Raw genomic sequence first — 221,139 nt, 5'->3', positions numbered from 1 at the left:
GCCTCGACACAATATGGCACATTTGCTTCAACTGTTTCATTGTTTCACGAAGCCTCGATCTGCCCACCACCAGTTCTCTGTTCGTCTTTTAAAATTAATGCGCTGTCGTTTTCTTTTATAACAGACGTGATAGCGGAATCTAAACATCTTAATTCTCCTGCTGCAGTCATCTTTTGTTGAAAACCAATTCAACCCAAGCGCTATTTGATGACGTGGGTGATTATGTAACCGCAGATCATCTGTCCATCATCGATTAAAGCCCACCCTGGCAATTTGATTGGCTCGGCCTTCTGGGAGCCGAGCATAATTACTCCTCAACGGATCGAGTCCAGACCGAACTTCCCGACCAAAAAGTTTGTGGGCGGGGTTCGGGCTGGCACCCAGGCTACTCTCTAATCATTTAAAAGAAAGAATAAAGACCAGAAAGACTCCAACTTCTGCTGAGAAAGGAGTCAACAACCATTTTCATTTCCGTTAAAGTGCAATACAATACACCAAATCATTTTCTTGAGAAGTGACATGGTAAAACATTAAAAGTTCATTCATTGATTAAAAACAAAATTGATTACATCAATTCCAGCAAGCTATTATGTTTCCCTTTAAAATTAACCACACACCATGTTCTTTTGTTTATGGGCTTCCCTGAAGAGAGGAATTTGTTTTTCCACATTGCAAACGTGGGTTTTGTATTTCATTCCACATCACAAAAATCATGTGCGGCAGAAATCTGTGGACTAAAATGATTTCTCTGTAATAGCAAGGGTGAAATGTGTCAACGTTCTCAGCTGGGACATGAAGACCAGTGGTTCTTACACCAAAGTGGGATGTGGGTTTGAGACCAGCCTTTTCCAAACACATTCCCATGTAAACATCATCAATGGGCAATATAATTATAGAGTGAGACATGTTGTAGATTGTTCTGGCCGTGAAGCCTGAGAGAAGAAAGCCTCCTCCACCACAGTAAGGAGGATAGCTCTCAGACTCCTGAACCTGCACTGGGACAAAGTATTTACTTGAAGAGTGTCTAATAGGCCCTACGTTCTGGATGAGGTGCCCGGTAAAGAGATGTTTACTTCCATCATTGTCCTCTTGACCTTGAAGGTACTCAACCATGTTAAACGTATTGGCAAAGACGTCATCGTCCCCGTTTAAGAGAAATCTAGCCTGTGGGCACCATCTTTCCATCCACTCTAAGAAAAGGATCTGCTTCAGTGTGAGGTTAAAGAAAGATTCATTGAAGTCCCACTGTAAAATGTCCTTGTTCTCATTGTTCTCCAGCTTCAATAGCTTATTCAGCCTGCTCTTCTCAAAGCCAGTTTTAGTTTGTCCGATTATGAAGACTCTACGGATCCACACACCTTTGTGCAGTCGTTCCTTAGCCCATGTTTTCCGCAGGACTTCTCGCCGATCATAGTTTTCTGGAGAACTCTTGATGACCAGCAGAAGGAAGACATCTGCAGAGTTCAGGGGTCCGCCACACTTATTAGGCAGGTCGAGCAGCATGGGAAAATTCCTACAGTGTCGGTAAAGCAAGAAATCTTGGATATGACCTGGCAGAGTAGAAAATCCAGTCACATTATAAGCCGACATATTCTGCTGACAACGTGAAGACAAAGGCTGGACAGTTTTGGATCTGGGCAAGTGGATTTGATGACGGAGCATCTCATATGTGTCTTTGCTATTTGATATAACGTCGTCTTCAGTGTCGTTTTTGTTCATAATAATGAAGAGACACACAGCAGCTGTGAGAATTAATGCTATTTTCTCTGCTTTTTTCATTCTCATCTTCGCACCTGTTTAGGAAAAGAGACACAATTCACAGTATGAACACAAAAGTTCTCTCAATAAGGATTTTTCCGACCTAATAGACTAGTTGCACGTGGCCGCCATTTTGGATTTCGGATCAGCAAGTGTGCGGTTAGACACTTCTGGTTTCGCATTACGCCCGGTGCAGGGAGCCGAAGAAAGAGACGAAAATTATCTTTTATAGTTGCTTATAGAATCAATTATAACTTAAAATACTACCAAGATCCATATTACTATCGCACGAGCCAATGGCAATTAAATGCACGAATGCATAGTCAGATTAATGAATGAAATACAACTGTTCACGAACAGAAGATTATTTGACTCATGCTGCAATAAAAAAATAAAAAAATAATTTAAAAAAATGCAGTAATAGAAAGCATAGAAACGCACAGGTGAAATACACTGAAAATTATATGCATTTAAAAATTTGGTCGGGTTGAGTCATCCCTCCGGATCTTCTGTATCCACTCAGCCCGTACCGCATGCGACAACGGGGAATGCATGAAAGCTGACTTCTCTGTTGTAACGTGACGAAATGGTACATATAATGGCACACAACGATGAAGTGCTGAGGCTGTCACCCTCTGAAAGGCAAGTCACCTCTCTTGAATCCTAAAAACACTCATTGTGAAAAAATATCTCTGTGGTAATGGAACTCGGTCGCTGTTGTCTCTCGCTCTCGCTGTCAGATCACCGGAAGTACTGGCCCACACACTCAAGTTCGAACGTCAACGGTCGCCGTGCACGGAGCGAATTACAAAATACTAACTCGAGGCTGTCCATGAAACTGAATATGAAATCAATGATATATAAGGATGCACGGTATCAGGCCCGATACTGAGCTCATGTAGCCTACTTGTACTCATAAAAATGCTCAGATACAAACAACCAATACCAGGCAGATTGTAAACAGTGTTTGTGTCCAGACAAAGAAACACTGACAACAGAGGGTATAATGGGGATAAAAAAGAAGACTGTCTATGAAGTAAATGTATCTTATTAGTGGAATATTAAACGAAATAGTAACGTCTATAGCTGTGATGCGCGAGCTGATCAGCGCACAGCGCACAGCGCAGATGCCAGTGCACAGAGAGAGAGAGAGAGAGAGAGAGAGAGAGAGCGAGAGAGAGAGAGAGAGAGAGCGCACTTCTGTTGAATGCTTTTGATTGCTGATCGTTCACTCAGCACGTGTTATTTGGATTCAAACTAAATCGTATATGTAAGTAAAACATGAACTGTTACCTGATTTATGTATAATGGGTGGTTACCGAATCTCTACATTATTACAGGACGTTTGCAGGTCAAGAAGTTCCATGAACGAAACATCCAAAGCGACCGCTCCGAAAACCAACGTCTTGATTATTCAGTATTCAGCGAATACTGAATTGAATTGTCTCACGTATTGCACTTGTACTAGTGATGAATTCACACAAGTTTATGTAAAAACGCCCGTCTTGGTGAGTATCCCAGTAAACAAAGTCGGTTATATCTCAAGTGAACATATGGTGCGTTCAAGTCCTCCTGGGAAGTTCGTACGTACGAGGTGGGAAGTCGTGCTTATAACGACGTGCGTTCAAGTCACTTTCGTCGGAGCAAAATGGCGGAGTACTTTCTCTTAATTAATTACACAAAAATACAATAAGGTTCTTAAACACTTGTTCTAGAAAATGAAGAACAAAGAAATGTGCATCATGTGTACTTTGTATTTTTATGTTTTTAATTAATTTATGAAGCCACTGCCAACTCATCGTTACATGTTGCATTGTTATATTATAATACTATCATATTCTGTGTTGGCAATTAGCTAACTGCGCTGTAAATAGAAAAGCCTGACAATATCACAGCTAAATACCTTAACGTATTGTGTATTCCACCATGTTAATCACTGACACGCCCCCAACTCGTAAAGATCGGAGCTTAGAGAAAATCTCGAGCTCCCCACTGGTATTTACGACATTGTGGTGGCGTTCAAGTGCGTTCAACTCGTAAATACGATCTATACAAGATGACTTGAACGCACCAATAGACAATCCATGTGTTCGGTCTTAAAGGGACAGCAGTCTAATAAACTTGCTGCTGTGTTTATGTTAATCAAACAATGGACAAATAAATTACTCACTGCTCTTGACTAAATAGGCTACCCTTTTCAACTTTACAAAAATATCCATCTATATTTAATTTATACATTAAAGAATATGCAATGTTTTTTCACATTTGATTACTTATTCAAATGTCTGTACCTGTTAGATCTACCCGAAAAACTCTAAAAACACTGTTTATTTCATTTGTAGCCTTTCTTTGTTCTTTTATATTTATTTGTGCTATATATGTGTAATTTGATTATTTGTTCTTATTTTATTACTTACTGTTTACTTGTCTTAAATAATGTTTTAAAATCACATTAATTAGGCTGGTTGTTTTTGTAGTATCAAAACTGGAATAAAGAATTGATATTTGACTGGCAGAGCCGCCTAAACCTAATGTAAAATAGGAAATATTTATTTGATGAACAAATTAAGCCAACTAATATGATTTATATTCATTTGGTTTATCTTCTAATACATTTAAAAATGAGAAATGCAGTGAAAATACAGGTATCGGTATCAGTATCGGCGAGTACCAAAAATGGGAGTATCGGTATCGGACTCATTCTGGAAAAAGTGGTATCGGTGCATCCCTAATAATCTCTCTCTCTCTCTCTCTCTCTCTCTCTCTCTCTATATATATATATATATATATATATAAAATCATTATTACTATAATTATATAATGTGTAGATGTGGATTTTTATAAAAGTTTTTTTATTTTTTGGTTGTTGTTTGTAATAATATATTGTGTATATAAAATATCTACTTTTGTGTTCTACTGAAGGGGGTTGGATTAACAGTCCCACTTTTATTATATCATGAATTGAAAATCATTACAGTTGGAAGTTATATTTTGTAGAAAGAGATTTTTCATTTTGAACTTTATTCTTATTCATTTTATTCCGCCCTTATAATGACAGCTGTATGAGACATGTAAAAGACAACTGCAGTGTCTGATGTCAACAATGCATAAGCATACTTAAAGCTCCAGTATGCGACTTTGGTATTTGACCACAAGAGGGCGCAGTTTCCAACAATAACAAAGGCGAAGCTTGATGACGCTATGAAGGAGGTGACGATGGGAGATGTCGTTTTTAATGCGTTTTCACCATCTAGCGATATAGGGACATCCCGCGTGACGTCACGCCATTTGGAGCAGCCATTTTGACGGAATAGAAAATGCTAAACCGCCGGTGATACTCATAGACAGACAGTATAAACAGAGACGGGCTCTGGTATAAACTACATTGATACTGCAGCTCGTCGCGATATTCTATCATACCCGAGCGATGCTGTGCAGTTGGATGCGATCAGATACGTGATCATACAAAAGGAATAGGCCTATCTTTATACCGTATCCCGAAAGAAACAAAACGGAGAAACAAGTGGTTGGCGGCAATATACAGGCAAAACGCTGATGGTGGTGCTTGGCTTCCAACTGTTTGTGATATAAGGTACAAGAAGAAAAATGTAAACAAATAATAAAAGTGCATGTAAAATATACAATAAAGTTGAGATGAAATTATACAAGGTTACTTGACTTTTTACGTCTATTCAGTTTTTGTAACATGTCCATGACAACCGATAGCCTGCTTTTGTATGCTTTTAATGAAGCTCTGGTGTAGCGTGATGGGAAGTGAATAAGGTAACGTCAGCTGTAAATGTCACCGAACTCAATGTCAGGAAGTTTTTCTACACATTAAATGCCTGTAAAAAGAACTTGCGGTGCTTCATATGGATCTATGATTCCTATCTTCCTCTTGTATACTTGATATATATTTTTGTGATGCTAATAAGTGCGATGACATGACGTGAAGAGTTAGCTGAAGGCCACTGCGCTAATAATAGTGGTGGGGGAAAACTCGATTCTGTTCAGTATCGAGATATTTTGCGCACGCAATTATATCAATACTGTAGCGCAAAGTATTGCAATATTTAGGCTAATTATAAAACAATTATACTAATAATTATATTATTAGTATAATAATATACTCCCTAATATATTACCCACCCCTAATAATAGATCTATTGCCATTAGACAGTCCATAGACAATGTGAGTAGCTGACGGATGTATACCGTCAAAATGGCTGACACACGGCTAGGGGTCACGTGACTGGGAGATCCCTATATCTACATGGAATTAATGAATCATGATCACGGATGAGGTAATTTATTCGTTTTTGTATTACCTGTATGTCTGATCGTATTATTTTATGTCATCATAATTAATGAACTGCAAGGAACGTGAAATGTTATGCTATATTATCCCGTTACAACATACAGCTATTTGTCAAATGATTTGTTTGGTTAATGTTGTGCAGTTTTACGTTTTTATGGTTAATGCCGTGTTGTTTAACGTGTTCAAACCAATATCTAAAAGTAAATTTGAACGAACATTTGCAAGTAATGACTAAATATATTTTTTTAACATCATATCCGATTGTATTTAATTGTACTGCCATAATCTCGGTCACCACACGTGATAAAAAGCCTTACCAAAGTACAAAGAGCAATATAACTTTGTTTATAAGTGCTATTATTGACAGTTGCATGTCTTACCTGTCTCAATACACTCGCGAGAGAGTCTCTGTCAAGTCCAAGATTGACGCGCAGCTCTCTCCATCTCGAAATCGCCTGCCGATATTTATCCGGGTTTTATTCCTCCGTTTGTCACACAGTCCGCGACTCCGTGTGTATCCGAATATGGACGCTTTCGTTTTGTTGGCACTTCAATACTCGCCAAAGAGTTCGTGATCCATAACAGCTATAACCATACAGTCTATGGCTATAACGCTTTAACCACCACTTCCGCATTTGACCATGCGATATTCCGGTGTGGTGGGTCATATTTTTTATTTATTCTTTTTTTATTCTTTGTCAGACGTCTTTATTGTTTATTGTGATAAGAAAAAAAACCTCAATAAAGTTGTTGTAAAAAATAAATAAAAAAATCCGGTGTGGTGGAATATCCTATCACATGGTCCACACCGGAAAAAAGGATAGAGCGGACATTGCGTCACTGAGGCGCGACATTTCTTTTCCGGGACGGCCAGTTATTTAAAATCGGAATTTCTCTGAAATAACAAAATCTTTGGAGACTTTTGAGATATTGTAAGTACACAACTGGAGGAAATATATCACACTGTGCAAGTTATTTTCGGAAATTTTATTACAAAATTCCTACATATTGGAGCTTTAATGTGTGTGTTTTTGTTGTTATTGTTTTTGGTATTTGCAATTTTCTGTACTGTTAACCTATTCAAAACTTGTGGGAAAGGCATCAACTGATTATCCATATGACTATAAATACTATGTTTCTCTATCCAAAGCTATAGTTCGAGACTGGATCCTCTTACTCATTTTTCTAGGCCTATATGGAAGTGTTGCGAACTTTGTTTTCAGTAAACTGTCTGGGCAATTCCAGCGTTATGGACGTGACATTTGCAGTCAAAACTTGAAATATAAATTCTCAGAAAATGCATTTAATACCAATATATTGTAAACGTCTGTTTATATATCCATACTCCCTTAATAAAGGAGTCCAGACATTAGAAAAATATCAGTCTACGCATGCGTTTTATATTTAATATGAGGGAAATACACATGCGTTACGGACGTGACAAAAAAAATCTCTAACTTTTTGTTGCCAAAATATTTTTTAGTAATTCTGTGAATTACACTGCGCAAACCAAAAGTAATAGTACCCACCGAATGAAGAAGGGTTGGCTCTCCACAGAACATAAAATATTCATTTTATGTTATTTTTCGTTTTCGCATTTATGAGGAAAAAACAATGTTACGGACGTGACAGTTCTCCGTTACGGATGTGACCGCTCTGAAAACGGCACTAAAATATTGCTTTAAAACGTTCACAGAGACCTCAAACAGGCATTTAAAACACCAAATATTAAGGATTGGTATTATAAGCAAAAATAATATTTGATGTTTGTTCGAAAATCGTACCTCTCCCCCAACATGCTCACCGGTAAAACAGTGTTCACTCAAATCCTGCTCCAACATTACATTTGAGTAGGCATTTAGTCTCATATTAATGTTTAAATAAAATAATTGTATGTTTTATTTCATATGTTGATTATATGAAAGGATAACAGCATGAGTAAGATCATAAGATGCGCAATATATCGGATACAGTATATCAGCGGGCAGACATGATTTTGACCAATTCTTCTTTTTTTTAAATTTTTTTTGTAGAAAGCCTTTCTTTAATGTGAATTTCGTTTTGTATAAATTGTATCTTAATTTTAATCAATGTTTCATCAACCAATTGCCTGGATTTTTTAAATAACAAGAAAATAGGCTATAGCAGACAATATAATCAGGACACAGAGGCGCCGTCGCGTGAAGTGGAGCGCGCCTCATAAATGAACCGAAACTCCGCGTATAATGTAGGCTACTTGCCTCACATACCTGAGAAATATATCTATAGGACGTCTGAAATGTCTACTTTTAAACTACTTTTAAGTCGTGAGTCAAAATGATTGCAATATCACTATTATTTTGTCAGCTTGATCGCGGGATTATGATGAATATTCATGTTTTAACCAAGAGGGAAAAACGCAACATCCCGAAGGAAGTGTCCTATGGCTATAAGACACATGCTCTTCTTTAAGTTGTACTGTATCATATACTACCTTCTGATATTCATATTTCGTCCTGTAACTGGCAGAGGAAGAGAAGATCCGTTCATGTGCACTTTATCCGCCGCGCACTGAGGCGCTATATACAGAAATATACCACGCCGTATTAAAGAGCGGTCTCTATTGTTTACATTTTGTTATAAAATAGACTGAATTTGAAAGTTGAGACATTTTTTCATATTAAAACTAACAAAGCACAAATATTATTGCGATTATTGGATATGCACTGAATATATGGTAAGCCTGAAACCGATCACAAGTGCATATGATTTGATGTGAAGCGTCCGTAACGCATTATTATGGTTGTTCAGAGCAAAGTAGTGGAATGAAATGTCGATCCTAGTAAGCATAAACATAGTTTAGCTTTGCATATAAAGTTTCAAGTTATTTGCATTTATAATTGTTATATTATATAAACTTAATCTTTAAAACGTTACGGACGTGACAGAGCACTGAAGCGTCGAGACCTCTTTATGAAAGCCCTTATAAATTCAACAGGCAGTGCTGTTATGACCAAATTAGTATATTTATTTCTCAGGCATGCCTCCATCTTTCAGCAAAATGCTTTATGTTCAAATTAAGTTTTTAAAAGGGGGGTCTTTGATACCTCTTTTGAAAGCATGAAATATGGCTGGTTGAAATGAAAATTTTAGCATTGTTGCTCACCTCATATGTGGTGGAAAAACAAGGCAATTTTCTTAAAATTTCTGATACAGCACATTAATACAGTATATTACAGACCTAAATGGACAACTTAAAAGGGGTTTTGATCTTTAGGTAAAAACTTTATTTTTTCATGGTAAAGATGACCTTTGCGTGGAATTGCCCGTCTGTCAACTGACTGAACTGATTGACTCTAACTGTAATTCCAGTTCAAGTCAGGTTTGAAACAACATGAGGAATTTTCAGAATTTCAGAACACACCTTAATGTCCTTAAATTCTTGGTAACAAAATTGCTGGAGTTGATCATCTGTCTCATATTCAATTACATGCAGACCTTTGGTTTGAGGAATGTTGAAACTCAACAATAAAAATGCACTGCACTACACAAGCAAACAATAGCACACAAGAGAACCTCAGCATTTCCAGTTTACAACATTAAAGGTTTACAGGGCACATTTTGGGAATATTACAGGGCAAACATTCAGTATTGCTTATCATCAATAATCCTAAATTTGTTTTGGGAAAACATAACACTGTTATAAATTATATATGGAAGCTAGCAGCCAATAACTAATTTGCTCTTCATGCTTGGTTTTGGATTCTCTATAATGACACTCTTAAATGTTTTACATTTTTTCTCCCATGATGAAAAAGCATGAATGCAGTATAATTTTCACTTTCAAATTCCCAGTCTCTAGATAGATAGGTTATATTTTCCCATAAGGTGAGTGTATATTTATAAACATATTCAGCTATGAAAAAAAATAAATAATAAGAGACCACTACAAAATTAGCAATCTAGACAATTACAATAATATAAAGTTTGTAAATTCTTAATGAATAACTAGTTATTTAAAATTGATTAAAAATGTATTAAATATGCAGGGATTGACTTGATGTGTACTTAGTGTAGAACTGTATTGTTCATGCCCACCCTAGTATACAAACAATATCTATTAAATTATTATTTTTTATAATAAGTGGCTGAGCCCCCCTAATATTGAAATCCTAGAATCGCCCCTGCTATATTTATTAAGACAGGCTTAACATAGTGGCTCTGTTTATGCAACTGGTCATATTGACAACAGACAAACTCGGAAGGTTAACTGGGAGTAGTCCTTATGCTATACCTTGTGTCAAAATGATTGATGGCTTCCGGTTGACCTTGACCTTCCGGTCTCCCTTCCGGCCTGTATTGTTATGGATTGACCTATTGACCCTTCCTATCCCTTCGTTCATGTGTTTTGACAGGTTGACCTTCCGGTGTCTTTCCAGCATATGTTGTTATGGTTTGCCCTATTGACCTTGCTCGTCTTTGATCATGTGGTTTTGACAGAAAGTTTTGCCCTATTTGAACCTTTTTATGCCTAGATCATGTGGTTTTGACAGAAAGTTTGAAGGCGCTGTTATATAGATGTGTCAGCATCTCCTCCGCATTCCTGAGCACATTGTGAGCCCCTTTGGAAAGTGAGAAGAAAAAGACTGTGTAAGTGTGTCACACGACCATTGAAAAACAATTATACAAGCAATTAAATGTTTATAGAGCACTGAAGAAAAAACAACAACATACAGGTTATGAAAAAATCAGTGTGGTGTCTATCACACAAAAGAATAAATGAATAAGGATAAAAGAATACATCACACAATATATAACGCTGATGTAAGCGCCTTTGTAAACAATCATTATCTCTGGTACACAGGGTTGTATTTTCTGTCATCTGTTTAAAAAAACAAAAAAACAAAAAAACACGGATGCTGAACATTTTTGCAGTCTGTTTGACAGGATTAATTAAATTATAGCTAGTTAGTTAGTCTATGTCCTGTCTTTCACTTTGTATGCTGACTTTCCGGTCTGTATTCGCTGAATCGGCCATAACGCTGATATAGGTGTCTTTGTAACAATCATTATCTCTGCTACACAGGGTTGAATAAAGCAGCCATTTGTTTTAAAAAACACAGATGCTGGACATTTTTGCAGTCCGTTTGACAGGTTGAAATAAATTATTACGGTTTGGTTAGGACCTGCTCATCCTGTCTCGTGATAGAGCATTTCCTGGAGCACAAATTTATTCCTTGTGCAATAGCTCCATCTCGTGGAGAAAGTACCGTTTTTCACCACAGTCACCACAGGTCTATAAATAAAAGCTTGGATTCCAGCCAAACCATCAGTTTTTTGTCAACTCTCTTCTCTACCCTGACCATCTGCACACCTTTTCAAGATGCAAAAAAGTAAGTGTTTTATGTTATATTAATCCGCTGTTTTTATACATTAGGAATAATTCATTACTGTTTTTAAACATTGATTGACTAGTTGCTGGGGCTGCTATTTCTCTGTTTTATCTAAAAAGATTGTTTTAACTATTGTATTTTTATCCGCTGTCTGCTGTTTTTAACTGTTTTGTCTCCTATTTTTATCTGTTGGCTTTATCTGTTATTTTTGTCCGCTGTCTGGTGTTTTTAACTGCTGTCTGCTATTGCTGTTTTTAACTGTTATTTTTATCTGTTGGCTGCTATTACTGTTTTAACTGCTGTCTGCTGTTTTTTACCGGCTTTGTCAGCTATTGCAGGGTTCATCTGTTAAAATCTCTATTGTTGCTATATTATTTTCATCATTGTTATGATATTAATCTGGTAATTGTGAAACTGTTTTGTCAAAAAGACGTCCTGGTGACGGCTGATGGGTTATCATATCATCATTTCTCGGTTATTACACTCTGTCCTAGCCACATAAATCTGATTGCCATCTTATATCATCTAGTTTTGGTCTATGTTTCAGAAAAACACAATTATAATTTCGTGCGTTTCCACATAGCGTTACCCATGACTTTTATTATGAAAAGAGTATGCCTTCCTTAATGACCGTCGGGTGTTTAGCCAGCATGCTACAATGTTTTTCTATGCTCACAACAAACATGTTTCAGAGAAAAAATGTTTTTCCCATATGCTTTCATTACGTCTTTGCTGTGGTTGTGTTCTACCCATCTGATCTCATTTCGACGTTCTATTATAGTTCTTGGCTTAGCATATATCATCTGCGTGCTAACGGTGGCTTATGTTCTATGAGTTCTACGTGTTATTGTTTACCAAACTAGTTTTCCGCCGTCTACATGGTTCTGAAGCTAGGTCGATGTGTTTTCGCGATGTTTTAAAACACAAAAGCCTGTTTTAAAGGGTCACGACACCCCCCTCTTTCAGCTCAAGTCTAGCTCACAATCTTTTTGAAAAATGCAACTTAATTGGGCGTGGTGGCTGTGAGAAGAAGGGAGGGGAAGTGGGTGTGGTGTGGCACGGCAGGGGAGAAGGGGGGACTGTCATCGCCAGTGGCCCATGCATGCATATCGACCATAGACTGTAAAAAAAGATGGACGACGCCCCTTCGCTCTCTTCCATTGATGAGAACTGAAGCCGCCAGTGTCCCGATATGGCGCTGACATCTTGGAACTTGAGTCTGCGCAGTAGCGATCTCGGGGCCAGACCTGCGCAGTCGTGAGCAGGAAGTAAAGCCGTGAAATCAACGCTCCGCCCTCACTCTCGCAGGGAAAGTGCATTCTGCACACTTTTTTAAAAATTGATTGCAGTACGACAAGAGGCTTATTAAAATAAAGTAAATACAATCTCCTCAGTCCTCCGAAGATCCCGAAAAAAATGTCCGTTGGTGCTTCAGTGACTACTTCGCTCGGAGAAACTGTCAATCACAGCTGTCAATCATGACGTTGCACCACCGCATCACGTAACTAACGAAAAACCAACTTATTTTTGAAACAGACACTTGAACTTACATCAGCGTGATAAAAACGACAGCAAATGAAAGAAACCACCTTTGGAAAAAGATATTTGAAGTGTAATTTAATTGTTTAGTTTGTCTCGCGTCCCGTTGACTAACACGGGGAGGCGGGGCTTATGACCTATACTAGGACCAGTCACCGGGGGGCGATCGAGACGTTTTGGCTTCACTTTTCAGGGCTTGTGCTTGTTATCGACTGTCACTAAAAATCAGTGGTAACACGTGAGGAAATGCTAGATTTTTTTATAGCTGGCAAAGTTATAGTCTAATGAAATACACTGATACCTTATAATTGTATTTAAAACATATAAATGCACATGTATATGTATAATTATGTCATTATAAAATATATTTGTTTATATACACACTATAAATCCATATATTTGAAAATAAATAAAAAAATCGCTTAAAAAAAAAAACGTTCCGTACATAGCCTAGATCTACGCGCCCCATAAACCCACATAATAAAGATGGACAGTGACATAGAAATTTGCACAAATTAAGCATACGTTCCATACAATTGAGGTATTATCGAAATATCTAAATTTTAATAACGAGTGATTATTTAACAAAAGGCAAGTAAAACAGTCAGGGTTACATTTTAGACACACACACACGCGCGCACACACACACACACACACACACACACCTCTGAAGCGATAGAAAAGTCCTCGGGACCACATCACTCGCAAGACGAAACCTGCATTGGTGTACAAGGTCGAAGTCCACCATTTTCCCGTTGAATGGTTGCTACACACACATTAGAAGTGTCCGTGGTTGATGGCCAACCAGCCGCCCGCAGTCAGAGTCTAGCCCTGGCAGCATCGCGAGGAAAGATGCACTGGAACTTTTGCACCACGAAAACAAACGCGCGTCCCATCATTGCCTCTCTCATCTACTACACGATATCATAGGTTGACATGTCTGTCATTGGAAAGATCCACGTGGTGTCATGAATAATTAATAGAAAGTGTCTCCTCATTGGATAAAAAACTCAGTCTCATTAATAATTATGAGACACCGATGAGTCATCAGAGTACTATAGTGCTCTGCCACGTCACAGCCAGTGACGTGGACACGATGAAGATTTTAAACCAGGAAGACAAAAATAGCGTATAAAAACTCAAATGTAACCATTTTCCCCCTACTATTAAATCTAACAGATGCTAACTTTGTCTTCAATGGTGTTCAACACACATACCTCTGTTAAAATCTCAGAAATTTTGGTTTAGGGTGTCGGGACCCTTTAACACTGTCTGAAAGCGGTCCATTCCATAGATATCATATAAAGGCTAGATGTCTCGTCCGCGCTGCTGGCCAATGGAGCTCGACATCCGCACACGGCGGCCATCTTACGACAGGGTGCTCGCTCACTCATAACATGGTGCATGTACTTTTAAATAACCATAACTTGCTAAATTTTCTACCGATTTTCAAACGGTTTGGTTTGTTATAAACGTCAGAGATGTAGCTATTATACTGCATACATATGAATAATTATGTTCAAAATGTTTAAGCATTCAGAATTATAGCCACGTTAATAACGTTTGTAAGAAACCAAACCGTTTGTAAATCCGTCCAGATTTCAGCGAGATAAGAGGATTTGTGTGCGTGCTGATCACTCACCTTAATTCACAGAGCCGCCGGTGATGCCGGAAGTGACTCCGCCTTAAGACATCTAGCCTTTATATGATATCTATGGTCCATTCAACCTGGTTGTTGTTGTTGTTGTTTAAACCGATGCCACATAGCACCCCTTAGCGTCGGGTAGGTAAGAAGTGTATCCTGTTTTTGTAAAATTGTTCCTCGACTGTGGTTGAAACCGAATGCACATAGCGCTCTGTTGCCATCTTCTGGTTATTATTGGTACGACAATCTGTTTTGTGAAATAGGGCCATCTTCTGGTTGTTATTGGTACGACAAGCTGTTTTGTGAAATAGTGCCTAATCTTTTTAACTTAATTATTTTAATGAATTCATTTATTTTAAATTATTTATTTTAAATGTATTTTATTTTTTTTAATTATTTATTTTAAATTTTTTTTTTTTTAATGTAATTATTTATATTATTATTATTTTTATTTTTTTTTTATTTTTTTTTTAATCCATGCTCTGTGTGTGTGTGTGTGTGTGTGTGTGTGTGTGTGTCATAAAATTTTGCTAAAAGAACAAGCATTTTAGATTCAAGCGTCAGTCGCCCTCTCAAGGCTGAAGGGTGGAGATCCAGGTTACATTACATGCTACATGCGTATGTGTTTTATTATTCACGGTTGATGTGTATAAAATAAGCTCACTAAATTGTCTTTCATGCTTAAACATGTTTTATATTTTCCAGGCTCGAATACCCCGAATATTGAATTGGTCGCCTTCCAAGCCATTAATGATGCATGTGAGAACTTATCTTTTATATTGTTTTATAAATTAAAATGAACTTATTTTATTTCAATTATCTTAACTAAAGTTTTAATTCACAGTATCGGCTGTGGTAGATCTTACGAAAGATGATGATGATGATGATGAGAGTGCTGGACCAAGTGGTGAACCTTTGAGAAAGGTCAGAAAGACCGTCGGTTCCAGTTCGCCCGGTACCCCACCTGCCATTCCACTTGCCGCCCCACCCCCCAGTCCTATCACCCCACCTGCCAACCCTCCTGCCACACCTCCTGGCACCCCTCCGGCCATTCTACCCGACACCCCACCTTCCACCCCGCCTGCCATTCTCCCTGGTACCCCACCTGTCAACCAGTCAGCCGGTCCATCTACCAGTGGGGCAAGCAACCAGCACCCCAGTCCTGACACGACTGTGTTTTACGGTAAGCCTAACTACATTATCGGGAGTTTAAAAATCCTAATTGAAACAGACTATTAAGATTTTTGTTATTTTTCTACACAACAGGCTCAACCGGAAAGCATGATGATGTGACGGCTTGGGATAGTGACCAACTGGAAGCATGGGAGTGTGGTTCTTGGGCGAGTGAGTGCGACGACGAGGTAGCGGACATAAACGCTAATCAAACAATTGATGAAAACACCAATTTTCACCAGTTTTTCCAGTTTTCACCAATCATCGGAAGAAGACGAAGGAGACATTGAGGATGAAGAAGTAGCACCAGCAGCAAGGTCTCAGACAGTTGATGATGACGGTACTACTCCTCTGATGCGTGCGCTTATTGATTCAATAGAATCATTGAGACAACAGTTTCGTGATGCACACAGCGAAACACAAAACTGTTTAGAGACACTGCACGGGGAGGTTCATGCACACAGCGAAACACGTAGTAGATTAGAGACACTACACGTTCAGGTTCGTGACGCACAGATCGAAACACGTAGTAGATTAGCCGCATTGAGCGGTGATCTTCGCAGCTCTCAGCTGGAGGTACATAGCAGAGTCGATGCGCAAGATCGATTTATTCAAAATCTGGCCGATGAAATATTTCGACGTATCAATAGAAACGAACGCATGTTCACCGAATACCATCGTGAACTGGTACTTTTGATACATCATCTTCTTCTCATTCTCGTCGAACAGTCAGATGAGTAAAATAGATGTGTTCCATTAAATCATGTAACGATTTTTTTACACTCTGATTTTATATTGTACTATTTCATGTATGCTTTTTACATATACTCTGATTTTGTACTATTTCATGTATGCTTTTTACATATACTCTGATTTTGTACTTAGAAGAGAATTTGTTTAATTTAGAATCTTCACAAGCCTTCGCTAATTTGGATCTTTTTGAATTAGCTGTAAATCCAAATATGAATTTGTACGATCATGTGCCAAATGTAGACAACGATCCTGTTGTACAATTCGGCGGTGTTTTAAACAACCAACCACCACCAGAGCACCCTGACGGTAATGATACTTCACAACCATCCACATCAGGTAATGTCGACCCTACTACACAGACTCGATTAAGCCGTACGGACATTGATAGATTGATTCGCGAGGTTGGGGGCGTTAACGGATATCATGTTTTACCACGACCTCGTTTCAATAGCGTAACATTGAGAAGGACTATGAATCTGAGAGAGATTAACTCTACAGATTTGGCCTCTTATCACACCCGCTTACACGACATGCTCAGTGGGATTGTTAATTTTGCTAGAGAATTCGACCACAATGTTCCCGTAATCAATATTACATTGTCAGCTCCCAGTCTCCAAACATCAGTCAGCGGAGTTTTAACTCACGGTAATAATTACGACATGGATTCGCTTTTCGATCAAATTGAAAAAGTTTTACAGAGCAACAATCGGTTACTATCTGACGATGCCGTCGAATTTGAAGCTTCAGTAGCCATGAACAGACAAGGCGGGGGTCGAAGTAAACTTACAGATCTGGCCGTTGATCAGGTAATTAAAAGAAAAAAGACGAGCTTATTCTGCCCCGCAAATATTTCAAATAATTTGTGCTTCTCCATCTGTCTCGCACGTTTTTTTAACCCGCAATTACCCGAGAGAGAGTTAGAAAAACTGGCTACTGCCATCCAAAACATCGTCGGCTTCTCAATCCAAGACAAATTCGATCTTGACGACATATCATCGTTTGAATGTGCGCTAGACATTAAAATCGTTGTATTTCACAGATCTAACGCCATGGTCTTAGAAACGTACAAAAATTCTGATGAACCCCATCCAAAAACAGTTTTCCTATATCTCCACAATGACCATTACTACATGATACTAAATTTGCCAGCGTTCATGGGTTCGTCATACGTGTGTCCATTCTGCTACAAAAGTTACACCAACCGCAGAAACCACCGATGTAAGCATGCCTGCAACATCTGTTTTGACGCCGATTGTTACACGTTCCCTGTAAGAATCATACATTGCCCCGATTGTTTGCGTTACTGTAAATCTGCCTATTGCTATGAAATGCATTAAAAAAACACACCTCCCGGTCAGGAATACCCCGCCTGTGATATTATAAAATTTTGCAAACTATGTAACAGACGTTACGACGTTAAACCGGGGAATAAGAAAAGTAAACACATGTGCGCCCCGGACAGATGCGTGCATTGTCGAGAGCGTCTGGTGGACGTGGGGGAGCACCAATGCTTCATACAACCCCTAGTGCCTAAGGAAACGTGTGAGAAATACATCTTCTACGATTTTGAAACGCGTTACGAAAACGGTAGGCACGTGGCTAATTTTGTTTGCTAATTCAAAGGGAAGAAATTTACGTCCCAGGGTACCAACTGCATAGCTAAGCTAATCAACCATTTCAGACAACCCCGATATAAAGGCTATTGCTTCATCGCTCATTACGCCTCCAGATTTGACTCCTTTCTAATCCTGGAGTATTTTTGCAAAGCCGGGATCACGCTTGAGATCATAATGCAAGGATGCAAATTAATTTTCATGTACGATGAGTCATTTGCCCAACGATATATCGATAGCTACTCATTTTTTCCAATGGCTCTTGCCAAAATGCCCGCGACGTAAGACTTAACGACGACTGAAAAAGGCTACTTCCCCCATCTTTTCAACAGGGTGGAAAATGAGAACTATTTCGGACCATACCCCGACAAAAAGTTCTACAACTACGATAACATGTCGGATAAAGACAGAGAAAAGTTTGATGAGTGGTACCGCACGGTTGAGGGTAAGTTCTTTGACTTCAAGAAAGAACTGTACGCGTACGGCGTTAACGACGTCGTCTTATTACGCGAAGGATGCATGAAATACAGAGAGTCTTTCATACAATGCACCAAACTTGACCCTTTTGGCTTCACGACGATCGCCGGCTGTTCGATGGGGGTCTTCAAAACACATTATCTCGCCAGAAACACTCTCGCCCTCACGCATAACAAAGCGTACGTCCATCAGAATAAGTCCTACTCAAGTGGTTCGATCGAATGGCTCGAGTATGTAAAAAAGACTCAAAACGTGGACTTTCACCACGCCGTAAACCACGGCGAAGTATCGATCGGTAAGTACTTTTTAGACAGCTACTACGAGCAGGACAATGTGAGGCACGGCTCAGAGTACGCCGGTTGCATCTTCCATGGTCATTGCTGTCGCTTTGCACCCCATCAGATGCACCCCTTGTCCGGAGTGCCCTATGGGGTTCTCAGGAACCAGTTTTGACGATAAGGTTGAAATTCTGCGGAACGTGTACGGTTTGCAAATCGAAGTTCTTTGGGAATGCCAATGGAACAACATGAAAAAGGCTGATCCCTCTGTGATAGAATTTATGGCCAATTATTCCGCCCCAGAGAGATTGAACCCACGAGAGGCTCTGTACGGTGGGAGAACGAACGCCTATAAACTGTATCACAAAGTGACCGGAGATGAGAAAATAAGGTACTTTCACCAGTCTGTATCCCTTTTGTCAGGCAAGGAAAAGCTACCCGATTGAACATCCCCAAATAATTTTCAAAGATTTTGAACCGATTGAAAATTATTACGGGCTTATCAAAGCAACTGTGTACCCTCCCTGTAAATTACTGCACCCGGTTCTCCCTTACAGATGCCAAGGAAAACTCATGTTTCCGTTATGTAGAACTTGCGCTCACGACCAAAACCAGACCACGAGCTGTACCCACACGGACGAGGAAAGATCGCTCTCGGGCTGTTGGGTCAGTATCGAGCTTTTAAAAGCCATCGAGAAGGGTTATGTGGTAGCCAAGATAGACGAGGTTTGGCATTTTCCGCAGCGGTTAGACACGTTGTTTGCCGAATACGTAAAAACGTTTTTGCGTTTGAAACAACAAGCGTCCGGCTACCCGTCAAATGTCGTCACGGATGCCGAGAAAGAGACTTACATTCGCAAGTATTTTGAAAAAGAGGGAATTCAACTTGACCCCGAAAAGATCAAGTACAACGCCGCCCAGAGGGCAATCACGAAATTAATTCTGAATAGTTTGTGGGGACGCTTCTCTTTAAGACAGAACTTACCTCATTCTATTCTGGTGAGCGACCCTGAAGATTTCACCAGAATTGTTTTTGGCAATACCGACACGTTGACGTATTTCTCATTCATCTCAGATGACGTAGCTCTCGTCCAGCATAAACCGGACAAAGAGGATGTTTGCAAGGCGCGCGACGTGAATCTTTTGTAGGCGCCTTTACTACCGCGCACGCCCGACTGGAATTGTACGAATTGATGGACAGACTCGGCGACCGACTGCTATACTCTGACACAGACAGCGTCATATTTGTATCTTGGGAGGGGGACTGGGAACCTCCTCTGGGGGATCATTTAGGGGAGCTGACTAGCGAATTAGACGATTTAGAACATATAACTCAATTTTCGTCTAGTGGACCCAAATCGTATGGTTTTGAAACGGCCAAAGGTAAAGTGTGCATGAAAGCTAAGGGGATAACCCTGAATGCTAAAAATTCCCGAGCTATCTGTCTCGAATCCCTGATCGGTCTGGTTGACAGCTATGTGACTTCGCATGATAGATCCAAATACATCCTGGCTCAGACGGAAGACATTGTGAGGAATAAAAAGTCTCTCACATTGCACAACAAATCAGTCGTTAAAAGGTATAAGGTGGTGTACAATAAACGTAGACTTTTACACGATTTCAGTACGCTTCCTTATGGCTACTGATCAGATGATGCACAGAGGGTCTCAGGATGTTTCCTGATTTCAGACTTCAACACCCTTTCAGTTGTGTCGTGAGTGGGCCGTCCAACTCTGGAAAGTCTTATTTTGTAAAACTTTTGTTGGAAAAAGGTTTGAATATCATTTCCAAGAAAATTGAAAACATTGTTTGGTTGTATGATTGTTGGCAAACTTTGTACGATGATTTACTTCAATTGTGTGACATTAAATTTGTGCAAGGAATACCCCAGACTCTGAATGATGATGATTTACTGCCTGTCACCAAGACAAACCTGCTCGTGGTGGATGATTTAATGGAGCAAGCTAGCGCTAACGTGGAACTTCAACGCGTTTTCACGCAATATTGTCACCACCGCAATCTCAGCTCTATTTACATAGTGCAAAATTGATTTGCCCAGGGTAAGTCCAGCCGAACCATAAGCTTAAACGCTAATTATATGATTATGTTTAAAAATCCTCGGGACGTCAATCAAGTAGCGATGCTAGGACGTCAAATGTACCCGGGAAACACAAAATACTTTATGGAGTGTTATCACGACGCGGTCGACTGACCTTTCGGCTACCTAATGATAGACTATAAAGCAAAAACTCCGGAGCGGTACTGTCTCAGAACAGGATTGCTTTCCGACCGTCAAGTGGTTTATATCCCGAAAAAAAAGAAGAACGTGATAAATCGTCATGTCCGCCAGACTTTATAAACATCTGCCGGTGTTAAAACTGCTACATAAAGCCACTCCTAAACAACGACGCCTTATTTTACAATCGGCGTCCGACGAATTCATTTTAACGCTCTGTGAAGTGGCTCTTAACATGCTATATGGCACAATTCCGGTCAATAGACAGCAGTACTAAAAACTGAAAAAGAGAAAAGCGGATATTAAATTTGTAGTCAATAAAAAAATTGGCATAGCGGCCAAGAAACGAGTCTTCAACCAGAAGGGCGGATTCCTGTTACCGCTTCTAAGTGTCGCAGTACCCTTTATTTCGAGCTTGATAGCAAATCGATAGGATGGAGTATGCCGAGAAGATGTATTTAGTTCCACACCATCAACTGGATAAGATCAAGAGCGAAAATGTTCGCGAGAACATTCAACGGAGCGTGGGGAACGATTTGGATGATACCATAAGAAATATTTTACAGCGGACTGATTTGAATACTTACGAAAAAGCCAAACTTTACACCAATTCCCTGAGCAGGTTTTTGACCATCGTTAACCTGTTAAGGATCGCTGTGCCGTACACGGCACACCCACCCTCGGAAGTGACGCTACATAAACTTCATTGTAACTTTGAAGCATTCAATCTTCAAAATATACGGTCATACAGCACATCGTTTGAAAGCGTAGACTCTCAAGATTCCATTAAGCCCACACACAAAGCATAATATGATTTATAACAGTCATAAAACTGTAATCTAGTTGTTAGTCACCTGAACTGGGCGGCGCCAATTCAGTTTGTTTACTTACCGTCAAAATTCTTCCCTCTTTCCACTTCGGTGAAATTGTCCAAAACAAATTGTTTTCATAAATCCCCAAGAGTCCAAGGAAATGGAATATCCAAGCCTTTTAATCCAAAACTATTTGTTCGCCTCACAATCTTGACATTTCTGACCGAATTACGATATAAAAACTGTAACAGTAGTTCACTACCGGACATTCTTTCGACTCTCACTTCTCATTCGAGACTTATAATACTACATTTGGGTGTCATGTTTGTTGAGCAAAGTCTTACGTATCAAACAAGCCCTGTCACTTCTCTCTCCTTCAATCACAGGCTTTGTTTTAGACCAAAACAGTAAGAGAGTGCCTGACAGGCTGCGCGCGCTGTCAATCTCGCACCTGGGTTTTCGATTGGATAAAAGCCTGGATAAAGCCGGCCAATGTCCAGTCAGTTCAGTTTTGATTGATGGAAGTATTAGCCAACTAAAATCGATTGCAGTGATACACAGTTTATGCAAGCATATTCGTCAAATTCAAGTGCGCAATGTTTTCATTCACATGAGCGCTTTCGCCACTCGCGCGACGCACACACATAGTTCGCCGACCATAGACTGTAAACACACATATACACGCAATGTTTTGACACATGGAGCTTGCATAAATGCACGGATTTACTCCAAAACATATATCTGAGCATCTCTATCATGGATCGTCGACTACAGAAGAGATTTGGAGGTGTTTTTGATGAAGATGAAGATGAAGAGGAGCAGCGACGAAGAGCAGCAGAAAGTAATAGGATATTCATTATAATTATCAGTTTATTGCAATTTATTTGAGTAAAAACCACAATTTGTAATTACAAATGTTCTAAAACATTTATTGTTTTCTTTTTATATATTTTATACATTAGTTTGAAAACGATCACTTCTGGAATGTCTATACATGTAGTGAGAAATCACTGTTTTTGCTATTAGAATTGTTCAAAATAAAGGGAATTTTGTTCAAATGTTCAAATGTTGTGCTGAAATCGTTTTTTTATTGTGTGGTTTGAAGGGCAGAACAGTTCTGAATTGATATACATGTATGTAGTAGGCCTATGTAGTGTTTACTCCTTATGACAAGGTGTTGGGTGCCAGGTGTCCATTTGGAGTCTCCAAATTGCATTTTGGAAAGGACGCCTACACTTTACTTGAATAAAAGCTTATAGAAACTACATTTTTGGGAGTATCATCCTCAAATTTGAATCTAAACATGGTTAGACATTCAGTTTTATCTTTATGGTGTTTTCAGGCCCTTAACATAAAAGTCTGATAATTTTTTCCCTAAGTGAAGTTAATTCAAAGAAATCGTGAGTCACTTTCATGTAAATTTGACCTTGTTTTATTCTGTTCCTATGCTACTTTGAGTTATAATGACTCTTGTGTAACTAAGTTTCAAGTGTCTAGTTTAAAAAAAGATCAGAGTTATGAATGTGGACCATAGGGTTTAAGAGCTACAGACATTTGTATTTGGGTATGTCATTTTCTGAAAATTCTCAAAAATAGGGGGCGCTTGTTAAGAGGTTAAACAAGGCGATCATGAGAGCAGTGTTTCAACACTTTCGTTACCCCATACCGATCTTGGTCATAAAGATGAGCCACCCGCTGATGCTAACGCTGAAGACGGCAGAGCCGAGGGGGAGGACATTGTCGATGAAGTTCTGAAGAACGTACCTTCGAGAAGTGTGAAAAACAGCAGATACATATTAGACAAGATGTCTAAAGCTAAAGGACTAAGCGCTTGGAATGAATCGGGGGAGTTTGTATTCAGGGGTAAAGTCATACAAGGGTCGCACATGCTCGATTTGTTAAAAAATGTTACGACCCTGCAAAACGTTAGGGATGACCGGAGACCTCTAGGATGGTCGGAGTTTCTACGTGCCTTTGCCGAATTAAACATCCCATTTTCTACAGTGCCGAATCAACAGGTCAGATGCGCAATTAACTCTCTAAAGAGTAAACCTGTAGAGCCCGCATCACCTCCTGTTAGACCTTCTAAAAAAACTCCACGATGGTTGGAGTTTTAACGACTCCTTATATTTTTGTGTGATACATTTTATCTCATGATTAAATAAAAGACGATAAAAAATATAATGGTTTTAAGATTTTTTGAATTTATACGTCAAACATGATTTATTGATGTATTGCATGTCTGCACACAGTGAACGCACAAAAACATTTTATCATTACAAACATACGGTCTCAATCTCTTCACAAAGAGCGACACCATTTTATCATTTTTTATATAATCATTGCTGTATAGTTTCATCACATGGTTATAGTCGTGACCTCTGGCTAAATGATACAGAAAAAACACACAATGCTGTCCGCAGGTATCTGACGTATAATCCTGGACACGTCTGTCGGAATATAACACGTCGACGTTGTTTGTTGTTAGAAAGTTATTGATGGTGATTGGAAAGAGGGGGGTGTTGGGTGGATTGCCAAAACTGTCGAAAAAACAAGCGGGCCCATCTTGGGTTAAATAAACCGCGACCCAATGCTCCCCCGGTAGCCGAGCAGGGTGAGTGTTTATGACGGCCATCGATGGTAAAATCCTGAGCGTTTTTTTAGGTAGTTGATCGCTCGGTAGAACGCCGAGAAAATGAGTCCTGCACGTAATTTTATCCATGATGGCGGTGAGTTGTAGCGTATTCATCTCAATAGTAGTCGAGCAGTACCTGTCTGCGGTTAGACACATGCTGTCGAATACGGCGTAAATGAATAAATTAAGGGTATTCGGCAACGGTTGTCTGAAACGAGCTTCGAGTCTGATATTCCCGGACTTGATGAGCGAAATGTGCTGACCGCAGTCTTCATCAGGCGTAAGATTAAATGCGTAAAGCGTGTATCCGTTCAGGAAATCACCCCTGTCGATAGAGAGCGATTGGTTTTTTAGGTGTCTTCCTGTCGTCATCGCCAACTGATAAAATTCACGTACTGCCGAACCAGCTTCGAAATTAGGTTGTAGAGGCTTGGCGGGGAATTGTTGACCGTCGACATAGACGGCTAGGAACTCCAGATCGTAATGTTTGAATGCAAATGGATTTTTTTCGTAGGAACCGGTGAATGCGTCATTGTCAACCATGGCTATGACGATAGATTTTGGTAGGGTTCCTAAAAACAGATTTTCTTGATTTGAAACACGTGTCCCCTCAGGTATGGAGAATTTTTTTAGAACCACTCTATCTATGGGATACTTGGCGGTTGTCGAGAGTAACGCCTGGGCGTGCCCCAGTCTCACCGGCGGTGCTACAGAGACTTTCTTGACAAATAGGGATGCCGACTCTATTTTTATTTTGTAAGCCACATCATTGCACCTCATCAGACAGAATTCATCTTTTGCTCTAATTAGGCGTATCTTGATGTCAATTCCGTTTAACAAAAGTTTTTCTTGAAAGAATATATCGCTGTGTATAGGGGCCATCAGTTCCACCACCTTGCTTTCGCTGGTGTAGGTCGATCTCTTCGTCAACCCCGCGTTACGGCCTACGGGGTCATTCACATCCATGTGACCGGCAGTGTCTTTGTAAAACAGTCCGACGGAGAAAAGAGATTCCAGCGCATCTTTACTGTAGTTGATCAGACTCTCTATGATGCAACGATAAGGGTAGGTGCTCGAACTCTGTGATATCAGGCGATCGCCGAGGGTCACGTCGACTTGTGAAAATATAGTGGCTGCAGGGTAATTTATTAGGGCAACCAATGCAGGATGTACGATGTCGGCTCCATTAGGTCTCGTGATTTTCAGGCGTAGATAGAGCATCGTATTATTGAGATCTACATAATCATCGCCGTTGCCTTCAATAAAAAACTCTAATGGTGCGGTGTCCGATATGGCGGATAAAGGGGCAACTTCTAAATAGCCGTTTTTCTCAATAACAGTCTGCGTCAGCGGGACCGTAAATAAGTCCAACTCGGACTTGATGCATTCTCCCGACATACGATGCAGTAGCGCCATGCTAGAATATGGTTTTTACGGATCTCTTGACAGATGCTTTTCGACTAACAGACTTGTTACGCTTTCTGCGTATGACTGGACGCTTCTTTGTTCCTCGTGTTGTTTTCTTCTTCATACCCCATTGACCACGCCTCCTTACACCCGGCGGTTTAGACATCCTCTTACGAGCCATGACCATCAGTCCAGATCCGTCTTGAGCATTAGCATTATTGCTATGCGCACGCGTCAATACGTTTGAGACGACGTCGGATACTATATTTTTAGCAGCGGATTTTAGGTGGGGTTTCGCGATGCTAAATCCTCTTTTTAACAGAGGTATGGCCATCCTGAACAGACCTCTGAAAAGTCCTCCTAAGCCCGCGCCATACATAACCCCTCCCCCGGCATAGCCTGGCAAAGCCCCGCTGGCTTGATTTCGGTAGTAGCTTACATAGTCTGCGGTATTGGTCTCTCTAGGGTTATAGGAATAACTCATTTTTAAAGAATAGAGTGATTCGTTGGCTTAAAGTGTAGGTGGTATTTCACGGTTTTGGTCGTCCTTCAACTCTATGGTAATGCTGCTGATGTGATCCTTGTTGATCGATGCGTAATGCGGGTTGTCGTATCTAGCAATGACCGTGTCGTTGCTTTTACCCGATATATGTACGCATCTCAAAAGGGGGACGTAAGAATCACCGACCGATTGATATTGGATGATGTCGGTGTAAACGTACAATGTGTAGAACCCGGCGTTGATATCGGATTGATGAGGAGCGTACGTAATGGTGCTCGTAGTAAAATCAGCCCCTTTATGATAGTTCGGCCGTCCGAGAGCATCGTCCGGTATCATTCCTAAAATAGTGGCGAGTCTCCCTTAGAAGCTGACTGAAACGTTGGGTTTCGCGATCAGAAACACTTTGTTTTTTAATTCATCGTGATTCAATACGGCCGTGGGTGCGAGAACCTGATTTATCGCGCAGAGGATCGCACGAATGTTCGCGTAGTACCCCCCACTTATTTGTAATGTCATCGATACAATAATCCCGGGTAAGTCTTTTTTAAACGATTCCGCATCTTCAGGGGTTCCGCTATTCGTGTATACGGGTGCTGTGTACAGGGTGAAATGCCCATCTTCGTCATTAAAGTCATACCAGCTTCTAGGATATTCGATTTCGGCGAGTCCCACCTCCCATTCTCCTTTCAATTGTATAGCTTTTGCTAACCTGGTTGTATAGCCGGATATGCGATTTTCGGGATAAACCGACCTCGATGCATTGCACGGCAGCGTGACGTAGAACCCGTGATCGTCCATGGTGGTCCTTCGCTCTTATGATCTCGCCCCGTTAAACGTCGGTGTGTTTTAAGGAGATTGTAAGTCCACCAGAGTTTTTTTTTATCTATATAACTATTAAAATTTGAAGGCCACCCTAGCCATTTCACTAAAACAAGCGTAGATTTCCCTTGTTTTTTCTGACCTAAAATCTTTTCCACCTTAAAAGATTCGTTTTTACTCACAATTATTTTTTGCAACTCTTTTTCATAAAAACCCCCCTCGATGACATCTGAGTCTGTAGACCGGGGGTTGTCGCGGAATACACGCGGATATGGTGAAAAATTCTTCCGTGTAGTTCTGCTCATAACCTTTGGCGAATGGACCTCTCACTTTAGAAATCCTGACGACATCGCCGACTTTGAAATTAAATACGGGTCTCTCGGTCTTCTTTATATCCCCGTACAAGTTTTGAAACACTTGATCCTCGTTTACTTTGTTGACATCCACGGGTCTCATTCTGATACTTCGGTGATAACTGCTGTTGTACCCCTGCATAATGTCTTGTAAAACATCTATGTATCGTCGGGAATTTGTAGCCGTTAAAAATCTCCACATACGACTCTTTAACGTTCTATTAACGTTCTATTAAATTTCTGCGGGACACGGCCCTCTTCGAGGATAGACTCGACCGCTCTAGTGACCTCGGGCCCGCTCTTATTCTTCAACACGCGAGCCCACGCGTACTTGCTAAATACGTCTATGCACGTCAGCATATATTTATTACCGTCGTTATCCTTGGTGTAGGCGATCATGTCGACTAGATCGGCCTGGAACTGGGTATCGACCCCGTACACAACCACTCTATTTCGTTTGTATTTTATAGGGGCTGTTTTGTGTAATGTGTAAGCATCCTCACCAGCCAGCCATTCTGAAACCTTTTTATCGCTTAGACGGACCCCGCTTTCTTTTAAGACGGCGTCCTTTAATCGTTTTTTACCCCCTAAAGAACCGGGGTTGGAGGGTGTATAATAAGCCTTTTTCATGAGCTCCGACATGCTGTCGTTTCAACCGCTGCAAAAGAATAATGCGTACATGTGGTTAGAATCAATCTTTTATTAAAAAAGTTACAGGATACATGATTTAAGTAAACATGGATAAATGATGTTAATATAACACAAGTAAAAATGGATGTAATAGAAGATAGTAAAAATGATTATAATACAAGATAGTAAACATGGATATAATACAAGATAGTATAAATGGATATAATAAATCAAACAATAAGTAAATTGAATATAATAATAATGTTAGTACAACAAAATGTAAGTAAAATTGAATAATGATGTTAGTACAAAATGGATATAATGGTATTAATAAAATATAGTACAATTGGATATAACAACGCTACATGCATAGTCTAAGTAAAATGGATCACTGATAGTCTAACCAGAAAAGAAAATCGCGACAGGCCATCATGTTTTTGTCGACATACATTTCAATAATTTTGTCGATGGTGATACCCATTTCGACAATTTTAATAGCATCGTCCTCATCATCGGGGTCATATTCTTTTGAACTCAAGGCCAGCTCGGTACAGACATCCGTCACATACGTACAAGTACACAACACATCGGTGATCCCGAGTAGGGATTGTGATTCACACACAGGGCCTGAAGTTAACTTTTTTGACCACCAGCCACTGTGGCAGGTGGATTTAAAAATCCACCCGCCACAGTGACTTTTTACCAGCCAGTTTTTTTTTTTTTTAGCCTCATAAAAGGTGAAAAAAAAGGAATTGCACAAACCTTTGTTCTTTAACTTGTAAGAATACACATTTAAGTGCTGTCAAGTTATTAACGAGATCCATACAAGTAATAATAACTCTTACAGATATAGACCTAACAAAGTTAGTGCAGCTCGTATGTAAACAAATCACACGCGGCTGTGTTGATGGCTGGGCAGCTGTTAGTTACAGCGTTCAGGAACCGTTAAGCAGAACTAAATTAATATTGTTATTACTGGTAAAGTTACCGGGTAGGCTACCGGACATTTGGACACAACATCTGTGCAACTGTCATTGTACTGTAGCCTATGTCAGCGTTGCATTATCTCATCTCATCTCATCTCACCAACAGTTTAATACAACTCACACATTCAAACGTAACGTAGTCAGAGAAGACGCATCTTTCTCTCCGATCACATAACTTACGTTCCGAAACACTCAAACTGCGCTGCTTTCACAGATGCTTTCTTTACTCCAGTAATGTGCCGCTACATTTTTAGCTAAAATCCAACGAAACATACAACTTCGTTTGAATGTCAAAGAACAGTTGCAAAAAAAAAAACACAAAAAAAAAAAAAAAAAAAAAAACTTCGCCCCTTTAGTTACTGTTGCTATGTCCGACAAGCTACACCGCGCTCACGCCAAACCATGATGTCACGCAATGAAAAACACATCGCGCAGCAGAGACACTGACAAAACGCTGACAGACAAGACAGTCCAGGTTACTTTTGATATTAAACAAAGTCTCAACGTTAAAATTTGGTCATTTTTAAAGAAATTTAGACAATACCGTTTTGTGGCTCTAATGTATCTTGACAGATCGCTGTGGTGCCTCAAGTTAAAGCTGCTCGTGAACCGATCATCTCTTCCTTCTAGTTAATTTATAGCATCAAATAAACATGAATGAACATAAGAAGGAATGTAGTTTTAACTGCGGAAAGATGTCAGTAGGCTTACTTAGTACACTCCGTTTTTTCAAGTTCAAATCCTCCAACGTTGAACTCTCCTGACTGCTTTGTCGGACAAAAAAAAAGGCGGATTCGGCGGATTATGATTGGCCAGATCGCCTGTCAATCAAACTCCCCGCGAAGGGTCGATTCTCATTGGCTGCCTGCCAATGTGGCAGGTAGATTGACAGTGTTACCCGCCAATTGCAGAATTCACCCGCATTTGGCGTGTGGTCGGGTGTTAATTTCAGGCCCTGTTCACACATCATATCTAGAACCTGTTTTATCATTACACCGGGTGGATCGGCACCATAAACACATTTGTCCGTCAAATTATCCCATGAATTAGCCAGTCCTCTTATATACACCATTTGTTTCTTGAAATTTGCTTCACGTGTAGTGTCTTCCATACATGGATGACCATCGCGTGATGCGTCCGCAATAATCTTATTCATCAGTTTGGAAATCTGTCGTCTGTAATGTCCTTTAAACATGAATTCCATACAGCTCTTTAGGCTACAGGCTGCACCCATGTTGGAGACGGCTTGGTCACTCGCCATTAACGATCGAGAGACCTTCCCAGAGATCAACGACGTCGTGCACTATTTCCTCGCAGGGTTTGTCCAGAAGTCTCGCGCTGATGTCTTCTAGCTTAGCGGCGATGAATGGTTCGTCTTTTAATTCGTGCAGAATAGTCCCGACTGTTCCTTGAATACGGTGGGGGTGAGATTTTAACCCCAACCGTCCTAGGAGGATACCGATGATGGAATGAAAATAGGGTCTAAACAGTTTGCCTGAAAGTTCATCAAAATGTGTGTCGAAATAGTAGTTAGGTGGGTTGAACAGGCAGGAATGTTGCAGTTGACTGGGATGATCAATCTCACACCCCTCACAGTCGTCCTTCAGCTTCTTGCCGATGAGATGTTGGAGCAAAACCACGGTCGCGGCTTTTATGATTTTGAACCCCACGTCACTGAAACACCCGTCTGTGACGTCGAAGCCATGATTAGCATGATGCAGGGTCTGGTCGATTTTAGATGCGTCGTACGATTCCCGATCGTTATGGAGCCTGAAACTTTTGTCTGTCCCGTGGGGACAGTCGCACTCGATCCCCGAATCCCCGTCTTTGTCGGGCTTGATATTGTTACCCGGACCGTAGTAGAATTCATCATTGGACGACCCCCGGTCTTTGCGGAGGTCTATAACGTTAGCCGGACTCCAGTCGTTTTGAAGGCCCGATGGTTCAGGCTTAATAATGTTACCCGGACCCCAATCGTTTTCAATGCACGATTCAAAGTCTATGCGACGTTTGATAGTTTTAGCCTGAGCCCAGTCTTTGTGATGGTCCGATGGGCCGCGAGCGTTGTCGTCGGGAGGGTCGAGAATGCTGTCGAAAGAGATTCCGCAGCTGCACACATGATCGGGTTCTGAAGCGACGTCTTCAGCCATGGTTTATAAATGCTGCATGGGGTGTCTGGTCGCCGGAATTTATGATCGTTGTAGTAAAGGGGCGGGGGCGTTGTAGCACTTGAGACCTGATTTATAGACGACGCTTGGGTAGGTCTGGCCGTCGAGCTTTATGATGGCTGTAGTGAATGGGCGGGGATGGCAGAGCGTATGTACTGCTGCGCGCGCATCTCTCAGGGTAGAACTGCTGCGTTTTAATTTTGTTGTATCTGTCATGCATGTCGCACCATTTGAACATTTTGCTGATTATTGAAAAAACCCTATTCAGCAGATCCAGATCGCACCACTTGAACAAAAATTGCATTTCATACAGATCGTGATGCTCGTTAGGCAGGATGTGCCCTGACCGAGTGTTGTTTAGCTTTGTCTTGTCTTTACAGCAGAATATGTAAACAGAATCATTCGGCTTCTTTTGAGTATGGTCACCTACCACGCGGTACCGGACGTTCGGGCTCACCCCGTCCCACTCTCCAACGTACAAAGGCTCCTCACCGCCGTCGTTCAGATCCTTCCAGACACGTTTGTAGAAGAGAGACCAGTCTTTTTCAGGAAATACCACAGACGCGTCTTCCCCAGCCTGAAACTCGCCGACACCGTCAGTGGTGTAGAGCGTAACAACGCGGGTTGGTTTGTGAAATTTGTACCCGAATACACGGTTACTACACATCATAAATTCAGCTTTAGTCCATTCCGAAATTTCATGGAGAAAATTTGTCAAACGGATGTGTCCGAAAGGTTTTCTCGGCGCCATAGTCAGACTTTCCATCATACGACTGCTCACCCCCGCCTCTGGGGATTGAGGGGTGGATAAACCGGCCATACTCACGTAGCTCATGTTTCTGCTGGTTGTAGAACACACCGACCCCATTTATATACAATGCTCAGGAATGCGGAGGAGATGCTGACACATCTATATAACAGCGCCTTCAAACTTTCTGTCAAAACCACATGATCTAGGGATAAAAAGGTTCAAATAGGGCAAAACTTTCTGTCAAAACCACATGATCAAAGACGAGTAAGGTCAATAGGGCAAACCATAACAACATATGCCGGAAAGACACCGGAAGGTCAACCTGTCAAAACACATGATCGAAGGGATAGGAAGGGTCAATAGGTCAATCCATAACAATACAGGCCGGAAGGGAGACCGGAAGGTCAAGGTCAACCGGAAGCCATCAATCATTTTGACACAAGATATAGCATAAGGACTACTACTGGGTTTAAATTTATGTTTTTTTAAAAGGTATAAATCATTTCTATCGACCTGAAAATCAGAATAACGCATTCCAGAGAGCTGTGTAGCCTAAGTGTGGAAAATCCACCATTCTCCTTCTGTTTAACTGGAAACACTATTTTGGCATACAGACTACATTTAAATAACATTTTAATTTTTAGGTATTTGAATTACGTATTTAGTTAATCAATCATTTGCTCAGAAATGCATTTTTAAAGGAATCTCCCAGCTAACTGTAAATAATGATTAAAGAAAGCTTTCTTCTAGAATTTTCAGTTAAGGGTAGATAAATTATTTAACTGTAGGCTACAACACATTAAAACAGCATTACTGTAGAGTAGTTTGAGAAGCAATGGATTGCAGAAGTAAAATCGTTAAGGAGGAAGTATTAAAAAAACAAAGTTGTTGCACTTCAGTGTCCGGATTCTAGCAAAACGTAATTAGTATTATTTTTTGGTCTATTAATGTCATAGAGGCAACCGAAGTTTTTTCCTCTCATTTACAAAACTGTTTCGTTCAATAAGACACACAATAGCCTACATAAGAGAATTATACCATAAAATTAAGAATAGCCCTAATTAGATTTAGCTATAAAACAGTAACAGTGGCATGCCAGTGGCAGTGGCTTGTCGTCGCATTGGGTAAATAGTTTAGACATCTAAACGAAGCAGATAGAAACCATATTTATCTTACCTGATCGTTAACTTCTTCGGATACCGTCTGAACAAGTAAGTCTGTTTTAGGTTTTGTTCATGTCAAAAACCATCCCCACCCTGTATTCACTGCTCAAACTCTCTCCTCCTAACAAGGAAATAAACAGGAGCCTCTGTGTTATGCTGTATCTAGAGGAAAGTGTCTCAAACCCTGGTGTGCTGCCTACCTAGACATCATGATGACCAACACCATCAATATCATATATATATAAATATATATAAATGTTGGTGAAAAACGGTTTCTTTCCATTTAACATTTAGGCTACATGCAAGAATCATACCATAATATAAACCGTTTTATTATTCAATTTTAATATATATTTTTTTACAAATTATTTGATTTCTTCTGAGACTAACAAAGCAGCACATATTTCTGACTGTTTTTGCAAATATATATATTATTTATATTATTATTATAGGCCAAAATAATATAAACAACTCTATGTTGTTATTCCAAGCAGGGGCGTAGCAAGCTTTTCAAAAGTGCAAGGGATGGATGTGGTTTGTTTATTAACAATAAAAACGATGACTACAATGACAGAAGGGTACAAAAGGTATAACATATAAAAAGCTTCCCATTTATTATACTAGAGTTATACTAGAAAAGTATAAAAACACACACGGAAAATAAGTCAAAACTCAGTTGTGAAAATACACTACTGTAGACTTGCTAAAGAATCAGAATCAGAAATACTTTAATAATCTTTAATATATATACACTACTGGTCAAAAGTTTTAGATCGGTAAGAATGTTTATGTTTTTAAAAGAAGTATCTTCTGCTCACCAAGGCTGCATTTATTTGATAAAAAACAATTAAAAAAACAGTAATATTGTGAAATATTATGACAATTTAAAATGACAATTTAAAATAAAATATTCTATTTTAATATATTTTAAAATGTAATTTATTCCTCAGATGAAAGCTGAATAAATGTAAATGTAAATTGAAATAAAAATGTAAAAAACTGTTTTCAACATTGATAATAATCGTTTATTGAGCATCAAATCATCATATTAGAGTGATTTCTGAAGGAAGGGGGGGGGGGGAGATTTTTAATTTGAGGGGGGAGTTTAACCTTTTTTTTTTTAATTATATTTATCTCGCCTAAATGTATGCTCACTTATTGCATTTTTACAATGGGGTAATTTTGCTCTTAAGAATTTACACAACACAAGGAAGCTTGATTTCAATCTTTGAATTAAATTGAAAAAAGTAGCACAAATAAATACAATAGAATAAAGTTACCAATAAAGAGAAAAGTTTTTGCTTAGGCCTAACACTAGTATTCAGAAATACTACAGAGACTGAATAAAGTAATCTAATGTAAAATAACACTGGGTAGTATTTTAGTCCTGACTAAATTAAATACATAGGCTAATAATCCTGATTCCTTAAAATGAAAGCTATGTTTTGTTTGACAACCAAATTAATGACAGACACATATGTCTGCTGTCACTTTAAGAGCTAGTGCACGGATCCTGTTTTCATTATACGGTCACGTGCGATTTATGCTTATTTAAGACATAACCGACTGTATTTAGAGGATAGGCTACTCACCAAGACCGAAAATTGACATAAATTTCGCATGTTTTTGACTGTTAAAGCGATATAATCCACGAAAAATAACTTCTGTTACCCGCGAGCTGTTTGTGAGGCGGCTTTACTCTATGCATGTGTGCAGAGAAAAAAAAACATCTCTCAGACAGCGCGCCAGTACCGAATTGATCCTGAAAATTCAGCTTTGCATCACAGAAATAAATGATAATTTAAAGTATAATAAATTGAAAACCAATTATTTTAAACTGTAATAATATATCACAATATTATTTTTTTTCTGTATTTTTGACTAAATAAATGCAGGCTTGATGAGCAGAAGAAACTTCTTTCAAAAACATTAAACAATAGTAATGTTTTCAAACTTTTGGCCTGTACTGTATAAATGCAACCAACAACAACAACCAACTGACCAACCGAATTTAGCTAGCTGCTGAACAATATCCCAATTAGCATTAGTCTAAAAAACGAAATATTACCGAAAACACTCATCATGTCAATAAAACATAAACAGAACATCTTCTCAAACACATATCAAGCTTATTTAAAAACCTCGAAAGCATAAACAGTCATTCAAAGTACCTGGAAAAGGGAGATGTAAATAACCATAACAATTAGTTCCCGCCGCCTCGTTAATATTGTCAGCACGAGCTGATCGATAAATCTAACACACCAAGAGAGGCGGGACTTAAGGCAGAACAGCCAATCATCAGCCGGTCACACTCAAAGCCAGTGTCATGTTTGAGAGGGAGGGGGAGAGGAGGAGGCAGCCGCAGCGAGCGCTGACACAGAGCGGCCAGAGAAACGGAGGAGTGACTGTAGTGAGGCGTTTGTGCAAAACTGCTGAAAAAGTGCGGGTGTTGAACCCTCTCACCGGGAAAAGTGTGGGTGTTGCGAAGCCCCATTTCCAAGAAACACACACATTTATTTTAAAACATGACTGGTCTGTGCATCGTGTGCTAACGTATAAAAAAACATACATGCATTTGCTCAAGGACAATAAAACAATCTCAAATAAAGTGATTTCAGTAAGTTCAGCATGTAATATTGGTCCTGGAACAAGAATCTTGTTGATTCAGGAACATGTGGAACTAGGGAAAATTTGTTTCTACTAAAGTGAATGCAAGTAAAGTTACACAAAGAGGATGTGTAACAGGATGTTAAGACAGGAGCAATAGACTCCCCCCTTAAAGGGCCCCAAAAGTGAGACAGTAAATTGAAAATCAAATAGGAGATGCTTCAGTAGACTTGATGAGCTGCTTTTGTATGGGAACAGCTCATTACGTAATAAATTGCCTGCCTGTCTGTTAATCTTCAACATGTTTACATCACATACTCATTTTGGATGTAAACTGTGAAAATGACAGACTTTCAATGACGTATGCTAGATTTCTCCAATCATTTGGTCCAACCCCACCCCTGCAAACTTGCATTCATCTGCCTTTATTTGTGAGTGCAACTCCCACATCTTAAAATTCAATACACAACCGATGCAGAGCCAAATCCCCACCCCACATTTTTTTCGTTTTTGATAATCTGTTAAACCAGTGGTTCTCAACCTTTTTTTGGCCAGCGCCCCCTATCCATTATCAGGGAAAAAGCAGAATTATTTATTTGAACTTTCAAATTCAAACGTTCAAAATTGATTTGAAAATTAGTGTGAGCCCTGTGCTTGATGTTTTTCTGCTAATTTCTTTACTGCGGGTTGCAGAGACGTTAGTTTCAGCCATAGTGTGCCTGAGGCATGCAACTCCAAGCGATTGCGGTACTTAGACTGCATGTGGATGACCTGGCTGAATCCCTGCTCAACGAGACATGTTGTTGGAAAAGCAAGAATCAGCAGTCTGATCTTTTGCTAGAGAGCCGGATACCGCTGGGCATATCTGACCCACACTGCACCAGCCAGAGGTGCGAAAAATAGCCTGGGCTTCGTCGTCGCACTGGATGTCGACAAGATGTTCCTGAATAGCGGGCTCGCACTCGATCACATCCGTCTGAAAGGGCTGCACAACCCAACTGGGAACATCAAGGTAAAGGAGGTCCCTGAAGCGGATCTCCAGGTCGGCCTTAACCATCCTCAGGTGGTCAGTGTAAACTAGGAAGAGGTCATCGGTAAGAGCCTCAGGTAATGAGTATTATTTTACAGTTCAATTGTTCTCTTATCTCCATTTTTAGACACTCTGAATTTTTTATTATTATTCTACTAAATTATTTATTTATTATGTTTATTTATATTTACAAGGTAATGTGTACTATAGGTCTGTATTTTCAGTCTCAATATAATCACTCGAAATATTAAACATTACAATGGTGTTCATGGAAATAAAACATATTAGGCTAATTATAATAATAGTGGGCCTGTTATATCGATTTAGTGTTGTTTCGGAAAGAAAGATCACCTTGGCCAGCTGTGGGAGATGAGCAAACTGCCTCCTGCCTATACTCTGCCTGTAGAGATCTAGCCTGGAGGTGAGTATGTGGATAACCGCCTTGGATTTGACCAGAGTGATGTCATTTCCTTAGAGCTTTAACATGACTTCATTCACTATCTCAAAAAAGTCTGTGAGGTACATGATGTTGCAGCGGCTGGATGACACCTTTTCCCCGAGAGCTCCATCAACCTCCTCCAGGAACTCAACGATGCTGTCAAACAGCTCTCAAAAACAAGCAAGGCAGTTTCCCTTTGAGAGCCAGCGGACATCCGTAAGGAGAAGAAGCCGCTCAAAAGTCTCATCGTTTTCCTGACACAGCTGTCGGAACATTCTGTCATTCAGTGCATGGGCTTTTATTGCTTTGACTCGTGGAGAACTGGATTGTTGCGGTGCGAAACACAGTGGACTGTGAGGATATACCATAGCGGGGGCACCATCAGTGGCACATGCGAGGATGTTAGAGATGGGAATTGATTTATCCCGTAGATACACAGAAAGCCTGTTAAAAATGGTCTGGCCCTTGGTGTCGGTTTCCAGATATTTGGAAAACAAAAATTCCTCTGCCATCTCGTGACTGATTGAGGCCCTATAACGGACATAGGCCATCAGCAGAGCGTTGTTGTCAGCGGTGGTCGTCTCGTCCAGCTGAAGGCTGAATGGAGAGTCCCACGGTGTCATTGCTGAGAGGGATGGATTTCAACACCTGTGTGGGATCGCGCTCCATCACGGAGATTACCTCTTTGATGGCAGGAAGAACCAACTTTTCTCCAATTGTGAATGGCTGTCCACATTTGGTGATCAGCAGGGAGATCTTATGTGGGGGGGGGGGGTTGCTGTTAATTTGGGTTGCTGTTTTATTTGTTTATTATTCGTTTGCTTCATGTATTAGTTTAGTTTGGGAATTTATGTTTGCAGGCCTGTATTTTGGAGCGTATATTTTGTGTTTGTGTTAATTACATAGCTTATTCTTTATTTACGTTTAAGTTCCGAGCGGAATGTTTTCTGTAGTGATGTTTTCTCTTATTTAGTTATGAGTTGTAAACGTTATTTTTGTTAATAAATACTTCTTAATTCGCTTTTGTTCTCGTTGCCTCCCTCTGTCACGGTTCATGAATTCACTGTCTCTCTCTCATCTCGTGAGTGTTTGTGTGTGGGCGTGGCCGCTGATCACCACTGATTAGCAGCGCCAGCTGTTACCACTTGTTTGTCCCTTTATATGTTCAGTAACTGGATGTTTTTATATGTTCAGTAACTCTCATGTTGTCAGATTGTTGTGGTTTCCCCGGTGTGTGTTCCCTGTTCCGTGCTTGTCTCCTGGCTTCCTTGTTGTGGATTCTTCTTGTTCCTCGTCGTCTTCCTGGATTCCTGCATTGCTTCACTGAGATCACCGATCACCATTCACCACCACTGGGTTGCCTGTCGAAGTCCCTGCGTCACCTGTCTTCATCTGTGTTTGTGTTCGCCTGACCTGTTGTTGTCTACATCAGCTAATAAAGCCTTTTACTTGCATCTTGCATCCAGTCCTCATTGTTCGTCACACCCTCATTTGTCGCGGCTAAGAGCCGGCTGTGACAAATACTGTCTGCATTTTTTCTTGTTCGGCAGTGCTATTTTGCTCAATTGTTTTTATGATAGTGGATTTGTCCGTGCAAAAGTGGACAAATCTTTTTTTTTTAAATGCACTGTGATTTTGAACTGATAAGTGACTAAATGTCACAGAGGGTATTATGCATGGAAGACTAGGAATGCAGGATTTGTTGTGACACCGAAAGAATAAGGAATAGCTTAAATCTATTTAATTAAAACATAAAAATGTAAATGAATAAATCGTTTTAAAATGGACAAATGAGTAGACATTTAAAATTGTTGTGCAATTCTTGTTTTATGTTAATTGTTTGATTATTCATGTTAAATATAAAAATGTTAAATAAAATAGAACAATACATTAATAAATAGTAGGTCTATATTAAAAATAAATAGACATATGAGACTGTTTATTAACATGTTTAAAACATAGTTTAATAAAGCCAACATTTAAAAACATTTTGGCAGGTTTTTTTTTCTTTATCCGTTTGAAAATCTTGTTAAAATATGCTATTATAGGGGCAACAAATGAACTTCCGACTCTCTCCCATGCCACTCAAAGTAGGCTAGATATAAGACGAGTAGGCTATACGGTCATTCAAGTGGGAATGTTTTGTCGTGGAAATTCTTTCTCAACTTTAAATAATAATTGGAAGACAGCTGGAAATTTCAAAAATTATAAAGATCTTTATTTCATGCAAGAAAGGCTGTTCACACATCAGTCAGAGTCTGATATGAGAAGCGCGCTCACTTCTCCTTTTTGCCCAGCTTATATACACAAAACTCATCACACTTATTCTAACACCCCATGGTTATACGCACACACTTAAACACATATGTCATTAAAACAATTGAATATATATTTTCCAATGCAACACCTTTGCTCTTAGTGCAAGCGAGCTTATCTGTATTTAGAAAGAACAAACTGTCCTTTCTGCAAATGTCATTTTGACCTCGTTCTTCAGCAGTAAGGAAGAAGATGATATGCAACTTGCAGTTTCTTTAACACCATGTATGGTATAAGCTGGCTAGAATAAAAATTTCCATTACAGTTTGCACTTAGGTTTTATTATGCATTTAGGAGAGTATTGCAAGAAGCTGCTTACATTAATCTTACTTCTGTCAGGACCACTACCGTCAAATATGATTGACAATTAGCATACAGTTTGGATTGGCGGTATGGTTCCGTTCTGGGCGAGAACTCCCTGCGCATCCATGCAGCCTAGCATGGATAAGAGCAGGGAGAGCAGCAATAATCCCCCTTGGGGTAAACCAACATGAAAATTTGCAAATATATTTGATTCAAGATTTTAAAGTACAACATTATTCGATAATTATTCTGATTCAAGGGGAATCAGAATGTCAAATCCTGACTGGGCGAGAGGAGGAGCTGGGGATGGAGGAGGGTAATTAGCTCCTGAGAACGCGATAGCTGCTGATAACACTGAAGGAGCTTATATATGTACAGGTGCTGGTCATAAAATTAGAATATCATCAAAAAGTTGATTTATTTCAGTAATTCCGTTAAAAAAGTGAAACTTGTATATTATATAGACTCATTACATGCAAAGTGAGATATCTCAAGCCTTTATATGTTATAATTTTGATGATTATGGTTTACAGCTTATGAAAACCACAAAATCAAAATCCCAGAAAATTAGAATATTACATGAAATCACACAGTAATTACACAGTAATCCCATGGTCATTGAACCAGGTTTTGGTTATTTTGGCAGTGTGGGCAGGTGCAAATCCTGCTGGAGAATGAAGTCAGCATCTCCATAAAGCTTGTCTGCTGAAGGAAGCATGAAGTGCTCTGGAAATGTCCTGGTAGACGGCTGCGTTGAGTGGACAGCACAGTGGACCAACACCAGCCGATGACATGGCTCCCCAAACCAACACAGACTGTGGAAACTTCACACTGGACTTCAAGCATCTTGGATTGTGTGCCTCTCCATCCTTCCTCCAGACTCTGGGACTTTGGTTTCCAAATGAGATGCAAAATTTGCTCTCATCAGAAAAGAGGACTTTGGTCCACTGTGCTTTATTAAATCCAGAGTCAACGCAGCCGTCTACCAGGACATGTCCAGAGCACTTCATGCTTCCTTCATTTTCCAGCAGGATTTGCACCTGCCCACACTGCCAAAAGAACCAAAACCTGCTTCAATGACCATGGGATTACTGTGTAATTACTGTGTGATTTCATGTAATATTCTAATTTTCTGAGATTTTGATTTTGTGGTTTTCATAAGCTGTAAGCCATAATCATCAAAATTATAACAAATAAAGGCTTGAGATATCTCACTTTGCATGTAATGAGTCTATATAATATACAAGTTTCACTTTTTTAACGGAATTACTGAAATAAATCAACTTTTTGATGATATTCTAATTTTATGACCAGCACCTGTATATGGTGATAGGCGTCGTATTCCTATAGGTAGATGTGGATCAGCTGAGGGTCAGCTGATGCGAGCTTGACTAACGTGACCTGCCAGAACTAACACTACGCTTGATTTTAGAAAAAAAAAAAATACAATCATGATTTTTCATGAAAAATTATGTTAGAATTGTAGGCCTAAAATACCTTGGTATCAGCTTGTTTTCATCAATGGTATAATTACTACAATAACAATTAATTTGGTTTGTCATGATTAATTTGTGTTCATAATCAGTAAAAAAAAAAATCTTCTAACAAGAATAAACACATATGAACAATTAAATTATTATTGTATTATTAATTATTATAATTATTATTTTATTATTATCTTGAAACTACCCAAGCAGCGTTTCGCACTCAGATGTGACGGCGGAATTAATACAACACCAAAATGTGATTACAGAATATATTTAAATTATCCATCAAATTGTCATTTTCTCCTTACAGTCTTGCGAGTTAACAATAATGCCTGACCAGTGAATTACTTGGTGAACAAAGAAAACATTGGCATTAGGCATTGGCATTAGTTAATGCCTAAAAATGTAAAAGAGTTACCTTATAAATAGAATTTAGTTGAATTCATTTTAGTCACCAGAATGAATGGGAACATGATTTATTGGAAATATTAGAAAATATATAAGTGGTTCTTAAGTGAATATTTTTTTAATGGCTTGTCAACTTTCCATTCCTCCGCTGCGTGATTCTAGCCACCACTGGATTGTTGTCAGCGCGAAACACATTTTTGAGCACGTGAATGCTGATTCTTGTCAGCGCTGGATTCTAGTCAGTGCTTGAGCGCAGGTCTATGACTGGAAAAATAATAGAGTCGTTGCAAAAGAAACGATTCATAGCTTACATGTCGCATTAAATTGGCAGATTTTAGAATTTTGTAGGCAATTATTTTGCAAGTAATTGAATGTTTAATCTTGTCTTGCCTGGATCTTTGGTGTAAACTCGTGAACGCCCCCCATGAACACCTGAACGCCCCCATTTAAACAATTTTGCTGCCAACACCCCCCGTTGTTCTCTGAACGCCCCCCGTTGAGAACCACTATTTTAGTCAATCACCAAAATGATTATGACATGATACTTCATGGCAGTAGAATTGAAGGCCTAATCTCAGCCGAACCCTTAACACTAACAACTCCTTAATTCATATTCAAACATTAGAGCTAAAAGGTCAAAACAAACAAACAAACGTGCAAGCAGCGCCCACAGGACTGGTTTGATACATTAACACACTCCTCATGCCCACATTCACACACACACACACACACAAACTCACACCTCATATTTACAGGCTCAAAGGCTTCATACAGACGCGTCTCCCATCCAACAGCGATCTAAAGCACACAGACATTGAGGAGAGATTATGGTTTGATCCTGAAGCCGAGTTAAAACGTGTTGCAGGAACTCCCAGTCAGTTTGAGTTTGCGTGATTATCCATCTGCAAGTGTGCATTGATTAGCCTTATGCAGAAGAGTGTTTGAAGCGCTCATGCAGTCCTGGCTTTGCTGGGGCACATTGGGGCGTCTGGGCTTTTGACCACCAGAGGAAACGTCTGCAGTGCCGGGCTGGCCATGGTTGGATACGGGACCATAGCGGCCGTGCCAAACATTCCCACCGGACTGGGCAAACCGGACCACTGGTGTGGATACACAGGGGCTGGCATCATCCCAGCGAAGGGTGCGGTGGGCATCAGGTATCCGCCCCGCTGGATGACGGGCGACGGGCCGCTGGTGATGCCGTGAGGCATGATGGGACCCAGAGCTGCTGACAGCGGGCAGGACAGGGGTAGATGGAGCTTCACAGCCGCCGCAGGGATTGAGCCTCTAAACTACAAGAGAAGAGAGAGACCAGATAAAATAACACTGCTTTATGGTTTCTCATGGTTTATGTTTATTCACTTTATATGCTTTAGAAATTTTAGCTTTAGAAAATAATTATTGGGTGCTTTAATCAGAGAATTGCGTAATGTCATTGCGTGATTACATAATCTAACCGGTGAATCGTTTTTTTGAACTGGTTCATTGAAACAAACTGTCCGAAAGAACCAGTTAGCGGAACTGACTGCCTGTGACTCGTCAGAACAATAGACTGTAAAAGAATATTGGCCTTAGTGTCTGTGACGTCACCTGTAGGTTTCTGAAGAGCAATTTTGAAACCCAAAGTGGGCGGAGCCGGCCATCACCATCTTGGCAGCGCAGCCCTCCCGGATTAATGAAAATGGGCAAAGAGCCAGATTAGCTGAGGTGACGTGACGCTAACAGACAGCAGACAAACAGCTAGTAGTGACATCAGCGGCAATCAACCTGTCACTCAAGTGGCCACACCCTTAATTATGCAGAACTTTACGGCTTAATATAATTTAAATGGATGAGTTATAAAAATAAAAAAAATCACCCCCCTCACAGTCGTCATGAAGGGTAAAATTAGCTATATAGACCAAAACCTGTACCAGACTGTAAACATGTTTTTTCTGCTGTAAAGTTCTCTTTTGCAGCCTGTCTCTAGTGGTCAGTCGATGAATTGTCACTTCTGTGTTGGATTGAAGAGAGAGACTTGCCCTAGGTCAGAACGTAATGCAAGTATGTGTTCCATTCTCAGCACTGCATACTTGATTTCAGGGAAATTTCACTTGTCAATAGTGCAGATATGTATGAAACACTAAGCAGCTTTCTCTTGGTCAGCTTGGCGAATTTAGTGAAAATGAGCTGAAGCAACGTGGCAAACTTTTTCCCAAATAACTGGAAATTTTGCAGAGCAATAGTAAATGTGACCACATTTTAAGACCGTGGCCTCCTCTACCTTTAGTTAGTTCACATTTACAGTATGTCTCAATAATAATGCATCTGGTTAATAGAACAGAATATATACTCACTATAAAAAATTATTTGTTGGTTTAACTTAAAGGCTGCACTGGAAGAGGTAGACTTCGTTTCCACTACCGCTGACATCTGGACAGCAAAACCAGAAGCTATATTGGTGTAACACTTCACTGGATGAACAGAGACACTTTGAATCGTAACAAGGCTGCTATAGCATGTAAGAGATTGAGAGGCAGACACACTTATGATGTTATTGCTGCAGAATTAGAATAAATTCACTCATCATATAGACTGCTTAACAAAGTTGTTGCGACAGTGACGGACAATGCATCTAACTTCATCAAGGCGTTCAAAACATATCAGACTGTCACTTCTGAGTTTGATGAAGAGGAGGAGCAGGAGCAAGAAGAAGGTGTCACTTTTACAGAAATCACAGAAGCCCTCTCTGCTGAGAATGATGATGGTCAGCTGACTCTTCCTCCACACTACAGGTGTGCATCACATACAATCAACCTAATTTCCACAGGTGATATTGAGAAATACTTTACTTCCAGAACAAACACCAAAGCTGTGTTTAGGATTAGTATAGCAAAATGCACAGCTCTTTGGACAAAGGCAAGCCGATCAACGTTTGTATCAGAACAGGTGCATGAAGTCAGTCGGAGAAAGCTTCTGGTACCTCCTCCACAAGGTGGAATTCCTTTCACAAGACTGTTTCCAGAATCACAGAAATTCCCATGAATGAGCTGAATAGTTTGTGCACCAAGCTGGGAGTGAAGTGCTTTAAAGTCGACATGAAATCAAAATTGAACCTATTTACTTTGTTAGCGCATATTACTAGTCTTGTGGTGAACAATTAATCTGTGCAAGTTAATACACAGAATTATTTTTTTTTTGCCGTGGTAATCAAATCAGTTTGACGGCTTGGGTTGAAATCGCTTAACCACTCCCCTCAAACCGTTCGTCTGCTATGAGCAGAGATGGAGAGGAGGAGCGCTAAAGTAAAACCCTGCCCTCTGTTCAATATTCCCTTTCGCTTGGAAATACGTCACAACACTGGAGAAAAGTTGTTTGCAACTTCCGGTTCACGGACTTTAATGACAAGGAGTACCAGTTCTTGCATGAGTACCGCATCGCAATGAAGGCCCTTACAGTTGCACTAGATATTTACAAGGGCATAACTGTTCTTATGGTGCTTTATTACCCACGCTCGGAGTCCTGGTGGCAAAGACCCTCACCTTGAAAGACCCTTCAAGGCCCTCTCCAGGATGACAGCTGACCTTCCAGGAGTCATTGTAAAGGTATGTTCCTATACATCTGATCTTTTTGCTAATTTATTTTGGTGATTTGTTGCATTGCACCATCATGAAAAGGAAACAGAGCATAGTACAGTATGTTTTAAGGCAGTCAGTACAATTTAGCAAAAGTAATAATAGTAAAAAAAAAAAGAAAAAAAAAGGAATTCAACATATTACAGAAAAAGTAGATAAAAAAAATGAAAGGGTGAGTAAATAAACAAACACAACATTAAATAAATGTTCTTGATTCCACATGAGGCATGATGTACGTCTACAACGAATAGCCTGTATTGCAAATTATATAATGACAAAATAAATAGTACTGACTATTATACAGCTGTAATAAATACATCAATTTTTATTTATTTTTTCAGGCCATCCAGACTCATTTTGCTGATGTGTTGGACAACAAAGATGCACTTCTTGCAGATCTCAGTTGTCCAAACTTCAAACTCTGATGGTTGAGAGATGAGGGCAGGAGACAGCAGGTGAAGGAGCTCCTGTAGCTCAGCCATACCTGGGGATGGGATGGACGTTTTTGGATTTGAGATAGAGCCTGAGGAGAGCTACTCTTCAGAAAAAGAAGTCATGGACTACTTGAGGTCAGGGGGATATGAGCTTGAGACTCTGAACCAGTTCCCAAACATCAAGAACATTTTCTTAAAGTACAACACTCCGACTCCATCTAGCGCACATGCCGAGCGGCTTGTTAGTTTGGGTGGTTTGGTGCTCACGCCTAGAAGGAAGAGATTTGAGAAGCTTTTGTTAATGCGATACAACCATAACTAATTACTTTTTTATTAATCAGAACAGTAACTTGATTACTTTTAAAAGGAGTAATCAGTAATCAGTCATTTAATTAAATTTCCAGAGTAACTTGCATAACACTTTTCAACAATATGTAACCACACTACAATTACACAATTTTTTTTTTTATCACAGTTTTTTTTTTTTTTTTTATCCGGATATTTACAGTCCATTCCCTCTGGAAGGTTCACAGACAATTTATGTTGGGCATAAATTTGATCCACGTGTCTTTGGACCACTCTCCCATCACCCAGCATCACTTTATAAGAAAGTGTTCCAGTCTCAGTCTCTATGGGCCCCGAAATCCATTCGGTCCACAGCTAAAGTTCAGAACAAGTACTGGATCTCCAACTCCAAGACTACATTCATGGGTCTTTTTATCATGATGGACTTTTTGCTTTTGCTGTTGTTTCTGAATCTTTCTAGTCAAATCATGATGTATAAACTCCAAAGAACTTCGCAATTTCCATCCATGTAACATTTCAGCTGGAGAGAGCCCTGTGGTGGTCTGAGGAGTGATCCTATAACTGAATATCACTCGGGCCAATTTAGTTGCAATCGTTCCTTCGACACTTTTTTCAGCATGCCTTTAATAATTTGCACGGCCCGTAATACTAAACCATTGCTGGAAACATGATAAGGTGCAAAATGAACATGCCGTACAGGCATTCAGCACTAACAAAACAAGTAGCATTATCTGATACAGTCAGTTCAGGTAGTCCATAGTTACTGAAGCTATTACGCAAACATTCAGTGGTAGCAGCAGATGTGGCGAGTTCACTGGATACACATACATCCATTTTAAATGTGCGTCAATCAAGACAAAGAACATTTTTACCATGAATGGTCCTGCGTAATCCACATGCAATCTTTGCCATGGATTTTCTGGCCAATTCCAAGGATGCAGTGGGGCTACAACCGGAACATTCCTATGTTCTTGGCACATACTGTCACAGTGTCTGTTGTGTTTCCACTGGGTGTCCACTAGAGGTCCCTTCCTTTCTGTCTCCATTCATCCTGGAACCACATTTCCCATAATCCTTGTTTGTTCCCATCACTTGTGATTACACCCAGCTGTTCCCATTTATGTTGTTAGTGTCTGTGCATAAATACCCTGTTTGTGTTAGTTCATGTTACGGAGTCATTATTGTATGTCACTAGTCAATGCTAAGGTCTGTTTTCAAGTCTGTTCTCGTTGTTGTTCTTGCTTGTTTTGTGTTATTGTTTATTGGACTGATTAAATGGATTTCGACCCTGGCATGGATGACTACGATTCTAATTACTTTGATTTTGACCTTTGCATGGATGACGACGAGTTGGATTGCCCTGATTACCATGTTGCTGCGTTTGGATCCACCCATTTCTCCGCTAGCGATCGTGACAGAATGACTCCGTCCACAAATGGATCCAGCAGCATGAACATTCTGCAGGCTTTTGCGTTTGTGGTCCGTCAAGGGGAGGAGGCCATGACGCTCAGGTTTCCTAAGGACCTTTCGTCCGACGACAGAGAGTCTGTTAGAGGAGAGCGTCTGGCCCGATTTTCCGGGACCCGTGGAGCTCACAGAGGAGGAAGTACTAGAGGTGAGCCCCGGACTCAGTCTCTACTTCGGTCTTCCTTCGACCATGGTTCAGTGATACGCAGCCAAGAACACCCTTCGCCGCGGGTCCTGTCCCATCCTGAACCTACACCTCGCCAGAAGGGACGACGGAGGAGGAAGACTTCCTCCGTGACTGTTCCGGTGGTCCCAGTTCCGGTGGTCCCAGTTCCGGTGGTCCCTGTTCCGGTGGTCCCTGTTCCGGTGGTCCCTGTTCCGGTGGTCCCGAGTCCGGTAGTTCTGAGTCCGGTGGTCCCAGTTCCGGTGATCCCAGTTCCGGCGGTCCGGAGACGGAGGAGGAGGAGAAAGGCCTCCTTAACGACCTGTCTGGTGGTTCCTAACCCAGAGACCATCCCGGAGGTGACTGCCATCTCTGACGCGCCGCCCAGACCGCCCGAACAGCCCGCTGTTTCCCTGGAGGTCGTCCCCGAACAGCATGCTGTCTTCCCGGAGGATGTCCCAGAACTCCCCATCATCAGTCCTGCCATGGCCAGGAAGGCTGTGTTCCTTTTTTATGCAGTGGCAGTACTGCAGGCGTGGAGGAAGCACAGGACGTCTGCCGATCCAGAGACTGAGCCTGTGTCTTTGGACAAGATGGCCGCCGCCGAGCCTGGGTCTTCGGACAAGATGGCCGCCGCCGAGAGTGTTCACGTCACGTCAGCCGAGCCTGTGTCTTCCGACAAGATGGTCGCTGCCGAGCCTGTTCACGTCACGCCTGCCGAGCCAGTGTCTTCGGACAAGATGGTCGCTGCCGAGCCTGTTCATGTCACGCCTGCCGGGCCAGTGTCTTCGGACAAGATGGCCGCCGCCGAGCCTGTTCACGTCACGCCTGCCGAGCCTGGATCTTCGGACAAGATGGCCGCCGCCGAGAGTGTTCATGTCACGTCTGCCGGGCCTGTGTCTTCGGACAAGATGGCCGCCACAGAGACTGTTCACGTCACGTCTGCCGAGCCTGTGTCTTCGGACAAGATGGCCGCCGCCGAGCCGGTGGTGTCTGTTCCTGAGCCGGTGGTGTCTGTTCCTGAGCCTGAGCCGGTGGTGTCTGTTCCTGAGCCTGAGCCGGTGGTGTCTGTTCCTGTTCCTGAGCCGGTGGTGTCTGTTCCTGTTCCTGAGCCGGTGGTGTCTGTTCCTGAGCCGGTGGTGTCTGTTCCTGTTTCTGAGCCGGTGGTGTCTGTTCCTGTTCCTGAGCCGGTGGTGTCAGTTCCTGAGCTTGTGGTGTCTGTTCCTGAGCCTGAGCCAATGGTGTCTGTTCCAGTTCCTGAGCCGGTGGTGTCTGTTCCAGTTCCTGAGCCGGTGGTGCCTGTTCCAGTTCCTGAGCCGGTGGTGTCTGTTCCAGCGCCGTGGCCGCCCGAGGGGTCGTCTCCGCCGTGGCCGCCCGAAGGGTCGTCTCCGCCGTGGCCGCCCGATGAGTCGTCTTCGCCGTGGCCGCCCGAGGGGACGTCTCCGCCCTGGCCGCCCGATGGACTACCTGTTCCACCCTGGCCACCTGAAGGGTCGTCTCCGCCCAGACCGCCCGAGGGACTATCTGTTCCGCCCTGGTCGCCTGAAGGGTCGTCTCCGCCCAGGCCGCCCGATGAACTGTCATCCCCTGTGTCCATTCCCTCCCATGGTCCTGGCCCTCCGTCCCTCCCCCTGATCCCCCACAGTTCCAGCTCTCTCCTGGACTTTTGTCGAGTTTTGTTTGCTGTCGTGGAGCGTCTGGTAGCCGCTCCGTAGAGGGGGGGTTATGTTACAGTGTCTGTTGTGTTTCCACTGGGTGTCCACTAGAGGTCCCTTCCTTTCTGTCTCCATTCATCCTGGAACCACATTTCCCATAATCCTTGTTTGTTCCCATCACTTGTGATTACACCCAGCTGTTCCCATTTATGTTGTTAGTGTCTGTGCATAAATACCCTGTTTGTGTTAGTTCATGTTACGGAGTCATTATTGTATGTCACTCGTCAACGCTAAGGTCTGTTTTCAAGTCTGTTCTCGTTGTTGTTCTTGCTTGTTTTGTGTTATTGTTTATTGGACTGATTAAATGGATTTCGACCCTGGCATGGATGACTACGATTCTAATTACTTTGATTTTGACCTTTGCATGGATGATGACGAGTTGGATTGCCCTGATTACCATGTTGCTGCGTTTGGATCCACCCATTTCTCCGCTAGCGATTGTGACACATACAACAGGTTTCAACCAACCTTTCAACATCCTGATCTAACTTGGGCCACCACACATAACTTCGGGACAAGTCTTTCCTCCTAGACACTCCTGGGTGGCACTGATGCAGTTGTTTCAGGACTTCTGATCTTCCCACACTGGGAATGATTACTCGCCGGAGCACACAACCATCCTGTTGACTTAATTCAACTTTTCTTGACGTGAACGGGTCCAACTCTGTTCCGCTTAATTCATGCAGGAATCCTTGTTGCACCATTTCTCTCACCCTGGATAATACCGGATCTTTTTTGTGTTCTGCTGTAATCAAGGTCATGTCTGCATTCTCCAGCATTAGGACTCTTTCCTCCGGTTCAGTGCCAGATTCTGCTGACAATGGTAAACGTCTCAGAGCTTCTGCGTTTCCATGATCCTTGCCAGGCTTGTAGATGATGTTGTATTCATATGTTCTTAGTGTCACAGCCCATCGCTGGATCCTAGAATATGACATTTGGGGAACAGATTTTAACTCGTTAAATAAAGACAACAAGGGTTTATGGTCTGTAACGATGGTAAACTTCCGACCACACAAATACTTATGAAAGCGTTATAAGCCGAACATTACGGCCAACCCTTCCTTATCAACCTTCAAATAATTCAGCTTGATTTAATGTCTGTGACATAAATCCAATGGGTCTCTCACTACCATCAGGCATCTTATGCGAAAGAACTGCACTGGCACCATAAGGAGAAGCATCACTTGATAACATCACATCTTTCTGAGGGTCATAGTGGACCAGAACTTGTACTGAGTGGATCATTTCTTTAGACTGAGCAAAAGCAGCCTCTTGTTCCCCACGCCAGGTCCATTTAGCATCTTTTCGCAGCAACTGGAACTCAGGGGCTAAACAGTAGACAAGTTGGGCAAGAACTTATTATAGTAATTTAACAGTCCCAAATAAGCCTTCAACTCTTGTCACATTCTTTGGCAAGGGAGTATTCTGAATAGCAGTCACCTTTTCTGGTACGGGTGTAGGCCAGCCTCATCTACTTTATGGCCCAAGAACATTACCTCTTTTTCCATGAAGGAACATTTGCTCCGTTTCAACCGCAGTCCTGCTTCCTGCAATCTTCCCAATACCCTGGCAAGCGCCTGGAGATGCTCCTCATCATTAAGACCGGTCACCAAGATGTCATGGAGGTAAACTGCCACACTGGTATACCTTGCCGTACTCCCTCAATGGTCCTCTGGAAGATGGCAGGACTAGAAGAAACTCCAAAGGGTAAAACACGGTAAGTAAACAACCCCTTGTGGGTATTCACAGTGACATATTTCTTGGACTCTGCATCTAATGCAGTCTGATGGTAAGCACGGCTCATATCCAGTTTGGTGAACTTCTGCCCACCTGACAATGTTGCAAACAAATCTTCTATTCGAGGGATGTTGTACTGTTCCAACTTTGAAACTCGATTTACTGTTAGCTTGTAGTCGCCACATAGTCGTACTGTATTATCAGACTTTAACACCAGCACTACAGGTGCAGCCCATTCAGAGGGTTTAACAGGTTCATTGATGTTTTCTCTTCACAGGCGTTCTATTTCAGCTTCTACTTTTGCCTTCATTGCATAAGGAACTGGTCTGGCTTTGGAAAATCTGGGGACAGCCTCCTTCTCCACATAATTTTATGTATACAATTTAAAGGTGCTATGAGCGATGTCACACGTTTTTTAGGCCAAAACATTTTTTGTCACATAAAGCAAACAACTCCTCACTATCCGCTAGCTACCTGTCCCCTGAACACACTGTAAAAAAACGCGGTTTCTCTAGACACCACAGGCTCCACAAACGGCAACAAAAACAAACTGGGCTCACCCGCACCACGAAAACACAACAAACAGTGCTCCAGCCAATAACCGACAAGAAGTATTTGAGAGAGGGGTCTGGGGGGTTAGTGTGCGTGCACATGAAGGGGGTGTGGAGGAGGGAGAAGCATGAAGAGGGAAGTTTGAATTATGGCCGAAACACGACCAAAGAGACGACGTTCCGATGAACAAATTGCAAAGAAGAGGGACAAGGATAAGGATTTGGCAAAGTCCCAAATTTACATCGGAAAAACCTTTGAAAGGTGGCGAGAACTCCGCCGGCAGAAGGGCTTCCAATCCGACATTCATTTTCTCTGTTTTTGCAGAACAGGTGGGTAAATCCATCTTTCTCTCTAAACTGACGTTCATGTTCGCCAAACCAACACAAGGATGTAATTAGCTAGAACTATGCAGTCAGCGTTAACTTTGGTGAATACAACATAACTTATATGTTTATAGCAGCTAGCGATCAATCTCTATTGTAAATGATCAAGCAAATTCACAGTAGGGCAACAATTTGTGTGAATGATTGTTTTCACCCACTGTTTGTTATAAATTTGAATGTTCATTTATAGGGTATTGACAACTTTGACTAAATTTGTTTACGACGCCGCCTTTGTTTATGCTCACTGGGAAACGCGAAGCTAACGTTATCTTGCTATAATTGCATCCTTGTATGGGAGCAATAGTTATAACCTCAGGTTGCGAAACGATTTTAAGAAAATGTTTCTCTTTTTCTGCATTCTGTTCTGCAATATATAAAAGCATTTATCTAACTTGGCGACATTACACATTGAATGAAGTAAAACTTCACAGTAAAATTTAACTTTGTTTGTAGTGACTACTTTGACTTTCCTTTATGGCTAGCTAGCCTCTGTTTTGTTTGACAACAATTTGAATGTCAACAAGAAGTTACGACTCCCGGCATCGCTTAGAGCACCTTTAATAATATATAATAACGTGTTGTTTCAAAATGGATGAGAAAAACAGCGCCTTGAAAATTTCTGCAGCTCGTCAAACTACAAATGTGGCGTCTGTCAAATGAAGGAAGAATGAAGGAGTTTCCAATACAGCCAAAAAGAAAGGTAAAATAAACAACACGTTACATCTGTATCTGAATAAATAAAATGACGCCATAAAATCACGATTTTCTGGGAAGGATCTGGCTACTTGACAAATGAAAATCACAAACATGACACTTGTTAATAAAATAATTTTATAAATACAATTTATTAATATGTAATATAATTTGATCTAAAAAAAATAAAAATAAAAATAAAGGGGGTTGAATTCAAAAAGCTCTAAACTATTGTTTTAATTGTTAAGACAGCAGCTCTACCATTTAAACAAGTTAAATATAGGCCTGCCCTACACATAAAAAAAGTTAGGTTACAGTTCTGTCCCTGAGGGGGAAAATAGCAGTGATTTGATGTTTTTGATTGATTTGATGTTATTGAACTCTGAAACCAGAACGTCGGTTACATATGGTAACCCTCGTTCCCTGAGGGAGGGAACGGAGACGTACGTCGTGGTGAACGACGAATAGGAATAGTGAACTAAAACAAGCCAATGCACATTGGCGTGCAATCATTTGCATCAGCTGTGCAGCCTCGCAGCGTGGGTATTTAACGAGCAGCTGGTGTGATTGCACTTCAGTTTTTTGCTGAGGAGCCAAGCCTGAAAAGCTGGTCGCCCCGGCGGGAAGTGGCAGATGTGGCGACGGGACATACGTCTCCATTCCCTCCCTCAGACAACGAGGGTTACCATATGTAACCGAGACGTTCCCTATCGTTCGGTCACTACGACGTACGCCGTGGTGAACGACGAATAGGAATCCCTACCAAAGTGCCACAGCTGCTGCACCCCATCCAGCGCCCTGGGCAAGCCTCTACACCTTCTTGCCTGGAAGGACGATAGGAGAGGGCTTACACCAAGAGTATCCTTCACTGTTGTTCCGTGATAACCCATACAGTGATTATTGGATAACACTGGGAAAGCGTGCCCGAACTGAGGGAGGGGAACGCTGCGGAAACCACATTCTTAAGAAGAGTTATGTGGGAATTCACATATGGACTAACCCAAGGGTTGTACTGCATATGAATAATGGGTGACTTAGCCCAAGGGAAAGACACGGGCTTCCGTTTAGGAGCAGCCGTGGAAGATATACACATATGGGATCCCTGTAGGGTCACACATATGGGACCCAGCCTAGACCCGGTTCTCAAGGATTCAGCGGGTAAAGGCCTGGCACCGAACGCTCCGCCACGTCCGGGCCGAGGGTGTTTGGAGGACTTGACAGGTTTTAACTCTGGAGCAATAAGGGTGCACAGTAGGGTGCAGCAAGCCGACAGAGCTGGTACTCACAGTGCTTCTACCCGTTTAGGGTGAGAACACGGGAGGACACGGGCTCTACACGTAGTATCTAGCGAACGTGTTAGGTGTCACCCAGCCCGCAGCTCTACAGATATCTGTTAGCGAGGAGCCACGTGCCAGCGCCCAAGAGGATGCAACGCCTCTTGTGGAGTGTGCATGCAACCTGAGCGGGCAGGGCACGCCTTGAGCTTCGTAAGCCAAGGCGATGGCATCCACTATCCAGTGGGCCATCCTCTGCTTGGAGACAGCCTTTCCCTTCTACTGGCCTCCGTAACAGACAAAGAGCTGGTCTGAGGTCCTGACGCTTTGGGTTCTGTCCACGTACATACGCAGAGCGCGAACGGGACAGAGCAAAGCCAGGGCTGGGTCTGCCACCTCCAGGGGCAGCGCTTGCAGGTTCACTACCTGATCTCTAAAGGGAGTGGTAGGAACCTTGGGCACATAGCCAGGCCGGGGTCTCAGTACAACATGGTTGTCACCCGGCCCGAACTCTAGGCACGATTCGTCGACCGAAAATGCTTGCAGGTCCCCTACCCTCTTGATCGAGGCCAGTGCAATCAGCAGCAAAGTCTTCAAGGAGAGAAGCTTTAAGTCTGCTGACTGCAAAGGCTCAAAGGGAGCATCCTGAAGTGCTCGGAGCACCAGGGAAAGGTCCCAAGAGGGTATGGAGGGGGGACGAGGAGGATTTAATCGTGACCTGACGACCAGGTCGTGCTTCCCAACTGTTTTGCCATCTATGTGGTCATGATATGCTGAAATAGCAGCAGCATGTACTTTAAGGGTGGAGGGAGACAGCCTTCGCTCCAACCCTTGCTGCAAGAAGGAAAGCACTGACCCTATCGAACATCTTCGGGGGTCCTCTCTGCGGGAGGAACACCACTCGACGAACAGGCTCCACTTCAAGGCGTACGCACGTCTCGTAGACGGCGCTAGCGCAGAAGTGATGGTGTTAAGTACCTCTGGGGGTAAGTCACCTAGAACCTCCGCGTCCCGTCCAGGGACCAGACATGGAGTTTCCAGAGGTCCGGACGCGGGTGCCAAAGAGTGCCCCGTCTCTGAGTCAGAAGATCCTTCCTCAGAGGAATGGGCCAGGGAGGGACTGTCACGAGGAGCATGAGTTCTGGGAACCAAGTCCGGGTGGGCCAATAGGGAGCCACCAGAAGGACCTGCTCCTCGTCCTCCCTGACTTTGCACAGGGTCTGTGCAAGTAGGCTCACTGGGGGAAATGCATATTTGCGGAAGCCCCGGGGCCAGCTGTGTGCCAGTGCATCCGTGCCGAGAGTTCCCTCGGTCAGTGAGTAAAACAACCGGCAGTGGGAGGTTTCTGAGGAGGCAAACAGGTCTACCTGAGCCTCTCCGAACTCTCTCCAGATCAGCTGAACCACCTGGGGGTGGAGTAGCCATTCTCCCGGGAGCACAGCTCGTGATAGCTCGTTGGCCACACGGTTGAGCACACCGAGGACATACATGGCTCGTAGCGACCTCAGTTGCTTCTGACTCCAAAGGAGGAGATGGCGGGCGAGTTGCGACATGCGACGGGAGCGTAGACCACCTTGACGGTTGATGTACGCAACAGTCGCAGTGTTGTCCGTACGGACCAGCACGTCTCTGCCCTGTAGCGGCCTTTTTACGCGGCTCAGAGCGAGACGTACTGCTAGCAACTCGAGGCAGTTGATGTGCCAGTGCAGTTGGGGGCCCGTCCACACCCCTGACACTGCATGCCCGTTGTACGTGGCACCCCAGCCGGTGGCAGAGGCGTCTGTGAAAACCACAGCATGCCTGGACACCTGTTCCAAGGGGACTCCTGCCCGGAGGAACGAGGGGTCTGACCACGGACTGAAGGTCTGGCGGCACGCCGGTGTGATTGCCACCCGGTGAGTGCCGTGATGCCACGCCCATCTCTGGACTCGGCCGTGAAGCCAGTGCTGAAGCGGTCTCATATGGAGCAGGCCGAGCGGAGTTACCGCTGCTGCCGCTGCCATATGCCCCAGGAGCCTCTGAAAGAATTTCAGTGGGACCGCCGTCCTGCCCTTGAACGTGTTCAAGCAGTTCAGCACCGACTGAGCGCGTTGCTCTGTGAGGCGCGCTGTCTGTGCGACCGAATCCAACTCCATACCGAGATAAGAGATCCTCTGCACGGGGGCGAGTTTGCTCTTCTCCCAGTTGACCTGAAGGCCCAGCTGGCTGAGGTGCCTGAGCACGAGGTCCCTGTGTTCGCATAACTGATCTCGAGAGTGTGCTAGTATGAGCCAGTCGTCGAGATAGTTGAGAATGCGAACGCCCTGTTCTCTCATGGGAACAAGGGCCCCCTCCGTGACTTTCGTGAAGACACGGGGAGACAGGGCCAGCCCGAAGGGCAGGACCTTGTACTGATATGCTCGACCCTCGAACGCAAAGCGCAGAAACGGCCTGTGTCGAGGAAGAATCGAGACATGAAAGTACGCGTCCTTCAGGTCGATCACTGCAAACCAATCTTGGGGACGGATGCATTCGAAAATGCGTTTCTGCGTGAGCATTTTGAACGGTAGCCTGTGAAGGCTCCGATTCAAAACTCGCAGGTCCAAGATCGGTCGTAACCCACCACTTTTCTTGGGCACAATGAAGTAGGGACTGTAGTGCCCTGACCTCATATCGGCTGGAGTGACCAGCTCTATCGCGTCCTTCGCCAGTAGGACTGCGATCTCCACGCGCAAGACATGGGCATCGGCTGCTCTCACTGTAGTGGAGTGGATGGCCCGAAACTTGGGGGGACGCCGGGCGAACTGAATCGCATAGCCGAGCCTGATGGTCCGAATGAGCCAGCGAGACGGACTGGGGAGCGCTAGCCAGGCTCGCAGAGACCGTACAAGCGGGACCAAAGGGACCGTAGGCGTACCCGGAGTGGGGCAGCGAGGTGGAACACAGGGGCTTGGCTCGGGAGGCTCTCTCTGGGAGGCGGCCCGTAGCGGAGTCCGAGTGTGCTGCGCAACACTTACCTGGTTCCACGAGACGGGAGGTGTAGGAGACGGCTTGGTTGCGTTCTCGAACTGCACACTGCTGCCTGCTGGCGATAGAAGAGGCGGATGAGAGTGGTGAGGATTCTCTCCCCCCACTGCTCTCCGGGCCCTCTTCGGACCCAGAGACGGAAGAAACTGCTCTTTTATTGAAAATTTGGGTACCGCTGGTTTTGAGGCCAGCGGCGGAACAAAAAGAAAAGGAAAACAAAGATTTTCCACCTGGCCCTCTTCCGGGGGATGGAGCGATGCAGTCATCGTCTCGTGGAGAGCAGTCCCTGCCATCTCTGGGTCGCCCGTCCTAGGGCCGTTTGCTCCTGGCTTTGCCGCCCTTCTTAGCGGGGTCCTGGACGGGCGGGGCGGCCCGCCTGCGACTGGCTCCACGGCGCCGTTTGGATGGAGGCTGCTGCTGCGGCGCGGGAGCAGGGGCAGATGCAGGAGGCCGCCCTCGGCGACGAGCAGACTGAGGAGCCGCAGACGGAGGGGTGGGAGCAGCAGCTGGCCGCCGCGGCAGGATGTGACGGATGGCCTCAGTCTGCTTTTGTACAGCCGAGAACTGCTGGGCAAAGTTCTCGACCGCGTCGCCGAAGAGGCCGGTCTGGGACACGGGGGAGTTCAGGAACCGGAGCTTGTCGGTCTCCCGCATGTCCGCCAGACACAGCCAGAGATGGCGTTCCTGGACCACCATGGTGGACATCGCACGACCCACCGACCGCGCGGTCACCTTCGTCGCACGAAGCGCGAGGTCCGTCGCGATACGAAGTTTCTGAAGAACTTGGGGATCATGACCACCCTCGTGCAGGTTCTTCAGTGCCTTGGCCTGATGAACCTGCAGCAACGCCATGGCGTGCACGGCAGAGACAGCTTCCCCACAGGCGTTGTAAGCCTTGCCGGTTAAATCCGACGAGTACTTACAGGCCCGTGAAGGGAGACACGGTTCTCCGCGCCAAGTGGAGTTAGGGCACAGTTGCATAACAACGGCCCGTTCCACTGGCGGGATACGCGTGTATCCCTTAGCTGCCCCGCCATCAAGGGTGGTGAGGGAGGAGGAGCCACCGGAACGGTTTCTGGCAGTAAAAGGTGCCGTCCACGTCCCCGTAAGCTCCTCATGCACTTCCGGGAAGAAAGGCACTGGGGTGGGTTGCTGAGAACCAGCGCGCGCCACCCCGAGATACCAATCGTCCAACCTCGAGGGTTCGGGACACGGTGGAGGATTCCACACGAGCCCGACCCCGTTGGCGGCCCGGGAAAGCATGTCCATCATCTCCGGGTCCGTCTCAGGCACCGTTGACACCCCCGAAGGAGGCAACGGCGCCGAGTCGTCATCCGCAGAGAAGTCTGACCCACCCTCCGATGCAGTGATCGACATCTGATCCTCACAGGGAGCCCCAAAGGAGACAACCGGTACACACCGCGAGGATGGTCCAGCTCTCTCCAATGGGGGCTCAACTGGCTGCGGAGCATGAGAGGTGTGAGGGCTCCTAGGGGGTTGGTTCCCCGAAGGAGACGCGCTCACAGTGATCCTCAGGTCACCCATGTCACTGCCCGAAGCAACCCTCTGAGGAGGATTGGATCGAGGCAGTGGCACGGGGACTCCGCCCCTTTACAGGAACGTGAGTCTCGACCGCAGCTCCGCGATGGTCATCTTCCCACAATGGGTACATGACTCATCCACAAGCGCTGCCTCAGCGTGTTTAATGCCCAGACACACGAGGCAGCGTTCGTGACCATCCCGTGAGCCCAGGTAACGACCGCATCCAGAAACACACAGATAGAAAGTCATCTTTAAAAAGACGCTCTCTATCTGTGTAAGCTCTTTTAGGGACTGCTCTCACTGGTGCTGAAACACGCAGGGGAACAGTCACTGCGAACACAGACAGGAATGTGCACCTGTCTGTGCGCTGTCTCTCTCTCTCTCGCTGGCAGGTCTTACCAGCTGTAAAAACAGCTTTTAAGCGCTCTGATGGCGCACCTTACCAGCTGTTATAACAGCTTTTTTGTTTGCTCAGTATGTACCAAAAACAAAAAAGACAGAGAAAAGAAGAGAGAAGAAAAGAAGACTGCTCGCGCTGCCGTGTTGTAACGCCCGCACCGGGAAGGAGAGGTCCAATAAGGCTCGTCAAAGTCACACTCTGTACTGTAGAACGCATCGAAGTGCTTGGCTCCGAAGCAAAAAGCTGAAGTGCAATCACACCAGCTGCTCGTCAAATACCCACGCTGCGAGGCTGCACAGCTGATGCAAATGATTGCACGCCAATGTGCATTGGCTTGTTTTTGTTCACTCGAAGTAGATTGGCCTCTCTAGCGAGATTCCTATTCGTCGTTCACCACGACGTACGTCGTAGTGACCGAACGATAGGGAACTAATAACTTTTTTTGTCTTGAATGATTTGAATTCACGCTTTCTCAAACCGCAACTGACTCGACTACATGTTCAAGGCTAACGTTAAAGATTGTTGCTATATGACCGAACATTTTACTGTACTAATCTAGTGAATGGATCCTAACATTTTGCATACAGGAGAAATGAGCTGTCCTGTCCAAACCCATGGGCTTCGTCACATAAATGCAGTTCTGTCAGACAAGCTGTCCCACTTCACCATCATCATCTGATTAATATTTACTAATTTAGTAATAGGCCTTTTATTTGTGCAAATAGTAAGCAGTAAACTGGCAAATTTCAATTGCTTCATTATTCTCTGCATTTTACAATTTGATGCGAAAGATACAATATAATTTGCGATATACGTGAAATTATGTATGGTAACGACTTGAAGGCAGATTTTCTTAGCGATACAGCAAAACTTATCCGACAATAGCCAGGTTTCCATCCAAGGGTTTTTTTGTGAAAAAAAGGTTTAGCACATCAAAATGTTTACCGATATAGCTGATGGAAATGGCAATTATCGATAATTTTTTGCAAATGTCGACACAATCTTTTTCCGTTTAACTTTAGCGCATAAATTCTATGTCGATATTTCAAATGTTGCGAAAAACTAGTTTGGAAACACTTTTTGTTGAGAAAAAGGGCTTTAACGCAAATAAATGTGCTGTCACATGATCTTTTCATCACGTGCAAGGCGCCTGTCATCACAACAAAAACCATGGCGGACTCGGAGCGGTCCTCATGGACAGATGACAAGACTCGTTATTTTCTCCATTTAATTGAAAAAAATTAGATTACAAGTATTTTTGATGGAAAACGGCAAAGGAATGCTACAACATTCCAGGAGTTGCAAAGAAAAATGGCTATTAATGGCTACACTAAGCCATGGCATATTCTTCGCAGCAAATGGAAGGTACTGAAACAGTGGTACCTGGCTGAAAAGCGTGACCTTTCACGTAGTGGTTCTGGGGGAAAAAAGAAGACGAAGTTTACATTTTTCAGTGAAATGGATCACATACTGGGCCAGAGGCCGATGGTATTGTCGTTTTCTACAAATATCAACAGCTCTGGTAAGTTCTGTATGGTAATTTGTTGTATCACGGACAGTTCTATTTAATGTTATGTTATATTATATTTTTTTGTGCAGTTTCTGTGCAATAGGTCTCTAAAACGTTTAAACAGAGTGTATTTAAGAAATTTAAGATTAAGAGTGTACGTAAAACTGCTTTCTAACAAACTTGTAGAGTCTTGTAGAAGCAGACTTCTATTAGAGATGTACAGTACGACTGCATCTAAAAGTGAAAAGCTAAAGTTTATTCAAAGACTTGCAAATAAACTAGCTTACTTTTTCATTGTATTAAACAGAGACCTCTGAGGGACAGGGACAGTGTTAGATTTTGGTGTATTTGGCCGAGCAGTGGTTTGGGTGGCTCGCCAATGTATTAGATTTCTCCAATACATAAAATAAGTAAGCTTGACCAGAGTTCTTGTGGGGAGAAGAATTTATTGAAGGTTTGTAGTGTAGCAGTCCTTCAGCAGCGATGTTAGCATGTCGCGCTTCAACAATCTTAACCCAAAGTTCTGTGTCTAAGACAGAACTTTATACATGAAGACAAAAGGGCTACAAACAAAGGAAAACTGTTAGGACCTCCCACAGGAGATCGATCTATACTGACACTGTTTTCAGTTGATTAAATCTAAATCACAAGGTAGATGAATCTGATGACAGACACTGTTTTCAGTTGATTAAATCTAAGTCACAATGTAGAAGACTGAAAATACAAAATCTTTCAATCCCTCATCTGATCATATTTGATCACAAAACAAACTTCATTAATCATATATACAGCATGCTGCATACAGGCTCCATTACTTAAAATGACAGGATAAGAGTTCATGGTGAAACTTTGCATCCTCTTGAATGCTTGAGTCCTCTAGAAGATTTTATTTGAGTTGTGATCTTTTGGAGGTGGCGGATAGTGTTGTGTTCTGTGAATGTTCAGAAGTGTTCTTGGTGGCCAATGCAGTGCAGTCTAAATGTTGGATGTCTTTGCTCATCCTCTGGCACACTGGAACACCTGCAATCACACAAAAGAGAAACAGGGAACGTATCTTGCCAAGGAAAATATTTTAAATGCATAGTTCATAACTGCCTGAAAAAACTCTCCCTATTTAATATTGGCAGGACACTACTGTGTTTATCAGTGGCTGTAGGTGTATGTCTTCGTCCTCAGGCGACAAGCTAGAGCCTAAAAACCCTAGTCCCGCCATATCTGGACTCTGATAAACACTACTGCCGTCTATCCCTCATCTCTAGGCAGATGTTTCAAATCCCAATGGCTCACGTCGGTCCACTCATCTTTTCTCTGCACCATAACTGCTTCATCAGTTACCATGAGATCATGAAGGCTTTCCCTCCTGGATTCTAATGGTGAAAATTGTTTCTTGGCATTGTGTCCTACCAGGCTGAGTCTTTCATCAGTTTGGGCAAGGCTGTCAGATGTTAGGTTTTCATTGGACATGGGCCGGCCTGTGACATGTTCAAAAGGGCATAGTCCAATTTCCTTGTGGTCATCCTTACTGCATTGCTTGTCATTATGCAGTTTTGTTTCAGCTTCCGTTACTGATTGCATTTGTTTTCTGGATGCTTCATTTTGAATCAGTTTACATGGCAAAACTTGCTGAAGTTGTCTTAATGCCGTTGTATGTGCACCTCTCTCCTTTACGGCTTGTATAACAGCACCTTCTACTAGGACATCATCTTTGGCTTCAGTTGTTGAGACTTCTGTGTATGCTTTTACCTTTGGGGTGGTGTCTTCATTTGTCATTTTTGCATACACATGGATTCCATCAGTGTTCTGATGAGATGTCACTAGTTGGTGCTGCAGAGAGAGGCTCTTCAGTTTCCCTGCGGCTCAACAGCATTTAGCAGAATCTGTTTTTGTTTGGTTGTCAACTGCTGAAACCTCCTCAACAGGTTGTCCTTGTCATCGCTTTGATGTTTTAAACTCAGCTTGCAATCACGAACCCAATGTCCTTCTTCGTTGCAATACCTGCATCTTCCTTGAGTTTTTGACTGTCTATTATCTTCATTTTCTTTATGCTCATTCCACATTGTCCTGTTGTTGTTTGACATTGTCTTCGATCGCAATGCTCTGAGTTTGACTTCATGTGTTCTTTCAATCTTTGCAGACCACTCAACAATCTGATTAAAAGATTTTCCAACACTGTCCCAGTCATCATATTGGATTTTGAGGGCTTTTGAAACTTCAGGTTTCAGTCCATTAACAAAAGCAGTTTTCAGAGGCATGCTAGTGTTCTTGTCAAAATTCCTCGCTGTCATTTAAACCAGCATGTTCCAACCAAATTTGTGTGAAGCGTTCTTCAAACTCTGCAACACTTTCTCCAGTCTTCTGCATGCATGAGGTAATTCTAGCCCAATTAACCTCTGCTGGTTTCAGTTCAAACAAGAATGTTCGTAGAGCTTCCCATCCAGCCTCAATGTTTTCTTGAGACTCGCCTACCCTGTTTTCAACACTTTCAGTTAGCCTCTTTTGGTCATTGTCCCTTAAGTTCACATTAACAATCATAACACCATCTACTGGATGTAAATTGTAGATTTTCTGTAAGCGTTGAAGAAATTGCCAAGCTTTCCTTGGTTGCTTGTACACGTCTGGCAATTATTTTGACCATTTGTCAACTTGCTCTGGAGAAGCTGGTTGGTATGTTCTATGTGGAACATATTTCTTAATTGTTCTTTTTACGATGCGGGTTCGTCTTTCGCCTTCCTCCTCATACTCCTCCTCACTGTCAACTTCAATTTCAGTCCTTCTGTTCTTGACAATTACAGGAGCGAGTCTAACCTTTTTGTGTTTCTTGGTGACATGAGCATGTGTCTCAGATTCAACATCACTGTCATCAGGGCTCCAAGTCGAGCTGCTGTCACTTTCCTCTAGCAGATAACGACGTTGTTGATCCTTAATTTCCTTGAGGTCTTTAAATGGGTAGAGTGACTCTTTCTCTATCTTGCTGCTAGATTTTATGGGATTTTTTTGTCCAGAACCATCTTTTGATTCCAGTTGTGTGGATAGCAACTTTAACAGCTTTTCATTATCATTTAAGAGTCTTTCTTTGTCCTTCTTCTCATTCTGCAATTGTTCAGCCAGTGCTCGAACCTTTGCTTTCTCTGCATTGTACTCACGCTGTGATTTGTCAATCTCACACTTCTGTCGATGCTGTAGAATTTGTTTTACCAAAATCACAGACAAGCCATCTCTGTTGGTGTTTGTCCTTAAGCGCTGCATCTTTCCATAAGCCCTTTTAACCCTCTGGAGTCTGAGCGGTTTTCTGGGCCCTGGAGGTGTTCTGACATGCTCTGACATTTGTGCTTTTTTTCAGTTATTTATAAACATGTTAATGGCAAAGGTGTAAATTCACTCTATATAGCACAAACAGGGCTACCAAAATATGTGATCACCATGCATGTATATTTTTTTAAGTTTTAAGAGAATAATGTTTATGCATGGTTATTGAAAAAAATAAAAATGAAAGTTGCTGAAATAAGACCACAAAACTCATAATAAATATGTGTCAATAAGACTTTTGACTAATGGAAGTTGTTCCTTCCAGTTCTGGCTTCAAAATTATGTGAAAATAGTCTTGCTTTATCGTTCACATAAAACAATACATTGATTTAAATTGATGTAAAACAGGTTTTGCTTGGAAAGCCAATATGCGAGGGGGGCGTGAACGAGGAGTGGTTTACACCTGAGAATACAATGTCCCACCCACTCTGCATAATTAGCCATTCATTCAGGTGTGACACTGACTGAGCCACAATGCAAGGACAAAAGATATATTTAGAAGAAGACTTATATTGACCATTTAAGATTTTGCTTACATCTATCTTGTAAATATGTTTTGCTATTTTATTAAAAAGGTTACAATTACAACAATAATTACAATTTCAACAATATTTCAAGTGTACTCTTTCTTTGTAAAAAAAAAATGATTATAGGCCTACATTTTATCTATGTATTCATTAGTTTGAATATAGCCAAAATTGGAACAGCTAACATCTTTGTTGATGACTTTATTTTTGACAAAAATAGTATTTTATATGTATAGAAATTGCTAAACAAAAGCTTATTTGATGTGGCAGTATATTCTTCAGAAAAAACTGTACCCAAATCTAGTCAACAAAATGTTCTTTCATATTTCGCCTGACTGTAACGTTGTTTTTATGAAATATTAGGGCATATAAATGTTAATTTGCAGTTTAATACGTTGCTTATACAAATAGCCTACATTTTATTTCAACATATTTCAGTCGATTTTTACTCATCTCAGTATAGCAATACAGTTTGCTAAAACATCATCATTCATTCACACACGCGATTTAAATTTAAACTGTCTTTTTGCGAGCTGTGGTAAACAGCGCGCATCTCTGCCGTTCATTCATTCATAAACAGAAACCCGATTCACGTGAGAAGGAAAAAAACGTACAGTATTCCTCAGCTCGCTCCTCGATATACCCGCACTTCTGAGGTACATTTTCCATTATTATTATTCCTCACAGCGCTGCGAGACGGTGTAAACAAGTAATGATCTGAATAAACTTGTGTTTTCTCGAGCTGATATGGGGGCGTTCACAGGTTTGCCTCAATCATTTGCGTTTGAATAGCGCGCGCTCTCCGTGGGCGTGTCACATTATTTTTGAATGAGCTGTAATGAGCTTGACTGGAATCGCTCTCTTTTAATACAGATTTCACAAGATGAGAATATTTGTTTTTTATATAAATTACTTCATTTAAAAGAAGAGAATTCAAGCTTCATGCCTGTGTGTCTGTATGCCTGTTTGACTGAGTATTCGCTGAGTTATTGTTCATTTTCGGACGCTTTTCAGAATGGACTACACTGGCAGAGAGAAGGCAGAACTCGCTTCGTGTTTATTTTTCTTTATTTGGCAAAAAGCACAACACTTTGTTTTTATTGTGAGTATACACAAAAATAATACACATTTAACAGAATCGATTGATGTATGAAACTCCTATGGAAAATCAAAGTCAACAGAGTATTTATGAGTTTCTTTTACACTGATAAAAAAAAAAGCAAGCTGGTATCGCCGGCGATACCGCCGACCTCAGGGGGTTAATGTCCGGCAAGGCCCATAGTCCACTCTCTAAGTGCTTGATGCCGTACTTCTGGCACATGTCATCATGGCACTTCCTTAGTCCCAGCCTTTTGCCCAAATATGCATTCAGATTGTCCATCATCTGATCAATGGTAACACTTGGAGGTTCTGTTCCATGTCTTTCTGTTGTTGGCCTCAGTGCAGGGCCATTACCATTTTTTAGTGCAGACTCAGCCATGGCAAGTACAGGAGAAGTGCCCTCAGAGGTGTGGAAACAAAACAAAAGGTGTTAGAGCCGTTAAAGGTGCTTATTCGGATTTAAATTCTCAGCAGCCTGAGAACTGACCATTTCAGTTACATAGACAAATCATAAATTTACTAACTCAGCTTAGTTTTCAATCCTACATTCAAAACAAAACATTCCCTTTCAGACTAAGTTTCCTTGTTTCATTTCTGAAAAACACCCGACTGATAAGACTTGTTCATTTCTTCAGTCCTAACTAAGAAGGCTGAATTAACTTGGTTCAAAGTTGTCCCTTAGACAATATACTTTCAATCTTTCTGCATCTTTCATCAGAAGGCAAATACACTTCTAGTTCCTAACACAATTAGAATGTTTAATTCAAAACTAAAATATTGGCTACTGAATTAGCACCCAGTCAAGAATTACCAATTCTTGCAGCAACATCAGTCCCAACTTTTTCTACAGTTTCTACAATCTCTGGACGAACGGACTAAATTGTTTCTTTAACAATTCCTACAGACACCAAAGAGAAAGGATCAAGCCTCTGCTTCTACAATCTTTTGATGAACGGACTAAATCGTTTCTTTAACAATTCCTACAGACTCCAGAGAAAGGACCAAACTTACACTTTATTTCAATAGCTCCTACAATCCAATGAGTTCTATTTTTTCACGCTATTTCTCTGCACATTCCTTGCGTTTCTTCTCGATCTCGCTGACTATACCGAGCAGTGGTTTGGGTGGCTCGCCAATGTATTAGATTTCTCCAATACATAAAATAAGTAAGCTTGACCAGAGTTCTTGTGGGGAGAAGAATTTATTGAAGGTTTGTAGTGTAGCAGTCCTTCAGCAGCGATGATATCATGTCGCCCTTCAACAATCTTAACCCAAAGTTCTGTGTCTAAGACAGAACTTTATACATGAAGACAAAAGGGCTACAAACAAAGGAAAACTGTTAGGACCTCCCACAGGAGATCGATCTATACTGACACTGTTTTCAGTTGATTAAATCTAAGTCACAAGGTAGATGAATCTGATGACAGACACTGTTTTCAGTTGATTAAATCTAAGTCACAATGTAGAAGACTGAAAATACAAAATCTTTCAACAGGAACATGAAGATGATTGCAGTGACTGCAGTGTGTCTACAGGTAAGTCGTAATTTGCAAGCATTTCACATTTCCAGTCATTTTTATGTATTTTGGTGTTGATAAAATTGAAGAAAAACAAATTCTTTGCTTATTCAATTTGATATGTTTGTAATGCTCCTTAATGAGTATGCTGTATTTAGATTGTGATGAATGTGAATTACATGATTGTCTTGTGGAGCTGTGAATGCTCAAGGAAAAAAATAAGTAAAATAAATAAGGTGTTTATATTGTTTCAAATCTTGAAAACTAACTCAAGTTTTTGGATTTTCTAGATCGTCCACCAAATGATTCACTCCCCCCCTCTGATAGTGGACCAGTGACTGATTCAAATACGGAGTCACCCTCCCTGGACCAGCCTGATGAAACCGTACAACAGGATTCTGACCCACCACCACCCAATGCATCAAGATGGAGGCGGAGTCATCAGCATGCTCCAAGAAGGAAGCGGTTGGCTGAGTTGAAAGGCATTTTTCACGATTTCCTCGATCAGCGGCGTGAGCAAGCAGAGCAAAATCAGCAAGTCATCCAGTCAATTGCCACTGTGATCTCTCAAGCTGTTCAATGTTTTGAGCGTTGTGCTAATGCTGCAGAAAGGCTCCTGCATCTGAGGTGATGGCGGGTTTGAAGCAACCAGAGAGTTTGCACAACCAAACCAGATGCTCTAATCATCCAGTGTCCCATCTCCCCTACAACCCAGCAGGCATTTCAGCACCTTCTTCTTTGAAGACTCATCCTAACATGTCATTCACCACATACCTAAACTTGGATTAAGTAGTTTTGGTTATTTCTTGTTTCATAATTACTATTCTATTGGTGAAGTTTATGGTTTGTTCATTTAAAACAACGCCTGCAGAGAATGTTTTCAGTTTGTGCTCTTAAGAGTATCTTGAGTTTAATTTATATGCCATTTATTTCCACTATTACCATTGTTCTTGTATTCAAGAGAATGAAAAAAAACAACATTGCAACTGTGTTTTATATTCTTTAATGTACCAGAAGAAATGTCTTATTTGACATTAATCTGTTTTTATGTTCCCTTAAATGTGGTACTCGTACAACAAATCTTTACAACAGGTTAAATATAGGCTATATATAAAATCTTTATAAAGAAAATGTACCAATTATTTCTGTTACAAATAAAATGAGTATTAATATGTTCAAGTTTGTGACTTAAATTAATAGACAGTAACAAATTAAATTTTATGATTCAAGTACATTTTCGCATGACAGCCTACTGCCTTCCCAAGTGAGATACATATTGCATGAGAGCGTCCCTGATAAGCACAGCTTGTGTGGTCGGGCATTAACCACATTTTTAACCACAATTGTTTGTCTTGTGCTGGTCTGTGACGCGCCTCACATTACGCCATCACATTGGAAAGGTCACGCTTCACGTCATCTAAGTTATTTGTCTGTGTACTCCGGTTCAAAAGTTGGGAATGAAAAATTCCATCTCATTTTCTCCTCCAACTTCAAAATCGTCCGACATCTTTGTTTTAATATATTATTACTATTATTATTTTTTTTCGTGACCTTTCCAACGTTTTCTAATACTGATTACACCAGAAGTTTTCATTGTTTACACAAGAGTGTATAAAAATAAATGTCCCTTTTCATGGATTTACAAAACAAAAATAAAGCTTTTCGCTTGTTTAACCCTCTGATGGTCTTCGTTTAGGAGTCACGTTCGTGGCCTTCCCGGTCAGAAGTGACCGGACACCTAAAAATGAAACTTCCTCCATCCCAGTAAAAACCAATGCAATTTATTTTTGTTCTATAATATTTATTCTTTTTAATTTAGTATTTTGAGACAATTTGATTGAACTTATTAATATTTATGCAATATTTATAGTCCATTTTTTGCCATTGAAAATAATGATTTTTTTTTCTTTTTTTTTTTTCTATGCAGTATTTTCGGTTAAAATAGAGACTAGGCTTCCAGAAAAAAAAAAAAAAAAAAAAAAAAAAAAAAATTTATTAAACATAGAATTAAATAAATCATGTTATTGCATGGGTTTACCACTAGATGCCTGTATAGCTCTAAATGGAGATGCTTGTGAATTCTAGTTGTTTTTGGACCAAATTACTTACTTTTAAGATGTGGATTGAATGTATTTTTTTAGAAATTCTCAAATAATACTTTTTGCCAAGGTTTATAACATTTTATTAATTATTATTTTAATAATTGTAATAATTATTATATTAATTATATATATATATATATTAATTATAATTATTAATTATGTTATGTTTTTCACTCTTGATGTTTTAGAGTTTCACCCCTTCATTGCTGAGCACTTTTTTTCTGCATCGTGGCCGATTTGTAGAAAATTTTTGTGTTTTTGTCAATTTCCCATTCATTTCCTATGGGGGCCATTTTTGACCGAACACCAAAATCGTGACTAATTTTTTTACGACCACTTAGCATGCTCGGATCATGAACTCAATTTTTTTGTGTGTTCACATACCAAATGCCAGAAAAGTTACCAAGTTTCGTAACATTCCGATGAAGCTGTGATTTTTAAAAATTCAAAACAGATTTTTTGTAATCTGAATTTATTGGTGTGTATGTGTATAAAAGTGTGTTTCTATGTGTGTGTGTGTGTGTGGGTGGGTTTGAATTTTTTGCACTCTTGATGTTGTAGAGTGTCACCCCTTTACTGCGGTGTACTTTTTTTTAGAATCGTGGCTGATTTGTAGATTGTACAGACAAAAATTCAGAGAATTTTTGTGTTTTTGTAAATTTCCCATTCATTTCCTATGGGTCGGTCATTTTTGACGTCATTTTGCCACGAGTGTGACTATTTTTTTTACGACCACTTAGCATGCTCGGATCATGACCTCAATTTTTTTTTGTTTTCACATATCTAATTCCATAAAAGTCACCAAGTATCATAACCTTCCGATGAAGCTGTGATTTTTAAAAATTCGAAACAGAAAATTATTCGGTCAGAAATGACCGAGGACCATCAGAGGGTTAAGTCACGTAATCCCCTGAACATTCAAAGAGAAACATGAGAGGAAGTTGATTGAGATATATATAACAGTATACTGTATGTATCTGTTTTGTTCTCTTATTACATTGCTAATTGATAAATGTCCACTAGATGGGGATATTGTTCTAGATATGAAAGTAGGAAGGTGAAGAGGAAGAGGTTGTTGTGCTTATGGAGAATGAAAAGTAAAGAGACCTGTTCGCTACTCGGTGTGCTCTCATTTATTTTGATGTGATTACACTACAAATTGGCGACGAGGTTCAGTTCATCTTCCTCCTCAGACTTACAATGTCCTGGTGGGCCTGTAGTTCCATTTGGGATGTGGACTAGGGCTGCACGATATGAGGAAAAGCTGCGATGTGCGATAAGATTGTTTAATATTGCGATGACGATATGACTTGCGATAAATATTCAAATGTGAATGTTAGCTATGTTGTTCCCATGTCTTAGTGCTTTAATAGGTTCGTTGCGTGATAGGTCAAACGTTTATTACCTGCCTGGTTCAGATTACACGATTTTAGCGCGATTTTGGCACGATCCGTTTGACGTATGGGTGTCATGGGGATTCGTAAACGAAAACGGGCGTTGGGACGCAAGATTCGATCGTTTCATCTCGTATAGTGTGTCATAGTGGGCGACAACCTACGTCGCGTCTGCGATGCTTCACGACATCACGACAGAAAGACTAGCATGTTTAATTTTTTAACGGTCCTCCATGACGGGTTGAGTATGTGAGCAAGAGTGAGTGAGCGAGCGCGAGCAACAGTGTGTGTGTGTGTGTGTGTGTGTGTGTGTGCGCGAGTGAGTGAGCGAGCGCGTGTGAGTGTGTGTGTGCGCGAGTGTGTGTATGTTTGCGAATGAATGTGTGAGTGTGACGGCACGCGATGACTGGTCGGAAAGCAACGTGTAGTCTGACATGTTTCTTGTCCACAACACAACAAGATTTTAGGAGTCAAAAACGTGTAATCTGACTCCGTGACTATCATAACAGTCACAAAAATCTTGTAATCTGAACCAGGCATTATTCATCGTGTCAGGCTGTCTGTTGCGATGTGTTCATCGCGCGAGTTCATATCGCGATGACGATGAAAAGTCGATGTATCGTTCAGCCCTAATGTGGACGCAAATGTTTGAGAACTACTTGTCGGCGATTCACGCTGAGGGAGATGACTGGCCTGATACTCGTAAGCGTGCTACACTGCTTCACTGCCTGGGCACTGAAGCACAGAGAATTTTCTACACTCTTCCTAATACCGGTAGGACCTATCCATCTGCTCTTACGGCTGTCAGAACGCATTTTGTACCGAAAGTTAATGTCATTGGTGAGCGACATAAATTTCGTCAAAGGGAGCAAAGGCATGACGAAAATATACTTCAGTATGTGGCCGCGCTTCGTGATATGGTGTCATTATGTGCATTTGGTGACAAAGAAGATGAAATGCTAAGAGATCAAATTGTGGAGAAAGTGCACAGCAGTCGAATTCGTGAACACTTACTACTTGAAGCGGATTTGACGTTAGACAGAGCAGTACAAGTGGAAAATGCCATGGCTAATGCGAATGAATTTTCAAAACCTGCCGACTTACCAGTTCAACGGCTATATGTCAGAAAAAAAGAAACGACTATTGACCGGTAAGATCCTCAGAGAAGAAGAACTATAATTATAGAAGAATGGAAAGAGTGTGTGAGTGAAGGTGGTTGTGAATGTGCGTAGATGTGTGCTAGTTACAGGATCAGAGAACGACACCGTTCCTCCGTCATAGTCCAGATTCACTCTCACACGATCAAGCTTCTGTTTAACATGAAAACTAGAACCTAAAAGCTCTCCGTCCTCTTCATCATCATCTTCGTCCTGATCATACTCCACACTCCAGACATCAGTGTCGAAGAAAACACATCCCTTCCTCTGGTTTGATGCTGTAGTTACTCCAAGAGTCCAGTCTGAACTCAGTTTAACCTCCACATCCCAGCAGTGTGTTCCTGAGTTAAAACCCTCTGAACCCAGAACACAGTAATAACTGTCAAATCTCTCTGGATTATCAGGAACAGGTTGTTTGTTCTCGCTGTTTCTCACACTGGTCAGATCATCAGACAGGACGAGACGTGAATCTGCAGTGTTTGGATCCAGAATCACAGGAGCTGATGAGACACAATCAACAGATGCTTTTATTCTGATCTTCATATAATGATCAAGAGTGAACCCAACACAGATTATTATGAATTATGACACTCGTCCTGTTGATCAAACACATTTTCCTCTGATCACTGTCAGTGCTGTTATTAGTTTCACACTCGTTTTTATCATCAGCGTTTAACGGCATCAACTACAAACATTAAATATGAGATTCAGACATTTGTGTCCATCAAGAGAAACTGATTCTTTGGGAAAGTTAAATAACAATAAATCAATGAGATCTGTTGAGATTTATGCTGTAGATGAAGAACTGTAAGTGTGTGTCTGATCTTCAGCATCTGATCATCTTCATTTTATTGGCTCTTATAGTCTGTGTTTTGTTTTAAATTAGTTTATTATGACTGTCTGTTGTGTTTGACTTACAATAATGAATCAACCTTCAACACTTCCTAGCCACGCCCTAGCAACCATTGTCGAGCACCCTAGCAACCCAAATCCAAAGAGGGACATCTTCTAATCTGAATGTCATAGAGGAGTTGCGGTTGGTTTATATCATTCATACTGGCAAGCAGCCTTTGAAGTAACATCATTGGCAGCTGCCAAGCCACTCCCTAGCAACTAAACAGAGCACCCTAGCAACTGTTCAGCAAGACCTATGACTCTGCACCAGAACATCGTAGAGACATTGTGGTTGGCTACTTTGACTAATGCTAGCAAACAGGACATCCATCATGCTACACATGCTAGCAGAATAGCTACATGCTAAAAGTGATTAGCTAAGTGTTAAATCTTGTCAACAATGCTAACTAAAATGCAGTATCAGCATGCTAATCATGTTAGCACCATGTCCACAACATGTTAATCATGCAAGCATCATGTTAATCATATTAGCATCTTGCTAAAACATGCAATAAACATGGTGATTGTGTTAGCATCATGCTAGAAGCATGATAATCTTATTAGCATTTCGTTAAAAGGATGTTTGCAAAATGTTAAACATGTTAGCATCGTGCTAAGAACATGCTAATCATGTTAACAACATGATAAATGTGTTAACATCATGTTAACAAACTGCTAATTGTGTTACCATCATGTTAGCATCTACATTTTCTTCAGGAAATGTAAATTCTAGTTATTATTGTAATTATTCTGAGACTAATTTTTTTAAAGCTGCCGTCGGCAAGATTTTTTTGATCATATTCACTGAAACCGACACTTTTCTCCGACAGAACAACATAAATCAGTTTAGAGTTTTAGAGAAAACCCCGCGCTTCTATCTCCACCTGGAGCCTGTTATTTGTTTTGCAAAAATCCACCGCTCCCGGTTCCCTTTCGAGGGAACTCGCACTGCGTCGTTGAAAACGACTCTTTGGGGACGCTCCCTTAGCGTGCGCCTCTGAAGTATGAATGAAACTAATCCAATCCTGATTGGTGTTGCGTCATGACGTAACATGTGACGGCATAACCGGATGCATAAAAGTGACGCTGGCACACACACACATTAGCTTTCGCTCTTCAGCAAGCGCTCTCTGTGAAACTGTCTGTCTTATTTGATGTTGTTTGTCAGTGAAATCCTCTATATTATGGCGAGTGAAAGATACACTAAGTGTGTGCACCCCTGCCCTATATTTCTCACGGGTGGAGACACGCATCAGTTGTGTGTACACTGTTAGGCGCGCAGCATGCACAGGCAGTTCTCGAGGGGGCTGCCTGTGAACACTGTGAAAGTACTAGTGCTGCGCTCCCACTTGGCTCGCGATCCCCGCGGTTCGGGTCCCGCGTCCGTTGTGGCGGCGCGGTGGCTTGGATCGTGGGGATCGCAGAAGGATCTCGCGGATGAGAACGAGACTGCCGAGGCACTTTCATGTTCATCATCCGCAGATTCTATAACGCTCGCTCACGACGCAGAAGCCCGCGATGTGGCTTCTTCTGCCCGTGACGAGTGCCCGATGCTCGAGCTATCTGCTTCTGAGGAAGTGGATGTGCTCAGCATCGGGGACGAGGAACATGAGTCACACTCGCCGGTGTTGTTGTAACCCAAAATAAAAAAATAAAAAGTTGTCCCACTACATTGCAATACAGAATCTATAGCTCGGATCTCGCGTTTGTCGAGGCAGCGCGTAGATGACGGCTACTCTGCAATAAAGATTCTGTGTGGGTGCGAGGCATGCACTGTCAGCTCCTGAGGGTGCTGGCTGTGGTTTTTAAGAAATATCTCGACGCACACAGCCGTGCGTTTCGGGTGTTTCAGCCTCGAGCCCGTTGACTTTCTTTTCGAAGAGATGAAAGCCAAATATATTGTGAACGACTCGAATCTCGCGTTTGTTGAGGCAGCGCTTAGATTACGAGTCTGCAATAAAAGGGACACACGCGATCTGTGAAATAATACTGTTTGGGTGCGAGGCATTCACAATCAGCTCCTGAGGGTGCTGGCAGTGTTCATTGAGAAATATATCGGCGCGAGTGCAATCCGTGCGCTGTCGGATGTTTCAACCTCGCACCTGATGACTTTCTTCTCGAGGGATGAAAGCCAAATATATTGTAACGGCTCGAATCTCGCGTTTGCCGAGGCAGCGTGTAGATTACGAGACCGTATAAATAAATATTAAAACAGTATTGTCTGGTGATTATGGCTGCATTCAATTCTATGAATTAATATGATGGAATTGAAATGATGGAATATATTATCTGACTTTAAGAAGTTAGATATTTTAATTCAACCTACCATCCAGACCGTGTTTCACTTATCGAGTATTTTTGGCTGCATTTAATTCTGAAGAATTAAAATGATGAGCAGCGAACGTCAAAAATCGTTTAAGATTTTTCCCTGCCGGTCCTCCGCTTCAGGGTATCGAAAACGAGACGAAGATGGCTGTCCCCCCCCCCGTGGAGGTATGAGCGAGAATCGCTCCTCCGCGGAGCCCTCAGGAAATCGATGTTTGTATCCAGCTTCAAGTGCGCTTTGGGACACATCGGTTTTCAGCGAATGCACGCTGTAAAAGGCGCCCAAAAGGCTTGCGGCCAGTGTTCGCGTTCGCCCATCGGAACTGTTTTCGATTTATTCCCTGCCGGTCCTCCGCTTCAGGGTGTCGAGAACGAAACCCAAAGAGTCTCCCCTCTGGGGGAGCCCTCAGGAAATCGATATCTGTATCCCGCCGTAAAGTGCGCTTCGGGCCACAATGATTTCCAGCGAACGCACACCGTGGCGTTCACCCCAAAAGCCTGCAATAGGGCACCGTCTATGGTCACAAAATCTTTCTCGACTTTTTCCTGCCGGTCCTCCGCTTCAAGAGGTCGAGAATAGTGCTCGAAAAACACCCGAGGTCAGTCTCGAGGGGCTGGTTCCCTTAGTAGATTTTGTAGAAGAATGGCAACGCCTTCCGAATATATCTATATGGGTCCTGAATATTATAAAATATGGGTAAAGACTGTAGTTCGGTCACCGACCTCCCAAGTTTGCTGGGGTGGTACTGACTGCAGTGGTTCCAGAACAGGCTCGGGTTATGGAACAAGAGGTACAGAACTCTACTGGTCAAAGGGGCCATATAAATTGTTCCCCTACCAGAGAAAGAGTCCGGGTTTTACAGCCGGTACTTTATAGTTCCAAAGGAGGATGGCGGGCTGAGGCCGATTTTAGATTTGAGGCAGTTGAATCGTTCTCTGAGGAGATTCAGGTTCAAGATGCTCACTGTTCCCATCATCGTGAATCAAATCAGATCCGAGGATTGGTTTGTCACGATAGATCTAAAAGACGCCTATTTTTATGTCTTCATCCTTCCATGTCACAGGAGGTTCCTGAGGTTTGCTTTCGGGGGCGAAGCGTACCAATATCGGGTTCTTCCGTGCGGCCTAGCACTCTCTCCCCGCACGTTCACTAAGTGTATGGATGCAGCTCTGGCTCCACTGAGGCTTCAGGGCATCCGTATTCTGAATTATATCGATGACTGGCTCATATTGGCCCAGTCTCGAGAAATGGCAATTCGGCATCGAGATGTCGTTCTTGGCCACATTCAGAAATTGGGGTTGAGACTCAACACTAGGAAAAGTGTGTTAGAACCAGCTCAGAAATCTACTTTTCTGGGCATAGTATGGAATTCGGTTACGATGCAGGCACATATGTCTCCCGCACGTATCGAAATCCATCCTGACCATGGTGTCAGGGATAAAGCTAGGCCAGGCCATCACTGTAAAGCAATTTCAAAGACTGCTGGGCCTCATGGCAGCGGCATCCAACATAATTCCTTTGGGCCTTCTTCACATGAGGCCCCTTCAGTGGTGGCTCAAAGCCAAGGGGTTTTTCCCCCAAGGGGAATCCGTTCCGTATAATAAAGGTTACGCGCAGATGCCTTCGTTCCTTATTAATATGGAAGAAATCTTGGTTCTTGTCCCAAGGGCCAGTATTAGGGGCGTCATGTCGCCGGAAAACCATTTCAACAGACGCTTCCCTCACTGGCTGGGGCGCGGTTATCGGCGCTTTGCCAGGGGTCTGTGGCAGGACCTTCATCATTCTTGGCATATAAATTGCCTAGAAATGTTGGCTGTGTTCAGGGCTCTGAGGAGTTTCCTCCCAGACATCAAAGGTTACCACGTCTTGATACGTTCGGACAATACATCAGTGGTAGCGTATCTGAACCGACAAGGGGGACTCAGATCGCGCCCTCTATCCAGATTGGCGCATCAGATTATTTTATGGTCCCAAGGGAAAATATTATCTATAAGAGCAATATATGTCCCGGGGGTTCAGAATCAGGGAGCAGACATCCTGTCAAGGCAGGGGCTGAGGCCCGGGGAATAGAGACTCCATCCAGAGGTGGTGGAGCTGATATGGCAGAGGTTTGGACCAATGGAAGTGGATCTGTTGCGTCTCAAGGGACGTCCCACTGTCCACTTTGGTTCTCCCTCACTCATCCAGCCCCGTTGGGGTTGGATGCCATGGTACAGGCCTGGCCGAGGCTTCGCCTGTACGCTTTTCCCCCGATCGCTCTGCTCCCGGGAGTCCTGGAGAGGGTCCGTCAGTAGGGCATCAGTCTTCTTCTGGTAGCCCCGTTTTGGCCGGCCCGAGTATGGTTTTCGGATTTAATTTCACTCCTGATAGCTCCGCCATGGCAGATTCCTCTGAGGAGGGATCTGTTATCTCAGGCGGAGGGTACTATATTCCATCCTCGCCCAGAGCTGTGGAAATTGTGGGTCTGGCCTCTGAGGGGGCTCAGTACCTAAATGCTGTTCTATCATTTGGGGTGCACGGAACCATACTTATCTCTGGGGTTCCGTCTACTAGGAGATTATATGGCCTTAAGTGGAATGTTCTTTCACTTGGTATAGAGAACATGAGTTAGGCCCAGTTAACTGCCCAGTGGCTTCAGTTCTGGATTTTCTTCAAGATCGTTCTCTGCGAATCTCTCCCCGTCCACATGGATGGTGCACATGGATGCCATTGCGGCGTTCCATGCACCACTGAATATTGGGCCTTTGGGGAGGCACCATCTGGTCATACTATTTCTCCTTGGTACATAGAGGATGAGACTGACAGTCAGGTCCAGGGTTCCTTCCTGGTACCTGGCGGTGGTTCTCGAAGGGCTATCCCTGGCTCCCTTCGAATCCCTTCAGTCGGCTTTGCCTAGGACCTCACGTTCTAGATAGCCTTTCTCTTAGCTACTTCTTATAAAGAGACTGGGAGACCTCCAAGCCCTGGCATTAACGCCAGCTTGCTTGGGGTTTGCCCCGGCGGAGTTAAGGCCATCCTGCATCCGAGACCCAGCTATGTGCCTTAAGTGCAATTTAATATGGCTAGGTCCATGGTCCTGCAAGCATTTCATCCTCCACCACATGTGTCGGCAGAAGAGGAGAGGTTCCTTGCTCTGCCAGTCAGAGTTCCGAGTATTACCTTGAGAGGTCCTCTTCTTGGAGGAGGTCGGACTTACTGTAGTGTGTTTCGGGTCACCTAATGAGGGGCTCCCGGCTAAACAAACCATAAGTAGGCCTACAAGGTGCGCAATTTGCTTTCACCTTTGGCTGTAAGGGCTCATTCTACTAGAGGCATGGTGTCCTCTAGAGCCCTCCTCTTGGGAGTGCCCCTCCAGGAGATCTGTGAGGCAAGCCGGTTGGGCTACCCCACACACTTTTATCAGGTTTTATAGTCTGCACCTCCCTAGTACGCCTGGCGCACATGTGCTCTCGTCCTAGATGGGTGCCTGAGTTCAGTTTCACTCTAGGGCAGGCCTTTTCTCGGTGCGTGGCCTAGTGGGCATTCGTTCCCCAAAGAGTCGTTTTCAACGACGCAGTGCGAGTTCCCTCGAAAGGGAATGTCTCGGGTTATGACTATAACCCTTGTTCCCTGAGATGGGAACGAGACACTGCGTCGTCCTGCCACGCCCCTCAATGCCTGAGAGCGGCTTGCTTCATCGCGAGGCTAATGTGTGTGTGTGCCAGCGTCACTTTTATGCATCCGGTTATGCTGTCACATGTTACGTCATGACGCAACACCTATCAGGATTGGATTAGTTTCATTCATACTTCAGAGGCGCACGCTAAGGGAGCGTCCCCAAAGAGTCGTTTTCAACAACGCAGTGTCTCGTTCCCATCTCAGGGAACAAGGGTTATAGTCATAACCCGAGACGTTCTTCTGGTCCAATCAGAGCAGGGCTGTGTGAGATCTGTCAATCACAGTTCGTGCACACGCCACAGATAACCCCTCTCCCGCGCACGTTACAATATCACATGCACACGCCTTCACAGTTCACAGCTGTGTTGGATTGGACGAAGTGTGATGGCGGAGAGAAAATCTACTAACAAGCTTCCAATTCCTCGGTTAACAAAGAGAGCTAGGAGGTTCAAAACAACCAAGGAAAAGAAAATGATGCTTCGATGCTGAAGAGATGGTGCGTTCACAGAAGATCTGGTGCACATGCACTGACGAGCACAAACTCGATGGGAGGGTGATCGCTGGTGGTGGGGGAGGGGCATGAGAGTTGTAAACATTCAAAATTTTGGCTAAGTCGACTCAATCTGCCAGACTTGCCGACTGCAGCTTTAATTGTAACCTCCTAACAAACACCAAACTCATCTATCTATCTATCTATCTATCTATCTATCTATCTCTGTCATGAAGAGCCTCTAACTCTCCACCCATCCATCATGTCCAGCTCAGATCTCCTGCTGTCAGACTCACTGTTTTGGACGATGTCCTGCATCTTCTTCCAGACTCTGAACGGCAGGTTGCCCAAGTATCGTGGCACATGAATCAAAGCTCCAGAAGCCATCTGTGGATCCGGCTGTGAGCTCTGGACTCTGGAAGAACATTCAGGAGTCAGAACTGCAGTGGCTTTGGATCAGAACCAGAGAGACCAGAGACAGGAGCAGATCACTCACCTTTCCATTGAGACTGGAAACTCCTGCAGAACAAACACACCATTTATCATCAAGAACTCAATCAATCATCAATCAATCAACCAATGATCTGAAATCAGACCTTCAGAAAGCAGACGTCATTGGCTTTCATCATCTCCTCCATGTCTTTGATTGTGTGTGAAAGAGCTGAGATGTGTGTGTTCATCTCCTCCAGCTTCTCCTTCATCCTCTGCTTCTTCTGCTCCTCTTCCTCCCTCAGTGCAGTGACTGTAGCTTCTTCTTCATCTCTGAGAAACTGATGAAGCTTCTCAAACTGCTGTTTAATCTGACGCTCTGTGTGCTCAGCTTGAGACTGAAATAAAAGCACATTCACTTCAATCATCTCAATCGACACACATCATTAATATCCAAGATAAACTCGGATACCCGACATAAAACGGATCCAGAAGCAGATTGCTGCTAGTCATTTACATAAATAATAAACTGGAATCCATTATATAAAATCATAACTGTATATAGTGATCCAACAGCTGTAATGAAAATGACTCTTGTTTCTGTTTCCTCACCTTGATGTGTTGAACTGTTTTCTCAAACTCTGCTTTCAGTTTTACATTGTGTTTAAGTTTCTCCTGTAAGGACTTCAGTGCTGTATTGAGCTCTTCCTAGAATTGAACAAAAATACATAAAACACCAGATTACAGTGAAGAGAAGACAATACGATTATGATCATATAATGCAGTGAAAAAGTATTTGCCCCCATCCTGATTTCTTCTGTTTTTGTGTACATCTCATACTAAATTGATTCAGAAATTGCAACACAAAGTACAGTTTTTAAATGACAATGTTATTTATTGAAACATCCAATACCAACTGGGACGGCGAGAAAATGTATTTGCCTCCGTAGTAACTAATTCCTCAGATCTATGAAACTGCATTTATAATGTAGTCCAGCTGGACTAAACACAACCAGTCCTGATCACTGCAGTCCTGGGGCCTGTACCATGAAGGTAGCTGAACAAACTCGGGGTTACAGGATTAGTTTTGAGTTGACAAAACCAAACCGATGCAATCAGGCTTTATTGGTACCATGATGCAGCTCATCGACTTTCTCTGTCAACTCAGGCTTTGATCCTCAAGCTATGATTACTCCACGCGCGCGTGCACATAAAAGAGTGACGTCGACACTGAACAACCAATCGCGGGTAGAGCGAGAGCGATATATTTTTCCGCGGACGAGCAAGAGATAATCATTCATAAGTACGATGAATTTAAATATGTATTTCAAGCTTGAAACAATACGGTCTCTGCGGCCAAAGCAAGAGAAGACTGTTGGAGAAAGATTGCTGATTGTTAATGCGCAAGTTAAACAAATACGTTCTATATATATGTAAAATTATGCATATATGTATGTGTAGCCTATGTGTAATATAGCCTATAGCCTATTTCTATAATCTATATAAAAAATGTGCATGTATGTACTAAGAAAGATTAATATTCATTGATTTTTAGATGCAACCCCAACTCCAAATGTTCTTGGCAGCAGATAAAGACAAAATATAAAAATATAATTCAAAGTGGTGAGTATTTACCACAACCTTTTATTACTTTTGTGAACATTTTATCACAAACACTTGTTTGCAGCAAACAGAAATAAAGAGTTAAATTCAGAAAACCAGAATACACTGGCGGAGGAGTTGGCTCTGAGTAGGCAATAAGGGACGGACGATTAGATTACAGGTGCTGTACAGTCTGACCCTGGTGCTGGCTCCTCTAAGCAAGTAACACTGGGTACGTGTGCAATACATTACTACTTTTTTAAGTTTTAAATATGGCTGACTGTATGTTCTGCAGTAGAGGGAAATACAGTGTCCCTGTTGAAGCCAGCACACACACACACAGTCTCCCACACAGAGGTCAGTATGCAGCAGACAGAACACCAAACATAACCTGCTTTACAACAGTTATGCTTTACATTGGCCTATTTTTATTTATTAGGGTGGAGGAAATGATGACACTCTGTCTGTGTGTTCTCAGACAGTTGCTGATGTGAATGCACTGGGCTTTTTATTATGGCAAACATTTGAATGTGTGGCATAAAAAAGGGACTGGCCCTTACACATCTCTTTTATTGTAGGATTTTTCACAACCTGCCCCAGAAACTGAGGCCTCTACCTCAATGGGCTTCAGAAGAAATGTGTAAGGATTTAAAACCCTTGACATAAATTACAGTCAGTCCTGTGTTTGTAGGAAGTCAAGGAACTTTTTGTGATTTTGAATGATCATGTTTGTGGTGGAATTATGTTTCAGGTGGAAACAGACTCAGTCAGGGCCCTTTACAAAAGGAGTCTTGAACTAGACTGCACACTAAAGGAGTCTTGAACTAGACTGCACACTAAAGGAGTCTTGAACTAGACTGCACACTAAAGGAGACTTGAACTAGACTGCACACTAAAGGAGACTTGAACTAGACTGCACACTAAAGGAGTCTTGAACTGGACTGCACACTAAAGGAGTCTTGAACTAGACTGCACACTAAAGGAGTCTTGAACTAGACTGCACACTAAAGGAGTCTTGAACTAGACTGCACACTAAAGGAGTCTTGAACTAGACTGCACACTAAAGGAGTCTTGAACTAGACTGCACACTAAAGGAGACTTGAACTAGACTGCACACTAAAGGAGTCTTGAACTGAACTGCACACTAAAGGAGTCTTGAACTAGACTGCACACTAAAGGAGTCTTGAACTGGACTGCACACTAAAGGAGTCTTGAACTAGACTGCACACTAAAGGAGTCTTGAACTGGACTGCACACTAAAGGAGTCTTGAACTGGACTGCACACTAAAGGAGTCTTGAACTGGACTGCACACTAAAGGAGTCTTGAACTAGACTGCACACTAAAGGAGTCTTGAACTAGACTGCACACTAAAGGAGTCTTGAACTAGACTGCACACTATGGAGTCTTGAACTAGACTGCACACTAAAGGAGTCTCGAACTAGACTGCACACTAAAGGAGTCTTGAACTAGACTGCACACTAAAGGAGTCTCGAACTAGACTGCACACTAAAGGAGTCTTGAACTAGACTGCACACTAAAGGAGACTCGAACTAGACTGCACACTAAAGGAGTCTTGAACTAGACTGCACACTAAAGGAGACTTGAACTAGACTGCACACTAAAGGAGCTGACTCTGAGCTGAGGAGGCTCCAAACAAAATCAAACGGCTGGATAAAACTGATCTTAGTATGTATATAGTTATATAGTATATATAGTATAACTTATTTAACCAAGTGACACTTTAGTATGAATATTTATTAATGCAACTTTCTCTTGCTCTCTTTCTCCCTCCCATCCCACAAAACCAATAAAACAGTTTGAGACCTATCTGCAGTTTCAATGTGCTTTTATTAAGTGTAATATTGTATGGTGATTGCATCTACATCTGCACCAGCTGGGTGGTCAAGTGTGATCGGGTCAGTTTCATCGGAGGGAAGCTGGTTTTGTGGTGGTTCTCGCTCCTTTCTACTGGTGGCTATATTGTGCAGAATGGCACATGCAGCCACTATCTGTGATGCCCGCTCTGGTGACTCTTAAGGGCCGAACACAGTTGAAACGTGCCTTTAGGAGGCCAAAGGTCATCTCTATCTTCACTCTGGTTTTACTGAGGGCCACATTGAAGCGGTGCTGTGGCCCTGTCTGAGGGTCATGATGGTTATTGTGTAGGTTTTTCTAGCTCAGTTCAAATTAACAGTGTTTTGTACTGTACCAAATTTAACTTGCTTTCCTCAAAGTGCTGACACAACACAGACTCATGGAAAATTCGTGAGACAAGCACTGGAGCCAGGCCATTTGGCATCCAAACTTGATCATATGTTCATGACCACAAGTCGTCTGCAGATTAAATGTTTAGTAGATCATTGTTATATCTGTTAAAGTTACTATTAATTTAAAGATTCATCTCACAGAAAATAATCATCTCACATATTCACATCATCTCTACCTGAACATTATGGCTGTGATAGGACTTCCTATTAACATAATCTGCCTCATGTTCCCTAGAACAGTGGAGATTGGAGCAATATATGTTGCATGTTGCAATGACTTGGGAATCCTATCATAAGATTAACAGAAGAATAATAAAAAAGATTCAAAATAATTCTTAACATGTATTATATTGTATAGTACATTTGTGAAATTTGCTTCTTTTTTAAAAAAAAAAAAGTGTTCATGTGATGTCACCCTATCAATATATCTTACTGGCACTTTTATAAAAGCCCTCTTTTATGGACATGGTCGATAAATGTCCGGGGAACACTATTAATGAAACTATTCATGTACTCCTGCAGAGCGAGGACCACCTTGCGAATGGTTCGACAAACATATGTTTTCCCCTAGCTTCTGTGCGTCACCCACCGTGCAAGAATGTACCACTTGCAAAAAAAAAAAAAGAAACCCAACGCAATACCATTTGCGGTACAGTAAGTGCATAAATTCGACGTGTTAAATTCTTTATGTGCGGCTCAAGAAGTTCGCAAAGATAAGATATTCCTTCCGCGGAAAATCTGTATCTTTCATACAAGTAACTATCAGTTAAGGCAAGGGGATTTTGTCTGGCTAAAAACTCTTTCTCTACGAAGTGCTCGTCAAACAATTTGCGCTGAGATGTCCACCGGATTTGGAAGAAAAGGTGAAGTCATTTCAACAGACACTTGGAATAAGTTATGTCACCTATATGTTTCTTTGCTCTCAGCTGATTGGTCAAACTTCAGTCTGAGATCTTGAATCCAGAACATAACCTGCCCCGGAGCAGGTTAGCCGTGCAGCGTAAGATACCATGGCAACGAACACCGATTAAAGCCGAGCTACTTTCATAGTACCTAAAACCCAGGGTTGACGGAAACTAAGCTGAAACATAGCTGGCTAGCCACCTAATCCGGCTTCATGGTATAGGCCCCTGTTCAATCAGACCAACACTGAATACTGAAGCCTGATTGGTTAACGTCTGTGCACCTGTACACGTCGACACCTGCAGCTCTGTGCTTTTCCTCTGCGGCTATCCAACTCTTCAGCAGAACATATCATTATTAAAGGGGTCATATGATGCGATTTCTTTTTTTTTCTTTTTCTTTAGCGGCTGTTTAAGATCTGCAGTGTTACAAAGCTCAAAGTCTCAAACCCAAAGAGATATTCTTTGTAAAAGTTAAGGCTCAGCCACGCCTCCCTATAATGCTTCATTCAAACACGCCGCCACAAATCTACGTCAGTGTATGTGCACAGAGTTTCATAACATCGCCCAGATGTATACGCAAAGAAAGAAGGTGTAACTTTTATTCTCGCTGTATTATTGTTGCTGCCGGCGCCAGCATATCGTGGAGACGCTGTGAAACTACTTTGTTTGACCTTCCAAAAGAGGACAAAATTAGAAAACAGTGGCTAAGCTTTACTTACAACACTGTTCCAGAAAAGTACAACCAAAATATTCGACTGTGTGCTGCGCATTTTCCAGAGGACTGTTTCCAGAACCTGCGAGAGTACAAGGGCTGCTGTGCAAAAAGCTGATTCTAGAAAGTGGATAATTCAATCTTTGCTAGTACAGTCTGGCACTTCTCACTCACAGACAGTTTGTAAGTACGTTTTCATATTTTGAGCAGTATAGAGTATGATCACAAATGCAGACATGGTTTTATGCTTACAAAGTGTTCTCCACCCGTAACGCGGTGCGACGTATAAAAAGACGGTTTAAGTCATTATAATCAGTAATTATGTCCCCAATGAAATAAAACTTTACCAATCTGATACGTTCTGGTCTGTGACAGGCTACCTTATACCGAGTTTCGGTTAATTTATGAGACAAGCTCCAGTTCACGCGCCGGTGCCTTTGTGTCGTGAATATCTATTTTCTGCTATATTTACTTCTTATTTATTAAATCCAATTGGTTGATGAAACATTGATTAAAATTAAGATACAATTTATACAAAACGAAATTAAATTTAAAGACAGGCTTTGTGCTTTCTGTTTGAGGTCTCTGTGAAAGTTTTAAAGCAGTCTTTTAGTGCCGCTTTCAGAGCGCTCACGTCTGTAACGGAGAACTGTCCCGTCCGTAAAAATATATATTTGTATTTTTTTGTGTGAAATAAATTTCTAAATAAATGCTACTTATAGTCCAGTGCGACTTATATATGTTTTTTTCAGTGTCGGCGTGGGTTATGCAGATGCTAGCTGTTGCCACCGCATCTCTGGAAGTGCTGATAAATTTATCCAGTGATCCCCGCAGTGACTTATGAAAGTCTTCCTTCTTTTTAATTTTTTTCCTTTTCTCAGAACCTGATTCGTGCTTGCAGCTGACATGTTGGCTTTCCCTTGCTTTAGCTTTCCCCCTAAAAAAAGGATGCATTACATAATTTGTTGGATTTTTTATTTTATTTTTTATGTGATCTTGACAGAGACATCTCATAGATACAAAATCATACATAACTAATGTATTATAACAAAAATTAAAAAATAAAAACAGCAGGATTGCGAGGCCCCCTAGTGGCGCGATGCCCTGTGCGGTTGCACAGTTCGCACAGTCTATGCGACGGCCCTGCCTACAGTCCTACTATTCTGACTGTCTTTTCCCCCTGAGACAAATAGGAGTTCGCATCCTGAATTACCTCAATGATTGGCTGCTTTTGGCCTAATCAAAGGCCTGATCGCACAAAGATCTTTGCTCCTCACAACGGCCGACCTTCGGCCTCTCTCGCTAAAGACACCCTTCTGCTGGCTCTGGCATCGGTCAAGCGAGTTGGATGATCTGCAGGCTCTTTCAGTGGGCTCTTTCGAGTTTGGGCCTAATGACAGTAAAGTCCTCCTTAGACCAAGACAAGGCTGTGTGCCTAAGATGCTTTCCACGGCCTTTAGAGAACAGGTCATAAAGCTCTCTTCCGTTCTGCGCTAGTAGCACGGCGCTCTTGGATTGCGTTCCCCATAAGTGTCAGCTACTTATGTAAGGCGAGTGAACAGTATCGAAAGGGAATGTTCCAGTTACTAACATAACCCTGGTTCCCTGAGATAACGGGAATGAGCATTGTCTAGTTTGTTGTGCTACTGTACACAAGTCGATGCTGTCGCTCATCAATAGAAAAATTCGGACGAAAATGGCTTTCGCTGTGACTTAAATAGGCAGTCGGTCCTGTCCGTTTTGGCGACTGAAAAGTAATTTGTCTGTGCAGGTGCTCTGACGTGAACCAATCAGGCTTCAGTATTCAGGGAAAAACTAAGTTAACTCAGTTACTGATGCAATGCTCATGATCTCAGTGAACTGAGGATACGTTAGTAATCGGAACAATCTGTGTTTATGACTCGTTATGGTTCTTTACATGTGAATCAAGAAACATTTGTCTTACCTTATATGATGAAACCACTTCACTGATGGGTCTGAATTTATGATTGTCATGTTGTTTTGAATCTCTGCACACGATACACACAGGCTGTTTGTCCTCCAGACAGAAGAGTTTGAGTTTCTCTCTGTGTAAACTGCAGATCTCCTCAGACCCTGATGAACGCCTCTCATTTCTCTCCTTCAGGAACGACTCACACAAGTTTTTTAACACAAGATTAACTGGAGGATGATAGTTTGATCTACTCCTGCAGACAGGACACTCCTGAGATCCCTTGGTTCTCCAGTACTGTTGAAGACACTCTTTACAGAAACTGTGACTACATGATAAAATAACAGGAGCCTTGTAGATTTCACAGCACACAGGACAAGAAAGTTCTTCTTCAGAGACATTTAGTGAAGCCATTTTCACTGTTTGAGCTCCAGCAATCTAAACTTTACTTTCACTTTCTGAACGACTGTTTAAAAAATAAATCACCATGAGAATCACAAAGATCAGAAAACAAATTTGTTCAGAAAGAAACATCTCAAATTCTTATGTAAAGTTTTTCCCCTTTGTACTCCACTGATCGCTGATTCTTTATTGCTTTTGTCGAGACAAAGTCAGTATGGCAGGAAAGAGAAATAACAAGTCAGCCTCTTCCTGGTTAGTGTTGTAAGAGGGTGCATCTTCTGATCAAGGAGTGTTGAAACAAGTCAAAGAACAACATCAGGACTTCTTCATGTAAAATTAACTTGAATTGAAACGTTAAGATATAACGCTTTAAAGCCTTAGATAAAACACAAAAGAACAATGAAAATACTGAAAATATTAAAAATAAAAAATAAAAGATCTCAAAACCTTTGTCACAGAGTTTCTTCAGGGTCTGACATGATCCAATCTTTCTCAAAATGATTTCTTCTCATGCTGAAGTTTCAGTGATAAAGCAGTGTTATCTCCTCCTCTGTTCATCATGCTGATTGTCAGTGTTTGTAGAAACAAACAGATCAACAGATTAAAAGTCCTGAATAAACAGGAGAAACGGAGATGAGACAAAAGTTTGTCTCTCAGGAATCACTCATCAGCACCTTTGTTAACACTTTCTTGTCACTTTTGAAAAATATACTCACTTCATTAGCATAAAGACATTTCTTAACGAATAGAATTTCAATATACAGTGCGTGCAGAATTATTAGGCACATTGATTTTCTGATCATATTTTTTTTCCAGGCACATTTTACCAATTCCAAACCACATTAATCGTAATAACTACTATTCATTTTGTATTTAAAGCAACAACATGGAACTTTTCCTCTGCGGTCGCCCTACAGGTTGGAAGCGGAATTGTCCATTACCGCTGTCGTAAAATGATTTACGGTTACTGTATATGAAGCATGCAGGTTTTTTTCATATGGGCAATGATAATATTATTAATCTTCCCCCTTTCATAATTTATACATGTTTAGTAGACTAAACATTTTAACTCAAACATTTGCGATTTGCATGTCGATTGCAATGCTCAAATCTGAACGAGAATGATAGCGATAGCATCCTAACCATCTAAAACTACCATGTTAGTGTTTACTAGCTACCAGATTGATAATTTGCTCATCTACTAGCTGATTCATGAAGATAAATAAATGGAGGACCAGATAGTTTCCGTAACGTAGCCAGGCAGACAACAGATTAGAAAAACTAAAGATAGTATGCAAGCAATTTACAGTTACTTACTAGTTCAACAGCATGACGGCCAAGTCAGCATCGGTCTGGTAACTCTCCTCCTCCATAAGCTAACGCCAGCGAGCAAACGCTCGACCAATATTGATCCTCGTCCTGCCTTTCAGTTTATCACTCTCCCTTTTCCTCTTCCGACTCTACTCCGACAAAACCTTGGACTTCTTACGTTTCGCTGCTGCATCAGCCATGGCGAAAACAGACGCACGAAAACAAACGCGCTGGTTGGCCACATTTGAGGAAGTGGTGGGCAAAGTGACGTATGCCGTAAAGCAGTCGAATTTTGTAGTTCTTTTTGAGCGCTGGTTACTACCCGCACCCCGAAGTTACATAGTGCCAGTAAAAACGATACAGACCCCTCAGGCTCTGGCAGACGTCTCATTCAACCTATTGTAAGTCGATGTACTATCACAAGGGTCTTGGAAATATATTATGAAGGTTGAAAAGTTACATGTTGTTACTTTAATAATTTAAAGAATTCATCTTCCCGAATACATTTTAATAAGTTTTGGGAGTTTATTTTTAGTCCATCTCCTACCCTGAAGTCTGTTTTGCAGAGATGGACTAAAAATGAACTCCCAATACTTACTGTCAGATTCTGGAAGATGAATTCTTCAAACAGTGGTAGAAGAGGATCTGGTGCTGGTCCTTCAAGAGTCTCTCAATCTGTCAGTCTATAAAGCCTATAAAAAAACAGTCTTCATGTATTTTACTACACTTCAGCTTGTGATTCTTATTAAGTGGGGGTCATTTTTTAGGATTCTTTACCTAACCTAAGTCTCTGAGATCCTGACACCTTGCTCTTCTGGAGACTCCAGGTAGGTTGCAGTTCTGGAAAATGGTGACACTGGAGACTAAAGGGTTCCTGATGGTTTCACACTTAATTCTTCACCTTAATTCTTCATTCTTTTGCTGTTAACATGTGTCTTTTCTTCTCCACCTGTATTTGTCTAACCCTGCTGACCCAATGAGTATTTCACTGTCCAATGGTCATACCTTAACTGCAATCTCTAGTATTGCATCAGTATTGCATTCTTCTCATGGGGATTTAATAATTTTTTACTTTTAAGTCTGAATTAAATCTCTTTTTTGGCTTATTTTATCTGTAAAAGTAAACTTGCCTAATAATTATGCACACCTGAATATAAGGCTTTTTTTATTTCCAGCCTTCATGAACAATTATACTGTATAGGCTATCACTTATAAATTATTAAATAAAACATTTATAATAGTTATTACGATTAATGTGGTTTGGAATTGGTAAAATGTGCCTGGAAAAAAAATATGATCAGAAAATCAACATGCCTAATAATTCTGCATGCACTGTATATAAAAGCACTGTATATAAAATCTTTATAAAGAAAATGTACCAATTATTCCTGTTACAAATAAAATGAGTATTAATATGTTCGAGTTTGTGACTTAATTTTTACGAGTTTGTGACAGTAACAAATTTGATTTTATGATTCAAATACATGTTCGCATGACAGCCTACTGCCTTCCCAAGTGAGATACATATTGCATGAGAGCGTCCCTGATAAGCACAGCTTGTGCAGAAGGTCGGTCATTGCATTGCAAGCAACACGGTTGTCTCTCGCCTTCGACTCGGGAGTCTTCACAAGGTTGTATGAATCGTTGCTTCTCCATCTCACAGATGTTATGGAGTACACAACATGCTGCCACAACTGTAGGCATGAAAGAGTGGTGAATGTCTGACCGTTTTGCCAGGATGCGCCATCTTCCTTTCAGGTGTCCGAATGTGTGCTCCACCTTAACTCTCGATCCACAGTTGAATGCTCCCTGTTCTTCTGACAAATTGGGTCCAGAGTAAGCTTTTATGAGCCAAGGCAGTAGAGGATAGGCTGGGTCTCCTGCCACTAGCAGAGGCACCTGGACTCCCTCCACAACAGTTGTAGCCTGGGGGAGTCTCTCAGGGTGTCTGAGTAATACAAATACAGCAGAGCTCATTTACTGTGCAGGGCAAAAGATTTGACACACCTCACGTATCTTCATTATTTAAACAATGTTTTATTAAATTGCAAATATTTCAAATTCTTTCCCATAATAATTGTACATAATTTAATACCCCCAATACATTTTTTTTTGTATAAATGAATGTGGTTCAGTGATGTTAAATAATATTTTTGACTAAAGAAACCTGTTAATATACACTCACCTAAAGGATTATTAGGAACACCTGTTCAATTTCTCATTAATGCAATTATCTAATCAACCAATCACATGGCAGTTGCTTCAATGCATTTAGGGGTGTGGTCCTGGTTAAGACAATCTCCTGAACTCCAAACTGAATGTCAGAATGGGAAAGAAAGGTGTTTTAAGCAATTTTGAGCGTGGCATGGTTGTTGGTGCCAGACGGGCCGGTCTGAGTATTTCACAATCTGCTCAGTTACTGGGATTTTCACGCACAACCATTTCTAGGGTTTACAAAGAATGGTGTGAAAAGGGAAAAACATCCAGTATGCGGCAGTCCTGTGGGCGAAAATGCCTTGTTGATGCTAGAGGTCAGAGGAGAATGGGCCGACTGATTCAAGCTGATAGAAGAGCAACTTTGACTGAAATAACCACTCGTTACAACCGAGGTATGCAGCAAAGCATTTGTGAAGCCACAACACGCACAACCTTGAGGCGGATGGGCTACAACAGCAGAAGACCCCACCGGGTACCACTCATCTCCACTACAAATAGGAAAAAGAGGCTACAATTTGCACAAGCTCACCAAAATTGTACAGTTGAAGACTGGAAAAATGTTGCCTGGTCTGATTAGTCTCGATTTCTGTTGAGACATTCAGATGGTAGAGTCAGAATTTGGCGTAAACAGAATGAGAACATGGATCCATCATGCCTTGTTACCACTGTGCAGGCTGGTGGTGGTGGTGTAAGGGTGTGGGGGATGTTTTCCTGGCACACTTTAGGCCCCTTAGTGCCAATTGGGCATCGTTTAAATGCCACGGCCTACCAGAGCATTGTTTCTGACCATGTCCATCCCTTTATGGACATGGTCAGAAACCATGGGCCACATCATCAGCAGGCATGGAGTTGCTTTTCACTGCTATGCCGATGATACTCAGCTCTATGTCAGGTTGGACCCCACATCCCCCACATCATCACTCCCCACTCTAACTGCCTGCCTGGAGGAGACAAAGGCATGGATGACTGACAACTTCCTTCAGCTAAACAGCTCCAAAACTGAAGGTCTCCTCATTGGGACCCCACACCAACTCCGATCCTCCCCTCTGACCGTTTACTCATTTGCTGGCCATGACATTTCTCTCACATCCTCTATAACAAACCTGGGGGTTCGATTTGACCCCCACCTATCATTTAATACCCACATCCAATTTATCTGTAAGACTGCATTCTTTCACCTCCGGAACATCTCTAAACTCCGCCCCTCCCTCTCCCTTTCCGATGCAGAGAAGCTGGTTCATGCCTTTGTCTCCTCCAGGCTCGACTACTGCAATGCACTCCTCATTGGGATCCCTGGCAGGAGCCTGCAGAGACTGCAGTACATTCAGAACTGCGCTGCCAGGGTCCTGATGAGGGTGCGTAAATCTGAGCACATCACACCAACCCTCCATAAACTTCACTGGCTTCCTGTTAGGTTCAGGATTGAGTATAAGATCTGTCTCCTGACCTATCAGTGTGTCTACGGCAGCGCACCAGTGTACCTCCAAGAACTCATTAATAGACAAAACACAACCCGACATCTCCGTCCCTCTGACAGCCACCAACTCCAGGTTCCCAAGTCCAAACTCCGCACTATGGGAGATAGGGCCTTCCAGGTGGCTGCGCCTCGACTGTGGAATGCCCTCCCCAACCAATCCTTTAGGTGAGTGTAGATGTTACCATTTTCTTCAGTGCAGCATATAGTTCATATAGTTGTAAGACACAGAACAACAATTAACTTGTTTTAATCATGACAACACTTTAACAAATTATTTTCATGATTTATCACAACTTTCTTTTGTCAAATACAATTAGAACTAATATTTTTTACAGTGCACAACTTTGAAAGACATTTTATTGTGTGTAAAGCTATTTTAGGCCAGGTAAAGGATGTTGAATGGTTAGGCTTACCTGTACAGATCTGAGGCTGCAAACACGCGTCATGGGCACTTCCAGGAGTGCCAACACACACGTCTCGTATCATGCACCTGTCATCAACAAGTGCCTGGAGAACAACAGATGGCCATCCTTTGCCATTAATCGTGGTAGCCTTCTGTCGGGGGAAGAACTAGGATGTGCGTGCCATCCAGCGCACTGTAACCCTGTGGCACAAGATGTTGAGGAAAGAATTACGGTTTGGAATTTCATTGGCCTCCGCTACATTTGGCAGCCTGATATAACGCCGCATTCATTTTTCTTTAATAGATGTGCACACAGCATATATCTATGGACGGTTGTTTTACTAACCCCGAAAGTTTGGCCCACTACTCTATACTCGGCGCAGGCTGCCAGCTTGTACAGGGCGATGGCAATCCGCTTTGGTGTCGGAACCGGTGGTCGGTGGCAACCTTGGATGGGCGCAACATCAGGACCAATGAATCCACACAGCATCTCAAACGTCGGCCGTGTCTTTCTAAAATGTTGCAGCCAGAGACTTTCTGTAAAGTGTCTCTCCACCACTTCCTCCCAGAACGCCTTATTGCGTGGTCTCTCCCAGACCCTTGGGCTTCGTCGCATAAGGGTAGTTACTTCGAGCCCTAACAGATGAGCAACTGCTTCATTCTGCCGTTGTCTTCTCATATTTCGGACACTTGCAATTATTTGTGAAATTGAAATGACAGTAAGCTGGCAAATTTTCAATAAACTTTTTTTTTTTGTTTAATTGTTTGGTGTTGGGGGGTGTGGTGACTTGTGGAACCCCAAAAAAATAAAACTATGGAAACGGCTCAAGGGCAGATTTTTTTTGTGATACACCAAAACATATGCGACAAATCGCTTTCGTCATTCGTGACGTCATCACGCACACCATCTTATCGGTAAAAGGCCAATTGGATGGAAACAGGCTGGAGACGGCAAATTTCGTAGTGTTTTTTTTTTCCGCATATTCACTTTGTCGATAACAAAACAGCGCAAAAAGTGGATGTAAACTTGGCTAATGACCCCTTCTTCACATAATTAAATAAATCCTCCAGCTGTGAAACATTAGGATGGTGAGCAAATCCCTTTTTTAGCTGTTTCTTATTATTGTCGACTGTCATGTTGTAATGAAGCCATTGAGGTTTTGAGTCAGTTGCTCAGTTTGACCTCTAGATGTCAGTAAAGCTGCTCACAGGGACTGAGGACTGATTTTACATCAGCAAGTTTTCTTATACTTCTATTTATTACTTTATTTTGGATTCTTTTATATCTAATTCACTGGCGAAACACAAAAAAACATTTTGGGTTCCCACTCATTTTGAACAAGTATTGTTTCCATGACTTAAAGGAACACGCCGACTTTTTGGGACTTTTGCTTATTCACCGTATCCCCCAGAGTTAGATAAGTCCACACATACCCTTCTCATCTCCGTGCGTGCCGTAACTCTGTCTGACGCACCCACCGCTAGCCTAGCTTATCACAAAGACTGGAGGTAAATGGCTCCAGCTAGCATACTGCCTAGAGCCCTGCACAGGGCAAAACATCCAGCCCTAACCGAGACCTGGCCCGTGGTGTTCAAGCCCGAACCCGACCCAAGACCAATATCAGTATCAGTATCATTTAAAGCTCTTTCTGACGCGCGCTCTCTGATATGTGCTGTCTCTGCTAGACGCACACACATACACACACGCAACTAGGTACAATTTTATTATAGGCCGAAATTATGCCCACACATATTAATACAGACTGTCCATTACAGAGAAGCATAAGCATGCAGTAGAGAATATTATATAGCCAAATGTGATCCAGCAGTAAATAAAGATTTACGGCCTACCTTTTTTTGATGTCAAGTAACTTAACTGAAGAACAATGTTCAAAGAACTCTTCGCCAACTGGCTAACGTTAAATAATAATAAAAATATAATAAAGAAAAGTAGTCGGCTCGTTCACTGTTATTCGCGAGTGTTGTGAAGAAAAAGAATAGCATCCACTGTTGAAGGCTTCAGGCTTATTGTTTGTTGTGGTAATCAAATCAAAACTCTTTCAAAATGCAGCTTTTCCTGAAGTATTGGGAAATTTTAATAACTCCCCGCGCTCCAACTTCTCCCTGATGCTTTCCATGGTCATCTGTCACCTAATGCATTGCACGCGATATAACAATATTTCATACAGTAGCCTGCGCTCTGCACGTATATTATGGGCACGATGAAAGGAGAAAAGCTAAATGAGCCCGAGTCCGACCAAAGTAAAAAAAAATCTGAAAAGATAAAAAAAAGTTAAAAAGATAAAAAAGATAAGATAAAAAAATATATTTTCCCAACTGCTGACAAAATAACACCAACATTTTCCTATTTACATGTTGTGATTTGTATAGTCACAGCGTGAACAAATAACATGGTCACATGAGACACAGCCATCTTCTAACCGTACTGGGAACTATTCTCAGCGCCTGAGAAGCCCCGTGGTGAGGAGCAGAGAGTTCCTCAGAGTTGGAGTGAATCACTCCGCAGAAGTAGCAGTGCTTCGCCTTCTGAGAATATAGTTCCCAGTATGTATACGGTTAGAAGATGGCTGTGTCTCATGTGACCTTGTTATTCGTACAAGCTGTGACTATACACATCACAACATGTAAATAGGAAAATGTTGGCGTTATTTTGTCATTTATTGGGAGCAGTGTGCTAGCTGGAGCCGTTTACCTCCAGTCTTTGTGCTAAGCTAGGCTAGCGGTGGGTGCGTCAGACAGAGTTACGGCACGCACGGAGATGAGAAGGGTATGTGTGGACTTAACTAGCTCTGGAGAATACGGTGAATAAGCAAAAGTCCCAAAAAGTCGGCATGTTCCTTTAAACCCTAATTATCATCCCACATATTTCATCTTTCACTCTTTCACATTAAATCACATAATCACATTTTATTTATTTAAAACACATAGTTCAAGGGATCATCAGCAAGAACTTTTTACATCCATTTATTCCAATGAACAAATGATCATTTCACCTCTAACACTGAGAATGTGCAGAATTTACTGCTTCGGTGATTTGATGTAATACAAGAAAAAAACATGATATATAATCATATATAATTATGATGCAAAAAGTTAAGAAATGAATAAACACACATTGACTGAAATAATCGGGTAAATGTCACTTATCCTGAAATCATGAATGCTAAAACGGTCTCTAATCGGTCTAATTGTGTGAAGTGGAATATAAATGAAAACTTCTTGTTTAATTTTTATTATTTTTATTTTTATTTTTTTTTATTATTGAATGCCAGTCACATACAAATAATAAACATGACAATAAATATTATACAAAAATAATAAAATTTAAAAATAAATAAATAATTATACATTACAACAAATAGGAAAATAAAATAGTGTAATTAAAATTAATAATACAAGTAAAAGAAAAAGATTAAAAAATAATTAATATAAAATAATTTATAAATAATATGAAAAGAAAAGGAACAGGTATGAGATCATCATATAAATAGCATAAAAGCTTCACATAAAGACTTCTTTTTTTTTTTTTACTATTTTTCAACCCAAGTAGTAACTCTATAATTTTTCATTTCTATCTGAAATAACAAAAAGTTGGGTTTTCCTTTAGCCCATTTTTGTTTATGTATATGGTATTTCCCCATAATTAAACAGAGATTAACAATAAAGGCCACATTTGGTGGTAATCTTTGTCTATTAAAATAAAAAAAGACATATTTTTCAGAAAAGTAAACTTTCATCCCTAAGCATTTACAAAGAAAACATTCCAAATCTACAAAAAACATTTTGCTATAAATGCAATTAAAAAATAAGTGGACAACATTTTCTTCCTCAGTCCCACAGAAATCACATTTAACATCTACATCAGGACGAAACCTAAGAAAAAGATTTTAACTGGGTATTTTAAAATGTACTTCTCTCACCTTATTTGTTATGCAATATTTTGTAGGCAGCAACCATGCATATTTCCAGTCAATGCACTCAACTTTACAATGCCAGTATGTTTTAGAAGATATTGGGCTGTATTCAGTTAGTAACTTCCTAATAAACTAATTATTCCATCTTCTATCAGTAATAGTAACTACTTTAATTGCAACATCAGGTCTGAGACTCACAGTCTCCTTATTCACATTTCCTTTAAACAGACATTTTAAACCGGATGCTATAGAATTAAACACTATACAATATTATTTTGGGATTATTGGAATATTATACCTTTGAAGAAATTCTACATAGGTATACAGGTGCCCATTTTCATTGAATAACTGTTTAACAAATATGATGCCATTATCAACCCATTTTTGAAAAAACAAAGTTTTATGCTTAAACGTTATATACCTGTTATTCCAAATTATACATTTGTTTGGAGAAAAATTATGTTTATAGATAGCATCCATGAGAGTAGCAAGATAGAGCAGACGAGATAAACATTCAGTTTTTGAAAAAATAATTCTGCCATTAATTGACAAGTCTCTCATTAACAATAAATTAAATCTATTTTTAACTTTTTGAACTACAGATTGAAAATTAAGCTGAACCCTTTCCTTTTCGTCTTTACAAGTTTTGATTCATAAATAGGAAATAACATTCTTTACAGCGATGCCATTAATATCAAGAAACTCACAATTTTTCAGAGGGAAAAACTCACATTTGTTTAAATAAAATTTTAACCTTCACTGTAAACCCAGATTTTGTTTCTAATTAAACTTACGAGTAATCATTACTTATTCTTTTATGTTTAGTAAAAACCTGCTATCATTACTAAACAACATTAGTTGTTTGCACTATTTAGCTGAAAGATTCATTGCACTAATCATGTTAAGCTGAGATAACTCGCTATGTTAAGCTTCTGTAAGCGAGGGGCGTGGCCTATTTAAACAGGTGACAGTGCGCCATTTAAAGTTTGAACCGAAGAGTCGAACATTACCAGCTTAACTTATTATGACCGCCGCTAGCGTAGCTAGCGAAAGTGGTCATATAGGGATTGTCAAAGTTTTTTTTTCTTTTTTTTTTCGTCATCTACTGAATTTTTCGTCAACGATACCAGGGACACCGAAACACCGGGGAACATGAAATTCGGTGGGCATGTAGCCCCACTAGACTTTTACGGAAAAATTTCGTTTGGTCCCCGGGGGCCACTCCCCCCCCACACTGGGCCCCCCCAAACCCAAACAATGTAGTTTTTCCTAAATAACTACCTGAACCGTGGCACCGAGGATGAAGAAATTTTTATGGTATGTTGGTCTTAAGGGCCCACATCAACCTAGCCCATAATCACTCATTTGTGATTTGAGCCCCTCGCATAAAAAATGCTTTAATCGCCCCTATCTTTAATCGCCCCTATCTTCAGTTGAGATGTTCAGAGCTGCACCATATTTCATGTGTATGATTAACTTGACATCCTCTGGGGGTATGCTAAGTTTCGTAGAATTTCATCCATGGTGGGGTATAAAATAAATTCATTTATGTGCACATTTAGTGACTGTACACTCATCGGCCTGTAGATGGTGGTGTTGAGCGAAGGGTTGCTGGTTTAGGCTGATACTGTCACTAAGGTTGCCAACTGTCCCGAATTAGGCGGGACGTCCCGTATTTTGGGCCTAATTTATTTGTCCCGTGCGTGACCTCCCGTGTCCCGTTTTTTGACAAGCTGATAAACCACTGACTGATACAACAGCAACAGCAGCAGTGCTGACCACGACACTTGAGAATGATCACCGACACCTGTCATCATCCAATCACAGCTTTTTTTAATCACTGTTTTGAGACAAATCATTGTTTGATTTGCGAACATCCTCTGCCGTCTGGTCGCTTCCGCTTCAAGCCGGACTCGTCTCGCGCTAACGGTAATTTCCTTTCACTGTCCACGTTTTGATTTCGGCTATCAATTTTGGCGAATGCAAACAACGTGATTATTGTTCGTGAGTCTAACATCCAGCCACGCAAGAAAACATGTAATCTACCTGAGGGAATAATATGCTCAAAAAACATTTCTGATTATTATTAATGTTTTAAAGCTTTTAGAAAGTACATAGAAAGCTTTTGTAACATTATCTTAACTGTCACTTTTGATTAATGTAATGCATCCTTGCTGAATAAAAGTAGGCAATTACTTTCTTTATTTATTTCCCCAAAAAATAATCTTACTAACCCCAAACTTTTGAACTGTAAGCCTAGTGTATAATGTTAAAAAAGCTTTCTATTTTAGATAAATGCTGTTATTTTGAACTATGGTTTGTTTGTAATGTGACTTTTTTCATGTATGACATTAAAATTATTTTTAGAATTAAATACATAAATAGGTTAAGCAATACAAATGTGTTTATGTCTGATAACCTTTTAAACACAAACTTAACTGCAGACACTGAAATGACGTACACTGTGTGATACAGTACAAATATTTTGAGTGTCCCTCATTTTCCTATAAATAACCACGATTGTCCCGCATTTTCCTTTTCTGAAGTTGCCAACCCTAACTGTCACACACACACACACACACACACATGCAGGAATACAAACAAACGCAAGCATGCACACACACTGACATCCACACGCACAGACACACACCCATACACACACATACAAATCCACATGCACAGACACACACACACAAACACACACGCGCACACACATGTACGCACGCATACATACACGCACAGACACACACACACACACACACAGACACAAACACACACACATACACACACACACAGACAGACATGCACATACTACTACTTTTTTTAGGTATATACATAAACACGCAATACAGCCAAATTGCTCCACGTCATTTATTTTTGTGGAAAGCCAGTGCAGGCCTGAGCGGCGGTCATATTTTGTACCGCCATGCGGTACATCTAGTTACTAAACAGACTGACTTTATTTCTGTCAGACGTCTACAAAAGATCTTGTTGAGAATCAACAGAGGTTTAGATGTTGATTATTTATTGTTTCATTTGTAGTCACCATGATGGTGAAAGGTGTTGGCTTTAGTTGGGCTCTTGCCTTTGATATTTAAACATTATATTTTCTCTGGCTGTTTTAACTGTGAGTTTTAAAGGCACAATAGTTATAGCAAAAAGCCAAGAGTAAAGTGATCAATTGACTATAACTGTCTATTGATGTTGTTATCAATAGAGATTGTAAGTCACTAAAGCCAGTAGCACTTGACTTTTCCTGTGATTTTACAGCAGGAAATCCAACAGAATTGTATGAATCTCATCAATGGTGACACTTGCAATGCATGCTGGGTACCCAATAAACATATTATCCTAAACCATGTAAATACAACATAACATGTTTAGTTTCAGCTTGTGTAAAAGGTTAGGGTTATATGTTAATACAACATAACATGTTTAGTTTCAGCTTGTGTAAAAGGTTAGGGTTCCATGTTAATACAACTCAACATATTTAGTTTCTGCTTGTGTAAAAACTAAAGTGGTATAAGGCAACGGGTTTCCTCGCGATTTGCGAGTAAAGTCAACTAATTTGGGTTAAGAGTGTTGAGACCAATGAAAAGTTATTCAAACAATCAATCACACTTTTAATTTCTAATGAATCTCGAACAAATATTGTTGTCATCTGCTAATTGACAGCATTTTATTTCTCTTTCTAAAAACCTGATGCCGTAAAAATTATGTTTTTTAATGTAAAGAGTCATTGTCTCAGTTACAGTAAAAACAGCTTCAGTCCGGCCATATAAGACATTTTCAAACAATGAAACTTCAAGAAAGATTCAATTTTATTGTTATAGTACAATAATAAGCATCCTGAGGCAAGGCACCATCCCGAACGCCAGACGTGTGTGTTTTCTACTACAGCAACGGCACTATTTCTCTCTCTCCCCGGTTTCCCCTCTCTCTCTCTCTCTAAACCACTCTAGAGTGGTGCGTTACCAGTGTCTTCGGTTTAGATCAGATCCTCAGTTAGGGTTCAGACTCTTAAGCGGGTCACACACCGGACGCGCAGCTCAGCGCCGCGCCGCGCCACGTCTAGGACAACTCTCACCTGAAAATCCGATAACATCAACAATTTTCTGAGGCAATTAATCGTATATGTATTAGTATAATGTACATTCTTATGCATATATAAATAACATAAATTCCTGATACTTATAAATCATATTTATAAACATAAAACTTTCACTATCAATATACTCATTATAATCAATTAAATCTAGGACCAAACAAATATTATTACTTATATGTCTGTCCTTCATGAATCCTGATTGGCAATCATCTACAATTTGTTCTAAGCATTTTTTTAATCTTTCTGCAAAAATAATAGCAAACACCTTAATATCGTTATTAAAGGGGTCATGAACTGGATTGTTTTATTATTTTATAATGTTCCCTGGGGTGCCCTTATAATGTTAGTATGATTTTTACATAAAAAATTGTCATAATTTATAAATAAAAGCCATTTTACCAAGCCTGATTTCTGACTCAGATTTGAACGCTCCGTTTTAAGGGGCGTGTCTGCTGTGAGACTGCAGTGCAAACGCCCACTGCTGTGATTGGCTGACATGCTTGCAATGAAATAGCTAGTATTACAGGAACTCTCTCGAAAACTTTTACTACGTTTTTACTATTACAGCTATCGAGATTAACAAATCGTGAAAAGTATCGTTTAAAGCATTATATTTAAATCTATTCCATCACATGAAAGGTTGCAGCATGATGAGCACTGAGCAGATGACAGACAGTCTGTTGATCGCGTGAATAAAGATCTTATCATTGCAACGCAATTTTTGCACTCTCACAAATGCTTACACCAAATCACAATGCAAACACGATGTGAATACACAGTAAGAGCTTCGTTGTGTAGTGTAACAGTGTCATTATTTCATCACGAGTTTGGTAAGTGTCCAGATAAGCTCTCGCGGCTCGCGCTGTGCTGTTTGATTGACAGCTTGGGCGAATGGAAAGGGATCGTTCTTTGATCGCTTTCTGTAGGCTATATAATTTAATAACAGTTTAAAAAAAGATTATTTTCATAATACTACGAGAAATTATGTGAAGTTGATCGTTTAGTCACTGATGCATAAACAGTATTGAACGATTTTAAGAGAAATATCTGAACTTGAATAATTACACCGAAATCACTGATCGCAGATCAGGTATTAGAATACACATGGTTACTTACATGTTGCTGGCAGATCCGTGTCGGGAAATTGTGATTGACTGATTTAATAAAGTTTAACCATGCTGGAATCCGAAGGAAGCTTATGACTGTCTTCTTCCACAAACAGGCGCTGCACAATATTTAGTAAACCGCATGTTTATTGCTTGTAAGTAGCTCGATCCGGTTTAGCAATTATCATGTCGTCCTATGTTATTTAGCATGTTTGGGCGAATCGGTGGGCGGGGCTAAACAGGCCGTGTTGAAGTAGGCGTTGATCTTCTTTTGTGGAGGCGGTGTTTTATCCTCTTTGACGTCATTGTTCCCCACTTTGAAAAACGAGTCGTTTGCTGAGCCTGATGTCTATAAAAGCTTTTATTGGACTAACAAGGTAGTTTTCAGTTCTGAAACTTACAGGATATTATTATAGTATGATGATCTCTTATATGTCAAAAGCTCAAGGAAACTTTGATTTCTCAGTTCATCACCCCTTTAAGTAATGGAATTGGTCTCCAGTTGTCGATTAGGGTAGTGTCCTTATTAGCTTTTGGTATCAAACTAATCAATCCCTGATGTAATGATGGAGGTAACTCGCCACGTTCTATAGCTTCATTAAACACATAATAAAAACTGAGATAATTGTTCTTGAAATTCCTCGTAAAATTCGCTAACCAAACCATTTATTATCTTTTAGTTTACTGATCATAAATCTAACTTCTTCTATAGAAATATCGTTGTCGCACAACATCATACAATCTGGATCTATACATTTGGCATTTGCTTTAATTCTATCTAGAAATTGTCTTGTATTGCCATCATCCTCTTTGCTATATAACGTCTGATAAAAGGTTGATATATAATTAGAAATTTTAACAGGATCTTGAGACACCTCCCCATTTATATTTAGTTTTAATACAGAATTCAACTCAGTGTTTATTTTTTCTAAGTTAAAGAAATATCTGGAGTTTTTCCTCTTCTTCTTCAAGCCATTTCCCTCTAGACCTTACAAATGCCCCTTTGGCTTTATATTCATACATCTCGTCTAACTGTAACTGTAATTCAAATAACCTGAGTTTGTCCTGCTGATTCGTTACATTAATACTTGTCAAATTAACTATTTTATTACTTGTTCCTCTCTAGTCCTTTTAGCCTGTGCTATTACACTGAACAAAATTATAAATGCAACACTTTTGTTTTTGCCCCCATTTTTTTATGAGCTGAACTCAAAGATCTAAGACTTTTTCTATTGTAGAATTTAAAATAATCCAAGATATTTTAAATGAACAAAGATATTTGCTTGACTGTTTTTCTACCCCCTCTTTCAGAGACAATGACCATTTGGAGTTCCTAAGGCACAGATGGGGCTGATAGTGATCTAGGCATGCAGGCCAAATGTTTGTACTTTGGGGGGTCGATGAATTGTCACACCTTTAGTACAGTGGTGGGAGTGTAATTATCTGATTGGTCAGTTTGAATGTCTCACAGTTGGGTTTTAGTCACATGGTCAAGGAAAGGATAAAAGAAGATTGTAACTGTTGCTCTGTCTCTTGGATGCTCTGGCTCTCTTCTTCTCTGGGTCCCTTTCTTGGGGGCTCCTCTTTTCTTTGTCTCTCTCTATCTCTCTCTCTATCTCTCTCTCTCTCAGGTAACATTTTTCATATATGCTGGGTACAATTAATAATATAAGTTATCATCATCTCATACATATATTTTGTAACTATTTTAAGTGTAACCATAACCATATTTTGTCATTAAACCTTTTCAATTGCAACTAACTAGTTTTGATTTGGTATTGACTTTGAAGTGCTACATATTGCAATACAATATCGTCACTATCTATAGCAACGCTCTCCCACAAATATTAAGCTATTGTAACTGCACTTATATCCGTCGTTGGTATGAGTGGCAGTGGGTGGTTAAAGACAAGAAATGTGCAGTTTTCTACCATCTTGCCAATAACGTTTCTTTAGTCATTCGGCAGTTCTTGCAGCAAGAACCACAGCAGGAATTCCACCCTTACACTATGTACACAAAAGGCCTATTTCTCTCAAATATTGTTCACAAATCTGTCTAAATCTGTGTTAGTGAGCACTTCTCCTTTGCTGAGATAATGATCATTTCTCCTCTATAACTGAAATAATTATTCATTTAGTCTCATGTTGAACAAACACTGATAATGTGCAGAATTTACTGCTTTAGTGATTTGATGTAATACAAGAAAAAAAATATGATATATAATCATATTGTAATGACTCAGAGGGCTGAGACTGATCTATATGCAACAGATTTATTAAACAGAAAAGTCAGGCAAAAGGTACTCAGATAATAATAATCAGAGGCAGGCTGAGACGTGAGTAGAACCGGGCAGGGGGTCGTGGGCTGGCAGCGAGCATACAGAATCCAGGGACAGGCTTTGGGTTTAGGCAGGCGGTAGAGAATCAGAATCCGGGACGGGCTGGAGGTCGAGAGGCAGGCTGCGGGCAATCAGACAAGGTTAGTTCAGCGTGGGTCAGAGATAACAAGTAGACTGAGAATTAGGAGAAACGCTCGGACATGCACACATAGAGAGGCAATACTTCGCAAAGAACGCTCTGTGAACGAGGCAGATAAAGGCTGGGCAATGAGATGTGATTCAGAACAGGTGAAGGTAATCAGAGTGCCAATGATGCATACTAAGGGGAAAGTATGCAAATCACTAGAATTCAGGAGATGGCGCTCGTGGTTGAGAAATGATGGAACCAGGGAGACTGGATGCCGTAACACATATATAATTATGATGCAAAAAGTTAAGAAATGAATACACACACATTGACTGAAATAATCAGGTAAATGTCAATTATCCTGAAAACATGAACGCTAAAACGGTCTCTAATCGGTCTAATTGTGTGAAGTGGAATATAAATGAAAACTTGCAGGGATAAATGAGGAACATATGGTTGCACTAACTCAACAAGGTATTGAGGTGCGGGGCCATGACAGGCTTTATAAACTAAGAAAAGCCAGTGAAGTTGGTGTAAGACTGCAAAAACTGGAAGAGAGAGCCACTCTCTGAGAGAACAAAGGAAATTAACATTTGAACTCACTCTTGTGCACTATCGAGACGAAAGTCTCACCTCCGTATCATCCTGATCTATGTTTCTTCCCCTCATCCCCCACTCCTTCTCTATCCTGCTGAGATCACCAAAAACTCACCCAAGAATCTAAATGGTTTAATGTGAATAATTATCATACAGTATTACACGTTTGGTATCATTTGAAATGTCTCAGGGCGACTGGTACAAATGTCTCATTTCCAAATAAGTAAAAAACAAAAGGTAATAAGGTTTTCTAAGAGTTTAGAGATAACTGGCACACAAAGGAAGATGGCACACAAAGGAAGATCTAGACAAACAATCTCCTACTGTTTTGTATTGATTATCTTTGAATTGATTATGTAATTGGCATGGTACATTTACCTGACATAATAAATTGTAAACATTTGATTTTATTCTAACACACTCATTATTTGCAGTAAGAATAGTCAAACATTCGCTCACATTTAATGATGCACAGTTATCATTAAAACCTTTTCATTTATGGAGTCAGATGAAATAAGAGAATATTTATGAGAAAATGTATTGCATTTAATCAAAATTCCTTTGCCTCGAGAAAAGACAGTAACACGCAGAGTCCTTCCCCGCTGGTCGGATGCCTATTTTTGGGCCGATCGAGTACAGGCTTACATTGGTAAAGGATTGGAGTGATATGTGCAGATTTTTTATTATATGTTAGGGGTTGAGCAGCAGAGTTTTGCACCATTTGAAGGCGATGTATAGCTTTGGTGGGTAAGCCGCTATATAAGGAGTTACAGTAGTCCAATCTGGAGGTTATAAAAGCGTGGATAACAGTTTCAGCATCTCCAAAGTTAAGAGAGGGGCGTATATGAACAATATGAAGAAACATGATTTAACAATCTGACCAATGTGTGAGTGAAAACATAACGAGAGTCGAACAAAACTCCCAGATTCCACACAGTTTATGAAGGCCTAATCTGGACACCATCAATATCAATAAAAATGATCCAGATCTACAGGAGTGACGTTTACTGACTATTGACCGGTAAGATCCTCAGAGAGGAAAAAAAACAACAGAAGAATGGAAAGAGTGTGTGAGTGAAGGTGGTTGTGAATGTGTGTAGATGTGTGTTAGTTACAGGATCAGAGAACGACACCGTTCCTGCGTCATAGTCCAGATTCACTCTCACACAATCAAGCTTCTGTTTAACACGAAAATCAGAACGAAAATACACTCCGTACTGATGATACTCCACACTCCAGACATCAGTGTTGAAGAAATCTCCCTTCCTCTGGTTTGATGCTGTAGTTACTCCAAGAATCCAGGATAAACTCTGTTTAACCTCCACATCCCAGCAGTGTGTTCCTGAGTTAAAACCCTCTGAACCCAGAACACAGTCATAACAGTAAAATCTCTCTGGATTATGAGGAACAGGTTGATAGTGCCTGCTGAGTCTCACACTGGTCAGATCATCAGACAGGACAAGATCTGGATGAGCCGTGTTTGGATCCAGAATCACAGGAGCTGATGAGACACAATCAACAGATGCTTTTATTCTGATCTTCATATAATGATCAAGAGTGAACCCAACACAGATTATTATGAATTATGACACTCGTCCTGTTGATCAAACACATTTTCCTCTGATCACTGTCAGTGCTGTTATTAGTTTCACACTCGTTTTTATCATCAGCGTTTAACGGCATCAACTACAAACATTAAATATGAGATTCAGACATTTGTGTCCATCAAGAGAAACTGATACTTTGGGAAAGTTAAATAACAATAAATCAATGAGATCTGTTGAGATTTATGCTGTAGATGAAGAACTGTAAGTGTGTGTCTGATCTTCAGCATCTGATCATCTTCATTTTATTGGCTCTTATAGTCTGTGTTTTGTTTTAAATTAGTTTATTATGACTGTCAGTTGTGTTTGACTTATTATGTTGACTTGAGAAATTATTAGGGGCCAAGAAGGTTGAGGTTTCTAGCCCTTAACCATAATGGCTAGAAACAAGATTCCTTGGCTCAAGACGATTTGATTGCACCCTATGACATCATTTTCCGTCATGAAAATGTATCCGCCATTTTGAATTCTCCGAAAAACCTACTTTTTTTTTTAACTCGTCCTAGGCCGTTGCTCCGATTTTCACAAACTGAACAAGATCATCTCCAGACCATGCCGACAAAAAGTTATGGGATTCAAGTTGATTCGTCAATCCGTTCTTGCAAACTAATATTACTGTACATACAGTAGCGCTTGCGAAAACAGACATAAGGCTGTATCTCCCCAATGCTTTATCGTATTCAGACCAAACTTGGTACGTCATCACTAGCATGACCTGAGGCAACATGCTGCTTTTCGGCGCCGCGCCACCTACTGGTCCGGATATGCAAAAAAATTTATATTTTTTGCTAATAACTTCTGAAGGTTTGTCCAAAAAATCATAAAAATTGTCTCGTTAGATTTGGGGCGTCATGCCAAGTCAAATGATATCCAATTTTTCCATATCGGCCATTTTGAATTTTGTACTAAAATGCTATATTTTATGAATGCATGAACGTATAGTTACGTGGTATGGGTCATCGGCACAATGCCCTGAAAGAGTCTGAGAAGTTTCAGACCTATTTACAAGCTCATAAATTTGGATGTGGTTGACTTATTTTCACTGGAGTCTCCTTACATTTCATCTCCTTACATTCCTGAATCCTTGCCGAGTCCAACGATACCAAACATGCTAGGTTTTGGCTTATGGTTAGTGCAACGTTGTGATTTTGCGCTTAAAAAACTTTACAAATATCTTCAAATCCGTTAGTCCAATCGAGACGAAACCACAGTAGGAAACCTACTTTTTCAAACTCCGTGCCGACAAAAAGTTATGGATTTCGTGTCGATAGATGAAACCATCTTCATATACCGGAGCATGAAAGTTGAAGCATGATGCCAAAATGACACTTGAGGCTGTTTCTCTGCAATGGCTTGACATATTGACACCAAACTTTGTATGTGTCATTGTCACCTCACTCTGACCACACCAAGTAAATTTGGCCACAGTGCCACCTATTGGACGAAAGTGATAGTCCAATTAAATTATTACTAGTAACTTTATTTGATTTTTCAGGCATTTTGCCTAAAAACCATCTTATATGCCTTTAATTGCTCATTGTTGCAGTTGGTCTGCTGCTCCCAGCCATGCTTACATGACTTATTGTGCCTTCTTTGTGCTTGGCCCCTTATACATATGAGAAAATGTTTTGCATTTAATCCAAATTCCTCTGCCTCGAGAAAAGACAGTAACACGCAGAGTCCTTCCCCGCTGGTCGGATGCCTATTTTTGGGCCGATCGAGTATGGGCTTACATTGGTAAAGGATTGGAGTGATATGTGCAGATTTTTTATTATATGTTATTGGTTGTTCATCCACATTGATTAATGATGTCACACATGTGGTGGAGTAATGACCACTCTTAATAAATCTGTTTGAGATCGAATTAATGCTAAATGTTTTGCTATGAATTACGGACATGGCTTCTGAGGACTATTTCTCATTTTTCTCAGTTATTTTGCTTTATTTCCAGATTCAATCATAGGCTCGTTCTTGGGTACTAGAGCACGTTCACACATGCGCACTCTTCAAAAATGGTGCTTTAAATCTCTTGACAAACTAAAAGACATAAATTACCTTTGTATGTATTCAAAATAAAAGATATAGATTGTACTGAATGTCAGCTTTCTTATTTGGCTCAAGACAAGGATTAATTGTCCACATTTCATGCAAACAAGAAACTACGCTTCTAATCACAGGTCGATGCTATTGTTCCAACCACACAACTTTGCGATGCTGTTTGCAAATGTTTGTTAGAACTATATTTTCGGGAAACACCAACTCATTCAACTATGCTGATAACGAAGGAACTTAGTAGTAGGCTTAATAGTAGGCTAACAGTGCTTTTGGGAAACGCACCCCAGTTTATTTCATAAAGAACATTTAACTCTTTCACCCATCAATCGTTTCCAGCTCAGATCTGCTGCAGTCAGACTCACTGTTTTGGACGATGTCCTGCATCTTCTTCCAGACTCTGAACGGCAGGTTGCCCAAGTATCGTTGCACATGAATCAAAGCTCCAGAAGCCATCTGTGGATCCGGCTGTGAGCTCTGGACTCTGGAAGAACATTCAGGAGTCAGAACTGCAGTGGCTTTGGATCAGAAGCAGAGAGACCAGAGACAGGAGCAGATCACTCACCTTTCCATTGAGACTGTAAACTCCTGCAGAACAAACACACCATTTATCATCAAGAACTCAATCAATCATCAATCAATCAACCAATGATCTGAAATCAGACCTTCAGAAAGCAGACGTCATTGGCTTTCATCATCTCCTCCATGTCTTTGATTGTGTGTGAAAGAGCTGAGATGTGTGTGTTCATCTCCTCCAGCTTCTCCTTCATCCTCTGCTTCTTCTGCTCCTCTTCCTCCCTCAGTGCAGTGACTGTAGCTTCTTCTTCATCTCTGAGAAACTGATGAAGCTTCTCAAACTGCTGTTTAATCTGACGCTCTGTGTGCTCAGCTTGAGACTGAAATCAAAGCACATTCACTTCAGTTATCTCAATCGACACATCATTAATATCCAAGATAAACTCGGATACCCCTAAAGCGGATCCAGAAGCAGATTGCTGCTAGTCATTTACAGAAAAAATAAACTGGAATCCATTATATCATATCATAACTGTATATAGTGATCCAACAGCTGTAATGAAAATGACTCTCGTTTCTGTTTCCTCACCTTGATGTGTTGAACTGTTTTCTCAAACTCTGCTTTCATTTCTTCATTGTGTTTAAGTTTCTTCTGTAAGGACTTCAGTGCTGTATTGAGCTCCTCCTAGAATTGAACAAAAATACATAAAACACCAGATTACAGTGAAGAGAAGACAATACAGTGATATGATCATATAATGCAGTGAAAAAGTATTTACCACCCTCCTGATTTCTTCTGTTTTTGTGTACATCTCATACTAAATTGATTCATAAATTTAACCATACCATAAAACAAAGGCAACCTGAGTAAACACAAAGTATAGTTTGTAATTGACAATGTTATTTATTGAAATAAAAAAGTTATCTAAAACCAATTGGTCTGTGTAAAAATGTATTTGCCCCGTAGTTACCATTTCCTCAAATCTATGATATACCATCAACACTGATCAACTAAAGCCTGATTGGTTCACATCATTTGTGCACCTGTAAAGACAAATGGCTTTTCAGCCCGCTAAAAGAGGCGGGGCCGACTGCCTATTTAAATCGCGCTGAAATCTATTTTCATCATAATTTTTCTCCTTCAAGCGCAAAGATCATCTCCTCGCTGTCTCCAAAGAGATCTTTGTCCAGAGATCTCCATTAAAAGAGCAAATTTGAGCAACAAAGTGTTGCTCCTGCAGGAAGCAGGCCCTCATCTGGAGTGAGTGCCATGGTTTCATTTGGTGGCTCCGAGGAGGACTTTGATGACACTATGTCTCTGGCTGCCTCTGAAGTGGAGGACTGAGCGAACTCTGCTGATGACATCGCAGTTGCGACTCTTCAACTCCTCGCCGCCCACAGCCAGGCTTAGGAAGCTATTACCGGCATGTCAGATTGGGTTTCTAGAAATAATCAAACGGTTACTTGCTCCAGTTTCCTCAGAGGCACCCCTGCTTCAGGGGTGTGACTAACATTTAAGTCCCAACGCTCACGTCCTCCAAGCTCAAGTACAAGCTCTGCTAGCGAAGGCCGCTGTGGAGGAAGTTCCCACAGACCACAGCGACTCAGGCTTTTACAGCCACTTCTTCCTCGTTCCAAAGAAGGATGGTGGCCTCAGGCTCATCCTCGATTTGAGATGTCTGAACCGCGCTCTGATAAGACAGCTGTTCAGAATGCTTTATAACTTTGAAACAAATCCTCTCACAAATCTGATTGGTTTTTATCAGTGGATCTGAAGGATGCATACTACCATATCCAGATAGCACCTCATAACAGTTCTTGAGATTCACGTTCGAAGGGGTGGCTTACCACCCTACAGTCCTACCATTCGGACTGTCTCTTGCTCCGTGGACTTTTACGAAATGCGTGGATGCGGCCTTCTCCCCCTGAGACAGATGGGAGTTCGATTCATTCAATTACCTCAATGATTGACTGCTTTTAGCCCAATCGAAGGAGGAACTATGCATAGATCTTTGCTCTTCAGCCACATGTAAAGTCTGGGGTTTAGGATCAATCTAAGCAAAAGCTCACTGTCCCCCACCCAACGCATCTCTTTTATGAAGGTCGTCTTCGACATGGCCTAAATGCGGGCCTGGATTTTGCCGGAGCGCTCTCTGAAAATTAAGAGGCTAGTGGCTTCATTCAGAATCAGGGACGGCCTCCCCATAAATATGTTTCAGAAGCTTCTGGGTGTCATGGCAGCCTCATTATTCCCCTTGGGCAACACTTACAACTGGTTGAAGGACCACGTTGAAGGCCCGCGTCCCACCTTGAGTGAGGGGCGCCTCATTCTCAGGGTGGACCACGGCTGTATCAAAGCCCTGGTCCCTATGCTGAACCCGCCTCGCCCCAACACGCATCCATTCTGGGACCTGTCCACAGTCCTGAGGCACTTCGAAGCCCTCCGTTTGAGCCTCTGACAACAGCCGACCTTCGGCCTCTCTCGCTAACGATGCCCTTCTGCTGGCTCTGGCATCGGTCAAGCGAGTTGGTGATCTGCAGGCTCTTTCAGTGGATGCATTCTGCCTCGAGTTTGGGCCTAATGACATTAAAGTCATCCTTAGACCAAGACAAGGCTATGTGCCTAAGATGCTTTCCACACCCTTTAGAGCACAGGTCATAAAACTCTCTTCTGTTCTGCGCTAGTTGCACAGCGATTTTAACTTGCTTTTTCCCCATAAATGTCAGTTACAGATGTGAACCAATCAGGCTTCAGTATTCAGTGAAATAGAGTTCAGCACTCTGCTGAGCTTTTTCCTCTCTCTACAAGAGCTGCACATTGCACGTGGCACGTCTTTTTCAAGACGGCTCGCCCGTGTATTTACTGGATGTGGGCGCGTGATTCATCTGCCTAACGGTCACGAGCGCTGTTTCGCGTGTTGGACTTAATCATGCTCGGCAGCGCTCGTGGATAAGTCATGTTTTCATTGCGGGAACATGACCATCGCGATGTTTATAGATCGAGACTCAATGATCTCCATGTGGATAGAGTCCCCTCTGCCACACCCCAATCTATCTCTTCTTCGAGAGGAGATACTTTGGCTGGTGGCCAGGGTGATCTGAGGGTTACGGTGTGGCATAATACCGACGAGCATTCCTCGGGTCATGCCCCCCTCCACATCGCAAACCGTGGGGCCGTGTGCCTGGTTCCTCTCGGGGACCCAGTGTTTTCATTCGGGGCTCCAGCAGATGGTGTCATGTCACTCACAGCATCACAAAGCGTGCTTGATTCCTCTGGAAATGAGGGTTCGACTGCGTTGCCTCCCTTGGGAGTGTCAGCGTTAGTCGAGTCAGATCCTGGGCAGCTGAAAGCATTGGTTGGAGTGGCGCCGCCCAGCGTAGGCTTGACGATTGGTTCCTGGGCGCGTGTTGCTCTACAGCACTCGCCCCCAGTGCCTTTCTTCCGGACGTGCATCAGGATGCCTCCGGCTCGCGAGAGTCCCCGTGACTTATCGCGGCCCGCGGCCGTCCTCCGCCTTCGCTGCACTCGATCATGTGGCAATCATGGGCTGTATGTTCTCTGTCACTATCATGGCACAGACATGCAGTGCTGTGTGTCGCCTTCGAGGCAGTGCTGACCGGGGAGTTCTGTCAGACCCGGCCGCCATGGAACGCTGGTCCTTCCCTGGCCAACACTGACAGAACGCGGAAACTCGACAACGCCTCCAAGCAGGGACGCTATGCCTCGCATGTTCGGGCTCGTCAATCCGCCACGCACACTACTGACCTCGCTCTACCGGCGACATCGGTACCTGCGTGATCCCTGGGCCAGGTGATGTCCACAAGTGTGGTCCAGGAATGGGCTTAGCCAGGTTGATGTGAGGGGGTCTGAAAAGTAATTTTCTCAGCTCCCTCATGTCCCAGGCTGGGCTCCTCTGCGGTGTGGTTGAGGACTGTATCCTACAGTCTTCGACCCCCCAGAAGCAGACTGAGGCATTCTGCACCAACGGTCATCTGTCCGTGCGGTCTCCTTAGTCTGCTTCCCGCCGAGGCCGCTTCCCTGCGGCCCCTCCTCTCGAGCCTTCGCTGGCCCCGAGCAGGAGAAGTAGGGCGGCACTGTGGTTGAAGATTGGGCCCAACAGTCTTCGACCCCCCCTGAAGTGGACTGAGGCCTTCTGCACCAACGGTCAGTAGGCTGTACGTTTCGCCCTGCACCGCTTCCTTGTGCTGCTCAGGGGTGAGCACGTACTAGTCTGATCAGACAATACCGCAACAGTAGCGTACATCAACAGACAGTACATCAAGGTGGTCTACACTCCCGCCGTATGTCGCAACTCGCCCGCCACCTCCTCCTATGGAGTAGGAAGCATTGAGGTCGCTTCGAGCCATTATATCCCAGGAGACCTGAACCGTGCAGCCGACGAGCTGTCATGGCTTCGGCCTCTACCTGGAGAATCGAGACTCCATTCCCAGACGGTTCAGCTGATCTGGGATCAGTTCGGGGACGCACAGATAGACCTGTTTGCCTCCCATGACCGGTCCCATTGCGACCTGTAGAAGATCAGGGAGGATGAGGAGCAGGTAATTTTGGTTGCCCCTTATTGGCACAACCGGACCTGGTTCTCCGAACTTGTACTCCTCGCAACAGCACCTCCCTGGCCAATTCCTCTGAGGAAGGACCTCCTCTCTCAGGGACTTGGCACCCTGTGGCACCCTCGCCCCGATCTTTGGAACCTCCACATGTGGCTCCTGGATGGGACGAGGCAGGTTTGAGTACCCTACCACCTACGGTGGTGGCTACCATTCACTTCCACTAGAGCATCGTCCATGAGACATACCTATGCATTGAAGTGGAACCTCTTCGTCAACTGGTGTTCTTCCCGCTGGGAAGACCCCACAAAATGCCCGATCAGTGTTGGGCTTTCCTTCAAGAAGGGTTTGAGCGAAGGCTGTCTCCCTCCACCCTGAAAGTGTATGTTGCCGCTATTGCTGCACATCACAAAGGTTGAAGGTAAGTTGAAGGTAAGTCTCTGCAGTTGAAGGTAAGTCTCTGGGAAAGCACAACCTGATCATCAGGTTCCTGAGGGGGGCGAGGAGACTGAATCCTTCTCGCCCTCCTCTCGTTCCACTTGGGACCTCTCAGTGGTGCTAACTGCCCTGCAGAGTGCTCCCTTTGAGCCTCTGCAATCAGTGGAGCTTAAGTTCCTGTCAATGAAGACAGCACTTCTGGTTGCATTGGCCTCCATTAAGAGGGTAGGGGACCTGCAGGCATTTTCGGTTGACGAAGCGTGCCTGGAATTCAGGCCGGCCTACTCTCACGTGATCCTGAGACCCCGGCCTGGATACATGCCCAAGGTTCCCACCACACCCTTTCGAGACCAGGTGGTGAACCTGCATGCGCTTTTCTCGGAGGAGGCAGACCCAGCCTTGGCACTGCTCTGTCCAGTACGCGCCCTCCGTGCTTACGTAGACAGAACGCAGTGTTCAGGACCTCAAACCAGCTCTTTGTCTGTTATGGTGGGAAGCCGAAGGGAAAGGCTCTCTTCAAGCAAAGGTTGTCTCACTGGTTAGTGGACGCCATTGCTTTGGCTACCAGCAGCAAGGTCGACCATGCCCCCTTGGTGTGACGGCCCACTCCACCCAGAGTATGGCTTCCTCCTGGGCTCTAGCGCATGGCGCCTCGCTGACAGACATCTGCAGAGCTGCAGGCTGGGTGACACCTAACACATTCGCAAGATTCCACAATCTCAGAGTGGAGCCAGTTTCTTCTCATGTACTCGCTTCAACCAGCCGGTACTAGATTCTGCTCAGGTGTCTTCGCTTGCTCGCCTTTCCTCTCCACGGACGGGATACATGCGATTATTCTCCTCAGGTGAGCCTCCTCGCAGGCCCAAAGTTCCTCCAGCGCTGTTGATGCCAACGCCAGAGTTATGCTACCGGCAGCTTTCGCACTTAGCTAGGTGTCTCCGTGTGCATGGTTCCCCTCTGGGCGACCCCCACGTGTGTATTTACACTGTAAGCCTCTCTGAGCATGTCTTTCCCTAGGCAAGCCACCTTGCCACCCCTGAAGTTGAAATATTCCACCTGCAGCTTGACACCCCAGTGATTCCCCATATGCAGCCCTTCCGGGTCATATGTGTATTCCTAAGTCCCCCCACCCCTTCGGGCAGGCAATAATTGCATATTTCCACTGAGATATGCTTCCCAGTGGGATATCAGACGCAGGGCACTGGAAGACAGCCGAGGTGGCGTGATTACACTGGGAACCCCATTCGTCGTCACTGACGTAACTCGTAGTGACCACGAAAGGAAACGTCTCGGTTACGTATGTAACCCTCCTTCCCTGAGTAGGGAACGGAGACGTTACGTCTCCCTGCCACTTCTGCTGTACCGCTGGAACGCTGGAGTTCAGTCTCTGCTCCTCAGTGAAGACATATCTGCATGTTGCCAGCGTACTTCCTTATATACCCACGAGGTGGGGTGGACTTACGCTATGCAAATTCCACAGACCCATGGCATTTTCTTGCCATTTGGTTCGTTTTGTATACTCGAAGGTGAGAGGCTTTCTAAGCGAAACCCCATTCGTCGTCACTGACGTAACGTCTCCGTTCCCTACTCAGGGACATTTTCCTCATAAGCTTCAGTTACTGATGTAATGCTCATGATCTGTATTTATGACTCGTTATGGTTCTTTACATGTGAATCAAGAAAAATTTGTCTTACCTTATATGATGAAACCACTTCACTGATGGGTCTGAATTTATGATTGTCATGTTGTTTTGAATCTCTGCACACTAAACACACAGGCTGTTTGTCCTCCAGACAGAAGAGTTTGAGTTCCTCTCTGTGTAAACTGCAGATCTCCTCAGACCCTGATGAACGCCTCTCATTTCTCTCCTTCAGGAAAGACTCACACAAGTTTTTTAACGCAAGATTAACTGTAGGAGGATCTCTTGAGGATCTTTTCCTGCAGACAGGACACTCCTGAGATTCCTTGGTTCTCCAGTACTGTTGAAGACACTCTTTACAGAAACTGTGACTACAGGATAAAATAACAGGAGCCTTGTAGATTTCACGACACACAGGACAAATATAATCATCTTCAGCAGCTGAAGCCATTTTCACTGTGTGAGCTCCAGCAATCTAAACTTTACTTTCACTTTATGAATGACGGTTTTAAAAATGAATCACCATGAGAATCACAAAGATCAGAAACAAACTTGTTCAGAAACAAATTTCTCAAATTCCTCTGTGAAGTGTTTCCCTTCATACTCCACTGATCGCTGATTCTTTATTGCTTTTGTCAAGACAAAGTCAGTATGGCAGAAAAGAGAAATAACAAGTCAGCCTCTTCCTGGTTAGTGTTGTAAGAGGGTGGAGCTTCTGATCAAGGTGTGTTGAAACAGGTCAAATAACAACATCAGGATTTCTTTAGGTAAAATTTTAACAAAATGTATTCAAAATGAACTTGCATTGAAACGATATAAGATATAATGCTATAAAGCCTTGGATAAAACACAAAAGAACAATGAAAATACCCAAATATTAAAAATAAAAGATCTCAAAACCCTTATACGTGTTTTATTTATTGCTCTTCTTCATTCGTCACAGAGTTTCTCCAGGGTCTGTCATGCTCCCTCTCTCTTATAATGATTTCTTCTCATGCTGAAGTTTCAGTGATAAACACTCCTCTTATCTGCTGATTGTCAGTGTTTGGAGAAACAAACAGATCAACAGAATAAAAGTCCTGAATAAACAGGAGAAACGGAGATGAGACAAAAGTTTGTCTCTCATGGATCACTCGTCAGCACCTTTATTAACACTTATTTAGTATTTCTTGTTAATTATGAAAAATATACTCACTTTATTAGCATAAAGACACTTCTTAACAAATATAATATCAATATACATTCAGTCACATCACTGTTTATTTATATATACACATTATGCTACATTATTGCATTCTTTTCTACTCACTATACTGTACTGTTAGATGTATTTGTTTTATTTAAATCAAATATTATTTATTTTTATCAATTTATTTATTTTAATCAAATGTTTATATTTAGTTATTTTTTATTTACATCAAATTTAATTTATTATTTTATTATCAATTTATTCATTTTTCTTTCAAAATGTATCTTTTTTTATTTATTTATTTTTTTTTGACAGTTTTTCTCTAAACTTTTCCCACACCTGCTCTAGAATATGCTGTTCACGACACATCGACACATTTCACTGGAAGATCCATTTAAGAAAAAAAAAAATTATGCAGTCAATTATTATTATTTTTAAAAACATACATGGATTAATTGTCGACAGTATGATCCATAGCAAAATTCATTTTTATTGCATGTCAAAAACGGACACAAAAGTACATTCCTTTTGTGTACTTTTTTTTTGTACTTTTGTACTGAAAAGCAATTGCCTTTCTTCATTTAATCTGGTTAGGACAGTCGAAATAGGATAAAAATAATCCTTTGTGCATGTTTCAGTGAGGTTCACATCTGGTTTTAATGGTTTTTCTTTTTTTTTTTTTTTACTTTTCATAGGCATGCATAAGTCTAATATATCATGCAACATATTTGTATCAACCAATATTAGTGTTTATTCTGGTAATTTTCTCCATCGGACGGATTTTAGAAGCACAAAATATCAGGGATATTGTTTTCTTCATACAGTATAAACTTGGGTCTCATTCACGAAACACGAGCAGAACGAATTTTTGTGTAAATCGTGTGTAAAGTGGTTCTGGCGTAAATTTTCGGATTCATTAAAATGTTCGTATTTCCCAAATGTTAGTTGGTACGAAAGAAATCTACACCTGGTCCCAGCCACGCGTAAATAGTGCGTTTAACATCCGAACGTTTTGCTCATTAATAAGGCTGCCTTTTAATTCACCGTAATCGGGTAGGCTACATAGGCCTATTTACACAGTATTTTGAAAAAAGATTATATAGTAATTACATACGGTTTTTCTTTTTACTTTTATTACGAGAGCCAATAGCATCTGCAAACGGAACACAAGTCCGCAAGTCTTTTTTTATTTTATTTTTATTTATTTTTTATATTCAAGCTGTTTATTTATTTATTTATTTATTTTTTACAAGTCCGCAAGTTACAAGTGTTGCAGTCAAGCTTCATGTCGAACCATTTTCTTTTCACTTCTGGGACTGTTCGATTAACAGATGAAACTCCATTAACTGCATCTGTAATATGCTGCCAAGCATTTTTACCTAAAGCATTTAGGTATTACCTAAAAAATCCTTTTTTTTTAGGACCTGATACGCCACTATGTACGCTTGAAAATAAAATGTGGCGTTTTGAATGAACTTCTGATAATAAAACTTCAATTTCTGCATCTGAGAAATTTCTCTTCTTCATTCGCTTTTGAGAAGACATGTTGAAATCCTTTGTTTGGTGTCATAATATGCCCATATATAGTTGTCAGTCGGATTTAATGGGCGGGATTTATGGTAATTAAGAATGAGCGTGCACGCGCGTCCCATTTACGACTGATTGGAATTCATTAACCCACACACACATTTCACTATCAAATCTGACGTTTACGAAGTATTTGTGAATCAGGAGAAGAATTTTCGGGAATGTCTCTTTACGCGCAAATCACTCACATATTTACTCGTATATTTACGAATGTTTCATGAATGAGACCCATTGTCTGTGGCTGGTTTTAGAAGTGTGAGATGTGGGACAAAACACATTTAGCAGAACGATAAATAACCATAATGATTTGTTGTAATGAATGTTATAGGAGCTGTGTAATATAACAGTGTTCTCACCATTTCCAACATGAAAGCATGTATTTTTTAATTATTTAAAAGTATATTTTAAAAGATACAAAACAGATTTTATTTTCCCTGTAAAAACAAGTTTTTTTTTTTTTTTTTTTTTTTTTTTTTTTTACAGTGTACCTGTACCTCAAGAGCACGGCTCAGATAATCACTGTTTACGCCTGTGAAAAACCACAAGAACACAGTAGCTATTAAGCACAAAATATTGATTTATTCTTAATTAAACTTGTACACAGTCTGTGTTGTGAGTGCATTTCGTTTGGATCTGAGCGGAGCAAAGTAATGCGGAGAAGGGTGAAGCAATCATTCACAGAGAAAAGACCGGGAAAAGTCTATAACCATCAGATCCGTGAGACACAAACATGGCAAAGTGGAGTAATTATTGCCAGATATATTATCAGCATTAATAACGGCAAGAACAAAACATCAGAAACCTCCCGGAAACGTTTCTAACTGCAGATCATTGATTAACATCCTGTACAAATGCATGAAAAACACATTACAGGACAGAAGATGCAGCAAAACTAAGCACTGAGGAAATAAATACTAGAGGACTGTACAATTCACAGTTTGGCAGTTATAATAGAAATATAACCCTGACTAAAGATTGAATCATACAAACATACAAGTAAAACCAGACTTTATGTTGGGTTGGGATGTGGATTTTGGATGCAAATATGTTTTGTACACCTGTGAGCTAGTATTCAATGCTTGCACTTTCTCATGCTGGATCGCTTTTATGAAAAACAACAATAAATATGATTCATGACTAACAATTGCACTGCCCTCTTAAAAGAAATTAAAACTCAACATCATTAACACTGTGCAAGAAGGAATAAACTCAGCCACTATGCAAAGCAAATAAAAATGATACATTTGGTAAAACAGTCAAATGTAAAGTAGTTTGTCAATGTTCACATTATGGGTTGGGATAATGCAGCACGTAACAGGGAGGGTGAATCACATGCAATGTCATTTTGACACACATTCAGAGTCAAACCTGCATTCAGTCCCTGTGTTACGCTGTAAAGAGGGAAGGCGGCGCACTTATAAGAGCACGTTTACACAGTAATTCTTAATTCTGTATTTGGGCGTCCGCGACGCTTTGATGGCATGCATCGTTCATCAGATCATCGCAATGTAAACCAGTCGTTCCTCAAATGCGTCTGAGACTCTGTGCTTAGTGCAGTATTGCTTATGAATGATTGTAACCAATCAGAAACCCAGACATCAACCGCATTCGTTCATCAATCTAGCTACTAGCTACACTTCAAATGATTAGGTTTATATTTAATGCAAACTTGCTTCAACTGAAAGGGGACGTAAATAGAAAAAAGATCATGCAAAAAAAAAACAAAAAAAAACCCCATTGCATTAGGAACAGAAGAGGAATGTTTTCCCCCCTTTAAAACCGAATCATACCTTTCAAGGGAAAACTGATGACCGATCAAGGCACTATATCATCCTGAATTGTGTTTCTTAAAGTAGGGATTTTGTCCTGTGGTCTGAAATTGCTGGATATTTCTGTAAACCGCCAATGAAAGTGCTGTAAATAAATGAAACGCGTATGATTGGAAAACAGGACTGATATTTCTGACCATAAATCAACGTTCAGCATTGGGATGCTTTCATAAAACATTTATGTATTTTTTCCATTCTTACACAAATCGTCATGAGATTTAGATAAGAATGACTACATTTATTCTGCTCCTGTTTCATTAATAAGGCCCAATATGCCTGTTTATGTATCCGTATGTTTTAATCAATCACCAAAATGATTATGACATGACACTTCATGGCAGTAGAATTGAAGGCCTAATCTCAGCCAAACCCTTAACACTAACACTCCTTAATTCATATTCAAACATAAGAGCTAAAAGGTCAAAACAAACAAACAAACGTGCAAGCGGCGCCCACAGGACTGGTTTGATATATTAACACACTCCTCATGCCCACATTCACACACACACACACACACACACACACTCACACCTCATATTTACAGGCTCAAAGGCTTCATACAGACGCGTCTCCCATCCAACAGCGATCTAAAGCTCACAGACATTGAGGAGAGATTATGGTTTGATCCTGAAGCAGAGTTAAAACATGTTGCAGGAACTCCCAGTCAGTTTGAGTTTGCGTGATTATCCATCTGCAAGTGTGCATTGATTAGCCTTATGCAGAAGAGTGTTTGAAGCACTCATGCAGTCCTGGCTTTGCTGGGGCACATTGGGGCGTCTGGGCTTTTGACCACCAGAGGAAACATCTGCAGTGCCGGGCTGGCCATGGTTGGATACGGGACCATAGCGGCCGTGCCAAACATTCCCACCGGACTGGGCAAACCGGACCACTGGTGTGGATACACAGGGGCTGGCATCATCCCAGCGAAGGGGGCGGTGGGCATCAGGTATCCGCCCCGCTGGATGACGGGCGACGGGCCGCTGGTGATGCCGTGAGGCATGATGGGACCCAGAGCTGCTGACAGTGGGCAGGACAGGGGTAGATGGAGCTTCACAGCCGCCGCAGGGATTGAGCCTCTAAACTACAAGAGAAGAGAGAGACCAGATAAAATAACACTGCTTTATGGTTTCTCATGGTTTATGTTTATTCACCTTAAATGCTTTAGAAATTTTAGCTTTAGAAAATAATTATTGGGTGCTTTAATCAGAGAATTGTGTAATGTCATTGCGTGATTACATAAACTAACCGGTTTTTTTAACTGGTTCATTGAAACGAACTGTCCGAAAGAACCAGTTCGCGGAACTGACCGCCTGTGACTCGTCAGAACAATAGACTATAAAAAAATATTGGCCTTAGTGTCCATGACATCACCTGTAGGTTTCTGAAGAGCAATTTTGAAACCCAAAGTGGGCGGAGCCGGCCGTCACCATCTTGGCAACGTGTCACTCCCAGATTAATGAAAATGGGCAAAGAGGCGGATTAGCTGAGGTAACGTGACGTGAAGCTAACAGACAGCAGACAAACGGCTAGTAGTGACAGCAGCTGCAATCCACCTGTCACTCAAGTGGCCACGCCCCTAATTATGCAGAACTTTAAGGCTTAATATAATTTAAATGGATGACCCCCTCTACCTTTAGTTAGTTCCCTTTCAGTTCGGTCACATTCAACGTAGTATTGATAAACACGGAAGCGATGCACACACCACTTTGTCATTCTCTTCGGAGCCGATTGATTGATGTCTCTGTGTTGGAGTGTTTTCTAACAACGAGTGAGTGTGTCGGTGCTTCTTCTGGAAGTCTCTCCCGGTGCTGGTGTGTTACAGCGCGAGTGCAGCGGTGATCGCGAGCCTTCTGAGCTCTCAACTGCTGTTTTATCAACATCAGTGTGTTTGTTATGACGGTGGTTAGAGGGTGAAGAGGGTATGTGCTTCACTGGTACAGGCTGCACCATCTCCTGTCAGTGTTGCTGCGGTCATTCTCTGTGTGCTCCGGCACTGGTTGAGAGCACTATTTCCTCAAAGAGCAACATGGGTGTGTCTGCGTCTTTTTCAAGGTGCCATTCCACCCGTGCGTTTCTGGGTGCAGTCGTTCCCTGTCCCCAGCTGACGGTCACAATAGATGCATCACGTGTCTGAGCTTACAGCACGCTGAAACATGGATAGTTTTGTGGATAGTTCATGTCATCCATGGAACGAGCTTCGGGAGATGGTGACCGAACCACTCGGTTCGAGGGCCGGGTGGAGAATCTTTGTTTTGTGCCTTTTTCTGTTTTCTGTCACCCACATTTTCAAAAAAAGAGCAAATTTTTCCCAAGAGGCTGAGGCTGAGGTTGGTTCGGTCACCATCTCCCTCCCCCGGAGAAGGCCCGGTTGGAGAATCTTTGTTTTGTGCCTTTCTCTGCCACCCACATTTTCAAAGAAAGAGCAAATTCCTCCCAAGAGGGCCAGACTGGCGGTGTGCAACCCTGTAAAGCCTTGCCACCCTCAGCCGCCTCTTGTATCGCCAGCTAGGTGCGGTTCGAGGACCCGATTACACCTTCTCACGCACCCCCTGCTGACCTGTGGAGACCGGTAAGTGTTGCACCGCACACTCAGACCCCACTTCGGGCCACCCCCGGGCCTTCCGAGTCGGGTCCCTGTCTTCCACCTTGCTGCCCCACCCCGGGTACGTCTGTGGTGCGTCTGGCCCCCCTGGCCTGGTTTGTGGAAGCCTGGAGAGTGCTTCCCTACCGGTCCAGCTGGCTCCTCCGCACCATCAGACTCGGCTATACGATTCATTTCGGCCGGCCTCCGCCCAAGTTCAGCGGTGTTCGTTACACTTCGGTGTTGAGCGAACGTGCCCCTGTCATGCGTGCGGAGATCGCAGTCCTACTAACGAAGGATGCGATAGCGCCGATCCCTTCAGCTGATATGAAGACCAGCTTCTACAGCCCGTACTTCATTGTACCCAAGAAAGGCAGTGGGTTACGATCAATCTTGGACCTGCGAGTCTTGAATCGGCCCCTTCACAAGCTTCCATTCAAGATGCTAAGGCAGAAACGCATTTTCGAATGAATCCGTCCCCGAGATTGGTTTGCAGCGATCGACCTGAAGGACACATACTTTCATGTCTCCATCCTCCCGCTTCACAGGCCATTCTTGCGCTTTGCGTTCGAGGGTTGAGCATATCAGTACAAAATCCTACCCTTCGGGCTGGCCCTGTCGTCCCGGTTCTTTACGAAGGTCGTATTTTCCACCATCTCAATGACTGGCTGATGCTAGCTCAGTCTTGGAATCAGTTGTGCGAGCACAGGGACTTGTCAGTCAGTTCGGTCTTCGGGTCAACTGGGAGAAGAGCAAACTCGCCCCCGTGCAGAGGATCTTTTTTCTCGGTATGGAGCTGGACTCGGTCCCTCAGACGGCACGCCTCACAGAGGATCGTGTCAGGTCGGTGCTGAACTGCTTGAATACTGTCAAGAGCAGAACAGCGGTCCCACTGAAACTTTTTCATAGGCTCCTGGGGCATATGGCAGCCGCAGTAACGCCGCTCGGATTGCTTCATATGAGAACGCATCAACACTGGCTTCACGGCCGAGCCCCGAGATGGGCGTGGCAGAGCGGCAAGCTCCGTGTGACAATCACCCCGGCCTGCCGCCAAACCCTCAGCCCGTGGTCAGACTCTTTGTTTTTCTGGGCCAGAGTGCCCCTAGAACAAGTGTCCAGGTATGCTGAGGTCTCCACAGATGCCTCCAACACCGGCTGGGAGGCCACATACAACGGGCATGCAGTTGTGGAGGTCTGGACAGGCCCCCAACTGCATTGGCACATCAACTGCCTCGAGTTGCTAGCAGTACACCTTGCTCTGAGACGCCTCAAAACGCTGCTGCTTGACAAACATGTTCTGGTTCGTACGGACAACACTGCGACCGTTGCGTACATCAACCATCAAGGTGGTCTGCGCTACCGTTGATTGTCACAATTCACCCGCCATCTCCTCATATGGAGTCAGAAGCATCTGAGGTCGCTTTGTGCCATTTATATCCCCGGCATGGTCAATTGTGCTGCCGACGAGCTCTCACGACAGCCTGTGGCCCCGGTAAAGTGGAGACTCCATCCCCAGGCGGTCCAGCTGATTTAGGGCCACTTTGGGGCCACTTTGGGGCCGCACAGATAGATCTGTTTGCCTCTCCGGACTCATCCCATTGTCAGTTGTTCTACTCTCTGACCGAGGGGACCCTCGACACGGTTGCACTGGCACACAGCTGGGCCCGGGGCCTCCGCAAGCATGCGTTTCCCCCAGTGAGCCTTCTCGCACAGACACTGTGTAAAGTCAGGGAGGAAGAGGAGCAGGTCTTGCTAGTTGCCCCTTATTGGCCCAACTGGACCTGGTTCCCTGAACTGATGATCCTCTCGACAGCCCCTCCCTGGCCCATTCCTCTGAGGGAGGACCTTTTCTCTCAGGGACGGGGCACCGTATGGCACCCGCGTTCAGACCTCTGGAAACTCCATGTCTGGTCCCTAGATGGGATGCGGAGGTTCTAGGTGATCTACCACAAGCTGTCGTAGACACATCACTTCCGCGAGAGCACCCTCTACAAAGTGTACGGAGTGCACCCTCAAAGTGTATGTTGCCTCTATTGCCGCACATCATGATGCAGTTGATGGGAGATCCTTGGGGAAACATGACCTGATCGTCAGGTTCCTGAGGGGCGCGAGGAGACTGAATCCGCCTCGCCCCCCCTGTATACCCTCTAGAGACTTGTCTCTGGTGCTGATGGCACAGCAGAGACCTCCCTTTGAGCCATTGCAGGCAGCAGAGTTAAAAATCCTGTCTATAAAAACAGTTCTCCTGCTTGCTTTGGCCTCTATCAAGAGAGTAGGGGACCTGCACGCATTTTCGGTCGACGAATCGTGCCTGGAATTCGGGTCCGGATGACTCTCACGTAATCCTGATACCCCGGCATGGATATGTGCCCAAGAATCCTACCACTCCCTTTCGGGACCAGGTGGTGAACCTGCAAGCGCTACCCCCGGAGGCGGCAGACCCAGCCCTGGCTTTTCTCTGTGCAGTCCACGCTCTGCGCCTGTATATGGACAGAACGCAAAGCCTCAGGACCTCAGACCAGCTCTTTGTCTGTTACGGAGGCCAGCAGAAGGGAAAGGCTGTCTCCAAGCAAAGATTGGCCCACTGGATAGTGGATTCCATCATCTTGGCGTATCAATCCCAAGACGCACCATGCCCCCCTGGGTTGCGAGCCCACTCCACTCGGAGTGTAGCTTTTTCCTGGGCGCTGGCACAGGGTGCCTCGCTGACAGATATTTGTACAGCTGCGGGCTTGGCGACACCAAACACGTTCGCTAGATTCTATAGCCTACGTGTCTAGCCGGTAGCTTCCTGTGTGCTCTCTTCGCATAGAAGCCAGCCAAAACAGCAAGCCCCGCTCGAAGTGTCGGCTTGCTGCGCCATTCCCCTCCTACGGACTGGATACGTGCGCCATTCTTACTCCAGTAGAGTTCCTCTTTAGCCGAACCCTGTTGAGTTCCTCCACACCCCTCGGCAATGGACGTGGCGAAGCATCTGTTGCCAGGCCTATCACTTGTATGCATTGCTGGAACCAGTGTTAGGCTGTGTCCCATATGTTGTGATCCCTACGGTAATCCCATATGTGTATTCTTCCACGATACAGCTCCCTGCGGCGAGCCCGTGTCTTTCCCTTGCCAGAGCCCGCTCTGCCGTCTCCGACTGGTGTTGTCTCCCCACTGCTTAGGCCGGAGCCACCTCAGTGGCATTCCATATGTTGTACTGTCCGGAAACGCCCAGTCCATATGTGTAACCTCCACATGATACATGTGGGCAGGATGTGGCTTCCGCAGCGTCTCCCTTTCCACCGAAAGGGCACGCTTTCCCAGTGTTATCCAAGTCTGTCTGAGTGGGTCATGCAGAACAGCAGTGGACTTCCCTGGCCTAAGCCCTGTCCCATCTCCGCCTCAATATTGCGGGGGGACAGGAGGCTTCCGCTAGGCACTGGAAGGTGGCAGCACTAGGTGGCGTGTTAATTGGGATCCCAATCAGAACGTTACGTCTGACTACGTCAAAAGTGACCGAACTGAAAGGGGACGTCTCGGTTACGTATGTAACCCTCGTTCCCTGAAGGAGGGAACGGAGACGCAGTCCCGTCACCACTAGTGCTGGATCACCGCTGACCCCGGGCTCCATTTGGCTCCTCAGTGAAAAACAAGTGGTGTGTACATCCACTTCCGTGTTTATACCCACGCTGTGGGGCGGAGCACGAGATGCAAATCTCGCACGCCAATGTGCATTGGCTTGTTTTTTCAATACTCGAAGATGACAGGCTCCCTAAGCGTGATCCCAATCAGTACGGTACTATGTTCAACTATGTCTCCGTTCCCTCCTTCAGGGAACGAGGGTTACATGTGTAACAGAGACGTTCACATTTATAGTATGTCTCAATAATAATGCATCTGGTTAATAGAACAGAATATATACTCGCTATAAAAAATGATTTGTTGGTTTAACTTAAAGTAACCTGGTGGCCTTAAAATTTCCTTAGAGTTCACTCATATTCTCCAATGTTGCAGCTCCTCTCTTCGCAGTCTGTCAGTAACGCTCTGTTTAGTTCCGGTCTCTATGAAGCCCCTGCTCCTGAAAAGCACACTGTGCTCTGATTGGTCGGCTGGAGCAGTGCGTTGTGATTGGTCGAGACCTTCGAGCGTGTTTAGAAAATATCCCGCCCCTTACCATAACCGCCAGTTTCAACACACTACTAACTAACTCAACCAGACCCCTTTATTCTGCGTATGAATTATTTAAAATGAGGAATATGACGTGTTCGTTCCCAGAAGAAAACTCAAGACTACAATTGAGGAGTTTTCAGGGAGTTCAGAAACAGTGACACTGATATAAAGAAAAACTGAAGCTTTGCAGAGCTTTTTCATGATCAAACAGCAACATTACACATTAAACACAGATGAACATGGAAAAAAAAAAGATCCTTATTACAATTCTGGATGACAAACAGCATATAGTACCTGATTGGGGACTCTAGCCATTGCAGTGCTGCTGGTCTGGAAGGAGTGATGAGATCTCTGCGGTCTGATCTGACACACAGAGGGGCGGAGCTGAGGGGCGGAGGCAAGAGTCTCTTTTGCCCAATCATCAACCAGCTTGTGTAGGTCATCGGTGAATGTGCCAGTCTTGTTGTTGCTGTTGTTGGCTTGAGCCTGGACGAGTGCCGTGATTGGCCGAGGCGATGAAGCCGGCACGGCTGCAGATGATGATGATGATGAAGCACCAGCGTTATGAGACCCTGAGAAAGAGACAGAGAACGACCTCAAGCTCAGAGAATTCCCCCTGATATCCTCTGTAATCAATCTGCTGCTCACTGACACATGATGAGATTCGTCACGTTACGCAGTGAAGTGTGGTTAATATCATGGTTAATCGTTACGCATTACTAGAGGTGTAAATATTTGCTTTGACAATGACTTGATTCAATACCAATTTTTAAGTTAATTTAATTTTAATTAACCATTCAAAATTTTGAGGTCGGACTTCTGAATAACACATGGTTTAAGAGTCACAGACATCAATCAACCCCTTGCGTACTAAGGTTTGTTCCCACCAATGAGAGAACAGACACTGAGTATGTACTTGAAATGTTGGTGGATCTGATTGTTTCTGCATTTGTTTGCTTCTTGTTGTGCACTTGTTTCTAGCCTAAAATCAAGCAGCTGGATGATTACAGAACCAAACAAAGAACAAAGCAATACACAAATGCACTTAAATGACCAGAAATACAGAAATCATAAAGGTTTCAATAAGCACATGACTGCATCAACCATGCACTAGAAAAAAAACAACAACAATTCAAATGAATATAAAGAATCAATGCACATTTCACAATCTGCTGTTGCAAATGAAGAGCACTTATCACACAGGCTCACGCTCATGCCAACAAAAGAAATGACAAGTGAAAAAACAGAAAAGAAAGAAAGAAAGAAAGAAAGAAAGAAAGAAAGAAAGAAAGAAAGAAAGAAAGAAAGACTAGGAGCGAAGAAAGGAGTGGGATATTTACTACTGTTGCGCTCTTTGCCTAGACAGAGTCGTTTCAGAGTGGACCCTACAAGAGCAAAACAGCAAAGACAGAGACGTTAGGGGGCGGGGGAAAGCACACAGCAGAGCCCATTGGACAAGCTGATGCACAAGAAAACATAGCGACCAATCAGTGAACAGATACAGAATCAGGTGCAGGGAAGCTTCATCTGTGTTCTCATGAGGTGTCGGTGAGTGACATGTTTGAATGGCTCATGAGCTAGAAAAGGCCTTTTGTGCAGACAACCTTAAAGCCTGGACTCTGAATGAGGTCCATCACTTTTGTTTGACTAAAGTGTCCTACTTTAAAGACCCCATGAGGTCCTAAAGAAAGTACACCCTATTTTAATTCTATGGTTTGATGTATCAGGACATAACATATATTCTGGTCTTTAGCAGATCTTAAAATACGAACCTCAGATGAACAACACATGACATTATTTAAAAAAATAAAGCCAAAATGGAGAAGTCATGTTTAATAAAACTAAGTACACCCCAAGATTCCGTAGCTTGTAAAAACATCTCGGCTAGGTATGCAACTCTCGTTCCCTGAAGGAGGGAAAGGGAGACGTTACGTCGACGTCCCGATGTAATTGGGATCACTTCAGAGAGCCCTACCATCATCGAGTGTATACAGAACGAGCCAATGCACATTGGCATGCGAAATTTGCAGCATTAACTTAAAGTAATCATTTTCTGTATGACTATCAGTCTCTCACATTGTTCTGGAGGAATTCTGGCCCACTCTTCTTTACAGTGTTGCTTCAGTTCATTGATGTTTGAGGGCATTTGTTTATGCACAGCTCTCTGAAGGTCCCGGCTCAGCATTTCACCTTGATTATTTACTTTTTCAGCCATTCTGTTGTAGATTTGCTGGTGTGCTTGGGATCATTGTCCTGTTGCATGACCCAGTATTGTCCAAGCTTTAGCAGTCAGACAGTCTGCCTCACATTTGACTCTAGAATACTTTAGTATCCAGAGGAGTTCATGGTCGACTCAATGACTGAAGGTGTTCAGGATCTGTGACTGCCAAACAAGCCCAAATCATCAAACCTCCACCAACGTGATGGACAGTTGGTACAAGGTGTTTGTGCTGACATGCTGTGTTTGGTTTTCTGTGCATTATGGCCAAACATCTCCACTTTGGTCTCATCTGTCCAAACGGCATTGTTCCAGAAGTTTTGTGGTTTGTTCAGATGCAACTTTGCAAACCTAAGCAGTGCCGCATTGTTCTTTTTAGAGAGAAGAAGCTTTGTCCTGGGAACCCTTCCAAACATGCCATACTTGTACCGTCTCTTTCTAATTGTACTGCCATGACCTTTAACATTCAACATGTTTACTGAGGCCTGTAGAGTATGAGGTGTAGCTCTCGGGTGTTTTGGGATTTCTCTGAGCACTGCACGCTCTGACCGCGGGGTGAATTTGCTTGTACATCCACTCCTGGAAAGACTGGCAACTGTCTTGAATGTTTTCCACTTGTGAATAATCTTCCTTACTGTAGAATAATGGTCTTCAAATTGTTTGGAAATGGCCTTGTAACCCTTCCTAGATTGATTGGCAGCAACAATTGCTTCTCTAAGATCATTGCTGATGTCTTTCTTCTTTGGCAATGCTCCAGACTAGCAAACTACCAAAACTTCTGCTTTTATAGAGTTGGTCAGTACACATGATCAATTAATCAAGGGCAGATACTGACTGCTACTTTCCCACTTAATCCATATGGAAGCAATAAGACTTAGTTTGTCACCCATGGCTTCTCCAGTTTGGCCAAGGTTTTGCTAAATAATGACACTCTGTAAAATGCTGTGTTGTTCATCTGAGGTTGTATGATAAAATGATTTTTATTAAAGAGGGTGTACTTTCTTTTTCACATGACTCTATAGAGCAAATTACCTCAAAGCTAAAAGACACTGACTAAAAACCTCATTTTGATTTCATGGGGTCTTTAAAAGTCAAGACTAATTAACTGAATCGTTGCTCACAATCATATATGGTACGTGTCTGTGGCCGTGAGTGAAAATACTGTGCATTTAAGATTACAACTGAACTGATCTTCTCCTAAACCTCCACTTTTAACTCTTTCCCTGCCATTGACGAGTTTTTCCGGCAATCCGTGTTTCCACTGTTATACGGTAGGGGGCACTATTACACATCTTCTGAAATGGTACAGAATCTCTGGATCAAAACACAGACAAAGAAGCAGCAGAAACAAGTGATAGAAGCATTGCTGACGCACGTCAAATCACGCGATCATCAAATGGCATATAAATCAAAACTGCCTAACGTTACTGGATGAAATGTTGAATCCATGAAGAGGAAACGACTGTGAAGCTTTGAGGGTGTTGATGGATCGATCTACTCTATCTGTGTTTATCACTCTGAATCCCATCCGGATGAAGACTTGAACTAAAACATGACTTTTTGTTCAAAATGTTGCTTTTTTTATGAAATGTATTCAAGTTTTAATAAAAAAGAATGCATGAATCTAGAATAAAACGTGTTTTTTGTTTAAAAGCAGAGGCTCTGTTCTTTCTTTTGATATATTGACTGTTCAGATAGTCATACAACAAAATATTCTTGGGGCCATGAAAGTTTTGTGAAAATGATCAAAAATGCTGGTGCTGGCTGGCAACTTTTTTCAAAAACGCTGGCAGGGAAAGAGTTGAAAGAATCACCATTTAAAACCAAACAACAAACATCTGGATGCATAAAAATACTTTTTATCCACCCCAGAAAGCATGGCATTATTTATAAACAGAGTTATTTATAAACAGTTGAATGTTTTAAACAGAATTTACATTAAGCTTTAAAACGTCATACGGTACAAAGAAAAATAATAAAGAAACAAAGCATTTCAAAAGGTAATTTGAATGCAACAAAAGTGCTGCATGCCAAATTTGAAAATCTAACTAGTAAATTACAAAAAAAGGGGGGGGGGACATTTTCCACACAATGAAGGTTAGAATGACGACTAAATCATAACTTTGACATGGAGGGAGACCAAGTATAAAAATAAAGCCTAATCTTCCTAATCACAGCTATGATGCACTGGTGGGGAAATTCATGTTTTTGTCCTAATTGAACCCTCACCTAGAGGAACAAAATACTACAAGCCAAAAGTAACAGAAACACAAGGTAAATAATATGCATCTGGGACAGTGTCATAGTAAAATCATGCAGGTGACAGCCAGAGAACAGGAAGTGAGGTAAAAAAATTCAAAATACAGCCCTGATGGTTTCCGCAGCAACCTGCTCGTGCCCTTGGCATGCTCATCTTCCGAATCCAAACATGAGACGGCACGTCAATCATCGTCTCATTGGGGTTTTACGTGGAGTGAAAAGGAAAGAAGGCACAGATATATAGACGATACAAAAGCTTTGGCAGACAAATCCATACACGCTCTCTCTACTTTCAGTTAAATGTTGGGAATGGCCATGTTTGGGGGAAGACAGCTCACGTTATCGGTCAAAGCTGCAGCCCAGCACAAAGCATTTGTAAAGAAGACAAATTGAAGGCAGGACGAGTAGACATGAAGGTCTTTCCTGAATAGGATACACTGTAGAGGCACAAATCCCAAAATGAGTTTGTGGGAAATTTTTTACTTTTTCTCAGTTGCAGTACATCGTACCATATTCATGGAAAGTGCCAACTGTCATGAATATGGAAATGGAATGGCTGAGAATGTGTGTTAGTAGATGTGAACATGTGGGAAATGCAGTACAGAAAAACCAAAGCAAATCACGAGAGAAGAGCAGAAAGAAATGGGGAAAGGAATTATGAGTAATAGAAGAAAAGTAGAACAAATACAAACAGATGGACATAGACACGGGTCCACTGAGGAATCTAGTGCGCGGTTTGCTACTAGATTTATAGGTGATTCGCTCGGATGTTTGGTGGTAAACGGTCCAGCCTGTGGAGAAATGAATATAAGAGGGAGAGAGAAAGGGAGAGAGAGAAAGAGAGAGAGGGAGAGAGAGACAGGTGTAACAGCCGACACAGGTAGCGTTCAGATCAGTACCCCATCAACAAGCATCATATCAGCAACACACCACAACATGGGTCAAGCGTCTCAGAAAACAGTGGTTAATGTAGATGTGGAAGTGTGTACATGTGCCTACATGTTTCTAACAATGGGAAAGTTTTTCTGGAATTGATCAAATAGGTCACAGTCTTATGTATCGTTAGCCACTTTCACACATAAAACCCATTTATGTTTAAAGTACTGTAACATTACTGTATTAACCATTCACTCAAAGTGATTTAGTTGGTTTAACTGGTAACTACACCAGTATGAGGGGAAAAGTCGAGTTTTTTTCCTTTATTGCATTGACAACCATTCCAAATAATCTGACTGGTATTTTTCCGTCACTTCACAGCTCAAGAAAGTCCCTAGCAAAGAGTTTGGGCCTGCATGTGCCGTCAAGCATGTTAGGATACCTTTTCCTTTCATAGGTTCACTCAACGCTGTGTCAGACATTATGGGAACAGCCTCCAAGTGTGGCGATTGTCTGAAACCCATAGAATCACACAATAATTCATTGGCTGGTGGCACTATCACTGCCCTCAATAGTACAGCATTTTTGGTGCCTCAAAACGATGTGCCATCATCTCGCAGATTTCTCTTCTTCAAGATGTGATTTTTCTAGTGAATGCTTGTTAGGAGTTTGGCAGTGGGCAGGCTGACGCTCTTCTCCAAAGTGGTAATGAAGCCTGGCCCTCTTTGGCTTATTCTTAGCTTTGGGATGTGGCGACCGATGCAGCCCAGCCAGAAGTGCAGTCTATGTTGAATAAGTTAATGCTTATTGGCTGGCCATAGTACGTGTCCACCTTGCAGGTCGCTGCTATATTTCCTGGATTTCCAAAAGATTTTGAGGTCCTGGAAGCAGCCCTTTTCGGCATGGATCACAAATCCGACTACCTCTGTGTAATAAAGTTCAAGTTCAAGGAAGGAGGAGGTGGGAACCTGCTAACAGTAAACGTAACTTTAATAATAAAATATATATATATATATAAAAAAAAAAAAGTAAAGCGGCAGCCCCTCACGGAGGACTGCCGCATAAACAAAACAAAGCAACAACAACAAGTCCAGGCCTGGTCCTCTCTAATCTTGCACTTTCATCAATCCTTTTATCCTTCCGGAGCTCTTCCGTGGGACTCGAGACCAGTGTGGCACTTGATGCTCATTAATACTCGCGCCACTGGCCTTGCTCCATTATCTCTGACATGATGGACAGGGGTGTGTTGAAACGCATGTGGTTGAAGTGGAGCTTGCTACTCATCTCTCACATCTTCTGCCCATCTTGGAAGAAGTGGCCGTCTAAGCCCTGCAGGACTACATCGGCCCTGATCAGTGATTCCTATATCACTGCCGGTCAGGTGGGTGAGGTGTTGGATACCATGCCGGCTTTGCAGGTGTACCAAGCTGATGTTTATAAAGATGAAGGGGCTGACTTTACTCCTTGACAAGGAGCTCAGACGAGCGACTGATTTGGTGCTCAGTCATTCTATGACAGGGTTGGTGCCGACCGAGAGGCATCTGTGATTCTCATGTATATCTGTGAGGTTGAAGTTGGCTAGAATTTAAACCCCATAAGTGCATCAGAGGCTGGGAGCAAAGGCTTCTGACCTGCAGCCGTTCCTGATTGAGGGGTCTCAAAAAATCATGTCAAACCGCTAAAGCGTATTTGCTAAAGCATATTTGCTTTTCACTTTGCTGGCCTCGAGATTCTGTTCTGTTAGTTCCTCCACATTTTGCATCTCAGATGACAGAAAAAAAAACACTGTGTCTTGTGTTTCATGCAACAATGCCTTTGGAGCACAGGAGTTGTGCCTCAAGTCTCATTTACAGTGATGTTCTTACATGGTGCATGCTGGGTCCCTTATTTTAAATCAGGTCATACAATCTTCCAGTTGGGATAGGGTTTTCCTGCTGCTCAGCCACTTCAGGGTCCCCTTTAGGAAGGTCTACTTCTGATAGAGGCACATTACTATTCTACACCCCTCATTTCTCTTGCACTGACCAGTGACACTGGTCACTGTCAAGCAACTATATCAGCTCATCAGCTACATCAGATTTTGAGTCTTGCCATTTTAACATTTCCTGACGGGCAGATTCTGTCAACACAAGACTATTTCGACAAACACCTCATCAGTAGGTTGGACGCACTTTACAAAGAACGTCCAATTGTCTGGCCAAGTAAGACTGGTAACCCAAAGGTTGCAGGTTTGATTCTCAAAACCGGCAGGAAATGACTGAGGTGCACCTAACCCCCAATCGCTCCCTGGGCGCCACAGCAAAAATAGCTGCCCACTGCTCCAGGTGTGTGTCCACAGTTTGCAGTGTGTGTTTGTTCACTGCTCACTACTCCTAATGTGTGTGCACTAACTTAGATGAGTTAAATGCAGAGGACGAATTCGTATGGGGTAGTGATGGGTCATTAATGTTCATTGCGTCGGTCACATGACAATTGAACGAAAGACTTCAAAGGTAAAGTAAATATTTATGTTCCCTGTAAATTATCTTTGGCTGTATTATAATGGCTTCTTAATTCAGAATATGATCAAGATTGCATGTTAGATGTGTTCGGGGAATTTGACTGTTAAAAGTATAACATTTAAAGCCACTTAAATGAATGGAATGACTTGAATAAAGATTTGTTCATTTTGATGAACAAGATCGAACGAGAGAGTCAGTAAAATTATCCGAACTTCCCATCACTAGAATGGGGTACCATACATGTCACTTTCAGCCCATGGAGTCCGGAAGTGCGATCATATCATGTGGCACGGAAATTACCTAGAGATGGTGGCAGTTTTTCTACTAACAAGTTATTTCTTTCAGGACATTTGAGCCTGGTATGTGGTTCTCATGACAGACAACATGTCAGTAGTTTCTTACATAAACTGAAGGTGTTGGTGACCCATGTGGTGTTTAGTGTGGAACATTCATTTGGCGCAGAACAAACTTCTGTCACTGAGGGCGGTGCATATCCCAGGTCAGTTGCATGTGGGAGCAGATCTTCTCTGAAGGTAAGGGTTGAGGCCCAGAGTACAGAGGTTGCAGGCTCATACCATGGGTCTGATTTGGCGAGAAAGAGTCCAGCTCCCCCTTTGATTTGTGTTCTCCAACTCTTGGGATAAACACCCTGGCTTCACGATTGGCTGATGGCCCATATCTGTATGCCTTCCCACTGATAAGTCTGCTTACGCCAGTCCTTCTAAGAGTGTGGGAAGTGCGTCTTGGTATGTTTCTTGAATCTGGTGTTTCTCCTGGATGAGAGTCCGTAGGAAATACAGATCAGAGTGGATTAACTCTCACAGCCTCAGGGCAGTATGTGGCATCTCCGGAAGGAAACTTTGAGTTTGGCATTTGATTGGGGGTATCTGGTTAATTCTGGTCTTTTGTCTGAGGTTACAGAGACCCTTTTGGAAGCAAGGGCTCCCTCTACTAGGAGGCTGTATTTTCCTAAGTGGCAGATATTTGCAGTTGCGTAGAGAGCAAAATTTGAATTTGGGTCATTCCTTCTTGCTTCAGTTCTGGCCAGAGGTTTACGTTAACTGAAATTTTCCATAATTTACAGAATTTTTTGATGGAAAAATCTGAATGCTGTCCATTATTTTGACAGATTACACTGAAGGTGAAAACACTGAAGGTGAAACACTCTCTGTTCATCCGTTTTCCTCAAAAATAAATAAATGCTAAATCTAGCCTATATTCTCGTCCTATAAATTCATGATTAAAAATGACGGGTAACAATAGATTATGACAGAATTTTTCCGACCCTGACAATGCGGAAGTCTAACACCACCTCTGGTTCTGCCATACCTTCAGGAGTGTTTTTCTGCATGCGTGGACTCAGCTACACTTAAAGTGAGTGTAGCAGCGACTACTGCTGAGCATACACCAGTTAATGGTGTTTTTTCACTTGTCTCCTGTATTATGCATGGGATTAGCTGGCTGAGACCTTTCTGTCAAGCTTGTGTTCTTTCTTGTAACTTATCTATTGTCTTAGTAAGTCTTAGATTTTCTCCTCCACCCTTTGAGCTGGAGAATGGGACAGAGCACAGGCTTTGTCCGTGAGGCCGTTACAGATTTACTGAATGCTAACGGATCGTTTTCTCCAGGTATAAAATCTTTAACCAGCTACAATGGAAATATATACAACACATTCACAAAATATTCAGACTGCATTGCATTTTTATTCACTTTCTTGCAGTAAAATAAAATAAAATCAGTTACATATGCATTCAGACCCTATTCTTAGGGTACGACAATGATACGCTTAAAACTGAGAAGTTTTTCTTTTGAGTTTTCCACGTACAGACGACATACGATTCACCTTTTTGTTGTTTACACGGAGACAGTTTTCAAAAACTTGCACTTTGAAACCAGTTTTTCAAAAGTTTGCGTTTTCAGGCACCCAAAACGCTGTTGTTGTATAAATGAACGTCCAAAATGCATACAAAATTGAATGTTTTCAGTTGAAAACGGTGTCGTGTAAACAGCTCCTAAGTCCTGGGCTACCAAGGGTGCTTCAGCAATTAAAACTGGGTATGATGCACACCTTCTTTTGGGGATTCTTCTTTATGGATCCTCTCAAGGTCTGTGAAGTTGAGAGCATTGCTGTTCCACAATCATTAGGTCCTTTACAGATTCTTAGTGGGGTTAAAGTTGAGGCTCTGGTTAGGCCACTCAGGAACATCAGTTGGAAGGTGAACCTTCCATCCAACCGGAGGGCCTGAGCTGGTTTTCCTCAGTATCTTCCTTATATTTTGGGGACTTTTACGATTCACTTCAAAGGTGGAGGTGAAAGGAAACAACAGAGGAATAGGGAAATGACATGAGCCAGATTCAAGCTCTTGTTTCTGCATAAGCACCACCGCAACATCAGAGTACAGCATATGCAGTTTGCCCCAAGTCTTTGGCACAAACTATTCATATGATAGACTTGTTCACATATAGCATCAATAAAGAACTTTTGTGGTAATAACTCCTTAATTTGGCAAAATACAAAAGATAATTTGCCTTCCCGCTCACACATGACCTCTAAATGGAGACATTTAACCTCTAAATGACCTCTAAATTGGAGGCATTACGGCAAAGACTAAATGTGTGAAAGTGTCTACTGACCCATAAGAATGTTTCATACACAGTATGAGCATCACGCAATCTTCCTTTGCCGTCCAAGAAATCATGTGACAGAGCAATTAAGGAGCCGTTTAAATGTCACATTCTGACTCCATTTAAACGAAGTAAATGAGTTGAGCGCACATGAGAGACTGTGAAATAACCCCATGAGTGTGAGAGAGTGAGTGAGATATGTGACAAAAACAGAGAAGGAGAGAGATATGAGTCACAGAGAGGCATCTCTGACACTTTTGTCTTCTGCAAATCAGCTGTAAATGAGCGTCACGCTGCGTCCGAGCCAGTTTCTACCAATGAATCATATGCTTTGGTGTCTATGTGTTGCTCCAAACACTACACTCCAAAACAAGCTTTTATTTCTCAGTATTTTTGTCGTTTCCAGTTCAAATATCTAAAAATTCTTAAATCAAGAAGCATAAATCAATTACATAAGAAATTCTATATTGTTTTCTGATTAAAATAAATAAAATGAAGTGAGTTTTTGCGTAAAACAAGCAAAATTATTTGCCAATGGGGTAAGAAAAAAAATCTTAAGATTTAAGGCTTTAAAACTTTGCTTGTTTTAAGCAAAAACTCAATTTTATTAAATACATTTTTATTCTAAATGTCTTAAGTAATTGATTTATGCTTCTTGATTTAAGAATGTTTAGATATTTGAACTAGAAACAAGACAAAAATACTAAGTAAGAAAAGCATTTTTTGGCAGTGTAAAGTCTTGCTTCACATAATCCGTGATTGTTACGGCAGTGAGACGCTAGCCGCACCGTGGCCGGTTAGGGCAGCGGAAGACGCATTTACAGCAGACACTGTGTGTGCAGCCTCAGCTCGACAGGCTCCTCTAGATGACAGCGGCGTGTGTGTGTTCACCTTGTCTGGGTGGGGTGTGTGTGTTGGGGCCATAGATGTTGTCGGAGGACAGAGAGCCCTTGAGCGAGCAGGGCTGCTGGGTTTGGACCGGCTCCAGTGGTTCTGACACGGGACTGGCAGTGCTGGAACCCACAGAGCTCTTGACCGGAGAACCTGACGCACTGGAGCACGTATCGGCTACAGGAGAACACAGACGGCTAATGGTGACAATCTGGGTTTAATATTGGTGGAATTAAAGTGATAGTTCACCCAAAAATAAAAAATTACCCCATGATTTACTCTCCCTCAAGCCATCATAGGTGTATATGACTTTCTTATTTCAGACGAACAGTCAAAGATATATTAAAAAATGTCCTGCTCTTCCAAGCTTTATAATGGCAGTGAATGGAGGACGAGAATTTGAAGCCCCAAGAAGTGTATCCATTCATCATAAAAGTAATCCATACGACTCCAGGGGTTAATAAAGGCCTTCTGAAGCAAAGCGATGCATTTGTGTAAGAAAAATATCCATATTTAAAACTTGAAAAACTAAAAATAACTAGCTTCGGCAGACGGCCTACGCAATTCGACTTACGCCAAAGGTGCATTGCAATTTTTGGGTGAACTATCCCTTTAAAGATTAAAGATGCATGGGTTGCACAAAACTGGAAGAGATGGGATATTTAAAAATGCTATCATTGAAAATATAAGTATTATGTTGGATTGACAAAGCCAAACTACTGTTCTTCTATTTAAGCACAGACCTTCATGGATGTTCTGACTACGTATCTTTTCTAAGAGATCAGACTTATGAAATTCCCATTTCGAACTTCCGAACAAACCCAAACCTCCATTGAGGGGTTGAAAGCTTTCGGTTACACTTTATTTGGTAACACTTTATTTTGATAGTCCCCTTTAGACATTCTACTAACTATCAATAACTTTGCAACTACATGTCAACTAACTCTTATTAGAGTATCAGTAGAATATCTGCTAACACTTTATTTTGATGCTCCTCAACAGATATTCTACTCATTATAAGGAACTTGAAAACTACAAGTCAACTTATTCTACTAACCCGAACACTAACACCTAACCATAACCTAACAGTCTACTAATACTCTAATGAGAGTTAGTTGACATGTAGTTGAAAAGTTCCTTATAGTTGGTAGAATGTCTAAAGTGGACTATTGAAATAAAGTGGAACCCTTTATTTTAAGCTGTCCGTGTTGCAGCGTAATTATACATTTAGGTATTGAGTAATAATAATTAACTACATGTAATGGTAACACTTTAGGGTCCAATTCTCGCTATTAACTTGTTGCTTTTTAGCATGCATATTACTAGGATATTGGCTGTTTATTAGTATTTATAAAGCACATATTAATGTCTTATTCTGCATGACCATATTCTATATCCCTTAATCCTAACCAATACCTAAACTTAAAGTCCCCCTGTGGTGAAAATCCAGCTTTTAATGTTGTTTATATCGACAGCATTGCTGAGTATTTCCTCCTTAAAACTGCAGTGAACCAAAGACAGTCTCAAAAACACGCTTTGAAATCGCTGGTGTTTCTGACGCCACAAACTACCTTGTAACCAATCAGATCAACGTGTGATCGTCAACCAGTGGATCTCTGAGCTGAGTGAGTGAGTGGAGGCGGGGCTCATTTGCATATTCATAGAACTGCACATACTAAATGAGGCAAGGGTGTCGAGTTACATTCAAGATATTTTAAGGCATGAAAAAATTTAAGGAAAAAACGTCTAAATATGTAATTTTGGTGATTAAAGATGAGTTTTAAGTGATAAAATGACTAACTACAGGGGGACTTTAAAGCTGGTACTCTGACACAGATGCTTGCATACATACTTGAGCTGTTGCTTCGGTTGCTCCTGAGGTGTTGCACCATGGGATTGAGCAGTCGGCTTCCCTTCAGCTTGTGTTTGGAGGCTCTGCGGCGTCGGCCTGTAGGCGGCACTGCGTGCAAGAAGCCCACGCTGGGGGGAACGGGCCGACCTAACTGAGAATACAGCTGCTCGATCTCTCCTCTCTGAAGGGCCTGAAGCTCAGAGATCTCCTTCATGTGCCTGCAGGGAGAAAACATTGAGTCAGGCTTTTCATCTGCTTGTTTTGACTGTCGAGCCATGAATGCATGCATAAAGAAACATGTGATTCTGTCGGGGAAATGTTCTATTTGGCCAGTGAAATTCAGTTTACAGAAGTGAAAATGTGTTTGTAAGATAAAAGGACAAAGCAAACCACATTGACAAAAGGACTCGACTCAATTTAAGGGACTTTGATATGTTTTATGTATAAGAGTTTAATTTGAACCATGTCAGGTGCCGAGAAAGTGAGTTTAATGCAATCAAGATATATTATAATTATGCAAATTTTTATTTCGCAACAGTTTGCCGTAAATGTGTACAATTGAACAACTATAGCTATAACGTGCAAACACACAAGAGAGAAATGAGCGCAATAATTTAGAATAAAATATGCATTTTTAATATATTAGTCAGTAAGAAATCTCACTCCAGCCAAGCAACCAAAGTTGACAACCCTGTCATGTTCAATCATGTTAAAATACACATCAGTTTCCTCTTACAGGGGCCGGTTTACTCCTGGTCTCAGCTGATCCCGTTAGAAGTGGTCAACTCATCAGATGTTTGATTGCACAGTTTTATTTTTATAACTTGAAAACCCTTATTTTGGCACAATTATTCTGTGTTATAGAAGCAGGAGGTCCTTCACTGTTGTTCAGGACACATAAAACAGTGTCCTAACCGGACGCGATGCGATGCTCGATAAAAGGCATCTTTTCTATGTTAATCAGAGTTTTTGTCTGAACCAGCTGGCTGGAACAACAACATACATAGATTATGTGTTTTATTTAATGTTAAAAGCATCTAATGTGAGTTTGAATATCATTTTGCGTGACCTTTATAGTTGTACTGAAAGTAACAATGGATAATTCATCTCAGATCTTAAAAATAAATTAGAAGAAAATAAACAAGAACGTTCAAACTGTGAATAAAACAAGTGTTTTCTATGACAAGAGCTTGTTTTAGTCACTCAGTATGTAATAATATTAAAATGGTGTAATATTTGTGAATCTGATTATATGCTTATCCATTTTGTAGCAAGTGCAGTGCACCTGCAAAGACTCCACCCACACGCTCTCCTGATTGGCTGTGATTTTTGATTGATTTGATTGTGAGTGCAGTGCGCCTGCAGAGAGACTCCGCCCACTCGCTCTTCTGATTGGCTGTGATTTTTGATTGATTTGATTGTGAGTGCAGTGCGCCTGCAAAGACTCCGCCCACACGCTCTCCTGATTGGCTGTGATTTTTGATTGATTTGATTGTGAGTGCAGTGCGCCTGCAGAGAGACTCTGCCCACTCGCTCTTCTGATTGGCTGTGATTTTTGATTGATTTGATTGTGAGTGCAGTGCGCCTGCAGAGAGACTCTGCCCACTCGCTCTTCTGATTGGCTGTGATTTTTGATTGATTTGATTGTGAGTGCAGTGCGCCTGCAAAGACTCCGCCCACACGCTCTCCTGATTGGCTGTGATTTTTGATTGATTTGATTGTGAGTGCAGTGCGCCTGCAAAGACTCCGCCCACACGCTCTCCTGATTGGCTGTGATTTTTGATTGATTTGATTGTGAGTGCAGTGCGCCTGCAGAGAGACTCCGCCCACTCGCTCTTCTGATTGGCTGTGATTTTGATTGATTTGGTTGTGAGTGCAGTGCGCTTGCAGAGAGACTCCGCCCACTCGCTCTTCTGATTGGCTGTGGTTTTAGATTGATTTTGTCGCTTCTTGTAGTTTAATATTTAAGTAAGTCAAAACGCTGTTTGTTTTGTGCAATATTTACCAGTATAACAAAGAAAAAAGTAGGAGGGGGCTTGATTTAATCAATTGGGAAATAAACAAATGGTGAAAAATGTTCTTATATTATATGATGATATATGATGTTTTTGGCCAAAAAAGAAAAGTCGTTTCAGAAGTGAAGCAACTGTTACATTGTGGTGAAAGATTACCAAGTTTAATAATGTGCACTGACAAATTGTGCACAAGAACAAGAACCTGTGTTAATAAGTTTTCACTCCTGGACTGGGCCAATGTTAGCACATGTAGCTTTACTCACTTCTCTCTCAGCTTCTGCAACTCTCGTTTCATGTCAGCGTCCTCAAATTCAGAGTCGTTATCGCTGCTGACGTAAGCAGAGTGGGCGTGGCTTGTGACCGAAGGGGCGTGTCCGTTCGCCACAGGACACGAGGGCGAATCAGAGCTCTGCACGCTGCTACTGTGACCCGAGCGCCGCAGGAAAGCCACCGCACGCTTCATGAAGTCGGACCGGGCCGGAGCCGGAGCCGAGGGCCTGATGGACGGGGTCTCGCTCGGATCCTCCTCTCCGGAGTCAGAGGACAGGCACTGCATCGTCCCGTCAGCTGACTGACAGCTCCGAGCGCTAGGCATTGTGGGTCTGGACTCTGGAAAGGAAGTAGGTGTGTCCTGAAAATAAGAAAAAAGTAAAAGAAATGTAAATGTATGATATTGACAAGCTATGTCAGACTCCTTAAACAAAGAACAAAGTTTATGCAAATAACCCTAATTAAGTATAAATAACAGAATAAATTAAAAACTAAAATAAATAAATACATAAATAATGATGAATGAAGAAATTATAAATAAAGAATGAATAGTATATAAAACAAGAATGAAGAGTAAATGAATGAATGAATGAATGAATGAATGAATGAACGAACGAACAACTAAAATAAAAAATATAGATGGATGGATGAATGAATATACATACAACTAAACAAATAACTATACAAATAAATAAAGATTGGATGGATGGATAATGAATAATGATGAACGAAGAGATGAATGAAGGAATCAATGTATGAATGAATGAATACAACTAAATAAATAACTATACAATAAAATAAAATATTGACTGAATGAAATGGTTTTATTTGACGGAGGCTGTGTTTGATGGAATAATGAGCAGTGTGTGTGAAACATTAGTGTGTTACATTGCGGTCACATGACTTCATCACGCTACATTATTCAGTGAGTGGCATGCTAAAAATACACTTATTTTGCATTTATTATCCAAATTTTGACACAAACATCTAAAATTCTGATCAAATTATGAGTCATAAAAGAGACTCTGTTCCCCAGACAGCTTTCTGTGTGCAAACTCCGAGACGGAGCCAGATGCGGATAAGCAAACGGGCTTCGGATACGCAGCTAAACGCGTACATGCTAGAGATGCGCGGTTGGCGGTTACATGGCGGTTACAGCCGCGGACTCCGCGGATATACCGCGGATCGGGCGGATGACGTCACGAAAAATAATATTTTAATTAAATTCGGGCGGGTGGCGGGCGGTTGAGCCAATCAAATGAAAAATATATGTATACACCAATCAGCGGATGGCGGGCGGGTGCGGTTTTGAAAATTGGTCAAAAACGTTGGTGCGGACGGATTATGAGTTTTGTGATGCGGTTGCGGATGAAATAATAGCCCATCCGCGTATCTCTAGTACACGCATAAAATGTCAAAATGCCTGTTTGGAGAGTGTTCACGTAAACACAGTGGGTTATGTCTTTAGTAAACGCTCACAGTTGAGAAAGATTGTGTGTGTATCGGTATATTGGATCTGTGCATTAGCTCTTAAAGAGACAGCAGCCTAATAAACCTGATGCTGTCTGTGTCATTAATGTTCATCAAACAACAATAGACAAAAGGACAATCACTCACTGATCACGACAGAATAACTTAAGTAGCTTATGAAGTAGCTTTAATAAGGATTAATCTATATTTAATGTGTACAGTAAGACTATGCAGTGACATTATATATGTCATTATATGACATTATATACTATATATGTTATATAACAGTGTGATTTTACATTTGATTATAAATTGTTGGCTATTACTGTTCCTTGTATGTTCCTGAAAACTTAAAACACTATTTAATTTGTATTTTTGTTCTGTTGTATTTATCTGTCAGTTTTATTTATAATTAGTTTCTTTGTTCTTATTGTATTGCTGACTGTTCACTTGTCTTATGTAAATATTTTGAGGACCTTTTTCTTACACCCGTGATTATGATTTTTGCCATAATGGAGGTGCACAATGAGTAGTGTTCCTCCAAACGCTGCAGACAGACCTGATAGAAGTCCGGAGGAGCTGAGTAACGTTTGCTCGCTGACTTTGATGTGGATCTGTGTCTGTTCTCAGATCCCGACTCCAGATCCATCACAGGATCTCCTCCACCATCATGAGAAGACACGTCTGAATCAGTCGGCACAATCTGCAGCGACACAAACTCACAGCGTCAGCGAACCAAGACCTGAGGAGCATCATATGGTCCTTGCACACAGAAATTCAGAAATTCTCGTCCGACATTTTCGCACATTAAAAAATACATTTGTGTCAATCATGTTTACACATTAGCTCCGAAACTTTTCTGCGTTTTTCGCATCCATAGCAAGCCTTTTGAGAAGTGTTTTGACAGTTCAGAGCCACCGAATCACGAATACGAAAAAGCGCATACAATTTGGGACTCAGTGAATAAGGAGCTTGAGTAATAGTTAATGACGGGCTGTGACCTGGAAGTGGCTCTTGGATGCGTGAGTGCCTGATCCGGCCCCGGAGTCCGCTCTGCTCAGGGGTCTTCTGAACGCTGATGGACAGAGAATAAGAGAGAGGCTCTGACTTTTAAAACTCTTTATTTAAACATGCACAAAAACACAACATGCAGTGCTCAAAATACAAAAAAAAATAATAATCTCAAAATCATAAAAACGATTAAAATGGACCACCAGACGTCTTCACAGAATGACAATAAAGCACCATTCACAGACCAAACACCTTGTAATTTGATAGGATTTACATTCCACTCTCATTCTAGATTCCACCAAAGCAGTAAACGTTTGCAGTACATTTGTGTTACATTTCTACAGGTCTTCCAAATGGCCAATTTAGCTTGTTTAAGTACTAATTTAAGCACACAGTTCTCTGTGTGTTTTTGAATACTTGCATCCATAAATTAACATTCACTCACACACACACACACACACACACACACACACATTACTTACGGGCAACAGCAGAGTCACTCAAGGTCCCAAGACTGTCAGACCTCTCTGGAATCTGAGGCTGAAAGAGACAGAGAATAACTGAAATTAAATCTGAGAAATACAGTATAGCAAAAATATAGCAACAAACTGGAGAAAAGAAACATTTGTAGCATCTGGACCAATCAGACACACAAAGTATTCATTATATTTAATGAATAATCCAGCAGACTCACTCTCCCAACAAAGGTCTATGAAACTTCCCCCAAAACTAACATCCCGAATGAAGCGAACACACTGGCAGAACCCGGAGTCCTGTTACAGGACACACTGAGACTGATAAGAGCTTTTACAACCCCAAAACGAATATACAGTACAGAGTTGTGGATCTCACTTAATTCTTGCTGAGAAGGAGAAATAAACCCTTTTAATACTATATAAATATAACCACTTGAGAAATATATAAACATGTATCTAATTTTCCCATCTCATGATTTTCCTTTTATGTGGTTTGGCTTTTGTATTCTTTTAAACTCTTTTGGGTTAATGTTTCAGACTGGCATACTATGGTTAACCAAAATCATATGTGTGGCATGTTTAGTCTCTATAAACTCCAATCTTCGTCCCCCATTTGTTAATTTACACTACATTTTGCTATCTTTGTGACGCATTAGTATTATAAGAATCTTGAAGATTAATTTGTTAAACATCTAATCAAATTACATGTTCAAAGATCTGCTTGAACAAAGGGTCGTAAAGAAATTCCCTCAACTTCTTATCAGCTCACAACCATCCAGAGGGTGTGACATCTTCACGCTTTAAAAATCACTGATCACAAGATCCTGACGTGAAGATGATGCTGAACTAGAAGTTTCTAATGACCCCCAAGCTTGTGCCAGGCTGTGGTCTTGTCTTTCCATTCACCAAAGATCCTCTGACTCCCACTGGTTCTCTCTCATCAAGACCACATCAGCAAAGATCAACTGGAGCCTCAACGAATTGCATCAGGACAGTTTAATTCAAATGGGCGAGACATGCAAGTATCAAGCTTAGTCTCATTATTTGATACATTAAGTATCCTGACCCCTTTAAAGAAGGGCGTGTTAGAACTAAACTGGAGGTTTGCTCAAGGCTGTTGATCTGCTGAAGTTCAAACAATGCTATAACTTCTTGCTCTCCTGTATTCTGCTTCGGGCTCTCTTTCCCTTGGTAAACGGTATGCATGTATGTGTGTGTATGTTAGAGTAGTTTAAGTGTTTAGACTAGTTAATAAAGTCGTATTCATGTCACACGTAAAGTTGTCCGTGTCTCAAGCTCATATCTGGAGTCTCTAATCATAGATTTTGACTACAGGCTCTTAGTAGAACTGTACAGTAAGAAAGACACTTCCCATGCCCTGGAAATGTACATTTCTTAGAATTAATAAACAATTAACACTGAGTGTTCACGGCACAAACAGGTTAATTGATTGTAATATTGATTTTACAACATTGTTAATTCTATTAACTGATCCAAATATTCATAATCAATTATAACAAGTAATGATTGATTATTAATATTTCTTTAGAGCTAATTCACTACACATTTATACATGAGACCACTTAGACTAAAACTTAATTTAATGGTGCATTGTTAAGAAAAGGTCATAATATTTAAATGCATTTATTTCTCTTGATTTTTATTTGCTTTGGATAAAATCTAATACTAAATTAATATAAATGATTCATGATGATTTGATTTAGTTACGAAATGAAACTAACGTTATCTGAAAGTTACGTTATCTGAAACACTGCATCTGATGTCAAGCTGTATTGTGCCATCAAGCAAAATTAATTAAAAAATAAATATGTTAGGATATAACTATTGATACAGAAAGTAAGAGGGTTTATGGTAACTAATGTTAACAAATACAACCTTTGATTTTAATAACGTATTAGTAAATGTTGAAATTAATATTAACTAAGACTAATAAATGCTGTAGAAGTATTGTTCATTCTTAGTTCTTCTTAACTAGGTAGTTAACTAATGTTAACTAATGAATCTTATTGTAAAGTGTTACCCATTTTATTATCAGCTATTAATCTTAACAAAACAACCTGACAGCTGGCAGTGTGAGGGAATGGAGGAGGATTGATTTTACAAAAAAAAAAAAAAATTCCTACAAAAAGTATGGATTTAAGTTCCATACTTCATTACTTCAATGAGCTCATTGTTTTTGCCATAAATTATACCATTGTTTAAATTAATAAATGTTTCGCTAACTGCGATTTTGTATATGTACATTTCTGAAATACATAACTTAGACAGTCACCTCTGATTACAGTTCACTCTAAACTGTAATGTGGACTGAAAATGTGGCATTTTCTGTAAAGCTGCGTTGAAACGATGTATATTGTGAAAAGCGCTATACAAATAAATGTGAATTGAATTATTATCAGCTATTAATCTTAACAAAACAACCTGACAGCTGGCAGTGTGAGGGAAAAGTTATTAAACTTTACCAGTTTCTCTGCGTTCCTCACGGCTCCATCGCTGCCTTGGCTGTCTGACAGCGGCGGGGATCCCGGCGGCTCGGAGGCGGAGCTTGTGGTTTGCGATGGGTGGTACTCCTGGTACAAAAGGTTTCGAAGTTTCTCATCCAGAGTCTTTATGGTTCTGTCAGTGAACTCCAGTCGGGGCGGCCCTTCGCCGTCGGACTCGGCCGGCTGCGTCTGCGATGCTGTGGCGGGTTGGGGCTGATGGGTGGGGCTCGGAGGCTGTGATTGGCTGATGCTCAGAGGCTGTGATTGGCTGATGCTCAGAGGCTGTGATTGGCTGCTGCTCGGAGGCTGCGATTGGCTGCTGCTGACAGCAGCTTGTGGAGTGGGCGTGGCAAAGGGTTGCTGAAGCACCACGGCTGGAGTCTGGCTGACACACGGCTCTGCGTTCGGGCTGCCTTCATGAGCCACGGGCTGCTGAGGGGTTTCGTCGACTTTCTGAGCAGTGACATCGAGAGAGACAGGTGGCGCAATTGGGCAGCATGGGATATCAGAAACCATAGAAACACCCGGCGAACAGGCAGTCTGAGGGCTGTCAGAGAGAGACGCTTGTGGTGGCATTGATGGCTGTTTCTGCAGAGGTTTGGCACTGTTGACATCCTGCGCTTGAGATGTAGAGGAACTCTCTGGGTCTGGAAGAAAATGAGTGAGCGGTAAGCAAGCACATACGCTGCAAAAAAAAAATTATTTCTTACTTGGCATTTTTGTTTTGGTTTCCAATCCAGTTCCCAGTCTAAAATGACAGACCTTTTAAATTGCATTGTAAATCGCTTGTTATGCTATATTAAATCACCAAATAGTGGATTCAGTCTTTTTATGAACTGGTTCTCTTTTCAATTAGCACAGGTTTTGTATCTCTTTTTGGAACTGACTGATCATAGGCCTCACTGTTTTTTGAGGTGAATAAGTTTGATTGAACTTTTTCACTCAAAAACTGTTCCAAACATAAATAAAAAACCTGTGCTAAAAGAGCGCAACAATCATTTCCTGAAGTAAAAACTCCATTTATTTTTTCTTACGTGATTGTAACAACATGAGGGTGATTAATTAATGACAGAATTTTCTTTTTTGGGTGAACTAACCGTTTAAATATGTGTGTCTATGCAATAAACTTAAAATATATATTTTTTATACATATAAATCAACATTTTTAAATGAGTAATTTTATATTTCTCCATTGTCTTTAACGCGATTATGGTCGCAATGCTGAACCAATGCCACTGAAAAACTGGACGGGCACATCAAGTTGACAAAAAGATTGAATCAAATATTTGGTGATAATATAGCATAATGAGAGATTTACATGCAATTTAAAAGCACAAGGATTGTTTATATTTGAGTTCCTCTTCTCTTTGGCTCTCAACGAAGGCGGTCGCATTTTCTTCCTCTCCTCTCCCTTATCTCCCCTGCTTTGCTGCTCTCGTCTAGTCTACTGTACTTTGAGAGACTCTCTCTGCACTGCTCTCCAAACTAAGAAATTATGGATTTGATCAACTGGTCTCTCAACGCAATTGACACCATCTTCTCGACGAGAAGCTTGGGTTCGGGGGAACCTGACTGCCCTGCCGGAACGTTCGCAGCTGGCTACACGATGGTCGCGTGGGAGAGGTGGCGGGTCGTGTGTCTGGCGGCTCTTTCCGTGGAGGACATTGAAGATATCTACCTATTCGGAACCATGATAACAGGTTTTCTGCTGTTTGGATTAGGCATTGCCCTGGTTTATCGAGGAATAAAGAAGACGGTGACAGCTGTCCAAAACCCTACAAGGTTGCCCGTCATGATTGAAGCAGTGGGCAGAGCTGTCAGCACTCAGACTGTGACTATGAACCACTATATGGATAACATCATGGAGAAGCTTACAGCTTTGCAAAGGCAAATGGATCGTTTCGGAGACCCAAATGGACCAGGAGCTGTGTAAATTGGAATGCGGCTACTCGTTCCAAGACCAAACAATCCCTATCTTATCTGCTTTCGGCCCCCCTCTACCAGCACTGGCCTTGGCTGCTACTGGAATAACAACTCTCCCCGGACGAGCACTGCAGCGAGACGCTCTTGCGTTCCTTCCCCCACTCCCCACTGACACCTGCTGTGTATCGCTATGACATCCTGCGGACTGAGACATCTAGATTATGATGTCAGGCGTAGTGACTCTCCAGGCCTACACATACACAAACTCTTACATATATACAGATATGCAATCACCCTCCCCCACCCCCCATCCCTCACCTTCGACGCTTTGTACCCCCAGTCTGACAGGCGGGTCTGTGACCAGCGCCGTAATGGCTGCAGGACCGGATGGCTGCTTGCCTATGCTGGGTTACCTCCACCCCCCACTCCCCTCCCCTGTTGCAAGTCTTGTGTGTTCATGTTGTAGAGTGTACGGATTATGTGCTAGTGTTGCTGAGGTGTTTTTTACTGTTCCCAAACTGTCCTCCTTACAGGAGCATAGTCTGGGGGTTGCCTTTTTTCTCCTCATCTCTCCTCATGTTATGCTGTATTTTTCTCCTCAAACAAATTTCCCCATTGTGGGATAAATAAAGGTTTCTAATTCTAATTCTAATTCTAATTTCTGACCACATTGACATATTTTTTCTTGTTTGAATCATACATTTTAAATTTTGAACAAGTCATCTTGCTTCTCAAGTAAATATATCTTGATTCAAGTATGTTTAGATATTTGTACTGGAAAACAAGACAAAAATACTGAGAAAGAACGTCATTTTTTGCAGTGCACTATAACAGTGCATTTAGTATTAGTTGAGGTGTGCTGTATTACTCGTGTCTTCTAGGTCAGGCGCGGCCGTCTCAGCAACAGGACAGATGATGAACCAGCGCTTTCCGGTGTGAAGCACTGTAAATGGAGGAAGACTGTGGGTTAAATGCTCATACTACAGTCGTTGCAGTGAGACCTGTAGAACATGACGAGTCTTAGACTTACCGTTCTGTTTATAGACTAGCTGGTCAGACTGCGTGTGCTCAGGTTTTGACCCCTGAATACAGAAGACAACAAGTTCAGTTCTGTTTGGTGATGCAGAATTTACACAGTAAAATACAACAGGGCTAAAGGCACACAGAGGCAAAAGGCAGATTTTATTCTTCTCTAAACCACTAGATGGCACAAAAACAGTGAGATGAGTAACAAGGTATGCCCCAGCGTATATGAAGGGCGCCCGAGTACGCGTCATCAGATTCGTGTCGTTTTAAGGCAGACGATATTCAGGCATGCCCGAAGCATGGCAACGTGACGCAGTGTCTCGTTCCCTTCTCAGGGAACCAGGTTACATATGTAACCTAGACTTTTATTTTGAGGGAACTCAACACTGCATCGCCTGATGCTATGGGGACGTCAATCCCAACTACGTCATGCTGACCAGCGCCTGCTTGTGGTTACGACCAATCTAACAACCTAGGCACTAAAACTCAAAGGCTTAAGCCTTGAACCAATAAATGTGTCAGCGGGCGTGCGGTACACACCTTGCACAACATTGCTTCCAGTAACTAATATAGCAATGTTAAGAAAGGCCCTAAAGCTTCTATTTTCAATTGGAATCTCAAACTAGTCCAAGCCATGCTCCAGGAGAGTCTCGATCCCGAAGAGCAGAGCTACCAGAAAATCCACATCAAGCCCATGATCCACTTCTAACAATTTCCCCAACCGTAGACAGGGGCAATGAGGAGTATAACCTTACTTCATATCCAGACCTGGACAAGGTGACAGAAAAGAGATCATAAAGAATGTAGATAGTCATCTCTAATAAATAATAAATATAATAATATAATATAATAAATGTTCTATCAGGAGCCAAACAGCAGGCTACTCTGGCCTAATTAAACAAGCTTAGCTCACTTTATTTCTCGGGGTAAGGAGTTGGCCCAACCCTCAGTTTAGACCACCCCACTCCTAACATAATAGCCATGAGTGCCAGAAACAAGCTCTTGTACACCAACACCCTTCTCAGAGGAAATAAAAGAAATAAAGGAGAAGAAAAGAATGAAAAGGGGAGGCGAGAGCTTTAGCAGCAGCCCCGCTCAATAAATGTCCTCTTTTTCACCACACTCACAGCCCTCAGATTTGTGTGTGGTTTTCTCCTATTATGGCGCCTCCGCTCCCCACTCTTGGGCAACCACATTCGCCTTCTGCTCTTCTCTCCAGGAACTCGTTCCTGGTGAGGGCGCAAACGATTACCTATTACATTCTTGCCTCTCTAAACCAGCCCATCACGGCCATAACCCTGGTCACCCAGACCCTCTACATTCAAAAACTCGAAGCCGAATGAGCCACACGAGGAGAGTATGGCTGTCTCCAGGTCTGAGAGAAAAGGAAGGCTCACCAGAGCTGCACATTTATGACTCAACAGATATTGTTCGTCTAAGCTACATCATCACACTGTGTTAGCCATGAATGGCGTGTTGTTGTTACATGTGCCTCAAACAACAGGTTCCGGTGGGACGTGTCCCACTAGCGGCAGCATTGAGTTCCCTCTAAAGGGAATATATTTTACGTTAGCTGAAGTATTTGGGTTTTGCCTTTTGTCCCTTGCCTTTGCTTTCAAAGCCTTCAACCCCACCTCATTTGCCACTACAAAACAAACCACTTCAGTGATTTAGCAGAGAAAAGTATATTTTCCTTTAGGCGTGCCTTTAGACCCGTTATGTGTGCTAATACAAGAACACAGTCGTTGTGTCCACTTTGAAAGCTCTCAGTTAGGACAAAGAGATCAGCTGTACATTTTCATCCAAATCATATATGTATTAATAAACCTGTGCGCCGGAGTCTGCGGTGACGGGCGTCTGACGGAGGGGTGAGGTCTGGACGTTGGCCTTCTCACCCTCCGCGTCCTCGCTCAGAATGTCCTCGGCTTTATCCATGATGTCCTTCAGCTGCTCGATGAACATCTCCCGCTCCAGCAACAGAATGAACTCATTCTCAACCTGGAGGAACATGAAGAACAGATATGTCCATCTAGCAATCAATGCAATGGTTCTCAAATAAAAAAAAATGGGTCAGTCTGGAATTTTCAGCTGGCTAAAAAACACTTTGGTGGACACATGGTCTTGGATGCTTTTGGTTTAACTGAAGTGTTATATTGTGAAGATCTTCACTAATGGCAGACTTATCTATTCATAAATGAATAATAAAATCAAAAATAGAGAAATCAGAAATAATGAAAATCATGTGAATAAACATGGTAATTTCATTATTATAGTTGGTCCAATCCCCCTCCAAATCTCATTCACTTTGAGGAAAAAAAGGCTTCCACAAACTTTAGCACAGGAGTTTAAACACATCAAACACATTCTTCTATAGGGAGAGAAAGAGACAGATCTCACCATATACGTGGCTATCTCCTCTGGAGCGTCTCCATCAAGGTCAAATTTAAATGTCACCATCCTATGGTTATGAGTCTCCAGTTGGCACTCCACCATCTTGTCTCCTGTGTCACACACCTGTAACAGAGTTGAGGAAAATATTTCATCAGGAACATCAACAAAAAATTATATTTACATTCTTAATGCTTCTGAAAGAACATAATATTAGCCAAAAATATCACAGCATAATAACCAGTATCCAATCAAATCCCGATGAATAAAATCAAACACCAGCCTGCATTATCTAAGCTAAATTCTCAGTTTTACAAAGAAATGTGTGAAATTCTATTAAGTTAAACATGTTTTCTAATGTCCAAATTGTTACTGAGGTCTGAGCTTCGACCCGTGAACTGCTCAAAAGCCCTGATCGGACGGTAATTGTCTCTCATAGGGACGTGGGGTATTTTCAGCATTCACAGGAGTTAGTCAGTCACTTTATTGCCTTCTGAATCCAGAATGTCAGTGTTTTTCTCCCACGACCTGCATGAAATATCCCAGTCAAATTACCTTCTGTTTCTTTGACGAACACCAAGGTTGTGCGGTTATTTAATTGCTGCCTGAATATCAGTCCAAAAATCATTGTGTAAATCCATTTTGACCACTGCTAGGCACCGTTCACGATAATGTTTTAAATATGGACACTTTTATTACTGAAATGCTGGAAACTGTTTTAAAAAAACAACATGCAGATTTATTTTTACAGACATCCCCGTGAGAAACAATTACAGTCCAAATACCACTAAACAGTTGACAGATCACTTTATCTTTCGAAAGCTAATATCTAAACATCATGTCTGGACAAGCTTCATTGGTTTTACTGTGTGCTCTGGACTCACTTTGATCATGGTGAGTTTGGATCTGTTCATCTTGTCTTGTCGGGAGCGAGTGCGCGATGTTTTGCGAAGGTTTTTTCGGACTCGTGATTCACTGCGAGCTCTGTTGGAGCCCTCGTTCCCATCACTCATCTCTTTACCGGATGTGGCATCTGAGTTTATACTGCGAAAGAGCAGAGATCCAATCATTGAGCTTCTGTATGCACAAGGTTTGAAACAATGCATGATGAAACAGAGAATATGCCAATGATCTATGAACAAAGAATCGGCACCTGTCATACGTGGACCCGGCCGGTGCTGCCTGTTTATCGGCAACCTAAAGTGCACAGAAGGCAATGAATTCAATGGCAATCACACCTGAGTTTGCCATTAGAGTGTTGCTAAGCTAACAATGCAAAACTCTAACAAGCATTAAAAACACACAGAATACAGTCTATTTTTTAAATTCAACCAAAATGATTCTTTTTGGCACTGAATGAATTACATTTATAATCTACAATATCTCTTGGTGCACCCTACACAAATCTATGCATTACTGGCACTTCATTTCAAAATAGATTATTCCCTTGATAATGTACCATCAGAATTGTTTATAGCTGTACAGATTGTTGATGCAAATTGCCTATTCAAGCCTGTCATTTTCTCTGTAATGTATGCCTAAATAGTTTTTTTTTGAATCAACACTGAATTGAGCTGAATAAATACATTGTCTTCTGTAGAGCTGCTATACAGCAACATTTGAATTGGTCTCATATTTAATGAAGTTTGCTGTGCTCTGAAGCTGCTTTGAAACTGTCTGTATTGTATAAAGCGCTACTGTATAAGGTGGCTTGACTTGGGTAAAAACAAACCAACATGAAAAAACTGTAAATGAATAGGGATCATTTCTGCTGATAGTCCCTAATCATGATACCAAATGAGAGATTTAAAATCTTAAGAAAAAGCTCCTCAGGTTTCAAAATGAACCGCGAGAACGCGCCACCCAGGATTGCCTTTTGAACTTCTACTCCTATTCATATTGTGACTGTACTGATGTGTTAAGCGTCACCTCAGTAGACACGTCCGCGGGGCCCGGAGGAGCTCCTCCACATGCACTGCTGCTGCCCGCCAGGTTTAGCTGACTCAGGCTGGCACCGGCTCCTGCACTGGGAATGTTGGGTAAAGATGCTTGACTCGCGAGCTGAGGAACCTGGTTTTGGTCCACAGGCACAGCAGAGCTGAATGTATCAAGGACGGGTCTAAAAGCCGAGAGCTGCGGTATTGTGGGAGGCTGAGGTGCATTATGGCTGATGGAAGAGCTCTGGTCCACATGAACGGTTTGGCATTGGCTGGTCAAGGATCCCTGAAAAATACAGATTTAAAAAAAAATTAATCAATACATAAGTAAAATTCACTTATACAAAGCTCAATGGATTTTCATATTATATATATATATATATATATATATATATATATATATATATAAAAATAATTTAAAAAAACAGGAAAAGTATGACTTTTGGGTAAATACTATAAAATATTTAAATATTAACATTGAATTAGTATGGTCATAAATGTTTTTTTTTTTCTGAAAATTATTTGATTATTAGAAAATTTGGCAACTATTATGATTGCTTTGGAACAATTCTTATTATTTTCAGCAGACCCAACGCAGCATGCCAGTTGTTGTATTTAAAGTCACCACGAAATCAGAATTGACAATTCTTAGTTTTTATGGAATATTGCAGTGTTTATAATAAATGATTTATCATCGCACATCATTGTTTTAAATTCATGTGCCTTGTAATCACATCTCGTCTCTGATGATGTGGGCGGGGCAACCTGTCACTCACGTGAGATCCACCAATAGCAAACCACAACAATCCAACCATCCCATCGACTCCCTACAGAAAAAAATCAAGCCCAGCCCTACAACTGTTCTTGTTGAAAAGAGTATTGCAACTTCTGTTTCATGCTGACTTTACCACGTAATAGCATGTGAAGCAGATATGGCAATACATTTAGATACATTTTTAACAAACAACATGCGGGTGAGTAAATAATAAAATAATTATCAGTAACACTTTATTTTACAGTGTCATCCTTACACGTTGCATGTACTTACTATAGTAATTACTATAAATTGTGCATAATTGCATGCAACTAACCCTAACCCTATAGTAAGTACATGTAGTTAGTTCTTATAACTTAAATGTATTATTACACTGCAACACGTACACCTTAAAATAAAGTGTAACCAAATTATCATTTTGGGGTGGACTATGCATTTAAGACCTGTCCAAACAAACTGATATACTCTACCTGTATAGGCTGAGCTTGTTTAGTGGGCGGGGCTCCAACACACATAGAGGTGGGGTTTGGAGAGGGTGTGGCCTGACTGTGGGAATGTTGAGAGAGAGTGGCCATGGAGTTTACAGTGGGTTGTTGAGCAACAGAATAGGCCTGCTGGTACTGGTGAATTGTGGGCAATGGAGGCGAGAACACTGGAGCAGCGAAGGGTGGGACGGGACATTGTGAGGGTATAGGGGAGGTGGAGGACAGGTGAGGGAACTGAGTTAGCGCAGAGCTCTCTATCTGTGAACATGAAGTTGGCGAGATGTTGGGGTGTGTTGGGACTGGCAGAGTGAGGGACGACTGCACAGAGGGAAAGCAGGCGGGGAACAGGTCACATCCAGGAAGAGGGATCCCAGCTGACTGAGCTGTGTTAAGGGAAGGAAACTGCAGGAGACAAAAGTGCATTGAAGCATGGGAAGAATTAGCCACCAACAAGAACAGAATGTCAAAGGTCCTTTGTACAGCGGACTGTTAAAAAAAAAAAAAAAAAAAGCATCTGACTTCTACATTAATCAGGATACATTCGAAAGCAGTATTTTCGTTTCAAAACGCTCTCCGTCCACACTAGCGTTTTCAAACTTTTTCCAAGTTGCTTGTCCATACTAAAACGTCAGAAAATGCTACAATCATCTTACTGTGCACGTGTAAAACATAAAAGCTCCCTGAGATACAGAGAAACCAGATATAATAAAAGTTCTCACGCTGTTCTTCTGGCACAATCATTTTACTCGCAAAATATCTCACCACACGCTGGTGCATCCAGGTCACACTCAACTATTCGATCGAATGTAATATGAAGAGTGCCTCAGACCAATGCACTTTAAAACTTTTATCCCGGACGAGTCCCCCTATTATCAGGCAGATGCCATTATATCTATTGGTACAATATGAGTCGCGCTTAAATATGCCTCATTGTTTTTGAAAACCTCCCTTTTCACAGTCTATTCTACAAAACGGCATTTTCAAATGTATCCATGTTTTCAAAAAACAATCAGTTTTCACACATCTCAGTGTGGATGAAAAGCCAAAATGTCGAGAAAAGGCATTTCAAATGTATCCGTATTTGTGTAGACATCGCCTAAGCAGAAGAGCCGGCAGTAGGGTGTACCTGTGTGAGGTAAGCTGCCGCCTGTGGAGGGGGGGCGGGTTGTGTAAGAAGACTGGACGTGGACTGTACTCCTTGCTGCCAGCTGTCCATTAGTTGTGTCTGAATGGTGAGCTAACGTGATTGAAAGAGAGAGAAATACAAGTGTGTAAAGAGAAAAACATGAGATGGTTTGCAGATGTAGGTCTTATTCTTGTCAGCTCAATGTCAGTCTATTCTACAGTAGAGGTGTCCAATCCTGCTCTTGGAGATATACCTTCCTGCAAAGTTCAGCTCCAACCCTAAACAACTATGCCTGTTAATTAAGATCTCAAGGAACACTTAATTACCAACATGTGTGTTTTGTTGCAGGGTTGGGACTGAACTCTGTAGAACACAGATCTTCAACCCTGCTCTTGTCCTGCAAGGTTTATTGCCACCCTGCTTTATCACATCTGCCAAGCAATCCTAAAGAACTTGATTAGCTGGTTTGTGTGCGTCTGATTAAAGTTTGAGGTAAATGAATCAGGAAAGTAGGTCTCCAGGAACAGGAAGTGTGCAGCGGAATAAACCGTTAAGACATGTATTACAAGCTTTCTTTAAGAGTGGTCACAAAAATAACTAACGAAATAGCACAGTTTGTTTGTAATCCATTGATCACTGAGGGATCTAAAGAATGTCAATATTAACCTGTGTGTGTGTGTGTGTGTGTGTGTGTGTGTGTGTGTGTGTGTGTGTGTGTGTGTGTGTGTGTGTGTGTGTGTGTTACTTTAAGAGAGCAATCATCCATCTGTGTTGAGTTTTATTTTCTTATAGTTTTTTATGATTTAATTTAATTATAATTTATTATCAGTCATTTATGTAGTCATTTGATTAATCATTTATTGTAACAATTTTTATTGTTATTTGTTATTTTATGATTTTATATTTCATCTTATTTCCTTTCTATTGTTGTTTAATCCTATTATTGTGTGGTTTCAAGGGATGTTTGGCTTTATGAGTTAGAGATAAGAGAATGTCTACATTTCAAGGTTTTTAACATCACAGGATTGCTCTTTCCTAGCTTTCTCTGTCAAACTCTCAGGCTGATAGAAGACTTATGTCAGGGATTTGGGGTCCAGGGTTAGATCTAATATATCTGATATTTCTGACATTGAGATCCATCCGATCTAACATTTTGGTTTAAGTTGGCAGGATATCGGCATGATCTAACATTTTGGCGTAGTCGGCAGGAGATCAGAAAACAGAAAATGTAACTGTTTACTTTTGGATGGATGAAAATATAGGCCAAAAGCTGGACAATATATTATTTCTTTAGTGATGCCTGGACAACTGTACCTGTCCATTGCCTTGCCTGGATCTTGAGGGACAGAGTTGAGAACCCCTGATTTATACTTGGCCAGAATTATCTGCAATACGGACCAAGCAATGACAAATCTACAGCTGCGACCCACATTAAGAAGCTGATGAGCTCAGTTAGCCAATACAAACCAAACAGACTAGAGAGAAAGTGTCTCCGATCATTACAAGTGTATAAACTGAATCAGACACATTCGTACACACATACACACATTATTAGATAAGGTTGAAACAAATCTACCTGCTGGAAAGATGGTGCAGAGCCTGCCTGGCTCAGATGCACAGGAGCAGTTTGCTGCATGTTCGAGAAGTCGTGGAGTTGCCCGTCTGTTGTGGCATTCGCAGGTGGTTGCGGCAAAAGGTGTAACGCAGGTGTTTGTTGAGGTGCTGATGAGACATGCTGCACGCTAGAGGCTCCACTCTGAAAACTCTGATCCGCAGGCAGTGCTGCTTCTGATTTAGATGGGATAGCTGCGACTGCAGTGCGCTGCACGGGTGGAAATATGTGTGCATTGGCTAGCTCTGCTGTGGCAGGATGGTAACTCGGAGCGGTGGCACTCTGCGGCACGAATGCAGGTTGATACGACACATGGGCCTGCGTGTTCAACTCTGCAGTCTGACTTGAAGACGCGAGCTGCTGTGGATTCATGGCTTGTGGAGCAGTCAGTATGCCTTGCAGAAGTGCCAGCGGCTGGGCAGTGGACATTCCGGACACCGGAGTCTGTCCGGTGGGCTGTGCAGGGGTCTCGGAGGATGCAGGAGGGTAAGTCTGCACGTGTTGAACTACGGAAGGTGGCGCCTGATTTTGGACTCTCAAAATGGCAGGCTGCAGAAGAGCAAACAAACTATTGAAAACCGCATACACAGCCATTCCATATAAATAAAACCACAGACACTTACAGCTGCAATAGTGAGTAATATGAAGGCATGCATGCAGACCACACACGACCAGGTTAAGTGATAATGAAAACATGAAGCGATTCACAAAGATGGTTAGCAGCAGCATGACGTCAGGCACATGTTAAGCGTGGTTATTGGGTAGGTTTTGAGGGGAAAATGGACTCCGTTAGAGAACAGCAGTACCCACAGGACTTGGTGAGTACGGTTAAAGAAGTGGAGAAGAAGAACGCATTTAGATTTGAGCAAATTATACTAAGTCCTAGAGGCCCCTGGGAGCAATAGCAGAACCACCAAAAAAGGATAGAGAAAACCACAGCATTTCCTCCATAATCAGCAGGGTTACACCTTGTCCTCAGTTGCGGAGTGACCTACCACATGAGTCAGGAAGTTTTCGCTAACACAAAAACTTGCTCTGCGACGTGATGCCAATTCCTCACCAGACGACTCCATGGCGGGCCCCTCATCACTGTGGCTGCGTGCAGGCCGATAGGACCCTCTTTCTGGCTTGGTCAGTGGGGCTCTTAGAAAGGCAAGAGCAGGCTGACATTTGTGGCCAGTGATGCTCTCCAGAGATTTGTTGAGCTGGGAGAGGTTAGAGGTCTCATTGACAGAGCCCCTACGAGACCCTGTGGCTGAAAGCATAAGTGAAGAATAGGGCGTATGTCTTCCATCTGCACATGTCCCAAGTAGGAATAAGGACAGGCAGGCCTGACATGGGGACGGTGGCCGGTGAGGGTTGGGGTTTAAAGAAAGGCGACGCCCTTTTCTCACCATTGAGACAGGCTCCTCCCCCTTTGTCTCAGATGACGTCTCCACTGATGTGTCACTATAGCGGCGGGTCGTAATAGGCAAAGGAACGGGCAGAAAATTCATAGAGCCGGAACTTGCAAATCCTCTTTCTGTCGACTCTGATTGGTCTGGTGGTATTTGAAGGAAGGAAGGGCTTGTGGGTTGGAGATGCTCATGGCTTCTGATTAAGTAATTAACAGAGGAACTTGCATGATGTGGACCCTGGAAGAAAAGCCACTTCTCCAAACTATTATCATGAAATGACAAACAAGTATCTCTAGCAATGAGCTAATAATCAAATCAAGGACACAACAAACATTTTTACACTTGGGGAAATAGTGAGTGATGCTTGAATGTACAACTCCCCATGCAAGGAATGCTTATAGGCAAACATACTGGTTGATGACCAACACTGTACAGTTACAAAGCTGTACAACAGTGTCATTATGAATGATGGTCTATATTTAGTATAATTCCTCTGTATAAAAGCTATGCAAGTACAAGCATGCATTGGTACGTGCAAGCAGAGGAATGCTAACTTTACATATCAGAAGTTTATCATCAGTAACCATGATGGGTAAGTGATACGAACCTCCTGGGCTGTGGTGGAGACCGAATCCTGTAGTGACTGGTATATGACACTGTGCAGACCACTGCTGTGGGAGTCAGAGTACACGGTTGAGCCGATGCCACTGTCAGCTAGAGGGAGACAGAGAGACATGCATGGACTATAACAAAGATCTGAGACAATCAATGCCACTTGTCCCTCAGTTCCCTCAGATTGGATATTGTTGTAAGAGAGTCTGTGACAATAGTTTCATGTTGAAGTCAGCATGAAACATAAGTTGAGCTTAAGAAGTCAACATTTGAAATGGATCCAAAAAGTTCATCAAAGTTGTCCTAAGACAAGAACGGGTGTGAACAAAATTCATTTATAACTATGATGAAAGGTTTTTATCCACTTCAAATGTTGACTACTGTAGCTCACAGGTGCACACGCTTACATGTGGTGGATGTAGTCATGGCACTAAGCTGGCACACGCGGGCATGCTGGTCCACCTCAGTCTCTTCGGGCTCCACCAGACAGGGTGGTTCGCAGAGGACTGGTACCGTCCCGGCTGGCATGGACGGGGCAGTGGCACCCTGAGAGGCCCTCGGCACCGTCCGCTCCCTGCGCCATTTGATCAGAGCCACCCTGTCACGGATAGACTTGCCCACAATCTTTGCATCGCTCTCATGGAAGAAACCAGACTCAACCTGACAGAAGCACAAGAGGGGGCTGGTGTGAACACGCACTTTTAGAGCAGACAGGAAGAAATGAGGGCTCTATTTTAGGAACAGAGGAATGAATCTCGCAGTATTAAAGGAACATTTCACAGAGACAAGCAAGAGTCTGTGGGGGAAAGCTTCAACTAGACACACTGCGCACACACAGAGGAGAAAAATGACTAATGAGAACAAGAATAATTGTTAAAAAAAAAGAGAATAAAAGGAAACTTTTGTTGTGCTGTCTCTACTAAATAAATTTAAATAAAAAAATAAGTTCAATATATATTATATTATTTAAAAAAATTACATGGTTCATTATTTAAACAGAAAAATAATTGAATTATTAAATTATTTCAATACATAATCAGCAATGAGAATTACCAGAATTTTAAAAAGAATACAAAGAAAAAAAGCACATCATGGTTTTTATTTACAAAAAAAAAAACATTGCTGCGTTAATACACAATTAACAAAATTATGAAGTACTAGAATTAATTTTAAAAAAGGGGGAAAAAGGAAATCATGGTTGCTTTTGTTGTGTCTCTAATAAATGAAATAAAATCTGAATGATTTACTCATTTAATTTCTCCCTACAGAGAATTGTGGGGGGAAATGTACTTTTGTAACATTCATTAAAAATAAAGTACTGGTAATTTAGTTTTTTTTTGTGAGATTCACCAAAGTACGCTTAAATGCATGAAGGGTTAGGGGTAAAACGTCAAAATGGAAAGATCAATATCAGTGTACCGAACAAACGTCTGACAGGGTGAAGCGTGAAACGTGTGGACTGTGGTTTGTGTCGATCAGTGTGAATATCAGCTGTCGACTCATTTTCCCTTCAGCAAACATTCACACACACATTACAATGCTCAGATTACATAACACGTGATTACGGCAAAAGGATTTTCCAATCCGACCAGGGTCCAGGAGGCCACATACCCGCAAGACCACGGTTTAATATATAACGTGCACAAGCGGCTTTGGCTGCTTAGCATGAGCGTATCTAGTGTGAAGATCTGAAAACAGGTTTGGTCGTAACTCAAGCAGGGGATCCAGAGTTCCTCAGAAAGCGAGGGAGGTTGTTATGAATCTCAAACTCAGGACCAGATCAAATCTAAGCAGGAAAATGGCATCGCAGGCGGAGGTTACGAGAGGATAGGAGGGTGTTTGTTAAGGGAATAAACATCTACTTCTCCAATGGAATAACCCAAAGCTGGCCAGAACATTATTCCGTTCAAAAATAATTTCAATTCTGTTGTGTTTCATAATGGAGGCGTGAAATATCTCTCGATCAGCGCTCAAAGCTAAGAGACAATAGAAGCAGGAAGACATCAGATTTCATGAGCCATGAAACTTATTGGCTGTTTTTGTGGTGTTCACATTCCACAGGCAAATCTGGTATAAATCTGGTATAAATCTGGTATGAACAGTTCTGGCTCTAAATTCAGACAGAATAAACACACCTGAAGGTAAATGTTGGGTTGAAAATATCGATTCTCATTTTTGATTTTTGAAGTTCAATCTTTTAGTCAGTGCCGTTTTCAGTTGATGCGAGAACTAAACTTCACTATACTTTTGCTATGAAACAAAGCTTTCAAATTCTGTCACTGAATTAAGTCAATACATGTGTGTTTGTGTGTGTTTAATGTGTGTGACAGATGAACCGATCATCTCTTCCTCTTTACTACTAGTTACAGCAGCAAATGAACATCAGTGAACATCAGAGGGAAAGTTGAAAGATTCAGAACAACTTCCTGAAATCAATCATATCTCATGTGATCCATCAATCCGTGTTTCAACGTCAGTAACACAGCCGGAGAACAATAATGTCACGTAACGTCACACGGTTCTGTCCTATTATTTGCTTTAGTTATGGTCTTTGATGTTGAAATATTGTTTTATATTATGGTGTTGCTGTATGATTGCTTTATTTCTTGCAAAGTGACCGTGAGATCTTGAAAGGTGCTACATAAATAAAAAATAATATATAAGCACTATCTTAAATCATTTTATTTTTACTTAACATGCTTTAATAATGAGTTTATTCAAATGTACATTAAATATAGAAGAACTGGTTATGACAGCCACTGTTCATTTATAAATGTTTACGTTAAAAACGAATTGGAGTAAAAACATGTCATTAAATGTTTCTACGCAAAACCATTTGTCAATATTAACCTGTAATATTACAGTAATGTAGCGACTGACAGGGTTCCCAAAATGCAGCATTAGGAGAGATTTCTTCCTTTGAGAGAAATGGACATCTACTGTACCTGAGATAGATATATATATATATATATATTAGGGCTGTCAAAAGATTAATCGCGATTAATCGCATCCAAAATAAAAGTTTGTGTTTACATAATATATGTGTGTGTACTGTGTATAATTATTTTGTATATATAAATACACACACATGCATGTATATATTTAAGAAATATTTGCATGCATATACTGTATATATATTTATATAGTTTATATTATATATAAATATAATTTTTTTTATATATATAAATAACACATTTTTCTTAAATATATACATGCATGTGTGTGTATTTATATATACAAATTTAATTATACACAGTACACACACATATATTATTAAAAACAAACTTTTATTTTGGATGCGATTAATCGCGATTAATCTTTTGACAGCCCTAATATATATATATATATATATGAATCCACATCAAATCAAGATCAGAATTGAATCGCAATCTGGTGAATCAAACTCGAATCGAATCATGAAATTTATATTAACAATTTATATTTAGAAATGTATATTTATATTAAAATATTAGAAGCTGGATTCAGATCTGGGTCGTCCACATTAGCATAACGCACAAGAAGTGCAGTTATATCTTGGTGGCGCGGGTAACGCTGGTGAAGTCAGTGAAACACGCACCATCTCCTGCGCCACGGCTTCAGCAACCTCCTTCTCCAGGTCGAAGCTGAACTCGATGGCTCCTCCGTCCCTGTACTTGCCCTTCAGCCTGCGAGGATCCTCCACCCACAGCTTCAGCGCGATGGACGTCTTCATCCCGTCGTCTTCCTCCGCCAGCTCCACCCGCACACCCGTGTCCTCGGCGAAGAACGCGTGATTCAACAGGTCCTTGATGGTGTACCTGTGGACAGAGAGTTAGAGAGACGGTTACCGGACGTACATGTTCCAGGATACAGTGAAAACTGGTGCATAACCTTCAGGAAATGATGACCAACAAACTAGGAGAGTTAACCCTTGTGCATCAATTAAAAAAAAGTTACAAATAGGTCCATAGTGGTACAATATCCAAAACTGTATAATATTTGAAGCTTGGGAGCTTAAAAAGTTTAAAGTTTAAAGTAAAACCAAAAAAAGTTTATAAAAATTATTCATGAACACTATTTTATATAAAATATATACAGGTGAAACTCGAAAAAAAATTATATTGTGCAAAACTTCATTTATTTCAGTAATTCAACTTAAAAGGTGAAACTAATATATTATATAGACTCATTACATGCAACGTGAGATATTTCAAGCCTTTATTTGTTATAATTTTGATGATTATGGCTTGGGTTTTCATAAGCTGTAAGCCATAATCATCAAAATTATAACAAATAAAGGCTTGAGATATCTCACGTTGCATGTAATGATCTATATAATATATTAGTTTCACCTTTTAAGTTGAATTACTGAAATAAATGAACTTTTGCACGATATTCTAATTTTTCGAGTTTCGCCTGTATATTATAAAACACATTGAACTCTAAAATCAGAGTTCAGTGTGATCATAAAATCATTTTGAGCTAGAAAAATAAGCAAAGCCATAAATCTAACCAAGTTGTGTTCCAACTTTGAGGATGATATCTCAGAAAATGAGCTTTCAGGAAGATTGTTTGGGTGCAGTGACAGATTTTCCCCGTTAGATGCAGCAAAACTGATGCACACACAACGGTTGGATTTAAGTTAAGGTTTCATCTCTCATTTATTGCAAGCACATACAATTTTGTTTTAATACACACACACACACAAACACACCACACTCTGACATCCATACCAACACAATTATAGCTGCATATTTATCCAATTGGCTCTATAAAATGCAGAAGCAGAAAACAGGAATAAAGCGAGTATTTGCTTTATAGGTCAAACCTGAGAAAGTCACGAAACGAGAACCTATTATTAAAGATTGCAACATTTTATAGTTAAATGGCCTTGCAATTAGAAATTGCGGTTTTAATGGGTTTCAATGGGTTCAAAAGCTGCTGAGAGGAACTATTTTGTGTAACTAGTGCAAAATAGATTTATTTTAAAGGAAATGGGGGTGAAATAGTAAAATTCCAATAGAAATACACACCTGTGCCAAAATGTAAGCAGTTGGCATTAACACAGGCAAAATGATCAAAACACAAAACTGAAAAAGACAAAAATGTCCACAAGGGTTGAATGACTATATATCATACGTCGGTAACTCACCGCTCCTCCTTTTTCTGACAGATACACTCGCCGATGATCTCCTTCACCTCAGGGTCCATCACCTTGTTATAGCTGGCAGGCTTCACTCCCTGAGACACACATTAAGAGCCGTTACTGTCGGACACAATCACACGTGTTTGTGAGGAACAGACCCAAACTGATGCTGTTATTCGCTGATACTCTTCTCCTCCGGTGAGCCGAGACTCAAACACCTGACACACACTGAGCTGAACTCATTACACAGATCTGTGAACCGGAGCGATGCTCAGCTTTTCAGGGCATAAACATTACATTTCAGTCACAAAAAGCTATCGTTCAACTTAGAATATAGTGCACAAATTGCATGGACTATTTTTACTGTGATATTTTGGTGGGATTTTTTTCTTCATTATGAATTATCGCTGTATGAAAAAAAGATTATTTTGTTCTCAATAGAAAAACGAACACCATCAGAGAGGTTTGAAAGTGAATGAGGGAGAGTAAATGACTGAGATCTTACTTTGAGTAAACTATCCCTTTAATTGTTATTAAAAAAAAGGGAAAAAACAGATATTTGTTCTTATTTTAACCATGAACTCACTTCATTTGTATCAGTTTTTCAGAAAACAAGACTTCAGTCATTTTGCTTCTCCAGTAAATGTGTCTTGATTTAATAATGTTTGGATATTTGTACTGGAAAACAAGACAAAAATATAATAATATAAAATGCATCATACTATGTAAACAAGTAATTGCTAACTAGGTTTTTACTTTATTGCCGTTATTAACCAACTCTGCATATTGACACCATTATACACAAACAAACAAATAAATCTCACAAGGGATCATGTGCTGAATAATTTACTTTTATGCACTAATGCCAAAGCAAATTTAGGAAAATTTTATCTGGAAATACAGAAAAATAAATAAATCCTATTTCAAACCATTTCAGATGCATCACTTTTCCCAAAGAATATAATTCTAACGCAACATGTTTAAATTATAGTCGTGGTCAAAAATCTTCTGAAAAATAATCTGTCAACCAATTTTAGAATGCACTATATTTATTTGTTTTTTTAATTAAACGCATGTTACCAGTGAACAACATAAAATCTCATTTAGTGTCATGAATGTTTAATTTTTGTGACGGATATGAGCAGCAGCAGGACCAGGGTCTGTGTAGAAAAGTATTCTTCTTCCACTGAAATGAAATGATCGCAGTAGTGTTGAAGTGCAGGACTTACACTGGTGACTTTGCGGTAGATCTGAGCCGCGTTCTGGCACTCGGAGTACGGGTATTCAGACGTGGCCATCTCCAGCATGCACATACCAAACGCATAGACGTCCACGGCCTCGTCGTAATGCTCCTCGTACATCTCCGGGGCCATAAACTCCGGCGTACCTGGCCAAATCAAAGCATGAAATACTCTTCTGATACACAGAGAAACATGCGTACACCATCTTATAATGTATACAATACATTACAAAGATATACAAAGGTACTTTAGAAGGCATTATAAGTAACGAAGATGAAAAGAAAATGCAATCGAAACTGTCTGGACCCTTCAGACATGCACTTGAATAAAAACAACAGTGCCATGTTTTTACTCTGAAATGCGACTTTGAAATGCGATTCCTAACTTAAGACCTCTTGAAATTACCTTTAAGACTTTTCTTATACCATTTAAAGTCCGCCTGTGGTGAAAATGCAACTTTTAAATGTAGTGTATATATACAGTACCAGTCAAAAGTTTGGAAACGTTACTATTTTTAATGTTTTTGAAAGAAGTCTCTTATGCTTATCAAGCCTGCAGTTAAAAAAAAAAAAAAACAGTAATGTTATGAAATATTATTACAATTTAAGATAATGGTTCTCTTTTTTAATATATTTTAAAATGTAATTTATTTTTGTGATGCAAAGCTGAATTTTCATCAGCAAGTACTCCAGTCTTTGGTGTCTTATGATCCTTCAGAAATCATTCTAATATGATGATTTGATACTCAGTTATTATCAATGATGGAAACAGTTGTGCTGTTTAATATATTTTTTTGGAATACTTTTTTCAGGATTCATTGATGAGTAAAACGTTAACAGCATTTATTCATAAAAACAGCATTTATTCAAAATAAAAACATTTCTAACAATATAAATCGTTACCATCACCTTTTATCAATTTAACGCATCCTTGTTGAATTAAAGTACTAATTTCTTTTTAAAAAATTAGTTATTGTTCCCAAACTTTTGAACGGTAGTGTATATTGTTACAAAAGATTTCTATTCTAAATAAATACAGTTCTTTTTAACTTTTTATTCATCAAATAATCCTGAAAAAAGTATCTCAGGTTATAAAAAAAATATTAAGCAGCACAACTGTTTCCAACATTGATCATAAATCAGCATATTAGAATGATTTCTGAAGGATCATAAGACACCAAAGACTGGAGTACTTGCTGATGAAAATTCAGCTTTGCATCACAAAAATAAATTACATTTTAAAGTATATTAAAAAAGAGAACCATTATTTTAAATTGTAATAATATTTCATAATATTACTGTTTTTTTTGTGTGTGTGTTTTTTTAACTGCAGGCTTGATGAGCATAAGAGACTTCTTTCAAAAACATTAAAAATAGTAACGTTTCCAAACTTTTGACTGGTACTGTATGTCTATGTGGTGTTTTTAATATTGGTAATATTAATATATGTTTTTTTAAGAGAAACCATGTGTAAATTCATAAGTCGACAGCATTGCTGAGTATTTCCTCCTTAAAACTGCAGTGAACCAAAGACAGTCTCAAAAACACGCTTTGAAATCGCTGGTGTTTCTGACATCACAAACTACCTTGTAACCAATCAGATCAACGTGTGATCGTCAACCAGTGGATCTCTGAGCTGAGGGAGTGAGTGGAGGCGGGGCTCATTTGCATATTCATAGAACAGCGCATACTAAATGAGGCGAGGGTGTCGAGTTACATTCAAGATATTTTAAGGCATGATGAAAAAAAACACTTAAATATGTAATTTTGGTGATCAAAGATGAGTTTTAAGGGATAAAATGATTGACTACAGGGAGACTTTAAGATATTGTGAATATTGAATTTGATCAAACTGAATTTAAGACTTTGACGACCCATGGGGATCATGTAAACATGGTAAAATGTGTTATAAGCAAAATCAAATGAACCCGAATAATTAATAAAAACTCTGGATCCAGAACAGCTGGAAATGAAGGACCACCGCCTCACCGATCACACTCTTGGCGAAGGAAGCTCGCTTGAGCGTAGCCAGACCCAGGTCGCCGATCTTGACGCTGCCCGTGGGGCCCGTGATGAAGATGTTATCACACTTCAGGTCCCGGTGGATGATGGGAGGAGTGCGCGTGTGCAGGAAATGCAGACCTTTGAGAATCTGACGGCACCAGCTGCGCAGAACCTTGGGTTTCATCACCTTAAAGCGTTTCAGATACCTGGAGGAAACAATGAGTAGCCCTTATAACTGATAATCAGCATTACTTGTAATCATTTCACCACTGCTTAAAATGTACAGTATGTCCGTTTAACTGAATACATGACATTAACTAACCACAAAACGTGTGCTATATTATATCTGTGTATCACTGTCATCTGGACGTTACTTTGACACACTCATCTCTGGCTGAGAACAGAATACTTATTTAACGGTAACATTGAGCATCATAAAAGCACCGTAAACCTCTAAACACTATATGTGACCCTGGATCACATCACCAGTCTCGAGTCGCACGGCTATATTTGTGGAAATAGCCAACAATACATTGTATGGGTCAAAATTATCGATTTTTCTTTTATGCCAAAAATCATGAGGATATTAAGTAAAGATCATGTTCCATGAAAATATTTTGTAAATTTCCTACTGTAAATATATAAAACATGTATTTTTGTGAGTGAATGCAGCACAATCGCCAACATAAATGGACAACTTTAAAGGAGATTTTCTCAATGTTTAGATTTTTTTGCACCCTCAGATTCCAGATTTACAATAATTGTGTCTCGACTAAATATTGTTCTATCCTAACAAACCACACATCAATGGAAAGCTTATTTATTCAGCTTTTAGATGATGTATAACTCAATTTAAAAAAAATTGACCCATGTGACTGATTTTGTGGTCCAGGGTCACATATTGCACGTCTTCTGAAGTCATACGATATACATCGAGTCTTCCTTTCTCTTTCTCCAACATGCATTTTCAAACTGCTCAAGTATGATGTGCGAACGCAAAAACGCAGAGCTGTCATATGACTTCAGAAAACTTAATATAGTCATATGGACTATGAAACCACTTTATATTAACTACTATGTAATAACATTTAAATGAATCCTTTGATACAGCAGCACTTCTTGTGTAATTTTATTATAATATACACAACAAGTGTTTTGCACTACAGCGCATTAGTGCCCGCACACTTTTTCAGCGGCGTCGCTTCCGGAAGTATTTTTTCCATTAATTTCTCCAATAGGGATTTTTTTTAAAGGGGTGGTATAATGCCCTTTTCACAAGATGTAAAATAAGTCTCTGATGTCCCCAGAATGTGTATGTGAAGTTCTAGCTCAAAATACCCCACAGATATTTTATATAGCATGTTAAGATTGTCACTTTTTGAGGGTGAGCAAAAACACACCAGTTTTGTGTGTCCCTTTAAATGCAAATGAGCTGCTGCTCCCGGCACAGGGGGCGGAGCTTCAAGAACTGACACTCACACAGACATGCACTGAAAATGTCAAACTTTTAGCCTTTTATGTTCAAACCGGAGTCAGACAATGATGGAGAGACTCAAGAAGAAGTGACAACATGTAGAAGCAACAAGACATTTCTGAATGGTTATTTGATGAATTTATGAAGCTGATGTGTAGTTATCTTCTAGTCATTGATTAGCATATTCTGTCATGATAGTCTATAAATCGTGTTCCGGGGGCGGGGTTTATGTAAATTCTAGGGTTGGTGATGTCACTAACCCGGGAGGAATGTGGTGTAGTCTCTACCAGCCGTTTGTTGTAGTCCTTAAAAAGCGATTTCTGTAAAAGCAAATATCTCCCTTTGCTTTGAACTTTGAGCGTTGTAACTTTGCAGATGTTGTTTATGCTCAAACAGCAACATTACACACTAACTAAAGTTAGAAAAGTCAAATCATAATCAACCACCCCTTTAAAGTCTTTGTTTTAGCGTTATAAGCCATGAACCAAACCAACCAGCTATGAGGAGAATCACAGCACTACAAACTTTGATTTGAAGCTTGTGAGAGAGAAAGACCTACAATCCCAGGATGCATTGCAAACAGCATAATCCAATAAAAAATGATGGAGAAATAGCCTATAAAACTGTTTATTTACAAATGTTGATTATATATATTTAAAAACAACATATTTTAGTTTTTTTGCAGAATATTCTTTGAGAGATTAGGGTGACCAGCTTGATTACATCTGCAGTGCTTCATGGGAGAGGGCGGAGCTAACAAGATATTTTGGTGTGTTTTGCTTGTGGCGACTCTGATACTTCTGTACAGCATTATGGGTAATGTAGTTTTCACCACGAATACCGCTGTCAAACACAAGCAAATACAACAAAAGCAAATCCAAGCTCGTAACTCATAGAAGATGTCTTTATACGCTTATAAGTTACTGTTTTAAAATCAATTTCCCTACGGAGAAAATTAGTGGAGTTTTTACTTCCAGAACCCAAATGTTGCGTACCTGGATGACTTCAGGGACTTTTATGTGTGTTTTGGAGATTGACAGGTCTGTTCAATAAGAACTATCACTGTATGAATAAAAAAATAAAATGAAATATATAAAAAATATAATACATAAAATATAAAAATCAAATATAAAAACAAAGCAAAAAACACTACCACACTTGATTCCCGATCTGAATGTGACTCAAATGTCGGTGTCCTGTGGGAATCTCCTCACGTTTTGAGCGTTCCTGACGTCATGAGCTCTGTGACCAGAACGATGCACTTCTTGCCCTTCAGCGGACACTCCCAGAAGTCGTAGAAGCGCACGATGTTCGGGTGCTGGAGACCCTTCAACATCTCGGCCTCCTCTTTAAAGCGCTGCCGCTCCGCCTTCGTCAGCTTGCGGTCCTGAAACACACACACACACACACACGATTAAAACACTCGGCCGGACACTCTCTCTCAGGAGACGAGGTTCTACACAGAAGCTTAAAGGGTTCAGTCAGACTCTTCATATATGAACATTCCATCATGGAAACATTTTACGGATTTAGTTTTTAATTATTTTTTATTTTTGATCAAATTTGATAAATTAAACCTCATGTAAACAAACTTTATCACAATTTTTTTTTAACTTTTTGCTGTAATGGTTCTTTAAAACTGAGTCTAGAACCGTAGAGTTCTATAAAGAACCCACTGAACCTAGAAGTGGAATGAGACCGTAGAGACCCAGATATATAAACATGAAAGAAGAGTCTTCATACTCCATCATAGGCTGGATATTAAATCACGCCAGACTGAATCAGTGACTGTAATGAAGCAGAGAGAGATGGAGAGGCTGGAGCGCCAGCACTAAAGGCTTGAGATGTCATCATGTATTGAGTGTCTCTTCTTCAATAAGCGAGATCTTCCTCTGACGTCTCGTGTCGGTTTACACACACACTCACAGCTCATTTAATCATATAGAGACACTTTTCACAACCCAGTCAATTCCTGGTGGAGAACATCCGCTTCCCACTGATACACACATTACTGAAGTGAAGTGTTGTTTCGTGCCGACTCTAAACCAGTGGAGCTGGAAGTGTAGAGATGTCGTTTTTAGGGTCTAATGTGTGCAAGAAACTATATGAGTGTGTCTGAGAGAGTTTGCGTGTGTGTGAGAGAGAGTGTGAGAGTGTTGTTAGAGTGTGTGTGTTGTTAGAGTGTGTTAGTGAGTGTGTGTGTTTATGTGAGTGTGTGACTGTGTTAGTGAGTGTGTTTGTGAGTGTGTGTGTGTGTGTGTTTGTGTGTGTGTTTATGTGAGTGTGTGAGAGTGTGTTAGTGAATGTGTGTGTGTGTGTGTGTGTGTGTGTGTGTGTGTGTGTGAGAGAGAGAGGTTTTTTCTGTGTGTGTGTGTGTGTGTGTGTGTGTGTGTGTGTGTGTGTGTGTGTGTGTGTGTGTGTGTGTGTGTGTGTGTGTGTGAGAGAGAGAGGTTTTTCCGTGTGTGTGTGTGTGTGTGTGTGTGTGAGAGAGAGGTTTTTCCGTGTGTGTGTGTGCGTGTGTGTGTGTGTGTGTGTGTGTGTGTGTGTGTGTGTGTGTGTGTGTGTGTGTGTGGTTTTTCCAGCTGCAGCAGCCTCATGAATTATGCAGTGTTTCCGGGAGTGTTTGAGTCTCTACATGCAGCATCCTCTCTCTGTTAGCAGGACTGGAGTGATCTCTGCTTCTCCTGCTTCTCTGCTGCCATAACGCTTTCAAACAGGAGATTATCACACACTTCCACAAGCACACACACGTCACATGTCTGAGGCTGGTAGAAGACATGAATGCATGTCAGCAGCCGAGAACACACGAGCAGATCTGCACATTTCCTTCAACTTACACAAGGAGTTGCATAAAACAAAAGAAAAAATAGAAAAATTCAGCCGATAAGAATGTCAAACGTTTCACAGGCATTGGATTGGGACTGGAGGGATTCGAGCACGTGCCAAACCCCGTCCGCCTGTATAAGGTTATTCCCAATCTTTCAACACATGTAAGTTATGTTCACTTGTGTCCGTATGAGGGAGAGAGGGTGAGATAAGAGACGGGCTGCAACCTCACGTTTTTAGTTGATGCCTGAACTTCCCTAAACATTCAGGTTCTGTTGAATTCAGTCCATAAATGTGTGTGTGTGTGTGTGTGTGTGTGTGTGTGTGTGTGTGTGTGTGTGTGTGTGTGTGTGTGTGTGTGTGTGTGTGTCGGATGAACCGATCATCTCTTCCTCTTTACTACTAGTTACAGCAGCAAATAAACATCAGTGAACATCAGAAGGAAAGTTGAAAGTCCAGATATAAACACTGATGTCCACAGTAGAGATCAAAATAGAGCAAATCAGCTTTTAAAAGCAACTTGATGCTTCAAATAAAGATTGTATTGATTACGTCGTTACACCAGTAGGTGGCGACAGGAGACTGCTAAAATATGTGTTTGTCATTGAATCATTCACTCAAGAGATTTGTTTTAAAAAACGCTGATTCATCCAGTAATAAAACAAGTGAAGTCTTTATGGTTTATGATTTTTTTTATATATATATATTCATATTAAACAATTAACATTTTGTCAGACTCAGAACCTCTAGTAAATTACATGTTATTTTGTTTAGTTGTCTGTTCAGAATTGGAGAATCATGGTACATTTTGATATTTGATATAAGGATGTAGTGTAACGACGAATTATTATTTTTTTCCGAAGTGTTGACAACTTAGTGTTAACTAATAATTGTTGCAAACTGGAACTACCAACAAACTATTAGTGCATTCCTGGAACTGGGCGTCGTTACATTGCATCCTTATGATCGCTTTCTGCAGGACTTTTACAGGCTTTTCCCTAATCACTGAAGTGACGTTGATGTCCGGGTTAGCGGTAGCATGAGCCGTCAGGCTAGTGTTATTTAAAAAAACTCCTGATGTACTTACAAACTTTCCAATGCCTCGTTTTATGAGTACAGAACCTATTTGTACTACTGTAGTGGGGTAATTTACCAGATTCATCATAGGATCCGTTAGCGCCTGCACTAAACCATTCGGCTGATATCTCTAAATAAGCTCTAACTTTAATAATGTTCGACCCAGGAGAAAAGGCTTCTGTGGGGTGTTTGGCTCGAGGTCATGGTGCAAAGGACCCTAGGTTGATTTTACTCCGAACCATCCCTTTAATTTCTGCACAATCGTGCAACTCTAAACAGCAACACATTTTATTCTTCTTTCCTTTTATCAGGCTTTACTCAAACTTTACTAACACACCAAATGATGATAACAAGTGCACGATTCCCAAAGAGGCTTTAACTAGATTCACTTTAGACCATTTTATACTTTTAAAATCAGTGCGGTCAGCATGTGTAAAAGTGCAAATAAAAGCATGAAGTAAACACTGACGTGCTGGCGAGTCGTTGATGGAGACTGGAGACGGTTTTGAGAGACAGACACATCTAAATATGGGCTGGAATCAATGAACAGCTCTAATAGCTCAACCGCTGACTGACACACACTCCCAGAAGACGTTTATTGATAGAGCTTTAGACATACTCACAGATGAGCACACAGAGCAAATCTGAGAGTACGCTTGCGTCTCCATTCCCAGAGGCAAACCACAAACCAAAGGTTAATCACAAAATCTGTTGTGTGAAATAATACTTCAGCTGCAGTGTTCGGCTCAAACATCATTATGAAAAACTGCAGTCACACTTACTGAGAGACTTTCCTTCATCAACTGCAGACTATTTATGTAGAGAACTAGTTATTTAGAGAGGTACACTGCCAAAACAATTCTGCTAAATTTACGGTAAAAAAAAAAACAGCAGATGTGTGTGCTAGTAGTTTTCCGTATAAATATGGTAGCAACATTTTAGGTTTTACAGACTTAACTTAAATTTACAGTAAAGAAAAATATTTTATTATCTGATATAATGATAATTTACCAACCTATTGAAGTATTAATATCTGTTTTGTACTATTTTAAAGGGATAGTTCACCCAAAAATGAAAATTCTGTCAGTAATTACTCACCCTCATGTTGTTCCAACCCCGTAAGACCTTCGTTCATCTTTGGAACACAAATTAAGATATTTTTGATTAAATCTGAGAGTTGTCTCACTCCTCCATAGGCTTCTAAGGGACTGAAACTTGCTGGCCCAGAAAATGTATTAAAGACATCGTTAATATAGTCCAAGTGACTACAGTGGCTTAATCTTAAGTATATCAAGCGACGAGAATACTTTTTGTGCGCAAAAACAAACAAAAATAACGACTTTATTCCACTTTTCATTTCCTTCTCTCTGGGCCTCGAGTCTTGTGCAACAGACGCGCTACGCTTAAACACTACGTGAAAAGACTCGAGGCCCAGAGAGAAGGAAATGAAAAGTGGAATAAAGTCGTTATTTTTGTTTGTTTTTGCGCACAAAAAGTATTCTCGTCGCTTTATAAACTTAAGATCGAGCCACTGGAGTCACTTGGACTATATTAACGATGTCTTTAATGCATGTTCTGGGCCAGCAAGTTATAATGACTTAGAAGCCTATGGAGGAGTGAGACAACTCTCAGATTTAATCAAAAATATCTTAATTTGTGTTCCAAAGATGAACGAATGTCTTACGGGGTTGGAAAAACATGAGGGTGAGTAATTTCTGACAGAATTTTCATGAACTATTTTTGGGTGAACTATCCCTTTAATATACTGACAACCACCAATCACAGAGGTGATGAGTCACATGATGAATCCAAGCTCAATCACAAGCAGCTTTTACACAAGCTGAGAAAGTTAAAGGTGCAGTCTGTTAGAATGACAGCTAGTGGTGGAAACAGGTACTGCAGTCCAAATTCACAATATCGGAGATCGTTGTTTCCCCGCCTCCTGACTCGACGCCAGTTTGAGGACACGCTACAGGAACGATGACGAAAGCTGAGGAGACTTACAGACTGCAAGTAAATTATTTGATTTATCTGCATTTTAATACACTCTCGTTCAGAGATTTTTAGATGGATAGAGGCTTTTTAGGTTGTGTGGAATCTGCAATCTCTGACCCAGTTTGTTTGCTCGTTTCCTAGGCTACAATACGCTGAGTTTCCCGCCAACTGGCATCCCGGGTGTGGAAACACTATTGGCTGAACTGGCAGTGGGCGGAGTCACAGACCAAAACCCGACTGACAACACGGAGCGTGTAAAATAATGAGTAAAATAACTGGCTGTAGACGTGTTTTTCAGAGAAACAAGAATATGAACTTTGCATGTTTCCTAAATATCTGCACACATATGGTATTTTCATGCTTTAGTACATGAAAAAGTTACTCTAAGGTGCTGTAGTTACATAAAGCACCTTTAATACTAATAATATATTATATATATATATATATATATATATACACATACACACTAAAACACACATGAAATTTAAAAAGTGCAATAAACATTAAACAACATAAAACGCTAATGTACATAACAGATTAGAAAAAACTAAGAAAAACTATGAAGAAACAGTTATTTCAACAAAAATACAATCAAATGTGAAGTGTTGCAGGGAATTGTGGGAATGTCAATTTACAGTATTTCACTGTAAATTATACAATGACTTGTTCTTTTTCACTTCCAAAAAAACCTAAAAAAAATTACAAAATTACATTAAATGTACAGTTAGATCTATCACAGTTATTCACGGTATAGTACTTTGTCAACCAATTAACAGTTTTCACCGTAGCATTTTTACAGCCTTTTACCGTTAAAAATCATGATAATCTTTTACAGTGTGCTGATCTAGTCCAGATAGTGATAGAATTATCTGTTGAATTGTGGAGTTTGTGAAGTCTGTCTGTGCTTGCCATGAACTCACTGGCGTTTAGTTTCTTCCACACAGGAGACTCCTGACTTCAGCGCTTTACCACAGCCCTGAATGAACATGTTTGTGTTGAGTCTGACCTCAGCCCTGACTGACCCACTGACCTGATTCAGGACAAACGGCCCTGTGAATGCCCAGGTCATGGGGTCAGAGGTCACGGTACGACCCTGCACTTCAGAAGAGTCTCTATGACACTCGCTGACGCTGGGGTTTCGCTGTGATCATGGACACTTCCAGGGATATGATGCATGTCCATCTGAAGTGCTTTAGATGTGCTGTGTCATCATGAATAACCTCCAAACACTTTGTCTAAAATGTTTTAATTGGGAAGGATAATAATTATAATACTCATAATCTAGAATAAATCCATGGTTGTGTTCACAGATGAACTGGACATAAATCGAATAGGTTCACTCTTCACAAGGACCAACGAACACTACAAGTTACAATACAAATATTTATGTCTTCAATTTTCCACTTTCAAACCCTTGAGCTTTAATTATGGCTGTAATAATGCTGTTAACTTCTGTCAAAGAAGATGTTACAACACATTTTTACATTTATGCATTCGGAAGACACTTTTACCCAAAGCGACTTACATTGCATTGAAGGAAGACATCTGGATCAGTTCACGCTTTCCCAGAGGATCAAACCCATGATCCTATGATCTACTGTTTGAGCTAGAAGAATGATTATGCAATTATGACAATTATACGAATATAAATGTAAATAAAGTGAACCTAGCAAACATTGCACTCGCTAATGCAGGTTAAACTCACTGAGCTGGAGATGGAGTTCGTGAGAAGCGGCATTTACTGTGAACTGAGACGCTTTTATAAGCGGATTACATGCGTGTAAATGAACACAGTAACACTCTTCATTCTGAAACAAACAGTGCAACAGTTTATATACTTCTATTAAAACACATATCATTTATTTATACTCTGTTACATGAACCCTCTTTGGGCTGAGTTTAGGGTTTAGTTTAGCATTTATGATAAAACAAGAAGTCTGCGGTACTGTATGTCGTCTTTTAGACGGCCCAGTAAACGTGTGTGTTTGTTCATGGATTAGGATGCAGCTCACATACGGTTTAAGCCTCTTTACAATGAAAGGAAACCCTCAGGCTTATTTCAATTACAGCAGAAGAGTCTTAATGAACGCTCAGGCTGAAACAAAACAAAAAACAGCAGATATGAATGAAGAAAGCAGAGACACAGAAGGATTCAGTGGTTTTCTATCATGTAATGGCCACTGAAAGAGATTCGAACCCATTGTGTGTGTGTGTGTGTGTGTGTGTGTGAGTGTGAGTGTGAGTGTGAGTGTGTGTGTGTGTGTGTGTGTGTGTGTGTGTGTGTGTGTGTGTGTGTGTGTGTGTGTGTCTTAGGTCTTGTTTACACTGCAGGTCTTGATGCCCAATTCTGATTTGTTGCCTATATCCGCCTATATTTTTTTGACCGTCCATTTTACACGTTCATTCAACTGTGACCCATATCCGATTCACACTTGACATACTATCTGAAACATCACGCATGCTTAAAGGGGGTTCTGGCACAGATGGGCGGATGCGAAATATGCTTGATGCTAGCTTGGTGATAAATGTGAAGTTCGCCAAACATCGCCATGATTATGAGGCGGAGGAGGACGAAGAGTGCCATCATTGCAGCCTGTGCTTCAGGTATCGTGTGTGAGAGAGATCTCAGGACTGAGATCTATAGCACGAATTTTATTTCTTGTGCCATTTATACGCCAATTTTTTACGTGCATGATACACACTGCAAACCCCTTGGGTAGGATTAGGGGTGAGGAGTGTTTGTGTGTATTACACGCCATAAAGTGCATATCATATGCACGCAAAAACTATTTTTGCCATAAATGGCACAAGAAATAAAATTTGTGCTATACGCACTTTCATGAGATCGTGGCGGGCTTTAATGAGGAACAGTGGGTCCAAAACTTTAGGATGAGCAAGCCAACCTTTGATATGTTGTGTCAACGCTTGTCCACATTCCTCTCCTGCGGCGACACCTGACAACATCCGTCCCTTTGCAGACGCGCGTCAGGGTTTCTCTCGTCATCAAACCGTGGAGACGATGCCTAATGCCTCAGAAAACCCGATCTGCCTGTTTATATGACAGTCGCATTGGCACATATCTGATTTATATCTGATTTAATTCCACATATAAATGAGGCCTGAAATCTCGATATATCCGAATGCATGTGTTTTTTTTCCTGTTTACACTGTCATAGAACACATCCGATCTGTGTCACATTTGTGCAAAAAATTGGAATTGGGTCACATTTCACTGACAGTGTAAACGAGGCCTAGAGAGGCACACGTTTAATAAATCTTATGAATATTCTGTACACATTATGCAAGACAGACTCGCATGCTTAAATTCACTTGGACTACATTGTTCATGGAAAATGAAAGAAAGGTCTGAACCAGTGTTAAGTCTTTGGATACTTTATTAATATTTTGAATTCATTCACTTGATACACAGTGATACGAACCGTAACGATGGCGTGGGTTTTACCCTATCAGTTACAAACCTACACAGATTCAGCAGGAGGAGAGACTGAGTTACTGACGACTCCTTTCAGTTCAGAATCACTTTCTTTTAGGAGACAAAAACTCCATTTATCTGCACTTTAATCTGTGAAACTTTACAGACCTTTTACATTCATAAAAAGCTTTATTGCACAACGCCTGAAGGGAATATTGGAAAAAACTTAGAGGTTTTTAAGACAAGGCTGTTTGTTGGTTACAGCACATTTTAAAACCAAATGAAAGTCGAGCACCATCACCCTACACTCTTTAAAAGTGGCCCTGCAATGTTTAGCAAGACACAGAGCAACAGCTAAAGATATCGGTCTGCTTTCAGGGCTTTGTGCCATGAGCTTACAGTGTGTGAAGAGAGAAAATGTTCACATTTCGCACATCAGTGTTTGTTTTAAAAATGCGAGAAGCTGAAGATCAACATCTTGAGCAATCTTGTTACTCAGAAACATAGCAAATTATGAAAGTAAATCAGGTTGCAAATGCTGCTTTGAGAGTTTGAAGAGCCAAATACTGCAATTCTCGCTGTGGTCTGAAGCACAACTGTCTTCGAGACCCGACGCTGAGCCATGATGAGTTAACAGTGTTAATGTTTAGCCGGTGTTGAGCCGTTGTGTTTCTCTCGCTCCGGCTATTTTTGGACACAGAAACGCCTCCTCTCGTCTCCGGCAGAATCACAACCGCAGCATCCTGATCCCTGGCCCTTCGGCAGGAGCTGAATATTAATACTAGCTTAATAACACAAAGGTTTCATTTTAATTCATCAATTTTTCATTTCAAATTAATGAAAATGAAAATTACATCTATTATACAAAATAAATTTTTTGGAGGTCTGCATCCACATATGGATCTACTTCCTGTAAAATTTTTGCTCAATAAATACAATTAGAAAAATGCAAAGATCTGTTTGTTATTTGTTTAAGGGAATATTTAAGTAATTTTAGAATTTGACCTCAATTTAAGCCACAAGGTTTCATAACCTTTCTAGCACCGCTGTCATTTGTCATTTTTCAGTGATGTTTTTCACATTTTTGAGATGTTGTCCTCATGGTCTGGTGTATATAAGCAAAACACTAAGTTTACAGTGCCTCATAAAAGTCTCATAAAAGAAAGAATTGATTCTGAACTGAAACGAGTCGTCAGTAATTCAGTCTCAGTTCCTGATGAACCTGCGTAGGTTTGTAACTCATTAGCATAATTCCAGCCTCTGGTCTTGATTGGCTGATCAGCATCTCTTAGCTCCGCCCTCAAACACTGTAGTGTATCTGAGACTGGAAGAGTTTGGTTCGTGTTGTTCATGTGGAGAAGACGCTGTTTTCTGAGATTGATACGGTAAAACCCACGCCATTGTTACTGTTCGTATCACTATGTCAAGAGCTGAGATTCAGATATAATAATCCAATCACAGCAGACTAGGCCATCTGACCAATCAGATCAGAGCAGCTCTCAGAGAGGCGGAGTTTAGAGAGACTGAATCCGTGATCGAACCATTTCAAAATTAAAGAGTTTTTTTACCTTTGATGCGTGTAAACCTATTGTAGGAGACTCGAACAAAATTAGGAGCCTTTAAAATAGCGTAATAGGGGAAGTAACATAGGGTTAAATTACCAGAAAAAAAAACTATTGCTGTTTGCTTCAATCTATTGAAACACAATTTATCTACACATTGTTAAGGAAATTAACAGTTCATCATGAAATCATGAAAACTGTTTTTTAAAGAATTTTGTAGGTGGACTTAACCGCCCTTAAACAATGCCATTGAATCGTTCATTTAAGAGATTTGTTCAAAAACACATTCATCCAGTGATGAAACAAGTCATTCATTCAATCAGATTGTTTTGAAAAAATAATTCAAAGACTGTAGCAATTATTGTGCAACTCTGCTGAACATGAAAAACAAGTAAAACTGCATGAATTGTCACATTCAATTCAATGCAACATTTTAAAGTTGACCTATTCTGCCCTTTCACAGAGTCTTGATGTTGTTTCAGGCTCTACTAGAACAGGTTTTCCTCCATAAAATTTCCTCATATTCTCCATTGTTGCGGCTCCTCTCTTCCCAGTCTGTCAGTAACGCTCTGTTTAGTTGCTGTCTCTATGAAGCCCCGCCTTCTGAAAAGCACACGGTGCTCTGATTGGTCGGCTGGAGCGGTGTGTTGTGATTGGATGAGCACTTCGGGTGTGTTTGGGAAATGTCCCGCCCCTAACCATAACCGCCAGTTTAACACACTACCAGAGAATGTATAATAAGGGGAGAAGTCCCACTCTCAGTACACTTCCGGCTTCTGAACTGGTTGCAGTTCCACTCTGGCTCCACATGAGGGCGCTCACAGGACGAGTGCAGGATGAATGGAGGTCTATGGCGCTATACCCCTCAAAATCCACTTTTCTCAGGATATAATTTTTTGTCTAGTAATTTGAATGTTGTATTCGAAAGGAGATGCAAAGTAATTACACACTGCTGGGTGTTAGATTTTTTAGAGTCGCTTTAAAGTCTTTTAAAATGTCAATGACGTCATACACATCGTACGACCAGAGATACTGCTTTACGGCAATCCTTCAGTCACTTTGGTGCTTTCAGCTCTGCACTTTCTTTTCTCTCGAGGCATCGACAACACAGCTGACACAGGGAAACACACAACACAGCTGACACAGGGAAACACACAACACAGCTGACACAGGTACACACGCAACACAGCTGACACAGGTAAACACACAACACAGCTGACACAGGTAAACACACAACACAGCTGACACAGGTAAACACACAACACAGCCAACACAGGTAAACACACAAAAACACACAAAACACACAAAAACACACAACATAGCCGACACAGGCAAACACACGACACAGCCGACACAGGCAAACACACAACACAGCCGACACAGGCAAACACACAACACAGCCGACACAGGCAAACACACGACACAGCCGACACAGGCAAACACACGACACAGGGAAACACACAGCACAGCCGACACAGGCAAACACACAACACAGCCGACACAGGTAAACACACGGCACAGCCGACACAGGCAAACACACAACCCAGCTGACACAGGTAAACACACGACACAGCCGACACAAACACACGACACAGCCGACACAGGTAAACACACAACACAGCTGACAGGGAAACACACAACACAGCCGACACAGGCAAACACACGACACAGCCGACACAGGTAAACACACGACACAGCTGACACAGGTAAACACACAAAAACACACAAAAACACACAACACAGCCGACACAGGCAAACACACGACACAGCCGACACAGGCAAACACACGACACAGGCAAACACACAGCACAGCCGACACAGGCAAACACACAACACAGCCGACACAGGTAAACACAAGGCACAGCCGACACAGGCAAACACACAACACAGCTGACACAGGCAAACACACAACCCAGCTGACACAGAGAAACACACAACACAGCCGACACAGGTAAACACACGACACAGCCGACACAGGTAAACACACGACACAGCCGACACAGGCAAACACACAACACAGCTGACACAGGTAAACACACAACACAGCCGACACAGGCAAACACACGACACAGCCGACACAGGAAAACACACAACACAGCTGACAGGGAAACACACAACACAGCTGACAGGGAAACACACAACACAGCCGACACAGGGAAACACACAACACAGCCGACACAGGGAAACACACAACACAGCCGACACAGGTAAACACACAACACAGCCGACACAGGTAAACACACAACCCAGCTGACACAGGGAAACACACAACACAGCCGACACAGGGAAACACACAACACAGCCGACACAGGGAAACACACAACACAGCCGACACAGGGAAACACACAACACAGCCGACACAGGTAAACACACAACACAGCCGACACAGGTAAACACACAACACAGCCGACACAGGTAAACACACAACCCAGCTGACACAGGGAAACACACAACACAGCCGACACAGGCAAACACACGACACAGCCGACACAGGTAAACACACAACACAGCTGACAGGGAAACACACAACACAGCCGACACAGGGAAACACACAACACAGCTGACACAGGTAAACACACGACACAGCTGACACAGGTAAACACACAACACAGCTGACACAGGTAAACATACAACACAGCCGACACAGGCAAACACACAACACAGCCGACACAGGTAAACACACGACACAGCTGACACAGGTAAACACACAACACAGCTGACACAGGTAAACATACAACACAGCTGACACAGGCAAACACACAACACAGCCGACACAGGCAAACACACAACACAGCCGACACAGGTAAACACACAACACAGCTGACACAGGTAAACACACAACACAGCTGACACAGGTAAACATACAACACAGCTGACACAGGCAAACACACAACACAGCCGACACAGGCAAACACACAACACAGCCGACACAGGTAAACACACGTGCTAGAAGAGTTTTTGTTTTGTTTGTTTCTGGTCCTACTTCGGCGGTATCTCTGGTCATCCTTCACTGACCAATCAGCGTTCATTAGCAGAATGCTAGCGTGTTATGGGCAACAACAACTCAACCTGTAAGAAATCGAAAGGACATAAGTACTCGTTCATTCAACTTTCGACCTATAACCCATGTTGAACTTGCAAAACCTACAATCAAATCTGAGATTTCTCAACGGCAATCGGGTGAAAGAGACGAATTTAGCCGTCTAGCTCCATAGACTCCCATTCATTCTGCACTCATGGGCGATCGCCCCCAGTGGAGCTCTGGTGGAACTACAACCAAAATTCCGTACAATAGGACTTAATAGGGAGTGGCCAGACTCTCCGTAGACGGGCTCTGACACTACTAACTAACGCAACCAGGCCCCGCCCCTTTATTCTGCGTATGAATTATTTAAAGGTGCTGTATGTAACTTTTCACTCTACTAAAGCATAAAAATACCATAATATGTTTGCATATATTGAGGAAACATGCTAAGTTCACATACTCGTTTCTCTGAAAAACACTTCTACAGCCAGTTATTTTACTTTGAAATGTGCATTTCCAGGCTGGAATGTGTGTTATTGCTTTGGTCTGTGATACTGCACGTTGCCAATTTTCATTGTTCATTGCGCTCGTTCCTGTTGCGTGTGCTCAAACTAGCAACCCGTGTGAGCGTCGAGTCTGAGGAGGCGGGGCGGGAGAAACCCCGATCTCTGATATTTTGAATTTAGACTGCAGTACCTATTTCAACCTCTAGTTGTCAATCTTACAGACTGCACCTTTAAATGAGGAATATTGTGACGTTTTTCGTTCCTGGAAGATACTCAAGACTACAATGGAGGTGTTTCAGGGAGTTCAGAAACACTGAAACTGATATAGAGAAGAACTGAAGCTTTACAGAGCTTTTTCATGCTCAAACAGCAACATTACACACTAAACACAGATGGAAAAGCATAACAGGACACTTTTAAGAATGGATTCCACAAGTGATTCACGGTTTGGTTCTGCTTGTTCATGTCCATATCTCTCCATCTCTCTCTCTGCTTGTCCTCGGCTGGCAGCAGGTTTGTAAAGCTCAGTAAAGCGTGTTTCCCACGCGAGCACGGCGATGTTGACACGGCACAAACACACCTGATGTGGCTTCATCTGTCAGGCAGGGCGCCAGATGCACATTAACAGATTTGACTCCACAATCAACTCCATAAAACGCATTATGGCATCCCACATGAGTACACACAATCAACACTAAAACCTATGACGAGGAGCTTTAATTAATCTCACACACACACACACACACACACACACACACGCACTCACACACAGCCAAATCCTGAGACACACAGACCGGATTCATAACAGTAGGATCCAGGTTATCTAATAATGCCAACATCTTCCTGAATCACAGCTGCTGTAATTGAGTCCGGTCACTAATGAGCTCAAAGCAGAAACCGTGATGGACAGCCTGTCAATAATATCATCAACAATCTGTCACCAGCCAAAAGATCTCATTTCAAAGCCATCAACATCTGAATCCTTCAAATGAAGTTCAATGCACTGAAATGCAAACAGATCTGAAACAAAGGGGTAATTTAAAACTCAACCTCTAATGACCCGCTGAAGTGAACAACAGCACTGACCCACTTGGCAGCGTTTCTGCTCGTTTCCCTCAAATCCTCCCAAACACATGAGCAGACAAACCCTGACACGACTCGAGTGTGTGGGAGTATGATCACCATCAGCAACGCCACATTCCAGCAGGAGATGCTTATCGACAGAGCGCTGACACACACACACACACATTTTTTTCTCCATATAGTTTCTTCAATGGAGTCCAACGGGTCGAAGGTCCAGATGTGAGTTTCAGTGCAGCTTCAAAGTCTCGACACGATTCAGCCGAGGAATAAGAGTCTTATCTAGACAAACCAGCAGACATTTTGTTGATTATGTTGAAAGGTCACGCGCGCTGTAGGTGGAAGTACCGACTTGGTGTTTACAAAGCAAACGTGCAAAGACTCAGTCAAACGCCATTTACAAAACAATAAATAAATGGTAAAACAACGACGTTGGACGATTTTGACGTCAGATGACAAATTGAGGAGTTTTTCACCCTTTCCTACATTTATAAACCGGATCACGCATGACCTTTCAACGTGATCACGTAATGTGTGGCACATCACAGCTAGTGCAAGATGATCATTTGTGGTTAAAAAGTATATAAATGTTTATTTTGTTATAAAATGTCCGCTGGTTTGTCTAGATAAGACTCTTATTCCTCGGCTGGATCATGTCGAGACTTTGAAGCTGCACTGAAACTCACATCTGGACCTTCGACCCGTTGGACCCCATTAAAGTCACTATATGGAGAAAAATCCTGGAGTGTTTTCCTCAAAAACCTTCATTTCTTTTCCACTGAAGAAAGAAAGACATGAACATCTTGGATGACGTGGGGAGAGTAAATTATCAGGAAATTTTAATTCTGAAGTGAACTAATCCTTTAACCTGGTTCACCTGGTTGCACAACATACAGTCCAAAAGCGACGTCAGGAGAGGATATTTGTTTTAATGACCATACAAGTTCCATTAAACCATCAAATTATGAGGAAAAAATGTTTTTTAAATATGAGGGAAGAACAAAACACTAAACTTGGTTACCATATTTTTCTGACAAAATGATTTGGCAAAAAACAACAACAACAGCTACAGGTTTTACTTTACTATGCAAAAAAAACATTGAAAAACAAAGCTAAAAGTTTGCATTAACTACAACATAATCAGTTATTAATATTACCTTGGTTCTCTCTTGTTTTTGCATGTTCATTATTTCTATGTATGACAGTCTGGCCAAACATTATGTTGCACATTTGTCATTGTGTTATCAGCACAAATAAAACAATCAACTCCAAGCACAACTACGCAATATTACTACAAAATTAACACATTTATAATCAATGTTTGAATAAAAGGTGAAGATGTCAGTTTCCTAGGCTGGCCACTATTGTCTTTATGTGTGCCATTTTTAACATGAGTGATGTGTCTTTATTTTTAACAATGGCTCCTTCTGTCATCAACACCTGAGATCAATGTTCAGACTAACACAAACACGAAATGTTCATCCCTTCAGATCTGAGGAGTATAAGAGCCATTGTTCTACTTATCAAATACCAGAAGCCACCATGAAATGCCACTTTGTTATTCAACTTGCAATTTGTTTCAAAATGTCATTATAACATGTTTCCAAGGCCACCAGGAATCCAGGATTTGTGCATTTGTGGTTTCAGTCGGTTCGTGCAGAACATTTTCATACATGATTAATTAGGATTTCTATGTGAAAACATTTGAAAGTTTTAAGCACACGCACTACATGTACCGTGACTCTGGCATTTACAGTTATGAAAGGATATAAAAACGTTTTAAACATTGGGATCTCTAGAACACCAGATATCTGCAAAGATCGCAGACGATCTCAAGATGGCTGTTGTTCACATTCACAGATTGCAGTTTCCATCAAATGCTTATCTTAGAATATCTTTCAAAAGCTTCACGATCTGACCACTCTTTTACAGTGAAAGTCATTTCTTCATTTGTGTTGGGAATGAGCACCAATAATAAACACGCACACCATTAAAGACAGAGAGAGAGACAGAGAGTAACCTGAACGAAACACTGACGGTGTAAATCACAGATGAACAGTAAAGCGGGTCAGAACAAACACACACAGTCAATGAGTTCACATGCACTCATTTCAGTCAATCGAGATGAAATCCAACCCAAAACTTGCAATCCAGTTCACATTTTTCATTACATCTCATCCACTGACCAGTTATAAAGAAACACGTGCACGTTCATCAGAAGTAAAACATATACGTTTACTGTTGAACAAACTTGATTAGATTAAGGAAAACTTTTCCACAAAAATGAATTACATTTTTCCAACAAAATCTAATTTGTTTGAAATTATTTATTGTAATCTTGAACTTAAAATTCATTTAGTCATTCCTGCTAGACAAAGTTTTGTCAGGTTTGTCTGCCTAAAATCGCCAACATTATAATTTTAGCTAATTTGACTCTACAGTTATTTCCAATAATAGAAGCTACTAGTGTTCAATTAAATTAAAACCACTTTTTACAGAGTAATATTGTATATGCAGGTCTGCGATGTATAGTGTATACTGCGTGCCCACAGCCCTAAGCTAAACACAGTCGCCACTCTTCTGCATAATGGTAACCACAAAATTCAAAAACATTACAGAAAGTCCTCTAAGTTTCTAACATAACTGAATATTAAACACTAACATTAACTAACAACATCTTTCCATTTACAGAAAAACACATAAAATAACACTTTAATCCCTAAATTTACCCTCCTAATGCAGTCCCTTGCAAAGCATGCTGGGAACTACAGATCCACTGCCCAGTTAGCTGTCAACAAAAATGATTCATGTAGTTTTCACACAAATTAATTAAATAAACTTAAGTTTTAAACATTGAAGTTGATTGAACACAAATAAATTAAGTTGTGACAAAATATTAAACAACCGTGTTACTTTAGCTTATTTTAATTCATTAAATTTAACAAGGGGCAAAAATGTATTTTTTGAGTGTATGTAAACGTAAAGATCGTATTATAACAGGCTGGGGATCATAAGCATCACAGCACATAAGGCATTTCTGAATCAGATTGAGAAGATGCCCGTATTCAAGCGTTTGCATGCTTAGCTTTTCCGATTGATCGGATTATTTCCGGTCTAAATCCCCCCTTTCAATCCAATCGAACTGTTATTCGGATCAATTGAGACATGTACATGTAGGCTTTTCCGATTATTTGGTTGCATGTAGCTAATGAAGAGCCAAAACTACACCAAGCAGAACCAACCAGCTAAACCTTCTGAAAACCACCTAGCTTATGCTGGGAGACCAGCTACAAACCACTCTATAATGGTCTTTTCCAGTAGTGATGGGAAAACAAAGCTCTGAATCGAACTTTCAATCAACTGAACCAACAGCTTCGCACAATGTTTCACCGTTTCAAACGCTCAACGCTGTTTTATTGAAAGTGTAATCTATTAAACGCAATCAACAAATCATCTAATACCATTAAATATGAAGTGTCGATAACACATGATATTTTATTAAATGTGTAGGGCTAGTTTAATGGACAGCATGGTTAAAGGTGCAGTTAGCGATTTCTGAGAAACGCTGTTGAAAGTGGAGCCACACATTTGTAGCCAATCAGTAGTAAGGGGCGTGTCCACTCATGAGGGGGAGGGGCCTGTGCTGCATAACGTGTTCATGAATTTGGGGGCGGAGCTATCAAGATAGGATGGGGCTTACTGCACCTTTAATCAAATAAATTCTAACTAAAACTCTTCCTTTATATTAGTCAAATGCGACCCATAAAAACGTATCAAGCCAAGGCACACAACAATTAAAGTATAAAACATAAAAAGCCTTTGTTTTTAATTTGTCGAATGCCTTTGCTTGATGCTTTTTTATGAGTCGCATTTTCCCTACATCCAAAGAGCAGAGGGATACGGATTTTACACCCATTGCAGCGCTTTTTTGCACTCATTGTCTTATGTGTTATTAAAAATGTTTACAAATTTGTACAATAATAAAAAAGAAAAGAAAAAGAAAAAGAAACATTCAGACACTGGTTAACAGAGATCATCGCCCCCTAGTGGGGAACCACTGAAATTTCAAAACGCTTCAAAGCAATTATGACATAACGAAGCCTAGATTACTGTAATCTCATGACTTTGGCAGTTCCATATGCGCCACGAAATAATGACTCGAAACAAATGATTCACAAAGGATTCGAAACTTCACAAAGCGCCCATCACAGCACAATGGCACTGCCACAGTTAATGAACAACAGAAACACACCTGAAGCTCACACCAGGCCACCTCCACCCAGGTGTCCGTGTCCAGGCCCTTGTAGACAGTCTTGAAGGACCCGCGTCCGATCTCGATGTCAAACTTGAGGAAGCGTCCTCCCGGAGAGGTGGCGATAGCCTTCATCCCAGCCTCCTCCTCGTTCTCCTCGCTGGCCGCCTTCATGCTCATCTTACCCGCATCCGTGGAGTCCGCTGTCTTAGGGTCTGTTTTCTCCTTCTCATCTGTGCTGGTGCTGTCTAGGTCTTTCTGACCTTTCTGGCTCTCCGTGCTCGACCCTTCTTGTAAACTGGAGCGTACGGCCAGAGTCCGGTCCACTATGGTGCGCAGGTTAATGCTGAGTATCTTGCTCTGCTCCTCACACTCGGGTGCGCAGTCGTCCGCATGGTGCTCGTCATGATCCGCGAACCACAGGCTCCGTCGGATGAACCTGTGGTGTTTGGAGGACGGGTATGAGCTCGGGTCACTTCCCGCCCGCACCAGCGCAGAGCTCTCCAGCTTATTCACATTGCCCTCGCTGATGGTCTCATAGATATTCAGCTTGAGCTCACACTGGGAGTTTGGCACCGAGGAAGCGCAGCAGTCGGGTTTGGGCTCCATGGTTTAAATCAATCACACGCTGGTGCAGCACTGACGCATGTTCCCGAACACCAGCGATATCACATCTGTGGGAATACAACAGATTCATCATTAATGCATTCACGGCAGAATCGTTTTTAAGATTTAGGACACACCACAACTACTAATCTTAAAAGGTCTAATAACAATATACACAATTTCTGTAATCTGGCAAACTTGCCTCCGTGTGCAAAAGGTGTCAGTTTTTAATTTAACACTGATGCAAATGTGCTTCTTTCAGGGACTTGCTCATTTAATAGGCTACTAATATTTACATTTTTGAAAACGTGTGGCCTACATGAATTAATATGTTTTCTGCCCTGTTTTATGACAAAACAAACCATAAATTGGCAAGAAAGAAAAAAGACTCACAACCCTCTAAAGAAATATTCTCAAAATAGAGAGAAAATTCTAATTAGCTCAAATTAGTACCAGATTGTAAATTGGCTAGTTTTCGTTTTAATCTGAAGTTGCCACATTTTTTGATCGCCGGCAAATTAGGTGACATCTCATTAAATATGCATATTTTTTTCATATTGCATCAGAAGTGACAGACTGCACAAACAAGCCGAGTTTTTCTTAATTTCATGAACAATCAAGTGGTAAGTCATTGTCAAAAGGTTCCCAAGTAATAAAATAATTTTTTGAACATTTCGTGGGCTATATAAAAATACCTATTTTAGCATAAAATGCTATTTTATAACAGAAATATGATGGAACATGGTTCTAAACGCGCGGCGGTGAAAGATGATATTATTTACTGCATGAGCAAATGCCACTTTAAGAGCGTGGCCTCCAAATGCTATGCTACCTCTAAATTCTAATCTAATCGACATCAGAACAATATGTGTATTTGGACAGTACACAATATTGTGGCAAAGTCAACACTGTAAAATGCTTCATAACCCCTGGTTTAGCCGGTGGTCTCTATGCGCGAGCGAGCGTCTTGCTGATGAATGAACGCTTTAATGTTGACGCTGAGCGCGAGCTACTGCAGGTGCGACACATTAGCTCGATTATCCTCCATCATATGCAAAGAACATAAAGCTGTGATGCGAACTCACATGTGCTGGTGATATATGGTGAAATCCCAAGTGTCGCGCTGGGTTTGCTGGTGAGAGATGATCGGCGGAGATGACGAGCAGACCGCCCGCAACACGCAATAAATCACGCGTGAAACGCGCTTTGCGCATTTGCAGTAGAGTCGTGTTGAAGGTCCAGAACCAACAGTCGAGCTTTAAACACGCTCGTGTCTCACTCACCTCGGCATCCCTGGAAATTTCCCCGTTTGAAAAGGATTGCTGAATCCCTGCTTTAGTGCTCCTGCTCCTCCACGCCCATCTGAGACCGAGCGCTAATGAAATGGAACATTCCAAACATTCCTCTGCCTCCTCATTACAGGCACCTCACCTTCCACACGATACATTATCATCATCATCATCATCAGGTCAGCCCTCGCTTTTTAAAGGAATAGTGGACTCACGAATAAAAATCTTCTCGTTTTTATCTTCTCCCTCTCTCTTATCCCTCATGCACATTGTTACTGCAAAAGGAGATATCTTCTGAACAGCTCTTTTCCATTTAACAATACCAAAAAAGTCAAGACTCATGAATAATAGTCAAGTCTCCTGTTCTGTTCATCACTTGGAATATAGGCTATTGTGCAAGTCATGACTGCAATCGTGGTGTTTCTTGACAGCTCCTGGTCATGCCTGGTCAAGTGCAACATTTTGTTCCACAAAAAAAGTAATATGGATAGAGGGTGAGTAAATAGTGACAGAGTACATTTTTGGGGGGGAACGATTCCTCATTTAGTCATTCTGTCATGAATTACTCACCCTCATGTCGTTACAAACCCATAAGACTTTTGTTCATCTTCATTACACAAATGAAGATATTTTAATAAAATCTGAGAGATTTCTGTCCCACCATTGACAGTTACGCAACTAGCTTTGATGCTTAAAAAAAAGTTTATGAAGATATCATGAAACTAATCCATATGAATTGAGTAGTTTAGTCCAAATTTTCTGAAGAGACTCGATCACATTATATGATGAACGGATTTTAAGTTAAGCTTTAATTCACATATAAACACTAATAAGCAAACATAAACAGAAGCTCAACCAAACCTGCTTGACACGTGAGAATGATCCTCATTGGTCCTTTCTGAAGCTCAAACGTGATGCGTAACATGAGAATGATACTCATTGGTTCTTGCTGAAGCTCAAATGTGATGCGTAACACGAGAATGAACCTCATTGGCTCTTGCTGAAGCTCAAACGTGATGCGTAACACGAGAATGAACCTCATTGGTTCTTGCTGAAGCTCAAACGTGCTGCGTAACACGAGAATGAACCTCATTGGCTCTTGCTGAAGCTCAAACGTGCTGCGTAACACGAGAATGAACCTCATTGGCTCTTGCTGAAGCTCAAACGTGATGCGTAACACGAGAATGAACCTCATTGGTTCTTGCTGAAGCTCAAACGTGATGCGTAACACGAGAATGAACCTCATTGGTTCTTGCTGAAGCTCAAACGTGATGCGTAACACGAGAATGAACCTCATTGGTTCTTGCTGAAGCTCAAACGTGATGCGTAACACGAGAATGAACCTCATTGGTTCTTGCTGAAGCTCAAACGTGATGCGTAACACGAGAATGAACCTCATTGGTTCTTGCTGAAGCTCAAACGTGATGCGTAACACGAGAATGAACCTCATTGGTTCTTGCTGAAGCTCAAACGTGATGCGTAACACGAGAATGAACCTCATTGGTTCTTGCTGAAGCTCAAACGTGATGCGTAACACGAGAATGAACCTCATTGGTTCTTGCTGAAGCTCAAACGTGATGCGTAACACGAGAATGATCCTCATTGGTTCTTGCTGAAGCTCAAACGTGATGCGTAACACGAGAATGAACCTCATTGGTTCTTGCTGAAGCTCAAACGTGATGCGTAACACGAGAATGAACCTCATTGGTTCTTGCTGAAGCTCAAACGTGATGCGTAACACGAGAATGATCCTCATTGGTTCTTGCTGAAGCTCAAACGTGATGCGTAACACGAGAATGATCCTCATTGGTTCTTGCTGAAGCTCAAACGTGATGCGTAACACGAGAATGATCCTCATTGGTTCTTGCTGAAGCTCAAACGTGATGCGTAACACGAGAATGAACCTCATTGGTTCTTGCTGAAGCTCAAACGTGATGCGTAACACGAGAATGATCCTCATTGGTTCTTGCTGAAGCTCAAACGTGATGCGTAACACGAGAATGAACCTCATTGGTTCTTGCTGAAGCTCAAACGTGATGCGTAACACGAGAATGAACCTCATTGGTTCTTGCTGAAGCTCAAACGTGATGCGTAACACGAGAATGAGCCTCATTGGTTCTTGCTGAAGCTCAAACGTGATGCGTAACACGAGAATGAGCCTCATTGGTTCTTGCTGAAGCTCAAACGTGATGCGTAACACGAGAATGAGCCTCATTGGTTGAGCTCAAACGTGATGCGTAAAACACGAGAATGATCCTCATTGGTTCTTGCTGAAGCTCAAACGTGATGCGTAACACGAGAATGATCCTCATTGGTTCTTGCTGAAGCTCAAACGTGATGCGTAACACGAGAATGAACCTCATTGGTTCTTGCTGAAGCTCAAACGTGATGCGTAACACGAGAATGATCCTCATTGGTTCTTGCTGAAGCTCAAACGTGATGCGTAACACGAGAATGAACCTCATTGGTTCTTGCTGAAGCTCAAACGTGATGCGTAACACGAGAATGATCCTCATTGGTTCTTGCTGAAGCTCAAACGTGATGCGTAACACGAGAATGAACCTCATTGGTTCTTGCTGAAGCTCAAACGTGATGCGTAACACGAGAATGAGCCTCATTGGTTCTTGCTGAAGCTCAAACGTGATGCGTAACACGAGAATGAGCCTCATTGGTTCTTGCTGAAGCTCAAACGTGATGCGTAACACGAGAATGAGCCTCATTGGTTGAGCTCAAACGTGATGCGTAAAACACGAGAATGAACCTCATTGGTTCTTGCTGAAGCTCAAATGTGATGCGTAACACGAGAATGAACCTCATTGGTTCTTGCTGAAGCTCAAATGTGATGCGTAACACGAGAATGAACCTCATTGGTTCTTGCTGAAGCTCAAATGTGATGCGTAACACAAGAATGAACCTCATTGGCTCTTGCTGAAGCTCAAACGTGATGCGTAACACGAGAATGAACCTCATTGGCTCTTGCTGAAGCTCAAACGTGATGTGTAACACGAGAATGAACCTCATTGGCTCTTGCTGAAGCTCAAACGTGATGTGTAACACGAGAATGAACCTCATTGGCTCTTGCTGAAGCTCAAACGTGATGTGTAACATCTCGCTGCTTCTCGAATGTCAAGCGAACATGCTTGAGCTTCTGTTTATCACAACTGATTTGATGAATGTTTATACATGAATAAAAGCCTAAATTAAATCTGTTCATATAAAGCAATCGAGTCTCTTAAGAAAATTTGTGATTAGTTTTACGATTTCTTTGTAAACCTTTTAATGCATCAAAGTGGTAGTTGCTTAACTGTCAATAGAGGGACAGAAATCTCTCAGATTTCATCAAAAAGATCTTAATTTGTTTTCAGAAGATGAAAGAATGTCTTACGTGTTTAGCACAGCATGAGGACGTGGAACAACATTTTTGGGTGAACTGTCCCTTTAATGTGGGAAGAAAGAGGAATCTTCAGAATGTTCAAAATAACATTTCTCAGAGAGCATTCCAAAAGTGTTTTCATGGTAAACAGATAACACGAGGAAAGAAACAAATACAGGATTAGAGTATAACCAAATGCATCATGTTTCACAGACTGTCGTGAAGGTGTGTGTTATTGAATTTCCCTCGTGTGTAACACAAGCCCCAGTGGCAGAATAAAAGCTTTGGCTCGGATATTCATGGTGAAATTTGAGTCATGGCACTTTCTCTTTCTCTACGTATACACACGTGAGTTTATGCTTTAGCAATAAACAAGGCTCAGATGCAGTACTATATAAATGTTATAGTTTTTTTGTTAGGAGTTTTTTTGTAGCCAAGCAATTTTGCCTGAGTGAATGAATGCCATGTAGATTTCAGATAGTTCAGACAGTGACTGAGCGACGACGTAAATACTGGATGAGTGTAAACAAGACATCAGATCATTCATATACTGTACCAACCCGGTGATCAATTCTGAAGAACACTGCTGTTGTCCCGTCTTGGTCTTGGAAATCCAGTGTAACTGGAGACTCGGACACTGAGGCGCTGATGGCGGCGCACACTATTGAATTAAACAGAGCCGCTGGACTGGAGGTACGTCAACCTGCTAGCAGTATCTAAGCCATCTAAACTCTTTCATTCACTGTACAATGAAATAATCGGAATTTTAACTGTAAAAACACGAGTGTAAAATTGTGTTAATTGGTTAATGCGAAGTTCCCTTACTATACACTCTCAGAAATAAGGTACAGTATCTGTCACTCGGCAGCACCCTTTCTAATCGTCATGTTAAGTGTGGTTGCAATGAGCGCACAAACCTGAGGAATAACACAGTCTTAAATGATACAAAGGAAAACACGCAGGGAAAATCAGGAGATTAAACCACATAAAACATTAACTACACTGAACCCAGACCTGAGGAAACTGAGCCGTGGTAATGAAATAAACAGAAACAGGTGCGTAATTAATTAGGAACTATGGAAACTAATAGGAAACACAGACTAAATAGAAATAAACAGAAACAGGTGCGTAATTAATTAGGAACTATGGAAACTAATAGGAAACACAGACTAAATAGAAATAAACAGAAACAGGTGCGTAATTAATTAGGAACTATGGAAACTAATAGGAAACACAGACTAAATAGAAATAAACAGAAACAGGTGCGTAATTAATTAGGAACTATGGAAACTAATAGGAAACACAGACTAAATAGAATCTTAAAGAGTTCCGTGAGACGCTTCATCTATAGAACCTTTCAGGGGTTCAATCATGGGATAATTTTATGGATATAGTTTTAATTTTTCTTTTTAATTAAATTTAATGAATTAAACATCCCGTAAACATACTTTATCACTATAAATAACTGAAATAACCTGATAAACATGAAAGTATGCAATCATTGAAGACATTTCTCCAGAAGCTTAAATTGAATCAAGAACCCTTGAGTTCTGTACAGAACCCCATTGATCTTGGCTGATCTAAGAGTGCAGAATTCACATTTGATGTTTTTTCATTAAAATTAGTATGTTTCTTACTGATTAGTTATGTACGTTAGGTTTTAATGTTCCATCTTTTGTTGTTAAATGACTGTTTATTGCATTATTTTAGTGTTGTGTGTTTAGTTTGTGTGAATGACACTGCATCTTCTGCATTAATATTTACTGCATCAGTGTGTTGTGATTGGTCGAGCGCTTCGAGTGTGTTTGGGAAATGTCCCGCCCCTTAACATAACCACCAGTTTAATACACTACTAACTAACTCAACCAGGCCCCGTCCCTTTATTCTGCGAAATAATTATTTAAATGAGGAATATTATGATGTGTTTCCTGGAAGAAACTCAAGACTACAATGGAAGTGTTTCAGGGAGTTCAGAAACACTGACACTGATATAGAGAAGAACTATAGAGATTTTTCATGATCAAACATCAACATTACACACTAAAGACAGATGAACATGGAAAAAAAGCAGAATAGGACCTCTTGAAAAGGTTACTACGCTAAATAGCTTCAGTGAGTAAACACGAGGAGGAAGTGAAGTTCCTTTATCAAATGGCATTTAAAGTCGAAGAGTTTGAGCTGTAACTATCTCTTCTGTAATGTGTGTGTGGCCGTACTGGATCGAGTCAATACAACACTGGCTGCATATGTGTGTGTGTGTGTGTGTGTGTGTGTGTGTGTGTGTGTGTGTGTGTGTGTGTGTGTGTGTGTGTGTGTGTGTGTGTGTGTGTGTGTGTGTGTGTGTGTGTGTGTGTGTTAAGCAGTGTAACTAAAAGCTCTGTAGAGATCAGGGAAGTGTAATTTCCCTCTGGTGGGTCGATCAGCCGCTGGACCGCAGCCATGAAAGATCAACAGCATTAGAGAGTGAGCGAAGCGTCTTGTCATCACGATTGCACAGTCAACAGAGGAATACTGATAGGAAGCATGAATAAAAGGGGAAGGATGGAATGAAGAGATCTATTTAAATCCTTTCAGCAGGCTCCTCCTCTAGTGGGCGGCGTCATGTTTAAAATTTTACTAAATTTATTGCACTTTTTTATAATCTAATCTTGACAAACCTTATCGTCGGACGGGTCTGAGAGGTTCCATATTAGTTTTGTGACAGAAGTGTATTGATTTGTGACAGGAGAACACATCACCCAGTAGCTGTTTTTGCTCAAGCGCCTAAACAAAATCTCACAGGAACCTCAATTTCTTATCAGCTTCAAATTTGGACATATACTGTAGCTTAGCCTGGGAAAACCCAGACAACTTCTGGCAAATTCAGATTTGCTCGAGAAGTAGTCTGGCAAAGAGCTCATTCAAGCCCATTTCCATGGCCTAGAAATCGCGGCACCAATCAGAAACGTTGGGGCGGGCTTTACACGATGACGATCGCTCTGATTGGTTTTAGTTCTATCCAATTGCGCCCATTGAGCGACATCCGTTGGTGAAGCGCACCAACTTTTAAATGCATTATTCAAATTGCACACACATGAGGACGGTCTCCATGAAAGACCCACTGGCAGATGAATGTGCTACTACATTTCTCTCCGAAACGGTAGGAAATTAAATTAGATTTAATAGAGGATTTTAACTGTGACACGATGATTGACAGGGCAGTTTACGTGACAGGATGCACGCGACAGATCCGTCCGATAAAGATGGTGAAGTAGTATGTCCCAAAGCTTGCCTACTTTTTTGCTACACATTCAAAAGTAAATACATTTTCTTCACAAAAAGAGTACATACTTTTATGGCGTAGTGTAACTTAGGTGAATTGGGACGCAGCATATGGCTTTACACGATGACGATCGCTCTGATTGGTTTTAGGTCTATCCAGTTGCGCCCAGAGGCATTTGAGCGACGTCCGTTGGTGACGCCCCTTTGGAAATGAGTTATTAATGAAGCTTTGCCAGACCATAACTCAGTTACTACTGAGAATGGTCTGGTTTTAACCAGGCTAACTGTAGCTTTGATTTTATTGTAATTTAAGAAGCCAAATATTTTGTAAAATTCATGTTTTGTTTAAATTAAAAAAAAAGGTTTGTGAACTGTACTCTATTTTGATTGTTTGTTATTTGTCTGTATTCCTCTAAACTAACTTTGTAAAGTGACCTTGGGCTTTAGAAAGGCACCATAAAATGATTATTATTACACGTGGATATTGACTATTATTCATAAAATAATAGCATAAACATGTCTCAGTATACATGCATATTCAGTTTTCTGTTATATTTTCTGCCCTGTTGTGATAAATAGTGATGCCTTTGTAACCCCTCCACCCGTGTCCTACTCGCCCCACTCTGAGCGGGCCTCGAACCCGGGTCTCCAGCATGAGAGTCAGGTGCTCTAACAAGGAGGCTAAAGACTACAGTCTCTAGCGTCTGTCGAGATTGAGATTAGAGGAGTGAGGTTTACTCGCACAGTGACTACTAGCTGGCCTCTGTTACACTCACCCCCCCAACCCCCCCCCCCCCCCCAAACCTCACTCCCATCCGGGTCACGGCACCAGCTGTAACTGGTCTGTTGTCTGCGTTGTGAAGAACGGGACAGCAGTCGGCAGTTTCGCTGATCTTTTATTCGTCTCTGACAAATTAAAGCAGCCTCTTAGTGTGAGAGTCGCCCTTGTTTTATCTATAAAACAAATGTGATGTACACTTGTCACATGTGCTCTCATTTCCACATTTAGGCCCAGATGAAAAAAAATTACTTAAACGGGATGAAATGATAAAAATAACCACACAGATAAGTAAAATAACAAAATACACATAAATTGCAGTGAAAATAAAGACATAAAAGCAACAATTACAATCAAGATTACAAAGATTATCAGGAGCCAGAAAATTCCTCACCTCTTCAGTGCATTAACAATGCCAAGAGGAAGAGGAGGAGACAAAACAGGAAATGATTCTGACTCATGATGTCATCAACACAATTAAAGGGGAAGGCACTCGCACTTCAATCAGGCAGTCATGTCAGGCATATGAAAATAAACCATTTTGTGTGAATTATAATGAACAATACAAACATGTAATAGTACACTTTCTGTACCTGTTACACCTTTTCTCAGGAAAGTCGAGGCAAATAGAGAACCACATAAACAGATGCTATGATGAACGTTGTGTAGAAATACAAACACACATGACGTTTAATGAGGGAAAGTCCTTCAGTGGAGCTCAGGGTTTTAGTGCAGTAATTGAGTCCTCACTCATTCAGAGCAGAAGTGCCAGAGTCAGCTCTCTCTCTCCCTCTTAATATTATTCTTCATGCAACTTTGACACCAGAAATTCTTCAGTCAGATGATGACGGTCAATAAAGTTCTAGATAAATCATGTATTTGTGCCAAGAAACCCATTCATCAGTAAGTGCAGTGTGCTCAATAAGGGTTTTACATTTAATAAAAAAACAAGGTATTCGCTTGTCCTTTGCTTCCCACGTGTGCACTGATAAGGCCTGTTCTCGCCCGAAATTTTTGCATGTTAAAAAATAAATAAGATCTCACTTTTTGTCAATAACATTTGCACACTGCCTCCAAAACTTTCATCCATCATTAAAAAATTCGGATAGGGTTAGATTTTCTGCCTTTTTCGCATCTGTAGCAAGCATTTTGAGAAGTGTTTTGACAATTCAGAGCCACCAAATGACGAATACGAAAAAACACATACAAAGATTTCGGACTCAGTGAGCAAGGACCTTTAGTCAATTCTTGTGGTGAGAATTTTGCTTCATCCCGAATCTCAAATGACTGAAATCTTTCACTGTAAAAAATTTCTAACCCTCCCAAATCAAAAATTTCAAGTGACCGATAACATCTAAATTTTTCAATTGGCCCAAGTGAAAATCTGTAAATTTAATTTTATAATTTACAGAATTTCACTTGGGCCAATTGAAAAATTTAGATGTTATCGGTCACTTGAAATTTTTGATTTGGGAGGGTTAGAAATTTTTTACAGTGTTTGAAATTGCTCACTAAAAACAATGTATTCAGATTTGGCCGATTTCAAATCGCACACTTCCAGGTGTGAGTTTGAGATAAATGGAAATTGCAGACCGGCTTAGTTAAAAGTCTTTACTTTATAAAAGTTGACTTATTGTTCCTTTTTTTCAAAGTTTTGATGTTGTTTTTAGGCTCTACTAGAGCAGGTTTTCTGTTTGTAACGCTCTGTTTACTTCCTGTCTCTATGAAGCCCCTCCTTCTGAAAAGCACACTTTGCTCTGATTGGTCGGCTGGAGGGGTGTGTTGTGATTGGTCGAGCGCTTCGAGTGTGTTTGGGAAATGTCCCGCCCCTTATCATAACCGCCAGTTTCAACACACTACTAACTAACTCAACCAGGCCCCGCCCCTTTATTCTGCATTTTAATTATTTAAATGAGGAATATTGTGACATCGCCCTTCAGTAGTCGCTAGCATTAAAGGATTAGTTCACTTCAGAATTAAAATTTCCTGATAATTTACTCTCCTCCACGTCATCCAAGATGTTCATGTCTTTCTTTCTTCAGTGGAAAAGAAATGAAGGTTTTTGAGGAAAACACTCCAGGATTGTTCTCCATATAGTGACTTCAATGGGGTCCAATGGGTTGAAGGTCCAGATGTGAGTTTCAGTGCAGCTTCAAAGTCTTTTATTTATTTATTTATTTTGTAAATGGCATTTGACTGAGTCTTTGCACGTTCGCTTTGTAAACACTAGGTCGGTACTTCCGCCTACGTCACGCGTGACCTTTCAACATGATTACCTAATGACACTCCAAGTGCAATTTGGACCTTCAAACCGTTGGACCCCATTGAAGTCACTATATGGAGAAAAATCCTGGAATGTTTTCCTCAAAAACCTTCATTTCTTTTCAACTGAAGAAAGAAAGATATGAATCTCTTGGATGGCGTGGAGGAGAGTAAATTATCAGGAAATTTTCATTGAAGTGAACTAAACTTTTAAGGTGTACTGATATTATTCTCTCTCCATCTTTCTCTCGCCAGGCTTCTCACAGTCTGGGTCAGTCGCCCGGCCCTCTAAACATGAACCATTATGCCAATAAGAAGAGTGCAGCGGAGAGCATGCTGGACGTGGCCCTGCTGATGGCCAACGCATCGCAGCTGAAGGCCGTGCTGGAGCAGGGGCCCGAATACACCCTGTACACGGCCCTCGTCACGCTCATCAGCCTGTCGCTCTCTCTGCAGGTGTTAGTGGGGATCTTGCTCATCTTTATAGGTGAATGAGTACACACACAGACCTGCCGTACTAGGGCACAACAGGGCTAAAGGCGCATCACTTTTGGGGCCCTATTTTAACAATCTGAAACGCAAGTATCAAATGCGAAATGCAAGTAACTTTGTGGGCGGATCTCTAAAATGGGTTGGTCTGAAGTAGCTTCATTATTCATAGGTGTGGTTTGGGCGTAACGTGAAATAAACCAATCAGAGCATAATCTTACATTCCCTTTAAGAGCAGGCGCGCTTGTTCTATGGCGGATTGCTATTATAACGGCGGATTTGCCAAGCGCGCACCAGGAGCGGTTCACAGCCGAGGAGACCAACGTTCTCGTCAGGGCCGTAAAACACAGAGAAGTGACATTGTATGGGGATGGAAAAACACACCCAAATTAGCTTCGGTTAAACAGGCGTATGATAATTTGGGTAAATGTGTAAGCTAGATTTATGATCTTCATGGACACACCACAATGATTTCCCTCATGTGGAATATTTTTCCACATGTAATTATGTATGGTTTGCAAAAATGGCAACTGCTGTGTCTGTGTAGAGTAGAGAAGCAAAGTGTATGCGCGTTGTGCACACGCTACATTATGGCCAAGCATGCACCCTTAAAATAGCATCTGAACGCGCCACTGAAAACGTGCCACTGACTTTAGACTTTTCCTTGTCTGTGCCGGAATTGTTTTCTGGAACTGCATAATAGCACCAGGGAATGTTTGCGCCAGAACACGCCTCCTCTTTTCGCTGAACCGCCCCCGGGAGCACAAGTTCATTCCCTAATTTACCGACGTGTGTCTGTGGAGGGAAAAGTCCGCTGTGCGTCGGTTGCAAAATAAGAAGGATACATGCGTCGGTGTACAAAGTCAATTGTGCTGGGTGCAAGATAGGGCCCTTGATCTTATTGTCCTCTGAACCTCTAGATATCAACACAGCACTTTTGGGTCTTGTTCATCATTGTAGATAATTAGTTTTGTTCAAGGTAATTAAATCAACAACATTTCAATAACTGTGAATTATGTGAGAGTATTATACACGATATTGCCAAAAGTATTGGGACACCTCTCCAAATAATTTAATTCTGGTGTTCCAATCACTTCCATGGCCAAAGTTGTTTAAAATCAAGCACTAGTCATGCAGACTGCTACTACAAACATCTGTGAAAGAATGGGTCGCTCTCAGGAGCTCAGTGAATTCAAGCGTGGTACTGTGAAAGGTTACCACCTGTGCAATAAGTCCATTCGTGAAATTTCCTCAACTAAATGTTCCACGGTCAACTGTTATTGGTATTATAACAAAGTGAAAATTATAACAAATTCTAACAATTGGGAACAACAGCAACTCAGCCACGAAGCGAATCACAGAGCGGGGTCAGCGCATGCTGAGGTGAGCAGAAGTCGACAACTTTCTGCAGAGTCAATAGCTACAGACCTCCAAACGTGTGGCCTTCAGAATAGCTCAAGAACAGCACATAGAGAGCTTAATGGAATGGGTTTCCATGGCCGAACAGCTGCAACCAAGCCTTACATCACCAAGAGCAATGCAAAGCGTGGGATGCAGTGGTTTAAAGAAAGCCGCTACTGGACTCTAGAGCAGTGGAGACGTGTTCTCTGGAGTGACGAATCACGCTTCTCTGTTTGGCAATCCGAGGGACGAGTCTGGGTTTGCCGGTTGCCAGGAGAACGGTACTTGCCTGACTGCATTGTGCCAAGTGTAAAGTCTGGTGGAGGGGGTATTATGGTGTGGGGTTGTTTTTCAGGGCTTGGCCCCTTAGTTGCAGTTAAAGGAACTCTAAATGCTTCAGCATACCAAGACATTTTGGACAATTTCATGCTCCCAACTTTGTGGGAACAGATTGGGGATGTTCCTGTTCCAACATGACTGCGCACCAGTGCACAAAGCAAGGTCCATAAAGACATGGATGAGCGAGTTTGGTGTGGAGGAACTTGACTGGCCTGCACAGAGTCCTGAACTCAACCCGATAGAACACCTCTGGGATTAATTAAAGCGGAGACTGAGAGCCAGACCTTCTCGTCCAACATCAGTGCCTGACCTCACAAATGCGCTTTTAGAAGAATGGTTAAAAATTCCCATAAACACACTCCTAAACCTTGTGGAAAACCTTCCCAGAAGTTGAAGCTGTTATAGCTGCAAAGGGTGGGCCAACTCAATATTAAACCCTTTGGATCAGGAATGGGATGTCATTAAAGTTCATGTACATGTAAAGGTAGACGTCCCAAAACTTTTGGCAATATTGGGTAACAAGCGCCGTCCCAGCCAACAAAAACATATTCTAAGAACGTTCTCTGAACGTCTAAAACATCCATTTTTTAAAAAGGTTTTTTGTAACGTTAAGGGAACATTCCATTTTATCATTCTTCAAACATTATGGGAATGTTACTTTTGAATGTTCTTTGAACGTTCTGAAACAAGTTGTAACATTTAAAAAAAGTTAGAATGTCCAAAACGTTTAAAAAATGAAAAGTTCCATGTACAATGCATCAATGTTTTTGTGCAAATGTTTTGAGAACATTATTAAAGACCAGATAACATTGAACAAACATTTTATTAAAGTCCCCCTGTAGTAAATAATTGTATCCCTTAAAACTCATCTTTGATCACCAAAATTACATATATATTAAATGTTTTTTCCTTGAAACAATATGCGTCATACCTTAAAATATCTTGAATGTAACTCGACACCCTTGCCTCATTTAGTATAGGCGGTTCTATGAATATGCAAGTGAGCCCCGCCTCCACTCACTCACTCAGCTCAGAGATCCACTGGGTGTCGATCACACGTTGATCTGATTGGTTACAAGGTAGTTTGTGACGTCAGAAACACCAGTGATTTCAAAGCGTGTTTTTGAGACTGTCTTTGGTTCACTGCAGTTTTAAGGAGAAAATACTCAGCAATGGTGTTGACTTATGAATTTACACATGGTTTGTCTTAAAAACACCACATAGACATTCTGTATAAACAACATTTTCACAGACTTTAACGGAAGAATGTTTGTTCATGACTTTAAGAGAACCTTGAGAGAACATTCCCCGTCAGCTGAGGCGGCGTTAATTTGAGGTAAAGGGGATTTTTATCTACTGTACTTGTCAATGACTAATAGTGAAAAACATCCAGACCAGTTTAATCTTATATCCAAATAAGATGACCACCATCTCGATCTCTGAACAAAGATTCCCACGAGAGGTTTCTTATGTTTTCTTCTTTTGGCATTTGTGGTTAAACTGCAATGACTAAGAGCTGCTTAATGAATCTCTGGTCGACACTCGTTCACTCAGTATACTGAAGCTGTAAAGCTCAGCTCTGCTTCAGGAACGCTCTGTGAAACTGAATTTGAATTTGGGATTAAAGGGCAATACATGACAATGGCATCACAATACACTCTCCCCTGTTCTCTCTTTCTGTTTGACCTACATATCAGCAGATCCTTTCTGTCTCTGTCTTTCCCTTTCTGTGACCCTCCAGAGCTTCCATTCTGAACCCGCTGACCTCACGCATCTCTCTCTCTCTCTGAACCAGTTGAGCGTGATGTGAGCACCTTTCATTTTGCATTTGAACAGAAAGACATACAGTCTTTCCATCACACACACTCACACACACACACACACACACACACACACACACACACACACACACACACATTAACAGTGAATTACATCAACAGAGTGCACTTTAATTTTGTCAGACTGCGACTAATATGTGATGAGCAGCTAGTCTGGGTTATAACCGATGTATCGTCAGAAAAACTTCAGGTCAATAATCACGAGCCTGGCCAACATGAGTTGATGGTAATGAATGCCATCTAATGTGTAGAAAACTGCCTGCTCACACTGAACTATATGATATTTGATTGCTATTCGTAACAGTAGAAAACCTCTCAGGTTACTGTTGTAACCTCGGTTCCCTGAGAGACAGGAATGAGACATTGCATAATCCAGCTACGCTGTGGGAACTCTTCCCATTCATAGAAAATCCTGAAACCTTATATGATAACGGCAGTGAATTAACTGGCCAATTGTCTCGAATATGCAAACACTGACAAGCCTTCGGGCAGTATAAAATGTAGAGGGGTGATAATGACGTCACAATCTAAGACTGAACACTTGCACAGCTGGTAGAGCGGAACCGTGTTCAATCCCGCCGTGAGAGAGGCGAAGAGCAGCCTGAAGAAGCAGGGTTAAGTTTACACCAGTCACGGAGTAGAACAACATACAGCTCAACCAATGGCGACACAGCTAGGAGTGCTCACAGCTGATAGGTGGAGCTAAGCCAATGAGATGCCAGCTCAGGGAATACCAAAATTTGCATATCAGATCTGAATGTGAGCAGGCTGCACTGAATACAGGGCAGACACAACTGCAATGAGCACATATAAGTATGCACATATAGGCATGCACAGCGTCAACAGCTAAAGCGGTAACAGACTGTGCCCAGAAGCAGTTATTTTAGCAATTAACACAGAAAATAAGTAAGGTTATTCACTCATCGAAAGCACTTGAGATGCCAAAGGCGGCACATCCAATTAGTAAAACCTGTCGAAAGTGTTCTGTGAAGACCAGCAGCCAGCAGCAAAGCACATATCCCGGATTGACATACACTATGTCAATAGCTACAGACCTCCGAACTTCGTGTGGCCTTCAGAATAGCTCAAGAACAGTATGTAGACATCTTCATGGAATAGGTTTCCTTGGCCGAGCAGCTGCAACCAAGCCTTACATCACCAAATGCAATTCAAAGCGTCGGATGCAGTGGTGTAAAGCGTCGGATGCAGTGGTGTAAAGCATGCTGGCACTGGAGCAGTGGAGACATGTTCTCTGGAGTGACGAATCACACTTCTCTGTCTGGCAATCTGATGGATGAGTCTGGGTTTGGCGGTTGCCAGGAGAACGGTACTTGCCTGACTGCATTGTGCCAAGTCTTTTGGAAGGGGGATTATGCTGTGGGGTTGTTTTTCATGGGTTGGGCTTGGCCCCTTAGTTCCAGTTAAAGGAACTCTTAATGCTTCAGCATACCAAGACATTTTGGACAATTTCATGCTCCCAACTTTGTGGGAACAGTTTGGGGATGTTCCTGTTCCAACACGACTACGCACCAGTGCACAAAGCAAGGTCCATAAAGACATGGATGGGCCTAAACAGAGTCCTGAGCTCAACCCGATAGAACACCTTTGGGATTAATTAAAGGTGCTCTAGGTAACTTTTTAACCTTAACTGAACAGCTTCGGAGTCAGTGGAATGGTTATATTACTTATTTCGGGTTGAATGGTGGTGGTTTCGCACCCCCCTGGTGCCCGAGAGCGGAAAAAACTCACTTGCAACTTTGGGACGCGGGTCGGTGTCAGGAAGTATCGCGTGATATCAGGTCTCGCGATGTAACGAATTGCTTGACGGCACTGCACACGTACACGCCCCTATTCAAGCACCGGCGGGCTAGCTATAAGCAAAGGGCAACGATAGACTGAGTTATGGCTGAGGCTGAGCCTGTAAAAAAGAAGCAGAAAGCTAGGAAATCTTTGTCGGAGGACCAACGAAAGAGGAAACGGGAGACTGACCGAGCAAGAAGTCAGACTCGAGTAAATATATCGGACCGGCTTTTTCAGAATGGTGAGAACTGAGAGAAACAGAAGCCTGCAAAACGGATGCTGATCCTGCTGTTGCACTTGTAAGTTAAGTATCTTTGGAATAAACTGTGTTTAATATTTAAATTTCAAGTAATTGCGACCTCAGGATGTTTGCTATTGTCTGTAAAGGTTTTTATTATGATCGCTGTCTGTTAGGGGCTTACTAGTACGCTAGATACTATAACTTTGATGTTAGCATTGTCATAGCAAACACGTTTGATTTCTGTAGTTGTTTGGCCGTTCCTCTGTCGGTTTTATTTGTGTAACTTACACTTTTATTTTATGTCACTAAGTCAACGCGTCTGATAGTAGGCAATATCAGACGCGCAAAATGTTGCACATTTCATGATCGAGCTAGAAAAAACGTTCTGATGTTTTCTTAGACAAGCAAAGGTAAACCATCATTCTACCAGATGAACTTATAGACCTTGCTAATATAACTTTAGACAAATATTAGCCTCCGATATATATATTTTTTTTATGCTCATGCCCATTCTCCCAAAAACAAACAAACAAACAAACACGAAAGCAGTAGTTCGCCTCGTTCATATCGTTCGTTCCCGGTAAAAAATACTAGTATGCATGACAACACAATAAATAAAAAAATCGCCATCAGTTGGAAAGAAAGTATTGCTTTACTTGCCTCGGTAGACATAACTGGTTTTGAAATAGCCGGTTCCTCTGCTCAGCTAGGTTGACAGCTGATCAGCTGGGTTGCTCGTGGCGAGGGGGGAGGGACAACAGTTCGTTTTTACGACAGAGTGTTTGAAAGCATTATACTACCAGACACTAGGGGGAGCTCGTAGAGAAAAAACACTCAGACTTGCATAGTGTCCCTTTAAAGCGGAGACTGAGAGCCAGACCTTCTTGTCCAACATCAGTGCCTGACCTCACAAATGCGCTTTTAGAAGAATGGTTCAAAATTCTCATAAACACACTCCTAAACCTTGTGGAAAGCCTTGAACCTGTTATAGCTGCAAAGTGTTGACCAACTCCATATTAAACCCTACGAATTAAGAATGGGATGTCATTAAGGTTCATGTGCATTTAAAGGCAGATATCCCAAAACTTTTGGCAATATAGTGTACCTCTAGACCAGGCCCATGAAGACGCGACAGCCCTCGTCGAGTGAGCCCTGATGTTGAGAGGGCATTCCTGTCCCTGGTTCTATTAAGCCAAAGCGATAGCTTCCACTATCCAGTGAGAAAGCCTCTTCTTAGAGACTGCAGGTCCCTTAGTACAGCCAACGTAGCATACAAAGAGCTGGTCCGATTGTCAAAAGACAGCCGAGCGGCCTAAATAACTCCACAAAGCCCTAACAGGCCAAACAGAACTCTGAGGATCAGCGTCATGTGAGGGTGACGGATTGAAAGACAACGCGGGTAAAGAAATGACCTGAAAGGGAGTAGAAAGACATGTAGATACGAAGCCCGGTCTCAGTCACCGGGTCCAAAACTAACATAATCACCATTCACAGAGAATGCCTGTAAATCTCCAAGCAAGGGCAAGAAGCAAAGCAGTTTTGAGAGAGAGCTCCCTAACAGTGATAGAATCCAAGGATTCAAACAGGGGTAGAGAGAGCCGTTAGGTCCCACGGCGGCACGGTCAGGGGGTGTGGGGGATGCAATCTCCTCGCCCCGCTGAGAAATCTGACCACCAGCGCATACCTCCTGATCGATTGCCCGAAGAAAAGAGATGATAGCGGCAACATAAACTTTTAGCGTAGACGGGGGCTCCCATTATCCAACATGTGCTGCGGGGAACGTAGAACATTCGACACAGGACAGCTCGCCGTGTTGATATTGTTATCACAACACCATTTCACAAACAATCCCCATTTCAGAGTGTAAAGGCGCCTAGTGGAAGGTGCACAAGACTCTGTGAGAGTGTCCAGTACATGGGAAGGCAGGGCGCCTCATTAGCCCCTCTAAGGTCCCTGAGGCAGCCACGCTTGAAGGCTCCACAACTCCATATCACGTTGTTCGCTTGAGACAGCAGGCCCTTCCGGAGGGGAATCCGCCAAGGAGGAGCCGCCAGCATCTCTCTCCAGTCCGGAAACCGGAAAGGTTGATTCGGCCAGTTCGAGGCAACGAGACGCTACAATACAGATTGTTTCAAAGCTTTACAGTGATAACAGGAAAATAATGCAACAAAGTTTGTTTCTAGAAGAATTATAGCATTATAGTCCAGCTTAAGTAAGTTCAGTGATGGTTCATTTTTGTTGTAAAAAAGTTATTAATTTAGTTAATTTATCTATATAGCTGCTCTGGAGAAAACCGTGATGTCATCGTCCAGCTCAGCTCAGTTCAGTTCTCATATTATGGTGTCAATGCAGGCAGATCAATTATATTGTTGAATATTAAATATCCTCAAGTCCCAGGATAACCCCTCGGCTGAACATCTCTGGGTCATGCCACAGTTTCAGAGCGCTGACGCATCTGTGTGTGACCATGATGCGAATATCTCATCCCGAGGCCCATGCCCTCCACGGGACTCGAGTTTTCAGCCATAACTACAGCAGCCGCATGTGCAGAAGACCCAGGTGAAGCCAAACCGATGAGGCCGACGCCATAAGTCCCAGAAGCCTCTGAAATTTCCTCAGGGGTACAGAACAGCCCTGTCTGAAGTGGCAAAGACCTGACGAGATGGTCTCTATGAATCCTTCAGATCTACGGACGGGAACCAGTCCCCGGGATGGATTTGTGCCAGGGTCTGCTTCAGGGTCGTTATCTTGAACACTCACTTGTGAAGCACTCAGTTGATGGGTCTCAAATCCAGGATCGGATGGAGTCTGCCATCTCTCTTGGGCACCACAAAATCCAACTCGCTCGGAGGGACACGCTCTATCGCTCCTTTTGCGAGTAGACTGTGACCTTCCTGTCTCAAAACAGGGGTATAATTTTGGCTGCAGTTCATCCGTGGACATCATTCCATCATCCCGGTGACGCTGGAAGGCCATAACAGGCACAGACTGCGGCTCCGCGCCGCTCTGAGGCAGGGCAAGTAACGCAGTATTGATAGGATAAGGAGGAAACAGCTCTTTTTGTGAAGGAGTATGCGCTTCTTTTGTGGAACAAAACAGATATTGTAACTGTAACGCGAACATTCAGTGTATTTTAAGAAATAAATATACACATACAAAAACGAAAGAAAAGGCAGCAGCCCCTCACGGACGACTGCTGCCACATATAGTAAAACAGAAACAGAAATCCAGGTCTAGCCTCTCTCGTCCTTCACTGTCATCGCTCCTCCTTTTATGCTTCCACTCCTCCGTGAGAGATATGAGACCAGTGCATCGCACAGGTTTCGCTTATCAGCAATCAGGCCACTGGCCGCGCGCCGTTCTCTCACAGCCCTCGGCCTCGTCCTGCTCGGCACAGTAACACACACACACTGTTTGTCACCTGCAGGAACAGAGGCGATCCGGGGCCGGTCCTCCAGCGAGCTCTCTCCTCTTGGCAGGTCCGTCAGGATGAAGCATGGCAGCAGAGGACAGTCTGCTGTCACAGCAGGGGCTTCTCCTCCCCCCGTAATGCTTCTTCCCGGATCCCGTCCATTGTTTGCGCCGAACATCCGGCTTGGGACGGGGAGCCGCGGCGGGCTGTTTAGATGGCCTCTGGGTGGAGCGGGGTGCCGGCGAAGAGCGGGACGAGCACCGGGGCATCGCGTGGCTCATTGCCTTCGGCCGTTTTTGCGCCTCAGAGAAGCGATCAACGACCAACTCCACGGCGTCACTGAAGAGGCCAAAAGGAAGTGATTGGAGCATTGAGGAGTGTCTTATGGTCCGAGTCCTTCAGGTCAGCAAGGGTTAACCACAGATGCCTGTGAAGGACCACCATGAAGCCCATAGAACGGCCAATGGCTTTGGCGGAGTGCTTTGTTGCCATGAGTGTGAAGTCCTTCGCCGCCCGCAAATCTTTCACAGCGTCGGCGTTCACGTTGCCCCTGTCCAGGGACTGCAGAAGCTTGGCCTGTGTGATCGAGGCGTGATCGAGGAAGGGCACAGATGCACGGTGATGGTCTCCTCGGTGGGGGGGATGTGCATGTAGCTGTGGGCTTCCGTTAAAACATGTTAACAACATGCTAACATGCTAAAACATGCTAGCAACATGTTAAATCATGCTAACATGTTAAATAATGTTATCAACATGATCATTTTAGCTATGTGTTAAAACCTGCTAATTCATGCTAGTAAAATGCTACGTCATGCTAGCAAAGTGTTAAATCATGCTAACAATGTGGCAAAACATGCTAGCGACTTGCTAATTCATGCTAGTAATGTGTTAAATCATGTTAATTAATTCTAGCAAAATGTTAATTCATGCTAGTAACATAATTATTGCTAGTAACATGCTAATTCATGCTAAGTACAAAACATTCGTTCATTTTGATGAACGAGATTCAAAGATCCGAGTCAGTAAAATGATCCGAACTTCCCACTAAAGTAACATACTAAAATGCTAGCAAGATGTTAAAATGTGCTAACAGCGTGTTAAAACATGTAAGTAACATACTAATAATGCTAGTAAGATGTTAAAATGTGCTAACAATGTGTTAAATCATGCTAGCAGCATGCTAATCATGTTAAAACATGTTAGCATTAGCAATGTGGTAAATCATACTAGCAACATGCCAAAATATGCTAGTAACTTTTTTTTTTATTGTTATACACAATTTTGTATTGGTTATTTTAATGTTAAGGGAACATTCCATTTTATCATTATTCAAACATTATGGGAACGTTACCTTTACAGGTTCTCAAAATGGTAACATAGTATAGTAACATAGTAACATAGTATAAAAAATAGTAACATTTAAAAAACCTTAGATGAATGCCCAACTGAAATGTTTCAGGAACCAATGCTCCATGACCGATGTATCAATGTTTTTGTGCTAATGTTTTTATTAAAGACCAGATAACTCTGAACGAACTTTTATTAACGTTACTGAAAGAACGTTTGTTACTAACTTTGCCAGAACGTTGGCTGTCAGCTGAGATACTGGATTAGTGTGTTTGTCCAGCGCTCGTCTGAAGTGTGACTGTGTTTATCGCTGATGATTGTAGTGAAGTGGAACCTGAACGATGAGCAGAAACATCTCCGGCTGAATGTCTTCGAGAACATCACAACCAGCTGCATCTTCATCATCGTCGTCATCAACGTCTTCATCACTGCGTTCGGAGTTCAGCGGCCCAGTCCAGGCGCGCGACAGTAACTCAAACACGGGTATGTTACAGAACACACACACACACTTTACATTTGAATCACATTTATGAACTGTGCAGCATGGCATTATGGGTAAGTTCTGAGTGAACACATGTGGTGCTGTTCAGAAAGAAACAGAAAACTATGAGATATGCTGTTGTAACTCTTTACTTAAAGCCTTTGTTTAATGCATTATACAAGTATTTTAATTTTAATACTTTTTAATAATTGTAATAATATTTTAATACTTTTAATGCATCAGTTAAGCACCTTATTATGATCTCATGAATTGTAACCACATAATATTTCTCTATTCATTGAACACCCTTAAAGACTTATGCATTAAAAAACACGACAAACAACCTGTTTCAGATTAAACAAAGCAATCTGTGAATATTATAATGCATTTTAACTTTGTTTACAACCAAATATTATATGTCATGATGCTGCATTTGAGGCAAGTATGTGGTTTTTAGTTTTAAAAACACTGAGCGTGAAGAAAACACTCAAGACAACTTTTTAAAAGTTAAAAATGGTTTATTATATGAAAATGAATCAATAGCACAGAACACTCTCAGAAAAAAAGGTACGAAAGCTGTCACTGGGGCTGTACCTTTTTAAAAGGTACATTTTTGTACCTAAAGGGTGCATATTGGTACCTTAATGGTACATACAGTATTAGTACCTAAAAGGAACAAATTAGTACCTAAAAGGAACAAAAGTGTACCTTTTGAAAAGGTACAGCCCCAGTGACAGCTTTCGTACCTTTTTTTCTGAGAGTGAACAGTTATGATATCTTGTGCAATATTCACTAGGCCTACTCTTCTACCAGCTTTTGTGTTCAATCTTAATTTGATTTTACTAGTAACAGACATGATTATTCAGCTTGACAATAATTAAATGAACTGGAACTCAATTAAAGTATTTGACATACATCATTGACACACTCTGTATTTTCATATGGAATAAAATATGCCAGCATAAACGGTCCATAATGTGCAGGTTATGAGTGCAGCACTGAAGGTAAACGATGAACTGACATTCTCTCTCTCTCTCTCTCTCTCTCTCTCTCTCTCTCTCTCTCTCTCTCTCTCTCTCTCTCTCTCTCTCTCTCTCTCTCTCTCTCTCTTCCAGCTTTAGCCTGAGACTGACACACAGTCTTCCAGTTGTGTACCTCTCTCTGAACGGATGATGGAGCCGTGAAGCGTTTCATACAGCAGATGATCTGATCCTGCATGAGGAGCTCAATAATTCATCTTCAGTGCAACGTCACTTTCAGTTATTATTCACATCTCTTCAGGGCTTTTGTGTTCTTTACAAGTTCAACTTCTTTTAACACACTCACACACACTCAGACACACACACAGACACACACACACAGACACACACACTCACACAGACACACACTCACACACACACACACACACACACACACACACACACACACACTCTCTCTCACACACACACTGATACTGACCTCTGGTGGTACATTAGTGTATTCACACGCTCAGCTGTTCATACACTGAGAATCTATTGAATAAAAGCTAAACTTTCATACATGGAGCTTTTACAGCAGCAAGAAAAAAAAAAACATTTATTTAATAAATAAAATATTATTTTTTAATATTATTGTTTATAAACTATTAATGGGTGCTTCATTTAAGCTGCTCTAAAAACTTTAAAGATTAATTTAAAGGTTTACAGGTCTCTGATAAATGAACAGATTTCCACTGCTAGACTCATTATCATTATGACACTCACTGTTGCTTTATTCGGCTGATAAACGTGTGAAAACATGCTATTATTATTGGTATTTGTGGGGGGTTATGAAGCTCAAAACTAAAAAAATGTGTGGACTGACTGTGTTTAAATGAGTTTCCTTAAAGTCCCTGTAAAGGCAATTCTAAAAAAAAAAATCTAAACACATTATAAATGGTAGAAATGTATTGCTAAATCATATTACAAAGACTGTGCACTGTGAAGTACTGAATTGTGGAGTTAGACCGTTAAACAGTTTTTCACCGTTGCTGTGTTCCGGATTTTTTGGGCGGGGCTAAAACGGGGGCTCGATGACGAACTGGAGCCCCTGAGCTCCTGGACACGCCCCTACTTGATGACGCACTGGAGCCCCTGAGCTCCTGGACACGCCCCTACTTGATGACGCACTGGAGCCCCTAAGCTCCTGGACACGCCCCTACTTGATGACGCACTGGAGCCCCTGAGCTCCTGGACACGCCCCTACTTGATGACGCACTGGAGCCCCTGAGCTCCTGGACACGCCCCTACTTGATGACGCACTGGAGCCCCTGAGCTCCTGGACACGCCTTTACTTGATGACGCACTGGAGCCCCTGAGCTCCTGGACACGCCCCTACTTGATGACGCACTGGAGCCCCTGAGCTCCTGGACACGCCTTTACTTGATGACGCACTGGAGCCCCTGAGCTCCTGGACACGCCCCTACTTGATGACGCACTGGAGCCCCTGAGCTCCTGGACACGCCCCTACTTGATGACGCACTGGAGCCCCTGAGCTCCTGGACACGCCCCTACTTGATGACGCACTGGAGCCCCTGAGCTCCTGGACACGCCCCTACTTGATGACGCACTGGAGCCCCTGAGCTCCTGGACACGCCCCTACTTGATGACGCACTGGAGCCCCTGAGCTCCTGGACACGCCCCTACTTGATGACGCACTGGAGCCCCTGAGCTCCTGGACACGCCCCTACTTGATGACGCACTGGAGCCCCTGAGCTCCTGGACACGCCCCTACTTGATGACGCACTGGAGCCCCTGAGCTCCTGGACACGCCCCTACTTGATGACGCACTGGAGCCCCTGAGCTCCTGGACACGCCCCTACTTGATGACGCACTGGAGCCCCTGAGCTCCTGGACACGCCCCTACTTAATGACGCACTGGAGCCCCTGAGCTCCTGGACACGCCCCTACTTGATGACGCACTGGAGCCCCTGAGCTCCTGGACACGCCCCTACTTGATGACGCACTGGAGCCCCTGAGCTCCTGGACACGCCTTTACTTGATGACGCACTGGAGCCCCTGAGCTCCTGGACACGCCCCTACTTGATGACGCACTGGAGCCCCTGAGCTCCTGGACACGCCTTTACTTGATGACGCACTGGAGTCCCTGAGCTCCTGGACACGCCTTTACTTGATGACGCACTGGAGCCCCTGAGCTCCTGGACACGCCTTTACTTGATGACGCACTGGAGCCCCTGAGCTCCTGGACACGCCCCTACTTGATGACGCACTGGAGCCCCTGAGCTCCTGGACACGCCCCTACTTGATGACGCACTGGAGCCCCTGAGCTCCTGGACACGCCCCTACTTGATGACGCACTGGAGCCCCTGAGCTCCTGGACACGCCCCTACTTGATGACGCACTGGAGCCCCTGAGCTCCTGGACACGCCCCTACTTGATGACGCACTGGAGCCCATTCACATCAGTTTGCAACTCAATCTCGAGTTACTGTCAGTACTATTAGTTACTTCCTACAGTTTGCTAGCTAGCTATGCCTTCGTCACGGAAATGCGTATTACCTGGATGCGATCACGTACAAAACAGATCGGTGTCCTTATTTAAATTTCCGAAAAATGAACAATACTGGTGAATGTGGCCGAACCGACTATCTCCCGCCTCGGCCTTCATCCTCCCGTCGCGCCGACAAATGGTGCCATCATCGGCAGTGCGTGCCCACCAAGTAAGTTGCATGTATCGAACATGTATGGCTTTGTAAAACAAATTAAGCTGCTAGGAGCATCCTTTCCAGCTGTAGCGGTGACAATTGAGTGTGGCGAGTCGACGGCAGCGAGCTTTCCCGCGAGTGGGCGTGGTTTCAGCGCAGCCAGTGGACACGCCCCCAGCGTTTGAGAGCAGAGACTACTGCTCATTTTTTCAAGATTTTGATCGCTTATTTGATGTACTTGCCGGCTTTTTTTATCATTAAAATTTGGCTGGGTGGCTAATAACACATTTTTCTGTGGTGTGACAAACTCAGAACACATACTTAATTTTGACTTTACAGGGACTTTAAAGGCACACTATGCAGTTTCCGGTTTTCTCAGACAGCGCCCCCTAGAGTCGCTGTGGAGTGCTTGTGTTTAACGTTGCTGTGGTAAACACCACTCACACAGAGCCGTCTCTGCACTCTTCCGACCGCGCTTTCTTCGTTTTCTTCGTCGACTCTGCCATGATTCACGTCTGAGATGCGTGCTAGTGTCTCCATAGAGGCTCTTCATGTGTTGTTGATGCATGTGACGTCGTGCCGTAAAGCAAGTCGTGATTCTCGCGAGATTCCTCAAACCTGCATTGCTATCGGGATGATTCGCCCTACTACAAGTTCGTTTACCATCGAAATGATTTCGAAGCTGTTATATTAAGGTACAAATCTTGCATAGTGTGCCTTTAATTTTGAACAAACGCCAAAATAGTCATATACAGTATTATATGTGCTGTCAAATAAAACAAATATAGAACTGAACAAACATCAGGCACATCAAACATTACAGATTAAAGAGGTACGAACAAGGAACCTATGAGTGTGTTTCACTTCATTAGGCTTTATCTTTTTAATAAATACTATGAACTCAACTTTAATTTTAATAACATTTTCTATATTCATGTATTAAATCTAACATCTGAGGGCAAGAACATAATGATAGATGACTTGAACCTACTTTCATCTTCACGTGAGGTTAGAGAGTTAAACGTATGGATGGACTTCTACTAAGATAAAATTCTAAATGATTACGTACATCAAAATTATGACACAAAATGTAGAAATTATGACTACATTTTTTTTTTTTTTAATTATGACATAGCCTAATTTCACAGTCTTATCTCATTTCAAATGTATCTTCTCATAAGTAGTCATAATTATGATTTAGTGTCATAATTTCTACTTTTTGTGCCATAATAATGACTTTTTATGTCATAATTAAGATTCATCAATGCATTACTTTTTTTACATGGCGGAAAGTGGCTTCCATAAAGCGATACATTCAAAAACACTGTTTTTATGATTTAACATAGCCTACAGTATCATATTTTAAAAACACTATCGAGCTTGAATATGTTTCAATGCAGGAACGCTAAAAATGAGCCTCACGTGCCCCGATGTCGAGGAAAACGTTCCACTAAGAGAAATTAATTAGATATTACATGTAATTTGGTAGTAAAACATAAAGTGTTTCCCATTTCATTGGTGTAAAGATGAGCAGGCCATGTGTATTTTGTAAAACTTCACAACTGAATAAGTGTCTTGTTACATGGGATAATGAACAGACATTTACCATTTTCTTTTTAAAATGCAAAGTATTGAAAGCTCTGTGAACACTCGCATTTTAACAACACTAAAAGTGACTCGCATTTTAACAACACTAAAAGTGACTTCCATCGTGTAAACAAAAGTTTTCTTCACACCTATCGAACACTTTGGCCAAATACAGTAAATACATCATGCAAGTAGACAAGTGGTCAAGTGCACAGACCGCAAGTGTGGGTGTTTGAACAGGCTCATATTACTGACATTCATACTATATAGTGCGTACTTACTAATCACTTATTCAAAATATAGTAGCCTATACTCAAAGAGAGATGCGATTTCTTTCACCTCGCGTCATTCATTTCGAAGTTCTACGCAGTTACGAGAGAAAGACAACAAATATTTGCATACGACATGGAGATCTAGTGGAATAAAATGAGAAATATGATTGATAATGTGCAGACAGATGTATTTATAAAGACCCACAGGTGGCGCTGTAGCCTACTATCGGCTGATGAAGCTGTGGAACAAGCGCCATTTCAAATGAATGATCAAAAAGCACAGTGTTATAAAAACTGCACGACATTTGAAAGGAATGTAAGAGCAATGTTTGCATCGCATTCAGGTTTATTATTGGCTCATTATATCCAGAGGCACCAACACTAGCAACAGAACAAAAGTAGCAAAAAAGTGTTATGAACTGTAATATTAAGTGCTGCTGCTTTTAGGGATATTTACACAGTAGGAGCCAAAACACTTGTTCAAGAAATTTCTGCATCAAGTTTTGAATCTTATTGCTTTGGTTTTTTAGTTTTTGGGTACAGCAGAATTGTTTTTACACAGATTTGTTCACTGAAAGTTAATAAAAAAAAATTCCATTAGGATGATTTCAAGAGTGCATCCAAAAAGCCCTTCAGATTTTTCAATAAATCCTTATACTGAGTACATTAAGAATTCTGTGTTGTTTTGATATTTTTAATATTTTATAAACTGTTTTTGTAGTAAAACACAACAAAGAATGGACATTTAAAAGCAAAATCTGACTTACAGAAGCTGTGGAAACAGTATGTTGAGCACTAATGCCCTTCAGTGTTGTTGTTCGGGCTGTTCTCAACTCACTCGAGCCCTGCAAAGTCTACATTCGTCAGTTAAAGGGGCCTATGTAAGAGTTTCCATATATATGAATAGATTTTTTATTGCAGATGTACAGCTTGTAACGAAACTTATAAAAAGAGATCTTCCTTGACGTCCAAAGGTTGTCTATGAAAGCCTGATTTTTATGTGACAGGACGTTTTTGCCGGGAAAATCACGCGCGCTCCCGAGATCCTCTCTTCCGCTCAATGACACATGAAACAAATGTTTATTTTTTGTGTTCATGAGAATGCCATTCTGTACTGCAATGTCAATGTGTCATGCATTCAAACTATAGGCCTAGTCAGTCTCACAGTCAGTCTGTAGTTTTAATAATTTACTTCATGATCAAACTATCATGTGTAACTTGAATTACCTCATCAGTCGCCATGAGGCTTCATGCAAATATCCACATCACTATGATCAGATGCTTTCTGAACTGCTGTATCGGTGCCTTGAATCACGTTCAGTGTGAGTTCATCACGCGTGCACGAGCACCAGTAGTGCTGCAGTTCAGCTAACGGCCACAGGTGTCGCTAATAACAGCTTTCTGAACTCTACATAGAGACGCTTTAAGGGAAAGGGCCATAAACATACAGTAATGTGGTGTTATGCTATAATAATTTAGTATACAGCTAATTAAAACATTTAATGTTGCCCATTGTGCACTGTACTGCATACTTTAACTAAATCCCCTTGTGGCCAGAGTCAGT

At 41.6% G+C, this 221,139-nt stretch overlaps 4 protein-coding genes and 1 pseudogene across 8 annotated transcripts in view; 1 reads left to right on the top strand and 4 right to left on the bottom strand.

Annotated features, from left to right (window-relative positions):
* Positions 1-630: 630 nt before the first annotated feature.
* Positions 631-33,504, bottom strand: LOC307173970 (N-acetyllactosaminide beta-1,3-N-acetylglucosaminyltransferase 3-like; the record flags this gene model as incomplete). The annotated part of the gene is made up of 2 exons (XM_079897573.1): positions 33,402-33,504; positions 631-1,793 (listed from the first exon to the last, which is right to left on the bottom strand). The coding sequence occupies exon 2, from the start codon at positions 1,783-1,785 to the stop codon at positions 631-633; it is 1,155 nt and encodes a 384-aa protein (XP_079753699.1). The 5' UTR covers positions 1,786-1,793; positions 33,402-33,504.
* Positions 33,505-71,836: 38,332 nt separating this feature from the next.
* LOC307173969 lies at positions 71,837-116,383 on the bottom strand (annotated as a pseudogene). The gene is made up of 13 exons: positions 115,988-116,383; positions 109,875-109,970; positions 109,335-109,665; positions 109,135-109,253; positions 106,172-106,614; positions 92,912-93,005; positions 92,163-92,657; positions 87,107-87,510; positions 80,287-80,382; positions 79,842-80,072; positions 79,742-79,764; positions 79,542-79,660; positions 71,837-72,378 (listed from the first exon to the last, which is right to left on the bottom strand). The product of its transcript is annotated as an uncharacterized misc_RNA (transcript).
* A 2,810-nt stretch (positions 116,384-119,193) lies between these two features.
* LOC307173298 (serine/threonine-protein kinase WNK2) lies at positions 119,194-193,185 on the bottom strand. 4 transcript variants are annotated; one of them, XM_079896311.1, is made up of 30 exons: positions 192,810-193,185; positions 191,119-191,792; positions 172,577-172,749; positions 169,874-170,094; positions 167,874-168,031; positions 166,651-166,739; positions 165,097-165,316; positions 161,927-162,179; positions 161,515-161,621; positions 159,475-160,059; positions 157,899-158,009; positions 156,758-157,174; positions 155,505-155,798; positions 154,729-154,772; positions 154,460-154,619; positions 153,585-153,701; positions 153,015-153,185; positions 151,192-151,243; positions 151,030-151,104; positions 148,218-148,885; positions 145,741-145,798; positions 145,249-145,322; positions 144,807-144,950; positions 142,771-143,138; positions 140,493-140,710; positions 138,641-138,817; positions 132,440-132,538; positions 128,611-128,655; positions 127,565-127,842; positions 119,194-121,618 (listed from the first exon to the last, which is right to left on the bottom strand). In XM_079896311.1, the coding sequence occupies exons 2-30, from the start codon at positions 191,725-191,727 to the stop codon at positions 121,277-121,279; spliced, it is 6,327 nt and encodes a 2,108-aa protein (XP_079752437.1). In that variant the 5' UTR covers positions 191,728-191,792; positions 192,810-193,185; the 3' UTR covers positions 119,194-121,276. The 4 variants fall into 4 exon arrangements, with proteins under 4 accessions (XP_079752437.1, XP_079752438.1, XP_079752439.1 ...); XM_079896312.1 differs by having other exon boundaries at positions 193,008-193,185; XM_079896313.1 differs by lacking the exon at positions 132,440-132,538.
* A 3,849-nt stretch (positions 193,186-197,034) lies between these two features.
* Positions 197,035-215,373, top strand: LOC307173968 (ninjurin-1; the record flags this gene model as incomplete). Its single annotated transcript, XM_079897572.1, has 4 exons — positions 197,035-197,079; positions 202,943-203,174; positions 213,878-214,037; positions 215,151-215,373. 3 exons carry the CDS (start codon positions 197,035-197,037, stop codon positions 214,024-214,026), a joined length of 426 nt encoding a protein of 141 aa, XP_079753698.1. The 3' UTR covers positions 214,027-214,037; positions 215,151-215,373.
* A 3,686-nt stretch (positions 215,374-219,059) lies between these two features.
* Positions 219,060-221,139, bottom strand: part of susd3 (sushi domain containing 3) — a 12,679-nt gene continuing 10,599 nt past the window's right edge. The window contains exon 5 of the mRNA XM_079897721.1: positions 219,060-221,139. This exon is cut by the window's right edge and continues 330 nt beyond it. The gene's annotated coding sequence lies outside the window, so the exon portion shown is untranslated.

The sequence above is a fragment of the Squalius cephalus genome (assembly GCF_949319135.1).
Source record: "Squalius cephalus genome assembly, chromosome: 16".
In the NCBI taxonomy this organism is placed as follows: domain Eukaryota; kingdom Metazoa; phylum Chordata; class Actinopteri; order Cypriniformes; family Leuciscidae; genus Squalius; species Squalius cephalus.
The sequence above is the reverse complement of the archived record's forward strand: the minus strand, read 5'-3'. Positions and strand labels throughout refer to the sequence as shown.

Bases quoted from the DNA above. Each gene is read 5' to 3' on its own strand.
- LOC307173298 (XM_079896311.1), bottom strand. From the start codon at position 191,727: ATGGAGCCCAAACCCGACTGCTGCGCTTCCTCGGTGCCAAACTCCCAG. The intron at 168,032-169,873 runs GTGAGGCGGTGG...TGATTTGGCCAG, and splicing joins CTTCGCCAAGAGTGTGATCG to GTACGCCGGAGTTTATGGCC. The intron at 140,711-142,770 runs GTGAGTAAAGCT...TTCTCCCTGCAG, and splicing joins TTGCAGAAGCTGAGAGAGAA to GCACATGAAGGAGATCTCTG.